We start from the raw sequence: 222,005 nt of genomic DNA, 5'->3' as shown, positions 1-222,005 counted from the left end.
ATGCAAAACTTTTGCCAGAGCTGTACACTGGACTCTAGGTAGTAAGGTTGCTATTCCATCAAGGAGTGTATCAACGTCACCCAAGATGGAATTGCATGCCTTTTCCGTACAGTTTTAGTGAACTGATATCTTTAGCGTAATACATGGTAATGTTGTCTCTTCACTGAGAGATTTCAAGGGCAGTGTAAAGTGGGTCTGATGGAATTTCATGAATTTGAACATGAAAAGCACTTTGCTTAGAAATGTCAAGTGGCTGTTCTTAGAGGACTCTGTATATGGTTGAACCTGCCTCAAAGCAGTATATCTGGTGGAACTCCTTACTAAAAGCTGTGCCTTAAGTACTGCAGTTATGTTTCCTTTATTGCAGGGATTTAATGGATACCTTTTCTAATTGGACGCGTTCTTTTTTAAATCTAGAGTAATCCATGTACCAGGGAGGTGTGCAAATTAATTTGAAGCTAGTTTCACAGACCTGGATTAGCTCTAATCTTAGAGCCTAAATTAACATGGAGTAGTCCAAGATTAGTGCTAACTGGGGTCAGTGAACCTTGCCGTCAATGTCTTATTCATTTTTTGCTATGGAAGGTTATAGGTAAAAAGTATTCAATCAGTGTCCGGTGTATTAACATCCATTGAAACAGTAGTTCAGGAAAACAGCCAAGTGTTTTCTCCCTTCTGTATCTGCTGTGCACTGAATGTGCTTTCAAGCAGTTATACTGCAGAGCCAATTATTTGCATATTTATAGGGAGTCAGCCATATATCTATGCAGATGGTTTAATATTCTAACCACACACAGAACTGTTGCTGTACTGTGCATGATATTAATATCACTGTAATTATTAATATTAAGAGGTGACATTAGCAATTTATATTTTATAATGTTTATGCACTACAGTGGGACTGAGTATTGGTTGCTACATTAGTGTGGGAAACACATAAATGAAATCGAGGGGATTTGGTTACTGTTATTTATTAAAATGACTGGTATACCCGACAAGTCTTCCTCAAATAGATTTGAAAAACATGTTCAGTTATGTGATTCAGCACTGTCCACTGCCAAGATATGATGTTAACATTTGGGCTTTTGGGAAATATTTCAGGAATATGGTTTTCAAATCCCTACTGACATTGAAAGGCAGGCAGGGTTGTAACACAGTATTTCCAGGTTGTTCGGCTACAACTTGAGTCAAAGGTGCCTGATTGCAAAATGTTACTGCTGTATGAATGCCGAAGTTACTGCGGTGTGTCAACTGTTCAGTTCATTATGTCACCAAAATATACAGTGGGAGCATCTCCAACCAAGCCCCATCTTCATGCTGATCAGTGTTGGTATTCAGATAGTTCAGATAATTGACGCTCGACACTGTACACTCCAATTATCCTCAAACCCACCCCCTGTCGAGCTGCAGTGAGTTTCAGTTTGAACCTGACGAGCGAAGGGGTCTTGAAGTATGGCGCCTTACCAGAACTGTAAATGTGCCCATGAAACACAGGAAGCAGCGGCACTTTCTTTAGGCAAGCTTAAAACCAGATATAGAGAAACATGGCAGTTACTCAATATTGGAGCAACAGAACACCAGGGGTTAACTTGTGCCGGACCGCACCGGATCCCAGATCCGGTACCTTTTTGTTTACAAATGAACCCCTGGCAAACACCATAAAATAGTAAGGGGAATATAAAAAAAGCTATTAAGCAGTTGAACATCAATGGGAAGATTAACTCTGGAGGAGGTGAATATCTTTTGTTGGTAGGTACCATAAATGACTTTTCAATTGCCGCACAGTAAGTTGAGGGAATTGTAAACTATTTTAACACGCCAAAATAATAAATGGGAACGTTCATTTTACTGTGAATTAAAAAAAAAAAAACAGATTTACTTCTTCACAGAAACCCATACTATACAGACAGAGCCTGCTCAAAAACAGATATATGGAAGCATCATGGGATGATCAAAAGGAACATACTGTTACGGCAACCTGTTCCTTTATGGAATCACATGCAACCAGCTTGCTGTATTTACATAACAGATCACAATTCCTGGGCAAATCAGATGCACCAGGTGGCTTTATAAGAACATTGGCAGCCAACATAATTGGGAATTGAGCCACTTTATAGAGCATTGCCTCTTAAAAAATCACAAGCCTTGTTAATTCAAGAGTAAACACTAGAACATGTTTTTTCTGTAGCTGAAATATATATATATATATATGAAATAGCTCCAAAGATGATCTAGTATGACTGATATATATGCAACACTTCAAAAGGGGTCAGGAATGAACTATTCCACCCATATCCCCTGTTCATGCAGCTGCCCCAAGCCTAACAGCCTTTATGTAATTCAATAATAAAGTTAAATGAACACATGTGGTAACTATGGAAACAGTGAAAGCATAGTGTGTATTCTGATCAAGTAATGCATATACAGAACCAGCACAATCATATACTCCATATACTCTTGTGTTCCTGAATGTGTACACAAGAAAACAAAACTAGGTACTGTACGTGTACCTTATATCAAATTGAAGTATTGCTATTCGCAAAAGCACCTCTTGAGTAGCGATGAGAAATGGCCTCTGTTTAGATTTTATTGTAGATTATATTCCTATAACATTGTTTTATAACTGTTGTTATGTTGAATTGGTATGTGTTGAGTTCTGTCTGTTTCTTTGGTTGTTATACATTAGGAATACCTATAGCACAATAGTTACGATTTCAAATGTCAACTATATTCAGAAGAAACCGTTTCCTTCTTAGTGAAAGATGCATTTAGTTCACAACCTTGACAAATGCCATTGCATTCAATTATGAACTATTATGAAGTTTTTGAAACTTCAGGCACGTTGAAAGCTGGAATTGGTTCAGAAAGTCCTTTATTTTAACTAATGATGAGGTTTTATTTCCATTCAGTAAATTCTGTAACATTGCTATGGATACAGGTTAGGGTTAGAGGTTTTGCTAAAAAGAAGCAGGCTTCAGCTTCTGTAAACCTGGGTTTGATCTATTTGAAAATGTGTCTGGGCTATAAAAAAAAAAAAAAAAAAAAAAAGCTGCATTACACTGAAAATAGGATTACAGCAAGGCATTCAGCATGAATAATTGGCTGCCTCACATCTGTAAACAAACAAATGGAATAGCAACAACGTTTTCCACTGAAACAAAATCAGCACGGTTATTATGTGGTGTGCATGATGTTGAATGATTTGTGTCATGTCGACGACAAGCCAAAAAAAAGGCAAACAGCAGCATTTTCATTGTCCCAAAACGGCAGCCAACAACTCTGTGCTAAACATATTTGGTAGAGATTTCACTTTACATCAGTTGCTACAATGGATTAGAGATCGCCTTCTGTTTCTGGGAGATGCAGAAAAACTACGTTTTCAGTTCTTATAATGTTATATTATTATAGCGAAGTTTGTCTCTTATTAGAACAAATATTTTCCAATATAAAAAAAAATAAATAATCCACAAACAGCTTTGCCAACAGTCGGGTCAAATCAGCTCAATGCGGACCCAGCTTTACCTAATTTCCATGATATGCAATATTCAGATGTTATGATTGAGTGTTATAGGTTTTGCAGGAATCAACTTCAAAAGACCTCAGATATGTACCTCTTATTACAAGTCCCATCTTAATCTGAAATTCTATGTGAAGCTCTTTAAAGAAGTAACAGTGAAAACCCACCCCTGCTCTCAAAGCAAACCTGATTCCCAGCCACGTCTGGGTAATCTTTCTTCTCCCATCTTCTTGTACTTATGATTAACTGATGTCGTGCAGCAGGCCTCTTGAAGTCAGTAATTACTATTTGTCTGCCACTGTACAAAGTATGTATATTGGGATTTTTATCTACATGGTTTCATTCATTAGGGCCCATGGCTACATAAGCAGTTTGGAAATGCTGGTTTTACAAAGTTCAAAAATCTGTCATAAAACAGTCCGCATTTCCTTGTAGCAGGACACAGACTGTTTTCAAAAGAATGACTTTACAAGCGTTATTCCAGCCACATTCAGTGAGCACATTGCTGTGGGTGGAGAGATGGTTGCAGCAGCTCTCTCTGTTGGTTAACAGGGTTTTCAAAAGTCCTTTGCCCAGTTTTGGAACAACAGTATATTATGACTATGACAGTCATTTTGATTTGTACACTCAACCTTAGAACGTTGATGGACTAAATTATCTTTGACACTGGTCTGCTTTTCTATCCCTGTTAAACAAAAACACACACAACAGACTAATTAAAACCGTATTGATGTGCCAGAGAGAGAAATGCCAAGATATCTGGCTTTAGTAAAGAAACCCCTGAGGTGCCTATTGATTTAAATTGCAAGAGGGAGGGTACATTAACCTAGATTTGTACTGTGAACATCATAGCAGTGGGGGTGAATGGGCCTCCTTTATTGTTGAGTCTGAGCCTGAATCTGAAATCACATGCGTTTTCTTTGTTACCATCTTTTGAACCAAAGCCATGGTCCTGCAGTGTTTACCCAGAGCCATTTGCAAATTCAGGAAAGCAATCTTGTAAATCACTTGCTGTTTTGTTTTAGTTTCTCCAGGTACGCTGTTGCAACTCAGCGGTGGCTCTCGATCTGTAACTGAAGGCACATTTTGTGGGGCGTGAAAGCCTATCAGTAGCACAGCGTGGATCAATAAAAGGCTATTATTTAGTCTTTGAACCACTAATAGGATGACTTATGCGAGGGAACGAGTAATTGCTTTTCATGTCTGCCAGTATTTTCTAAGTTGTGTTTAAGACATCACCCAAGATGATTGTAGTAAAACTAATGGCAGGCATGGTAAACCACACAAACCCATTAAACAGGAGAAAGTCTTAGGAGTGGCTCAAGGCAAATCAAGTCACTTGCTGTCTTTTCAGAGAAGGACTGAAGTATCAGTGTTGGGACATTCAGTCCAGTGTAGCTGATCTCACGAGTTTCACTTAATTTAGGCAGGACAGCACATTAAACTAGAACTACATGTATCCACTTAGGAGTCAGAGAATTCCAAATGTTAGCCGTGATGAACCGCTGAGCTATCAGTGTCAAAGGGTTAAAAAATAAAAACAATTGTAGTTCAAATTGAAAAGTAGCACATTAGGCCACAACACTACGAGGCCCTCTGGGAATTGTGAGCCGATAAAAAGCAGTACGGTCACATGTCCGCCATGATCAATCTCTTCAGCAACGTTAGTTTATTATTGACCTGTATCTTTCTAAACAAGGAATGTTGGGGAGCTCCTTAATAAAAGCTGAATCTCAAAACAGTAATTGTGTGAATTTAGTAATTGTTACAGCTGTGTATAATGGTATTTAAAACAGGATTCACTCATCCGCCTTTTTACATCTCCGCCCTTACTCTGGTCCCACCGCAGTCGGATATGCAACGGATTACTGTATTAGTAACTAGGCAACATTTGCTTGTAAAACACTGTTTTTATCAGTCAAAGGGATTATTAAAACACAATTACCTTCAGAATAAATGAGCAGTGCGCCTTTCAACTGTGACACAACCGCCTGGGAAATGAGCATCAATGTGGAAGGCTGCTCACCCCCCCCCTCCCCCCCCCGGGCCTTCATATCTGCATCCTCCACATGCTCTTCCTTGCCCAGCGTTACCATTCAAATCCTTTGAATAAATCAGAACAATATGAACAAACAGATACACATGCACAAGCTCCTTTATTCACTGTTAAAACCTGTTCCTAGTTGACACATTGTAACATTATCAAAAAACACAAGAAAAAGACAAAAAAAAAATTATAAAAAAACACATATGGGTGTTTCTTCAGCAGTATCAGTGAGATCAATTTTCCCCTAAAGCTAAACAGTGTGTGTTTATTTAAAATGACCTCACTCCTGAAATCTACTGTCTCCATGCAGTTTTAATACAGGTCTGCAGTAAACAGATCTCAAATTCTGCTCCATATACTAATGGAACCTCGCAGATTAAGGCAGGTATTGCAGCTCACACAATGGAGACTTTCTTTTTATTTTATTGTATTTTTTAAACAGGTGATCCTAATGGATGTGATCTGCAGCATTGATACCGTTTTAGTTTTCTAGCTCGCATCCACTTCTGTACTAATAAAAGCCGTTCAAATAAATGCAGCCCTGTACTCTCTCTTCACCTGACATTAACCAAAGAACACCCAACAAAGATGGATCAATTACTCCCGTTTCAAAATCAAGGGATCTTACATCTCTTAATAGGGTGGGATTCAGCAGGGATGCTGTAATTAAGCAGACTGACTAAATGGCCATTTCAAGAGGCTGATGTGCAATGGTACCATCCACGAGCATCCCTTTAAGTATTCAAGTGCTGGCAGCTTCTGTACAATTTAATATGATAACTGCACCTGAACTCACACTGGGTTAATCAGCTCATTAAAGATCTCTTTAGAAGCATTCATTGCAGCAAGGTTGTCAACAGCTGATGATCAAACCGGGTTGCAATGTTGAAACTAGTTTACACTCCAGCAACCCAAGTTTGAATTGAGCTCTGGTGGTGGTAGATTAGATGAGAGTGAGTTTCAGAGAATGGTTACGTAATGCAGTTGGAAATGTGTCAGAAATGACCTGAAGTGGAACTGTATATTCGTAGTCCTTTCCACACTGATGTGGCACTAAATGACGTTCCTGTCTCCTCCGAAAATAAAAATAGCAGAAACAAATTATTTAGATCGAGCATATCTGACGGTGAAATGAAGCAATTCTAATGCTGAAAAAAAAAGCAACAAATGCAACAAAACTAAACAGGGGAATGAAAGCTTGTGGGCTCTCAAAAAATACACTCAGATTGAATTTCACTATCCAAAACATTAAATGAACAGAAACAGCACTGTACAACCAAAGAGATGCACTGGCCATATGTCCAGGTTGGAAACTGCAGAGTACTGTCTAGCTAAGACAATAAAAGGTGACTATATCTCAAACAAGTTTCCCTATAAAAAGTTAAAAATACAGATTACATTTTGAGGGAACATCTTGCCTTTAGTGGATTCAGTCTCCATTGCAAGGTCACTGAGGACTGAATTTCTGAAGCAAAGAATCAGGTTCCACAGCAAAATAACAATTGTTCTCAAATCATCATTGCGGTGCCGTGAACTGTTGCTAAAACCCACTGTTGAGCAGTTCAAAACAAAAGAGAACCTGGAATAGCAGCTCCCTTGTTTGCAAATAGCTGTTGCAACATTTCCAAAATGCATCAGAAAAATGCCTTGAGCAAAATGTGAATATCGTTATCCATTCATAACCACATTCTAAAGCTAATTTAGTGTTGGTACAACAACTGTTCAATATCATGTAATAAAACCAGAGACATAAAAAAAATGTGTTTTTTTCTGGACAGCTTAAATTCTGTTTGCAGCAGAGAGGCAGATCAACAAAGTGGACATCAGCAGCCGGAGATGTCCTTTGATTTGTTTTTCCGATGGAAGCGGGTATCTGCTGGATCGAAGCCCCTCCCCTTGGCACCGAACAATGCCCACTGCGGGGTCCTGGCCATGTAGTCTGCTGCAGAGAAGACCCTGGCACCCCCGCTCTCCTCATACTCCTTCATCAGCTCCTGGAACCTCTCGTAGTCTATCCATGTTCTCCACTCGCCATCCACTTTAAACTACAAGAAAACAGAACATGTAACACATGCATTTTAATGTTTTGGTGAATTAAATGACATTCACAGATTCCATACAGCAGTATAGTACCGATAATATTCAACTGCAACTACATAATGTAATGTATAGGTTTTGTATAGCTAGAAAGCTGCAAAATCACACCACGGCGCACTTTCAAATGATTAAACCCACAGGCGTATTTAGCAAGTAGGTTTTTGGGAGGGCAGTTTGTTTAAAAAAAAAATCTGTAACTGTGTCATTATGAAGCTGTATACAAATTTGCATGGAAAGAACTGAAGTTAACAATAAAACTTTTAAAAAACAATACTGTCAGAGTGCTGTAAAAAAAATAAAATAAATAAAAAAAACATTGATTGTACATTTTTTCCTGGATGTAAGTGCCAATACAGCTACTGAGTAAGAACTATGAACAGTACAAGCTCTATGAACAGATTACTGGTCCCTGGTGTCAGGGGCTCCTAAAAGAAACAATCTGCAATTAAAATAAAATAATGCTTCAGCACAAAACCTATACCTCTCCAAGTCTCCATTCTTTGATTTCCAGCAAATACCAGAGAATGACAAGGAGGCACAGACTTCAGTCTAGATGAAATAGACCGCTAAACGCTGTTGATGTTTAAAATCGCAACTTAGATGAAGTAAATTGATTAGCCAGACTCTCAATTTATTGCCAATCCTTTAGGCTTTTAAACATAATTTTACTTCTAATGAAAACAGCCATGTAAAGCAGGGATGGATAAGTAACAAGCTCAGGTGTGTCTTACTAAACTCACAGGAATGGATTAAACTGCTGTGCAATGGGAGTCTTACTTCCATCCCTTTAAAGTGCTCTATAGCAAGGTCTGCATCCACTGATATCCCAATGCTGGCTTTTAATTTATCCGAACATGCATTATAAATAACAGGTGGCTGGATCATGAAAAAGTTTGCAACCATGACTTGTATTCAAAGTATGTGGAGTAACTTGTATCCATTCTACATGCAGTAGTTTCAAGCAATTCACTATATCCCTGTAGTCTGGATTATGCAATACCTTCAATGTAAGCTAAACCAACCATAAAAAAAGAGACCATGTCTACCGCTACTTCGAGGTACAGTACCCACAACCAAGGCAGCCTGGAAGTCTGATGGACTAGGAAGGCGGAGAGCGGTACTGGCAACCCTTCAAATCAGACAGTCCACGCTCCAGCTAGTTCTCTAAAACACTGCTCTGGGCTCTGCTCCCATTTCTTAAGCAATTTATCAATGCTGGTGTGAAAACTAAAGCTGCCACAACTCCAGAAGTGTGAGAGAATCACCTGTGTAAACATTATGGAATGCTCACTTCACACTGCAGCAGAGCGGAAACCTGCTATGGCACTCTCTCTGCTTCAGTATGCTGAAGTCCTGACAAATTTAAGCTAGTGCAGTCTGTAATCCATACAACATTAACAATAAATGCAACTCGTTGGTACCACTTTTCAACCTGCCTTGCATTGATAAAGATGTGTTTTAGACAAGACTGAGCTCCTCAAAGCAAAGACATATTGCCCTCTTAATACACTTGTGAAAAGATTCCGGCATCCATTTTTTTTTTCCAAGCCTAATCTCAATTCCTCCCCATTGTATTTCATTTTATGACAGCCTTCACACAACTAATATGATTGGCCTAATAAATTAGTGCCTTTTATAATGTCACTTCCTGGCCACAACCCCTTCCACTTTAATTCACTACAGTTCCAGGTTTCAATAAATAAAGCAAAACGTTTTCCTTGTTTAAAAGAACAGCAGCATTAACTAATGAAAGCAGCTTTAGTGCAGACAGTACCCCTTTGTCTGTACAGTGCAGCCACTGCCTGCCTCTGAGGACTGACAAAAATCAATGCACTTCCACAGGGACTACAACTGCAGGTCATTGAGTTATGAGCCTCAAGCAAGTTTAATCAGTTCCAAACTGTGCACAAAAAGGTGAGAGCAAATGCTCTATCCAACATCTGAAATCATAGCTGCAATTAGGAGGGAGTCATTTCAGCGTCCTTATGCTACCTGCAATCTGCTGTAAACCAGGGCTAACATGACTTCACTTGGAATTGGACAAGCTCACAGTATATATAGCGAGCCGATATTAAGGAGCAAGAAGCATCAAATGTCACTTAACGGCTTTTTTCACATCATCTTTACTGGTGTTTGAAATCGTTCCGAGTGTTTCTGGGTTACATTGCTCCAATATTCAGTATCATTTGATTCAAACCAATGCAAGATCCTCACAAACCATAAAACTTTTAATTAAAAAAAAAAAAGAAAAAAGGAAAATGCTGTTTGAGATGACTTTAGCATTAGGTTTAGCGAAAATTTTCTTTGTAAACAGAATTGTTTACACCTTAATGTCATGTAACCCTCTCGCTATAATTGTCAGCTTGCAGGCTGCAAAATATGTTCATGTGGCCTTGAAGAAGTTGACATTTATGTCATATGTATTCCATTTTAGTGTCCAAGATATACAAAAACATCCCCATTGGCCAATGACTGGTAAAGGCACCTGGGGTCTAAGTTGCTGTAGAAATTCAATGTTTTGGGGTATGGGTAAAATCAGTGTTCCCTGAAAGATTAATTTAATAATACAGTTAAATAACCCAGGAAGTGCAACAGACTACCTGAAAGTAAAACAGTATGCTTTTGCTGTAACATGTGCGTCTTTCAAAACTTGTCACAACTACATAGAGAATGGAAGACCAGGACAGGGAAGGTTGGTGGAATTATTTCATGAGCTGCATCCCTTTAAAATGGACCTGAATGTGTTAATGAATGACAAGTATGCAAAAGCTACAGTGTTCTGCAATAGTCAACCTTTTGTAGCTTTAAACATGCTGGCCTTTAAACCCCACTGGTGTCCTTGTAAAACCACACCAGAAAGATTTAAGCTCCTGTTCGTCTCCTTGGAGCTTTTGAAAACCCAGTATCTGGTTGTGATATAATAGAATGTGTATAAAAGGAGGGATCATGAAGATCAAAGCACAGGAGAACCCATAAGTTACTTGGATGTTGCTGCGGTGGGTGTAAAAAAAAAAAAAACAAGCTTAAAAAGATTACCAGGTACGCACAGCACAGCGCTTCCATACCCTGTGTAAATTAAACCAGGGGAGCAATGACCAGACAGGGGAAGAAAGCCAGGACTCCCGAAGGAAGGAAGGAAGGAAGACAAGCCAATGAGATGAAATATTGACAGTGTACCAGAGCTGAGCCCGTCTATGACAGATCACAGTGTATTAAAATGGACGATAGCTTTGTAATACTTTTGACAGGAAACACGGAACTCCAACTGAAGGCATTTTTTTTTTTATCATTTCGTTCAGGACAAAAGCTACTGCAAAATGTGTTTGAGAGAACAGCATTAATCAGTCACAAACACGTTCCTATAGAAAAAGATTATTCCCTGGCAGTCAGTAATTGCTATTCTACATGAAAAATGAATTGGGCAACAGTAACAAAATAAGCAAATTCAGGGTAGATTATTGTGACTGGGTGGGCACCAGTTGCTTGGTAGATTCTTGCATCAATAGTCCAGATACACTATTCCCAGTTAGAGGGTACTTCAATATGTTCAGTCCCAAGCCACATCAGTACAGGACAATTAAGACTGCCTCTATTAAGATCATTTAAACTAGGGGTTGGAAGAACGCCTATATCTTGAACATTGCATGCCATGTCTGTTTAATGCATTGCTGACTTTCAAAGTGTGCAAAAACGCAAGCTTTAAAATCCATTACTTCAACAAGACTGGTCACCGCTTTTATTGCACTTATAGTAGTTTGGATCTTCACTTGTTTTTGTGGCAATACAAACCAATGTTTTATTTTCATGTATTTAAATACAGTGCAAACAGAAAATTGATTAAAATCAATTGAAAATACCCCCAGAACTGCCCCCTTAGTCAGAGATTTGCATTATAAATGAGACCAGAGTTACAAATCCTGTTCCATGCCACAGAACTGTGTAATTATTTAAAATGATTAATTTATCTGCCGTCTAGAACCGATGGCTCAATTAAGCATAATTCATTAATAATTTAAGTAGTTTTGGTTCCCACGCATTAAATCGAACATCAGTAAGTGTTCAATATACAAACTCAACAACAGTCCTTCGAGAAGGAAACGGATTATATTATTACAAGAGCTCTAGAAATGCTGCTTCATCCCCCTGGATGGTTTTAGATGGGAGGGTGTTCTGTGAGTATTGTATTGAGCCACGTATTGAAGTGGTTTATTTGTATGCATTTGAATGTGTAACAGTATGAGGGGTTTTAGAGAGAGCTCTTACCTTCTTGTGTGCAATCAGGAGGCAGTTTGAGTGCTCGTGCTCGGAGGCGATCTCGTAGTCGGGTAGCTGGTCAGCAAGCTGTTGTACAAAGTGGATGACCTCCTCGTGCCACGGGACATTAGCCATGGTCAAGCTACTGGCTGAACTTTCACCACAGTAAGTTACACCCTAGTGAAAGAGAAATGAAATGGCATTAGAACTCACTTTAAATGCTTATTATGTTACTTTGTACTGTTACCAAATAACTATGCAGTATATTCTACTGCTGGGGCCAACTATATACATCAGTGCTTAGAAATTATGGCCTGTGATTGGTTAAAACCTCATCATAGGTGCAAAAATAGATTTAACTATTGCCTTCACATCCTCACACCACTGGGTAATAGTCTCAGTCTGTCATGTGATTGGTTCACATCACTGTCAGTCCCGCCCCTTTTCAAAGGAATGCCTTCCAAAACAACAAGATAAAATGGCTGAATGAAAAAACTGCTTTACAAAAAATTCATTACAAAACACCCTACAAAAAAAAGAAAAAAAAAACCTGCGGTATGAACTTCAAAAATATTGTACTGTAAAGCCATAAATATTTGCAACCAAAATATCTGGCGAATCACACCCCCTCACTGGAGCAGGACAACTGTAAGGCACAGCAGAAGCACATGTACAATACAACACTGTAAAAATACTAAATACTATTCCATTTGAAATAATGCTGTATGAATGATAAAGTATGTGTTTGTGGAAGTGTGTCCTTTAATCCATGGTCTAACAAACGATGAGCAATTAGTTGAAAATGTTTCCTAACAATTCAATTAAAGATCCTTTTATAATTCATAATAAATTAGGTGAATAGAAAAAAGTGGTAATGCAACACATAACGAATGCAAAAAAACAAACCCTCCAAAACCGTATGTGATATTAATATGGCAAAGTGCTTACAATAATGTCAATAATTATGAACAGCTTTAGTAAAATGCATCAGTGATGCATTTGAATGGATTCCTACATGTACAGTTTAATCCTTTCCCAATATTTTATGAACATTTTGGCATAGCACTGTAAATATTTAATGTGGTAACGTTTGCGCATCACATCAGAGATTTTCACGGTAGTTTAAATAATGAAATGTTATTTTAAGCATAGCCATATTCTGAATGTGTAACAAACCCTCTTGCAAGAACATTATCCTGGAGCACTTCTCGTATGCCTTGGGATTGTCTATGGCCACTAAATGAAATATTCACCAGTCCAAGCATTCGAATTTGAAATGAATTGCTGTATAGTTCGGTAAAGATCCAACATGCATGTATAAATACTCTTTCGAAAGATAAAACCGGTGTATTCAATTGATCTAAGCAGTGATGGATCTAAATACCAAATAATAAATCACTGGATTGGTGATTTCAAAGAGGATTACATCCTGTAATAAACAGGAATGCATGGTTACAGGATCGGGTTACACAGCCTTGGTACACAAACTATTCTCAGTGTGTAGATGTAGACAGTCACGAGCATGGAAAGAAAACAGCGAGCATCTTTTTATTACAGTGCCGAACAGTGCTCCAGAATTGAGGAGTAGGGGCACAGGGTTCCCTCACCCCAGCCCAGGTGAATTAGCAGCACCCAAACAGCAGTCTCTTTACAAATCAATGAGGCCAGCAGAACGGCTGCATTCAATTTCCAACATCAAATATAAAAGTTAATTATGATGTTGCGTTCCAATTTCAACAGACCTTTAGTTAAAGCTTTAGAAAATGCATCACACAGCTAGGACTTATTTGTGGCTTGTTCACCGTTCAAGCGGTCCATCTTCACGTCAGCCGTTGCACCAGCAACATACTTACTAATTAGCCAGAAATAATGACCTCGTCAATAACCGCCACGGTGGCTGGATAAACTGGTGTGCCAGTGCATTAACCCGGTGAATCTAAAGCAGGCACAGTGGTTTTAGCATTCAAATGCTGCAGGCTATGGGGCAATGGGAAATGCAGTTTTTCCCCTTGGGAGGCAATAACCAGTTGAGGCACTGTGATGGAATTGTCCAAAATGTGCACTCAAGCTCAGATGCCCTGCATAGTGATCTCAACACAACAGCATTTCATGACTTCTTGTCAATGCAAAAAAACATCAATACACGGTACATTTAAAAAAAAACAATTGGGAAAGGGGAAAGACAAGGCTAAATAAATAGGTTTTCAATTGCAAGTTACTCATTAGTATGGGGATCACGTTGCTGATCTTTCTCACCCATCCAACAAAAAATTCCTGCAAAAATATTTAATTATAAAGAACTTCTAAAAGACAAACCAATTGTGTGCGAAGAGATGCCTTCAGTGAAGTTTTCAAAATGTTAAGATAAAATAAAAAGAGGAGTACTGCCGGTTACAGGACAGGGTTTCTCAATATTGCCAACTGCTGCCAGCAAAAAGGCTAGCATTTCACAAGTAGGGGTGACCTAGATAGACTGAAAGCCATATGCTTGCCCTTTCTTATTGGAGTTCTCAGGATGAACACTTAAGCGTGGCGCACTGGGGAAACAAGGCCAGGCACAAATAAAGCATTTTGGTATACAACGAGGTGTGCTGGCTTCTAATCAATATCCACTGGCTTCTGATTCTATAGTTTGATGGTTGTAGAACATTTGTGTCCCCCCCACCTTTTAATTTGGTGACAGAATTAAAAGGTAACCGATCGCCTGTAAAGATTAGAGACTGCATCAGAGGAACTCTCCTGTCGAACATTCTTTCAATCCACAATCTCCATTACAACTGCACTGCTTTCTCTAAGGCTTGAGATCGCCATTACAAACTGCGGATGAAGAATGAATTTACAGTTTAAGTATAAAAAGAGTTACATACAGGTTATTCCCCAACAGTAATTCTCCCAAGCTTGATAGACTACTCCTTATGTCTGATAGATTAAAGGTTAGTTTGAGGTTGCACTTTTCTGTTTATTGATCAGTTTATTACCATCCAGCTAAGACTGGGTTGAGACCTATGAAGAACCAGAGGTCCACTCAGGATGGGTCATTAAATTAACACTAAAATTACTTGGCACCGAATTCATATTTGCAGTTATGAATCAAGTCCCATTTTATAACGCAATGGATTTTAGCTATAAACTATAAGCATCGTAGAACTGCATTCATCGGCACTGCGGTGATGCGATGTGGACTATGCAATCTGTTGTCCTTTTTCCTTGTCCTTTTTCAGCTGAGACACTATGCCCTACAGATAATGTTTCATAGTAACCTACGTTTTCAACATACCTGATTACACAGCTTGCCTTTGTAGGTAATATTGACTGTGCTGTTGATGGATATACACTGGTAACCCCTTCTCTCTCATTTCTAATATAGACATATGACATCGAAGAAAAAACGAATAGGAGAAAGAGTGCTCACTCAGCGCCTATCAAAAGCACCACAGGAATAAATGATAATAATGTTGTTTTTATCCTTTGCAGAGGACACGAGACAGACAGACAAGTTGATCTAGGAGGTTTCTGCAAACACTAAGACTGTGAATAGCTGCATTGTTGGCAGACTTTCTCCATGTCTGACATACACATGGCGTTAGAAAAACGAGCAGAAAGGCTCCACTTTGCAGCCAACATGCATTACGGGAATTGCGAAACATTTGTTGAGTCTTCCTAAGTGAATTCATTTTTTAAAACCAAAATCAGGTTCCCTCGTCGTCGGACACCATTTATTAGATTAAACTATACAAACACTAGCAGTCAGGATCTCTTTGGGTGTAAGTGGAAATAGTTTTTTGGTTTCCTGAAGAACAGACTTTTAAGGAAAGCTATTGCTTGTGTTGAACAGTAAAATAAACTCTTCAAGTTAAGATGCAACACATTTAAGGTAACCCAAAATGCTTAATAGCAAACTGTATTAAGTCACAACTCAATCTGCAAATTTGGAATGAGGGAAAACTACGTCCAATCTATTTGGCTGCACACCAACACCTGAACACAGCCCCCAATGTGTCAGTACAGTAAAGATGTGTTTTAAGCATCTACGTGTAAACCCTTATTACACCTAGTAGAGAGTTAGGCTTCTTGTGTGTCATTCTTGAATGACATTCAAATAAAAGGATAGCCTTCTCATTCCAATACTCACGATTCAGTACTGCCATGCATGTCAATAGCGACATGTCACAACCTCTGTAACAACTGATGAATGTAATTGCAACAACAAGAAAAGCAGTCTATTCAACAGTTCTGAACTGGAACTTTACGCCTACCTTGTGTTAAAAAAATAAATAAAAAACCCTTGCTGACAGCTTCAGTGACATGGGTACTACTCTTTAAACTGCTTCACAATGAGAATTAACAGCAGTGAGAGATCTGTGCGTCACAGGCTTAATATTAGATCTATATTGTATAAACAGGCCTTACAACATAATACCCTAAACTGGGGAATAATATTTACTTGCTAAATTAACTCAAAAATGTTGGAAGAAATTCAAACAAAGGCTGAACATCCCCACTGCATCTTCAGACGTTTATTACATCTCTCTGATCCGATAGCTGATCTCTCGTTTTTATCTCACCGACTGCAAAGGCATTTACGCCTGCAATAAATTCATAACCAACCACAGCGCACACACCTGGAGGGTACTCAATCTCTCTATTAGAAATCAAAGACAGATAAACATTTGTATGACATCCAAAAGGGTCTATATATTAAAAAGTTTCTGTCGAAACAGTGGAATCTTCGATTGAATCAGTGTGACAGAGAGCGAATGAATCCGAGTCAACAGTCTCCCTCCCGACCTGTGAGGGCACGGTATAACAGAACAGTGTGCCCCGGACTGGGTTTGACAGTTCATTCCAGGGTCAGTCGGAAGTCAGCCATCCAAAAAGGGGGTGAAGCCACAATACTAGAAGTCAGCGCCTTACTGCGGTGTGTCTGTCACAGATTGGAGGAGACATGATTGCACTCGCTACCAAAGGGGGTGTGACTGAAGGTATATCAGCGGATGTAGTCGAGCGATCTGTTCCTTGTGTTATGGTTATGCAAAGACATACGAGGAAAAACTTGTGTACTAACCGTGAGAGTTTTGTTTGCTTTGTCCTGTTGCGCATGTGTCATTGTTAGATGGCTAAACTATCCAGGAGCCGTTGCTAAGGGGCCAGTTTCCAAACCTGGGCTTCATATCCCTCCTGTGCACATTCCCTGTATCTCACCACCTACACTAAGAGCACTTACTGTGGACGTGTGACCGTGTTGTGTGTGTATTATATACCGTGTCGTATTATTTCGGGACTGAACCCATTGTTTTGCACGGAGCGATACACATTGCTGTGTAGAGCCCATGCTTATTATTTAAGGGATCTCGGCACGCAACCCAGCCAAATAAAGAGCTGTTTTACCGTGAACTGTCTTATGTCTGTTTATCCTGAGCGCCATATCACCACTGCACCTGCACACTACAAACCACTTTGCTACAATCAGGCTTTTTAAAAATGCTACTAAAATTAAATAACCCCATGCGAGTCTATCATAAGAAGAAACTTACTGTGAATTTTGTTAAGTTCGCATAAATGATTTGAAAAGACTAATATTTTCAAGTCTGTTTTTTTTTTTTGTTTTAATGCTTTCCCCACTAGCATAAAACTGCCAATCAATAAGATCTGCAAAGAAAAAAAAAGAGCGTGCTATTTTGGGTTTTTGTAAACCGTGTACCCCTTCGTGGCATCTGAAATTATTTGAACTACTGAGCTATTCATTTGATCGGTTTAAAATGAACACCACAATCTTGAGCATTACCAATACCTGTGTTGATCAGGTGCATTCTCTGTTTGTATTTTACTGAAGTCTGTAAATATTTCCTTTTTATTTTTCAATATCAAGAGCAATACTGAAGTTTAGGTGTGTATGATTGAAAGCCACTGGAAAGTGATTTGAAGTGTGAGCAACATTGACCGGTTTTTAATATGAAGTGGAGGTGCACAGGCAACCTGTGACGGGGTGCCAGCCTGCGTGAGCACATTGCAGGAACTATGCGCGGAATACAAGCCAAAACCACAGCCGCCCGCTGGAGAGAAACAATATTGGAATAGCAAACGGTAAATAATAGCAAAGTCGATGTTCTGCAGTGGTGGCAGATTACGTCATGAAAAGCCCAGCTTCTCTCCCAGAAAATGTGACATAGAAAGAGAGAGAGACAGACATCTAGGTAAACATTTCATAATAATTGGAACTTTTGTGGAATACGTATCATGTGATTCAAAGTAGACGACTCACTGTGACATATCACATGATCAACTATGCACTATAAAATGTCTAGAATGGTTAGTTGCTGGTTTGTTGGCTGTAAAATGGGCAATTCTTCCATTAGTACATAAATACAGGAGATGAGCTGCACAGGACTGTGCCACCTGCGATCGGTTTGATATTTCATGAGGAACAGCCCACATTGTTGTATAAGATAAATGCTCATTGTGAACGGCAATAAAGACCTACCTTAACCTCTATGAAATCCGGTCTGCCAAGAGTTACTAGTTCCGAGTAGGCTCTCAGCTCATCAACATTCCAGGCCTTAACCAGAGTCAGTCTGTACACGGTGCGCTGTTGCTGAAATAAATAAAACATCTGATTACAACAATACAACTCAAACATTTAATTTATTTGTGTACGTTTTGCAGTGGTCTTACATTTACAGAGTAATTTCCCAGGTTGAAGAATGGCTCAGAATAAAAACAAAAATAAATGTTTTAAACAGTAGATTTCAGGAGACCAATAAAGAAATAACAGTGATAACCAAATGTATCACCTGTGTGATCTAAGGTTTTGTCTGTGGGTAATCTCGACTGCTGCTCACATGAGAAATCTCATCATTACTCAGTGCTTTCCAATAAATAACTGTTGTACCTTCCACTTAGGAGGCAGAACACCCATATCTGAAGCTGTCCCTTCTCATTAGGCATGTGCTATAGACTTTCTGTATTTAAAACGCACACGTCTCACAGCTCTAGTCGTTTTCTATCAACATCCAACCAGTCTCTGCGTTCAGTCACTGACTGCTATTCCCTGCAGTCTGTCAAACAGCAGATCCCTCGGACACCCACAGGGCATACAGCCTTTCTACTGTGATTCATATCTCAGTAAACTAAAAGGGGGAAAAAAAATGAAATTTTCTTTAATAAACTAAACTGCAATGACTGGACTTACTTCGAGCTACTAATAAATATAGCAAAAATGAACAACACACCACTTTAAAAAGGAATTCTTTAAAGTTTCATTTTTAAATCTCTCTACTGTCTAAAATGATGAAAAGGGACAACACAGTGGTCAAAACTGATATTTCACCCAACCACCATCACTCGGGGCTCAAGACCCCTGCCCTGCACCATTAAAGGAATTCCCATCCATTTGCTGCTCCCATCATCTTGAGTCAGGGACAGCAGTCAGTAAAACCTTGCTAGCTACACGTCTGTAATGCTTTGCTGCATTCGGGGTATACAACTCAAGAAGGGGCCGTGCAGTGGAATGGACAGCTTCTCCCCAGATACACTGATAACGGACGCGCTTCCTCCCTCGATGGAATACTCAGTTCCACCAGGCATTTATTTGTATAACAAGCATGTTCCAAGCACCAGAAAAAAAAATAAATAAATCAAACCTCTCAGCTGGAGCATCTAATTTTTAGGTGAGGTCCTGAGTCCCAGGTAGCTAAACGAAGATGAACCCCTAGTCGCATCAATCAGCAGAAGCTGTGTGCAAAGCACAAACATAATCAAATTCCTTCCAAAACAAACACATTAAAACATGAACACACAGCAGCTGTGCAGTGCATCTATGCTATTATGGCAAGTGCATTTTGGCATTTAGCAGGAAATGGAAGGTGAAGATTTCTGCTGAGATTCTGGCCGTCAGTGGTGATGAAGCAATCCCTGGAGGAAACTGTGCAACAGAAATGAGGCAACGAAGGGTCAGTATTTCTGTACGTTCCGTCCACTGGATACAGCCCACTGAGAACAAAGTACTGTCTGATCATGTCTGAGTACCTTCTCAGGACACAAGACTGATGCAGTAGTGTGATGACTTCTCACAAAACCAGAGACCGATCCATTTCTACAGGTATCTATTGTTGCATCCCAAAAACAATCACTTTGTTACAATGTTTTACTGAAGTTACAATTGAACTAGGTATACACAAAGACTAGACCGTGTGCATCATTTATACACACCTGCCATGTATGGCACAGATATGCCAAGTGAAAACAGGAAAATAAACCCTCATCCGTTCTGTGTTATACACTGCAAAACACAGCCTTAGAATGCGTAAGACAAATGACAAGACCGACGTAGCGGGAAGCACAAATCCATAGAGACTGATTTTAATCTAAAAGTGGCGCCCCATCAGGCTGACCTCCTGAGCGCTTTTTCAGAATGAAACCGGTGGAACAAATATACAGTTATCTCCCCCTCCCCCGTAGCTGAATGATTCATTGCCAGAATGCAAATGAAAAACAACTGCAGGCTTAAAAAAAAAAAAAAAGTCCTTGCAGGTGAAGAAGCGGAGAAAGGAAGATGAATTATTGGAACCGGGTCCTGCTGTGTCACAAGGCTATTGGAGCAGCCTCCCGCTAGTCTGCAGGAGAGCTGAGCCCGTGCACAGCGATTAGTTCAGGGAGCGGTGGGGAGAGAGGATTACTGAATGGAGAAGGGAATATGTTTGCTGGTTTTTAGGACTGCTACTGTTGTAGAGGCTCTCATTTCACTACAGGCTACAGCTGTGCAGTATGCGGTGTGAGGAGAAACAGGGTAAATGCCAGCGTGAAGGATATTTTCTGCAGGCAGTTGGTTAAGGTAGAGTTCTTCTAGATATTACTGTGGGGGGTGCAGACAGCGCTAGAGCAAAGATCACGGTTAAACCGAGCCATTTTTTAATTGCCTATTCCTGGCTTCTTGTTTTTGTTATTTGTTTAATAAAGCATTAAGCATGCAATTTGTTTTCTTGTAGATCTGGTTCCTAGGGCACATCACAGAGCCACATGAGTTCTAAACAACACTGAACACTTGCATTGGTGTAGAACAGCTTCTATATGCAATGTCCAACTAATGCCATGGTCATAGAGACTACAGGAATCATGGTAAACTAACTATTGTATTGCTTTTTGTTTGTTTATGGGGCCATAAATACAACCTACTTTACTAACCAACCTATTAAAAAAAGTTTTTGTTATAAAAATGGCCTGGTCAAAAGCTTCCTCAAATGTACGCATCATTATGCAGCATGCTGTCATTTGGTACTAGACTGGTACGATTTCCAGCTTTGACCTTTCAAAAGTGTGCTTCTGAAACAGAAACACGTTAACTGGACGGCCAGCAGGGATCAGGACCAGCGTTTTCCGGTTGCCGGGATAGATTCTTACAAGAGAGATTCTAGAGAGAGGTCAGGGGGCAAAAAAAATAAACTTAACAGACACACGAGTGACCCTGAACTCCGTTTACTGTGGCGTGATCTATAGATGTTTAAAAAAGTAACAAAATGTCCATTCAAAGTTTGATCAAATACAGGTAAGCCAAGATAAAGCCTTAAATCACAGGTACAAGTACGTAAATATGAGCTGCAATCTAGAATTGTCTACATCAAGTTCCCCCCCCCAAAGGAATCTAGGTAAAAATACTAACTATGAAATACACAGCTTTTGTTTTAGTAACTAATGAAATTCACCCCTAGACGTGTCTATCCGTAAAAACAGCCTGCAATGATTATTTTATGTACCATTAGGCAGGGAAAGTGAAGTGCAGGTGAGCAGAAATGTGGAAAGGTATGGAACACAAAAACAGAACGAGGAACCCGCCAGCGAGTACAGGAAGGAGGGCGGGACCGAGAGAATGAGCTGGGATGAGAAGGGAGAGCAGGAGAGCGATCGGATAAGGATGCCCGGCGCTGTCAACCCAGCAGGGTCCAGCTCTCCTCTGCAGGATCTAGGAAAGCAGGAACAATTAGCGGATGCATCCAGAGCGCACTTAATATGAAAAACGTCCCCCTGACTGATATAAGCGATTCCGATTTAACCTAAAACGCAATTGCACTTGTAATAAAAAAAATAAAAACAGACAGCTTTAAATACAGCAAGACCCCCAAGCGTCTAAAGACCATACACAACAACATATTGCATAGTGTGGTTTGAGATGGTATCTTATATCTTGGTTCACTTGAGTTTAATCACTGCAGAATCCAGCTGCAGTCAAGACAAAAATACACTTACCTCTGACCTTAATATGAAAGATTTTAACTGAGTCAAGGAAGAAGTGGGATACATCACTCTTCTGTGAACACAAGGTGCCTAAATGGATTACTATTCTCCTTGAAATAACTTTCCCCTAATCAGACAAGCTCTAGCAATTTGTTCTAGTCAGCTGTCATTCACTGATTTTCTCGAGGAGACTGTAAAGAAAATCACCCGGCCTTCCATACCCACTGATTACACATCACAAGGTGCTGACAGCACAGTCTGCCCTGGCAAGCAGCGTCTTATCTCTATATAACTGTGCCATCAATCAAACGTTCCGCACGCTTTCTCCGCATGGCTGAAAGTTTTAGAATGAGTGGACAAACACATCAAAGCTGCTTCAGGTAGCTGTCTTTTAAACATATTGTGTTACACTTTCAATCTCTTTAACCAGAATGCCATCACTTCAGCTTGCTTGGTGTTGGGTATCAATTAACAATTGATATTTTCTGTATATATATTTTCTTCCTATATCTGTGTATTTTTTTTATGTAAAATAAATTGTGTAAGACACTGAATTACAAAAAAAAAAAGTCTGTAAAATCTGAGAATTTCCGGCAAAAGGAATGTACAGTTCAGATTCTGCCGCTTGATATTTCAGGGCAAGATAAAACTGAAGAGCAAACCAGTTTGGATGGGAAACCAAAATATTTCATTCAAACCAAACACTTTCTTACTTTACCTTGAAAGACGATCTTAGGCCATTCACACTATAGAATTAGCTAATTTTGCTTCATAAAGTCGAATGAAACCTGCTGAATAATGTTACGTTAACACATTGAATTACACACCGCTTTGTAGTTTTCCATACACTTACCGAAAAACTGACAAACTGAAAAATGTGACATTTCTAAATCTAAAGTTAAACTCTGTACTACTATTATGGCTTTCGGTAAACTTTTGCAATCTCTTTTTGTAGTTTCTTTGATTACATGATGTTAAATAAAAGATCTAAATTCTGTTCATATAGTTTATTTTTTTATGAGGTCAGTTCTAAAATTCTAGGTGACGCAAAACTTTTGGCCATAGCTGTATATTGCTTCATAGCGGCAGACAGATTCTTTTGCGTTTTGCTAGGCACTGACAATGGTATTAGGATTTTAAAAAAATATTTCTCTGTATATGCATGCTCAAGAAGGGACCAATATACGTTTCAGACTTTGGATTTTGTCTGATTTTATTGAACAGCTAGAAGAATATCTAAATTATGAATAGACAGTGCTCTCTGTGGAGCGAGAGGAATGCAAATCGCCTGTGGCAGTATCCTCTGTTGGGTCCTCTCACAGCTTCAGAATTCATCCATTTTTTTTTCATTGTCGTGTGAAGCAGATATCAAAAGGTCTTCGGGCTGTCAGGCCATTTGAATGACCTCAGTTTTATTTTTTTATTAAGCATCTGACAGACCTCGGGCTGTGCAGAGATTGATGAACACAGGTTGATTTGCGAGCGTGAAAATCAGTTATTGTGAGCCAAGAAATGCAATAATAAAACACGGTGCCCATTTGGTCTAGACAGCAAGCAATACAGTGGCTGTTCCTTCAATTTGTTTTGTTGTAATGGAGGCATGCACTGTGGATGCAAAAATGACTTAGAACAGGGCTAACTAAGATGCAGTGCATAGCAGACATTACTGTGAGCTTCATTAGACTTGGTACTCTGCAGAGGTAGGGCAGCAGTGTGGAGTAGTGGTTAGGGCTTTGGACTCTTGACCGGAGGGTCGTGGGTTCAATCCCCCTGGTGGGGGACGTTGCTGCTGTACCTTTGAGTAAGGATACTTTACCTAGATTTCCCCAATAAAAACCCAACTGTATAAATGGGTAATTGTATGTAAAAATAATGTGTAAAAAATAATGTAATTGTATGTAAAAATAATGTGATATCTTGTAACAATTGTAAGTCGCCCTGGATAAGGGCGTCTGTTAAGAAATAAATAATAATAAATAGATTGCCACCCAATTGTAGCAGGTTTAAAACAGTCCCTCAACTGCAACACATTTAATAAGTCAATTGATCAACAGCAAGATAAAAAATAAAAACGCAAACCGTTAACACTGCGACAAAGGGTTAAACTAGGCATACCTTTACAGGCTGAGCCTTGGATCCCCTTGATGATGCATTCTAACCACCAATTTACTAGGGCTGTTATTCCCTGAAATGAATTTGAAACAGGCACTAATACTAACAGTAGCCCCTTTTGGGGTTGTGACACCACACTGCATCAGCGCAAATTAGGAAAGATGGCTTTTGGTGGTGGTTTGATCCTTTCTAATCATTGTTAAAGACTCTTTGGATATCTTGGCTTTCCCCAACTATGGCTATTTGCTTTTAAGTTCTAAATAAAAATAAAATGAAACTTATGAATGATCAGCGTTTGCACAGCAGTGCCCATTGTGACGCTGAGACAGATGATCTAATGAAACATAATTACCAATAGTTACTGCTCTGCTTCATTCCTCTCCACAATCATTCTTCAACATCTTGTAAATCACAATTTCTTTCGCCATCTGCTTTGATTAGCAGAGCGTAAACTCCAGAGATTCATGAGAAAATAACCTCTGTTCGCTTGGCAGAAACAGGTGAAAATCGTACCCAAAAAGCCACAAATAATATTTCTAATGGCGAATGGCAATGCAGACACTGCATTTCTGGATGAACCCTGCGGTGTCAGATGATGCTATTTGCACCATCTTATGAAAAGCAACATAAAAACGAATCCAAAGCAGAACCTCACTGTTGAATATCCAGTCGATTATGGGGCTTCAAGCCTGTTAGTGAAATTCTTTCAAAGGTGGCAGTATTTCAGTGAATAATTAAATCGATAGATGTCTGTTTAAACAAGGTGAGACCAGCACCTAATGTCACAGATACATATTACTATACATATTACTATGCACACTTATACACTTTAGACGTTTGTCTTCTTCTCAGGAAGAGGGAGAACATTACAAATGTATTTAATCCTGTCTCCCCGAACAAGTATTACTGTATGGTAAAAAGCTTCAGCTAAGTGGCCTTAAAATATAGAATTCACTGTATTTATTTTAGGAAGTCATTTAAATAAGTCAGTAAATAGTAGCTGGATTAATACAGGACTACGAGTGGTGGTATTGAGATTCACCACTGTTTAAATCATTAAAATAGACCCTGATGCTTGTTTCCCGATTTCATAAATAGCATCCATCGAGACTGCTAACGCTGATTTTTATATCAATGACAACTGGGTTAAAGTTATTTACTGATGCCAGTTAGGAAAACTGCAAAAGCATCTCTGAAGGCCAGATTAAATGATGCACCGATTGATGATTTATTGGCTGGTTCTGGGATGAACTTGTTCTTAAGAATCAGCCATACAGCGATGGGCCGAATCGCCTCCTCTCGTTCCTATGAAAGGTAGTATTTAATCTACATTGCCTTTTTTGTGACTCTGAAGGTGCAGACTTCAAGGGTGATCCTGGCCCCTTTCCTCTGAATTCATGACAGTGAGGAATGCCCCTTTGAAATCACATTTTCTAATCACAGTAGGTAACTCAATAAACAGCTAAACTCCAGAAATAAATCAGGATGCGGGCAGCTGGGAAATAAGATCAAGTGAAGAAGAGAGGTCATGGTCACCTGAATACTTGGTATTAAAGTGCATTGAATCATAAACTGGGGCAGCACCATATTCTGAGGACATACCCTTTATTTACAGACACATTGGTTAAGACATACTGAAGGCAAAAAGCATATTATAAAAAGGAACTCCTGGCCTTTAACATGGGTGACTGAGCAGTCCATGGAGACTGGCCCGTTGTAGAAACCACAGGCACCTAATGGAACAGGGGAACGTTTTTCAAGATAAGACAATGCTGGCTGCCATTAGGCATCCAGAAACATTTCACTACAAAGTGCCAATGGCGATGGCTGCTTTACTGATACTGACCCATGCGAAGCTGGGGTGACTGCCGCAGATCAGTCCAAAAATTCGGTTTCTCCTTACTTTTAAAATCAATGCTTGCATATACATCTTTCAGCCACTGGACTGCATTGCTAGCTAAGCTTAAAGCCCATTACAAGAACATATAATGTGAAAGGTGTTAATGATTATAGCAGATGTGGAAATCAAGAACAGGCACAGGTAATCCACATTACTGTGTATGCCGTGGAAATACATATCTGTATCTAGCTTCTGAAACAGTAAGCTACCATACCTTGTCCCCCAAGGCTTTCAAACTGTCCAGAAAGCGCTGCCAAAAATCCTTGAAGAGCGGCCGGTCAATTTTCTTCAGGCTGTCTTTGGTGCTGGCATCCACGCTGACATATAGCTGTGTTACAGGCTCAAGGGTCCTGCGGGGAGGTCAGAGGGGGAGATTTATTACTGGGCTTGCTGTAATTCCAGCCACATTCATTTGCACCTTGGAATCTGCCTCCTTCCAAAGCACCAGGCATTTTAACATGTAAAAATCAGTAAACTAAAGGGGATTGCTATCAACCCACCTTAATCCAGCAAACACCAGTGCACTTCAGAGACAGCATTTCAATTCAAATCTCTGGCCCCTTCCATCCCCAGTTATCTATTTATATCTCATTATAAATCATGTCCAACACACATTCACTGAACATTTCTACCTAATTACTATCCATTCTCTCCAACACATCTTATTTTAAAAGATACATTAAGATATTACCACATCCCTTTCCTTTTTCTAATTAAATCACTTGTTTATCACAGATACTCTGTATGGACCAAGTCAGCTCTCTGGGTATCTGCTTACCTATCTTAGAAACGCAATGAACTCTGATCAAATTTAAGTACAATAAATAAATAAATAAATACCGGTCATCCAATATTTTTCCAACTCCAGACACAATACAATCTTACTAGGGCGCTCATCTCTTGACAGTTGCTCCTAACATTGCCATCACTCGCTGTCTTTTCTTAAACCAACAGCCACTTAAGAGTTTGAGATTTAACCAACAAACCAAAATTCAAGAGATATTTGTCAAGGTGTCGAACAACTTCCCAAAAAAACGTCAAAAAAAGACAAGGCAGTGACATAAAAATGCAGGGAGGTTACAATATTAATTGTTATAACTGTGATATCCAATCTGCTGCAAACATATTATGCTTTAATAGGGGGGTGCAGATTAAGATTAATCCATTAGTGAAAAAAAGGAACCAAGCATACTGTATTGAAATTGCTGACTATGATCCAGATGGGATAAAAAAATATATATTATTGTTGGTCTATTGTTAAAGTTCAACACTGAAGACAAATGTACAGCATTAAGCAAAAAGCATGCATATGCTGGAAATGCGTTAAACTAATTGGAAATCCAACAGAAGAAACACTGCCACACAGCCACTGACTTTCCTCAGGTGAAATTAACAGTGTGTAGAGAATCTGCAATACAAATTTGACTGTTTAGGATTATTAACACTGTAAGATAACTGGACACATTAACAGCAGTTAAAAAGCTCGCTAATAACTTTTGAAACACAGAAACTTGCTGTTCATAAACAAGTTCCTTATTTGTTTTTGCTGCCCTCGCTGTTGAGATTTCTGTGCCCCAGTATTAACAGGACACAAGACTATCTCTGGCTACACACTGGCAAAGGGCCAGCTCGTAATCATTCCACAGCCGATACCTGTCTCTAGTAAAGGGAGCTGTTACAACACGATGGGCTTTATGAAAAGACAAAGCGACAGATCGAATAATTTTTTACTACAGCTTTTTGATCAGCTGCTTACAGCTAAATTGGTGTCAGAGAATTGAGAAGATTAACATCAAGATCAATGTTCTTAATGTGTTACAAGCCACTTCCAGGAAAATCTACTGCACCTCTCCCTTTCTTTATTTTCCTTTAAAGGGCAACAAGTTCAAAGTTTGTTTTAACATCCTGAAATGCATTTGTTTGAGCGCAGTTTAAACATGTGCCACCCAATTGCTCACAGTTCAAGCTTTAAAAGCAGGGATAGAAAGAAGACTCCTATTCCATAGCAGTTTCACCCATTTCAGGTTTTGCTACGAGCTTGATTAGCCACAGTGTATAGGTAACAAGCTCATGTGCGTCTTATTATAACCAGGAATGGATCAAACCACTATGCAATGGGAGTCTTATTTTCCAACCCGGTTAAAGTCTAGTAACACATAGTAAAAACATAGGAAAGCATGGGAAAGTATTGTTAATAGCATAAGCATGGGGAAACCACTGGAAACTTTATCATGCAAAGTTATCACTGTAAACTCTAAGGGAAGTCATTCACAATATCTCCAAGTATTTGGCTGTACATGTTTCAGACACACTGCAGTTTAATAACGCACATAGAAATGAATGTAGGTTTATTAAATATTAAACAGAATTCAATCTAAATAGATGATACGCACTGCAGGTACATCATTATCAGGCTCTCTGTACAGTATATTGTCTTGCTATTATTCTGCACAGCTCACAAAGCAATATTGCAGCACCGGCTGCTTGTGAAACACTTCCCCTACCTGATTTCCTCGGGGAACTGCGCGTTGGTCACCAGGAAGCTGGAGATTTTGTGGTGGTGTAGAAGCCTGAGGAATCGATTGATCTCTGGGTACATGATGGGCTCTCCTACCAGGGACAGCGCACAGTGTTTCACAGCCATTCCTTCCTCGTATCGGTCTGCCTTTACACCAGGAACCCCTTCCAAAATAAAGAGAAGCAAGCTTGTCAGCTTCATCGCCGACATGTTTAAAGCTTTGCCAAAATGTTTAACCGTTGTCAACAACATGCAGGTCAAATACAAGCATTAGCCTTAGTGACTACACAATAATAAAAGTGTAGAGCTGTGGCCAAATGTTTTGCATCACCCTATAGAATTATGGGCAGCAGTGTGGAGTAGTGGTTAGGGCTCTGGACTCTTGACCGGAGGGTTGTGGGTTCAAGCCCCAGTGGGGGACACTGCTGTTGTACCCTTGAGCAAGGTACTTTACCTAGATTGCTCCAGTAAAAACCCAACTGTATAAATGGGTAATTGTATGTAAAAATAATGTGATATCTGTATAATGTGAAATCTTGTAACAATTGTAAGTCGCCCTGGATAAGGGCGTCTGCTAAGAAATAAATAATAATAATAAATAATAATAATAGAATTAACTAATTTTGCTCCATAAAGTACTTAATTACTGTGCATAACACTGTGTGCTTTGTAGTTTTCCCACATAACGGTGGCCTTTTGCGATATCATTTTGTAGTTTCTTTGATTACATGATGTTAAATGAAAGATCTAAATTATGTTCATAGGTATTTTTTTTCCTCCTAAAATTCTAGGTGTTGCAAAACGTTTGGTCATAGCTGTATAGCGTAAGCCTATTTATTCCATAACCAATATTTCTTCATAGTCTTTTTCACATATGTCCACAAATAAATGTTGGAGTTTTCTTTTGTTGAGCGCAGCAAATAATGCCCTTTAAAATCGTCTAGTTTAATCATGTTTACAAAAGTGGAATGGGATAATGTCAGTCTAAATTAAGTCTGAACTCCAGTCACTGAGCAATCCAGGTCTGTAATTAATTGCTAGAAAATTTGCGAGAGGTGGAGCACAAAAATAATTAATATCTGCATTGCCAATGGGCTCTTTACCATTGAAGAGTGCTATCTGTTTGTGTGACTGAATCATCAGCCCTTTACCCCTGCATGCCTCTATTTTATACATTCAGTACCTCCCCCAGCATCAGTCTATTCCAGAACATGCACGTCAATTGATTTAAAAAGCGTTTTATTCAAATAGAAATTGACCTGAACAAAACCGGGGTGTGAAACGCAGGGTGTTCTCCGGTTTGATGACATATTGTTGTGGTTGGAATTACAGACAAAGGTGTTGATTGAAATGGAAAGTATAGAGGGCCTGATCTCATCACTGGATATCTCTACCATCATTATGAGCAGGGTCGCTAATGTTCCACAATGAAACCAATAAAACCCATGCTTTTCTGGGATTGAAATACAACGTTGAAATTGAGTTTCCACAGCCACAAATAATACAAACTCAAATAAAAAGCTAGCTTCAAAAGGGATGATTATGAGCCTGCTGCAAATCGTTTACAAAACTCAATTCTGGATTTCACTCTTCTGAACCGTAATGAAATAAATATTGAATTATGACCGCTGGAAATACAATTAGGTTGTCATTGATGTAACAGATGCAAGACCTTGCGATCGAACTAAATTACCAAAAACAATCTTTAAATCTCATTATCCTTCACCAGAAGCAAGTAGGGTGATTTCTTTCCAACCCCAGGTGTGCCTTTAATGAAATGAAGTCTCATATATGCATAGTAATCTATATTTTCTTTGAACTGGAGAACATACGGATTTCAATAAGTTATACTGGCCCCACATGCAGGTCAAACACAAAAGCTGCTCAAATTGCATTTACTATTAAACAATTTGTATCGTCCCCACTGCTTGGGGCCAAATTTCCACAGCTAGAACAGACACACCACTGCTGTACTTTTTGCCTGTCCAATGAATAATCGGCACAAACCGATTATTCTGATAGGCTCACCACAGGTGAGGGTCACTGCTGTTGGACTAATTTACCATTCCAAGTGATACAAGTATAGAAACAGCTGTTTGGGTTTGTGTGGATTGTTGTTCTCCAGTCTAAGAAAAACAGCAATAATCAGAAATCCAAGCAGATGTTTATTTACTTTGAATGGTAAATCAGCCCAGTCAACAACAATGACCCTCACCTGGTTGTCAGCACCTGGATTTCAGGGGAGAGCGCAACCCCAATAATCAAATCATTATTTCAGCACTACTTGACACTGCAGTAAAACTTACAAAGAAACAATGGGCTGGTTTTACAGACCCCAATCAGCACTAATCCGAGACTACCTTATGACCCCTTAGGTTGACAAACCATTGTCTGGTGCCTTGTTCAGTGTACAGAACCACTAGGTTCACCTGCAGAACTACACACTACCAAAGGCATCACAAGTTGAAATGTGTGTCTACTTGTCTTAGTTTTTTCTAAAGTTTGCCATGGTCTTTAGAAATACCCTCTGCCATTTTTCCAGTTTTTTTTTTTTCATGCACCGTTTGTTACCGCATTCAGGGAGACCAGATTAAATCGATCAATTGTTTGTTTTTTTTAAATTGATCAACGCCCACAGGTGTGATTAATCATCAAATCGATTAAAACCCCCTAAAATCAGCATTGTGGTTGTGCGTCACAAATAAATACAAAAATAAAAAAAAGCACAATACAACAGTTAACTGACGATCCTCTATGACCCTTGAAATCTCAGCAAACCATAATTATTCAGTCTGGCTTTGTGACAGGAAGAAAAAAAAAAAAAAAAAAGACTCAGTGCTGCAAACAGTGATGACCTTTAAATTTTCATTTGGTCCTCAAGGCTCTTAGCAGCCAGAAGTGACAATAACATAGTCGCTAAAAAGAAATTCCACTTACTGTATGAAAACCACTCCTCATAGGGAAACAATGGGTGCAGCATTTAAAGTGGTCAGTGGCAAAGCTCCATCTCCTCTGTCTAAGTAAACCCTGACTCCCTTGCTGTTGCTGCATTACCCATGTACTGCAGCAATTTCTTTAAAAACATAATTGCATTGCTTTGAAATGGTTCCTGAACTCACGGTGCTAAAAGGTAGCTTTTTTTATTTTTTATTAAAGAGTTCAGGTTTTGAATCAGAGCAGGGCCTGCTGTCAATACTTCATCTCTGAGCCGCTGTAGATATTATTACAAGCAGTGATAAAACTTTCCTGACAATAACTAGGCTTGTGCTATATAAAAGTTAGGAGTCACAGTATTATTCCCTTATTATTAACTTCTGAAATCGTTCCATTATCCCTTCTGGTACCCAGAGACTGTACCACTGATAATAGGAAATCACATTCATGTGAATTTTTTTCATGAAAACAAACTGCAGTCTAGGGACATGTTTAATGTATGTAATGGGAGCAGGTTACTGGGGCAGTGAACTACACAATGCCTTGATAAATGTATGGCTGTAAACCCTATCCTGGGTGTACCTGTCAGAAGCAGGGAGGAGAATTTTCTATCTTTTGCATTGGGGCTAAAAAAAACCAGCTTAGTTTATTGAAGCAATAGGTCTTGCCAGAGGAAAACAAATTAATTAATTCTGCTAAGCTATATTAATTAAAACCAACCTGGAGCGTGTAGCTCTGTGTTTTTGATCTGCTCTCATAGGATTTCAGTTCAGGCACTGAAACAGAGTCTCTCTTCTGGATTCTACCGATTTTTAAATTTTTTTTTTTTTTTTTAACCCAAATGCAGGGATCCGATTGGATTGAAAGCATTCCAAAATGACAGGGTAGCTCTTGACAACTGGACCACATATACAGCCTGTATCACCACACTACCATCTCCTATTTCGCTATCTGACTTACACATCCAAAAATGATAGTAGTGAATTAGTAAAAGGCTCTTATACGGTATAGCATCACTCACATTTAAATAGTATTTTGTATAATTTACTGTCAATACAGCCAAGTCGTTAACGAAGTGGATTTGTGAAGTAACGAAGGAGCACCAGGTGGTCGAACAGGGTCTGGTTACCTCTGAACTGCTTGATCATGTTCTGGTGGTTTTCAATGGCCTCCTGCAGGATCTTCTCAGGCTGGTCCATCTTCCAGCGCCACTCTGTACCCACTGGATTAGTGTGATGTCTAACAAAACAGAATACAGTGTTAGCTTGCCCATCTGAATTCAAAAAACGCATACAGGAATTACAAAACAGTGTTTGTAAGAATCTACTGTAAGAAAAGGTTAGTTTTAGCTTGCCATCCACATTAAGTTATTAATTTTTTTTTTTTTTTTTTTTTAACGTCACCCCAGCTAAAACATGTTTTTGCACGTACATTAAAAAGTCACGCTCATCAACACAAGGACAGCTTTTTGTTCTTAGTAAATCGATATAAATTATAGGATATCTGTTATTCTATATGGCATTCCCACTATGAACAACAATCGTGGATTCAATTGAAATTATATTATATATATAAAAAAAACTATCATATATAATTAAATATTTTTTTTATTACATTACCAGCTCCTCCAAGATACTGTCATTTTAAAAGAAAGTAATAAATAAAAAGGTCCATATACCCTGCTCCAAAATAAGTGCTGCTTAAAGATGCAGCACATTATTCTCCAAAATCCAATTTCCTCAAGGAGCCTGTTTTACAACTACAGTGTACTCCTAAACAGAAACAGTATAACTGAAGATTGTGACCTAATTTGCAAGAAACTGAGCCAATGTCCAAAAACGCCAACCTGGATGTTTGGAATGCATTAGTATGAAACAGGGCTAACCTATTCTGAGCAATAAAACTCAAAACACAACACTTACAGTAAATAGACAAGGTATGTAAACACACATGTCACCAAAAACAATGCTTCCTTGTCTGAAAGTTTCAGGAGGAGAAGTAGCCATCAACATTCAAATCAATCAAAAATGATTAAAATGTGCAGAACAAGCTTTCATCACAGTTGCATTTAGTGGTGGTCTATTTATGGACGCTTTGTCGGAGCTGATGAAGAAATGTTGAAAGACATCAAGGTTTTTCAGATCATCTCTGACATCTGTCAGCATGAACACTGATCATCCAGTGAGCTTTCCCTCCCATTCACAGGGGCACCCTGCCCTTGCAACGCCCCCTGCCTTGCAGTGCAAGACCAACCAGCGGAGCAATTAATCAGAACATATTGTTAAGATTTCTCAGTGCGTTAACAGGACAAGTTGGCACAGCTTACAGAACCATGCTCACTGAATAGGGAGCAGCGAGTTTACAGCATTGGACAAGTGTTTCTGAGGGTTCTGAAAATCTCCTGTATCAACAAAAATGTTAGCTATATAAAAACAAATGTTAAAAAGGCAACATGAGCAGTATGTACCTCCAACAGAATACACATTTGTTGGCACAAGCGAGACTAGGAGTTGTTTCCATGCAGCGGTGAGACTCGATCCCATAAAACGTGTGCTTGTAGCAGCCGCCCCTACCTCTCAGCATAGACTAAAGTGGGCAGAAAAAAAAAAATGTTACGAGGACTGCAAGTGCTGTAGCATGGAGAAATAAAAACACCATTACACGTTCTACTCCACTACCAACTGCCCCACCACATCAGGGATTTTCATTTCTAGACCCAAGTGAGAAAGATTTCTAGTAGCTGCTAAAATATATTTTTACACAAAAAGGTTATTAGCGAGCTCTGGTAGACAAAGAAATATAGTTATTTTACTAGAATGATTCTTTCCCCAAGCTGCACTTCTCGCTAGCGTCCTATAATGTTCTTACCTCCCTGGGGACCACGTTGGTTGGTAATGGTTTTGATACAGGGGCACATTTCTTAGCCTAATGCAGCACCTGATAACCATCCATTTGCTGGAGGCCAATTTTAAACTCCACCGAGAAGTTGGAGTATTTATCTGAGGACCAATTCACATGACAGAGTGCGTGTGGCTTTCAATTAGATAAACTGTGCATACAAATATACAGCAATACAGATGTACAGCCACAAGGGTCAAGCACCATTTGCAAGTAACTAGTTCCCACATGTATCAATATTCTAAGTCATTAACAGAAATAACACAGCAGGGATGGAAATAAGACTCCAGGTTTTTACTACAAGCTTGATTAGCCACAGTGTATAGGTAACAAGCTCAGGTGGGTCTTTAAAAACAGGAATGGATCAAACTGCTATGCAATGGGAGTCTTATTTCCATTCCTGCAATGGGTTACAAGAAGCATATAAAGGACCTAGGCCTATTTACTCTTTCCACAAAACACATAAAAAAAAAAAAAATCATGAATATAAAATATAATAAGATAACAAAATTAAAAATCATGTTTAAAAGCGGCTTCTCTTCAGTATCATTGGGAGCATGATTATAGTTAATTATTTATTAATCTAAAATCCAGAAAGTCCCAGGGGATATACTGCAATTGTTCGTTTTCCATCAAAGGCTGCTCAACATTTTGTTGTATATCATTTAATGAAAATTCATGAAGAATAAATACACTTTCCTCTGCATGAGAATTATGTACAGCACCACTGTGACTCCAAACAGTACTAAGATGGCAACATGACAGAAATCCGCTCATTTTCCTACCTACATGCACACCTTTAAGCTTGTGTTTTACAAAATGACAGTTCGAAATGTCTAGCTCATTTTGTGCTTGTTTGTGAAAGACAAAAGGGTCAGTTACCTTGGTCCACCGACAGAGCTTCACACCAGAATGACTTCCTATCAGCCTATAACCTGTGGAAAAGAAAATGAATTTAACAAGCAGCAACAACCGCTCCATCACTGTGCCAGTACATTATCATGGCATTTTTATCTGCCTTCCTTTGAATGAAATTCACCAAGTGATAAAACACACTATAAAACTGTAATGGGAGGCCAATGTGACTACAGTACACATCCCTCGGCATGGAGGCATAAAAAAGTTTAAATGAATCCAGAAGTTCACTCATACATCACTCATTTTTGACAGCGCCTGTAAATCTAGCTGTGGCTTTGTACTGGTTTGGAGATGTCAGCTGGCATATGGACCCAGGAGAGAGACTGTGTGAGTCAACATTCTGCTTACTTGACACATCCACTTTCTTTTGCAGGTACTGCAAATATTACAAACTGTATGAGAAATCAACTAAATAGTGAATGCGAGTAGCGCATTCAGTAAAGGCACTCCGTCCGGATGCAGGATGCGCCCTATAGTTCAAATCCAGGCTATGCCGACCGTGGCTGGGGGTTCCCAGGGGGCGGCGCACAATTTGCCAAGTGCTGCCTGGGCGGGGAGGGTTTAGGTTGGCTGGGGAGTCCTTGGAGCACCAGCGATCACTGTAGGTGGCTGGGCGCCTGCAGGACTACCTGTGTGCAATTCAGAACTGCCTGGCCACTGGTTGCAGCGTTGAGCCGGGTTAAACAATAGGGCTTTCCAAATTGGGAGCAAAATAATTGGCGATTCCAAATTTATAAAAAAAATTCAGGATTTATCAGTATTACAGTACATCATAGAAGTAGTCAAATAAGTACAAGCATCATTTTAACAAATCTATACATTGTGTGTAGGGTGTTTTCTATTTAAACAGAAATAATTTTGCAGTTTCAGCAGCCAGAATCTCTTAAAACAGCAAGAGACACCCAACACATAACATATTAACTTCCTGTATACCAAACCAGTATTTTTCTTTACATGTTTTAATTGAAGTGAATATTTAGGTCTAAAATGAAGATCGAGTTGAATTGATGGTACTCTTTCTTTAAATCACATGAGTATGTGCAGGAAAGAACACTAGCTGCCATTCCAGATTCCTTTGTAAAGCTGCAATCAATAATTCATTTCACATTTCCCTCCTGTAAAAACAACGCTTTCAATCTATGTAGATTTACCATCTCTGGAATTAATTAACCATGAGTCTGAAACTAAAAAGCACCTTGTCAGACTGCAGAGAAGACAACCAAGAGCTGTGCACATTAAGACGGGAATACATTTGAAACAGTACTTTTCCTTTGTTTGAAAAATACAAGGTTCCAAGTCTTCAGCATCAGCGAGCACTTCAAAGTCCTAGAAATGTACAGCTATGTCGAATAGGTAATAAGCTCAGGTGTGTCTTATTAAACTCATAGTCAAACCAGGAATGGATCAAACTGCAATGCAATAGGAGCCTTATTTCCATCCCTGCAGTTACTAGCAGTAAACATGCATTGTCAGTTCAACGAGAGCTTTAGAACAATGGTCAGTGCACAGCTTATAAAGTATACAGTGCAAGTAAGAAAGACTTGCCTATAACCTAGAGAGGATGGTCAGCCACCCAATATCATTTATGTACAGCCAAGTCCACCCAGCTTTATATACATGTTTTGGTCAAGGCTCAATACCATGCCATCGATGTAAATCAGGATATATAGGGGCTCCCGAGTGGCGCACCGAGTAAAGGCGCTCCGCGCGGAGTGCAGAATGTGCCCTATAGCCTGGAGATCACAGGTTCGAATCCAGGCTATGTCACAGCCGACCGTGACCGGGAGTTCCTAGGGGGCGGCGCATAAATGGCTGAGCGCTGCCCGGGTAGGGAGGGCTTAGGTCGGCAGGGGAATCCACGGCTCACCACGCATCAGCGACCCCTGTGGCCGATAGGGCGCCTGTGGTTCTGCAGTGGAGCCACCAGATCTGTGTTGTCCTCCGGCACTATAGGTCTGGTGGCATTGCTGTGGATCTGCAGTGCGAAAAATGACGGCTTGGCAGGAGCACGTTTCGGAGGACGCGTGTTCCAGCCTCCGTTTCCCGAGTCGGCGGGTTGCGAGCGATGAGCCGAGGATACAGATAATAATTGGGCATGCTAAATTGGGGAGAAAAACCAGGGTAAAAAATTGGCGATGACTAAATTTATAAAAAAAAAAAAAATCAGGATATATAGATATGCATTAGTAAAGCTTAATTAAATCCTTCTGCCTGAAAAGGTAACAAGGACAGGTCCTCTTTGAACTAACAGCTTAAGACTGCTGTGTGGATCGGTGCAAATGAAAAGACTTTGAAACAAAAAAAAAAAAAAAACAAGGAGACACAAACTGCCATTTCTACATTGTTTTATTTCAGCTTTATAAAATGGCTTTTGTTCTTCACTCAGAAAGCATAAGCAGAGAAATTCTTTACCATGGACTGCATCTGCCAAGTCCTTCATCACCGGAACCAGTCCGAGAGTGTGCATTTGAGTGAATTTAATCTCAGATCTAACAGTATTCATTGTGGAACTCTTCAGTGACATAAAAGGTTGTCTCTTCTGTCTGCAAAAGTGCAGGGACCGCACAGAAGAACGACTGTCCTTTTGGAAAGAATGACTGTCTCTATGGAACGAAAATGCAAATACAGTAGAAACATTTACTCACGGGAGGGAGAGGAGAGGGAGGGAGGGTCTTTTTAATCAAGCAATATGGATTCTGATGTTTTTGCTCATCCAAAAAAAGATACACTGTTTACAGTGTTTATGATGACTTTGCATTGACTCCTATACAGTGTAGATTTAAGGCCTCTACACACAGGATGTAATGCGACAAGCGAATGTTTCATATGACACACCACACCATGACAAAAAATATATATATTTATGTATTTTTTGATACGAGCCGTTTACAGTGCTTGCGATGTGACAGGTGACACTGAAGCGACATGAAAAACATAGGATCGGTGTTTATTTTTGTGATTTTGTCGCGTGGCAGCTAGGGAACTGACCAATGAGGAACTGCTTCCCTTGCGTGCCTTCAGTAAACAATGGCGGAAGAAAAGATAATTCTTGCAGTATCAAATTACCAGAGCTACACAATAAAGGACACCAAAATTATAAAGACGGCAATGAAGGAGAACATCTGCCAGTCCATTTCCAGGGAACTGGATACAATCAGATGAGAATCGTGTCGCAGCAAAAGTACCATTTTATCAGAGGACAAATCGCATCGCGTCTGGAGTGCGGAGACCTATACTTTTCCAAACTCCAGACAGGCATGGATTGACACAATAATGAAAGTTGGGGCTAAAGTAAATACTCCTGGATTTGAGGGTTAAAAGGACCAGGATGTAAAAACAGTTCAATAGTACTTGATCATTATTTATGTAGTGTGAATCCCATTGTTAGATGAGCTGTCGACAGCCAGATCAATACTGAATCATGCAATCACTGTCATTACAGCAGTGTGGAGTAGTGGTTAGGGCTCTGGACTCTTGACCGGAGGGTTGTGTCCCCCACTGGGTTCAATCCCCAGTGGGGGACACTGCTGTTGTACCCTTGAGCAAGGTACTTTACCTAGATTGCTCCAGTAAAAACCCAACTGTATAAATGGGTAATTGTATGTAAAAATAATGTGATATCTGTATAATGTGAAATAATGTATAATGTGATATCTTGTAACAATTGTAAGTCACCCTGGATAAGGGCGTCTGCTAAGAAATAAATAAATAATAATAATTACAGCTTACAACAGGAATGGACCAAAGTGAAACATTACCAAATTACCACAAACATTTATGAAGACAGGCTATTATCTACATGCTTTTTGCAAGACCTGATTTTCAGTGACATTATAATAAAATAATAATAAAAAAAAATAAACGCATCACCCTAAGAATTAACTAATAATTCGAATGAAACCTGCTGAATAATATTACGTTAACATATTGAATTACATAAAAAATATTTTGTTATCCATATACTTAATGAAAAACTGACAAATTGAAAAATGTGAACTTTCAAAATCTAACATGAAATACTGTACTACTATTATGGCTCCCGGCATACACTTGTGATATCATTTTGTAGTTTATTTGATTGATTTGATGTTAAATAAAAGATCTAAATTATGTTCATATAGTTGTTTTTTTTATTGTAAAATTTCTAGATGATGCCGAAATTTGGCCATAGCTGTATATTTCAACAAACATGGAGGAGCACGAGGTGAAATGTGAAGGGAGAAATGACAGTATACACTGGATCCAATCTTTGTATAGCCTTATCAAAGGAGAACAGTACATAAATCAGTAGGCTATATCATTTTAATTAGATGAACCAAGAGAAAGTAATTAGCATTGATCCTTCCTTCAGTCTTTGGCCAGCATGGACAGTAATCTGATAACTGTTCTATACAGATCGGCCTGTCCAATAGGCAGGTACATCTGACTATCAGAAACACATTGGTGCTCCTGCTGTTGCTGCTGCTTATGATAGTGAGGCAACCAAGAGTACAAGGTGACCAATAGAAACAGATTAGAATGCTGACAGAACAGATGAGGCAATTACAAGGAAAGAATGCTGGTACGATGACAAGCAAATAAAACTTGCAGACAGCTGCTGCTGCTGCTTTTTAATAATCCAGTTTTCTAAATGCATAAATCATAGTACTGTGTATAATAATATGCACATGCTTGTTTTGTGACTGTACTCGTAGCATTTTGTGAAGAGGCTACACAGTTTTTCTTGTTGCTTTTCAACAATAGTGTTCTCAATTGTCGATTATTGTTCAATACTGAATTAGGAAACAAAATAAATCAACTCTACCCAGTGAGTACGGACACCTGATGAGGCCTTTTAAGCAACTATTATATTGATCAAAGTACTTGAGATTTTATTACGAGAACTCGCAATGCCAAACAAAAAATCAGTTCTTTTTTCTGCTACATCCTCACTCATCTGTTGTACATTACTGCTGTGAACCGGTCTGAGAACACACACCCAGGGGCGCAAGCCACTAACTACCCCTCTGCCTACACACTGAGCTGCTGACACGTACTTCATCACATCGAGCTAGACAAGCCTAAAACTGAGCCCATAATCACTGCAGGGCTAACGGAACAATGCAGCTGCATAGAACAGTTGTCCTCAGCCTGTCTGCTTTACAATGCATCACCCTGCGTGTTGAAGTCATTTGCTATTTGCAACTGCAGCCCTTGAGACACAATACCAAAGCAATGCAAAACAAAGTCTCAGCGAGCCTTCTCGAGCCTTCCTGCGTTAATGTGCAAGTTAAAAGCACTCCTTTCGTAGAGTCAAGCGTGGGTTAAGGCATTGCTTTATTAGAGGTTTGGAGTGTATTTCCCCTTTTCATTAAATAACTTTTCCAAAAAGCCTCTGATAAATGACACTAGTAAGGAGCTATGTAGATAGCAGCAAAAATAATACAATTTCCTTGAAAGATGGATTGTAATGATACACACATATATCATCATCATCAGCCTTTTTCAATCCATGTTGCTCTGTTGTGTTTCCTAATTTCATTAAGCATGGTTCTGAAAGGGAAACTACCCTAATGCCTCTTCGACCAATGCGTGCTGCCAGTGCTAACTTACGGATGCGAAACCTGGACCCTCAATGCAAAAATCAATCCAAAATTACAAACGACTCAACGGAGTATGGAAAGATGCATGCTGAGAATAACAAGAAGAGACAGGAAAAGGAAGGAATGGATAAGAGCGCAAACAAAATTATGCAATGTTATTATAAGAGCGAGAAAAAATGAAATGGCAGTGTGGGCCGGACATGTAGCAAGAAGAACAGACCATCGCTGGACCAAGGAGATACTAGACTGGATCCCAAGAGATATAAAGCAACCAAGTTTATATATATATTTTATAATATATATTTTTGAAAGGTAAAAGTGGAGAGGAGGAGGAGGAGGGTATCACAAAAAGCAACACAAAAAACAATCCCACATCACACACAAGAAAGCAACAATGACCTGTCCTTGGGCTGGGTAGCAGCTACACCCATTGACAGAAAGCGCTACCATGTTTACAAATGTTCAATCACGCTAACTTATGAATGAATGCTAGCCAAGGCACCTAAATGTCAAAGTGGCAGAAGATGAAACCAAATGTGACGCCACACTAAGTCCCGAGGAATGAGACTCCTCCCAAGGAAAATAAATAATACAAATTATACAAAAAAACAGCCCCAGCAACAAGCTTAGTTATAGGATATGAATTCAATGTGGCATGAGTGAAATCTAACCAAGCTTGCAATCAGACTACAGCACTACAGAGGTTCCTAGCTAGGAATTGAAATCACTGTCTGTTATTTGCACTGAGCCGTTGCATCTCCGTCCATGAAAAGGAAAACAAATCTTGCTTTGCATATTTCAGAAAGTTGCTATTTCACCAAAGCCAGTTTAAAAGACAAATGTTGTGACAGACATAAAATAATGTAAGAAACCAAAATGTAACTGCAACTTAATACTTTTTTTTTTTTGCTAGTTGTACACTGGTACAACTGTATAATATATACAGGCCCTCTTTCTTTTTAAATTTTAGTTTAAAATGAATGACAATGTTGTTATATTTAGAATGGAATGCTTGCCACTTCATTGTAGCTTATCATGGCAGACCCCAAAGTATTTACTTAATTACAACTTATACAAAATTCAAAGAGGAACAGGCAAGATGGCAATAGATACTACAACTGAAATGTGCATGGGATCTGTATGTATATTGAACACATTGCATCAAGAACGCAGTCTCCTTACAACCCAGACTAGTTTTACAGGATCATTTAACTAACTTGCCACAATGCCACATGTGAAAACAGATTTATCGGTAGAGATCAGCTGCCCTTTAAAAGCACCTATTTAATAATTCCCCACAAACCCTGCAGGTCCGAAGCTGAATCCAGTCAACAGTGAATCCAATGATCTTCTGAAGCAGAACTACAGTACGTTGGCAATGCAGAGTCTCTAACATATAGTAAGCTTGACTGAGTTACATAAGGTAGTAATGGCAATAGCAATTGCAATGTGGCTTTGAAAGCCATTAAAATTGAAAGTTTACATGGTGCCATTTTCAAAAAACAGCAGCATGTTATAATTGGAAACCAGTGCATCAGTATGCAGCCCTGCTTGGAAGAACGACCTTTGAAAAAATACTGGAAACTGAGACAGGATTTATTTGACAACTGAAAGAAAGCGGGTTTGCTCTGCGACTATTTCAGTTTAATAAAACTGCACTTTAAAATGAGACTGAAGAAAGACACGGATAATACAATGGAAGTATACTTGCGCATTCATAAATATTTACGAAAGATACGGTGCCTAACTAAAGCAACAAGACAGTTTTGCCAGAATATTCTGATCATGCATACATTGCACTATGACTGGGGTGATTATTCTGAGGAGGCATGTATCACTGATGTGTGTGCTTTAGGCAGGAGAAAACTATGAAATCAAAATCAAATCTAAAGACAACCAAAATAAGTCTGTCATATGAAATATGCCCCCGTTCCACTTTGGTAAAGCCCTTTGTCTCCAATTAGTGTCTCGCGTGAAGGACTGGATCACAGCTGGAATCCCAGGAGATCCCAGGAGTCTTACAGAGACTAGGGTGTGTAAACACAAGGAGGTTAAGTGACTTGCTCAGGGTCACACAATGAGTCAGTGGCTGAGGTGGGATTTGAACCGGGGACCTCCTGGTTACAAGCCCTTTTCTTTAACCACTGGACCACACAGCCTCCTCAGTTTAAGGAACCATGCTAACTTTAGAGGCACTCAGGCACAGTAGCTTCACCAAACTAAGTTCCTTCACTGTTAGGAGAATGCTTCATTGTCAGGAGAATGCTTCATTGTCCGGAGAATGTTTCATTGTCCGGAGAATGCTTCATTGTCATGGGGTAAATGGCTTGAAATGTCACCTTCAACAAGTGACATTTCAAAGTTGTTACAAAAACAGTTGCCTTGTGGCACATGTTTGCACAAACACTAGAATCACACTCTATCCCCAAAACAAAATGTGACGATCAGGAACTGTTAAACTGATAAACAACTTTTATCAAAAATTAAATAACTAAGGCGTTTTGTGAATAAGCCCAATTTTGATTTAGAACAAGAACAGGAAGGGTGGATTTTAGAAGTCTAGTGAATTTAGACAATACACTGGAAACTGAAAGAGGGCATGCCGATCTAGACAAAGGGGAATACAAAAATATTGGAAAAACTAGAGCAAAAATAAAACAGCTGTAAACATGACCAACAGAAAAGGGCACTGATAAAAAAAAAAAAAGACATGGCAGTGTGATCTCAGAGCTTCTTGCTCTTTCATCCTCCAGAGACATGGGCTCTGTTCAATGAAGGGAATGAGGACAGCACTGAGATTCAGCAGAATACACACCAAAAAGGTCAGGCATTACCAGGCATCCAGCAGGGCTTCATTAGGGCAGCCGGCTGTACCTTGCTTTGTGAGGGCGTCCCGGAGAGCCGGTGTGATCATTTCCCGTGCCTCTGCGTCCTCGCTTTTCACAGGACCCTGTTTGGACAGCTTGACCTCAGTTTCATTTTTTTTCTGTAGAAAGAATACAATAAAATAAATAAATACCATTTTAAAAATGACAGTGTAAGTAGTTTCAATTAACATTTTATTTGTATCTTGCTCCCTTACATTTTTATGATGCATGCAATCTTTCAGAGTGGTTGTCATTGCAGCTGTTTTGACAAGGGAGCTGCTGTTCCATTCCAGGTGCCTGCAGTAGACATGTGTAATGTAGGCTGGATCAGCCAGTGTCTTTATAGAAGTGCCAGCACCATCTAGCATTTTACTGCCACCAGAAAACCAAAAGGACAATTGATCCACAATGGTAGACTGCTAGATGGCGTTGGATCTTGCTTCTATAAAAGACACTGATCTAGTTTAAATATTTCAATGGCAGGCTACTAGAACTGAGGAGCACCTGAACTCAGATGCAAGCAGCTTAACACAGTGCTTGAGTAACTGCAACAAGAACCACTAAGACTGAAAGGATCAGAAAAAGGGAGACAGTAATAAATACATGAGAAACAGGGTTTTAGTAAATGCTGGGCATCATAACAGCAAAAGCAACAGCACCTGCAGAATGTAACCAATAAACTTCACACCTGCACAGCCCATTGTCTAGCGCGAGTTGAGCTGACTCCTGACTTATGCAAATTCACCCACTGGAACGCTTTTTTTGCAATAAAGCTCTGTGCTCTATGTAGAAGCCTACCAGACCCAGCTGTCATTTTTACACAACTCCCCACATATTGGATGAGACAGGGATTGCAGAAGATGCATGTGCTGAGGTTTGCAGTGCCCATATGTGCTGCATTAGAAGAGCTGCAGTTAATCAGGTAACACATTAAAATGAATTCCAGCTGAATACCACAGGAGTAACACCTGAATATCTTCTGCACTTCCTCCAAGTTCTGAAGTCATTCATTGAATTCAGCCCTGTTACTTCATGCAGATTTAATTGCATGTATTCTTTCTGTGTTTCTTTGTAACAAATGATGTTCATCACATGTATAAGGCATGCATTACTCACCCACCAGGGGACTGTGAGTAGTGTTAATTCATGTGAATGCAAGCTGCATACATGTGATCAACATCATTTGTTACAGAGGAACATGAATGAATATGGGTAATTAAATCCACATGAATTAACAGGGCTGTGTATTACTTCAGAACTCAGAGGAAGTGCATATGATATTCAGGTGTCACTCCTGTGGTATTCAACCTGAATTTATTATCAATTTACAGCTATTATTTTAAAGTGTTAGCTTTATTCCTTGTACTAAGACCCACTGGGTTTGCACCCTGAAGGAAAGAAATTTAAGCAGGTCTAAAATCTCACAGAGCAGTAGTAGGTTGTAATTAGTGTTCTACCTTTAGGGATTCATCGCATTAGTGCATTTCTTAAGAGACATTCAAAACCGGATGGTTACTTTTCCAAATCTAAAAATGATTTGTTTTTATCTTGCTGTTCCTACTACAAGAATAAGGTGTTCCTACTACAAGAATAAGGAGCTGTGGTCTAGAAAAGGACAGCATGTGCTTCTGGGTAGCCAGCCAGTGAGGTGTGAGCGGGAGGGTGTCAGGGAGGTTAATTGATCAATGATTGTTTAATTGAGGCAAACAAAATGCCATTGTGATCAATAAATCAATTAATTTTCTATAAATCACTCTACTATATTAGAAATGTAAAATATTGTACCAGTGTTATATCTCTACAACTAGTATAATTGACCACAGCTGCAATATCGCAGACCCTAGGACAGAGAAGCTGCCACCTGGAAGTCACATGTAACATTTTCTTACACCACTGACTTGATGCTTCTGGCTGTTTTACAGATGCATGGTTTCCTTGATGCCCATCTGCTCAGTGAATTAAATTACCTGATGCTAGGACACTGACGTATGATTGATAAACTCCTGCCAGAGAAAGGGTATGGCATTTATGAAGAAGTACGAGCACATTTGAGAAGGGAACGATGCAGCTGGCCGATTAGCAACGTTTAGCTATGCAGTCTGATTCTAAAAGCAGCCAAACTTCAGTGGTTTGTGGCTCATTCCGGTACCAATTCTGCACCAAAGCACGCCTCAGATTACACACTAAAAAAACTAAATCTATTTTAATTCAAGCTAGTGTATACACTGTATTGTGGCGTCAGACTGAATTTTCCTTTTTATAGCTCAACTTTTTCCTGTGCGTCCAATGATATCGCTCTTTGACCATGCCCCTTGTAATTAATTGCTCAGCTCTTCCAAAGAGGTTCCATGTATTCAATAGGTTCACTCAGTGCCAGTGCAGCGCCTCTATCTCTGATGCACATTCTAGAGCTGTACCACTTTGACAGGAATGTAACTATTCTCAGCTGCTTTTATCTGAGGGTTTAAATGTTTATTTCAAGCAACTGTCAAGAAGATGATCATCATTGCGTAATGGATGCCACCAGCACATCGAATGGGTTGATTCTTTGAATATTGTATGAGATGTAAGCTTAGTCTACACAGTTTTCATTTCTGGAGGCATTTTGTAATGAGTTTCATCTGGCTTTTCTGAAAGCTGAACCTTTAACAGTATAGACCTCTTTCCATTGGCAAGGTGAACCATAGACTTGCAGACAGCTCAGATATTGTGCTCTAGCCAAAAATCACAGATTACAATGTACTGTAATTGATTGATCGAAGCAACATTTACAAACTAATTAAGAAACCAGAAGAGAAAGCTGTCTTAATTACAGCCTCATCAAAATCCAAATGTGCCAACTATTTTGTTTCTAAAAGGGACCTTCCTAATAGCAAGAACGAATAGTTGAATAGCAAAGCTGCCAAATAGCAAGATGAAATTCAGTAACCACACTGCATAAACTGAAAGCTCGCCAGAATAAATCAATACAAGTTTTTGTTGTGGCTTTTGTAAAATCATTACTGTATTCTACTAATGGACAACGATATATTTATTACACAACAGCATAAATGGATTAAATGCTGGTTGCTGAGAGATTTATAGCAAAAGGTATCTGAAGACAATTGATTGCATGCATTACACTTTGGTTTATGATTCAGTTTCTGGGGTTTTCCTTTTCAGTTCATATTTTATGTGGATTGGAAAGGAATAGTTTGTGTGTAAGCAGGATTTCTGCACCTTATAGTTACATTTTTGGACTAAAACCATTCGATATCCATTAAATAGATAGCAGTGATTTTGCAATGGTTGTGGTGTTTGTTTTGTATTTCAGAATTCTCCTCTATCAATCAGATGCCCAAAGCACTCCCTACCAACAGCAGTGAGCTTAATATCAGCACTGTACAGAGTGAATCTGGCCAGACATGATGGATCAAACAGCCAGAAGCCCAGAAGAGCTCAGGGAAGAGGCATTGCGGTAATGAACAGAATGAATGTAAAAATACTGCGACAAACATTATTGTCACAGCACATGGAATAATAAAGCTGGATAAAAGACAGAAAACAGGGGTTATTAATGTGGTCTAAAGCACGGCGGATCTAAACACCACCGCTGTTTAAAATTAAAATCAAGCCTTGCATTTTACCTACTTCTCCAAACTTACATCAACTCCAGGTCTTCAGTAAAAAAAAAAATGGGGGCCTTAAGCACTGCTCGTGTCCGACCAGGTAAAATGATATAATGAACTACTTCAGGGGCTGGATGGAGGTTTAATTGGTTAAACAATTTAGAACAGGTTTGGAACAAAGACCAGGACTGGAATGGTCAGCTTCCCCTCCCCTCCTACATAGCAAGCAGGATACCTGCCATGATTTTGCACCTTCACCAAACTTTTATACAAATATTTTGGAGCTTTCAGGTCCTGTACGATGTGATTATGAGCTCATTCTGCACTGGGTTATGATTTAACAATGGTGGTGTTTGGACTGCCTTCACTCAATTAAGACATTTTCCTGGCTTGAAATGCTTATTAAATCAGAGACAATGCTTAATATAATGAAGACCCCGGACAAATGAATTCCAGAAATGCACCAGCACTATTACAAACATCAATAAAGCCATTAATTGGAGAAGCAGTGCACCCTGGTTCATTGGTGCAAGATTTCATTTCTCTAAATCAAAAGGGACATGAAGCCTCATTAGGAAAGACTTTCAGGGACTCAGCCTTCCTCAGCAGGGCATTGAAAACTTCCAGTACATCTTATCTGGGTTTCAGATCCTCCTGTGCATTAAAACACACCCCATATTCCAGTTTAAAAAACACCACCACCTTTACGTTTAATAGCAGCTGCTGAATACAATCTTCGTTTCCATGGCTTACATTAAAGTGAATATGTTGTGTGTTGGTTGTCTCTTATTGGACACCCTACTCATGACATATTATCATAAATGACATCACAATCCACTCGAGTTAAGATAGAACAATGGGAATAACCATCCACCGCAGATCACCTACGGATTCAGAAGTCACGCGACATATGGATGAGTTTTTCTTGTTTTTGGCTTCTGCTTAGACATGTTGGATGAAATGAAGCACACTGTAGCTAGCGAGGCATTATTGATACTAATATCTAGAATGGTAGGCTAACTAACAATGGATTGCATTTAAGATTTAAAAATCAGATTAGCGTCTAATAGCACACTGTCCACACTGCTATTATGTAAGGAGACACAAAAACAAATATTGAGTTGAAAGTTTCATAAAGTGTTCCCTGAATTAAATAATTTACCTCTCCTTTGTACTCCATTGAAGAAGTTCCCTTTTTGAGTGTAGGGCTGGAGTGTCCGTGTGAAGCACTGGTTTTAAAGCAGGGCCATTAATTAGTGTCATCTGAGCTATGCTCTATTTGCCGTTCCATTACTGAGTATTAACATACAGCAATAAAAAAATCAATAGCAGAGCCGTCTCCGAATGTTATATAACACAGAACAAACAGTGTTTGTATTACTGTACTAGAACAAATAAAAATGGAATTGTTTTCTTGTGCTGACTGTGTAGAAGTGCAGAACTATTGATTTTGAAGAAATATATATATATATTTTATAACATATATAGTAGGGATGGGACTCATACAGCGTTTCCAAATAATTTTCCTTTAAGGTCTCACTGAACCAACACATTTCAATTGAAAGCCGGGTTAAATTTAAAAAAAAAATCCTCTTGTTACAATTCTTCGATCTATTGATGTTGAGGTTTAAAAATTTTAATTGAGATGAGGCAAAACATACATGATGATAAATGGCCAGTTAAAAGCCGACAATTCCCTTCGCGTCACCACGTTCAAAATAAATGTCTGTTCCGTTTAAAAAAAAAATAATAAATTCTCTACATGACGACGTTACACATTATTGTTATGCTTATGTGTTTATAATGTGGATCTGCATCGGCCACGCGAAACTCACCTGTCTACAGATTAAAAGGCGACAATTTGTTTTGAGATTATACACACAGCACAACCTAATTGTAAAAGTTTAACTTTAAATTGAAATGTGTCAGTTCATTTATATATTTATATTTATATTTATATATATATATATATATATATATATAGTGTGCATCTTTAAATACATAACAGTAACACAGACCGAGCAGTGACTGGCTGGGTACGAATGGTAATTCAAGTTTTATCAACATCTCCCAGATGTAGCCCCTCTTTCCTGGATATTTCTACCTGTGATTAACGACTGGTTCTTTGAAATGAGCAATAGGTTTGCTTTTATCAGATTCAAACGTCTTCCCCACACCCTGTGATAGCACACTGTGCCAGGGAGATAGGAGCCCACAAGGCAGAAAAGTAATTGGGCACTAGTGAAAATGTAAATCTGAACCCATGGCCCTGACAGTATAGGAGACTGCAAAATACTGCATGTATTTCAGTATCTCAGAATACATACAAAGATGTCATTCTATAATATTTTAAGCATCAACACAAGGAAACCTTTGAAGAAAACAAGATGATCTTTTAACATGTAATAGTTTAATTTTCAGGAATTTAAAATCATTATTTCCCAGGACACATCTTTAGCATATTTATTCTTTCCATCTGCTTCTGACGCAACAGAACCCTCAAAACACCATTTTACGGTGTTCCAGTAATCAATTCAATTCAGATCGCATGTCAACAGTTGTCAGATAAGTCTGTGTGTATGTTTCAATGCAAGATTAATTGCTTTCCACCCTAGAGTCCTAGATTGGCCTCTGTTTCTTCTCTAGCTCACAACCTTGGACAGCATGCCAACCTTGAAGAACTCATTAAACGTTATCATACTAAACGGCAGTCGTAGGAAATGAGCTTGCTTGCTCTTCAGTTTCCGAGACCCTTACCTGCAGATATCCCCTCAGTTCTCTTGTTCATTGATCTGCAGCGAACAGCGTTTCAGTATCACACTCTGCAGTCTAATCCAGTTCAATCACATTTGTTGTCACCGTTTTGTACAGTAGCTTTAAATTAGTTGCAAAAACACCAATCTGTATCTACCCAAAAATAATAACATAATAATATTATCAATCAATCAATCGTTATGTTATATAGCGCCTTTCATAGTGGACCACCATCACAAAGCGCTTTAATTGAATCTGTTATTGTTTATTTTTATTTCCTTTATTATTTTATGGAGTTTACAAGGCACATTCCTCATAAGAACAAGGCACAGTCCTCATGAGGGCAAGGCACAGTCCTCATGAGGGCAAGGCACAGTCCTCATGAGGGCAAGGCACAGTCCTCATGAGGGCAAGGCACAGTCCTCATGAGGGCAAGGCACAGTCCTCATGAGGGCAAGGCACAGTCCTCATGAGGGCAAGGCACAGACCTCATGAGGGCAAGGCACAGTCCTCATGAGGGCAAGGCACAGTCCTCATGAGGGCAAGGCACAGTCCTCATGAGGGCAAGGCACAGTCCTCATGAGGGCAAGGCACAGTCCTCATAAGGGCGAGGCACAGTCCTCATGAGGGCGAGGCACAGTCCTCATGAGGGCAAGGCACAGTCCTCATGAGGGCAAGGCACAGTCCTCATAAGGGCAAGGCACAGTCCTCATGAGGGCAAGGCACTGTCCTCATGAGGGCAAGGCGCAGTCCTCATAAGGGCAAGGCACAGTCCTCATAAGGGCAAGGCACAAGGACAAAGACTTGACATAATGATATACAAAACGCCTATTAGCAATTAGTGTTTGGGTTATTGCATGTACAGAATGTCACAGTTCTTTGTATCTGTTAGTTCCTCTGCAGCCACAGAAAACACAGACTAGCTTACTGTATACCCAACTACTATTCAAGCAATACCACCTTAAAAACATCTGTGTGTCGACAGCCAGTGCCACCATGTAAATATAGTTTGTATAAATCAATGGTGTGTATAGTTACAAAATGCTGTTTCCTCTCCTGCCCCCTTGTGGCAGTACTGAAAAATGCTCATATCCTATAATAATGCTAGGTCTTAAAATTAAATACCAACTGCATAGGATCGGTATGGTTCCTATGCAGTATCTCACCCAGAAATGAATGCATTCAAATCAGGTAACTAAAGTAAGTTGTCTAAGGTATTTTTTGTTTTTCCCTGCAGTATCACTTTATATACACCAAAGCATATGGCACATGTAGGGGGCTAGTTTGCTTTTTTTTTTTTTTTACTACTGAGCAAAGTGTGAAGGCATAGCTTTAGTAAAGGTGGTGCCCCATACGGCTATCCTCATAAGCCTAAAACAATCTTGTATTCAAGTTGGACAAACCTGCTATCCATGAAGGGCTTCATTTGTCAAGCAGATGCGTGCTTTTGAACAAACATCTCATTGAAATCAAGCCCAAAGCCAGCTTCCTTATAAATTCAATAGGACACTGCACACAAGGCTAACCTCTCCCCTGAAATAAAGCAGCAAACTCAAACCAATTCTATCAAATTGTAGCTTTAAAACACTCCAAAACCAGCTTGTTTAATTCTCCCTTCAAAGGATCATTGTTTCTTACCTTGTTAAATTGATACTAGCCCTGCTTTCACTGTGCTGAGAAACTTTTAATTCTTAAAGAACACATGGAGCAGTACGGTTACAGGAAACAACTTTTCACCTAAAGTGTTGTCTTTGAAATATCTGCATAAAACAAATTGGAGTAGTGGTTAGGGCTCTGGACTCTTGACCGGAGGGTTGTGGGTTCAATCCCCAGTGGGGGACACTGCTGTTGTACCCTTGAGCAAGGTACTTTACCTAGATTGCTTCAGTAAAAACCCAACTGTATAAATTGGTAATTGTATGTAAAAATAATGTGATATCTTGTAATAATTGTAAGTCGCCCTGGATAAGGGCGTCTGCTAAGAAATAAATAATAATAATAATAATAATAAAAAAATACAAGCAAAAAACAAGAGACTCTCGCCAGAATTAAAGGGGCAGGGCAGTGGTAACACATTGCTAGTGCTCACGAGAACTAAGAAAATGGATTTCAAAAACCTTGCTTAGCACTCCTTTAAAAGTATGTAGCCATCTTCATTAAAGACTTGGCACGCCATTGAATCAAATACATCAAATATACTGTACCATGCACGGATGTGTCTACAACAGTCACCGATTCATTTTTCAGGACCTTTTATTATTAGCAATTACCTGCAGAGGGAAATCAATACAAATTCTCATGTGTTTTCTAAACCACAACAAATTGTTTAATTACTGGAATTAATTAGGTTTTCCGATGGGGCTTCCAGTCTTCACAGCAGGATAATAATGTACTTCTCTGATTACAGTTACTGCTGAATTTATTAGAACCAGAATAAGAGGAGGTGGAGACCAGAGAAACAGTTTGACACCATTTAAATGCATGATTACATTCTCCCACGATGCTGTCTTTATATTTGGACATGCACCAATAACCGTGTAACAGTAGCAGACTGAAAACAAATAGCTTTGATGCTTGATGAAGTTGTCAGGATCATTTAGTTGCCCAACACCGTGCTTTATGCTCTTTGATTTCGGGCTCCGAGAAGCTCATGAAGGTTGGAAGTCAAATCGATTTACCTGGACTGCCTTCGTACCATAACTGAGAGCAGGAAGATCTTCCCAATGAAATGATGCAAATGAGACACAGACTAGCCACTGATAATTCGCCATCTGTGAAAAATGTCCCCATAACGGAAATAACATGCCACAAAGCCACCCACGATTTAATAAAGGATGTAGACAGCTTGCCGCTCCACTGGCCTTCATGCCTTCTAAATGTGCAGCCACTCTCTCACTGTCAGGGTGCGTTTATGAATCTGAACTCCAATGCGCAGAGGGAGATACTAAAAATACACAGATCAAAAAAAGCAACATTTCACAGGTGTTCTGTCAAAGTTAGATCCCTCCAAACCAAGCCAGCACTAATAATTAATTAATATGATATGACTAGTTGAGTCCACTGCGTATCATATCAATCCGTAGTTGTCAGTTTCAATAAAACAGCATATTTATCAACATCCCAGCAGAATAAGTCTCTGTGCCCTCTGACCCTTTTTATATTAATGCCACACTTCCCAGGTAGATAGGCACTGCAATATGTATGGAGAATGTCAGGGAGCAGCACTTCAGCGTGCAGTAAAAGATGAAAGTAGGACAAAACACTTAACTCAAACTGGAGTACTGAGAGGTGCGTTTCAGGGATTGCAATGGGTTACATACAGACTGGAAAGAGCTCTACTTTCGATTCATTACTTGCTTCCTTTACACATATATTTGAGCAAAAAAAACACTGCCCTGTACAGAAATCTAATAAATTCCAATCAATTATGCTGAATTGGATCATTATGCTACATTAAGAGAAAGATGGCTTTTTGTTCATTAAACGTTTGGCATTCAGCCCATTCTATATCATTTTGACTATACAGTAGAACCTGTCATATCCGATTGAATTGGTTCCAGGGGTCCATCGGCTATGTAAATATATATCGGATCTCAAAGGGAATATTACATTGTAGTTAATGCTGTATTTATGCTGGGGAATTATAAAATGTACAATGTCAGGCACATCAGTGTGTCTAAAACACCAACGTACGATACTGCATGTATACTATAGAAAGAAAATCAGTGAAACTTATTGAAAAACAGATATGAGCATAATAATCCGAGACACAAACAACAAGAAGAAAGTGCATGCTCAAACTGGCTTGGGAGGTCTCGTTTCAGCTTTTTAACGGTACAGTAATTCTATTAATCCCTTGCTTTCTTGGTTTTTTTTATTATTATTTAACATGGTGAGCTGGGCAGTTACAGGAAGGCGACAGCATGTAAAAAGTGAAACTGAATTGCCAAATGCAACACCTTACATTTTTTTTCTGCAACTGAATCTATTCTGTCCTGCTAAGAGCGGAGTTTACCTTTTAGACCCATATTAAAATGTGCATTGATCAGTTTCCATCAGCACTGTTCAGTTGGGAACAGCATGTGCAAATACATGCCAGAGGTCCACTGGATAACAGAGAGGATCGTGTCTTACAGGATCTGATATGGCAGGCTCTACTGCACTTACTAAAGACTCAGTTGCTTTTGCGGTTTTTTCAAACCTTAAACTGGCCACTTCACTTCTAAATCAAAAGTACTATGGAGCTCAATCAGCCATGTATGTCTCTTGAGCCATCCATTGGAAAGTGCAGTCCTAAATGACCCACCCCACCAGCAGAGTAATTACCTTAGCTTTCTTCATGTGGTTCATGATGACCCACCCCACCAGCACAGTAATTACCTTGGCTTTCTTCATATGGTTCATGACATTGCCCAGATCTTCAACATCAATCACAGATCCCCGAGAGGCTTCTTCCTCGTGACTGGAGTCTTCCTCGCTGCTGGTCTCAAAAATCTCCTGCAGACAAATCACAATGCAATCACACTGCCTCTATTATCACATCGCAAGACATACAGCATACTTACCGATACACACAGATACAAAATTGTGCTGTATGTTTAAATATGAGGAGCCTTCCTGGCACGTTCCATGTTTGTACAGACAGAAGTGCACTAAAAGAGGCTTGCTGTCTCTGTTTGTTTTTCACACAAAGGCCACATCTCAATGCTCTAAACAGCAGCAGTATTTAGATCCGCCGCTGTCCGGATCAATTCATTAGACACCACAACGTGTGTCCCTGCCAAGCCTTTCACTGTACTGCAGGATATCTGTGCAGCGAATGTTATGCAAACAGACACTGTATTGCATTGGCAGCCCCCACAGTACAAATCCACAAATACACACATGCTCATAATATCACAGTGTGAAAATGTAAGCTGCCCGTTACCAAACAGAATGAAAAGGAGTACCGCTAACCGGGACACAACGCTGGCTGATAAATACAAAATCTATTTGAAACAAGGTTAGTGCTAGAATGGTAAATAAAAGCAGCAGGAGATTGAAGTATGAATTAAATGCAAGTACTGATTCTGTGTGGGTTGATTCTTCTAGGAATCCTACCAACCAGAGTGAGTACAGTACGTGCTGGAATTTGAATACATAACAGCTATTCTTTAAAATTCAGCAAGAAATAACGGTCCCTTTTAACTCCTGAGTTAAGAATGTGTTTATGAATAAAATAAAGTATGACTATATTCTTTAAAACTGTTGGATTTCAGTGTGTAAGTTATTTGAATTCCTGTTAAAAGCATGTTCTGTTGAGGAATATTCCCCATCTGAACACATATTAAAAATACAGCAGAGATATGCCAGTGGGTGGATATGTAGTTCTATTCAGTACTTGCAGCTTGTCAAGCAATTAAACTAGAACAGAACAAAAGACACCTTAATTAGTGGAGCAGTTTCTTACATCGGCAATATGAAACAATTAGCAAAATTTCAACGTCTGCCAGTTAATCACAAAACAGATTCTTCATTCCAGGAGGACGATTTAGACCATTTATCAAAAAATACTGAGCAGAAAGATACAGTTTGGCTTTCTCCATCAAAAACCTACCACATAAATCAGCACAATGAACAATCCCAGGTCTCTGTTGCGTAGGTGGGCAGTTTCTATCCCACAGCTTTCATGAGCGCTACATTTAAAAAATGAAAAGCAGCTGTGAGCTTATCAGTCAGCCTCACCTCTGAACTGTGCTCCTCCTGTGTCCCGGCGTTCTGCTCGTTCTCCTCTCTGTGCTGGTGCTTCTTATTCTTGCACTTTCCCTTCTTACAGTCCCCACTGCAAGCTTGCTTCTCTCCCCTCACGAGAGCCTGCAGGCGGCTCAGGAACGTGGATTTCCAGGCCTTGAAGTCTCCCTCCACACTGCCGCTCTTGCTCTTCACCACGTTGCAGTCTCCCTGTCCACGGGTCATGATCCGGCTGCCACTCAGCATCCACAGCCACTTGTCCACGTTCTTACTCACCTTCCAAACACAATCGGAAACACTGTTAGTCTTGCAAATCCTGACAAGCTCCCCAGTAAAAGGGTGGGTGAACTGGCTATGCACATCATTGCTATCACACACCCAGCATGACAAGTGTAAAGATAAAAACTGGAAGAAGAGGAATTTAGCATTGGCTGTTTTGGATAACAATAATTGGGCGTTGCATATATCTCAATGAGGTTCTTTGGAGGGGGAAAAAATCAATCATACAGAACTTTTTAATTTAACTCACAAATTAGAAATGCTAATTTTACAGGGAGCACTATGATTCTTTATAACAAGTATACCAGTATCACACAGCTGTAATACAAACTTAGAGACACCAGGATCATTCAAAATTGCAATACCTTACATCCATAGAATCAAAATGTAAATATGTAAGAATGACAGATGGATTGGTGTCAAATTTCATTGTAACTTTATATTATTGTACATTTTTACCCACTTAAGTTCAGAGGGCCAGTAAGCCCACGTTTGCAATAGTGAAATACAGACTATGCGATACCGCAGTACTTACAGTGTTGTAGTGGCCGATGTAAACAGAGTTTCCCAATCCAAACACTGCGTATCTCAGACCTTTTAGGTATGATTTGCCATATCTGAAATCATTTGATGCTTCCTGCAGCCACTTACAGAACCACTCTGCATTCTCTGTGGGCTGCCCGTCTGTATAAGTGGCCAGGATGAACACACAAACAGCTCTGCTTGTAGTCTAGAGGGGAAAAAAAAACAAGCCTGGTATAGTCCAATTGTTTAGACACTATATGGAGAGTTTTGCTTGTACACATAAAGCATTCATTACATCATCACAGTGTAAAAGCCCTAGTTCAGAGTGCAGAGGTACCAGTTGCAGACCCAGCTTTGCAAACACATGGTTAATGACTGTTGGTCAAGGATGGGAAAAAGGGGGGGCAGTCTGGATCATTAGTGTGATCAATTAAAAATAGTCTCTGAAGTGGAAAGAAACAGCATAACTAAAAAATAGTGATAATGATAATGATGTGTGTAAAATAAATGCACAGCTCCAGCGTCTTGCAAACTAATTATGGAGCTCCACAGTCAGCTTGCATACAGCCCTATCATTTCTGAAAAGATTACAACGCTCAACACATCTGATGTCATTTTGAGAACCGCACTGGGGCTGATCGGAAAGCCAGCACAGATCGATGAAGTTAATGTCCCTCAACCTGAATCTGGGTCAGTCAGGAACCTCAGATCCACCCTGCTTAGCAAATCTCAAGTCCTTAACATTCAGTGCAACAAATCTTGCAAAATTGTGAGAAGTGTTCCCTCGGCGTATCAGCTATTCATTTCACTCTCAGCATGCTTCACTAGGATTGGATATTGATGAAAAGTAATCAATTTGTCACACTTCACAGACCCAAACAGTATGCTATACACATATGATGTTTGTGTGTGTGTGTGTGTGTGTGTGTATATATATATATATAATTAAAACAGAACGCTCATCCCAAGAGGTTCTGAGATGCCCAGTTTAACAGGGATGGAAACTCCTACTGCAAAGCAGTTTCACAGTGTATAGGTAACAAGCGCAGGTGTGTCTGATTAAACTCACAGTAAAACCAGCACCATGTACAGTGCTGCTTGTTATTGCTAGCAAAACAAAAGGAATCTTTAACAGCAAGGGCTACAGCAAAGGAATTCTCAGCAATCAATATCCATGCCAACAGCATTCAAAGTACTAATCTAAAAGAACTGAAAAGCACCCACCTCATCTGGCAGACTGTCATCCGGATCATAACCCTTCAGGTCATTGACTTCAGCAGGCAGACCCAAAGTCTCCACATCCTTGGCAAGATCGTTTGCAAATCCCTGGTACACATATAAAGTATACTGTTACAGTGAGCAGATTCTGAGCTTCAGTGATCTCACTGACTGTTTCAAACATCGCTGGGCTTTAAACCACTGCACTCCCAAACAATGAACTGCTGCTTTTCAAGAATCTTCCAGGTGAAATGTTTTCATCACAAGCTCTATATAGGAGCTTTGAATATCTTTGAGCCCAGGGATGAAAATAAGACTCCTAATGCATAGCAGTTTCATCCATTCCAGGTTTTAATACATGCTTTAGCCACAGTGTATAGGTAACAAGCTCAGATCAATGTTATTAAACTCATAGTAAAACCAGGAATGGATCAAACTGTATGCAACGGGAGTTATTTCCATTTGCAGAGCCTTAAGGGCTAGATTTTATTGCTTTTAGGCAGGATTAATAATCTTCTGCAGTACTACTTGTAAACCACAATGACTCATCTCAGTAAATGCACTGCAATTCTTACTGTAAAGTTTTAGTAAAAACTAAAAATTGTATGATGAATCACTAGGTTAAGATTATGATCGCTAACATATATGCCAACCTCTAAGCATGATGTTTTATTGGTTTGATGTAAGAGATTAACCTGACATCTCACCGGACTGCTGCTTCACACAGAATTCTGGCTCCTGGGATTTAGGTATTACTGCAGTAATAAAATGCCTTGTACCTTTGCTGTTCCAGTCTGAGACCCAAAGAAAATCTTCACCCCTGAGACATGAATCTCCTGCTCTTTCTGGACCGAATGGCCATTTTCCTTCACATGACTGATGGATGAAGTTGCAGAGCCAATTTTACTGATCTCTTTCTTATAAGGAACACAAACAGAAACATGCAGTCATCATTGTCACTGTTAAACAGTGGAACAGTTAGATGTGCTTGAAATGGTTTTATACAATAAGTAGAGCACAATAAAACAGTTCTCCAGCCCTTTAATGAAAGAGCCATATCAAGGACCAGGGAGGACTAAAAAGCCTAGACAGAAACATGTTAAAACTCTTACACAACATTTGTTTTGCACTTGCGTCTACCAGAAACTGCCGAATGTTCAGGTTTCACCTCCAAATGAAGAGCTCTCTCGCCCTCTCTCTCTCTATATATAGAGAGAGAAAGAGAGAGAGCTTCTCAATTTGTCATATCATAGCTCTATTGCCCTCAGTTGGACGGCGTTGCGATAAAGTATACTTAAGATATTTTAATCATTGTGTTAATATTAGTGAATTGATTACGAACTATTAAGATATCTGTATACATATTTGTAACTGATTACCTTGTGTTAATATTAGTGAATTGATTACGAACTATTAAGATATCTGTATACATATTTGTAACTGATTACCTTCTTAGTCAGAATCATCCGAAGAAGCATCCAAACACCAACGCATACACCTCCCACAGAGTAAATGTAGACTCTGTTTTGCCATAGCGTTATGAAACACGTGTAAATAAGATAACTCCAAAAATCTTCTTCTGCTGCTGCATCTGCAACGCAAATGGCAACACAACCATGCTGTGAATGAAACATACTGTACAAAACAACCCTATAATATATCAATGTAGCTTTGCACACAAACTGTTGAACTATAAAGGTTGTGCATGGAGCAACACGCATGCAGTGTCACGGGAAGCCATTTTCGATTGTTAGTTATTATAAATAACATATATTTGTAATGTCTACAAAGCCAGGAGTGTTTTGTGGTGCAGTTTGAGCGGCCAATACGTACCCCCTTCCTGCACTAGTAGTGCAAACGCCTCTAATGATAGTTGCAACACTATCAAAGTAGCCCAATACAATATCATTATGTGATGAAGTATTGTCGAATCGTTACGTATTTTTCCAATAGTTGCCAGCCCTTGCAAACAGTACAATAATGATTAAAAGTTAAAAATAAAAACAACAACAATAATAATAATAATAATAATAATAATTCCAGCGACCCTTAACAACAGGCGGCCATATTGTTAGGAACTGTGCATTGTGGGTGGAAAAAAACTTTATTTAAACAAAAGGAAAATGGGTTTATAAAAATGTGGTGCGGTGTTTCATGCGGGTGTTTTCGTAGAATTATTGAGCATTTGCCTCGTTTTTTTGTCATAGCCAAAGACAGCGGGCTTTCCTTTTAGCAGTGAAGAAAAAAATTAACTTTATCTAATAAAATGTTAAACTGGGAACTGTTATTTCCTCACGCTTGTTTACTCCGGAACCCTTTTGCAGCGAGACCAAGCAATGCAACGCCGTGCAATCTCTGTGACACGCAGGTGTAAACAGTTGTGAGCGGGTCAACGCAGTTGCTAATTTTTTTTTTTCTTTGCTTAACTAACTAAAATATGTCGATTTTCACACCAACTAACCAGATTCGGCTCACAAATGTGGCTGTCGTGAGAATGAAAAAAGGAGGAAAGAGATTCGAGATCGCCTGCTATAAAAATAAAGTGATGAACTGGAGGGCTGGGGTGTAAGTTCTTAAATGTGTTATTATTCAAATATCATATTTAGACGCGCGCATTCGAATAAACAGGAGAAATTTGGTATTTCACCATTTATAATCACCGGTTATCTGCTGTCTTTTTAACAGATGTTATATGTTAAAGATATTATCCATTTAGTATTTTAACCTGACTTACAGTACAGTGTAAGGGGCTCAGTAAAATAGTTTTATAATGTCACTACTGTGTTGTTACGTTGGTAATAAATTCAAGACAAAGATCTTTAAGTTGTGACGCGTCATCGTTAGGGGGCAATTGGCTAGTGACTGGACGTTACTATTCCAATAGTACTACATGGTATTACTATTATTTTCAGTGAGAAGGACCTCGATGAAGTCCTGCAAACCCATTCCGTTTTTGTAAACGTCTCAAAAGGACAAGTGGCAAAAAAGGAAGACTTTGTCAAAGCATTTGGTACAGATGACCTGACAGAAATATGTAAACAAGTGAGTAAGGTCTACTAATCATTTGGGAAGAAGTTCTGCCTGGCATTTTATATATATATATATATATATATATATATATATAGATATAGATATAGATATCTATATATATATATGAGTTCGTATTGCTTATCTTTAAAGATCCTGGCAAAAGGTGAACTTCAAGTTTCAGACAAGGAACGGCACACACAACTGGAGCAGATGTTCAGAGATATTGCAACTATAGTTGCAGAAAAATGTGTGAACCCAGAGACCAAGAGACCCTACACAGTCAATCTGATTGAGCGAGCAATGAAGGACATCCACTACTCTGTCAAAGCCAACCAGAGCACCAAGCAACAGGTGAGGTGAGGGGTTTCAGTGAGAAAATCCACGGCAGAACCTTATGTAGCCACAGCTGTAACTGTGTTCTATGGCATGTATAGTTTAGTGTCATTGATAGTTCAGGGATGCAAACAAGACTCCTATTTCATAGCAGATTCACGCACTCCAAGTTTTAATACAAGCTCGATTAGCCTCAGGGTATCGGTATTAAACTCATAGTAAAAATAGGAATGGCGCAAACTGCTATGTAACAGGAGTCTTATTCCCATCCCTGGAGTTCTTTTAGAGATACAAGTAAATTATAACGTCTGGCGCGAAGGTCCTGATCAAATTTGGACTGTGCCGCAGGATGTGAAGATTCTTCAAGGTGTCTGAATTGTTCTGGGTTACATGTCCTCTCAGTCCATTCCTACTAACATGTAAGCAGTGAACAGCAGCGTGTGATTGCTACTGTTTCAGGCTCTGGAAGTGATCCGGCAGCTGAAGGAGTCCATGCAGATTCAGCGTGCACACATGAGGCTGCGGTTCATGCTGCCAGCGAAGGAGGGGAAGAAACTGAAGGAGAAACTCAAACCACTCATCAAAGTGATCGAGAGCGAAGACTTCGACGAGCAGCTAGAAATGGTTAGAAGACTACAAATACTTTATTTTAATTTTTTTATTAGGATCACCTTTCATGAATTTTCATGTGAATTTAGTGCCCACAAAAAAAAGGTGAGGGTCAACGGCACTGACCACAGTCCAGCATGTTGCTCGTCTTCACCAATAGCGCCTAAAATCTGGCCTGAACAACTTTTGCCATTCAGTTCTGGGCCTCAGGAGATACAGCCATTTGTCACTAAACCAATTTAATTTGTGACTTAAGACAGATTCTAACCCAGCTTTCCCGAGATGAAAATAAATGAAAAGCTAGCGATTAGCCAGTTGTAGTCTTGTAAAAACATTTTTTTTTTAATTGTAGTAAGTATCAGTTTTAGGAGGAAGAGTGATTCTGATGTTGCGATTTTAAAGTCATTCAGGTCAGATTTTGTTCCATTCGATGAAATATTTTCAGTAATAAATTTCGTTCTAAGACAGCAGTGACTATTTCTATCACTTGTGTTGCATACCATCGTGTTGTTTTTGTCCTGTAAAGAAGGGTTTAACCTTCAGTCTTGATTTGCTCCTGTAGGTGTGTCTGATTGACCCCGGCTGCTTCAGGGAGGTTGACGAGCTGATCCGCTGTGAAACGAAGGGGAAAGGCACGTTGGAGGTGCTCAGTCTGAAAGATGTGGAGGAAGGGGAGGAGAAGTTTGAGTGAAAACAACCAGCCTGCATGCTTCCCCACACTACAGCCGCTATACACAGCTTGTGCTCCCATTAAAATGGAAACCTTATATATGGATGGAAATGTTTTATTGCTGTGTTGAATGCAAAAAAAAAAATCCTCATTCCATTATTAACAAAGTTGGTTTCCCAGTGTTGCTACATAAAATGTATTGAAGTATTTTTTGTAGAAGTACGGTGTGTATTTTTAATAGCGCTTACCCATCAGTCTTATACTTCTTTATCAGTGGCAATCGCCATTCTCCCATACATTTCAGTAAGGTTTTGGACAGTTCACATGATCCTCTTATTTGTAATGTACTGGTTTGTTATAAATCAAGGTGCAGTAAGTATGGGTGAGCAGATGCTCTTAGACTGTGGGAAACTACACTGAGGATATAGGATAAACTTGTTGCCACTTTTTCTCATTTTCTTTATGCTTCCTTCTGATGTATTATTATTAGTGGAGTTAATAATACAAATACTATTAAGAAATGGCGCAACTTGTAATGTGGTTATGCTGCTTTACATTGGGGTGTAAGAATTAATTTAATTTTACAATTAGTCAACCCTTTATGAAAGGAGCACTCAAATGGTACATTCCCCATGTTAAATAACCTTTGGTTGTTTTAAAGCAGTACAAGTAAACCATGTCATGCCTTCCACTTTTGTGTTTTCAGTATAAATCTTCTCACATGATTAGCCAGACTAAGTAATATAAAGAGATTCCTGGTGCTGGTTAGTACTACTGACTGAAATGGATGTATTACATGAATCCCCAAAGTACATTTGAATTGAATGGTAATGCAGGCCTATTAAGAGGATGCTGTACATTATGCAGTGCAGAAACGTGTAGAGTTTAATGCAAATGGAAACCTGCAGTTTATAAGTTTGTATTTCAACTAATACCATTTATATTACTTATTTAAAAAATGCCAAAATGTGTTTCTTTTGTAAACCTCACTGCTCTTAAATAAAACAAGATAACATAGAACCCTTTATCGGGCGATTTCATCCGTGGTTGCTCACAAGTTAGCTGGTGAAGATCCAGATTTGTGAAGTGAAGTGCTGGGAAAACACTGCTGTTTCACTTGTGCCAAAAAATGTTTTTGCAGCATCTGACAAAATCACAAAGGCAGTGCTTTTCCCTTGAGGCTCATTTTTTATTTAATAATAAAACACAAGAACAAGGTATGATACAAGATGGTATTAACCAGTCAAAACAGCATAGATAATACGCATCAACCCTCAAACAATAAGAAATAACACCTTTAAATAAATATTTACTTATACTCCAACAACTAGCTAGCACAAGCATAGTCGTCATGGTCGTTATCTTACTACTGAATAAGTTGTATTATCTTTAAGGCAATGTTTCGTTTGCTGTGGATTTAAATGAGCAAACTACTTTGTAAAGGCTTCTAAATAAACATGAAAATATGCATTTATCTCAGTCAAGCTGTACAGAATAAGAAAAATATGCATGCAGTATTTTAGGTGCTGCATGTTGTGCTGATTAATCTGCAGGGATATCGAGATGCCTATATGGGTGTAGTGTGATGATCATTCATTAAAACATGAATATTTATCTTAATCTCATAAAAAGGTACAGTATGTATGAAGAAATACAATGTGTTTCCACACGCATTTGTAAAAACAGTATCATAACACAGTGACACACAAATCCAATCTTTTTGAAGCATTAAAAGCTGTGAAAGCCCTTTTCACATATGCCGATATAGCCCTGATCTTGGACAACCCGCCCCAAAGATACTTACTGTAGGACGAGCAAAGTTTCAGCCCGCAAATAGCATCTAATCTTTACAGTCATGTAACAGTAACAATGTCTTGTTATTGGACAGCATCACATTTCACACTAATTGAACTAGTAAAACGTGTGATTTCTTTACCATTACTTTATTTTGCAAGATTTCTGGAGACAGCAATTGGTCCTATTCACAAATGGAAAGATCTGTTGGCCCTCAGCCTACTGTTAGACTTGTAAGCTTGAGTGTTAATGAAAAAACGAATTTCCCTCCATCAACAATGAATGAGCTGGATCAAGCAGCATAGTACACAAACTGAGTGTTTAATGTGGTAATAATTAATTTTCAGTACAGATGTACATACTGTCTAAGAATAAGCTTCCTTAGGCTACAGCATAGACTGAATTATGAAGGTATTTTTGGGATTTGTTTTTATTTAGTAGATTATAGTAGCCATTAAAGAACTACTTTGGGAAATGCTGATTGGAAAGATGTAAGCACCAATTTAATAGCAAAGTTTAAATAGACTATGGTACTGATGTATAACATACATACACAAAGGCCAGAAACAGCACTTAATTTGGTCACACAAAGGCAAATCGATAATCCTTTAAAATAGTAAAAAATTATGTTTTTAAAAACTTACTTAAAATCATGAAGTATTGAAAATAATTTAATAACTACATATAAAAAATGGTATTTCATATTGTATCAATCCTAAATGTAATGAAATGTGTTTAAAAAATAGTGTATTGAAAATAGTATTGTAGTGTTTTAACTCAAATAATGTCAAAGTAAATGATAAAATGGAAAATATTTGCTACTAGAATTAATTACAAACTTGGAAACATATTTTGTGTTTGAACAATTATGCATATAAATGAACAGGCACTATTAGAACAATAGAGAAATATGGGAGTATTGTATGCAATACTCATGAAACCAGCATTATAAATTCAATAAACTATTGCTGTAGATGTTAAACGGATAATTTGATCTGACTACCTATTTACCTAAGTAATGCACTTCCCTGGTTAGTTTAGGAGGTCACAGTAGTTCAAATCATAATGGCACTAGACAAATTACAAGGCAGGAGTGTATTCTGCAACGTGTCTTCAAACGGTTATGTGCAGTTAGCAGATGAATGGCATTTTGAAACGGTTTGCATGAACAGAACATCAAATTCATTTTTTTAACGGTTAACATTTTCTGTTACAGTTCACACCAAAACAAATCTGAACCGTGTCAGTTTTTTAACGGTGGGTTTGAACGGTTATTCACACCAGCCCATTTGCCAGTGCAATGTTCCCGTTGTTGTCTATAGTCTGCACCCTTACTGGAAAAGAACTTCACAAAGAGGGGCAAACTCCAGCTGTGTCCGAACCCAAGTCTAGCTGGGGTCACTGGGCCTGCAAAGGCTATTAAAATACATGTATTATCAGACCTTTCATGTGTACAAATGGATCCTTACGGTATACTTTACTGCATTTGACATTCTCCAGATAATATCATGATACAGCGTGTTCCTTTAGTCTTACTAATCTGCAGTAAGTCGTTATCATTAGACCTCCTCCAGGAAGGCCATCTGAGTCATAAGAGAAGAATTGCGCTGAAAGAGAGAAGAGAAAATATTAACTACCACCATGTAAACAAAAACACTACTGACTGCTTCTTTCCACACACACGGTATACCTAATGTGACTTCTAAAATAAAATGATTCAAGCAATCCAGAAATATACAGTAGGTATTATGCTTCTACTTACAGACAGGTAGCAAATGAATGATTTACAATGTAGTTCTGATCCAGTTGGGAGTAGCAGTTTGTTGTTATTTTTCTATGCATTGTGATAGAGGAAGTGTAATTTTAACATACCGACATAACATCTCCAACCCTGTATATTAAGGCAACAGATGTTCTTACAGCCAATCGTACTGGTCAACCAAAATCGTGAGACTGTTTCTCTGTATCTTTATTCCATCTGTCTTATTATGGTACTTTGATGTCATTTAGCATGACAGCCCAGTTTAAAAACTTGGATTTGGAAAGTATGATACAAGGGAAAGCAACTGAACGGAAAGCCTATAAGCAGCCCGCCCCCAGCAGCAGGTTATCTTTTATAGACGTGCTCTGGAAAATGCAGCAGCTAAATCTGTCAATACAAGCGGGAGCATTGCACAGAAACCAGCAGGAAGGAAGGGAAACAAAGGTTAGAGCTTTGCTGCAAGCACATCCCTTGACTATTGCTAACACCACAGATGCAAGCAAAACCAGGCTTTAGTCCAAGGATAGCATGGATTTACTGCTGCAGCAGTCACTTCAGATTGCTTGAAAGCAGTTAATACGCCACAGCCTGCGAATGGGCACCAAGACACATTTTCCATCCTGATGTATATTGACAGGACCTGGCTTCAAGGGTTGTTCCTTTGAAATAAACCAAGCTAAAGTAACTGCTAAAACGCATTAACAAAATAAAGTGGACACGAAGTACCTTTTCAATCTTGCAATAGTATAGCCGTCCTAGCTTTTATCAGTTCAATTTTAAAAGCAGCCAAAATAAATAATACCCTCAGAAAGTTCTTAATAAAAAGTGTGCATACTATATAAAAGGTCACTAAAAAAATTATTACTATTAAGAGAACCTGATTAATATCTGTTCTAAAAAGAAAAAAAAACACATTTATCAAATTTAACTTCTTTTTTTTTTTTACCATACCACGGTACTAGAACAGAAGAAAATGTACAAATGACAGAAGGCCATAGTAGCTGGTTGATCTCAAACTTTATCATGTGGGGTCGGAATCCACAACATGGATAGGTTACCCATTCCAAACCCTCACCTCTGATTTAATTCTTACCAACTGTGTCCACTGGCCCTGGTTTCTGTGCTGCGCTTAAAGTATTGTTAAATGTAAAGTAATCAAAAAAACTTCTTAAAGAAATCAGTGACTGACTGGAGCAGGCTGCAGTGCATTCACCACCATGCTGCTTAAACCAGCAGCTCATATTTGGAACAGGTTGCATGGGAGCTCATTCTTGCAGCAGACAATGGTTGTTGCAGCGCTGAACAGAGCATGGCTTTTCACCTCGGTATGATTTTTTCCATAATCTCCCCTGGGGTTTTCAAATGTAGATAACTTCTGAATCATAGTGCCCGACCTACAGTCAAAGCAACACAATCGGTACACAATGATTACATACCTTACACAACAAAAGGAATCAAATCATTAACATTTGTATGTGTTTAAATCAGCATCAACAAAATGAGGGGGGGGGGGGGGGTCAAAGCAAAACTAGATTTTAGCATAAAAAGCTGCAGTGATTAATTTTGTTGCCGTCATTTTCAGAACATATTTAGCATCCTGTATAAAGATCTACATACAGGTAAAATTGAGAACTTTGTAGGCAAATACTAAACAATGTAGATATACATATTTAAAGAAATATGATTGTATTGAAAAGATTAGTAATGGTATAACTTTGTAAATTCGAACAAACACTGCCTGAAATGTAATCAGTGGCAAAAATGACCATGTTCATATTCATTCAGGTAAGAGAATGTATACATAACTGTATCAACAAGACATCATGCAAAGCAAACCAATGCATAAATGAGGACTGGTATAAATAGCACACATTCTACTGTACAGACAAATGTTTTTCTACTTTCTCTGAGCTTTGTCCAGCACTAGAATAAACAGCATAGTAAAAGAGCTAAATCCATTTTTTATGCCAGTGTAAAATCCAAGCAGCAACCAAATTATTATTTCACTGAGTGTGTTCTTGGGTCTGCAATGTCCCAGCAAACAAGCTTCAGAAGCAATCAGAATGAATCTTTTTGACAAAGGGGGTGGGTCAGCGCTCCGGCTCAGCCCCAGCACTTACGTTACTGAGTGGGGGGTAAGCCCTGGCCTCTCCGCGGTGAGGGAACATCCCTGCCTGCTGCTCCTCAAGTTTCAGGGATTCGATTTCCGTCTTCAGCTCCTTCAACTGATCCTGGAGGTTTTTACTCTTCTCCACGTACTCCAGTCTGCAGCAGAGAAAACATCATGTAGTTATTTTAAAAATCACCTTTATTAAACACACGTTCTGTTCAGATGGGATGTTTGCTCAGCACAGTAGTCAATTCCCCTGTTTCAGTCCGTTACACAGATTGCTTCCACCCATTTTGCCACCAGCTAACAGAAAATGTATTTAAGTCTTAATTTATAGGGCGTCCCAGAAGTCAGGCATTATAGGCAATATCACGTATTTTGTCAATTAGCATGTTCTCTGTTAAACATCTGCCCCCCACATCAAAATCAACTTGTTTCCAATAAATTTATTTCCATTTGCTTAAAGGCATTTCACACCTGAAAAGAAATAGAGAGACAGCCAATATTTACAAGTACACCTTTGATGCCTGTACTCTTCACTTTACGTGCCTAGTTTGTTTTCCTTAATTCTCTCAGCCTAATAAAAGCAGCCTCCCTGGTGACTGTCCAAGTACCTTTCTCGCTCAATTTCCATCGACAGCCTCTTCATGTCTGTGTCCTTGAAGTCTATCTTGACGGTTCCACTTTCCAGGTTCAGGTCTTCACCATCAAGGGGCAGAGGGTGGCAATTGTAGGCTGCAATTAGCTGCAGTGAGAACAAGGCGAACACTTAGACTAAGCTGCACAGACAATTCAAATGCAAGTACTGAAGTTTCCACTTGCCTCTAACAAGCATTTGCTTAAAAATATCTGATTGAAAATAAAACTAAATTTTTAAGGAGAAATAACTTTTCATTCTGGAATTTAAATAAAAATGTACTGCAAACATGAGAGGACTGGTTACAGCAGTTTAACTGTATTGCAAACAGGACAGGGGATACATACAGGATAGGTGGATTTAGTTATCTCCAGCAGCTTCTGTTTGGCTCTGCGTTCTGCATCTTTAGCCTCACTCAGGTCTTGCTTTAAATTATCTGACTCTTTTGACCTGAAAAAAATGTGGAAACAGAGTGTAGGGTTGTTTTTAAGTTAATTTATTAATAATTTTTTTTTTTTAAAAAGATGAAAACATAACTTCAGAGTTAGATTGTTTGATTTTAAGACTGTAAACTAGGCAATACATTTTCACAAAATTGTCATAAATGGCCACAGCAGACATTAGATCAGCAACCAATTTCCTAACTGAATATCAGATAGGAAATGATCAACAATAATCAATGCATTGAGAACACATTACTATTACTTACTATTCAAAAGCAAAAAAATAAATAAATTGTATGAACTTAACTGAAAACATGCTAGTCATATTATATATGAGTCTCCAAATAAGGCATCGGCACGATTAATAGCTTAAAGAATGCTAAATTGAGGCCCGCAAAATAAAAGTCATGCCAATAAATAAATCTTGACTGTTAATAAATAAATGTTGACTGTTGCATCACAATGGTTGAATCACAAAAGAGCAACATGAGCCACAAAAAAAATTCCTGGTACTGCATTTCTGAAAGCAGCTGTAGTCAGTGTAATGTACCTTCTCTCGGACTCCTCCACAAGCTTCACTGCAAGCAGCTCTGCCTCTCTCATCTTCTGCTCCATGAGGCGCCTCTCCTCCTTGGTCTTCAGGGCCGTCACCTCCAGCCGCTGCATCTCCTGCTCCGCCTCGGCCGCTTTGTGAGCCAGCAGCTTGGCCTCCTCCTCTGCGATCTGCGCCTTCTCTGCCAGCAGGTCTGCCGTCTCCTCGGAGCGGAGCTACAGAAACAGCCGTTACTGACAGTGCCTCCCATCCTGGCATGGTCAACCTTGTAACGGGCAAGTCATGGGCACCCATCGCTAAATTTCATTGGTCTGTTTTTGCTTGTTGGCTTTTTTAAATGAAACCACACCACTGTTCCCTCCCAATAAAGGGGGGGGGGGGGGGGGGCTGAATTAAAGTAATTATGAGATGCCCCGCCCCCATTATCGGTTTATGGACAAATCAGTTGTCTACAGGGGGAAAAACAACACCTCAGTGGTGCGGATCCTTTTTAGCTTTAGAATAGAGGACCGTCAGAAACATGATTCTCACAGATAATCCGATTACTAATAATAATACAATAAATAATCACGTCTAAAATTAATAATAAATCACAACCCTACTGCAGATCAGAGACTTCAACAGACCTGTTACACTCTGTAAAGTGTTACCATGAAACAACGTGAAGCAGGAAACCTACCCGCGCCTCGTTGGCTATACGAGACTCGTCCTGCAGCTGAAAGAGCCGTCTCTCCATCTCTTCGTTCGCTCTCTCAGCCTCTTCTCTCAACTGTTTCTCCCGTGCCAGGATCTGACGCTCCATCTTGTTGAAGAAAAGTGGAAACACACCTGCTGTTTTTTCACACATTCATATTTGCTATTGGACAATGCATTATTTCCATTCAAACATGAACAGATTCGGCAGAGCTAATTATTACTCTCCACTAGTGTTGCCACCTGTCCGGGTTTGACCCGAACAGTCCGGGAATTGGCATCTGTGTCCAGGTGGCAGGAATTAACAAGCCTGAATGCCCTAAAGTCTGGGTTTAAGTGAAACATATAAGAAACACCAACCTTCCTTTAAAATATTCTTTTATATACATTAGTTGTTTAAATGATTTCCACATTATTAGAAATGTACTGTTTAGTACTGATCTATACATTCTACTTTGTTGAAATGCTGGGGACAGCGAACATATCCACGTGATGTAAACAATCCAATACAGTACTGAGCTGATGTGTGATTCAGGACTCAGGGGATTTTAGGTCTGAGGATCCTGAACTTGAAAATTGACTATGGCGGTGTCATGGCAAATTTTGCCCCCCACTGTAGTTGTAAGTGAGTAACATGACAATGGGCCGGATGTCCTAGGCTCACCGCGTACCAGCAACACCTGCGGGCTTGCCTGTAAGCTGCCCAGAGCTGCGTTGTCCTCCGACGCTGTAGCTCTGGGCTGGCTTCATGGCGGGCCTGCAGAGTGAAAAGAAGCGGTCGGCTGACGGCACACGCTTTGGAGGACAGCGTGTGTTCGTCTTCGCCACTCTTAAGTCAGCGCAGGGGTGGTAGCGGTGAGCTGAGCCTAAACACAAATCGGACATTTTAAAAAAACTGTATTACAGTATATTGCAGTTTTGATAGACCTAGGCTTACTGAGAAATATGTCCAGGTTTGGTCTGTGGAAAAGGTGCCAAACTCTACCCTCCACCCTTGCTTTCTTCTAGCTTTACTAGTTGGGTCAACTTTTGATGGCTTTCTTACATAACTGTCACCTGAATGAAATTGGGTTGTATGTCAAATACACAATGACATACAACTCCATTCAATTCCAGTGACAAGCTATTACATGAAATGCTGATATCATCAATTTCCTTTCCTTTAGATTTCATGAGCAAAAAAAAAAAACAACAGTACATTTTCCATTTAGTTTTTCCAGCTATTTTCAAAGTTTTGACCCAGATATTTCTGAGAGTACTGTTCAGAGCTTGATGTGCACAATGGCTGCAGACTCATAACTCATTCCCAACCCCTAACCCCTTACTGTTTCTCTTTGCTAATTTTGCAGGTAAATGGACAACAAACCCACCTTCTTTCTCGCCTTCTCCTCTCTAGCCTGAGCCTTCATCTGCTGAACCTCAATGCAGTCCACCTTTCTCCTCCTCATGAAGAGGTCATGGTTACCAATACACAGCTGCAGAATCTACAAGCAAGAATCATGCAGACGTTTGTTAAGAATTACTACCCGCTTTCAATAATAAGTTATCCTCTTCATGAGCCACGCAGGATCTTTCCGTCATTACTCCCCTTTAAGTTGTTATGGTTTACCTTTGATCCAAATAATATTTTACTGGAGAATGTCAGTGTTTCTCTTTAGGATGCACTGCCATACCTACCAATTTATTTACTCTGAGCTGCGATGAGTAGAACTTGAAAACCTCCTTCTTCTTGTCTAATGGTTTTATCGTGAACTGCAATTACAAAAAAAAGAAAGTCAGCTGTGGGCTACTACTTACTGAACAAATCAGGTAAAATGTGCATGTGTAAACGTGGCAGTCACTGCATTAATCACATTGCTATTGCACTGGTACAAGATGGAGTATACTGAATATGGCCCCAGGTATAATAAACCCTATATTAATAATAATTCCATTACATGGCGCTCAAACGCGCACGCCTCCTACCTCTTTCTCGCTGTAGGAAATGTTTCTAATTCCACTCCATGGAAATGATTTGTTGGGGCTCAGTTTGTTGTTGGGACTGTAAATGTGGAGCCCTTGGGCATCAACTCCAAGCAGCAGCTCGGTGTCCTTTTTATTTTGCTGTGGTGGTCGAAAAACGAAACACACAAAAAACAAAACACAAGGATGAAACATTAGTCTCCCAGAGCAAGTCATTTTATGATTTAATTGTGCGGCACCCAGAACATTCTGGAAAGTCACTGGCATTCATCTGTATGTTTATACAAGCTGAAGAAGGAGACTTACTGTAATGGAAAAGTAACTGACTCCATACATTTCAAGATCTTGTGCAATCTTTAAATAGTCCATTTCAGCTTCATCCCTTAAACAAAAAAATAAAGAATGCTATTACTCCTTTTCCCAGTTAAGTCTGACCCAATTGAACCCATGCCAACAATTTTCCCTTGACTCCAACAAACAACAAACTACCCTTGCACAGTATGAAATCCATCAAACCGAAAGACATTTACAGTCAAACTTCAATTTAACTTGTGCCATTTGAGCTAAATCCAAGGTTACAATGGCATTTTCTCAATTACTCAAAATGTTAATAGCAAGATACCTAATGACAAATAAACATTTGATTTAGGAGCTTGAAAGATATTTCTTATTTGTGGTAGAACTACATTCTAATAAAACTCGTTAATAGCATGGTGTACCTGGGCCGACAAAAGCAGACTAATCAAAGTACAATGACATTTAGGGTTACCTTGCAATGCCTCTGTGTTCAGCATACCAAGCAGTTATTTTTTCTTCCCACATGTCCGCTGTCATCTGATACTGCATTAGAACCTACACAAAATTATTATTATTATTATTATTTATTTCTTAGCTGACGCCCTTATCCAGGGCGACTTACAATTGTTACAAGATATCACATTATTTTTACATACAATTACCCATTCATACAGTTGGGTTTTAACTGGAGCAATCTAGGTAAAGTACCTTGCTCAAGGGTACAACAGCAGTGTCCCCACTGGGGATTGAACCCACGACCCTCCGGTCAAGAGTCCAGAGCCCTAACCACTACTCCACACTGCTGCACAAGACAGTGCCTTCCAATAAGCAAGGTGGGGCCAATTTATCAAGAAAAACAGCCCAACCCTGTATATAAAACTTAAATATACTTCTATATAAAGTCCAGTGATTCTTAGATACCACCAGAATAAAATACTAGAATATTCACAACCAACACTTGGCAAAATACGTTTGACACACAGAGTTACATTACACAACAGGATATTCAGTAAATCATGTGTTTTGCTTACTTACTCTTTTGGGCAAAAGCTCATCTTGTGCCAGAAATCCTAGTTTATGAAAATTTGGGTCATAATCTCCATACTGAAACAGAATCAATAAAAAAAATAATAAGTTACCAAAGTATAATTTGCCTTTTAAATATTGGAACAACACTGATGAGTAAGGAAGATAGAAACTGATTTAGAAAAATGCAATTCAAATCGTTTTGCAACTTCAGATAATCACTTCTGGTTATAGAACAGTGCCATCATAAAGAATTGTATACATTATTATCAGAACATTACCAATTTCTGCAAACAATACTGTCATTTTTCTGTGAGCCTGAATATTCTAATAGTCTGTATACTCAAAGTCTGCATAAATGATTTGTGAAGAGACAAACCTTTGCTTGAACAGCGTAGGATGCCAAAAGCACACAGGCTTCAGGGGAGCAGTAGATTTCTTCATCCAGTATCTGCTTCTTCACCTACAAAACAAAACCATATACAGTAGATAAGTTCATTTTCAACGTATCAACTGTTTTCAACAATGAGATACATCACTAAGCTACAACAGATAAGACACAGACAGTTTCCTGAGAATGAATCCCACACCAACAACACAGTGGATATTTGTTTGAACTTCTCATTAGCTGACACTACCAGAGCCCAGCAAGTTCCATCATAACCAAACCCCAGGCGAGCTAACCAGGCTTCAAGCCTGCAATTAATAATTTTTATTTGTATCCTTTTTTATTTGTATATAATTGTTTAGACTTGACGTGTAGCCTCGATATGCATGAATTCCACATCTGCTGCTATAAGCCACGCAGATTATAAAACAACAACAGGTTTACTATACTTGTGCATTTCCAAACTATGACGCATTCATTAAAGATTGAATCAACAACTTGAAAGTCTTAAGACTCACACAACAATAAGTACTCGTTTTGTGTTAGACATGTGATTGGAGTAAAGAACACGCACCCATGAATATTTGTTTAAAAGTAGGAGCAGTGACCTCATTTAGACTTTTCTATCATAACTGGTTAGTATCCTTAAGGCACGTGCCACTGGCTTCCAAGAAGTGATTTTGTGGAACAAAATAGATAAGCAACATACATCTCCCTCCCCCTGATGAAGGCTTTGCAGCAGAAACATTGTTTTCTTTCTCAATAAATTGACAAAACAGTCACGATAACCTCTAAAGGTTGCCAAAGTACATGCACCTCCATTACGTCAATGTCGCTGGGGAGATTTAAAGCCTGTCTAAGGATAATAATGGGCTCTTACTCATGTTTTTAAATCACGGAAGCATGCAGTAACTAACAAATACATTTCTAGACATTAAAGCTATTGAACAATTTATTTTACCTGTGAAATACGTACTGCTTCTTTGATACTATTAATGTTATTAAGGATTAACCTAAGGAGTACCATATCGAGCATTCATTTTGCAGGTTTATCTGTGCAGACATTAAATGCTATAGATTCAGGTTGATTTGTGGTTACCCAACAAGCCTGTAGTCATCAATAGAGTATGGTAGAGAGTCTGAATCCATTGCAATTACCATCAAAATGTTAATCAAGACTGAAATGTTCCCTGGAGCAGTACTTTCATTTTCATGCTTTTCATGTTCCTAACAAGGGTGTGGTATTCAAGGTCTGGGGAAGTACTGAGGGGACATACAAGACAGCACAAACAGATTTGAAAATACAGACATTTAGAACATAATTGTAAGACCCACTTGCACCAGGTTTGAGCTGAGAATGAGGACGATTTTAGGGAAGAGGGAACAGTCTCCTGGAAACAATTCCTACCTGCAGGAAAAAGAGGTGCTGTGTGATTTCCTGCACTAGCTCCTCCTCCACTTTCTCTGGGAAAAACTTTGCCAGGAAGTGAAATGTGATTGGATCTTCTTTCGGAACCTCTTGGTCCAATACCTAAGGGGGAGAAAAACAAATAAATAACGACCCCCTTTGTGGTTGCTTAGCCTTTCTGTGGCAGTGAAATGGCGGAATGCTTAATAAAATTGTGCATGTACCCTTTTCTCCATTTTGAGCCATGCATAAGTATCCTTTACTATGTATCGCAGCCCGAAGAACCAGGTCTCCCTTAATCCTACAGTCCGGCACACCAGATCAAACAGATCTTTCCCTTTCCATTTCACCTGCAAAGAGAAACATATCAGCAATACAGCAACAATACTGAGGATCATTAAAATAAAAAGGTAGGGGGCATTTTGTGTGATCTGTATGTACAAATGTGCAATCTCCTCTGCATTGTGGACTATTTTGCTATATACACATACCTGTCTACATTGCATGTATGCCTAGGGAGGGGAGAGCTTTTGGTTTTTGTAAGGGGCGTTACTGGGATCATAATGTAACCTAAAAGCATTCGTTCTATTTGGAATGCAAAGTTAGGCTGAACTATTTCATCTTTGCTTTTGATATTTTTTATTTGAAGAACGCAAGCTTGTAAACCTCTTGCCAGAACAGCTGTGATGTAACTAGATAGCTGCGGAAAATACTCTTTGACACTGAGCCAAGACGGATCTAAAGAAAAACTTGGGGTGTAATTCATTACTATATCACTCCACAGAAAAACAATTGTGTAAATGGAGAAACAAATTCTGAAGTAATAGACCAAAGACATTCACAGAGTATCCCATTAATATTTATTCTTTATAGAAAAAAATACCAATGCTAAAATATTCACTTTGCTATAGCAGAAAGATACATGTATGTAAAGTCTGTTGTTAGAAGAAAATATAGTCTGTACATAAAGGTGAATTTGATTTATTTTTTGCCATTAGGTTTAGAGTTTTGCAATCCTGTTCAGGAGATGTGAGACTTGTATTTACACCGTACATTAAAGTTAAAATACATGTATTTGTTGAAAAAATGCTTTTATAAACAATGATGATTTGCAGTGCTTTTATTCTGAATGGTTCTCTGAATGCATCAAGTAACGCATCACTGGAATAAATACTTTTTTTTTTGGGTCACTTGATGTCGGACTCTCTGGACTTCAGCCAGAGACGTTCTCTATAGTGCTGTGCAGCAGAGGTTTCCCAGCATTAATCAATCAGAGGCCGACTTCCTTTTAACACTAAACTCTTTATTAGACAGCAGGGCCCTGCCAGGAGCAATACAACTCTGGCCAAGCATCTTCAGTGAAAAACGAGGAACAGATGTGCGGTTCTGTTAAGATATTGCAAATAAACAGAGCTGTGTGGACAACAGAAGAATTACTGTGAATTGTGTGACCCAAGCCAGACCTGTCAATACTTCTCTCCAAAGATGAATCAATCAAGTCTAACAAACTAGAGTCAAAAGAATATAGCAAGGATAAACACAAGAATAGGGCAGCAGTGTGGAGTAGTGGTTAGAGCTCTGGACTCTTGACCGGAGGGTTGTGGGTTCAATCCCCAGTGGAGGACACTGCTGTTGTACCCTTGAGCAAGGTACTTTACCTAGATTGCTCCAGTAAAAACCCAACTGTATAAATGGGTAATTGTATGTAAAAATAATGTGATATCTGTGTAATGTATAATGTGATATCTTGTAACAATTGTAAGTCGCCCTGGATAAGGGCGTCTGCTAAGAAATAAATAATAATAATAATAATAATAATACAGCAAAGATAACACTTAGAAGAATACAGCAAGGATAACACTTAAAAGTCAAAGTCCATGATTTAAAATCCGTTCAATGGCCTGGTTCGTTGATTCACTGACAGCTAACCAAGTGGTACATTGGTTAATCTAAAATCATAATCTCAAAAGGTCTACCAGTAGTTTGCATAGTCTCAATAATAAAAATTTAAAAAAAATACCAATGTGCAGGAGATGGACAGGCACTTGTCGATCAAATAAACACCACAGTGATGTAAATACAGTCAGCTGTCCACAAATAAAACCTTTTCACTTTTATCTTGAGGATTCTTGCTGAAGTCTATCTCATCACAGAATAAAATTAATCGTGGCTTGCTTGAAACAAACCTGGGTACAGACATGTGCCTCACTGTGACTGTTAAAAAAGGACAGTAAAGGTTTCTCTTCTGTGTTCTGAGGCCATTCTTTGTAAACAGGGATACCGTGCATGTGTTTATTATTAGGAGGATTTTTAAAGAACACCGTCTTGGACACATGTTTCCTTAAAGGGTTTGTTTATACAGCCCTCTAAATGAAAACAGGTGTCCCAAAAAATACAAGCTTCTTGTTTTCAAATTCTTAAGAAGACTTACCGGTTTACTTATTGCTATCGGTACTTTCAAATACCTTTTTCACTGGAGAATGCATGGATAAATTTGCTCTTCAGAAAGAGAAACAAAATGAAAAAAAAAGTGAATAAATAAACAAATAAATAAAAATGTACCTCGCAGCTAAATTCCATCTCTGCGTCCATGGTGACAACTTTCACTTTAAAAGTCTTTGGTTGTTTCTTCTTTAAACCCATAATCGACATCTTGGCTGTGAGAAACCGAAGCCCTGTAGAATAAAAAATAAATAAAAAGAAAATAGCTATTCATATTTTTTGTTAGCTTTTGAGTTTAGTGTGGAAGGCTACTTGAAATTCAAGATATTTACTCCCTGGCAAACTATGACAAAATGTTATAGAGCTTTTCAATTGGTTTAGGCACTTTCTTGGAGTTTTTTTTTTTTTTTTTTTTATAGAACAGATCAGTAAAGACAAACACATTTGAACTAAGAAATGTATAAGGCAGCCTAACATTTAAAAGCCTATTCGCGACACTGCTTTCACTAACGGTGTACGGACAGAAAGTGGTACATCGTCAGAATGTGGTACGCATACCCTGTCAATGCTGTGACTGATTACTGCACAAATCACTACAAACAAAACGGAGTGTAGTTCACCCACAAAATCGTACAAGTTTACAATTTTAGCACCTAATGTGTTGCTCATGAGTTAGTCAGATACATTTGTTGAATTGTGAAAACACATATATTAAAAATAACTGAGGGCCAAACCCAGTACATCGTACCACGTTCAGATGGGCGTTTCCTTGTTTTCTGAGCTAAAATCACTTTTTAAAGCGTACCACAAAATAACACAACACCAAATTTGTGATGTAGTCTTATTGTACCATTTAGCTTAACGCTTAAGTCAGTAACATGTCTACACAATAATGCTTAACAATTAAAGCAAATGATTAGTGCCAATGTGAAAATAGAAAAGGCATTAAAAGTGTTTACAATACAATATATTAACTTCACCAGCTGGGGGGTATTCAACGTCTTTCATAAATTAGATGTGTTTTTTAACGCAGCTTCAGGAATCTGTCTTACTTGCAACCTCGAATAAAAATAAATCAGGACAATTACACATCTACTGTTAAATTATTGTCCTCTGTTCAGTGTTCTATTACATTACAGTACATTAAAGTTATTCTGTTCTGGTAGCTGTACATTGTTGCCAAAACAGAAGCAAATCTATTTTGTTTACAACATTTCTAAATGTGTTTGTTATTGTCCTTTTTCAATTGATAGAAGTATGTTTGCAGTATTATATTTTAATGCGGTTACCATTACTTTCCAGGTGTAATGTTGTTATACAGACACACAAATGGCATTTTCAACAAAGTTAATGTTTTCTAAGGCATAGCAAAAGTAGCATTTTACGGAGATAAATTACTTTTCTTACCTTTAAACGGTACGAGATAAAAACAAAGGCCGAATCCCCGATGTAAAGTTGTATCAAAGCCGGCTGTGCGAGGAGGGTGTGTTGAAAGAACACGGACTGGTAGTATCCAGATCACACAAGGAAGTCGGTCTGACTTAAAATAAATAAATCCAGCCACTAACCAAACCTTTCCTAGGGCTCCATTGCTGAAATCACGAAAAATAAACAGTCAAGCTTTCAAAATGGTATTTTCAAAGACTCCTAAAAGAACAGTCGCAGCATTTGACTGCGAGTCAACCGGAGTTACTTTGTTTGTTTGACTCTACAGGTGAGGCCATGAATAGCAGGGTAACACAGACCCGGAGCCTTGTTACTGTTACGGTTATAACTGACTGTATTTAACTTGTAAATTGTAATAAAAAGAATGGCATAGATTCAGAAAAACAGGACAAGCTCTACCTGGTGCAGAAAGACTGGCCAATGTAAAACTGTACTACATTCTTTTTAAAGGAATTTGGCGATGAACACCCTTCTAATAGCATCTCTAGATACATCCCCAGTTTCCAGTAGTCTGAATATATTGTATTATGTTTTCCTTTCTCCTCCTTCAATACGCTATGTATTAATTTAGTATCAGCCTCTAATGCATTCAGCTGTTTTATTAACACCTCTCTTTGTTGTTTGAATTTATTACATTCCTAAATATAATGTTGTACAGTTTCCAGCCTTTGACAATCCCCACATAATCCATCTGCATGTTCCCCTATTCTAAAAAGATGCTGACTCAATCCCTTATGTCCAATTCTCAATCTGTTCGTTATAGTTTCTTCCGCCCTGTTCAATTCCCCTCTAAATGTTTCACTCCCTAAGCTAACCTTTGGCTGTATATCATAATAAAACCTTTTCCTTGGGATTGTGTTCCCGTTGATTTTGCCATAAGTCCATGACCTAGCACCCCAGAATGGTGGTGCCCGTGCTAATATGATGTCTCTGTCTCTTATTGCACATTCGTTTAAGCTATTCAAACACCATATATGACATCTTTACTGACTCCATGTGTCAATAGCATTCGGTGAACTCAAAGAATCAGTAAACAGAACTACTCCATTCCCCTAATCCGAACTTTAATGAACAGAACGGTTTAGAGTAGGTTTATTTCAATCTTAAACTCAGGGCTGTATTAGAATAAAAAAATAAATCGCACATAAAAATGCATTTAACCTTGTTTCTTAAATATACCAGTTACACCTCAGAAAGATATTAAATGAAACAATATGGCTGTATTTATTTTACATTTTGAGATTTTCATTTTTCATCTAGATTGAAATTAGTTTTAAATATTTGGATTTTGAGATGCGATTATAACATGCGATTTACGTTATTTGACACCAGTACGCGTTGAGTTTGTACAGCACGCAATACGGACTCGCCGTATATACACAAAGCAGGATTCATCAACAGCCTTTTGTCCATAGATATGCTTTTGCCTTTCCGTAGAACGCTTTTTACGTCATCAGAGCGAGACAGCAACCAAAGCGGCATGGAAGGAAAGAACTGACCTTCATTCCATTATATTCATTATAATTCTAACTGTATTCCCTCATATTCATTATAATTCCAACTATATTTTCTGCATTACCTATAACGACACTTACTAGGCAGGTAAGAAATGTTGTTAACGCGGCATGCTTGATACATATATTATTGTAAATAGGTTTTAGGAGAATGTATTGTAAACTGTGTAGCTGTGTTTATTGTGATCCGATAGAAGTGACGGGGTTTTTTTTTTTTCTTAAAGGTTCTGAAACCTTCATCATGTCTGTGAAGAGTGTGTCAGTCCATGCCAAATGGATCGTAGGAAAGGTTATTGGTACCAAAATGCAGAAAACTGCCAAAGTCAGAGTCACCAGGCTGGTTCTGGATCAATATCTTCTCAAGGTAATTGAAAGGATATATATATATATATATATATATATATATATATATATATATATATATATATATATATATATATATATATATCTGGTGTAAACAGCATGTTATGTATATGCTCCAGTTTAGTTTCAATGATAGTAAATGGCACTGTACTATAGAGAAATCTATTTAAATAAAACATGTAAGACCTCTTGATATGACCTAAAACAACAGTATAGAGATTGAAAAATAGATTTCATTTTTATTGTCTGGTAGTGATTCTCATTGGGCAGCTCAGGGATGGAAATGTAACCTATATTGTACAGTTTGATCCATTCCAGGTTTTACAATGAGTTTAATAACACATGTCTGAGCTTATTACCTATGCACTGGGGCTAATCAAGCTCGTATTAAAACCTGGAATGGGTGAAGCTGCTGTGCAACTCATTGGACTCCCTGCAGCCTCACATTCTATGACCATGTTTTTTCCTTGCAGTATTACAATAAGAGGAAGACCTACTTTGCACACGACCCACTTGAGCAGTGCACTGTGGGAGATGTTGTTCTTTTAAAAGCTCTAGCAGAAAGGAGGGCAAAGCTCGTAACCCACGAACTGGCTGAAATTGTGTATAAAGTGGGAAACGTCATAGATCCTCTGACTGGGAAGCAGGTTGCTGGAAGCTTGTTCCGAGAAACTCTCACAGACTCGATGGAGAACCCTGCTGGATCTTTAACAGAGAAGCTACAGGAATTAAACATCTCAGCTGCTACAAGTGAAATCCTACAGAAACCCTCTGAAGTCTGACTTGCCTCTGAAACTTTTTTGTACTCTGTGTAAACTCAATATTTTCTGTATATTCTGTTTAATAAAAGTAAGTGTCATATTGCTGAGTCTTTTTTGTATACATACTATTAAATAAAACATGAACCACTGCAACTTTTTATTTCTATATTTTCAATGTTCAAGGGCTCTCAAACAGAATGATGGTTAATACAGATAGCATTTGCATAAGGAATACATTTTACTATGAAAGCAAAAATACTAATTCATGCACCTACTTCTATTGCAATGACAACTAACCATACCTTTCTGTGTTGCTGATACTGTACAGCAGACTCTATTACCCTGTGCATGCAACCTAAATGCAGTCATTAAAACCATGTGTTTTCACTTCATTCACAGTCATGCAGTAATTGTGCATCATTTTGGCATCGTGTATTAGTTGCATCTAGCCTTATATGCATTTTAGATTAAAATACCAAAAACTTTAACATTGTTGTAAATTGGCTTTATTGGGAATTAGTAAGAATGAAGTCGGCAAGGTAAGCAAATGAACTAATATGTCACATGATCAGTTGTGCCGTGTGTAAATCCTGGAGCAGTATGATGTTTGTAGGACATTTGTATGGTAGAGGCTAATTGTAACATTGGAAAGTGCACACATAACACTTTAAGGTAGTGAGCCATTTAAATTGACGAGAAATGTGCACAGCTTATGCAGAATAAATCTTACTGCATTAGAATTTACCGTGTCCAAAAAACTGCATTTATATTATTATTATTTTATTTCTTAGCAGTCGCCCTTATCCAGGGTGACTTACAATTGTTACAAGATATCACATTATACATTATTTCACATACAATTACCCATTTATACAGCTGGGTTTTTACTGGAGCAATCTAGGTAAAGTACCTTGCTCAAGGGTACAGCAGTGTCCCCCACTGGGGATTGAACCCACGACCCTCCAATCAAGAGTCCAGAGCCCTAACCACTACTCCACACTGCTGCCCTGCCCATATTGCTGCGTTGTGTGAATTTGTTTTAATATACACTGTACTGTAGATATTTTTTTATCCATCGCAAGAGGGCGCAGTTAACATGGAAAAAGTCAGTATTATTAATAACTGCAAATCTGAAGATGACAGTACTGCCCCTGGCGGTTAATAACTTGAATTCCACATCTCTTTCGTTTTTCGAATCACGAACAGCACAGCTCCGCCGCCAAAGGAAGATGGCGAACCGAGTCCTTCACAGCCTCGGCAGTGGCCTAAATCAGGCCAGAACCAGGGTCCGAACACAAGGACTGGCTGTTTTCTCAAGCAGGTGAGATTGTGTTCCTATAAAGCATTGCAAATCTGCTGTTGTGCGTGTTTTTAAATGTTACGGTTTATTTGTAAACCCGGATTATGTTTAGTACAGGCCGATTTGAGCAAGCATAACGTGCTCAAACCGTATTGTTTTATTGTTTACGGTACAGAGTAGGGGGTTACGCTATTGCATTTGTATTTATATATATATATGTATTTATAGAAAAAACAACCTTTTAACTCATGCATTTGATACATATTTTTTTCGCTTCGCTTGACGGTATATTTCCAGTTTATATTTTGAAGTTTTTTGGTACCCCTAATTTCTGCATGGTGTGCTAGTCTGCAGCCAATTGCAGCTCAAGGTCAGTACCTCCCCGGTTTGTTTACAAAGCCAATGTCATAAAACAATACTCCTATATTTTATTGTATCTAGTTTCGTTGTTTTTTTTTTCTGTTTTATTTCCTATGCAACAACGGCTACCATATGATAAGAGTTGCTTGGCTTAGTATACAATGTGTCTGTCTAGGATGTATTGTTGTTTACAATAAAAACTACTTTATTTGTCTTATAATATTTTTATAGCAAATAATGAAGGACCCTTTTGATTAAATGTTATTTAAAACTAAAGTGTTCATATACAGTAACAGTTTAATCCGTGCTAATTGCCATAATTTACCTTTATGCAGTAGTATTCTACTTATTTTCAGTATTACTTCAAAGTTGCATACAAAATAGTTGCATATAAAATATTGCTGCACACAAAAAAATAGTAACTGCATTATAGGGCCTCAGAAGTTCTTATTGCTGTGACCTGTCACAGTGATTTGTATGACAATCCTTGACAAATGTGTTGACTATCTATTCAGGGGGCTGGCAGCATCCAACCACAGACATGGTGAGGACAGCTGGTTCAAGTCCCTGTTTGTGAGGAAGGTCGATCCAAGAAAGGACGCTCATTCTAATCTTATAGCCAAGAAGGAAACGAGCAACCTCTACAAAATTCAGTGTAAGTTCAGGAAAACCGGACAACTTAATGGGCATTGATTGGAGCTAATACTGTACAGCTGTGATTTGTAACAAAAAAAAACCCAAAACAAAACATGTTTTGTCTTTGTAGTTCACAATGTAAAACCTGAGTGCCTGGGTGCCTACAATAAGATTTGGTAAGTTATTGCTTATATCTGAAGTAAGTATGCATGCATGTTTTATTTCCCCATACAGTAAAGAACTGCCACTGAATTTGGAGAGTGCTCACTTTCTCTCTGCTACTTTATTTATTTACTTACTTACTTCTCCATTGAGAAAGTCACAGCTAACCAATAATCGGTACTAGTTGTGCTAGAATGACTGGAAATGTGGGGTCAGTTTCCACACCATCCAAAACCTTGGGCTGCTGCAACCTGGTAATGTGTACAGAACTATCTGCAGTGTCTTGCAAAGTGCTTAGGTGTACTTAAATCACTGCTGAAATATTTGTGGTTCAGGATCCAGGAGTTTGATGTTAAATAAGTCAGCACTCTAAACCAAACGAGTTCTGAAACCCAGGGCTGGCTACAGGGCCAGTGCAAGTTTCAAGCCCTGTTGCTGCAGTTGTATTTATTCCTTCCCTTGTTGCTGCAGTGAGGATGTCTTGCCATCAATCCATGCTGATAAGCATTACCCCTGTGAGCTGGTGGGAACCTGGAACACGTGGTACGGAGAGCAGGACCAGGCTGGTAAGCACAAACCCAGCCCCAGGATAAATAAACCAATGACTAATATCACTCCCCTTCTATAACCCCCTAATAGTTTGCATTTACTGGAAAATTGACCTGTAAAGAGTTTTAATTGCTAGTGCAGACCTGTCAGGCCAGGCATAATGGATTGGTGTTGGCAAGTTTTTTTTTTTTTTTTCACTAGCCGCATACTCTATGCATTGAAGTGTTTTATTTATTTATTGCATTTATTTTTAATCTTTAAAAGTCTGTATAAAATGGATTGTGTTCGATCGTGTTCAGTATCTTTTAAGCCTGTGTTACCCAAGCATTTTTGAAATGAGAAAAGCTGCTTTTATTTATGTAACTAGATTCTGTTTCTTTTTTTCCTGTCTGGCTTGTGGGACTGGATTTTAAAAATGAATAGAGAAGGGTGACTTAGCATTGTATCGTATGCCTGTAAACAAGAACCATGCTGTTTGATCTTTGGGTTATTTCAATTACTTTTTCTTTTCTTTTAGTTCATCTGTGGAGGTATGATGGAGGTTATCCTGCCCTTACTGAGGTCATGAGTAAACTTAGGCAAAATAAGGTAAACTCTCTCTCTCTCCTATCTATCTATCTATCAATCATTTTATATATATATATATATATATAGTACAAATAAACAACTGTTTAGTCAAGGAACAGTTTAACACATACCCGCCTTCGACCCACTTATCCATATACAACATGTTTATACTATGTGTTGCATAAAATATCCGTATCCTATAGATGGATTTTTTTTTCAGGAATTCATGGAATATCGGAACGAGAGAGGAAAGATGCTCTTGTCCCGTAAGAACCAGCTCCTGCTGGAGTTTAGTTTCTGGAACGAGCCTGTACCCCGGAAGGGCCCCAATATATATGAACTGAGAAGCTACCAGCTCAGAGTAAGTAAAGTCCCTTCAGCGCGCTCCACTGCACATCATGCAGTGTAACTCAAAGTGTTGCTGTCGTGTATTTGCTGTGTGTTGCTAACAAGCTTGCCAAACAGCAGTGGCAAACATGGCAGGAGTTGATTTTAACAATTGTAACTTTTGTGTTTTACTTTTATTTCAGCCTGGGACAATGATTGAGTGGGGTAATTACTGGTGAGTTTTTAAATATAATTCATAATATAATGGTTACTTTGCTTAGCCGTGTGTTAATATTGGCGTTTATGGGAACAGTAACATATTACAATGTTCGCGATTAAAATGTTGCTGCTGGTATTTCAAGTTAAAGAAAAGTTTTATACACCCGAACACCTGATTCCCGGAGCTCACAGTGTTTAAATATAGGGAAAGTCTGCCCTTTTAAACCTAGTAAGGTGCTGGATGTGGGTTTAGTAAAACATTTCTTAAATATGTACATGTTTTAATATCTTTAACATTTAAACACCTCTTAACAGATTATTTTAAGAACGAGAAGGCTAACGGGCTGTTCCAAAGGATTCATGTTTTACTGAGAAGTATTATTGGGAAATAAATATCATTCTTTCAATATATATCTTTAATTTTTGTTAATTTGTTTTCTCGTTCCCCAATAACAACATATGGATGGTAAATATGTAATGTTAGTAGAATGCCAAGCTAACAATTTTGGGGATCTTTTACATCGAATAATAATGTTTTCTGGCACAATTTAAAAATGTTAGCATGAACAGATCATTTAGTTTTTGTGATCAGCTTGTATCATATACAGATTTGCCTGACACAAATTAATGAATTTTAAAATCGACGATTTCCTTAATTTTAAGCACATTAAAGCAGCATGAATCTTCAACCTGTGCCATGCAAGTGTTGTAAAATGAGCAGATGCACAAAGAATAACACTATCAAAATTACACACCGGGCCAGATTTACCGAGAATAATTCCTCAAAGTCTTCTAAATATAGTACTTAAGATATAGATGGAAATGGATGTTAGTTACTAATCCAAATCAATAAATTGTCATTGGCTGAACTGTATTTATTTTGGTCTTGTGTCTGATCTAAGAATGTGTCTCTCTGTAGGGCTCGGGCTATCGGATATCGTCAAGGAAACAGCGAAGCAGTAGGGGGCTTCTTTTCACAAATCGGACAACTCTACATGGTGCATCACCTATGGGGTATATACAGAAACTCACTGTACTTGTGAATGGCATACTTGTGGGAAAACATTCTACTATGGGCTATTTTTTATTTAATGCCATGCAGTCTTTTAAAACAGTTTGGTTGCTTGTATTTGTGGAGGATTTCTGTACAGTATTTCATCGTCTTGTTTTCGTGGTTTTCTTACTGAAGCGTACAAAGACCTGCAGTCACGGGAGGATACCAGGAATGCAGCCTGGCAACAGGAGGGCTGGGATGAGTGTGTGTATTACACAGGTAAGGGCAATGATATCAGTTACTTACTACACCCCAGCCTCCTTTCATAACCAGTTATAAGCAACAACAACCAAGATTATACTCGGGATCTTCTATTGCACATAAAAAGTGTTGTACGTTCTATGCGTGGGGATGACATCAGGGTAAGGTGCAATTGAATTTTGACAAGCCCCCTAATGATCATTGGTTGATTGATTACTCCATACAGGGTTTAGAATTGCAAATATAGAATTGCGTTTGTTATAAAATGGATAACATGTTTATTAATATATTTATGTATTTTTATTTAGTTCCTCTTATCCAACATATGGAATCCAGGATAATGATTCCTATGAAGAGTTCTCCACTCCAGTAGATGGCTCAAGAAATCCCTGCAAGAAACCGATGAAGTGATGTGTGCTTTCGATGGCATCTGAATTCAAACGGCCGTGATCATCGGGAGATATTTTAACAAACTAACTGTCACCCCCCCCCCCCCCCCCCCCCCCCCCCCCCATTTAAAAAAAAAAAACATGAACAAAAACACAGCACATCTGTAACTTTAAAACACGTTAGAATGGAACTCCTCCACACTCCATATTAGACATACACAGAGCATATCTTCAGACTGAATTTGTGGCAAAAGTATATAAAACACAACATTCCAGTTTAGAAGAATACTTTGGTTTCTATTAATCATCCAACCTTTTTAATCTGCCCTTCCTTTTCCCATGAACCCATACATGTCTACAGGGTCGTTAAGATAAGCTCCCTTGTGAAAGGCTGGCATACTGTATCTTCGTACGGTTAATAATACTTTTAAGTGGGTCAGGAGCTATCAACCATGACAAATAACTCATCGTTATTTGGTCAGACGGTTAACATATATAATGTTTCAGGTATCTCTACCACAAACTACTTCAGTTGAAAATAAATATATTAATGTTAAGTTAATCATTCATGCCTTAGCTGAGATTTAGCACTGAGAGCTATTGGTAGTGGTATTTATTGGAAAACGTGTGACATTTTACTGCATTCTCTGAAGATTTAATGCATGTCCAGTTCTTGTATAAGACAGGCTTATGACATTGTATGATTTTATCAGATTATCGTTTTTCGTAATGAAGGTGTACAGTTTTTAAGAGTTTATAGTTTAACTCCCTGTGTTGAAATCAAGTTTTTAATTGAAACTGTTCATTTATGTTTCTCTGTAATATGTCTATGATCAAGACACAATACTGTATAATTTACAGAACATAATAAAGTTTATTTGCAGTGGTTGGGTAGGCCTTTTGTGCAAAGTGTCTTGGGTTCTGTACAGTGGTCCACAGCGAGAAACACCCTGAATATGATGCGTCATTTTTTTTGCAATAAGTGAAAAATAAAGTGTTCATTGTGTACTCTCTGTTTCTGTAATGCATGGGAGACAGTAAAGGCAACAACATTTCTTTCAACTGCTCAGCTTCAGGTGACAAACGTCTTCCAGCCCCATTGTGCTCTGTTTGACATTCATTAGATGCAGGGTACTGATTGCAATGGCAAATACAGTAGCTGGACTTCCAGCAATCTCTGCCTTTCTCTGATTAGAGTCCTGACTGTGTTTTCTGATGATTACAAAATCGTTTTGCCCTAATGTAAACCTGGAAATATGTGATGAGAGCTTTGGAAATGCGTCAGTGTTAGATGTAGTTGGTTTTGGGCCAAAGCTTTCTCTTGCTTTTCAGTACAACATGTTGTTGTCCTTTGTTGATAAAAGTAGTGTGAAAAAGTTTGCTCTGAATATTAAAGGGTTTTTTTTGGAAGTCTGGTCTTCTCAGACACATTGTATGTAAAGTTCCTTCTTAATACTGCAATTTAATTTGATTACACCCCAACAGAATGTGTGACTGAAGGCAAAAAATGTAATTCGTTGGCATGGCTTCAGTTTTTTTTTTTTTTTTCTGCATTCCTGTTGTTTGTTTCAACAAGTTTAAATTGATTTAGGGTTAGGGCTGAAGATGTTTGAAGCTGAGCAGTTGAAAGAAATGTTGTTACCGTTACAGAAACAAGTAATATCCAGGGGATTAAGTTAACTATCTAAGGGTGTGTAAAATTGGAACAGGCAAACTTTTGCTTGTTCATACTTCTAAAGTAAAATGCAAGATTAAATAAACCAGAACCGTCATTTACAACATTGCTAATTCTAAGGTAAAAAATATAAATCAGAATCAGAACCTGAACCTGAAAATTCTATAGAGACTACCGTTGCAAACAAAAAAAAAGTGACACAATTTAGTAAAAACAATTAATAGTAACTTTAATTGCAGTAGTGCTGTTTGTTTCTGTACCAAAATACTTTAGTGTTTACAGTCGTTAACTTTTTTCATACAAGTACGTTAATGTCAGTTTATACAGTAAGAGTGTGGTACCCAAGATCACACTTATATTAGATCAAGGGTTCTAAATCCACATCCCCAGGATGTATTTAAAAACACAGGCTTATATTTCAGTTTTTTCTATATGATACTGAGGACAAAGGAGTTGGCTTTTGGGTCATTCCAGCTCATGCGGAAGCAATTCTAGGGAGGTGTTTACTCTAGTTGTGGTTGATGATACAAAAACCACATGTGGTGGAGAAAAGGGTCTCGGGGGGGTAGGAACTGTGCAACTCCTGTCCTTCATGGTGACAGATCTGTATGGGGCAGCTTGTTATAGCCAGTGCTTTTAGATTTTCACAAATCCACAAGCACTCAAAAACAGAGACTAACAGAGAATACGATACTTCACGACAATACAGCAATTTATGCAAGTGACCAAGTCATTTTGTCCAATAAGCAGCCTTTTTCTTCAATGCCATTGCAAAAAGGACGGTCCCTGAAATGGACACTACAACTGCAAAGTCATTCTCAACCTCTAAATGCGTACATTGTTAAATGATGCCGGTTCTAAAAGCTATTTAAAACAATAAGTTATTTTTTTTAGTTCTGGTTGATCTACAACATTTTAAAAAGGTTTCTCTGTTCTTCAGTGCTTAAATCTTTTCCAGTTCTTGTAGGAGCTCGTGAAAGCTTGAGACGTACCACTTGCAGTTTTCTTTTACTTGCAGCCTCGTAACATTCCCACCAAATCCAATGAAAGCATTCTGGAACAAGATTGAAATACAACGTTAAATAGAATTATTGGACTTGCAAACATTTGCAAAAATGGAATTCTCTCTTAGTATACATACAGCAGGAGGGCAGGCTTCCATGTCTGTAGCACCGTCTCCAATCATCACCACCTTTTTTAAGCCATACTTCTCCTTTAGCAGGCTGATCACCTTCCCTTTCCCACCAGATTCTGCTGTAAGCTGCGTCTCATCAAACCCAGCATACTCTCCTGGGAGACGGAAGGGAAGAGTCATTTCTCAAAGTGCTCAGGGATGGAAATAAGACTTCTATTGCATAGCAGTTTCATCCATTTCAGGTTTTAATGCATGCTTGATTAGTCCCAGTGTATAGGTAACAAGCACAGGTGTGTCTCATTAAACTCCTTGTAAAACCAGGACTGCATTAAACTGCTATGCAATGGGAGTCATATTTCCATCTCTGGTGCTGGGGATCACTTTAGGACATTAGGATCTCTATCAGCAACAGAGTATTTATCTTTTGTATATAAAAACAATGGATTCATTGAGAAGGACTGGAACTACTTACTCATTGAATTTACTAAGTTAGGAGGGGTTATGCTATGCATATTAATAAACCGCATGATAATTTTAAAGCTTCAGCATGGTTAAATATACTACATCTGTGATCAAAAGGAACTCTAGATTGGGTGAAGATTTAGTAGCATGCACCTGATTCAATTCCCTTGCCTGCTAAACTGCACTAACGAACTTACCATTGAAGTAAAACTTCAATCTGTTTGCAAAGACATGGCTCAGGGGGATATTGAGCTGTGTGGCAACATGCTCCACAATACTGCGAAACCCCCCGGAGATCAGAAATATCTGCACATTGTGCTGCTGGAGACGCTCCACAAGCTCCCTATAGGAGAAAAACACAGGGAGCTCAGATCTGCTTTATTGATGAGCGTTTTATATATTAACATAAGGCATATAAACCTGAACCATCCTTTAAAGAAATCCCCTTCTCTGTTGCATTCTGGGCTATAACAGAGCTTGAAGATATCAGGTATATAAGTTCTTACTGCAACAGCTCACTCCTGTACAAACAGTTTCTCAGACTACCTTGGTTTCACACATGGCACATGAATTCCACATCTATTAAGTGTTTAGACAAACCAGGGCCTCCAATAAGGATCTTAATTTTACCCCATTCACTTGTACTGCTACCACACTAGAACCCTTTTTTCATAAAAGTTAGCAATGTGCTCAACAGCATTTTATATTTTCTTATATATTTTTTTTTAAAGAACAAGCTGCTATAAAGTCCCCTGCCGTTTCTAAGAAGTGAGAAAGGTGCTACAACATTTTGCTCCAACTTTTCTGGCAGAAAAAGACCTGGTTACTTACTGTATGCCTTCTGTTAACTGAGGAGGGTGGTCCGTGATTAACTTGTTCACTTGTTCTCGAGACGGTCTTATTATTGCAAGGCGCTTCGTTAAAGCTGTTTTAAAAGTCATAGTGCCACCCATAGCTTTGCGAGTCCTGAAATGCAAATAATTACAGACAACTCACTCTCATTAACAATAAGCTTCATTCAACGCTGTCTCTTCTGAACCTTGCAGTAATACTATGATGCTGGTACAGCCTGCTGAAGAATGAGGAAATAAAAAGCACCATCTAGAAGTTTTAGTCACCAATAAACTATTGCTACCGTAAGAGTTTTAGGAAGATGCCAAGTTTAATGTCTTGCAGATTTGAACATTGTGTCAGGAGTTATAGGTAATAAACCATGGTACAAGTGACTACTTATTTTCTGTTTATTCATAACCTGTACAATCAACCCCTCAAACTAAGAAATCAAGATGCAGTTGAAGTGGTCTCTCAGAGCCTTGGGTAGCCTCGCTAATTTATTCAGTGCTTGATGCCATTAGACTGCTCAGCATTAAAGTTCAGCTAATCTTCTCCAGACAGTCGGATTCTGTAAAAACAAAAAGCGCACTTACAGAATTTACACAATGCCCAGGTTGTATCAGAAAAGAAGTTGGTGTGCTTACATCTCTGTCACTGCGTCCCCAACTCCACAGAACTTAGCCAGTTCATCAATCCCTTCCTCTTTGATGACCGTGCTATCCACATCGAAACACACTGCATCAGCGGCACGGAATGTTGCCTTTGTCTCTAGGAGTGTCGTCATGGCGTTACAGGTAATTCTGCAATCACAAGAGCAAAAAGGGTCACAACAACCTTTGCATGAAACCAGCTTAGCTACGAATCACTCATTGAATCTGCAAAAAGCTCTTTACTGCTACTGAACTGTTGACAGACTTTTTTCCAGCTGTTGGGAAGTTTTCTTTCAGAAGCTTGTTTGCAGAGGTTGATGCTTGAGCATCAGGATAACAAAAAGGGGCTGAAGTAAGTTGATGGGCACAATAGCACAACAATCAAGTAGATGCAACGTGGTAGCATGCACCAGCAACCATCAACCACCGTACACATCCTTACTGCTGTACAAATCGAGTCAGCGCAAACAGTCTTCCTGGTCATGTAACTGTGCACGGCTTTTATTTCCAGAGTTGAGACATTTCTCAGAATGAGAAGGTTTTAGTTACAGTATCTTTGTCAATGAAGAGGTTTTGCATTTACGGTTTCGTTTTTGATTTGATCGCCGATTCACAGAGCCCGCTGTACACAGGCTGCTCATCGTGACTGGTGGGACTACCTCATTAAAAGTCATTCGTTTCCAATTTGCTGCTTTAACGAATCCAAATCGTACGATCAACAGGCATCCATTGTTTCCAAAAAAAAAAAAAGAAAGAAAGATAATAAAACCTGCGACACAGGAATGTTACAAAACACCGGTCTCCCTCTCACTCATAACTGAAGTGTGTGTGTGTATATATATATATATATATATATATATATATATATATATATATATATATATATATATATATAGATATATAATGCAGCATACCATTTTGCGTAAGACAAAATTAAATCTCGATGACCTAAAAAACCTGCAGACCTGCTTTATCTGTACTTGCTATAATAAATGAGCATACACTTTGTAATCTGAATTTTCTTTTTCCTTATCCAACTAATCTGCAGTACTAGTTAAATCACGGGTACTGTTCTGGTCAGATCAAGTATTTATATGATTCACAGTCAAAGGAAAGGTTATGACATTTTTTTTTAACTGGTCAGCTTCACAATAAAGTTGGTTTGAAAAGTCTAGGTGATATGGTTGTGAATATCAAATGGATATTAAACTTCAAACCAACTTTACCACGGTACCAAATTAAAGTTCTCTCACCGGCAAATTCAGCAAGCAGGACTAGGCAAAGTCTCCTTGGGTTCTCAGATCTCTCAAGCACAAGACATGTGATGAACCGTGAGGCTGGTTATACATACAAGAAGATTGCATCATCCTTCAGAACTGCTTCTATTGAAGCATTTTTTATATTGACAATCCCCAAAGCCACACCTACCAACACCAAGCAACAACATATATATTATATATATATATATATATATATATATATATATATATATATATATATATATATATATATATATATATATATATATATATATATATATAATTCTCACTAAATAATTTACCATTTGTTTGGAACTTTTATTTAAAAAACACGGTGCCTAACAACATATTCACGAACACCAGTGTTTGGCAGCTTGTAAATAAAGTTTCTTGCAGCTGACTTACCTTGTTTGATTGCAAAATGTACTCGTTGTTAGGTCCGCAAACTTCTTTACGTTTCCTCTGAACGGATTTTTCAAAAATATTATATACTGTCATTAAGTATAATAAGGCCTTTTGTCCGTTTCTTGCAAGTTATATTGTTCATTCAAATGCAAAACGGATCTGTCCGTGTGCCGGTCTGCAGAATAACGATAAAAGGGAAGGACATGTTCAATACTGTAATGTCAGTACGCACCTTTGCTGCCTGACATTTGACGACAAAGTCAGCTGAGCAAATCTGTTTTTAGGACCGCCCCTTTTTCAATCCTTGTGTTAACCGTTCTGCGCTCTCATTTCCCTGCTGTGTAGTTAGTCTGGACACATTGGGGTTATCCTTTTTAAAAGTTTCGTGATAGTCGATATATTCTGTCCCCGAGTATAAATCGCCACATTCATGGATTCTGTACATCATGATAAACTGCAATAGAAAAATCGATCAAAAGACCATAGCCTTGATTTCTACTAATCTTATTTAATAAGTTAGTACAGAGTTGATCACCAAATGGTCTGTTAACTTACTGGATAGTCTGTAATTGCTAAATATATTGGTTGCACCCGTGCCACACACATCTGTGTGGGTTGTTATGTTAGAGGGGCAGTAATAATCAACAACATTATACAATTGGCTTTGAAAAACAACAGATGTAGGAAGAGCACTGATGCGCTTTCATTCTTAGAAAATTAACTGTATACGTTGCATGTAACTGGAGAATTTTTACTTAATTACTGTTTTAAGATTTGAACTGAAGTTTCCACGGTCTTACCACGACTGGTTTTGCTTAAATTCAATACCGCTGCAACTCCAGCAAATTCATTTTTGTTGTCAGACTCCAACTAGCGCCGCCTCCATGGCGACTGAAGCCCAGCTCTGACGACTGACGCTGTGTAACACGCTGACGGTAAGTGACTTCTGCGTAACCAATCACACACCGCACAGGAATGCTCCAGGGGGGGGTGGCCACCAATCGTTGCAGAGTGAGGAGGGGCTGGTGGGTAAGCACGTCAGAGTGTTCTAGAAGCCGGCAACGCGAGCGATATTCCGCGGGCCGCTGATTCATTCCGCCTTCTTTGCTCCGATTTGTTTTCTCGGCCGGCTGAACTCCTGTCGACATGTCCGCTATAAAAGCCCTCAACCCGAAAGCAGAGGTGGCCCGGGCCCAGGCAGCCCTCGCTGTTAATATCAGCGCAGCCCGGGGGCTCCAGGACGTGCTAAAAAGCAACCTCGGACCCAAAGGAACCATGAAAATGTGAGTGGCGTGTGTTCTTTGTAAGAAGTGCTTTGTTAAAATAACGGATTTCTTGAACACTAAGATGTGAATGAAAGCACTTTTTTTTAAAAGCACGACATGTCAATGGTGTAACTGCTGATTAATCATTATTTTTTTTCTCACATCTTTGTGTTCTGTGTGCATGTTTGTAAATAAAAAGCACAAACGGTAGCTTAGAGGCCTACACCAAGCAGAAAACGTAACTGTTGTGTTGTTTACGAATTTGGCGTAAGGGAGAAGGTAACGACAGTTTTTTTTTTTTTTTTTGCGACGATTTAAAATCCCAAAATGCAAACTTCTTCATGTGAACTTTGTTATAAATGAACACAAGACTCGTGTATACTAGCCAGTGAACTGTTTTGTGCTTTTTCGTTGGAGCTGTGTTGCGAAAACAGCGTAAGTGTGAAGAGAATGCAGGATGTGTAGCGGGAGTCGAGGCGCGGCCGAGTGGGGGTGGGGAAATAGCAGAACACGTGGGGTTTAACAGATTTCACCATTTACCGTTTTGAACTCAAATATTTAGATATGCAATAAATACTAATATGATTGCGGTGGTATTCGTTGATCATTTGATAGCTGGGTACTAAAGCAGACGGTAGTCTGCTGCTTAACGTTTAATAGATGTTTGTATGATGTGTCAACAGGCTTGTTTCTGGTGCGGGAGACATAAAGCTCACCAAAGATGGTAATGTGCTGCTGCACGAAATGGTAAGTAATAATCTACACGATTGCCAAATGCTTTTTTGTTGTTGCTTTCTCGTTCTAAAACGCTGTGATCATGATTAGGACATACCGTTGCGTCGCTTATTCTGTCTGTTATGATGCTATACGGAGTTAAGGATTTGAAAGATATCTTTGTGTCATGCTTATATTACACAGGGAAACAGATTCGTTAAACTGGTTAAAAAAACTGATCAGGGTTTAGTTGTGGTTTTATGAACTAAGTGGTTAATAAATGTATCTAGATAAGAAAACAAACTATCTATATATATATATATATATATATATATATATAATATATATATATATAATTATTGACAAATGCACAGTAAACACCCCAACGTGCTGTGTAGCACTCTTGGTCATTAAACTGTGCCAAAGTGAAATCTGGGCTGTACCTCTGCATTGGAAGAACTTTTATTACTTGTACATGTATTCAGCGGCCCTGTACAGTTCAGTATATGGCAATACAAATTAGTTATGCATGCAATCTAGTTTCATTGTTAAATGCAACAAATACTAACAATTTGGATCAACTGTGTGTCTGTTTTCTACCTATTCTGTAGAAGCATGAATAGTGTAATTTGAGTAGATATTCTGGTAGTCCCATCGTTTTATGATCCTTTGACGCTGGATTCTTTTATGAAACTATAAATGCATCCTAATTTCCTTATGATGTAATGCATCTTATGTTTTTACACAGCAAATTCAACACCCTACAGCCTCATTGATAGCCAAGGTTGCTACAGCACAGGATGACATCACAGGAGATGGCACCACTTCCAATGTTCTCATTATTGGAGAGTTGCTGAAGCAAGCCGATCTCTATGTATCTGAGGTAAGCAGCAGAGACACTGTTGTTTTTACAGTAAGATTTTTTTCAAATGTAATTTTGAGCTGCATAGATTAGTATACTAATGTGTTCTGTTTCTTCAGGGACTTCATCCACGAATAATTGCTGAGGGGTTTGAAGCTGCAAAAGAGAAAGCACTTCAGGTTCTGGAACAAGTGAAGGTGACTAAAGAGATGGACAGAGAGACCCTGATCAATGTTGCCAGGACTTCTCTTCGCACCAAAGTTCATGTTGAGCTTGCAGATCTCTTGACAGAGGTGAGCCTCTTGATTTTTCTCATTTTAAATTTGTGTGTGTGAGATTTGCAGTTCTCTTGATCATTAAACAGTTCTACAGTAAAAACGTGGGCTGTACCACTGCAATGGCAGAACAGTTTAGTTTTTTTCCTTCATGTATTGTGACCCAGTACAGTTGAATAGTGAGGAATTTAAATTGGGTCATTTTATAAAAGCTGTGTGTATTGTAACCTTTTCAGCTGGTAATTTGAAATGAGTTCCATGTAAAAGTACAAAAATAAATCTTCAGTGTTTTGTCCACGTGTCAACTTTTTTTTTTTTTTTGCAGGCTGTCGTAGATGCTGTTCTTTCTATCCGACAACCAAATGAGCCCATTGATCTCTTTATGGTTGAGATTATGGAGATGAAACACAAAACAGATAGTGACACAGTGTAAGTGTTCCTGGAAAGCTATTCCAAGTATCATTTGTATCAAAGACCAAGTTTTATGCATGGAAGAATTCTGTATTACCTTTATCAGTAGTATATGCAGTCAGACACCATGCTACAGTATATTTCACTCTTAAACAGTGTGATCAGCAGTTCGTTTGCTGTCTACAAAGAAAGACTGAATACAAGATCTTAGATCACCACCTTCACAGTTTGATTATGATTTTCAATTGATATGTTCCTGCATTGAGTGAAAGAATTTACTGACTCCTGACTGGTTTTAATTTTTGTAGTCTGATCAGAGGGTTGGTTTTGGACCATGGTGCTCGACATCCTGACATGAAAAAGAGAGTTGAGGATGCTTATATTCTTACCTGCAATGTTTCCTTGGAATACGAAAAGACGTAAGTGGATCTGAATTTTCAACTTTTCTTATTTCCAGCATGGAATATTTGTGCTTCTGGTTATGTTCAGTTAAACACCACAGATATTTCTAAAAAGTGGTGTCTAATGTGGAATTACGTTTATTTTAAAACCTTGCGTTTGTTTGTATGCATTTGATTTATTTGCACAGTGAACACCCCAGCGTGCCATGTAGCACTCCTGGTCATCTTAATCTGTGCCAAAGTAAAATCTGGTCTGTACCTCTGCATTGAAAGAACTTTCTTTTCTTCTAAATGTATTCAACGGCCCAGTACATGTAGTGCTAATGCTTTTGTTCATATCCTGCAATACACAACTCCTCTTTTTTTTTTTTTTTTTTTTTTTTTTTTTTAACAATGTATTGATTCACAGAGTAGTTAAACCCTTCTGTTTCTGCGTCCACTTATGGCCATATATATATTGGTGTATAACTGCAACAGTTTGTTGCAATGTTAACAGTCGCAGGCATCTTGATCCTGATCGTATTACTAAAACTGCTCCAATGGTTAACTTCTTGCAACAGATAAAAAAAAATTAATAGGTCAGTTGCAATATGACTTTCTGACAAACAATTTGTAAATATGAAATATGTGCATATATATATGGGCTATTGGTGCTGTAGAATAATGCAGTATGCGGTGCCATACACTACAAGTGTTATTGCATATCTTGATCTATCAATTAAAGATTACCTATTTGTGTCTTATTGTGTGTGTGTGTTTTATTTATTTTCTCCAGGGAAGTAACCTCAGGTTTTTTCTACAAGAGTGCTGATGAGAGGGAGAAGTTGGTTAAAGCAGAAAGAAAGTTCATTGAAGAGCGAGTCAAAAAAATTATTGAATTGAAGAAGGCGGTCTGTGGAGACTCAAAAGGATTTGTTGTGATTAATCAGAAGGTGACATTTTGTTTTTGTGAAATTTTTTATAGAATCCAAGCATTCCACATACCTGAGTTAGGGTTTGTATGTTTAAAGATGCAGAGAACACTGCCCATTTTGCATAGATTTTGTTTTGAGAACAGATTCTTCTAGCATGTGGCTTGAACTTATTTTTTTTCTCATTTAATTTTGCAGGGCATTGATCCCTTTTCACTGGATTCACTTGCAAAAGAAGGAATTGTGGCACTTCGCAGAGCAAAGAGAAGAAATATGGAAAGGTACATCACTAGATATTTCCTTATGAAAATTGTGCTTTATTAATAATTCTAAACCCTGGCGACGACTTAATTAAAACAGTCTGCTTCATTTTAGCCTTTAATCTTTTTTTCTCTCCTCCTTTCAGACTTTCACTTGCTTGTGGGGGTATTGCTATGAATTCTGTGGATGACCTCACACCAGAATGCTTGGGACATGCTGGTCTTGTGTTTGAACACACACTTGTGAGTAATTTTATTTGTGTGTTTTAACATAGGTTTAGAAACTGTAGATCTTGTATTTTGCTGTACATAAACATCATTTTAAATAAATGTGCATGGAAGAATTCTGCATTGGCTTTTGACGTAGCCAAAGCAGTCAGACACCATGCGACAGTGAGCTTCACTCTTGCTTCTGAACATGTAGTGTCATAATATTCTTGATATCTGCATACATAGAGTGAATACAGTACTAACTGCTACAAATTAACTGTATAGCTGTAATGCTAGTTACATGTAAACCGTTAATTTTTAGATCTGTTTGCTTTCCACAGGGGGAGGAGAAGTTTACGTTCATTGAACAATGCAGCAACCCACGCTCTGTGACACTTTTGGTTAAGGGTCCAAACAAGCACACTTTGACACAGATCAAAGATGCTGTGAGAGATGGTCTTCGGGCAGTGAAAAATGCAATTGAAGATGGTGTGTACAGTGTTATGTTTGCATGAATGAGTTTATATTGGGCTAGTTCAGGTGTGACGCTTAACAATTTGTTCTTTTCTTTTAGGCAGTGTAGTGTCTGGAGGAGGTGCTTTTGAAGTTGCAGTAGCTGATGCATTAATTAAGCACAAACCTAATGTCAAAGGAAGGGCCCAACTTGGAGTACAGGCATTTGCAGATGCTCTGCTTATTATTCCAAAGGTAGGTGTCTGGTTCTTGCTGTGTAATATTTTTAAATGGTTATACTGTCTTTGTGATATTATAGGGTTTACTGCCTTTTAATTCTCCTCCCATCCCAGGTCCTTGCCCAGAACTCTGGTTATGATCCTCAAGAAACCTTGGTGAAACTTCAGACAGAATATAAAGAGTCTGGACAACTTGTTGGTGTGAACTTGAGCACTGGTGAGTTGCGGTACTTTGTATTGTTGAATCCATTTTTTATTTTTTTTTACCTATTGTAAATACTTGGCCATTTTTAAATCTGAACAAATCAATTTCTGTAACAATGTTTACATATTCCTACATTTTGGAACTCATTAGAAAGGCATGTGTTAAGACTTCTAGCTTATATGTATATTTTAATTGTCTCATTTGTTTTGTATTTGTGACATGCACTTTGACTATTTTCATAGGTGAGCCAATGGTTGCAGCAGAAGTCGGTGTTTGGGACAACTACGGTGTTAAGAAGCAGCTTCTACATTCATGGTAAGTGACTTCTTCTCTGTGCAGTGCAATTTATGATACTTGATTTAACGCTTTGTTTTGGCAAACTTGACATGCAAGATATGTTTTGTAGCAGGCTGTAGTGCATTTTATCCTTACTTGGTCATTGTATTGATAATTTGAATGCTGACATATTGAAATACAAGTCCCTATCTGCACAGTAGAATGTCATGTTTGTAACTTTTAAAAATCTCACAGCTAATTCTGTTTTAATGTTCTTTCTGCAGCACGGTTATTGCTAGCAACATTCTTCTGGTGGATGAGATCATGAGAGCTGGAATGTCTTCCCTTAAAGGCTAAAATCGAAGAAAAGCGAAGGACAGTCATTGGTGGTCAAAAATGCCACTTCCAGCAAGCACTTTGACATCTTCAACACAAAGCTAATGTTCGCAGAGATTTACAATGCTGTAGTGACATGCAAGGCATACATCATTAAATGTTTAAGAAGCCATTTGTCCCTGTTTTAATACATTGATTCTTTGCTCCAGAATTAAACAAGTTATTTATTTGAATTTGTTAATGGCACTGAACTGTACAGGGCAGCGTCCCACTAACTGTGCCCAATAAAGTTTTTGTTCGGCTCTGAAAATTGATTTCTAGAATATTTTGTTGTGTTTGTATTTTTCTATTTGACAAAGAATGATATCCTTTTATTCTAAGTTTACATGAGTGTAAACATGTTTATTATACATTAATGTTAGATTATAAATGCAAGTATGTGTGTTATTCCTGCTCTAGAAAGCCAAACTACACTTTTATAATCTGTGCCTATGATACTTGACGTGCTGTTTTAGTGGAACATACTGTGTGCCACTCGGTGAACTGGCTGTAAAGATTCTGCACATGAACGTTCTATTTGTCATGACCTCATAAAAACTGCTTTCTTGATACAGTGAACAGTTCATGGATGTAAATATCAAAGGTGAATAATGGGGACAAAGCTACATAGAATGGCAATAGTTTCCAGATTTGTAGTATTCTGCAAAAGTTTATCAATGATAGGTTTACTGGAGTAGATGTTACCTTTTCAATAAGGTAGACAGTGCAGTGGGGATATTGATGCCAGTAACCAAAATGGGCTAAGGGATTTAATTAAAATGTAATCAATTATTGATCAATTGAAATACGCAGAGCTCCACTGAAGTGTGAATTGGTGTTTATTATATATGATCTGCCACATCACTTTGCAGCATACTCGCACGATTACTTTCAAATTGAGATTTAAGATCCTTTGTTCCTCTGTGAAAAAACAAACTTATTTTGTCACTTTATGAAGTAAATCTTGGTGTGATCAAATGATAACTTTAAATGCAATTCTATTTAAAAACAACCCTGGTCAAGTTCATGTATTTAAATATATATAAATATAAAAAATAAATAAAAGGGTTCACTTATCAGCATCTCGGTAATTGGGTCTCTAACATTACCAGTAATTGTAGAGGTATTACAGTTTTTCTTTATTTAATTTTAAGTCTTACCAATTAAATGGAATTATTAGTTGAAATTGGCAGCGGTCATAAAGAAGTTGAATAGTGAAGTGTACGCATAGTTTAAAATAAATTGTTTATATTAAGAAATTACATTATTTTATTGATCTTATACCAGATAAACTCATACAGTAACTAAGAATCAATAACAATATATCAGATTATATATATATATATATATATATATATATATATATATATATATACGAGTTTTTTGTCCAGCGCTGCAAACCCCATCACGTGATACAAGTCATGACGCTAACACTGCTGTGCACCCGGAACTTGTTTTCATGAACAAAATACAGCTTCCTTTGAAACAGAATTTAAAAAAATTGACACGTTATCCAGTTTTCAGTTTAGCATGATCATTTTGAAGAAAGTGTTGTTTTGCGTGAGATAGAAGATACAAAAATAAACTTTCAGAAACGTGTATGCTTTTCTTCCACAATGAAACCCCACTCTTCGTTTTTACTACAACGAGCGATCGTACTATTGTCATTCATTGTCATGCAAGTCTGCAGGACTTCAGGTTCCACAGGTTTGTCGTTTTATATTTAATTAAATGTTTTATGCCATATTCCTTTTTTAATGCGTGCAATATATACAAACACAGTGATATATTTAAATAGAAATGTAGTGTAGTTACCATAGCATCAAGCCTATAGTTTTCAAACACACTTTCCCCTGACAATGTTAAGCATACCGAAACACACACACACACACACACACACACACATGTATATATAGCGTAGTTCTGGTACGGTTTGTAACATGTCTATTTGCAAAGTTAAATATTCGCGTTTTTAATCAGTTATTTAATGTTAAGGAATAGCAGTTTTATTATATGAGAGCGCTGTATTTTAAGTTGCACGTTGTATGAAAACAATTTCTAGCCCGAATCGATGTTTTGTCTTGTAAATAACTATGTTTATACAGATGGTGGCACGATGGTGCATGTACCTGGAGGAGAGTTTCAAATGGGCACTAATGCAGCCGATTCGAGGGACGGAGAATCTCCTGTCAGGATGGTTACAGTCAGATCGTTTTCTATTGACAAGTATCCAGTTACTAATTCAGATTTCAGGTCGGTACACTGCCCGTGCACACGGGACTGCGCCTGCACGATTCCCATGCTTCTCATGTTAATTTGTACTTTCCTTTCGCTGAAACACAAACCATTTCATATTTAAAGTGTTACATATACAATGGAAGTTGTTACATTGTAGCATTGAATAGATGTTGTCTATGCTTTAGTGATGCAGCCATGGCAACAGTAGTAATTCATAGTAGTATCTTATAACTGCCTTTTTAATTTTGTTCACAAGCATTATAAGCCAAGTATTAACTACCACATTTAGTTTGAAACAAAATGAGCTATATTCATAATTCATCTTCCAAGAATGTTTTTGTTTTTAACAGCAGTCTATAAAAGGTTCATGAACATCAAACTTATCCACCCCCCCCCCCCCCAACCAGATTTTAAACACAAAAACAAAACATTATTTTAGAACATGAGGCACGACCATTCCATTCACAACGTGATATTGACGCAGAAATTGGGACATTACGATTAAATCGGTATCCTGTTTGTAATTCCATGCTCATGCAGGGTTAACAGGAATATTTCACATTCGTAGTAAACTGATCCACGATTTCACTTTCCAGGGAGTTTGTTATGGCACAGAAGTACAAGACTGAAGCAGAAGCATTCGGATGGAGTTTTGTTTTCCAGGATTTTGTTTCCGACGAATTGAAAAGCAAAGTGACCCAGCGCATTGAGGTTCGTATGTTACGGGTTCGTGTTTAAAATGCAGTCCTAGCTTTGTACGAGGTTGTTTTAATTTACAGTTTAATATTTATCCTTCTTCAAAGTTGTGCTGTTTATATACATCAATGATTTTTTTTTTTCATATGTTTTAGTCAGCTCCCTGGTGGCTGCCTATTGAAAAGGTGTTTTGGAGACAGGTATGTTTTTTCTTTAAAATGTAAATCAGATACATGTAAATAAACTGCTGGCGCATTTGCAAATCTTTAGACAGGTTTACCGCTGTAATTTCCCCCATGTTAATCCTGTTCTCTGTGCTTTACCATGCTTTCAGTATTTCACAATGCGTGTACTATGTAGGCCTTCACTGTAGTTGCTAAACTTTAAATAGACTATTGCACACAAAATGTAGTGTACTTATATCAATATAACAGGTTGATGTCCTTCACAATTTGCAGCCTACAGGTCCCAGTTCAGGTATAAAGGACAGGCTGGATTACCCAGTGGTGCAGGTGAGCTGGAGCGATGCCTAGGCCTTCTGTAAGTGGAAAGGGAAGAGGCTTCCTAGCGAGGAAGAGTGGGAATTTGCTGCCAGAGGTGGGCTGGAAGGTACAGTTGATCTTTGTTCAGCTACATACAAAATATCTGTACCTCTCAAGACTGTAAATAACACCCTAGACGTGTCGGTACCATGGAAACGTAGGTTACCATTAAACCTACACCCACAGCATCTCATAACCAGCGCCCATGCATAGTTTCATCAAAATCAGGTGGTCTCCAAGATACAGCATTCAGTCATTAAGTCACTATTGTCAAAAACGTAGGCCACTCTAAGTTGAGTTTATAGTTTTTTGTTGAATAGCGTTTTTTATTTTTTATAAATGTCCTTGTGTGTGAGTAAGTAGTATCTGTGTTCTCTTTGCCAGGCAGGACATTCCCATGGGGGAACAAGTTTCAAACAAACCGGAGCAACCTGTGGCAGGTCTGCATTGCTTGAAGTTGATACCGTATTTGATTTTTATTAGAATGTTTAACATGCATGCTGTACACTTGAAATGTTATTTGTCACATTTTGCATTCAATTTTTGCTGTCCGGCAGGGTAAATTCCCAGACGAGGACTCTGCAGAAGATGGGTATCACGGCGTTTCTCCTGTCAAGGCGTTCCCTCCTCAGAATAACTATGGTAGGTGGGATTTTGCTGGGTTCTCCAGGGTTATACAAGTGTGTCAAAGCCGTTTGTTTTGTGCAGAGTGTGACCTGGTATGCAAGGCTGTTATCAATGCCTTTTACGCAGTATGCAGTTGTGCCGGGTTTGTGAGGGCTAGGGATACTCCATGGTGCTCTCTCTCTCTCTCACCTCCAGGGCTGTGTGACATGCTAGGGAACACGTGGGAGTGGACAGACTCCGAGTACCTGTCTGAGGCTCCGCCCCCCGGCCGCCACACCCCTCACAAGATGTTTGTCCTTCGAGGGGTGTCCTGGATTGACAGTGTTGATGGATCAGCCAATCACAGGGCTCGAGTCACTACCAGGTCAGAATGTTTAATGTTTTTTTTTTTTTTTTTTTTACTTTGAAAAATCTTTGCACAACATACAGAACGTGATTAGATTTTTTTTCATTTAAATGTATTGAATTATTTTGAAGTTAAAATGATTTACTTTGAATTTAAAATGACTAGCAAATGTCATCCAGCTGATTCAATTATACATTTTCAGCTTTCTATTTTGTAAAATATATAGAGAGCTGTTTTTTTTTTTTTTTTTTTTTTTTTTTTAAGCTAACTGAATTGTTTTTTCTCTTGTGTTTTTTTGTAGAATGGGAAACACTCCAGACTCTGCTTCTGATAACCTGGGCTTTCGCTGCGTGGCCAGCGTTGAACCCAAAGATCAGAAGACTCAACGTAAAGCCGAGCTGTAAGAAGCCTCTGGCAGTTTGAGAAGAAGTGGACTTTGAGAAGCTAACTGTAGGGTTATTGTTACATTTCTCCTACGGAGATTGGAGACAGAGATTGTTTCTTAACTTTGAACACTTTTTCCTAGTACAAGAAGTAAGACGAATGAAATAGATTTTGTTGTATTTTAGTAGCAGTACTTGGTTAGATGCTGGGTTTGTTTGAGACTTGCATAATTAAGTTGCTGTTTATTTACATTCAAATACAATGTACAGAGGTTTGTAAACTTTTTTTTTTTATTTCATATATGAGACAGACTGAGTTGGATTCAACATTAAAAGTCACAATGTCATATACTGAACAGAGCTACAGAACCGATAATAATGACATGTAATTGCTTACCAAGAAGGTATAACTGCTGAGGGCATTTAGGATTTGTCACTCTAGGATTTGTATCAGTAATCGGAACACACAACGGTGTCATTAATGCTAATAATGTATTGGCCAAGTTAGGAATTTGAATTTAACTATACATACAGTTACTATTATTATTAGTTAATTTAGCAGACGCCTTTATCCAAGGCGACTTACAGAGACTAGGGTGTGTGAACTATGCATCAGCTGCAGAGTCACTTTCAACTACGTCTCACCCGAAAGACTGAGCACAAGGAGGTTAAGTGACTTGCTCAGGGTCACACAATGAGTCAGTGGTTGAGGTGGGATTTGAACCGGGGACCTCCTGGTTACAAGCCTGTTTCTTTAACCACGGGACCACACAGCCTCCTGTAGTAGTAGGCATCTCCAAACACAAGCACCATTCAAAAAAGCAAACTATGTGCATTCAGGATATAAATGAATAAATAAGACAATATAATACAATTACAATATAATAACTTACATTGAGACACCAAAAACATGAACTAGCTGAATGCTCAGCTGTGCCATTGCTCAACTAAATCCCATAGACCCAGCGCAATCATAGCTGATTCATGACACATTCTGGTTCTAACAGAAATACAAGCAAGGCCAGTACTTTGAAATACACATGCTATGATACATATCTGTACATGGGGAGAGTCAAGCCCTACCTTTAGCTGAGTGATGACACTGGCAAACTTACATGACTTGACACCCAGCTATAATGCAGACACTCTAGTAAGACAAGGCTGTTCACATACAGCTTTTCTTTCCAATGTACATGGCAGTGCAACAAATACATTAATTTAACATTCCTAATCCAACCACATGCTTTGCCTTAAGATCTGTCTGTTCTAACATCTATATATGAAACTTTGCACACTTAAACATGCAATGCACTTGTTTGTACTTAGAACATGCAGATATTAAGGCAGATGCAATTGTTATTTTTATTGGGTCGTATTCAGTAAATTCTATAAGTGTGTATGTCTAAGTTTCAGTTTTCTATTTATGAATTTGTCTTTGTTTTCTGAACCATGTATCTGGAACTAAGAAATTGTCTTCCAAAGAAACTTAGTCATACTTATTTGTATATTTTCTTGACTTGAGCCCATAGTTTTAAAAAGTACATCCATTTAACAAAAGGTTTATTAGTTGGCTTTAATTTACTAATACAAATAGTCTGGCTGTGCTGCCAAAGACAGCAGTATTGCCTTGGCAGTGTTCTCGAATAAGGCAGCCCTGTTCTGAGCCTGGCCTTTCTTGACCCAGTGTCCGTAAATCTTGAAGGCACAGCCGTCAATCATCTTGCGTATGGGCTTGATCGCGTACGGGTCTCTCATTATGACCTCCTTGGTGGCGGGCCTCACACGCCGATAGGAGGAGTAAATACGAACCGTAGCAAGTACAGTGGTGCAGATGACCTGGAAGAAAGTGCGAAAATGTTAAAAGAAGGTTTGATGGTTTATAGTGTGCTGTCAGGTTCTCTGTGAACCTGTCCAATTGAACTGCAACAACGTTAGACTGTATTACCTTGAACCTCCTGTAGGGACTGAAGTGCCGCACTTCCTGTACGATGTACTGCTGGAAAAAGGGATGGGCCAAGGCTTCGGTCGCTGTGAATCGTTTCTCGGGGTTCACCTCCAGCAACCGAGAGATCTGTTCCAAAATGGAAAGTAACCTTTATTTTGGGACAGCTTAAAAGCGGGCATCCGGCCAAAACCTGAGCCAAGCTTTTCAAACATTTGAATACAAGGGTACCCTTTGTGCCTAACAGAGCAGATGTTTTTCAAAAGCAGCTTTGATGACACCCAGTATGTGGTGTTTTATTGGTGTTAAATTTAAACACCTGCAGAACAGGTAAAGGTGAGCGGAATGCCAGCCCTACCCTGTCACTTACCAGATCTTTGACGGTGTCCGATCGGTCATCCCACTCTGGCGAGCTGTAGTCATAGCTGCCACTCAGAATCATTCTCAGCATCAGCATCTGTTTCCTGTGCCAGAACGGGGGGGACCCAGCCAGCAGGGTGTACATGATCACCCCAGAACTCCAGCTGCACAGAGGGACAATAATGCATTTACAAACGCAGATGTTCTCTGTGTGCTATCTCTCCCAGTACTGGATCTGAGTAGACGTCTTAGGCAAAATGCCAAAATGTTTTTCAAATCGCCAATGCATTTTACTTAAACTTAGAAATACAAAAATAAAGCAATCCAAATGACAAGTCTTTTTTTTCAATGTCTTTTAGTATTTCTAAATCGAGCACTGTTGTTTTGCAGTTAGTGAATGCATTTTTGAATGATGGATGTAATCACGGTGCAGACCTATGGCACTTTAAGTCCATTCAGTCTCATATAACATCTACTCACAGATCTACTTCCTTTCCATATCCTGGGTGGTTCTCATCCATGGAGCACTGAATGATTTCCGGTGCCAGGTACCCTGGGGTTCCACATATCTCTGTAAAATCAAAAAAACCCACAGAATTTAAAATGAGCCTTTACTAAACCGTCTGTTCAAAACATTACACTTAATATCAAGCGGCCAAAAAACTTGTAATGCACGGTTAACAATGACACCTGCTGTCTACAGTGGGGGTTGGCAGAAAGAAGATTGTCCAGGACTGGGCTTGCTCCTGATCAGGTAACAGGAATGTGGGGGGACTTTACTAAAATGACCTTACACTATTAACCAGACAACAACAGACGGTAATTCCAGAGTAATTAATGCACTTGGACAGTCTCTGCGATTCTAGTTGAGCTCGCATCCAGCATTTAACAGCAGAGATTCATTTAGTTGAGGCGCGCTCTGACCTGCTGTCTGCCAGGTATCCTGTTACACCTTGACCTTTGTCAGTTCAGCTGGGTAACCAAAGCTTGCTAAGCATTAAGATTTGCATGCACTGAAACTGCATAACTGGGTTCAACCTAATTGAAGTCATTAGGGACGGGTCATGTATTTGGCTACACTGGCATCAGCTGTTCTCTCCTAAAGGAGGAGACATTCCCAATGATATTTGATCCCAGTCACAGCGCCTCAGACTTTGATGCAGTTGGAGAGGTTTTTTAATTTGTTTCTATGCAGGAAGAAGTACAGAAATGTATTTATCTTAAATGGAGCTTTAAATGTCCTTTGTGTCTGAAATCATTCAAAGTGGTTCTGGGGTCTGTCGTTTCCTTATTGAGTGATCATTCTTCTCTAAAGAAGCTTGTCTGGAGAATCGTAAGGGCTGGTACTGACCTGTCTTCCCCGATCCATTGAAGTCATGTGACAGTGAGACCTTTCAGCTCTGCCAGCCCCATCTACTGTATATCTAGACACAGAGAGTAGGCGTGGCTGGCAGAGCTGAAAGGTCACATTGTCACATGGTTTGAATGGAATGAAGAAGACAGTTAAGTTGAAAGGTTATATTGGCACATGATTTGTATAAAATGAGGAAGGCTGTTAGTCCCGCCACTTTTCCAGACAAGCTCAAAACCAGGTAAGGTCAGTTTTAGAGAAAAATGGTTACAACTCAGCATGATGGCACTCTTTAAAATAGCAAGGGGTTGAAAACAACCACTGAAATGACATTTGAAGCTTCTTCCTCAAACTGCAGGTCGAGGTCATGGCCCCACCTTTGAGCTTCTGTCCTGGCTCCAGCTGGCAGGAGAAGCCGAAGTCAGTCAGTTTGATGTTCATGTCGTCGTCCAGTAGGATGTTTTCTGGCTTCAGGTCCCGGTGAACGATGTCCTGGGAATGCAGGAATTGAACCACTTCTAGCAGGGCACGCATTATCTTTCTGATGTGCCAAGAAAAAAAAAAAAAAAGGAGCGCTGCTTTTTAATTACATTGCACAGCACTTGTATTTACATGAAGACATTTGGCATTGTATATATTTTATTTTCTAAGATGACAAAATATTGCTAAGATAATGTCTTCTATTTCCTGACCACTAGAGTGCGCTCTAGTGGTCAGGAAAGATTCAGAAAATGTTCCAATAAGCATCTTGTTTCTTATTGGCTTTCTGGTTCCTGACGATAGTTTGTTTAACCATTTCATGCATGACATATTAAAAATAGCTTTAAAGAGTAGTTTTGGACATATAATAAATAGATTTTTAATTAAAAAAAAAAAACTCCATTGCTTTATATGGGGGAAAAAAATGGCATTCTCATATGATGAGGTCATCATGCATTTTGCATCTTCTATATGTCCCCATATAAAGACTAGAAGAGTTTTTTTTTTTTTTTATTCGTGGTTTTTATATGAGGTTTAAAGACCTGGCAGTCTGCTAACATGGAGCAGCAGTAGCTACAAAACATGTTTGTTCATTATCGCCGTAACAAGAGACATTTTGACTAGAAATAAAGTCGTGGATTGTCTACTAACCTGGTTTCCTTCTCGCTTAAGGTTACTTTTTCAGTGAGGTAGTCAAAGAGTTCTCCTCTCTTCATTCTGCCAAGAAATTGAAAATGATATCGATGTACTAAAAGGAACTGAACATGTGGAATATAGATGGCGCTGCAACCGCCTAACACTGTACTAAATCTGGGGAATGTAAACAAACTGGGCTGTCAACAAGGCTGGATGAAGTACACCTAATACAAAGTTATGGAAACCACAGACAACAAGGAATTATATTTTCTCGTGCCTAAAATGAGTACCTCTGCAAGATGGCAGCACAACGTACATGCATTGTGGGATATATTAATAGCACTATTCATGGGTCATTTAGGGTCAAAATAACATTTATGAAACCTTGGTAAGTTCCAGTAATCAGTAAAACCTGATATTATGCATATGGGGTCACTCAGAGAGAGGGGGGGGGGGGGGAGGGTGTTGTGTAAATATAGAATTCACACAACCCAAGCAGGCTTTCCTAAGAAACAAGGAAACCTGATCTGTCCAAGCTGAAAGTCTTTTTGGAAAACCCCCCAGCCAGTGCTGTGAGCTCTTCCTGCACAACACAGGGAGTGCTCAGCGGTGCTTTACACAACACTGTACCCAGGCAATGCAAACACAGACAGGCAGCTTCTCGGAGCAGATATTGTGCCAATATGCTCATAATGCTCTGATTATGGGCACAGGGGCTGCAGTGAGACTGCGCTGGACAGTGATGCCAAGAAAACGAAGTTCTCACTTTGAGTGCCCGTTTTGATCCTGGTCCCACGCAACCAGATCTTATAATGCTGTTGGATTTCTAATAGGCTGGCGATTCAAAGCTAAAAATAATTCTAAATAATTTATTAGAAAGTACTCACAAGTCAAACACCAGGAAAAAGAAGACTTTCGACTCATAGCAATCGTTCAGCTGAACTGAAAAGACAAAGAGCAAAGAACAAATAAGAACCTGACATGAAGCATTGTTCAGAGATCATCAAGCATGCACAGTGACTTCTGCTTGGTTGTCAGCGACCTGTCAAACATCATTTAGTAAATAAAAAGCATGTTTACTGCAGTCACACAATATACAAATAATACATCTTATGATATACTAATACAGTATTACTATACAAATTATGAATTTTAAGTTCATAATACAACGCATATCCTGTTGTATCTATAGGATTCAGCAATTTGTTTAGATTCAGGATGAAACTTAGACAAGAAATGCATCAAACAAACACCCTGCTTTAAACAGCATTGAAGCACAAGTTTTGTTTGCATGCAGCATTTTTGATTAATGAAGGCCCTGTTTGTCAGTAGCCTCTGATTGAGACGGCTATGAGTTAACTCAGGTAGTGAGAAATGAAGACATCAACTGACGGGACGGTATGGCTCTATTAGAAACAAATGGATTGCAGGATGCTGCTGAGCGGAGATCTGGAGGTCTGGGTGTCCCAGTCAGCAACTCTACCATGAACAAAAGGACTTGAGTACCAGGTTACAGACACCTCTAAATACCAACCCCACCACCTACATGCACAGCATGTTGAATAACTTCTTACAACAATGAAGTTACAGTCTTGATTAGCCCAATCAAGCCAGAACTTGTGTTAACGAATGTCTATCCCAAGATTCAACACAATTAGATTACCTGCGTTCCATATCTAAAAAAATAAATAAATAAGTTAGCTTACTAATGTTCATCTGTCCGTAGACTTTTTTCAGGATGTCTATTTCCTTGGCAGTGGAATCGCAGATCTCCTCTATCTCCTGGGAGGTCAGCTTCTCTGACGAAACGTCGATGATTTTCACAGCGTAGTCCTGGTTTGTTTTCTTATTAATGCAGCGACGCACAACACTGCTCACCCCTCTGAAATAGAAAACGAAGCTGGCTGTTTAAAATGCCACACTCCGAGAAACCTCAGCAGAGCCCAGCAATAGCACCGACCCAAAAATACTTTTTCATACACCATTTAACAAAAAACAAAAGAACAAGAAAAAGCTTAATCTAGTAGTGTACTGGTTATCTTGTGTCAAATGCAAGCAACAGCTTACTCTTACCTCACCGCTCTGCTGATCAGGATCTTGGAGTTGCAAACAACAAGATCTGCCTCTCTTTATACTCCCCTGTCAGCCTGTTTATTGCATTGTTGTTGTCACCTGGTTAGGTAACTTTCTGACACAGTACACAGTGTTCAAAAGCACATGGGGTATCTGTTAATAGTTTACTAACTCGCATGCCAACAGGAATTGCAGCTCACAATATGATTGGTCAAACAGCAGTAGGTAAAGAATCCATAGGAATAGGACTCCACACTGATTGGTCAAGGAGCGGAAATTTTCCAGGAAAAGTTCAGTTCAAACTGCTCTGGAATTACATAATTTGTGCGCTCAACTTCGTATTTCAGGTTTCACAGTTTTGTATGCCAAAAGTGTTCAATAAAAACAAGTTTCTTACTATTTGTCAGGTGTCTGTGTTATAATAATAATAAATCTTTAAATAGACCCTTTGGGGGAATCAAGGCTTCATGTATCCTGAACTGTCCCATCTGATTTTCAGACACAAAGATTCAGGATATTACATCACTATAGCACAAATATGTTGCCTAATATTATTATTATTTATTTCTTAACAGACACCCTTATCCAGGGTGACTTACAATTGTTACAAGATATCACATTATACATTATTTTTACATACAATTACCCATTTATAAAGTTGGGTTTTTTACTGGAGCAATCTTGCTCAAGGGTACAACAGCAGTGTCCCCCACTGGGGATTGAACCCACAACCCTCCGGTCAAGAGTCCAGAGCCCTAACCACTACTCCACACTGCTGCCCATACATTAATATCTAAACCCACAGCCTCTTTCACATCACTCGTTACTTCACTTAGGTGAAAAGCGCGCTGACACAAACATGTTTGTCCTGTACAGCGCATGTAATCAGCGCATACCTTATGTAACAGCCAGCCTTCGAAATCACAAAACAAAAAGGTTCTGCAACGACTCTTTAATGACGGGTCACGCCTGCTTTACTGGGAAGTGTTTTCGACGACAGAGCATCAGAAATCCATCTGGGCTGAGCTTTCATTTGATTCGGGCTTTAGCTAGATTCCACAGTGAACTGCAACACACAACCTTGCTATATTTTTGCTTCATTATAATAAGAGAACGATTTCCGTCCTAACCGTTTGTTAGAATCTCTAACAATCACACTGTTTGATTACATTTTATACTGGCCAGAGAGAGTCCACATGCTACTCACTATCCCTAGTGCTATGTTGCCAGTGCTACAACACAGTGAAGTACTGGAAGAGAACAGGTTACCTCCCGAGGATCTCCTTTGGTTCATATTTGTTATAGAACTCATCAGCTCCCACCCAGCCTTGTAACTCCTCCTCTCGAGTCATTCTCGGTTACACGTTTTACAAGTTCAGCTTTTTTGTCCTGGCATCAACAAACTGGAATGCAAAAAAAAAAAAAAACATAAAACAAAACCAGAATGAAATTCTTTTTGTTTAGCATTTTTTTAAAGGTTTCTTTCAAGCCATTGTGTACTGATTATCCCCAACGACAGGGATAGTGTGGAGACATCTAGACATGTAGAGATGTCACTTGTCTTTGAGCTACAGAATGGTTCATCCAATTGTGATGACACTTATGACGTCACACCGTTTGAACTGCAAGGTTATACCAGTCACGGTACTAACACCTGCCAGGTTTGACTGTCGAAGGCTATGCCTTGGAAATCCTTGTCTTGTTTTGATGATAGTATCAATCATGACTTGAAACACTCAACAGGAGGCAAACGTTTTGTTTAATACCGTCACATTGTATTATCTTTAAAACTATGCATGGACTTATTTGTTAGGAAATTTAATTCTACAAGCTGTAAATATGAGAATACCCGAGTATTACTTATAATGGTACCACATGCCTTTAAATACTATAACATCGTATACTTTTCTAGTAGTAAAAACAAAATAATAATAATGAAATAATGGATAAAAACGGAGGTGGAAACCATGAGTCAGTTATGCAAATACAAGGTGACATACTCAACTGTAAACAGTTTATAATGATATCATTTCGGCTATAAAATTAGGCTATATAATAATAAGTACTGATTTGCAACAGGCAGATTCAACGTTTTGGTATTACAGAATACATGCACGGTGCAATAAGCATAACTAATCCATCAGACTTGTGGAGGACAGGCAGCCCATTTACTGAAAATCCTGTGTACAGACCCTTCAGGCTGTCTGTTTGCACGACCAACATTATTTATATATGTAGAGAATAAGGCACTTTATTGGATGACATTGGTTCCTCTATTACTAAGTGGGAGTATAAGAAAGCTAATGACACAGCAAATTCACGGAACGCCGTTTAAATGTCATTGGGGTCCACTTGAGATAAGCTGTTCTCATTTAAAAAGCAACTGGATAATATAGACGGTATTTATATTACAACATCTTATAGTCTGGCACTTTTATTTACTTATTTATTTCAGTTTTAGACGTTTAAAAATAAGACATAAAATATCGATATTAAATGAGATGTTAGATATAAGCATAGAAATTAAGTTTGTTTATATACAAAAAAATGTATTATTATTATTATTATGCTAATATTTATATTATTATGATATCGGTATTATTATAGTTTAATCGACTTTTAAATTATATAATTAATCTTTCTGTTAGTTATAAAACGTAAAACAAAATCAGTGAAACTCAAGATCATTAAGAATGAATTATGAAACCAAGACGAAAATGAAAATACTTTTAACTCATTTTATCATAAAAAGTGACCAATATAATCCAACATCTTACTTTCAACACTAACTTAAATATGTAGATTAAATAAAAGGGATATCTTATCAACATTAAACATTAGGTATTTTTTTTTATTAATTTGATAACCACGCTTACAGGCTATTTTTTTTAAGCTGCATAAGATCATGCAGGCACCTTTTGTTCATCTTTTAAAAGCACCGTTACTGTAAACTTAATTGCTTGACCTTTTCCAATCTATTATTACAGGCTAAGATTTCGTTAACTTCACACACGCACGCAGTAACTTACCATGCCCAGTGAAGCTTCTAAAACAACTGCTCCGTATATTTTATAAAATAAAAATGTTAAAATCATAACTGAAGTAATACATAACGCATACAATCGCCACCTGCTACGTTTAGCAGGCTATCAAAAGGCTGAAGTTGAGAGTGAATTAGCTGTGAGCTTGAGCGATGTGTCAAATCACGTTGACAGAGCCAAAAATACATCGCTATGCAACGGGAAGGAGAGGCAGCGTTTAGCACGAGCTTACTGACACATATATTCATTGACTGTTGATAGTTAATAGACTGCATTCAGTACAGTGTAACCTATGAATGACCCGCTGTCGCTTAATTAAACCGCGCAGGGGCATTCCGTATTAGACATGGCAAATATATTGCATGTGTGGGTCCGTTAGCTTTACAATCTCGTAAAAAATAAGTTCCTATAGCTCATAAATGCACCATGGATATTATGTTAATGAATATGGTGTAATGTAAATACATTTTGCAATAAGAGTTTATTGGTTTGGATTTATAAATGTATTGAACTGGATTCAGTTATACTACTTGATACTTGACACATGTTGTTGTAGTGTGGAAGTCCAAATACCATACATGGCATATTGTTTAGGTTTTGCAACCTTTCACATTACATTATTATTATTATTATTAGACAGTAAAAGTTGGTCTTTTGCATTCAAACTATACTTTATTAAAGTGTTAAAACCTGACAGAACAGTATAACTAACCCAACACACCAAGTGACAGAATTCTGTGTTCCTATGCTACCCATCTGTTTAAAACTGCAACTGAAAATGACTGTACTCTTTAATTCCCTTTCAGTCACAAAACAAATAAAAGCTAACATGAATTGTACATGGAACTGTTTAAAGAATCAAGCAGCGATTGTAATGTATCCCCGTCACTATTACCCAATACAATACCTGCTGTTTTATAGGTTCAACTGCCTACAAACTCAGGATCCCATTAGCAGGTTTCTCGCTGTATTTATGTTTCACCTTTGGTATTTTGAACATGGATCATTGGTAAAGGATTTTATTTGTTTGTTGTTGGCTGATAAATGACTACGGATGTACCGTGTAAGTATGTAAAGCCTTAATTTATGGCAAATTAAAACAGCTTACAATCCTACTCCTCAAAAACACAGCACTGGTTGTCTCTTCATGTAGCAAACTAAACAGTTGACATCCTTGGTCCTTCAGATATGCATTCTCAAAAGATTACCCCATACTTGAATCAATACAGTGTATACTGATTAAGCAAATAACAGTGAATATATATTGCTTTCAGAGATTTAAACTTAATTAAAGCAGTCAGGTTTGAATCAACTTCAAAATAATTTAAATGCTGACAAATTCAAACATTTATTTTACTAGGACAGTCATTGCATCTATATTAAAATCTCAAGGTTTCATGGTGTACAATCCGTTTCATGATCGATAACCAACTGATCCTCATGTCTTCCACTTTCACTGGACATTAAATTCCTGTAGGAAGAAAAGGAAAAGAAAAAGAATCATGTAAAACTGATTCACATTGAAGCAGCGTCTAGGAGTATATTAATTCGTTTTCAGTAGGATTCCTTTTAATTCTGGAGCATTCCTTCAATCTCCAGATCAGTATTAAAAAGCATGCAAGTACTGATGTCATTAATGTATATTCAAACCTAAATGACCAGCCTGAAACAGTTTCCCTGTTAATCCATGATCATTATTGCTGGCTATAGATACAAAGAACCTCAAATATATGGTAAATATCCACGTTTTCATGTTCGCTTTACAATACAAATGTTGGTGTGCACATTTCATTTGTCACTGTGTCTCAGGCAGTGAAGAGTGTGTCTGATAGGGGATGACAGTGTTACAGTTTTTCAAATTCATTCTGCTTCTGAGGGGGGATATTGCTTTGAATGAATTCCAAGCACTTACCATGAGAGAACTTGCACTGTTTCAGCACCTCGCTGAAGCCCTCGCACAGCTTGAAGTCGCTCTGGTTCTGTGCGCACTCGATGAACTGCCTCAGCTCGTACTCACAGGGGCTGCGCTGGCTCTGCTGCTGCTGCTGCTGGTACATGGGCTGGGCAGGAGGAAGGGGCTCCTAGGGGACACAACACACACCCTGGGTTACTCTTCTGAATTTCTGAAATTACATCATTCAAGCCGTAGTTACAGCAGAGATATTGGCAATGTGAGCTACTATGCCAGGGTTGGCAAAAGTTCACCCTTTCACTCCTGGTCTTTGTTCCAACCTTGTTTTAACTGAACTAATTACCCCCCCCCCCCCCCCAAAAACAAAAGCGACACCCGACGGCCCCACGCTTACCTGGTAAGTGACATCAGGACTTGCTGGCTCAGCTCTTCCTCCACCGCCAAAGCCCCCGGTCATGGCATGGCCTATTGTATGTCCAACGGCTGAGCCCACGGCTACTCCAGCTGCTGTCGTCGCCATCTGGGCAAACATACCAGGCTGTCTGGGGGCTGCTGAGGGAGCGGCCATCGCTGACGGAGGAGGGTGAGCAGGTACTGAAGAGGCTGCTGGGGGTGGGGCGGCCCGTGCCATAGGCCGGGATGGTGCCCGACTGTCAAGAGGAGGATTCAGTGAATAAACATTTCAAGTTCAAGGTACTAATCAACGACTAACTGTATGGGGCTGCAGCATGTGTAACATGTGAGCGTGTACTCTCCCTTTCACAGACGAGGTTCTAACTGTTGAGCCATTATGAAACTCCGGTCAAGAGTCCAGAGCCCTAACCACTACTCCACACTGCTGCCCCAGTTAATGTCAGCCAGATATAAAATAAGAGATGCTTTTTTTTGGTAGGACACAAGAGTGAAATTCCTTTATTTTTTTCTTAAAACACATAACTGAAGATAAGCTGTCTTTGCTGACGTCATGTTGGCACAACTGCAGAGAGGTTTAGCCTTACCCCGTTTAGCATCACGTGGCCAAAACATTACATGGCACGCATTTACACAAGAACAAAATATTAAACAACTAATCTGCAAAGATGCACTCGTCGCTTATCAAATAAACATGCAAATGCAAAAATCAGAGGTCAGACTGATTTGGAATAATGAGAATTAAACAAGAGTTACACAAGGCTTACACGCATTAGAAAACATCACTAAACCGCAACCGTGTTATCTAACAACAAGGAAACAGATTTTATAATCTTCCCGTGCTACAGTACTAGTATCGTTTAACAATGTGCGGAATGTCACTAATTGTAAGGTACACTCACTACACTACTCAGTCAGTCAGTGATCAATTCTGTTCACTTAGGCCTCGCATGAGTACGAAAACACAAATCTTGAACTCTGAGAGATTCCTTACCTGGCCGGAGCGGGCATTCTCGATGTCCTGCTTCTGCTTCCTCTCGGCATCTTCTTTTTTTCTCAGTTAAAAGACAAATTTACAAGTAACTGTTAAAACCCCCACAGTACGCTACTTTACTGCAGGTAATATTTAATAATTCTCACTGACCTCCTCTGGTCTATTACAGCACCCTGCCGGCAATTTCCACAATATTACATCAGATGATGACGCCTTCCTACTTCCGGTACAAAAGACAAGGTCAAAAATAATTTTCTAGAAAAATGGTCTTGAGTCCAGTGCACGCGCATGAGTTTGATTTGAACGTAAAGGAAGACCGGCAGTTTTGGGGTAAACGTGTTCTGCACTTTTTGTTGTAGTAAAGTTCTTGTGTTTTAATTCGACGTGACCTCAGTTTAATAATAGCACTACAAAATTAAATCACATGCACAACATCGCAATAGTCCGTGTGCCTCTATCCCAGAATCCCCCACTGTCGTAGCTCTAAGTCGCTGTTGTATTAGATTGTCCGTCCCACTGTAAAAGTGCAGAAAAAGCTAGTGAGTACAGTACCGCTACAATATCAGCCACTATGTGTCACTATTCGGTAGCATTTATAGCACTTTCCCCAGTACTAAATTAGGTGGTGTGAGGGCGCAACTGTTTTGATCCTGTAGTCACATTATATGTTTTCTCTGTATACTTTATGCATTATTGTCCCCATTTTCAGATGAATGGTGTTGAAACGAAAGCGAGGTGTCTGTCTTTATAATGACTTTTGTATAAACAAAGGCACAAGTATTATATAATGACATCTCGTAATAAATGTACAGTGACAGTGTTATCTGTGCGGTCATGTGCACAGACGCTGGAGGCTGTCTGGATACAATGACTGTGCCATGCGTCACGATGCTTCCTCCTTTCCATGCCCTTGACTGCATCTTCTCCGACAGGCTGCCCTTTGACCTGGGTGCATTGCCTACACAAAGAACCAAGACCCGCCCCCCATGCAGACGCATGCTGCTTTCAGACGCAGACCCCCCAGCTGAGGGCCATTTGCTCAATAAATGTACAAAATGAAATAGAACAAGTGAGAGACAGCGGTGTGGTGCGGGCTGGGGGCTTGACAAATATGTTTGTTTGGGCTAAACAAAGCTTCATTAGCTGTAATGGATTAGTCTAAATACTTAACCCCTCTTAATTTGTGTTATAAAGGGGTTATTAGAATAATTGTATTCACTTTTTTATTTGTACAATCTTTCTTGGCTTGCCCTTTCAAAGCTAAGGATAACGTTTGGTTGAATATGATACACTTTATTTAACTCCCCCTCCCCTATAAATAGTAGAAAAAATGTATTTGCCAAAGCTGCGTTTGCAACAAATGAACAAGTATCTATATGCACATACACATCAATATCAAAAGATACCTGTTGTCACCAAGACCCGTGTCAAGTCATGTTTTAAAACACACACACACGTTTACAATCAACTGACATTGCGTCACAATTGCAGCTCGTGTTATATTAGCTGGAAATTAAACTGTGTCTTTTTAAATCTATATGGAATGATATTCCACCATTGATCACTATTTTATGATCTGGACCACAAAGCACATATGAGCATAACAGCCCAGTAGTTTCTAACCCAAATGCAGCTCTGTAATATTTCTAAACTTACAAGAATTGGATCATCATTTTTCTTCAATTAAATCTGATTCTTAGGGGTTTAAAAATCATATAGGACCTAATATAATATATGTGATAGTAAAGGCACATGTCGATCTTCATTGCAACTCCAACTGATCATAGTTAAATCAATTAGGAGACGCCAGGGTATTTGACATCTCCTGACTGTTTTAATTACTTTTAATGTTTACTTTTTAACAATCGCATACCTTTTATGGGTGAGGCGATTGGTTCTCATTTCATTTAACCATCTGTTGCTTACGCGTTTTTTTTTCTTATAACAAAACTAATTTCCGTAAAGAGAGCGAGAGAGTGAGATCGCGAGTCACCTGAAAGCGGCACAAGACCTGCCCCTTTTCAAATTCAGACACATACAGACGCGTAGACACAGTCAACTACAATACTCGTACAAGAGTTGTATTATTTCAACGATCTTTTTTCATACTACGTAAAAAAAGAAATCAAGTACCATTTAGCTGTAGTTTCAGGGAAATAATCATTTTATTATTATTATTATTAATATTATTTATTATTATTATTATTATTATTATTATTATTATTTTATAGTACCACGCTGCAGTTTTCGGATATAGTTGCATTTTTTTTTTTTTTTTTTTAAAGGCATGGACCGAGGAGAGGTTTGTGGGTTAAAGTCCCAGCTAGGCATGATGGAAGAAGAGTTTTATTCGTTTGACTTGGACGCTGAAGATCTGTCTGGGGAGCTCCATCCCAGCGAGCTTCTCGCTGCCCTGAAACAGAAAGAGCAAGAGTTGATTCTGGCTGCGGAGCTGGGGTCTGCGCTTCTGTCAGAAAACCGACAGTTAAAAGAGCAGAACAACACCCTGCACGAGGAATATAGCGACAGACTTGAGGTAAGTTTTAGTTTTTTTTTTTTCAAGTACTGAAATAATCTAAGGTCTCGATCAGCCTTGTGTGGGTGATGATGTATGTCACGTTTCTAGTACGAGCTACTGTTTACAGGACCTAGAGACACATAGTTTCTATGACATGGTTTTCCACTGTGAGGGTACACCACAGCACTGTGCCTAACCACAAGAACCAACTTTATTCAGAGTAAATATATATAATAATAAAAACAACAACTCGTATGCTCTCCTTACAATATATACACAAACAGATACGAATGTGAAAATAGATAGTTGAGATATATGCACATGTAATATAAAATGTGATGACGTGTAGACAAGCATGTCATTCAAACCCTAACGTGTTTTGGTGTTTGGTCTAACTTCCACTGCACCTTATCAAACATGAAAACATTCCTGGTACATGAAATCAGATTTAGAAACTGGTTTTGTTTACCCAACAGAAGAATGAAATAATAATTGGGTTATCTGTTAAAAGGGTTTACTCCAGTTTTTAACTAACTCCCTATTTTCATTTTGAAAAACACATTTGAAAGCTACATGGAATAGTTTCAGCTACTGTTTTCTACAGGTTGTGTTAGATCATTGTCTTGTGGATATTATTATTATCCTGAACACCCTTTTAAACGATTCATCTCAAAGGGTTTTTCCCCCTTTATAAAAGTTTATTTCTCTGTGGTATTTTCCCAGTTGTATCATGCTTTTCCCATGGTTGTGAATTTACCATAGTTTGCCATGCTTTGCCATGTTCATTAATGTGCTTTACCATACCTCGCTATGCTTTTGCGTACAATTCTTTACCATGCTTTCACTTTGCTATGCTTTCACTATGGTAATCTTTTATAAGGGTCTCTTCAAATGTTTTAAATAAATGCATGCATAGATTATTGGTAAAGCATAGCTTTTACACCCCACTCTCCTCATTCAAGGGGTTGCAACATAAATGGTTTTATTGGCCTTTCACAAAAAAGGATGTCCAATGCAAAGATTTATAGTTACAAAAAAAACAAAGGGCTTCAGATATAAATTTAAATCAGATAAGTGTGTCCCAGGCTCTGTCACATTCAGATATACGTAAACAACAGCCTGGTATCGCGTGGCTTTTCTGACCCAGCTGTTGTATTGTTGATGCAGTCATTTCTATGTAAATAACTCTTTGTCCCAAGGCTTTCCATAAGCAAAGAGAATGACAAGCAGATAAGAACCTACACATCTGTCCTCCTCAGATCACAGGAGCATGTCATTATTATAGGTAATCTGATGAGCTCCAGTAAACCCAGTGCTTAGAAACCACTTGCAGCCCTAAAGCACAGCGAGTTGGAGGAATTGTGCAGCTTCTGTTCAGCACAAAGCCCCCTATTAATCTAATTATATGACAAGGATCTCAGGTCATTCCCACATCTCTCTATTGACTTGAGATAAGGCATCTATACAATAATGTTACAGAGAGTAATGGTACCTATAAATTGTTAAAGGGAAACACTTTGCTTATCCACAGACAAGTTTTTTTTTTCTAGTGATTGTTAATGCTGACAGACTATAAGACTTCCCGTAAGTTGCATATATTTTTTTCAAGCGTTTTCTAATGCTTTGAACATTTTTTTTATTCTGTTTTGAAAGGAAAGCAGTAAACTTCAGACAAATGCTTAGTAAAGCTACTCCATTGTGCCTTGTATCAGTGCTTTCCTAGTAGGAGGTTTGCAACAACTGTGAAACCAGATCCGATGTATTTACCCACACCCTTGCAGACACATTAACATTTCACACCTTAACTACACCCTGCTGAACTTGAACAGCTACCTCAACAAAAGGCTGAGTTGTTCCAGATAAATCCAGGTACACCCGAATGTCTAACCCATCAGTCTGGGTACCTAATTCCTTTGCTTGGAAGAACTCTGGTATGTAGAAATCAAAATAGTGCTGCTGCTGCTTTTGACACCCTTGGAAATAAGACTCCCATTCCATAGCAGTTTGATCTGTTCCTGGTTTTACTAGGAGTTTAGTAAGGCACACATATTACTTGTACACTGGCTAATGAAGCTCATAGTAAAACCTGGAATGGGTGCAACTGCTGTGCAATAGGAGTCTTATTTCTATCCCTGCCTAGTTCTCAAGGTCTTATCCCATAACTGAATATACAAAATAAGAATTGAATGTTGTGATCAATGTTAGAAATAAGGAGTTACATTTGTAAAGCGCCTTTCAAAACAGTGAACCCCACATTACAACTCCGTTACTGTACAGTACAACAAAACCTAAAGCAAAAACACAAACTAAAAACGAAGGTGGCATTAGTTGAAATATTTGTCTGCTTGAGTTGAAGTGTTTGGAGCTGTGGATAAGAATTCTGTGGTTGTTATTTAAAAGCTTCAGCACAAGCTGACAGTGCCCTGACGTGTGATTTAACCCTGCAGGAGCTGGAACAGGAGAAGCACACGCTGCAGGTCAAGTTTAAGGCACGGCAGGCAGAGTGGGAGAGCCAGGTGTGTGAGCTGGAGAAGGATGTGAAGGAGCTGAACAGACAGGTGGAGAGGCTGAGCGAGAGCCTGGACCAAGCAGAGAAGGACAAGAGCCAGAGCATACAGGACTGCAGCGAGCAGAACCAGAGACTGATAGAACAACTCAACAAGGTACCAGGAGCAGTCCTGAGCCATATGATGTGGTACTGATGCAATTTACAGAGAGAGGATACGCAAAAATAATCCAGGCACAAACACTGAGGGTCGAAATCCCGTCTTGACTGACCAATTGCTTACAGATTTGTGAATTACCCACAACCCATTGTGTTTTCTGTTTATACCACATGTTATTTACTTATGATGATAGAATTCACTAAGTAGTTTATTTTCGTTTGATGCATGAAACGTTGCTGTGGGGAGCTCCCAATTCAAAGTCCTGATTGTCCTGATTGTGATGCTACTGCGACAAGCTGGCCGTTGAAAATAAAAAATAGAGACCTCATGGGAAAACCCACACATGTAGTATAAATCCATTTAATAATCATAAATGTAACTGAAAAGTGTCAAAGAGTTCATCAGAATATCCCAGAGTTCATGAACTCATTGTGGAGTTTGCTTCCTGGTAGAAGAAGGTCAATTTGGGACACCGAAATAATTACCTCCACTGTCAATTATCTTACTCCTGTCTGATATAACTAGTTTGTAAAGCATTCTAATTAAAAGTACAGTTCTGAATATTTACAAATATACCGTATCAATGGTGGTATTGTGGGTGTCAGGTTCTGGATTTGAGTCATTTAAACCAGCAAGGTACATTTGTTTGACTGGAGACAAGTGAATACATTTAGTGAATGTGTTGTTTGTTTTTTTATTAAGGCTATAAGAAGTGCGAGAAGTTTATTATTTGTTACCTGTCTCCTTCACAGCTTTTTATAGCCTTTATCATAAACAGTAAACTGAACATGATGTCATTAAAGCATACAACTTAGTTTCGCAAATAAACTTCTTATAACCAGAACAGTAACGCAGCCTGCTGATCTCAGTGCATGCCACCTTCCCCTTGCAGGGAATGTAAACAGACTTGCCCTACCTCTCCCACATGTTTGCAATGTAAAAATATCACAGGTGGGGCTGTGTTTGACTTCAATGCTGAAACTATTTGTCCCAGAGGGGAGCGCGCTGATCAAACTGTTTTTCATAATTATACTATCGCTATCGCCTATCGCAATTTACGTGTGAGAGCTATTTTAAAGCCAATATTTCACCACCATAACACACACCTACGCAACATGGGAAATAGTTGGGGGGAGGACAGTTTTAAAACAGTTCAAGTTTTCATTTTGAAAGCAGATCAGCTCAAGTTTCTGTAAAGGACTTGATAACATATATGCAAAACAAAGTCAGTGAGCAGGAAGTAGGAAAAAAAAAGGTTTGTTAACCAGCAATGTCATCTCTTAATCATCTCAGGTTCTGATCATATTCTGTAACTACCCAGCTTCATGACCTTGTTATTTGACAAAATAATCTGAAATTTTCCCTTACAAAACCTTATCATAGCAGAAGTATCGAAACAGTGTAGTTAAGCACAAGGAATGCACGGTAAAGCCTAGGCAAGCACTGTAAAGCCCAGAGAGGTATGGTACAGCATGTATTATAATATGTTAAAGACTTCACACAAGGTGGATTCATTCCCCTTGAGTTTAATATGACACACCTGAGCTTTCTACCGCTACACTGGGGCTAATCAAGCTTGTACTAAAACCAGGAATGGCTGAAACTGTTATTTAATAGGAGTTTTATTTCCATCCCTGCATTCATATGTGCATTTTATTGTGTCTCATCAGAGCCCCCATCTACTGCCATTGCCTTTCCATTATGTTAGCACATTCAAACCCCATAAAATAACCAATGGAGTTATTTTGTATTAATCTCTGGCATTGCTGCCCTCTTGCTCAGCCAGCAGGGAAAGTCCTTGGCGTAGTTGAAGCCAGGACCTGGGGCACAGCGGAGACTGTGTGCACCGAGCTCCAGGAGTCTGAGCCTGCTGAGTGCACCACCCGAGCTGGGTCACGGTCGGAGAGCTTGTCTCCACGTATAATCCTGATCTGCGTTGACAAGTCTATTTAGAAAACCCAAGAAAAGTCTCTTCTGAATTCATCACACAGCTCGCCAAATGCGGAGCGCTTATTTCACTGATTTGTGTCACTTGCTCGAAAAAAAGAAGAAAGTTTGAGACGACACGGAACACAAACGCCGCTGTTTCATTCTTCAGAAATGTTGCCCATGCTGCCAGCGTGCATATCTAGCAAGAAGTTAGGGCGCAGTCATCTAAACGTTCAACCCATATTCTTAGGAATTGGCCACAAGCACTTATGTGACACTTCACAAAAGTCCAACTGTCTTAAAATTCAGAATTTTGTTGGCCAGACCCTGTTTATGTTAGTGATTTGTTTCTGAATACTGAACATAATCTGTAGCAATACTGAAAAGGCCTTGTCTGGTCGTTTGATTTATGGTTTTGATACCTACATTTAATAAAAAAGCAAAATATGGTGACATCTGTGCATGTTTGACATACTTAGCATGCCTTCAAGAATAGTTCTGGAGCTTCAAAGGGTAGCAGTCATCTGTACAGGAAAAACGTGCTTGCCATTGGTATCAGTCTCGGCACTTAAGGAGCAGGAAGTTGTACTGAGCCATACGTCTGCGTGTGAGATCATGCATGCTGTTGTACTTTAAACTGCTGTAAAAGATTTACAAAAGGAACTCCTTACTTTTCTCAAGACTGATCTGAGTTACTTTTGGTTGTTTTGCCCTGCTGTTTGATGGGTTACCTGCCCTGGCTTAGAACACCCTATTCTTAAAGTGAGTCTCCGGTGGTTGTCATGGTGAGTATGTTCTGAAGTTCACTGAGAACTATGTGTGCTGCTTACGCCATTGATCAAACCGGAAAGACAAGTACATTATTATTATTATTATTATTATTATAATAATTTATTTATTTATTTAATTATTTCTTACTTAGCAGACGCCCTTATCCAGGGTGACTTACAATTGTTACAAGACATTTCAGGAATCTGTGACTAGTACTTAGAGGACGAGGCTAAATGGAAGTTATCTGTCTACAGATTAAATAGGATTTAGGATGGGTGAATTTGAGTTTGTTTTTCAAGTTCAGTGACTACGCGTCTTGTGGCATGTTTAGTTGGAAGTATCAGATAGGTTTAGCTTTAAATCACTTTGGTGTGATCAACTTCGTTGTAAATATCAATGCACCATCTACTGTAATACTTTCTTGGGTAGCCATTGCGCTTTGTGATGGTGGTTCACTATGAAAAGCGCTATATCAAATATTGATTGATTGATTGATTGATTGATTGCAGTATTGATTAAAAAAAATCCATTATTTATGAAAAATGAAAAAGTTGCATGTTTTATGAGTAGGTTATTGTTAGAGAGAAAATCTACGTGTATTTTGTGTTTTGGGGAATTTTCTGCAAACGTATCATGCTTTATGATATTAGGAGGTGATCGAATGTTAGTATTGGGTGGGTGGGTGTATTATTATGTCTGTAAGTTTGACAGGAGTACACGCATTGAAAATATCTCCTTCTAAATGGAAGTTTTTTCTGTTGCTTAATGTGTCCCTACCCACTGTTAATGATTACCATGTGCAGTGTACTAGATCAGATTGCCTAATTAATCATTTCAATGGGCTCTTGGAGGAGGTTTAGATACGCTTTTCATCGTGCAAACATAAAGCTCCCTAAAATAGACTGTATCTAAGCTGGAACAGCCTGCGATACGCTGTGTTTTTCCACTGATTCGTTTCTCTGTGGTGTTTCTCTTTTGACTTGTTGATTATTCCTGGTGTTAACCCTATATTAATGCTGTATGCAGCAACGGATATACAGTGGAGGTTAAGTTTGGATAATAATTGGATTCTCAGTGATCAGTTACCATGAGAAGCCTGACAGTCTTAAATCAGATGTTAACATCCATTTGTTGCAGTTTTCTCCCTCCCTAGTTAGCAGTTCTTTCCCCTCTCACGCACATTTCTTTCTTTCTTGTTTGTCTCTTTAAATTCCATCCATGCCACTGCTCTCTAATACAATAGAAGGGGCCCTGAACATATACTGTAAATGAAAGCTTTTTCTAGGCCTGCCAGGGATTAGTATGTTATTTACATACGTTGTTTTGTCAAGAACAGTCACACAGGATACAGATCTGTAACAATCGGAAATGGAGTTTTGTTGTCCGTGGGTTTTTAAGAAGATTGAATAGCCTGTAGAATAAATACCGCATTGAGGCAGATCCTTTTATTTCCCAGGATAAGCCTTTAAGCTGGGTGCCTTTCTTTGACTGAAAACTCAACTGCCAGAGGTCAGCACGTGATCTTCATAATAATGGCCCAAAACAGTTGGGGGAATTGGTAGATTTATTTGGCAGATTGTTATTAAATAGGGGTGTTGAATTTCTTAAAAGGCTAAACATTAAGAAAAAACTAATCTTTACCTATCCAAACGTTAACATATTTGGGATATGAATTAGTACAACATATACATGTATGATAAGGGTCTGATATGTGGAAAGAATGTAATAGCAGCTTTAATGTGACCAACTGACTTTTGAGACTCAACAAGACACTCATTTTACACTTTTATATTGTAAAATGATTTGATGCACTGTATGGTTCACTGTAAGGCTAACAGCATTCGTATTATTTTCTAAATGATTTAATACACATCCTGTAGATTGTATGTAGGATTTGTAGTTCAGATATTCCTGAACGCTGTCTGTAGCTCACGTTCTCGTGATGTAATCAGAAGGTTTGTGGTTACACCCTCTTTTCCTGTTTCTGTTATCTTTCCCCAGAAGGAAGCTTGAGAAAAGTATACTTTCAAGCTCCATGCCTGGGATCAACCAGTCATTCTGGGCTTTGGAACCCTAATTCCAGTAGCTCACGCTACATGATGTCAAACTGCAGTTAAATATTACACAGCTCCCCCACAAGCTTCACACGCCTGAAGCCACGCGCTCATTCTCAATGACCCCCTTGAGATACATTTGTCCATTCCAGACCCTTGAGGAGCCCCTGGGGTTTGCTGCTGCTTGTGGTGTCAGCTGTTTAATCTGGCCCAGTGTGTGGTGAGGGGCTGTGGGATTATTAGAGGGAGTGTACAGCTGGACACACCACAGGCCCGGGGCTAATGTTGTACTTGTTTTGTTCTGCTGCCGGAAACAAATGGGCCCCCCTCTGGTGCATTGAGTACAGGCGACTCCTCCTATTGTGCTGGGGCTGATGTTAGGTCAGGACCCGTCTGTTAGAGGACTGGTCTGTTTGAACTGGGCTTCGGAGCCATCCGCCCTCTCTCTCTCTCTCTCTCTCTCTCTCTCTCTCTCTCTCTCTCTCTCTCTGCTTTGGCATTGTGATGTCACTGCCAGGACCAAGATGCCACGCTGCACCTGCTTTCATCCGCTGTTGTGTGGCTGTGATTTGCCATGACAACGCTCTTTAGAACTGCTGATTCAGGGCTCTGACAGGTTATTTGGCTGAAAGGGTCAGACAGAAACATAAAACTCCACACTGGGCAGCAGTGTGGAGTAGTGGTTAGGACTCTGGACTCTTGACCAGAGGGTCGTGGGTTCAATCCCAGGTGGGGGACACTGCTGCTGTACCCTTGACCAAGGTACTTTACCTAGATTGCTCCAGTAAAAACCCAACTGTATAAATGGGTAATTGTATGTAAAAAATATGTATGTAAAAATAAATAAATAATGTGATATCTGTATAATGTGATATCTTGTAACAATTGTAAGTTGCCCTGGATAAGGGCATCTGCTAAGAAATAAAATAATTTAAAAAAAAAACACCTGCCAGGTGTAGCACATACTACACATGGCAAAACTTTAGTGTGGCTGTTTTTTAAATGGGTTAGTCTGTTACAGCTCTCTTAGCATAGTTCCGTGGTTTCGTAGTGCGATGGTTCCATAGTGACAGTGCGATTGTCCCTCCTGCAGGCGGTGCAGGCCGAGAGGAGCCTCACAGCTGAGCTGCAAACCCTGAAGAATGAGTTTCAGGAGAAGAACCGCTCCCTGGACCAGGAGGAGGCTGTGCTCCACATCCTGAAGGAGGAGGTGAGGGGCTGGTCTTGCAGACAGGCAGGAGTCATGGGGGTTAAAGAGCAACTAGCCAGGGGTCAGAAATATCTTAACTAATGTATTATTGCTATTGTTTAGAATCACTTCAGTCATCACCTCAATACCTGTCTTTTGTGCATCTACACATTTGCACATACCACATTTGTTCTAGGCGGTATTTCTTACTGATGCATTTCTGACACCCCCTAGGGGCAGAGTGTTGCAAGGGGGCAGGTTATTGGTTACACTCTGATGTGGCAGCTGTACTTTGAGATCACTTGAGAGCCCTTTTTAAGGTCGCAGTGGTGCTTTAAAATGAAACACAAAGTGATGCACAGAGTGATTATAAACACCTAGAAGAATACATTGGTTAAGATCATTTCCGCAAATCTATTTGACTTCATTTATGCAACCCTTTCAATCTGATCCGATATTCCACTTTGATCGTGCCATCGGGTATGCTTTGGTTTTGTTCACAAAAGCTCCCGTTTCCATTTTCCATGTGCCTTGCTCATGATAGATTCTTGCACATTTGAGACTACTGTAGATATTGGAAATACACATTTACAGAATTGTTTTATGAGCTCCAAACATTAATAGATTACTGATTGCCGGTCCCCCCCCCCAACCACCCTTAGTGTCTTGGATTTCGTGGAGCTGATGGTCCAGTGTGTGCTTTTCATGTGCAGGTGGTTTTGCTGTCCGAGCAGAAGCTAGCCCTGGAGCAGAGGATTAATACTGTGTGTTTGGAGGATGAAGCTCTGCAGGATAGTCTGAGTTCCCTAAGGGCACAGATCACACGACTGGAGAGCCGAAGCCTGGAGCAGGCCCTGCAGGTAACACAGTGTGTAATTTGCTCAATAAAAGTGTCATTGACAAACCCTGCAAGCTCACACTGTTAGCTTGTTGATTTTGTACTCTAAGGGCATGTCACACTTCTGTCAATCTCAAGATACAAAGGAATTGTAGAGGGGGCTTCTGAACCTCACACAGGGATAATTAAATGCTACAATCTGGTGATTTTTCCATTTTCTGCATCCAACTGCTTGTTGAACGGTATATATGTTTTTTTTTTGTTTTTTTTTATCCTGGAAAGTTCTGTCAGTTCCAGGTTCAAAGTCTTGCGTCTGAAGATACTACAGAGTGGAGAAGGAAATTACTTCAAAGCTGATAGAATCCCCGTGTTATTCTAAGAAAATCCACCTGCATGCTGAATTATATGAACAAAACTCCACTTATAAAAGCCTACAATTTAAAATGATGTTTTGAAGTTGCAGAGTCAAAGTTGGCGTTCTTAACGTGAATAGCTTGCTAGAGTTCAAAATGTGGGTTGCCTTTGCAGTAGTTATTTGGCTAAAAGGGCTAAGTCATTGGAATGTAGCTGTGACCCATCTGACAATAGCAGGACACATTATCCATTGATCTCAGGTCTGTATCAAAACTGTCGGAAGAACATCAATGTATTAATTTATAGCAGCAGGTTTGGTCAGTGGTGTTAGTCCTAAATCTGAAGCTAGCGGAACGCCACTAAAATATAGATTTTCTTAAACAAGAATTATACGAATTCACATTTTATTTGTATACTGAACACTTATAATAGGCAATGCATTTATCTAAGTGCCTTTCTCCAGCCTCGTTTGTGTCCACAGTCTTAGTGGATGTACTGTTGCTGTCGTCTTCGTCAGCATTTCTTAAAGAAGTAGTTTGTAATAGAAGTTCCTAATGCCCTTTTCATTGCATCAAGAGGACTGCTGACTGAATCAGAGAGTGGTGTCGGAGATGTGAGTCATGTGACTTTGCTTGTCTATTGTCTGCTTTCCGGCTGGACTACACCACTGGCCATGGTTGCCTGTCATGCATTGAGGTGTTAATGCGCATGGTGCTTTGCGTCGCAGCTGCGAGAGTCTGCGCGGGAGCTGGAGGCAGCGCGGGAGGGGAGCAGGCAGCTGCAGCTGCAAGTGGAGGAGCTCCAGGAGGAGGTGTGTCTGCAGGATCACAGCCAGTCCCTGCACAACCTCTCCCTGCAGTCTGAGATCGAGCAGAGCCTGGAGAACGAGAGCTGGGGCCACGAGAAGGAGCAGGTGAGGCAGCATCTATCCATCCCAATGCCTGCCATTCACCCAGTTTGACGTCAGGTTCCTATCTATAGCACATACCTCTCGTGAGTGCCACACCTGGGCCCTAAACCCATAGCTTTCTGTCCACTGGTAATCATTAATCTGTCTACAATCGCAGTACAAGCACTGTTGATGTCCCTAATGTGGCTGCTATTTTTTAGGAATAATTTGTCTGCATGGGGTTTTGTTTGCACCACGAGATGTCCCCATTAACTGTGTGTTACTGTAATACATTTAGTTCCAAATCACTTGGGGCTGGCCCGTTTTCAAAGGGCCCTTGACGCGGAGCACACAGTCATTCCAAAACCAGCATCAAACACGGGCCGTGTTACTGGAACACTGTGGGGTTTTCATTCTGTTGTAATCCTCCATGGTGCTCCAGTTTTAAAATCACACCTTCATGACAGTTCATTTGAGTGATGGTGCTTTAGTCATCCATCCACACTACAATACTCTTTCCAGTATGTTGTTTCATCCTCAAACTGTTTTGTTTTCCAAAAAACGCATTTTTCTGACGCAAGGTGTTTTTGCTAAGAACGCCCACGGAACGGGTTCTGTTTCTCCCTAAACTGCTTGTTTTTGAACATTTCCATTACAATTGTTCTGTTTGTGAGCATACCGGTTTCAGTTTGACTTGTCCAATGTATCCTTGGCTCTGAATTAGAGACAAGTGGAAACTATGAATGTTGACAGTGTAGCACAAAACCACATATGACATTTACCAACCCCACTGTCAACCCTTACCACTCATTCTTTAATGGCAGTGCTGTTGTACTGAATTGATTCTCTACTATTCTAGCTCAAGGGAAGCTACAATGGTACAATGGATCATTTTCAGATTTTGACTGACTAATAGTATGAACCAATACACACCAGTAATTAATAGTGCGCTAACAAATCAAAACCATTAATTAAATCAAACTTTAATATCTATGGCGTCGCCATTATTGAGAATTAGTCTATGCTTATTTTGTCAGTGCTGGTAATGCTGTAGTCTGCTGTTTTATTATTGTAGTGTTTGTTTTTGTTTCCAGGATACTACTGCGTTCCTGTTTTTCAGGAACAGTGACTTGAAACCTGGTTCCAAGAGACCGGGAGACCTAGTTTGAGGCAACTTTTCTGTATCAAACCTCAAGTCTCCCCTGGTGTGACATGCAGTGGCCTGAAACCTAGTCTCCTGAAACCAAGTTCCAAGCCACAAAGGGGCTTTGTGTTCCCTCAGTTAAGACATCTGTAGTGGCCTGTGGTGACCACCTTAAGTAGGTTTTCAGAGGGTGTTGCACATTGGTATTGCATAGTGGTCTTGCATTGTTTGGTGTGTTATTTTACTCTAGTTTTAATTGATCAGAGTCTCACTTTCTGGTTGCCTTGCAGATTACCAGAGAAATCCATTCCATTCGGGAGCAGCTCCAAACAGTGGTTGATTTGGAAACGTCAGAGAGCCCAGCAGACAGTGTCTTCCAGTCTGCCAGCCTGCACATAGCGCTGTCTCAGCTCAGCCAGCTAGCTCAGACACTGGCACGGACCCACTCATCACAGGTAGGCTTGGTTTTGTTACAGAGAATTGACCTACCAATACGAAACCAGCCACCTCATACAATAGGTGACGTGGTTTAATTCTATTCATGTCAGCATTCACACCTTTCCTCATTATGTTTGGAACGAGGCACACCCAAATCTTTTTCGTTTTTGTCACTAGGAGACAAAGGGCTAGATTCTCAAAGTTATTAACTTAAAATGGCCAGCAGCACTTTGAGGAGATCCTGGACAAAACAAATCACCGTACAGTATCCGACCATATACAGAGCCAGTGGTTAGCTGTGTCAGACAGTATCAACTTTAGAAACCCATTGGAAATGGCATGCTAGTGTACAGTACCTGTTCACTGTTATTGCCTAAGTGGCCACAATTACAGACGCAGGTTTGTGTTCAGTGAATGGGTACATTCTTGCTTGGTTAGTCATCGGTATCAGAGCCTTTTTCTTTCATGAAGCCCCCTGGTTATTAAATGAAACACAAAGAGAGGTCTGAAGAGATAACATCCATTGTGTAACATTGATCCCCCTGACCTACAGTCTGCACTGTGTCCTCTTTCAGGAAGTGAAGCAGAACAGTGTCTCTCAACAGCAGAATCCTCGTGAGAACCAGGGTTTAACAGAGGAGCTGCGCTCTCAGGTAACCAAGAGGCTTGGCTTTGTAATGCCAGTGTGCAGAGGTAGAATAACAAGAATTGAGTCAAGAAGACAATCATTTCAGCTGAAATTCTCTAATAGTTTCATCATCCATGCCATTTCAAACACTCAATCCTCTTGCCAAGTCTATTATTAAAAATATATATATTCATTATTATTTAGGGGCAGGCATAACAAAAAAAATCCAAATTTAACATGGCCTAAAGCTCATAATTCAAGAATTTTAGGAATTTTTCAGATCATTTTTGACCTATGTCCAGAGGTGCTCATCTCACTTGAGGAACACTGCTTTAAGCAGAGCACAGTAAAAGGTACTCTCAACATCCTCTCTCATCGCAGAACGACCAGCTCAGCAAAGAGAATTCAGAGCTGAAAGAACGTCTGGAGACAAAACAAGCCGATAGGCAATTACAACAAGCCATTCGAGACCGGGATGAAGCCATTGTAAAGTAAGTGAAACTCTCAGAATGAGACCTGTAACATCTATTGCCCCCTACTGGCTGAATTACCACATTGCTAATGCCTATAACGCTAACTAGGTATTTGTCATATTACTCAATACATTTTATTTTATCCTGCTTGACACACTTTCAATACTGGCCAGGTATAGAGACCCCATTTAACTGACCCTTACTTCACCATCGCATAAAACAATTACCATGAATGTAATAACAAATCTATTTCAATAAAATTGACCTTTTTCCATGTTAATCTTTAGCAAAGTAGGACTGTTAACATCATTTTATTTAGGTGTCTTTGATTTCGACAGAAGACAGAATTACACATACAGGTTTTATTGTCAAACTGACTCTCTTTCTCTTTGCTGCAGATTGCAATGTAACCATTTGTCATTGTTCCACTCCATTCCATTACTACTACTTGCAAAGTTTATTCAAACTATGTTATGAATCACATATAGACATCAAAAGCTTGCAGTCCCCCACCATGTGTGTGTACCGGTAATGCAGCAACATGAAAGAGCTACAAAACCGCAGCCTCTGTTAATGCCTTTGTATTGTGTTTTCTGATGCTCTGCTAATCCGCGGTGGGGATATTGTGATGTCATGTTCCTGTTGTTTTGTGCTCCCGCTTTAGGAAGAATGCCATGGAGTCAGAACTGCTTAAGAGCAGGAATGACATGATGTTGCTGAACAACCAGCTGCTGGAAGCGATCCATCGCAAGTTAGAGCTATCTCAGGAGCTGGAGGCGTGGCAGGTACTGTGCTGCACAGACAGTGTGTTCTGCTTCTGAAAGCAGCTCGCTACCCGTTTTGTTGTACTTGTACTAGAGGTTTATACAGCATGTGTGTTTATTGTATAGGCGGTGCATGGGCAAGTGCCTCTGTGATTGGCTGTGGCTCTGCTTAGAGGTACAGGAATTTTGTTAAATACTGTGATTGGTAGATTTCTGTGATTTATAATTATTATCTGATTACTAATACACACAAAGCTTTGCCATGTTAAAGACACTCTGGCTGGCCGCTATTGTGAAAACTGTAGCTAATATCACGTGGGCCATCGTTTGCCCTGATCACAGCCTGGAAAGTACTGGTAAGTGTCTCGAGAGATCCAGTCATTAATATTTCGTGCAGAGGTGCGGGCAGAGGGTGATGAATGCGTTGTCCTAGTTCGTCCCGAGACATGCTCAATTGGATTGAGATCTAGGGATTGTGCTGACCATGGAAGATGAAGTTTCTGTCATGCTCCACATGTGTGCACAGATTGTTTTTATTCAGCTGAGAAATCTAGAAACACTCTGGACCTGAGGTGTTTCTCATGCCCTGTACTGATCCAATCCAAGTTTCTGGATTCCAGTGAAAAGTCATTTGTTTGTGCAGTCTGGCCTGTGATTGGATCAAATGACGCGAGTTGCACTCCTGTTGTGTGTGCCCTCTGGTGACCACAATACAGCTGCACAACTAACAAGACTTCAGTACATGTGTTTTTACCCAGTATAAATTATACATTACACTGTATAATGAAAGAATCATAATAGAATCCTGAAAATCAATTTAAATAACTATGTACTATACCTGCATAACAAAATCTTTTTTTTGTTGTAGTTCAAGCTGCATTTTAAATTGTGAACATTTCAAAAGGAAGAAATGTTGTGTTGTAATTTACTCTCATTGATACTGCAAACATTATTTCAGTACGTAACTGCAATTGAATTTAGAGCTCAATTTCAGAACCCTCTTTTTCTTTTCTTTTTTTTTTTTTTCAGGACGACATTCAGATCGTGATCAACCAGCAACTGAAGAGCCAGCAGCAGCGTGACGAGAGGAAACACCAGCCAGCCAACAGCACCAACTCGCTGGCCTTTCTGCGCCGGCCCAGCAGACTCAACACTGAGAAGAAGAGTTTCTTATCTCTCTTCAGGACCTGAGCCCCCAAACCCAACCCGCGGAACGAGGGTCGAACCCACAGAGACTGGGTTAACCTCATGGACAACATGGGAGGGGTCAGCCCACATCTCAGGCCCAGACGAGACACAACTGCAAGGATGCATTCTGGGAAGCACTATGTCAAGGAGTCATCACCTTGAACATTTATAATATGAAGGGTTAGCAGTATGTCAGTACTGCTCCGGGCAAAACTGGCAATTAAGAAGAACCAAGACCTCCAAATGTTTGACATCAAATAACCCAATCATTTTAAACTCACTGATTTCCAGTTACTGGTGACCAGTGGTTCAAGTATTTATTACCTTTATTAATGATCTGCCTAAAACCTCATTTATAAAGCTTTCATTAAGCTAGACAAGCTTTTTAAAATGTGTGTTTTTTTTACAGCAGATTTATGTGCAGGTACAGTCAGTGTTTGACTTATGTTCATGCATGTTGATAACAACAATGGAAAACTACAGCAATATTCCATATAATTAAGTTAAAAACAGGACAGATTCTGTTTTAAAGTGTATATGTTTTTTGTGATGAATAGGTGATTACATGTTGTTTAATATGTACATAGAAAGGTAAAAGAAACATAATGCTGTGTAAATGTGCACTGTAGGAATGGGGCTTTTTTATTTCAATTATATTCGGTCTGTAGCTATAATAAAGATCAGTACAGAAGACTTACTGTAACTGTTAATGCCATCTGCAAAGCAATCAGCTTCAGAAGTTCATGTGCAAGAAACGAGGACCAATGTGACATACAGAAGACTTACTGTAACTGTTACAATCAGCTTCAATGTACAGATGTATAACATGCCAAATATTTTGGTGTATAACAGTATATTGAACTTTGTGTCAATGCTTTTTTTTTTCAGTTTGACACATCGTACTGGGAGCTTAGTCATAAATCGTAACAATTGTAAATTCTGGTGCTCATTTTATTTTTAGTGTCTTGACCAAAGGCATGCAGTTCGTAGGGTTTGTATCAGCTGAAATATTTTGCTGACCATGCGTAAGTCACAGATCTTAACTGACTCCTTTCCAAAATCACTCCCAACAATCCTGATGTCTTAAATGAACAAGTAATATTAGATTGTTTATAATGTAAAATAAATACCTTTTTTTTATATTTAATATTTGTATTGGATGTAATTTATTACACAAAACAGCGTGATTTACACAGATCACATGTGGTGAATTGAAACTTGGGGTACCAACAGCACTATAGGTATAAATACGCTGCTTCACCGTCCGTAGGCATCTGAGGTCTTGAAAGCTTGGCTGGGCATGGTAAACGGGGAGAATCTCAATTGCTTGGATAACTCATAGTTGCCTGAGCAGGTGTGAAGATGCAGTTAGGGTAAGTGTGACAAAAGTACATTCTATAACCAAAGTTTGCATGAGGAACGCTATGAGACAGACATTTCTCCCATTTCATTCTGATGCAGGTTTTAAAGAAATTGGGCCATCCAAAATAACACAGCAGAGATCTAACTCACCAGTTTAATATGAGCTCAAGGGTTAAGACGAACCTCGTAAGCACAGCAGCATGTTGTACTTGTGCGTTAACATGAAGAGTAAAATCATTTTAGACTCATTTCCATAATATTAATATCACATCCATCGTAATACATCACAGCACCCAAACAACCAACACAGTGTTTCAAAGGTTACAATGCACGCTATTCCTGTACAGCAAGTGCACTGTTTTAAACAACTGTTACGTAAAAACAATAACTACAATACATTGCAAATTAGAAAATGTAAGATAAAAACGTCAACATCTGAGCAAGGACATAGATGTATATACATATTATAATGGAAAGAACATTGCAACCTTAACAACCATCCTGCTGTAATGTATATGTTCAGCAGTGTCATTAACAAGATAACATTAACGATCATAAAATACCACATGGACATTAACGGAATACATGGACCCATATTACAATGTGCGTATATAGTTTATAATTACTTTTTTTTAATACATACATAGGCAGCCTGTTTGTTCCCTCCTCTAACAGTATGGGTTGATATTGTTGCAGACAGCAGTATCTATTGTACAGTATTACAAGTGTACATACAGTGCTCCTTCGCTAGAAAGCGGGTTTCGAGGGGCACACAATATAAGCAGTATAACCAAAGAGCGTTATTAACGGGGGAGAGGGTGGGGGGCGCCGCGGGACACATAACACACATCTGACTAAAATACAAAATAAAATAACTCCCTCTAATGCATATATAGTGAAGCAAAAATTTACCTTTTTGTAAATTAACCATGCATAAAGAACCATGTAATCAACGCTATAAAAAGAAAATGCTATAAAAAGAAAAGGCAACATTCGGAGCTGAAGCATCTCGTCTCCCAGAGAAAGCCGCAGTTCCTCTCTCGACAAAAAAGTAAATACATTAGGAAAGATAACCATGTAATAGGCCTAATATTTATTTAGTTATAAAACGAATGCTGAATAAGATGTCTGTGTTATAAAGTGCCAGCGCAGCTTTTCTTCAGTTCAGAAAAGGGAGAGACAGAAACGGAAGTTAGACTGAGAAGTTGTTTACAGTTTGAACAACACCGGTACTGTATTTACTGTAGACAGCCTTATAGCGAGGGAGCACTGTAGTCTATATCTCACTGCAGCAGTCCCAAGACAGCATGGTGTTTTGTTTCCTATTGTACTAGGACTGCAGAAATGTACAGATGGAGTTGATAAAGTCCATAGGTCTGTCCCGATGGATCCAGTGGCTGGCGTCAGGTATGTACTGGATATCGGAGTTAGGAAACAGGCGTTGGATTTCAGGATAGTCTTCGGAGCTGTGTGATCAAAACACAATGGATCAGTCCAAACAAAATAATACCAAACTTACAAAGCACTGGGTTATTGAAGCTCATACTCGAGTGTAGTGTATTACCTGATGTATGGTGAATTTCCTCCACCCAGAAACAGTGTTGGGCCAAGGTAGGACGTGTCAAAATCTGGGAAGCTCATGATGTTATCCAAGTGCTTGATGATAGCGTCCAGGTTCACTCTCCAAGTGTAGTGTCCATCTTGTTCAATAAGGTTTGTCAGAAGAAACTGTCTCACTGCCAGCTCCTGCATCAACAAACAGAACGAAAAGCTTTTTAAAATATCAGTTTTAATAATCCATGTTATCAATGATGGGCTACACTATTTTTGAAAACAATATATAGTGCATCCACCAGGTGATGCGCTAGGTAAAAATACAATAGGGTGTATAACTTAGAGAGCATGAGTTTAGCCATAGTCCCTACTGGGTTATCCTAGCTATATAAATGAAAGAATATAATATAAAAAATGAACCAAACCCAAAGAGTTTAACTCTAAAACTTCCACTGAAAATGGCTTGGTGTACACCAGGGTCGGGTCAGTCTCTGTTTCTCAAATGCAATTCCAATTCCAATTTCTTCAAAGAATTTAGGATTGGGAATTGATTTTTAAAAAGTAACAGGAATTGACTCCAGCCCTGGTGTTCACTGCAGCTCGGTGAGCACTAAGCAGATGGGTTCCAGATGAATTTGTACCAGACCACTCACACCTTCACAAATGGCCGCAGCTGGTCCTCAGCTTGTTTCCTTGCTGTGGATCTGGGGATGCCGCTGTCTACTTTGACAGCTTTCATGGCTGTGATGTAGGAAGGGAAGCCGGTGTGCATGGTGGTCTGGCTGGGGCTGATATCGACCACCACCAGTCGCTCCACAAGGCCTGGCTGTGAGAAACAGGACAAAACACAGGGGGTCAGACAGAATGCCTTGTAAGGACCCCACAGTATGGTGGGAGGATCAATGGGTTTCACCAAAGTGGAAATAAAAGGCAATTAACAATCTACAGAAGATAAGAACTAGCAATGTTTTTATATAACGTAGGCACCGAACCTTACCTGTAGAAGGGCGGACGTCATAGCCAACTTGCCTCCCATACTGTGCCCAATCAAAACACATTTTCCTACATGCAGCTGGCTCATTAGATTCATGAGGTCATTGGTCATTACTTCATAGCTCATGAAGGGGGTGTGTGTGCTGTTGCCATGGTTTCGAGCATCCACAGTAAGCACCTGACTAGACAAAGGAAAATTAGTGTACAAACATACAGGCACCTGAAATGCAACTAACTGGATAATATCATCCATCTCTATAAAAACACACAACTGGGGTATATTTATAACACTAAATAATAATAATAATAATAATAATAATAATAATAATAACAAACGGTAATGTCTTCTTTGTTGAGGAAGACTTCTAGTTGAAATGTTTGTGGCAGAAGTTTTGTATTGCTACGCTAGCTTGCACATTCCCAACCCTGATTGATCAGTCATACCTTTCTGCCTGTCCGCTGCACCAGCGCCTTCGCTATGGACTGGAAATTGGATTTACTGCCAAACAAGCCATGCAGGAACACCAGGGGAGTCTCAGTCCCTGTGCCATCAAACACATCATATGACAGGGGCACCGCTCTGACAAAGAAGAAGAGAGAGGAACACCACACGCTGCCAGTAAGTTTTTAGTTGCTGTGATAAACAGAAACCAAGATCTTTTCCCCTCCTGCAATGCACTTACACATTATTATTTTATGCAGTACTCTGTCCAGTCTCTAAAGTAATGTGTATCTGCTGTACTCCATAATCAGTGATTGATGAATGATCAAAGTGTGTTTTTGCATGGACCTGTCTTGATTTCCAATCAACACAAACACAGTGTGATTAGACTGATGGCTGTACTTCGGTACTGTACAGTATACAGTATGTTTTCTAAAAAAGGAAATTTAGAGGACTCGTTAGAGGTCACAGTTACAATGTGTATATATTACAGGTTTAAGTAAATGATTTATTTTACTAGAGCTACTCTGTTAGATTGCAAAAACTTCATCATGTTCACTGTTGCACACAAGTTGTAAATAATTAAAGTACAGACGCGTATCTTGTAAAAATTAAACAATCGTTCTTCTTACTGAGCATACATTTAGAAATAATACTTTACTGTACAATGCATGTGTGAACAGCTGTCATGCATTACAGAATATACAGTAAAACACAGTACAGTAGCAGCCACTGTCACTATTAATGTTAGTTCTATAAAAGGCGAACCTCGCCGATCCGTCGCTGTCAGCGCTGCCGGAGCTATTGCTCCGAGTCCCGGCTACAGAACAATAAGCAATGCCTTGAGTCCGCCTGAAAGACATCACACTGTTGTAACACCGACACAGGAACCTCATGGTGAAAAGACGTGTGCTGTCAAATCCAGCAGTAACAGAAAAGCAAAGAAACAACTTGTTGACTGAATATCAACAGCACCACGCAGGGGTGGCACGTTTGCTAATGGCACAACGTGATGACGTAGGCTGCTGCGCCGCACAACAGTTCAAGACCTTTCAAGGTAGGCGGTAAATACAAAATAGGGAACACTACAAAATATTTAAGTGCACGAATACGTGAATACGGTTACCTTTAATCAAGTACAAGATACAGAAAGTATAATTATAACTGAGAGCAGCAGCAGAATACAGCAAAGTGTGGAGCCGCTCAGTGCAAGTACAAGATGATGCAAGTACTGATTCAGTTGGGTGCCATATAGTCCAGTGAGGTTTAATACTACCATCGAGCACTCGGGCGTTCTTTGCACAATGCATTTTAACTACTGCATTTGTTTATAATATTAAGAGTTGATAACTGTTAACTTCTTATTGTAATATGAAGTCTATTAAGATTTTTTTTTTAAATAATATAAATTACACAACGCCACCAGCAGAGGGCGCAAGCACCACATGAAAATGTAAAATTTTCCGTGTTGTATTTTCCAAGCTTTGGGTGGACTTGGGGAAAAGGGTCAAAATTAACATATTATAAACGTACAAACATGTTTTTGTTTCAAAGAACAGAATCTACAGATATTGTGAAAACATTTCATTTTTATCTCTTATTTTTATTTCAAAATGTCTGTGTTTTGAAAGGTGGTCTTACCACGTTTTGCGTTTACGTTAACCGTGAATCACCTTTTGTGCAAAACATCACGAGAAGGTCGATGTAACCTTACATCTTGGAGTGAAATTCAAAATAAGCACTTAAGATATGGAAATGAAAACAAAACATGGATAACATAAGCGATCTTACAAACACGCTGAGGGACTGCAGAACAGCAGGGTGGTGAAGATGACTACCTCTAATAATTAGAGAGTTCGAGTTTACTTTGTTCTGGAACGATATGACTCATTTCCTCTAGGGAAGTTGTGAGTAGATGTCTGTAGGGGAGTCGGTTTTCCATGTGGATCGACAGTTACATGAGTTCTGTTTAAACTGTTCCCTGTAAAACATGTATCAGACTTTTACTGTCTTGCCCATCATGACTGAAACTGATTTTCACCAGGGAGATGCAGCTTTTGTATTTCACAGAATACATGTAGTATGCATTAGTTCTGTATGCTGGTATTTTGATTAAACTATGTCCAGCCCTTTTCATTCAGCCTCTTGTCTTGCTTAGAAACCTCAACTTCTGAGGTTAATATACTTTAAGTTATAATCTGCTGCAGGATTCAAAGGCATTTGACATGTCAGCGACACCACCAACCTTATATATCCCATTCGCCGGTATCACCCAGGGGTCTTGCAGAAGGAAATTTGAGTTCCAGTGAACAAGTAAAGGCTAGTATGTCTATTTCAGGCTAGCAAACAATCACATCTATGCTCAGGTGAATTATCCCGCTAATTTAACAAGGGCGAAAATGATCAGGCCAAACAATTGTTAACTTATAATGTACACACCTTTACAATAACCCAAACAATTATTCAAAAAGGATCTGTATAAGCCTGCCTACCTTTTATTATCCTGTTATGAACTATATTAAATAATGTTATATATATATAAAGAACAGACACAAATCTAATATAATGCCATTATCTAATATACATAAACATAAAAAAATATGGTTCTCATTTTTAATTTCTTATGGTTGAATAGGATAATAAAATATTTCCATCAATATTGAGGCTACATTGAACGCTTAGCACATATAAACTCAACATCAACGTTTTTGAGGACACAGGTGTATTATCGTGTCTTAACAGAAATAGGACCTTGCTTTAATGAGACAAGCCACCTGTTCATGTGGAAATAAGGTGAAATTGGGTCTGGGATGTCCGGCCATTTCAGTGACTAAGTAATCGTAAAATCTCTACTGTAAAACAATTTTCAAAAACCTCCTTAAATCATGCACATGATCCACTGTAGGCTTCAACAGCCTAGTAGCTATGCAAGTGCCCAGGCATGCTGCACTGTTTAGAAGTGTGTCTGTCTGCTTTCCATATTCTATTTTACATATGTAAATCTTAACAAACTGCCCTAGCCTATAAACTACAAAGTGGACAAAAGCCCATCTTTAAATCCACATGTTTAGACCTTTTTTCCCCAGAAGAAATGGCACCGTTTGTTTTTTTTATTTGGTGCTTGTATTTAATAATAGATTTGAATTAATCAAGTAGATCAAATAATCAAGTAGACAAAGCGTTTTACTATATCCCAATATAGCTCAATAAATCCCAGTACAGCACAGACACTAATTGCAAACTAATGGTCTGTGGTATTTTCATAGCAGATTAGAGTGTTTGAGCTAGGAAAACATTGTTCTGCATTTTACAGAACTGGAGATCAGCATGATTATATAGTTTGCAGAGTGGTTATAGTTTACTGTGTACCAGTTTGTTTCACTCGTTTGCCAAATACTAATCTTTGCCAAGATTTGTTTATACAAGTTATATCTGATCTGGTATTTTTAAAACATACTTTTATTAATATCTTAACTCAAATCTTGAGAATCCAGAATATTAATAACAGTCTCAAACTACTTCTCTGTAATCACATAAGGTATGCTTGTCTGTTCAGTATTTGATTATATCTGCTACATAATCAGTCCAAGGAAACTTCAAACTTGGCAGAATGTAGATGTTCTGTGTGTATGTTAGTGCAAGCTTTCTTGGTTCAAAGCCCCTTCCCCTTATGACTGGACCCCCCCATTCGAAATTCAGATCAGTTTAGTGAGCGAGGTTGTTAGTTTCTTCCAGTAGAAGTGCTACTGCTTTCGTTATGTTCAGTGTCATTTCTCTGAATGTTTGAGAAACTGTTCCATAGTTACTGTACTCTGTTGTACACCGTCTGATTGCAAATACATCATAAACCTGCCTGGAACGGAAAGCGGGAGCAGTGTGCTTTGTTTTATTTTTTAAGGGGAAGAAAATACATGAAGAACTTGTATTAATATAATTGCCTATTTTGTTCTCCTTACAACCCCACCTTTTATTGTATAATGGTACATGCTGTTAGCGCGGGGCATGAGCTGACCTCAATGAAATTCAGTATAATCCTTAGCGCTTAACAGCAGCGTTTGTGTACATGAATTGATCCCCCTGTCTGGGGAACCTTACTTTGTCAGGGTCATTTGGGTAAGAAAATGTTTGTATGTGCTGCGGCCCCCCTGAAACTATCGTATCGCCCCCCCAGGGGTCCCTGGCCCCCAGTCTGGGAACCCCTGCTTTAATAGAACTGAAATGGTACAGCTCTGGCCAAAAGTTTTGCATCACCCTATAGAATGATCTAATTTATCTTCATAAAGTCGAATTAAACCTGCTGCATAATGTTACCTTAACATATTAAATGACATACTGCTATATATATACAGTATTTGGACTGGCCTTCAACTGAATAAAGGGCCATACATTTTCCTAACTTTAACATTTGACCTTAATATAGTTTGCTTGAGGTTCAGTGAGTGGCTGAGTGCCCATTATTATTTGTTTATTTAACAGACGCCTTTATCCAAGGCGACTTACAGAGACTAGGGTGTGTGAACTATGCATCAGCTGCAGAGTCACTTACAATTACATCTCACCTGAAAGACGGAGCACAAGGAGGTTAAGTGACTTGCTCAGGGTCACACAGTGAGTCCGTGGCTGAGGTGGGATTTGAACCGGGGACCTCCTGGTTACAAGCCCGTTTCTTTAACCACTCGACCACACAGCCTCCTATGCATGCCCATGCATGTATATAAACAGAACTCTCTGCTCCGCTGGCTTCTGTAGTCATAGCACCAGACTGTGGCTGAAAGCAATGGCTGTTAAAAACAAACCTCAAAATACAGCTGGCAAACGAAGGTATGGGGGCATATTACGGATTGGGATTGTTAATGCAAAGTACCAATCAGTGCCAACTGTGATGGTGGCTTTTATCATGTGAACAGCATAGAAACCGGGCTGAAACCTGTAACAGATTGCAAGCCACTGTGAAGGCGGTGCTGGAATTTTCAACAAGGATATTTATACAACGCACCTGCATACCTGTAGTAATAGCCAGGATAGATTTTGCTGGCCACGCTCGGAGAACGGCCAGCATAGAGTTCACTTGTCTTATTCATTTCAGATAATAATTACCTTTGCATTAAACACAGATCAGGTGAAGTAGTTTAAATACTGCAGGTTGGATTTTGTTTTTGATTCAGAACGGCACTTATCACAGTAGGTTTCCTCCCTGAAATGTGTGATACAGTTATTTCAATCACAACCTAAACTAAAACAGGTCCCACATTGCTAGCAGACAACATACAGATGAACATAAAGAAGAACAGGAAATTGCCAAAGGCTAATTTTATAAAGGTCAAGAGCCCTGCACTTAACTCTCCTAACTCCAATAGAGACTTGTGATTGCCAATGATGAACTCAGGTCAAAATGTCTTGCTTTTGTGATCACAGTCTTGTACAAACCTCTTCATTCTTGGCCACTTTACGACTTGTAAAGGCAATGGTAGGACGCATACTATATCAATAAGGGCTTGTAACCAGGAGGTCCCCGGTTCAAATCCCACCTCAGCCACTGACTCATTGTGTGACCCTGAGCAAGTCACTTAACCTCCTTGTGCTCCGTCTTTCGGGTGAGACATAGTTGTAAGTGACTCTGCAGCTGATGCATAGTTCACACACCCTAGTCTCTGTAAGTCGCCTTGGATAAAGGCGTCTGCTAAATAAACAAACAATAATAATAATAATATGATTCTGTTTGATATGATGTTGTGCTGTAGCTGCTGGCAACACAGTCAAAGCTGTAAAACTGCAGTGAGTCAGGCGGACACGCAGGGTTATTGCCATGAACTGTACACAGTGTTTTGTATTTATATGTTTATTAGTGAACTGAAATATTTTTTTATATGGTAAATCAAGTTGAGACTGGCCAGAGAGGAGACAGGCCATCTTATTAAACTCCCCGTAAAAAACAGGGATGGATCAAATTGCTATGCCATGGGAGTCTTATTTCCATCCCTGCTACGTCTTTGTTGTTATTAGCTTGTTAACCTTTGGGTAATAAGAATGACCCTGCCTCTGCGCATGCGGGATTGGGGGCCGGATTTGGGTCGATGCCGTTCTCTAATTCCTCTCTTTGTGTTTCTTCCAGCACGTCAGTTAAATGCTTGGTTGGATCTGCCCTGATTCTGTCAGCACTGGAACATTGTGTTTGAGTGTCGACTCACTGACTAATCTACAACTATTTCCAGACTTATCAGTAGACCAACAAACGGACCATAAATCAGGGGGCTAACTGCAGAAATAAGCCTGGTTAGTTTATATTGGCTTGTAGTGTTTAGTCTAATTCCGAGTTCAGGAATCTGAGGGAGGCTAAAGAACAAAGAATGAAGCTCTTTCAGAATGACCGCTGTAGTGCATTGGGTTTGAGACCTGTCCTCTAAATCAATGCAGGAAGAAAAAACAAAAAAAAAAAACAAGTGCTCTGGCTTTCCTGTTCCGTACCACAGGGATCGCTTTTGCTGTGTTACCTGTTTGACAATGTGGGCAATAATCCTTACACTATCAGTGCACTAGAGTGGACATTTTGAAAAGAGCTTTGAAACAGACTTTAAATGTATAAGTGTAAAAAGTTGTCAGGATGTTAACAATGAAAAGAAAAATGACAGGTATGTTATTTAAACAGTTGTAGCAACACCTGGGGACGTGTAACGCTATATTTTTTGGAACCCCGCTACTTCCTCTTTAAGTGGCAAACAAAATGGGCAGATTATTGATAGCTACACTAAAAATACCAGCGTTTCAAGGGCCATTTCCTTTAATTTGTTTTAAATCTGTTATCAGTAGTGCCCTAACTATGGAGCTTTGCAAGTTTTCAAGATTCTTTGGTTTCCGAATATGTGTGCAGAGGGAGGTTTTTCTATTTTATCTTGCTTTGTTAAACACACATTATACACAACAGATAGTCTTTTAAAAACTTCCAAAACACATTCATAATGAAACTCCAAGGCTTTATGAATACTGCATCAGATATGCACAGTCATCCTAGTTTTGATAACTCAGCAATGGACTTGTCATTGGGACCTTGTGGAACACTCCCTAATCTGTGGGTACCGAGAACCACGCTGACCTGATCTGTATGTTACACACAATGGATTTAGTTTAGCAACTGTTTTAACACTGCATGCTAGTTTCATCTACCAAGCATCTCGTTGGCTTGCTGGCTTTGCGTGGATTGTATATTCTGGTTTCGGTGTTAACGACTGATAAGGTGAAAGTCAGAGTTCTAACCCCTGGTTTGCATAATCCTTAAATGTGTCGTAGTACAACGTGAGTGACTCAGCTTTGTTGTGTGTTTAAGGCTTGCTGGAATGCTGGAAGATTTACAAGTTCTGCGTTTACTGTGGACTTTGGGAGCTGTCTAATAAGCAATCCAGTCAACATTTGAACAACTTGTAAAAATCTTGGTAAACAAGAAAACGAAGGTTACAGATCTGCATAAACTAGGTGTTAATTCCATGACTCAAGATCCGCATCTGCTCAGCAACGCGGGAATAATTTAGAATAGTGCATGAGTGAATGAATGCAAGATAGAGCAAAGAATAAATAAAATAATATAAAAAAAATATTCTAAGCTATATGTATATATAATTAGCTCAAAGAGCCAGTTACCCAACGTTTTGATATGTTGTACATATCTTTCTGAAGGGAGCATGTGTTTGAATCAAAACATTGGAGGTGTGTATATATATATATATATACAGTGCCTTGCGAAAGTATTCGGCCCCCTTGAACTTTGCGACCTTTTGCCACATTTCAGGCTTTAAACATAAAGATATGAAACTGTAATTTTTTGTGAAGAATCAACAACAAGTGGGACACAATCATGAAGTGGAACGAAATTTATTGGATATTTCAAACTTTTTTAACAAATAAAAAACTGAAAAATTGGGCGTGCAAAATTATTCAGCCCCCTTAAGTTAATACTTTGTAGCGCCACCTTTTGCTGCGATTACAGCTGTAAGTCGCTTGGGGTATGTCTCTATCAGTTTTGCACATCGAGAGACTGAACTTTTTGCCCATTCCTCCTTGCAAAACAGCTCGAGCTCAGTGAGGTTGGATGGAGAGCATTTGTGAACAGCAGTTTTCAGTTCTTTCCACAGATTCTCGATTGGATTCAGGTCTGGACTTTGACTTGGCCATTCTAACACCTGGATATGTTTATTTGTGAACCATTCCATTGTAGATTTTGCTTTATGTTTTGGATCATTGTCTTGTTGGAAGACAAATCTCCGTCCCAGTCTCAGGTCTTTTGCAGACTCCATCAGGTTTTCTTCCAGAATGGTCCTGTATTTGGCTCCATCCATCTTCCCATCAATTTTAACCATCTTCCCTGTCACTGCTGAAGAAAAGCAGGCCCAAACCATGATGCTGCCACCACCATGTTTGACAGTGGGGATGGTGTGTTCAGGGTGATGAGCTGTGTTGCTTTTACGCCAAACATAACGTTTTGCGTTGTTGCCAAAAAGTTCGATTTTGGTTTCATCTGACCAGAGCACCTTCTTCCACATGTTTGGTGTGTCTCCCAGGTGGCTTGTGGCAAACTGTAAACGACACTTTTTATGGATATCTTTAAGAAATGGCTTTCTTCTTGCCACTCTTCCATAAAGGCCAGATTTGTGCAGTATACGACTGATTGTTGTCCTATGGACAGAGTCTCCCACCTCAGCTGTAGATCTCTGCAGTTCATCCAGAGTGATCATGGGCCTCTTGGCTGCATCTCTGATCAGTCTTCTCCTTGTATGAGCTGAAAGTTTAGACGGACGGCCAGGTCTTGGTAGATTTGCAGTGGTCTGATACTCCTTCCATTACAATATTATCGCTTGCACAGTGCTCCTTGGGATGTTTAAAGCTTGGGAAATCTTTTTGTATCCAAATCCGGCTTTAAACTTCTCCACAACAGTATCTCGGACCTGCCTGGTGTGTTCCTTGTTCTTCATGATGCTCTCTGCGCTTTAAACGGACCTCTGAGACTATCACAGTGCAGGTGCATTTATACGGAGACTTGATTACACACAGGTGGATTCTATTTATCATCATTAGTCATTTAGGTCAACATTGGATCATTCAGAGATCCTCACTGAACTTCTGGAGAGAGTTTGCTGCACTGAAAGTAAAGGGGCTGAATAATTTTGCACGCCCAATTTTTCAGTTTTTTATTTGTTAAAAAAGTTTGAAATATCCAATAAATTTCGTTCCACTTCATGATTGTGTCCCACTTGTTGTTGACTCTTCACAAAAAATTACAGTTTCATATCTTTATGTTTGAAGCCTGAAATGTGTCAAAAGGTCGCAAAGTTCAAGGGGGCCGAATACTTTCGCAAGGCACTGTATATATATATATATATATATATATATATATATATATATATATATATATATATATATATATATATGTCACATCACACATACCATAGCCTGAAGCTTATCACAAGTAAACAGTTTGTTACCAAACTTGCTGTTTTGTTGGCTAAGGATTCTGCATTCTCAAAAGCACATAATAGACAGATGTTACATTTCTCATCATTTATTTTCTCCTCACAAGACAATCTAAGTATAATTGAAACCACGAGTTTACATTGTATAAAAATAAATCCATTTCATAACAACCTATACCACTCTGTTGATATAGTAGAGAGGTATCAGTTTCATACCCTATATAACACATGCCAGTACTCTGTAGTTATACTGTATTTGCCGTAATTGTCAACGTTCCATATTTCCATGTCTTCAATAATTAAGCAATAAATGATAACAATGGTTGGAATTCAATACGCAGTTGTGTTTTGAGCGGGTTTTGAGTCTGAACTGTAATTACCTGTAAGATTAACTTTCTTTACCTTCAGTTCCTAACGCTAGTGTACTTTTGTATAAAAAATAGATGTTGTGTTTGGCTTGAACAGGTCTGGCGTATACAGTACCTGGGATTAAACTTCAAAAAACAATTACAATAGTGTGCTATCAGACACGATGACAACAGTGGCAGAATTAGCACTGTTCTCTGTGTAAACAAGGAATGGCCTGTGATCGGATAAGGTCAGGTGCCTAGCAACTTCCTCTCCTTTCCCCTGCTCCAGTATCGGTCACATGACCTGCCAGTTTCACCAAGCAGTTTAGAGCACAGAGGAGTCTTCCCAGGAGAATTCTTCTTTTGTCTGAGGAGTATCCTTTTGTAAGCGCAGATGTAAAAAAGCTGTCTGATCAGCAACGGAAAAACTTTCACCTATATTTGAGCACCATAAAAAAATTCAGTAAAATAGTACTTTGTTTTTTCAGCGTTTATTTCTTATGTTACCAGAAGCAGTGACCTCAAAAGTGTGGATCATTATCTGCTGTAGGCAGATTTTCACATTTTAAACCATACCGGATTCCCCAAACCTATTTGTTTCTGAAATAATTTACAAGAAATTATTTTTAGATTATGTTTGAATGTTTCATTCGATAGCAGAGAGTGGCCCATAAACTTTTTTTGAGGTGCTCGATGCTAGTGTGTAGCTGTCAAAACCCACAAATAACTGCCCAGATGGAAATTGTTCATATTTCTCATTGTTGTTTTAAAATCTGCATTTGTATCTGTATGAGTTGATTGTGAGCATGCTTGCAGCTGCTGGGCTATCAAGGGAACCAGTTCCAGTATGGCTTTCTTGTGAAAAGAGATTAGGTTTTGATCATTTATCATCACTAAGAACATTATGGCAGTTAGTTCATAGTGTCCAACTGGGAAACAGTAGAGTATGTTTTAGTGTATGGGGCAGCTGTCAAAATCACAGGTTTTTCAAAGCTGACTGTTTCTAGCAACAGCATATGTTTTCAAATATGAGTTTTCGTGACTTTTGCAATGCTGTGCAGTTTCTAAAATGTTGTAAATTGAGTAATAGGCTGTTGTTTTTTTCTACTCTGAGTATTTTTTAAGAGGTTTAAAACCCTGTTCAACCAGCTAAGAGGAGATGTGCTTGAGAACCCTTTTGAAAGCACAGAGGGGTTGTTTAAACTATTTAAAAAAAAGTAAAATAGACAAACATTCATGAATATCAAACCATATTTCATTCATAAAAAAAAACAAAAAAACATCCACTTAATACCTAACGATTGAAATCTTTGTGAACAGGGCACAGCACTTCAAAACTAGCTATATTTTAATGAAAATAATTGAACATTTTGACACCATTGAGCACAGCATGGAAAAATACTGGATGAGAATAAACCTCACCATGGAAGATCATGGACTGCTGGATGAGAATAAACCTCACCATGGGAGATCATGGACTGCTGGATGAGAATAAACCTCACCATGGAAGATCATGGACTGCTGGATGAGAATAAACCTCACCATGGAAGATCATGGACTGCTGGATGAGAATAAACCTCACCATGGAAGATCATGGACTGCTGGATGAGAATAAACCTCACCATGGAAGATCATGGACTGCTGGATGAGAATAAACCTCACCATGGAAGATCATGGACTGCTGGATGAGAATAAACCTCACCATGGAAGATCATGGACTGCTGGATGAGAATAAACCTCACCATGGGAGATCATGGACTGCTGGATGAGAATAAACCTCACCATGGGAGATCATGGACTGCTGGATGAGAATAAACCTCACCATGGAAGATCATGGACTGCTGGATGAGAGTAAACCTCACCATTTTCCCTATTTTCCTTAAATTGCCTATGAAAAAGATGCAAAGGTTACCTGTCAATGAAAAAACAACTATAGTGTGTTTGCTAACTACAGAGATCAAGACACACTTTATGTCCTGTGTGTTTATACAATTTGAAGCTTAGTGTCAGGTAAAATAGTTTTATACCAGTCACGCAGGATGGATGGGCTACTTCTCTGTTTTTAGATATGTTTTATTTTACATAGTTTCTCTCCTTTTATAATTTCTTTTTACTTCAGTATCAGTTCTGTTTTTCTTAAGCATTGATTTGGTTCTCCTTCAGCATTTTGTTTGTCCTCAAATTCCTGAAATCTGTGTACTTAATCTGGACTGTACTCGCCATGCTGTTTGAATCGCTCCTTCTGTATTTTCCATCGAATGTATTCTGGCTACTTATATTTTTAATTGATTTTTTTAAAAGGTTTTTTCCAAACAGTCTTTTTGTTATACTGAATACGATTTACCTATAGCACTACTGTTAGCTTCTGACATATATGAAAACTGTTTTTTTAACTTTGAGACACACCAGGGTGTATTTAATGGATCTTAACATCAGAAGATCTAAATACTGCCACTGTCTATACAAATATAGCGGGGCTCTTTGTGCACCTGGGTTATAAAAATCCAATATCTACACTAGAGCAACAGTGTAGGTGAGTCTAGGCATCTTTATTGCATTTCTATCTATAAAAACATGTAATACGCCGGGAAGAGCCCTATTCTAATCATTTAGACAGCAGTATTTAGATCAACGGAATGCTTACACTTAGTTCAAGGATTCTTTTTGATCTTTAGAACCTCCCATCTGCACTCAGAGAACTGACTTCATGGACCTTGCTTTCCATGGTTCAGTACTCACAGAGAAGAGGAGTTTCTTTAGCTGATTCCAGGTGCAGTCACTGGGCAGGGCACTCATGCAGAAACACTCTTTAACTTACCCTCACTGGACCTCTTTCACTGCAGTCCTTTCTTTTGAAGTCGGCACAACTGACCGGAAAAAAAGTGATTCAGACTGAGCCATGTATGACATCACCATTGGCTTTAATAATCCCAGTTTACCAGGTTTATTTGTATATGGTAGTAAATTAAAATGGTGTATAAAGACCTTGTTTCTGTGTAAATGTATTAGATACTGCACCACACTAATTCTGTGGAGGATATCTCGTTTTCTTCATGTCGACATGTTCAAGGTTTTCCCCTATTCATTAGAAAAGGAATAATCAAGATACCACTCTGCATGTAAAGCCAATAACACCTTTCTCTTAACAAACCCAGTCTCAGGACCCAGGTTCGATAAGATTACATTCCACGTATAATTTCTTCATGTCTGCAACTCTGCCATAGAGACTTCATTCTTTGGTATAAAAGACAGAGCTCCCTCGATATTTCATTGTTTGATAATTCACCGTTTTGGTTCATTCACGGGCAGGCCATGTTGTGCCAGTGCTAGAAGCCTTTAAGCAGGTCCCTGTTTTCAATATTTCATGCTTGTTGTCTAGGTAATGTAATCAGATATAGCACTTTACTGTGAATATCCCAGGAATCTGAAGTATGCCTGCTATTAGGTAGAACAATATTCATCCCTGCAAGTCATTTTTTCGCCCTGTTTGGATCCCAGTTATCATCACAGCGGTACCATTTAAAGTATACAGCTTTTATTTTAGTGTCCGTTGACTGGCATACCAGTCAGGTTATGTCATGAAATTCCCCTAAAATTATTTGTGCTGTAAGCAAAACAGGAAACTGTAATGATCCTTTCATGCATGGCAACCTCAAATGGGGACGGATACAAAAAAACTCTCTTTTAGTCTTTGTATGGGGAAATATGGAAGACGCAGATGCATGACGGACTCGTATGAGGGTGCCATTCCTCCCCTTATAAAACAATGAATAAAAAATAAAAAAATAAAACATTTTCAATGAAAAAATATATATTTATTATGTGACAAAAACTACTTTTTTCAGCTGTTTTCAATATGTCATACATGAAAGGGTTAAATGTATTTTTGTGGGAAAAGAAAGGTTATTTGAAACTTAGATAATATTCCACTTGATTGTATTCGGTTTACAATGGGATAACCGAGGTGCAAACAGTAAAATAGTCCCTATACGAATAGTGTGTATTTGAGCCTGTCTGTCAGTATTTCTCTATCGGTATCCTGGATCATTTGCATTCTTTCCCAGCTTTTATCCAAATCTTTTATCTCTCTATTTGTGTTGTGTGACCCACTAAGCCAGAGGAAGCTAAATGGGGCTGAATTATAATCAACAACATTATTAGAAACACCTGCCATAGTACTGTCAATCAGGTGTTGCGCTATTTTGAGGTGTTTCGCAAGGTGTTTAAACGGTTCTGGTGGAGCAGGAGACCATTCATTAATTGATCTTATTTGTAGCAAAGTCTTTTTTTGACCAGTGCTGCCTTCTTCTTTAGTGTACATTACACTCTGCATTACAATGAAGAAGGCACTAGCCAAAACATTTGTCTGCTTGACTAAGTGTCTTATAGTTTTATCTTGCAACCCCGACTGAGGGTCTTGGATTTCCTGTTTCACATTATGAAGCTGCTCTGCGCTTCTCTGCACACACTTAAAGAACAAACCGCTTAACCCTAAAAACCAAGTAAACAAGCAACTCCCCTTTTGGGATTGTGTTGCTATGGAAACAGTTGTGACCTATTGTCTTAGATCGTGTTCCAAAATAGCTGCACCACCCGAGAGGTTAATCATCCACCACAGCTGAGAAAATCTAAGAGCATGTTTACTCAAAGGGGTTCATCTGCTAAAAAAAATGCATTAGAAATTTATTTAAGAAGCAAATGGAATTTGAGTTATATACTCTCAATACCTTTTATTTATTTAGCGTCAATATTTCTGATGAATTCTATGTGAACCCACAATTCTAGTTTATTGTTGATAGTGGATCACAGAGTGGATGTTTTGAAGTAGAAGCCAGTACTATTCTAGGCAAACGATTGATCATTTTGTAATTGTGTTTTGAATCCGAAAAACAAATGTGCAGAATTTTCATACCAAACTCAATCAGGTCCAGAGGAATCAATTCTTCTGAACCTACATACTTTGATTAAAACCAACCCCATTTACATACAGAATACATGGAGGATTTGGGATGCTCGAACAGGTAGCTTGAATCTGATAAGATACGTATAAACCTGAGCAACTGCACAATCTGTCTTTACCTCTTTAAGCTCTGTGTACTGTTTAGCCTGCTTTGAAAACTCTTCATTAACAATTCTTACTGAGACCTCAATGAACTCCCTCAATACAGAGGGATCATGATCACTGGGACATAATGTATATAAAACACATTGCCCACAATACAGTAGTATCTGTGTGAAGGAAGGTGTTGCGGTGTTTGCCTCCATTCATTTCCAAACATTATTTACAGTACAGTATGCATCATGTGGGATCAACCAGTAACTGTAAGGAGATAGCGTATCATACATGAGTCAATGAGTGGATACATCGGTAATAAGTAGCCACAGCTCCTGCCTGTAAAACATTCTCATTAAAATTATATTAATACCGGGAAGTTTGTTTTTGCAAAATATTGTTTCATATTTGGGGATCTGCAGGATTTAATAATTTCTGCCATAGCAATACAGTATAGTACCTGTATGTTTAATTTCTCACAGGTACAGAAAACCTTTTTCAATGTTATTGATTGCCCTTTTTGAAGTTTTGACCGTGATATTACTACAAGAAAACGAAGATTTGTTTCTCTACTTCATTATTTAAACACTCATAACAGAACGACCAAGTGAAATGGATCATCTGCTTTAAAAGGAGTCTAGTTTCAACTGCCACAGGAAATTAAAAGCCAGGGACTTTTTATGGGTTACTTCCTGAGTGTCCATGTGTTTGCGTTTCAGCACCTAAGCACACCAAATGAGTGATCCTTCAAACACAAAAAACATAAAAAAGCTTTTTAAAATGATCACTGGGGCAATTTCTGTTGCAAACACTCCTGTAAATGGATTCCAATGGGAAGTCTTAACAAAACAAGATACACTTCTGAAGACGCATTCCATTTTAAAAGGCTGTGAAACAACCTTATTTAACCCGTGACGTGTTTGTCCTGGAGAGGGAGAAGCCCCAGAGCTAATGGTGTACAGTATAATAGAAGTGGCATAGATATGCCACTAAATAATTTAATGCTGGCAATGGTATACACAACATGTCCAATTTTGTTTGTTAAGTATAACAAAACTGCATATGATAGCAGTGAGTTTACTGTAAACCAGTCATTTGATATGGTTGAAGTTTGGAATTTGTCACAAGAAGCTAATAAATATTTCACACCAGGGCCAACGCCTAAGGTGTGACAAAAATTGTTCAATGATTCAGTGATGGATTGCACTAGTTCAGTTTCTGAAAGCTTTGTTTAGAGCTGCTTGCTGAATCTCCTGATCTCATTTCACAGCACACCTTGCAGGGCAGGTGCATCCATCAGAACCGACAGGTCCCAAGCAGACTGAAAACTGGACCTAATTGAGCTGAATTGCCTGGTGGATTTGTGATATTTAAGGCTGGTTTCATAGATACTGATTAACACTAATCTTGGTCTACCTGGTTTCACAGGTAAGGTAGCCCAATATTCATGCTAATAACTGAAACCAGTCATTAGTGGTATAGGATAGTATACGGCTATCCAATGAGGACCAAGCTGAGACCTCCAAACTCAATAGAGTAAGGCTAGAGCACTGAGCCACCTTGCAATCTATTTGCAATGCACAGCTTTGCCGTTTAATTAAATTAAAAGCTTAATTCCAACTTTGTCTCTTACTGCTTATGTGATTCATTATATAAACCTTTCATTTGACAATTTAAGACTATTGGATGCAGAGAGAGAATGTAAGCTAAAGTGATCCAATACCGTTTCCATTATAGCTGACAAGATTATATTGGTTTGAAAGATGATGGAGAAATTAGTGTTGGTGTAAATTATATGTGGAAACGGGTTTGTTTTGTGTGCTTTTTGGAGTTGTTGTGTTTGATTAAATGATTGTTTACAGATGGGCACTCAACTGAGACTTGCTGGTTGAGACTTGGTTTGGTTGAGAGGAAGGGCTGCGAGTGATTGGCTGTGCCGGTCCTCAATCAGCAGGTGGGCGGGTCTTGACTGAGTGTCCGTCAGCATAAAAACATCCGGTGGGGATCGTTCGGGGCGACTGCAACGCCATGCTACACACAGGGGCGTTCCATACACTCAGGAGGAGACTGTCCGCTCTGCAGGAACTACAGCTACTCAACCCTTAAACTGCAACACGGTGCTTGTGAAGGCAATGCCCAGCCAAGACCGTATGAAGCAGCAGGAGTCGTCGTATGAATACCAGCTCATAAGTAGGTTAGTTTAGGGGATATTGATCCCAAGTAATGTATAGCGAGGGTTATGCAGTGTAGCAGGTTCCTGGAGCGGGACGCCTCCTTCAGTAAGGCTAGCGCTCGTCCTGTTTGGCACCTTTTATTTGTAGTTTTTGTACTGTGTTTTATTTTGACTTTAGTACAGTCTTCTGTATGTGTCCTCTGTGCGTTACCATCGCTGGTAGTGTCACATGACCTGTTTGTTTACTTTTTGTGTGTGAATAGGTCCTGCGCACCTGAGCTGCGATTCAACTCCAACTCCCATGTCTCTCTGCCTTGCATGTCAGTGGTTACCCACGCACGTGACGCGATACCTTGTCACAAAGATGCATGAGTTTTAAGTGCTGCACTTGCCTGCTTGCTGATTGCTGGGTAATGAAAACCGGAGAAATGAAAAGCGCTTGGTTTATTCTGTTAATCTGACCTTTGGTTAAGAAGCTGAATGCTTAAATTAGCATTACTGTACAATTCATGGGCAGCTCCCTGGATATTTCAGCAGGGGCTTCTGGCTTGTCTCAGCCAAGATACAGTTTCTAAAAAAGCCTATCTATACACCTATCTATACACTTTCTGACTTCATACATTTCATAAAAATAGAAATGACCACATGAGAACAGAATGTAAAGACTTTCAAGCATTATATATACAGTATATAAAATGCCTGGCAACTTTATCAGGCCCTGTATCTAATACTAGATTGGGACACATCCATGACGTGGCACAGACTCCACAAGGGACTGAGAGGTGTGGTGGATGGGTGCATTATTGTAAATAGTCCTCGACATCAGGGTACAAGTGCAGCATTTTTCAGTGGACTTGAGCCACAAAGATGCTTCAGTGAACTACAGCATTTGCTTGGCCTTCCAAAGTAATTAAGGGACCAGTAATTAGCAGGAGAATAATAGACTGGACCGAATAAAGTATCCAGGCAGTGTGCGTGTGTGTGTGTGTGTGTGTGTGTGTGTGTGTGTGTGTGTGTGTGTGTGCCTGTGCATGTGTGTGTGTGTGTGCGTGCGTGTGTGTGTGTGCGTGTGCGTGTGTGTGTGAGCGTGTGTGTGTGTGTGTGTGTGTGTAAATGTATATATAACACCTGTGGTTCACAGAAATGATTACCTTCAAAGCCTGTCTGTCTGCCTTTGTGCCCGCAAAGGTGGAATAATCCAGAATACTTCTGGGAATTGATTTCAGTTCCCAAACAAGTCAATTCAAAGCGACATATGTTTAAATGAATAACAATTGGTTTCATATCCTCACATGCTGGGGGGTGACAAATGAGGTTCCTTCTTAAATTTCTGTTGATTTTGAATTGGTCTAATTCCTGAATGTTCTTTGTTTCAGTTTGAAAAAAAGAAATTCAAAAACAGTAAAATTCCTAGGACGGTTTGTAATTTTAATGATCTGTTGAGATGAATAGAGCCCCGTATCCTATTTGCATATAAACACGGGCGCAATATTTCAAATTCGTCTAATTCATATTTCTAAATGTTTCATGTTTTATTTTTACACTGAACACACTTGTGGGACACTGTGTTGCTGCTGTGTGATGTGCACTGTTATGATAGTTATTTGAAAGTAAAAACATCAAGTCAATTATATATTTTTATTATTATTTAAAACAAACAGTGCTGCAGGTGCGCTCCTTGTGAAAAGCGAGGCAAATATTGGATACATTACATAGTCCCATCTGTACACAAAGGCACACAAGTCCCTTAGCATCCAGTGACAACTCCCACACGAGGATCCTCTCCAATCTCTGAATGCTGCAATTTGTGAGAAGACATAGATACAATGGGGCTTTGTACATACACACAACAGGACATTATAATACACACAGCATACAGCGGGTTCATAATCCTCATTCACCAGCGATATATCCGTACTCTAAGAAAGATGTGCTCTTAAAGGGTGCATGAGGACCTGAGATGGATTTACCAGTGAGCAGGAGGATGATGGGAAATGTAGTTCTGAGAGGTCCATGCGGATATATAGGAAGCCATCTTGAGGCACGGAATGCAATTTAAAAGTTTAAAAAAGTGGTAAAAATGTAAAAAAAATAATAATAATTAAAACAATACACACACCTTATGTAAACAGTTGTAGCAACACATGGGAACATGTAACACAATAAAATAAAAAGGTCCTTATGTACCCTTTAATAGAGACGCTGTTCATTGTAAACAAAGAAATGTATCATTTAGAGTTAAAAGCAATGCACAAACTATATAGCATGTTCATGAAAATATCAAACAAATGTATTGAACAATGAAGAACAACATCAATCTATAATGCAGTGCCTTTCCTTTACAGAGCAATAAACAATGGTTCTTAGATTCAGGTGAAATTATAGATGTGTCTCGTTGTCCTCTGTTTAAACATACTATTGTCAAAGTTACTTTAGACTGTGAATTACACTGCAGTTTTTGAGAGTTAAAAAAGAAAATCTCAAATCTTAATGCTAAAATGTTGGGGCAATTTCTGCATCTTCACAATATCTGCAAAGAGTAAAATGACACCTCCTCAGATTTGAAGTGTTGTTTGGGTCTCTGTTACTCATATTATCAATAACAAAGAAACCGTTTAGAATGTATTTCTATATTCAAACTGAATTACAAAGTGATTCAATGCAGTTCATATAACATGCTGTCCACTTATAAAGGATTCTCCTCAGAGCAAACGTTCTTTTTGGATATTTTCAGGTGTTATTTTAATGATTTGTATCTTAAGGCTTCCCTTTCATTTCATGCACGTTCCTGCAGCAATGAAACATTAACCCCTATGAAATTATATCAGTTTATCAATAACAAAAGAAAACTGTAAATTATTATTTAATTTTGTAAAATACACTTTTTTTCATATGTAGCTGCTGTTCATTTGCACACAGAAATCACTAAACAATAATATTGAAAGAGAACATTCTTCAAATATTTTACCCAGGTAATTTTTTTTGTTTGTTTGTTTGTTAAATACATGCGACAAATAAACAAAACAAAAGACAAATGAACCTACTCGCTCCTTGACAACCATTATCAGAGAACTGGTATGGTTCTGGTAGCTAAGCTTTACAATTTATACTTGCAACTACCTTGCTAGAATATAAAAACAAGCGACACAAAATGGTCAAATACTGGCCAATTGAAATGGGAAATCAATAACCAGTACCTCCAACAGGGATCATTAAGGTCCAGTGGAAAAAACCACCTTTGACACCAGTAGATCTTCAGAGCACCCCAAATCACGGGCTCTATGAAATCTACAGGGGGCTACAGACTGAAAAAAAAAAACACACAAAAACACCAGCAACAGAAAACAGTACCTTCATTGCGGAGTCTCTTCCATTTGTCCATTTAAACACATTTTTTTTGTTTTATAACAGCAGATAGAGGAGCTTCAAAGCAAAGCCGGTTTTGAGGTTTAGACATAGTCTTTCTTGTCATAACCACTGTGTGGGTTGGATCTGGCAGCAGAATAAGCCATTCTCGATGGGGCATATTTCTTTTCCCGAGGTGGACAGGAGCAGCAGAGAAGGGCCCCGCCTAGGATCAGGAGAACTGCTGCAGCCCATCCACTATACAAAGAGGAGCCAAGCTCCCTTCTTTGGGCATCAGTGAGCAAAGGGTTGTAGAAGTCCCTGACGATGGTGTTGGCAGACCAGGAGACTGGGATAAGCTGCATGACCCCAGCAATAATGAACAAGACTCCCGATATGATCATGACCTTAGCTTTGCTCCCCTCGTCCTCAATGCAGTTGGTGCACCTGGCCCCGACGATGGAGATCAAGATGGCCAAGAGTGCCAGAATGATAGAGATGACGGTCAAGGCTCGGGCTGCCTGGAGATCCTGGGGGAGAGCCAGCATGGAGTCATAGATCTTGCACTGCATCTGCCCGGTGCTCTGCACCACACAGTTCATCCAGAGTCCCTCCCAGATGGTCTGAGATGTCACAATGTTGCTGCCGATGAAAGCGGTCACTCTCCACATGGGCAGTGCACAGGTGATGATGGCAGCTATCCACCCGAACACACACAGGGCCAACCCAAGAATCTCTAACCCTGCGGACATGCTTATCCTTTTTTTTTGTTCTGTGCTGTGGGTGTAAGGATTGGTGATGCCTGGAACAAAGCACCTTGAATTGCCAGTTTAAATCTCGTATGCAGGCACTGTGGAGCAAAATGTGTTTCTTTATTGTGCAGGTAGAGGGTGGAGTCATTAGGGAGGTTACATCATGTGCTGGGAGGGCTGAAGCTCTACAGTTGTGAAGCTTTGCTCTCCTTTTACACAGCGATGCCTGAAAGGTGTGGCTAGACTCAGTGCTAGCTGGGTTCTCAGAATGCTACTACATGTGGAAATAGACATTCTGTATACAGAACTAGTTATCAGTTACACCAATTATTTATTTATTACTGACTACATGATTTGTATAATCCGCCTTCATATTTTTAGACACAGCATTGATGACACATGTTTATTTATTTACACAGTACAGAGATAGTAGATGCAAAACTTTATATAGAGTGCGCTTTTGTTGTTTCTGATCTGTACACATATTTGGTAATAAATAGTGAAGGTTTCTTACATGGTAAAGTACAGTGCATGCAAGAAGATGCTGAAGAGTATAGCTGGCATATTGAAAAAGATAAGATAACTTCTTCCTGACAAATGTGCTGTAAATGATCAATCCCTTTATATCTATTCACACTAATAACAACCTTTCTGCAGTGTTTTGTCAAGTGTTCTTGTATATCTCAAAGCTATACAAGTAGTGTTAAACACAGAAGTCCGCACATTCATTTAACAGACTGAAGACAGATTTAAGACGGATTTAAGAATTTTATCTAACTGAAATGTAATGCTTGAGCATATGATATAGTATAAATAACACAGAACATTGGCAGTGTTTAATTCAAGTGGAAGGTGGTGACATTTGCTTTCGATTTTGCAATATATTTTCTTTGTGTGGGGGGAGTAGACGTTGCACAATTTGCATAGGAGATCACAAGATTTACCCACAGTAATAACCTGTGCACCTGCGTGCAAAAAAAACATTTTGTAATAGTTGGTAACAATAGTGCAGGTAGTTTAAGTATTTTCAGCATTTACTTTGTAACATTTTGTTTTTATTAACCCTTTAGCTGTGGAGCAGCATGTCAGTTAATCTGTATGTTTAAAGGCATGCAGGCAAGCATGAAGCACACCTACATCTGTATCCCGATTCTGACTCGCTTACCAAATCTGAAGCTGCACTTTGATCCTGTTTTTTTATGTTATTGTTAATCCCTACTGTCCCACACATCACTTGCCATCACTTGATATGATAATTATTTCCAATATTTTATCAACTATGTAATTTATGGAGAACACTGATGTGGCTTTTTGCCTTCAAATTCATGTGCAGCAATGTTCATTTTGATTATTTCAGATAGTTTCTCCGCCACACTAAAGAAAATAATTATTACGTCATAATAATGATCCACGCCGCTGTTTTCACGGTGCACTGCTAAGGTCTTCTCTTGCTGATCAATGAATGAGCACTGACACTAAATGGGCGGAGATTTGTGACTCATGCCAAAATGAAATCTGATCAGAATGAAAGCTCGGCCAATCAACATGCAGTGATTAAACTGACGTTAATGGTGGCCAATAGCAGCAAACAGAAACAGAAGCAGTGTGAGGAAACAGAATACAAGCAGCACAAACTGTGCTGAATGAAAGCGCATGTGAGAAACGCTGCGCTAGTGGACTGTGTGAGTGGATGGAATGCATCCGCGTTGGATGAAAAGCAGATTAAATAAGTCCCGGTACCCAGTACCGGCATCAAAATAAGTCCCGGTACAGAGTACCAGTGAGTACCGGCAGAATTTCACCCCTGGTTGTAGTTATATTAATAAAATATATGTCTCTCTCAAATACCACAATGTTAATTTAAAAACATCTTCAACATACATAACGTTGAGTACCTTCAATCTGCTTATTTCCTATTTGAAGGGCTGGTGATCGCAATTATAATCTCATCCAATGACGGTAGACTCCAGTAGTTATAAAATCAATATGGAAACCAAGTAATAAACTGCACACTGTCATAATGTTGTTTTGAAGATTATTGTTTGACATTTTAACTGATTATTATTATTATGATTATTTATTTCTTAGCAGACGCCCTTATCCAGGGCGACTTACAGTTGTAAACAAATACATTTCAAACTGATCATTATATTTATCCCTCATCAGCACATTTCTTGCTGCCATTTTTTTTTCTTTTTTCATTTATAATAATTTACTCCTAGGACTTTGTCAGAAACTATGTCTGCAATGTTCTTACAGAAATTGTGGATCAAAATTCAAACTTTTTATGAATTAATTTGTATTGGGTCCAAGATATTCTGCCTAGTTCTGCACAGTTTTCAATGTGCCCTGATTAGGGTTAAGGTCACATTCTAAGCATATATTTGTTTTATTATTTAGATATTTCACCATCCTTGAGTCACTATAAAGGACTCTCCCAAGAGAGTCTTATTTACAGACAGAAATCCACTACAGAGACCCCAGTGTCTTTGCTTGCACAATTTGGGGTCTAGCCTCTCACAGGTACCTGAGGACCAATGGATGTTTGACGTTCTTTAAAGCTCTCATGTTCTCCAGTGTGTGTGTGAGTCATGGCCTCTCAGAGAAGCAGTGTCCTTGTTTCCTCAACAAAGAACTTCACTATGTCTGTCTCTCTTTGATCTTTTTTTAATGAGTCCTTCGATCACTCAGTTCGAGGCCCTTGAATTCTTTAGTTTTTGGATGGCCTCCCACTGTGTTTTTATCACGAACTGTACAATAACCTGCTGAGAACCCTACAGATCCAACTCCCACAAGCAGCACTCTCTGTCATTCTGGAAGTTTCAAAGAGATCAATTATATTATTTGCTGTCTGCTTATGTGTTTACAGCATATATATATATATATATAATAGTACCGTGAAGCTAAATGATTCAAATAAAACCAGGCTGAATGTGTTAGGTCAAGGAAAACACATAACAGGAAGAGGAGTTTTTGTGGGAGTTATTTAGTTTTTAACTGTCAGCCTGCAAAATTAAACGAGCCTCATGCACTCACATTCAACTGAATGTGCAGACAACGTTTGATCCAAAATAACAACAAATGTTCCTTACTTTACTGTTTCCATGAACCTTAACCCAAACGTGCTAGATCTATATTTAAAATTAGAAGAAGAAAAGTCAGAACATGAATGTTTTAAATTCCTAGAAACTGAAGAAGCGTAGCCATGCTTGTGTTGACAACACTGGTACAAACCTCCTCTGAATCCATTGGTAACCAAGGGTTTAAAATATTGCTGTTGCCTAGTGCTTCTAGCTGGTTGCTGTGTCTATTTGGCAAACGTTTCAAATGCATAATTGTTTAAGCAAGTGCTTCTTCATCAGATATTCCGTTCTTTGACATCTTGGTCCAATCAGAAATTTGATAGGTTAAAGGGCCATGTAAGTGCCATGTATTTATTTTTTTACTGTATTTGTTTCTAAAAAGAAAAATACACTTTTAACATTTTGTGTGTTACTAAGACAAAAACTGTGCTGTGTGCATCCCTCGTGTCTGTTCGGTTATCAAGGTGATATCATGTCTACGTCTTTTAAAAGTAAATATTAATCATTTTAACATCTAATAAAAAGTAGTGTTGTGTATGATACAAGTGTACAAGCACAGAACCTTTTGATGCATAACAAGATACTTACATAACAAGTCTTTTTATCCGTTACCTGCATCGGAGTTGTATTGCATAATGCTTGAACAAAATATCAGAGGAACATACATTATAGTTTATTTTTATGTTTTTTTTTATTTTTATTTTTCATTTTGAGTAAATATCCAGCGATTTTTAGTACTGGGAATAATAACTTGAAAATTAAAACAGGAAAATATCAAGTTGTTTATTTACAGTATTGGTACAAACAAAATATTTTAAACAACAGCAAGCCGTTCCATTCAAATACAGAATTATTAAACATACAGAATAAAATAATCACTTTCAGACTAGATCCAAGAAACAGACACATAATACAATAATCCAGTTAACAATGGATTAAATGATGTTAAAAAAGCACACTCTTTACTATACACAGGAACAGTACATTCTCTACATTAGTGAAGTTTGTTTTAATCATTGATAAAAATATATCACCAACATTAAAAACAAAATATCTTATTTAGGTAAAGACGGATTCATGAACTGCTGTAAGTAAAATATAAACTATATATACTATATATATACTATTTACTTTATATAAAATGCTTCATTATCAGTAAACAGAAACACATTCACACTTTTCTCAAACTGCTGAACAGGTTCTAGTAGAATCAAAATCTGTTTTATATTTTATATAGTTTACGTAGCTGCATCTTTTAATTTTTTTTTTTTTAATACAGGTTTCTTTGAAATGCTATGGCAACACATGCAGATATCCTCCAAGTGTTGTTCTAGGTTCGATGGTTATATCTAGGTTTCACATGAGATCAAGCCATTAAGTTTCAGTTCATACCATTCAATTCCTAATCTTCCACAGTTCGGCAAATGGAAACCAGTTCACTTGTGTTACTAGATTAGATTTCCGTGCCATCGCTTTCTTTTTGGTGTCCATCAATGAATTTTCTTTTCTGTTTGCAAAACAAAGTACGTAGCTAAAGCAGGATGAAGAAGGAAAAACCTCACGACCTTTCAAGAAGTTCAGACGTAGTCCTTCCTGTCATAGCCACTCGGAGCGGCAGACTTGGCTGTTGAGTAAGCCATCCTGGATGGCACATATTTGGTTTCCTTTGGTGGGCAGGAACAGCAGAGAATTGCTCCTCCAAAGAGCAGAAGAGAGGCTGCAGCCCATCCGATAAACAAGGAAGATCCCATCTCTCTCTTGCTTGATTCAGGCACAAGAGGGTTGTAGAAATCCCTGATGATGGTGTTAGCTGACCATGATACTGGGATGAGCTGCATGAGAGATGCAAGGATGAACATAACCCCTGACACAATCATGACCTTAGCTTTGGCCCCCTGATCTTCAATGCAGTTGGTGCACTTGGCTCCCATAATGGAGATCAAGATGGCCAAGAGGCCCAAGATTATGGAGATGACCTCCAAGGCTCGGGCTGCCTGGAGATCCTGAGGGAGAGCCAGCAAGGAGTCGTAGATCTTGCACTGCATCTGCCCGGTGCTCTGCACCACACAGGTCATCCATATGCCTTCCCACATAATCTGAGAAGTCACGATGCTCACCCCAATGAAAGCCGTCACCCTCCACATGGGCAGAGTGCAAGCCACAATGCTGCCTATCCACCCGACAACGGCCAAAACCACTCCAAGGATTTCTATGCCAACGGAAGCCATTCTTCACGGTTTCTTCTTCCAGGGTAATGGAAACCCACAATGCGTCCTTTCCAAGGGTGCTCCTGCTTGTAAGGGCAAAGGAATATTAAGTGATGAAGACTAGCTTTCAGTGAGGGTACAGAATCTATGTTTGAGACTAGCAGTCCTGCTTTCTTTATACCTCTGAACAGTCTTCTGAACAGTTAGAAGGCGGAGTCATTCTAAAGCTGACATCACATGAGGAAGGGCTGGGAATAAATATGTTTTGAGCATCTATTTCTCCAGTTTGCAAAGGTGCAGTTTTAAAAGTTAATGTTTCCGCCTTTGGGGGAAATAAAATAGAATAAATCATTTACCAAGGCACGGTTGTTACATAGTTAAAGATTAACCACCACTGACTCTTTCAGTTAGGCTGGTAATTATTGAATACATATCCGGGCTAACTTAAAATGAATTGCTTTATTCAATGCTAACATTTTCCAGGGTTCCATGGTGCAATGGATTTAGGATTTAGCATTAGCATGCTTAGCATTACCATTTTTTCCCCCCATCTTTTTTCAATTGATTTGCGAGCTGTGAGGGAAAAAAAAATAATAAAAGCTTTTTTTTTTTTTGGTTCATCTGTATAGCTCTGAGCATCTATCTGAAAATGTGGGAATAGGAATGGGCTTTCAAAGCAGTTCTGGAATGCTGCCAAAGTGTGTATCAGTGTGTGGTAAGCTCTCAAAAATGACCTAACAATGAAATGTTGGAGGGTTCTTTTAACATGTATCTCTCATCCCAGTTCACTGCTAAATAATTAAAGCTACAACCTTGTACATTTCAAACATCTGCATACCTGGCTTTATTCTCTTGCATGACGCCACCAATAACACCAGATTATTTCAATAATAACGCAGAAGCTACAAAAATAATGCAAGAAATGGTTTCAGTAATACTTATTAGGGGAGCTTCAGACTTCAAAATTATACAGTAGACTCACTAATCTAAAACATTTGGGAAACCCTTTTTATTTATACAGATTGTATGACTGTAGTCTGTACCGTACTGAAAATAGTGTAGTCTGTGTTTTTAATAAACATCAGATATCAGTAACAAACCTTTGGGGGGAGGAAGACGCTGTTGTGAATATTATACATAGTTATGGTGGAATTAATGATAGAATTGATGGAAGTTTGCGTTGAATGGCTTGTTACCGTTATTGTAGCGTGATACAGATTATAGGTCACTACTGGGGGTCTGGGTTAGGGAGAGAATTAGGGAATTTAGCTTTGTTCATACCAAACCTAAAAGGGTCATTTTAAAATCTTATTTTCTGATATTGTATGTTTCCATGTCTGCAAGGATTGTGGCAGCAGTGTGGAGTAGTGGTTAGGGCTCTGGACTGGAGGGTTGTGGGTTCAATCCCAGGTGGGGGACACTGCTGCTGTACTCTTGAACAAGGTACTTTACCTAGATTGCTCCAGTAAAAACCCAACTGTATAAATGGGGAATTGTATGTAAAAATAATGTGATATCTGTGTAATGTATAATGTGATATCTTGTAACAATTGTAAGTCGCCCTGGATAAGAGCGTCTGCTAAGAAATAAATAATAATAAGGATGTGTGTATATGTTTTCAGTTTTTGATGTACATTGTACAGTATGTATAAAAAACTGAAATGGCATTTCTAGCACCAAAAGCTTAAAAACCAAGACCTTGGTTTAAATATATACCGAGTCTTGTTATTACACTGAAGGACAGTCAGACTCTTCAAGGGCTTGCTGGCATTCTTGTATTGCAAGACATTCCCCTTGCCAGTCACCTCAATAAGTGAGTGCTCAGCACATGTGACAATGAAATCTTTCAAGGCTGAACATATAACAAATGAATCTGCATAAAACCCAGGTAACGGGCAAGGGTGGGTAAAACTCGATCCATAAAACGTGCTTGCCATTTTCCCTCATTCTATAGCTGGAAAAGGTATTGTTTGCTAAAGGTGCGCGTACGAACCCAATCATTACCCATAGCTAGACTGGCAGGTGGTGAGTTTCACTGATGCAATAGAAACAAAGAGTGCATTCAAATCAGTAAGGAAACTCTGAACAAATAGCATATTGTTTGCTGTCCTGTACCTGGAAGCAGCCTGGTTGTACCAGAGCCCTGTGTTAAAGGCTTGTCATTGTGGGACAGGAACCACATCCTAGTGATCTCAGCACTGTCGTCTCTATTCACTGCAATGCAAAAAAACTGCTATGTGGAAACTATTGATTAATCAATAGTTTCACACATACCTCATGAACTGATTATTAACCAGGCATCTAAAGAAGTCCAGTCCACCTGTGCTAATGCCACGACACAGATAGTACTGATTCAGAGCAATTGGCGTGCTATATATGAAACAGAACTCGCCTCGCAGCTACACTTTATTATATCGTAACATTCATGGCTTCGCTTAGATAGGTGCTGTACTAATACTGTTGTTGACACAGTGAACACAAAATACCCCTAATTGTTAAGAGATGTACTACTTTTAAAAGTTGCTTGGGTCTATTTTAGTGTTAGAGCTTAAAAAATTATCAACCTTTTTTTTCTTTTTTTGCAGATCCCATTTCACTTTTGTATTGTACAGTATGCAGCAGGGTTAATGAGTGGTCAATAAGTTACCTAGCTGAATATCTGTCACTGTAAATAGACCCACTGTATCAGATATTTAATTGTATTGCAGTGATTATGATCATGTAGTAATTTATATTAATTTTAGACAAGAACATGTCATTATGAAAGGTTTGTTAAGGCAAGACACACACTAACTTTCGTAACTGATTAATTGCTAATATGTTTACTTGGGCTTTAAACAGTAGAACCCTTGCTATGTACCTCATTAAAAATGTGGTAATTAGACACCATTACGCTGTATATGCATCACAGTGATTAACTGCAATTGTGATGGGAACAAATGATTTATTTGGAAAGTAATTCTTATGAAATGGCTAGATTAAAAGTTAGTACAGTTTATTGAATTACAGAGCAGATTTAATTACAATAAATGAAAGTGTAATACAAGATGTATACTCAATTGTAAATTATATAAATTTAAATTATGAGGTTAGATCTGTTAAGAATAGGACCCTCTTAGCAATCAGACATTAAAATCTCTAAATAGAATTCTCAATTCCCAAGTAAATCAAATGCATGAATAGACAATACAATTGATTTTATCAAGCAAACGTAACAACATAATAACATTTTTTTAAACTGTTTTTAACATGCAAAAATTATCATTCAGATTATAAATCAAATTTCTCCAGTAACAGATTTTAGTAATCATAATCTAACATTCTATAAATTGCTTTTAGTTATGTATACTTGCTTTTGGTAACCATTTTTTCAAAAGCTTTTCAAAAGTTAATGCTAATTTTCCCATTAAAATGAGTCTGTTCCTAACATGTTTTTATTTTTACCCATACATCTAGGAGCTAATGTGAAATTTCAGGTGTCGTTGATAGCGAAAAAAAATCAAACTGTTAGTTTGACTTTTTAGAATGTTTGTGCTATGTAACGTAGATACCAAGATTAGCAATGAGAAAACCTTGACCCAACCTGGCATTTATTTGGTGTGGCCCATCTTATCTGGCATAATAGATAAGCATGGATAATTTAACATTGCACCAATGCCTAACTCTGCTATTGAAACTGATAACAGAAAAATAACAGTCAAGAGCTGACATGTCAAATTGGGAAACACTACCTACTTTATTTTTATATTGGACCTGCCATGCATTCAACTCTGACAGGCTCCAGACAAACACCAATACCCAGAGGAGATATATACCAGCTCCATACTCAACCAGTAGCAACCAGTTTAAAAATTATACTAGGGATTTTTCAGTGTGTGTGTTACATCATTAATTTCATTGCAGGATAGGACTCCATTACAACTAACCAAGGCTCAGTTCCTGAAAGACCCTCACACATAGTCCTTCTTGTCATATCCACTGGTAGTGACATTGTTTGAAGCTGAGTAAGCCACTCTAGAGGGCCTATATGTCTGCTCCATTGGTGGACAGGAGCAACAGAGTAGGGCACCCCCAAGGATCAGAAGACAAGCTGCACCCCAACCAAAGTACAGCGAATTCCCAAACTCCCTCTTCTGTGAGTCACCCAGCAGGGGTTCATAGAAGTCCATGGTGATAACATTGGCCGACCAGGAAACAGGGATGAGTTGCAGCATCCCAGAAATGATGAAGATGACCCCGGAACTGATGGTGATTTTCGGTTTGCGAGCCTCGTCCTCCATGCAGTTGGTGCATTTGGCCCCAGCCACAAAGACCATAATGCCCACGATTGCCAGGAGGATGGAGACGATTGTCATGGCTCGGGCAGCTTGGAGATCTTCTGGAAGTCCTAGCAGGGAATCATAGACCTTGCACTGCATCTGCCCAGTGCTCTGCACCACACAATTCATCCAGAGACCTTCCCAGATGACCTGTGCCACCACAATGTTCTGCCCAATGAAAGCTGCCACCTTCCACATGGGCAGGATGCAGGCTACCATGGAACCCAGCCACCCAATGACAGACAAAGCAATCCCAAGGATCTCTAGCCCGGCAGAATACATTCTTCACTTTCTTCACTGCTTAACTTTTTCTGTTAAAAATTCAGGCAGAAAACTTCAGACAGAGTTTCTTTTAGGATGAAGAAGATATCGGATCTCTCCTTCTCAGTCTGTGCTCAACCTGTGATGGGGGGAGAGAGAGAGAGAGAGAGAGATGATTCTACCTTCTAAATACATCCAAGAAGTTGGAAGGTGGAGTCATTTTAAGATGGCATCATGTTTGCATTGAAATAAGATAAAACTAAGGAATGGTCATTATTTCGCCTTCATTTAATTTAACCGCTGAAGGAATTATGTTACTTCTCAGTTTAAAAGACATCCTTAAAACATTTCCTCAGTTTGGAAACATACTGCAATTTTCCCTGCAAATGTATTTTGTTACACTTTTTTTATTTTCAGTACAAGAGACCGTAAAAAATAACACTCCAATGTAATTTCTTTCATATCTAAAAACTCATAATGCAAGGCACTAGTCTTAGTAACTTGTGTGTTTTACCTTGTATATCAAAATATACCAGCTGTCATATAAAAACGTTTTTCTTCTTTTGTGCATTATATTTTTTTCTCGCCACTTGTGATTAGAATGTATTACTTCTGTATTTAAACCTCCTTGATCGATGGGCTTTTGCTCTTGGATGAGATTTCTATTTCACTAGATTTATTATAAAGCCAACGTGCTCATAACGTACTGTTCTTCTTACATCGGACGGTAGAGTTGGGGCTAAACAAAGTTTCTGAAATGCATGTAGTTAAAAAACTGGCGTGTTGTTGGGAACATTAGGAAATGCTGGATAGGTCTTCCATTTTTCTTCTCAACAGCAGGTTTCTATCAGCTCCGTAATGTTTTTAATTAATAAAACACTTTCATTGTCATAAAAATGACACCACCGTTTCAGGCAGGGCAGCAGCAAGCTCAGCATTACCTTTGTGAATTTGCTGAGTCACCCTTTTACATGACAGCTCTCTGAAGAGGCTTCACTGTGCATCTCAACAACCATGGTCTTTGTTTGTGAAAGTGGCAAGGAATGGGTTTGAGAAATCTTTGCTGTGACAGTTAACCCGTTATTGTCATTACTATCCAGAAGATGGGTGCTAATGATACCATCGTATTTAGAAATGGTCAATTGATTCAGATGGTATGGGATAATCTACAGGTTGCGTGTAGCGCAGTGCAATATAGAACACAGATTCAATTAAAGGGATTTCGATTCAGTTGGCTCCTCCTGCTTCTTCTCTACTGTACTTTAACCCTTTCAGCCCTGAATTGTTTTGTCGAAATTAAGTTGTATAATTAAAAAAGGAACTCCTTTACTGAGTACATGAGAACAGGACCGAAAATATTTTTTTTTACATATATTTATACACGACCTCAGACTGGGACTTAGGAGTCCCATGAGGTTCCAACATGATTTCCGACACATACTGCGTTAAGTTAAGGTGGGACTGAAGGGGTTAAAGCAGATAGGACCAGTGTGGTTCAAAGCTCAGCCAATGATCAACCAGCTATGAGTCTCCATGCATGCTCAAAGCCTCAAAGATACATTTATAAAGATCTCCAATATTCCAGCAGCAAGACTCAAAACCGTTCTTTTATGAATCATTGCTAACATCATAATAATGTAAGGGAAAGGATAAATCAATCAGTAACATGAGGGCACTTGCAGCTACGTGCTCCTATCGTTTAGAGGAAAGCAGAAATAACCGCAGTGTGCTAAATTTGAGTTAACCCAATAACTTTTTATTGGTGTTATAACTTTTAGTTCTTGTCTAATGGCTTTACATTAGATAACATACCTGTTAACCAGACTTTTAGTTAGACTTTATTAGGTGGTATATATCCATTTTAAAGAAATTATCAGTGTATTGTTTAAATAGTGCCATATCAAAAATATACTGTATGTAAGGATATCTATAAAATAAACCTATGTTAGAAGACAATAGTGATGCTTATCTGGATCTACTAAAATAGTGGAACTATTTATATATATACAAACTATTTGGCCAGGTGTGGGGCATATTCTCCTGTTGTACCCTGGGTCCCTTGATTACTCTGAAAGGCTGAACGAATGCTGTAGTCTCCTTAAGCATCATTGTGGATCAAGTCCCTCTTTCATGGTCACCAAAGTCCCCAGATATCAATCCAATTGTGACAACTTCCAGTCCCTTACAAAATACACACTTTCATATACTGTATATGTTAATCGCCAGGTGTACTTAAGATAAAGGATACAACTGAATAAATGCCATATTGTATCGGAACCAGGCATTCAACTGGTTCTCTTATCAGTTAAATGTGTTAAATATGTACTTTACATAAAGCAAACATTTATGAAGCTGATAAGGCAGGGATTATGTAGGTGCAAATACATATATATATATATACACACTTAAATTAAGCTCCTACGGTGTGGTTTGTGCACTTGAGAATACGTGATATGGTGAGATATCAGATGTTTACTTTAAAACAAGAGTAAAAACGAGTATGATTATGGCAACGGTGGACTGAATTATAAATTCAGCATTCAAGCAAGCACTATGCATTTACGCAGAACACACTATGTATAAACTACAAAAACTGCCATGGACTGCATGTAGTAATAACAGCAGTTTATTGGTCAACTCACTCAACCTCCTGCTGGTTTGAAAAGAAGGAGGGCTGCCGGGGGCATCGTACTGCAGAGTTCAAATTGATTGGCTGGTAAAGCCCTGTCACTCTACACCCGGCCCCGCCCCTAATGTTCTGCAAGAGGAGTTACCTACTAGAACAAGGTCACAAAAACACACATGCCCATGTGAATACTGCTGTACCTGAGGTGAGATTGAAACTAGAAGGCTGTTTGGCTAACACAGCAAATCATTCCAGTTTGCGCTCGCTCATAGATCTATTAATAGAGGGTAGGCGTTGTCTCTCTGCTATTGTGCCTGCTAGTTTCTCCCACCACTATGAAGGCATGTACAGATTTTCACATCAATCCCAGAAGCCACAAGCTTTAATTGAAACAAACTTCCACACAAGAAAGCATATTAAAACAGAAGGTGCAGCACAAGCTTACGCACGTCATATTTTATCTAAACTGCCACAGAAAAATGAACTGAAACATAAAAGAGGCGGTTGAGAAAGACATTGGTTTTGACAGGAGTGCTTTACCGAGAGGTGCGGGGGTAGTGAAATTACATTGGTAGCATGGACTGAGTTTGTGTGAAGTTTTAAAGTGTGTACATCACCACCTGGGGGGATAAAAAAAATACTGTTTACAAACAACAACAACAGGAGGGGCCCATTTTATTCAGTCAGAAGGAGGTACAATACAGTAAATAACAAATTCTGAACGTGGTCCAACATTCTTTTTGTAGCTTTTCCAGCCAAGTTGGGTGTGTGTTGATTTACTGGAACTGCTTCTCGTGGCTGTACTATAAAAAGATAACATACAGCACCCTTTCTGAAATGAATCATGTTTCTCCTTGTTGCAAATTCTTCTGGGAAACCACCCCACATCACCATTAAAAAGTTGCTGATAGGCATGTTTTAGTCAGTCAGTCTTTGGATTTGCATTATAGATATTTTTGCATATTGTTTCTATGTCTTTGGCCCCAGTATCACCCCTGATAGGTTGTGGTTTACCTTGGGAGAGCATGAATTGAGGCAGAAACGCTTTTGTACACGATTGCCACAGTCTAAATGTTTATATTCAATTAAAAAATAAAGCAGGGCTTTAGGATTATTTCCCTGTGTTATGATGCAATACAGTCAAACTTCAAGTCCACCAAACACACAACTGCATCATAACAAAAGAGCCTAAAACAACAGCATTGCAAAAGAAGTTTGTTTAACACACATGCATACTGCCTTTCCAAAAAGGTTTAAATAAATGTCGCCATAGAATAATAATAATAGTTTAAACTAGTTTCCTAAGATGGGAGTCTGAGAGCAGGATGACACACCTGTCTGCTTGGGTTGACACAGCAGTGAAACTATGCAAATCAAGTTTCTGTTGGCTATCTCATTACCATACTAGGCAAACCAGTTTCAGCCAGAAAGGAGATGTAGCAGTTTGCTATATTTTCTTTATATAATTACCCTGTTCTTTTGTACTGTATCAGGATACTTTGAGGTTAGCAGATAGCCACCAAAAATTGAAAATCAAGAATCAATTACAAAGTAAAATAACATTTGTAAAATACAGACTGTTTACAGTATGGGCCTTATACAGTATATCCAGAGGGTTTTTTTATTTAAAATTTAAAACAAGCCCATATGGTTCCAGTTAAAAATTTTAAAAAAGGCATGGCACACTAACACTCCTTTTGTGCTAGTAATTGAAACATGTTCTCTTTATTTACACCAGAATGTGGGAGTATTTCGCATGAGTTCAGGGATGGGGTGGTGCCTACAGGATATGGCTCTGGATTTCATGCAACTCAGACCTTTAACCTTTCCTTCAATTAGGACAAACCCCTGCAGGTGATGCAACCTACTTGTTTCACTCTTTGAGTACTGGCCATCTTAGATTACAAACTAAAAAGATTGGAGACACTTTATATGTGTTTTATAAAGGTCTATCTTTTTTTTTCAGTTCTGATTGCCCTGGTATAAGACATTGAAAAACATGCGAGTAGGAGGCTGTGTGGTTCAGTGGTTAAAGAAAAGGGCTTGTAACGAGGCGGTCTCTGGTTCAAATCCTGGCTCACTCACTGTGTGACCCTGACCAAATCACTTAACCTCCTTGTGCTCTGTCTTTCGGGTGAGATGTTGTTGTAGCTGATGCATAGTTCACACACCCTGGTCTCTGTAAGTCGCCTTGGATAAAGGCGTCTGCTAAATAAACAAATAATAGTACTGAATTGATCACAACAGAATAAATTCCTAGCTTTCGCCAATAGAGGGCGCTCTGTCTCAGTCACAATTAGTTACACCTGTCCTAAAATTCAAGTGAATGCATGTTCCGGTGACATAATGACACAGTTGCAACATGTTTTTTTTTTGTTTTGTTTTTACCAATACCCTTCAGTAAATAAGAGATACTGAAACTCCATTACTGAACTCAGCTTCTCTTTTATCGATATGTTTCCAATGAACAGAGTTGATCTGAAAAGGTGGGGCGCACCCCAGTTCCTTGTCTGTATTGGGTATTACTCAGATTGAGCTGAAGATTTTGCTTATTCACACTGAATTTATGCTTCAGATCACTGTGGAGACCAATTAGTTACAGAAAATCATAACATCAGTCTGTCACATTCAGAAAAACCGCACTTGAGTGCTAAGTAAAATGTTTTTTTGACATTGAGAAAGCACACTTATATACGAAATATACTTTGATTTTTTTGCTTTGTCGTCCATTTCTGATAACTGGACTTTTGCAACCTAACAAAACAATGCAGCACTGACTTTGTCCCACCCCCTACTGTACGGTACAGCAGGTCACAGAAAAGCCAGCACAGACGCACTGATAGGCTCATTAAAACATCGTTGTCAAGACATTTGTCAGTAAACAAGAATGTTAACCGCCCTGGAGTATTTTTTTGTAAATGTTATTTGTCTAAGGACTTTTTTTGTGCCTAAGTGCAGTGCACACAGGACGGCGAAGGAATAAGAAAAAGCCTATCTACAGAGGGATGATTCGTAGTTTGCATCGCTCGCGTTGTGCAGTAGTTCATTTAAACGAGGTTTCATTTTTTTTTTCTCTCTGTACTTGTCCGGTATGCATTGGCCCATAAAAGAGGCGAATTTCAATGAAAACCCCAGTCATTCTGTGCATTTGTAGCATAGTAGTGTATATTAATTTACAGATAATTGTAGCATTATAATGTAAGTATAAAGAACAATATTTAACCTGTTCTGGAATCTATTCAATGCTCTTTCTGTAGCAATCAGTTGGATGTACATTTTAAACCATTTGTTTTTGTAGAAAACTCAAATCCAAATTCATGGCGCACCTTGGTCAATGAACTGTTTTAAAAACAGGCTTCAGTTTAAAGTTGTTCACAGATGATTTAAATAAGAAATATGAAGTAATAAATTACTAATATAGTTTTAATGTAACTGGTTAACATAAAACTGAATATGTTGCTCAGAAAGAAGTGGTAAAAGCATTCCAGGGAAGGGATATGCAGGGAGTGAGAGAGGCAAGGATCAAGGTTGTCAAGGGTCTTGGCAGAGGAGGTTGGTGGAGCCAAGTAAAACAGAGATATCAGATGAGAGGGAGGAAAGAATAGGAGGAAGAGATGTTTTGGAAAGGCTAGGTTTGATATGCAATATATATTCACCGTTGGGTATCAAAGTCTTCATCTTTATATTTGATTATTTTACTGTACCATTTGAATGATCTTAAAGAGGTACATCTGGATTCTCTGTAACTTTTTAAAGACATTTTATAGTTTAAGGTTTTAGACAGACGCTGATACTTTACTAAACCTTAAATTCAACCGCATGTGTTTTATGTAGGATTCTACTGCTTCTGGCAGGTTTTTTCTTCCCCAGTTCTGGCCACTCCAGGAGTTATGTCTCTTTCAAATCTTGTGGGTCAGATTTTTTTAGTGGACTTGTGCTAACAGTTGAGAAGCGTCCTCTATCTTCTCCTTCTGGGAACTCAATTAAAGCGTATTTCAACATTTGCCAAGTATATTCGAAAAAAACAAAACAAAACAAAAAAAACCACCTCGCTAAACCTCAACTTGTTTCTCAAAATCCAGCAGTCGTTTTCTTCGTCAGTTTCAGTTTACCAGTTTAAATCAAATGAATCAGTGTGTGATTCAGTTGCTCGAACTATATTACAAATTATGACTCAGTTCAATGGAAAATATATTTGTGGTTACTGCTTACATACAGGAAGACAGATACCGAAAGGAAGAGGTGAAAGTTTCAAAGATAATAATAATAGAAAAGCAACCATATTCTCATAAAACAGTGATAGAAGTTTCATTACTTAAGCAGAAATGTGTTGTTATTGACCTGCCTATGCAAAAAATATATGATGAAGTCCACTCCCCTGATTGTCACCTTTTTTACTCTGTGTCTTTTGAAGTGACATTAAAAGGGTTTGACTGTACTTTTTAACAAGGACTGAATGAGTACATCAGTCTCAAGAGCGGGGTGTGGCAGGGATATACAGTATACCCCATGATTATTGCACTGGGCACACCTATGCACATTGATTTCTACTGATCTTTCCTGCTGTTCTGCACCAATTCGAAATGGAAAGAATAAACAGGGTGGATAGGGGTCAGCCCCTTCAGATGGGCTATTCATTTCACAGTGTGTCCCTATGGGAAGCAGTCATTTCATTTATCCCTGATAATACCATCATTGCATTGTATAGTAGACACTTTTCAAGGTGTTGTTCAGTAAGCGTTAACCAGTAGAACCGCACTTAAGTATTGCGATATTATATTTTATAAGCTGTATTTTTATGTGGTACAAAAAGTGAATTCAAATTAAAAAAGATCAAATGGATTGATTTTTTTTTTTTTAATATAAAGAGCAAGTTATTGTTTTCACTTGAATTTGCTGCTTTTTTAGTTGTACATATTCCCTCCATGTTTTTTTTTATTTGAATCTGACTTTGAGTAGCTGTGTGTATTTAGCATTTCTAGGCTGCCTATAAATACAGCCTGATATTCACAAAACAGATCTAAACTTGTTGTGGACCTTTAGCAACAGGTCTGTTCAACCTGTTGTCAGCTGAGACTCAGTATTGCAGGTAAAACACTAGTGCTGAGTATCGTAGAAAGTATGTTTGACTCATTCCCATGAGAAATCATCCCAGTGACATCAATGTTGTTGATTCATTTCACAAAGAACGAGCATGATGAAACCACAAAATTGTGTACACATCTTTTTATTAAATAGTATTGCCCAATTACCGACAATTAAAATTAATGTGATTAAATACACCCGGAGTGACTTCACACACAAAAAGGTTCATTTAGCACTGTTCAAATCTTTTTTGAAACAGTGAAAAGACCAGCGATCTGTTGTTCAAATATTGTTATGCAGTTCCTAAACAGGTGATTTATTTAATACAGCTGGACCCATTATTATTACCAGTCATGTAAATGTGCCTTTGTAAATTGTACAGTAACTTAACAATGCTCCCATGCGTATACTTCCATCGTAGTTTTACACACAAAAGAAACTGACATATGATCCAAAAGAACAGGAAACAATGGCAGGCACTGTGTTAAACCTATTCGTTTTCAGGTGCTTTGTTGTGTCACATTCCAGAGGAACAGCATTACGCTTTTTTTTACTTGCTTTGAAGACTCTAATGTTTCTGATTGGCTAACATGTATTTCTGAAAGTTACACCACAACAGATAGAGATTCAAGCTCCCCAGCTAGCAAGACTTTTTGAGAATGTGATTGGACCATTGTAAACAAAAACAGAGCTCTTCCATCGGTCAGTTTGAATTCCGATTCTGCCTCGTTTTGCATATTAACTGATCTAGCTGCAGAGGCACAGAGACAAACAAGCAGCTTATCAAGAAATGAAAGCAGCAGCAGTAAAAGCCATCTGTTTTTCAGTAGCACAAATTCGTTTTAAAGCCACAATACTGTGGGTATTGCGAGGGGCATCATTCCGTATTTGCCTAAAAGGGTTTCTGTGCCCACTAAATTTACAGGATGTGGCATTCACATGGTGCTAACTGTGAAAAAAAAAATCTATATATAACCTGAAAATTGTGATATATTACAATTTTAAAGTGCAGTACCCCTAGGTCGTTTTGTTTTCTCATATTTAAGTAGAATGTTACATACACCCATGTCAAAATGTCTCGTATGATTTCTTTTAGCATAGGCGGTACACTGTAAATTGGTGTTTTCTGTAAAATATTATCAGGATAAAAAAAAAGAATGTTCCTTTTTTAATTTCTGTTCGCTTCCTGAGCTTTAACAGAGCTTGAAGACACAATTTGTTCCATCTTAATGCTAGTTGCACAAGCATGCCTGTTTGGCACACTTAAGCACTGGCAGGTAATACCCAATCTGCCGTGCAAGGTCTGCTTTCTTTTAAAGAAGACTGTGCAGAGGGATATTTAAACAGCATTCTCACAAGTCCCTCATGTCAGTCCCTTTTAAATCTGCAGATATGAAGATCTATTTCACTTCCCTGTTATGATTATTTTGTTCCTTTTGTGTCTGTGCCTGAAATCCAAGATGGGGATCTGCAGATAGATTTAAGTACCTTTGCTACTGCATTCACAATCTGGAAAAGATTATTTTAATCATCTCGGAGAGATTTCTTAATACTGTATTAATAAAAAATAGGGGCGTCTCAATGCTGTAAAAACAGTTTGTACTGTTAAGGAGCAGAAACTTGTGAATTTCCCTAAGGGCAGGATTAGTTATTTGTTTCACTTGATCTTTGTAAACTGAGAAACTAAGAGAAAGGATTCGCCTGCTGTGGGGCCAGGAACCAGTTGAACGAGTTCACATAGCTGCAGGTGCCTTCACTGCCCAGCTCCCTGGTAACCTCCTTAGTTACACGAACAAATTCTTACTAGCTGAAGCCAGAACATGCTAGATAGGATCAGTTACCATGGAGACAAGCCAGAGTAAGAAAATAAGAGGGATTTATTCTTGAGGGAGGTGTATTGCAATGTCCAACTCTTTAACAAAAATCTTGTGTGGGAGATGCCGTAAAGAAGAAATGTTCAGTTTAATTGAACATTTATGGGTTCAGAAATTTTAAATGGAATTATGTACGAACCAGACATCGTGGCCTCTTGAGTTCCGATTAAATCGTCAAGCAACCAATGATCCTTTCTACACTTATTCGTATTGAACCCTGTCAGTATTAATTAATCACGAGCTTGTGTTTATTTTGAAGTGTACAAGTGTTGTTAAATATGAGTTGCTTTTATTCATATCTTGATGGTAGGCAACAGAAAACCGAAAGCAATAGATGAAACGAATCTGAAAGAAATCAAGCTTCACTCAGAAATGTACCTTAAACAAGTATAAAAAAAAACAACAGTGCTTTATAACAGCAAGGTCTTCCGGCCTCATTTCCAGCTGACCAATGTGTTACTGAAACTCGTGATTGGAATGGACAGCGCTTTGAAATAGAATAATACCTCTTGTCTGATTAGGGTTAGAAAGTCGGAGGGTTCAGACTGCAGCGGGGTATTGATTTACTGGGTAACAAATAACTGACCTCCGTGTACCTTGTTCCACCCCAGCAGTAAAACCAAGTAAACAGGATCCACTACAAAAGAGACACTGCCTCTCAACTAAACTAACTTGAGTATAAACAAGTTAAATAAACAAACACAAATGGATAAATCAATACTCTCAGAGGTGTATATTTATTTAAAGTGGGGGTAGTTCGTTTTTCATTGTTTTAGTAGTGAAATAGTTCAAAGTAAACCTCGTATTTTATCCAAGTAAATATTTCATCTATCTCAGGCTGTAATGCCTGTACTATGATATGAATAAATACAGGTACAGGTGCGTGACTCCCACATGGACAACTATATGATATTTCATGCCCAAAACTGCAAAGAAAATAATTATTTTTTTACAGTAGTAGCAAGCAATTCTTAAGCTTAATTTAATGACTAAAAAGTTTGTACTATAGGTTCAAAATGAGCTTATTCCATAAAAAAAAAAAAAAAAAAAAAACTTTTCTTGATAAAACTTGCCCTATAAACCTGTGTAAAATGCATGCCTGGGTTCAAATCCCACCTCAGCCACTGACTCATTGTGTGACCCTGTGCAAGTCACTTAACCTCCTTGTGCTCCGTCTTTCAGGTGAGACGTAATTGTAAGTGACTCAGCTGATGCATAGTTCATACACCCTAGTCTCTGTAAGTCGCCTTGGATAAAGGTGTCTGCTAAATAAACAAATAATAATAATATATGACTTATATGAACTTGTGTGTAAGCGTCCCTTTCACATAACATAATAAATATATATTTCTCATATGCATGAATCCACTAAATATAGAAGCATTCCCAGTGGACCTTTTCCTATAACTGCCTTATTGGCTATATTATATAGAACAGACAACAGCAATGGAACACTAGCCATCACGATTACAGTGTTACTGTGTAATTCACGGAACAGGAGCAAGGGCTGTAAGGAATAAGCCGTGGTGCTTGAAATAGAAATGATGTGCTTGTGACTTTTGGAACATGACATGCTTTGGAAGATGATATGCTTCCCCCTTGGCTCGTGGAGAGCCGCCCTCACGGAGGTCAGACCGAACCGATCGGACTGCAAGGCTGGGAAGCAAGCGTTACTTCCTCCAAGGGGAAAATGAAGAGGTAGGGCTAGAGGACACATTTGACAAGACTAGAAGAAGTCGCCCCGACTAACAAGCAACGCCTACGTTTCAGGAAATCAGCATGGCCAGACCGCCGAGACAGAGCCACGCGGGGCGACAGGAAGCTTGTTTTGAGATCTGATTACTATAAGCAGGGCTGGATTAATGCAGGGGCTTTAGGGGCTGCAGCCCGGGGCCTCAAAAATATATATAATTTATAATACAATATCTAAAAAATGAATAAGTAGCGTGTGACTGCATGGATCGGAACAACACGTTGACGTAAAACAGTAACGGGAAGCAAATGAATATGCAAAAAGAGGCCCCCAAAACAATAACAGCCCCGGGCCCCCATTAAACTTAATCTGGCCCTGACTGTATGATGTGTAATAACGCTGTGTCACGGTAAATATCAGCCTGGTCCATGTGGGTGTGATCAGATCACTCTAATCTGCATGAATCAACCACAGAAACTCTGTCAGCTGAAGTGAGTCACAGAAACCGAAGCAGATACTTTCATCATCAGGATATTTTAAGTTATTTTGTGTCAAGGCCTCTGGAAAACAAAGCACACAAAAAAAACAACTATTCCTACTTGCTTGAAATGGGACAAGTAGAAAAAAACTCCTCACCTGTACTATGTTTAGATTAATTGTATTCCTATAGAACAGGTATTCCCATTGGAAGTAAACCTAGCCACTTAGTCGCACCTGTTGGAAAGGAGACAGGTGTGGCCAACAATTCTAGCCCAAGGCAACAAAGCTATTGCGTGTGGTGTGGAATGCTGTCTAACGCCAATGCACAGACAAGTACATGGAAAGAATAGCTTGGTGCGTGTGCACCTGAGACATTGTCGGCAAAAAATGGCAAATAAATAAACCACTTTCTGCTTACGATTGCAAGCTATTTGTTTCCTAGGCTGTGTGTATATGTGTCTGACAGCATATTCAACTTTTGTTATTAACATTTGTCCACATGTATGCAGTTCACAGGTGTCTGATTATCTGTTGTTCTTACCATTGTGCTCGATCAAGCCTTGGCTTTCTTTCAATCCACTTTCTCACACCCCAACCCCCACACTTTAATAGATTGCATGACACTTCTAAAGAAAGGATTAGAGGTGGGGCTGACAGGATTGGATGCAACCAGTTACAGCCAGAACCTTGTTTGCCACCCTTTTATATAGATTATAGGCTATTATATACAGCACCTAGCATATAACATGCCATTGCCTTTTCTTCCCATTACCATGAAACCCAGAGTGGCAGAGTTGAATAGATTGACTATATTAAAGATAGTATTGTTAGTACCTGGAACTGCTCAATGGATAACTATAGATGTTATGAAAATTATTCAATGTTCCTGATCATGCATGCTTTAAAACACTAGAAGAGAATAACAAGTACACTTATTTCAGTATTGCAAACATTAAAAGCAGTCTTATAAACATCAAAATAGCATTTTACAGAGCATCTTCCAAGAGACGTTAAATAATTGAATGAACGACTGATTTCACAGACCCTGATTAGCACTAACCTTGGTTACGTTCCCTTAGCTAAGGCTGTCTATTGATTAGTGCTAATCAGGTTCAGTGTTTTATTCAGAAAAAAGACAAGGGGTATATGCAGCATTATTTTACTGGTGTGATGTTTTGAGTGGAGTTATCTTTTCTATGCTACAATAGCAGCATACCGTTTTTGAGTTATCATTCCTAATACAAAACTGTTAAAAGAGGTAAACACGAAAGTAACAAAATAATAACTTTCTTTCAATACAAACACTAACGCTGTATTCATGAACCAAGAAAATAAGCATGTGCTTTAGCAAAGTTTCAGGACTCAAAACCTTCTCAAAACATTTTTCAATATGTACTGCCCCATTTAAAACAATGGATTATTATAATAATAGCAATACTGCTGTTGAGGAAATATTTGTATTGCCTGTCTGTTGCTCTCCAATCTTTATGAAAGACCTACTTCATAATCCCTGAAAACATGTGCTTCAAATCACTAGTTTCAAAGGTGGTCTGTTTCCTTTTTTTTGGGGGGGGGGGAAGGATATTGGTTTTAAATGCATCAACTGTTTCTGCAGGAGGAAATGCGTCGGTAAGCAAACTGCTGAAATATTTTTCATTTCTGTTTGGTCTCCCGAGCTGCAAAAGAGCTTACCACAATGAGAAAGCACAAGGCGGGCTGTGCCTGTATGGATTTCAAAAGGGGCAAAACAAACTTTCCCAGCAAGAAAGAATTTAGTAGACAACAAGGGATTAAGTTTGTATGATATTAAACAAGACCGTGGGGCTGTGCAGCATTAATCACCTAATAAAACATCATTTATTGTGCGCTTTAAAATTCATTATTCCTGAAACTGAAGTAGGCTTAACAGCTGTGTTGTTTGCAGCTGTTTTTTTTCTCAAAGGAGTGTATTTCCCGACCATAAAACCCAGCTAATTATCATCCTGTACATGGTTGTTGTATCACTGGCAGCCCCACCGCCTCCGTTACCTTGACTTTGTTTTGGTTCTCTCATCCCATAATGCTGGCTACACTTCCTGCTTTGCAGCACAGGTCACATACAGAGGCTCCAAGAATAACTGCGCTCCATCACAGGTGCAAATAGTGGAGCCAGTGCACGTTCTGTGTTTGTATTCATTAATAACCTGATGCACTAAAATAGTCTGAAGACATTCACGATTCGGTGACTCATTACAGGAAATGCATTCTTTATCTTCTTTTGGTGAGACATTATATGAACTGGATTGTGAATTTTATCATACAGGGAGGCAAAGAAAGGTACGATTAACCATACACTACTGTGCACTCCGTTGGGTTATTTCACAGTCGGCTGCCTCATTAACTTCTATGTATTTTAAAAACTCTGCTGTACTGCTCTCATCCACACAGCTGCATATGCCTACTCTAATAAAAAGCTTCTTTACAACTGTGTCTGTCAGTCATCTTCTACCAGTATTGAAAGTTGGCGCTGCTAAGCACGAGTCAATGGGCTAACAGTATTTAATACTATTCTCAAAGGAACAGCAATGAACCCAAGTGCTTGTTTACATTCGCCACACACTAGTGGAGCCCCGTTTCTTAAAACTAAACAAGAGGGAAGTTTCTTCATTATGAATTAAGTTGACCGTTTACTGCTTTCTAAAAATGTTCAGTATAATTAAATCACCATTTGATAAAAGCAGCCCTATTTTGCTCAATATTAATTAAAAAAAAAAAGTATTTCCAATCCATTTGAAGGTAATTTACATACATTTACACCATACCATTTACAAAGCAGCCCATATTTAATAAAAATATGAATTAACATTTTTTACACTAACCTGCACCTTGACCATCATGCAATCCCTTCTTGAAACATATAGACAACATTTCAGTTGCTATTAGTAGACACAAATGCTTTGTAAGTCCCTAACAACACTGTTTCTGATTCTTAAAACCTAATGTTTGGGAACTTTTCAATTAGGGGAAAAAGTTCTGGATTGATCCCATAATTCTCAAAGGAAAGCGTCATTATTAAAAAATTCCTTCATGGGAAAAGTAATTGTGAAAATTCCTTTGCACATACCTGTGTGTAGGACTGTGTCTCCGGACCATTGGGATAGATCTTGAAAAGAGCAGTCCCTGAAAAATAGACCACTGATTGTTCTCGCTGGAGATTTAGGTTTCATCAGTGTTCTCTTTCATTTGGGAACAAAGCTTGCATGGTTTATTTACCGTATGCCGTCATTTTATTTTTTGTATGTCCCTCCTGCGCAGGTTATTGCAAAAAAGAAGGAAGGGTCTGGGGGAAAACTAGAAAGCAACATCAGTACACTTTGTTTCAGGACAGGACCAGTCTTCACAACATCCCCACTTGCAAGGTGAGCATTAAAATGTCATTTTTAAAAAAAATAACTTAAATAAACCCTTTAGGGAAGTTTTGTTTTTTTACCTCGAGTTTATTCAATGCTGAATGTATGTAGTTATTCAGACTGCTAATTGTGTGCACTGCTTATAGGAGGGGCTCAAAGTAGATACACCAGTAGATAGATATTAGATGAACTGTTCTTTGAATGGTATCATACAGGGAGCCAAAGAAAGGTATGATTACCCATATACTACTGTGCAGTCTGTTGGCACCTACTGTGGGTTATTGCACACTGGGTGAACCATCTGCCTTCTGGCATCAACTTCCCAGCACTTTAAAAACTCTGCTGTACTGTTCTGATTTACACGGCTGCACATACTTACCCTGTAATAAAAAAAGCCCCTTTAACTGTGTCTCACAGTCATCTCCTACCGTTGTTAAAAGTTAGCACTCGTTGCTTCAAAAGGACAAGGCAATGGGCCAGCAGTATGTTCTTCTAAGTGGTCGGCAGCAACCTCAGATAAGCAGTAGTAATGGATCCAAGTTGTCTAACTTGTTGTTCAAATAATTGTGCATGAAAAAACTGTACCAGGACCAGCTTACTTTCACAATGAATAAAGTTTCATGGTCCATGCAGTACTGTGCAGTATACACTTGCACTTCACCAAATCACTAGCCTGGATATAAAAATCTTCACATTTTCATAAATTGTGAATTTTGGATATAGATATAAATGTATGTTATAATGCTCTAGGTGCGTGAAGGGAAATGCTATAACTATCATATATTTATCGTCAAAAACTAATTCACACATTCAGCTGCATTAAATCATAAAAAAAAAAAAAATCTTTCTAATGATTTCTGATTTCTGTAGTATGACAGGTGGTTAGGGTTTATGGTTCTTTGGATGCCTGCCGTGGTATTAAATTGTTTGTAGATTATGTTTGTATAAAACTAAAAAAATAAATCAATGAAAGTGAATGCTTCCTTCGCAGCCACAAAAACATTGAAAAATAGTACGGTCCCCAGGTACTGACACAAAGTTCAGACTCCAGATCAAGTAACTTGTTTTCAGTTCTTTCTGATCCTCACATTACAGATCTGTGTGTTCTTAAAAAGTCACAAAACAATTGAGGCATTGTGGAGTATGGAGGTCCTCTGGTCCTGCGCACTTCAAAAGTCTACTTTACTGTCTCAGTCTCTTTAGAATGCGCTGGATTTCGGAATATGAACCCAGAAACTTGAATCTTGAGCATTGCCTCTGGTCTAAATTTTGCCTTGACAGACTTGGAATTCAGTGTATTTTTTATTTATTTTTGTATCACTGATCATGTGTAGCCCTGTACATTACACTGCACTGCTGTTTACTGCAGAGAAATGAGTACATTGTTATATTTTTTGGGGCGTTGCTGTGTGAAATCACACGTAATCAACACTGTAAAAACATACCATTTATCATACCTCTAGTTTTAAAATAAAATCAAGAATTTTATGGGATGTTAGGCTTTCATTGGTCAGGTAGCAGGATGACCCCAGGACCTTGTAACTAGTGCCATTCACACCTACTGTATGCAAAATGAATGTGTAAATAGGGAAACTCAGCACAGCACTCTCCACTTCATGAGACCAATAACAGATCCTTCACACGTTTACTCAGTTATACAAGTAAACACATTTCAACATTGAAAACGATTGAAAATGTCATTGCATTTACTAAAGTATCGTTTCCCTTATGAAAGTTTACCATGGTATTTTGCAAGGTATTTTTTTCAGTTTTCCCATGGTTATACCATAGTTTGCCATTTTTTTATATGCTTTGACATACCTCGCTATTCTTTACAATGCTTGCCTATGCTTTACCATGCTTTCTTACACTCTGCGATGCTTTTGCTATGGTAAACTTTTATAAGGGTTAGCTTGCAATTGTCTTTTAGTGTGGAGCAGTATGGTTTGTGAAAAGCCAATGTTTTAAACTTGCACCATATCTTTATTTTCAGATGAATAATGTTAGTTATTTGTTGACCATCCTGTGCCAGCATTGTGCAGCTCAGTGTAAAGGACCAGGGCTCTCTAGATCACATTCTACTGGTCGGTGCGCACAAAATCCATTCAGAGACTTTGTTAGTACAAAGCAGGTGCAGCAGTATGCTAGTCTGTACTTGGTTACCAAAACACCCAGCCAACAGAATTTTATATTGTTGACTTTTTTTTTCACGGCGATCAGTCTTGGATGAGTGGTTTCACTTCAAATGAATCATTAACTGTATCCTTTCACCTGGTGCTCATTTTAAGTATCATCGAGTTTGTTAGTTTCAAGATAGAGGATAATCCACTTGTTTTTGTATTTTGAATCATAACTTGGCACGTAAAAGAAAAAAAAACTCATATTAAAATGACTCTATAGTAATTAAGCCAACATTTAATAGGATTTGCTCCCATGCATTCCTCCCTGGTATTGATCTAATAATATCCTATACCTTTATAGCAGGCAGGCGTCTAAGACATACAAAAGGGGCTTGTTCACTATAAGTTTACACTTGGTTTCCAAGAAGACATGTTGATGAACAGAGTATTGATGAACAGGTTATTAAGTACGGAAACTGTAGAATTATCTGAGAACTAATTATGTCAGGCACATGAAAAACATTCCCCTGCTTTCATACAGGAAAATGGAAAAATGTTTCATGCAGATGTGCTTTTAAAGGTTATTATTATTAAGTCTCCACAATGATATTTTCCTCTCAGTTAGAATTCATTGGGCAATATGTTTAGAGTGTTGATGTGAATAAAGCTGCAGATATCATCCTACAGCTGTTTGTTTACTCTTTGGTCCATTTGTTTTCATCTCAAATTATTGCATTTTCCGGTTCCAAGTCCAGGTCCAGATTGAATGATCAGGTCTTGGGCTTGCTTTGAATCCGAGCAAAACGCTCTTCACCCTTATATGAAGCTGGGTGTACTGTACTCTTACAGTTACAGCACAGCAGCAAAGTGTTGTAATGCTTAGTGAAAGTTGGGGAACACCTAGTTGATCGAGGCAAAGGACTGATACAAATTGAGAAGTCAAGTATGGTAAACCCACCTTTAAGCAAAGCCAAAATATGGTTAATTGTAAAATCTAAAGCTTGGATAGGCTAATTGGTTCGAGGATTTCAGCTTTTTAGAGTGCCTAGATGATTATCAATGTCTTTGCATCTTTATTTCTTATTGTTGCCATTTTAGTTCCTAGTCACAGGTGCTCGGCAACCAGGGGAAGTTAGTTAGTTCTGTATTGTGCTTGCTAGATTGGCAAAGGTCTTTCTCTACCGCACTTGTTATTAACTTCTTGTTTTGGTTTTTTTTGGTTTTGAGAGAGAGTATGTAAAAAAAAAAGGTTTGGGGAGAAAAAAGAAGGAAATGTGACAGTGTGGGCTTTGAAGTAATTTACAAATATGGGACCATTCACTTTCCTTCCCCTGCTGTATCAGGCTCTAAGGGATAAAAAACACCCAAAAAACACCTGGCAGCTTGAAGGTTAAAACATTTGCTATTCTAGTCATTCAAGCATTACCACATGTTGACACTTCTCTGGCAATGCTTGTCTTAAAGGCTGTGCAGCCTTTGCCTCCCTTTTAATAGGTTTAGTTACTGAAGAAGCTGAACGAACAAACACACTTGCCTTGTTTGTTTTCTTTCTCCTGTTTGAATCACGACAAGGAGTGTCCTCTTATGTTTATGACACAGAGGACACACAGTCCCAGGTTGTTTTGGTGTTCCTCCCCCAGAATCTCTTTCTGCACGTTTAGACTTACAGTAGTTAGAAGGTATTCTGTACATGTGAGATCCGACGGAACTTGTGTATCAAACAGAATTATACGAATAAGATGGAGTGAAAAACAACAGCTAGACAACAGCTAATAACAGATATCAGTCTTAGAGAGCAATTAGCTATTAGAACAATGGGTCTTGAGAGTTGATTTGAAGCGCGCGATTGTGGGAGCTGCACGCCCATTGAAGTCTGTGTGTGTGTGTGTGTATATATATATATATATATTATAGAAAAGAGTTGGAAGAGCTGCAGTGAGTGAATTAATTAAAGTGCAGTACTGTACAAACTTGGTGTAATACTCTTTAGTAAACATGTAATGACGGCTCGGATGCACAGGTGGGTCTCAAGTCACATGAACTTTATTCCATGGTTTATTAGTTCATATTAATGATGTTTATTACTGTTCTCCTGCACTAATCTAGCACTCTGCTGGTGTTGTACTCGCTGTGTCAACCCACACACTCTCTGTCTAATCTGTCCGGTTCGTGATTCAACTTTTTTAATGTGACTACTGGTTACGTTGTATTACTTAAAGGGGTCGAAATGCAAAAACACGTGCTTTCAAAGTTCTGTTGACAGGCTTGTTATGCTGAATAACCTCAGCTTTAAATCCAGTTGAACGAGAATTATTTTTTCGTTTCTGACTCATTGTGCAGTGCAATGATGAACTATCTATTTCGAGTCCACAGTTCAGTCAAGTGTCGAGTTATCCACTAGTCTTTTTAACAATTTTGATCCCTTTGGTACCGGTAATAAGTGTCGAGTTACGAGTAAAACGTGGTGTTGAATTAAAAAAATATAAATGACAGGATGCATATATTCTATATGGTGAAAATTCGGGACCATTTGAGTTATCCACCAGTCGAGTTAACCGAGGTTAACTGTATTTATAGTGCAGTCAACAGCAACTGGAAAATGTCATTAAATGTGTGTTTGTTTTTGTATGTGAAGATTGAAACTATAATGCATAGCCAAAGTGTTTGATTTAGAAAGTTACTATTCAAATGACAAAATCTAACTATCCCAAGTATGCTTGAACAGGAAGCTGCTATATATGGTCAAGGAAGATGAAGCCACACCCCTTCTTGGTTTTCAGGTTGCATCATCCTGTTCACTCATAAAAGTATGAATATATAAATGGATCCAATGTCTGTATTGTTTTTTACACTCCCAGTGTACAGGCATAGAAGAAAACCAGTTGGGCTAGTATGTTCACTGGCAGCAAGTTTCGATGAGAAAACTCCACCCCTAGGAGTAGCATATAATTACCAGCTCACTCCTTTTCAGTAAACACTTTTAAGGCCACTTCTCTGGGGAAACACCATTAGTAGAGCATTGATACTGAGTTTTTGGAGCTTTTGAAGCAAAAGAAGAAAACCAAAAAACAAAGCCATGGCTGCTGTTGGGATTCAGATTCTGGGCATTGCCCTAGCCATAATCGGATGGATTGGAACTATTGTCATCTGTGCTCTGCCCATGTGGAAGGTGACGGCTTTCATCGGCAGCAACATTGTGACATCTCAGACCATCTGGGAGGGACTCTGGATGAACTGTGTGGTGCAGAGCACCGGGCAGATGCAGTGCAAGATCTACGACTCCTTGCTGGCTCTCCCTCAGGATCTCCAGGCAGCCCGGGCCTTGGTTGTGATTTCTCTTTTGGTGGCCATTTTTGCTCTCCTGCTGTCCATCGTTGGAGGAAAGTGCACCAACTGCGTGGAGGACGAATCCACCAAAGCCAAGATCTGCATTGTCTCAGGCATCATCTTCATCATTGCTGGAGTCCTCACCATGATCCCTGTCTGCTGGTCTGCCAACACCATCATCAGGGACTTCTACAACCCTTTGCTCACTGATGCCCAAAGAAGGGAGCTTGGCGCTTCATTGTACATTGGATGGGGTGCTGCCGGTCTTCTGATCCTTGGAGGAGGTCTGCTCTGCTGCAGCTGTCCCCCTCGGGATAACCAGGCCTACGCTGCTAAATATTCTGCTGCCAGATCTACAGCTACAAGCAAGGCTTACGTGTGAAACTTAACAAGAGTTAAAGAACTGACATTTTGTAAATGGACTTCTGCTTAAAAGTTTCAGGTATGTCTGAGACAGACAGTGCCATTGTGTGTGTTTTTTTATGTACACAGCTTTGTCCTTTCACATACCTTTACCATGTTCCCTGTTTTACTGCGAACAACAAGGAACTGCTAATATATGATATTTGTTCTGGGTAGAAAACAGCCGCCACTAACAGCTTTTGCCAGCTAATTTGTAAATCAAGGGCATTCATTTCTAGAAGCAAATTCACCAAACAAACTTCTACAACAGCCCAGCATACAAGTGGACATTTGTAATATTTGTATTTTGAATTTCACCACTGTGTTTTCTTTTTTTACTAATTAATTAATTGTATTGTTTGGCTACCCATGTACATTTAGCTTTTTAAAGAAATATTTTGTATTTTGAGTCATTTAGAAATGTTACAAATAAAATTACAATAAATACAATTATATTTGTACTTCACATCTGCATTTGTTTTTGTTTATTTTATTTTTTTTACTTATCTTTAGAAATTCAAAAAGATCTTTAAAGTCAACACAATACAACAGTTTGGTTGGCAAGATTAAATTCATTATCCAATCATATCAGAAGACTTTTAAAAGATGTGGTAGTAGACATGTTATTCATGCTAATATTCTGGAATGTAATTATGTGGTAAAAAGATTCTAGCAAGATTATTTGTCAAAAGTCTTTAACAGTGTAAATAAACTGTTATTTTTGTCAAAGCTCTTTTTCTTTCATTCTATTACATACTTCAGACTGAATTATGCATAACTTGTCACAATCGAATGTCAATAGAATTCTAACATTTAGTGACTTAGATGAACCAATTAATAAACAGCAATAGTCCAACAGGATCGAAAATGGGTGTGGGTGTATCAGTGGTGGCAGATGGCCAAAAAAAAATGTGTTAAAATGGTTAAAGAAAAGGGCTTGTAACCAGAAGGTTCCCGGTTCAAATCCCAGCTCAGCCACTGACTCACTGTGACCCTGAGCAAGTCACTTAACCTCCTTCTGCTCCCTCTTTCGGGTGAGACGTTGTTATAAGTGATTCTGCAGCTGACGCAAAGTTGCAACCCAGTCTCGCTAGAGAAACGTTAACAGTTTTCTCTTTCAACTTTCAACCAGGAAGCTTTTGTCGAAATTCTCTTTTTATATTTATTTTCTGTAAACATTAGTGTATGGATAATCTTGTTTGCTTTTAAACCAATTAAATTGTTACAAAAATGTACTATTCTTTATTTATTCATTTTAATTCTGTACATGGTCTTGTTGTACTAGTGCTAAAATATACACTGCCTTTTTTCTTTATATATTCACCCGAAACCTCGCTTAATACAATTTTATGAAACGACATGTCAGCACTGTGCTTGCATCCAGAGCGCGTCTGCCGATGAAAATAAAAATACGGCTAAAAACAAAACAGTATTCGGTTCAACAGAGATAGTCAGTAGCTTAAAAGCAAATAAGCTAAATGCTCCGTGTCTATCTGTGTAGTTTGAAATGTGGACGTTGAAAAGAATTGTGGAAAATGTCGTTTTAAGACCCTGAAATATACATTTGCTTCTACGACGCGATATTGGCTGAGCGCCGCAGAGCAAGCAGGGGCGTAACATTCAAATTTCAAACTACGCAGCTTATTGTTTTTGTTATTTTCATCGGCAGATGTGCGCTTAACCAAAAGAAAACTTATGAAAATAAACCCCTGCACCAAAATTAAATCAGTCAAAAAACGTTATTATTATTTTCCAACAAAACAGCGTTATTTTAAGACGACTGTGAACGAGCCAGTAATCAATAAAACAGCAGTATATCCAAACATTTTAATAAATCAATTACCGGTATGTAACAAGATGTATCAGTTTGATTAATAACCTGATTTAGTTAATATTGAAACATACATCAAAGTACTCAATATTTTAACTGTTAATAGCTAATTAGTCACAAAAACGTATTCACCAAAGGCATCCATTGATTTTTTTTTTAAATCATTTAGTCGCCGCCAATTATTTTTATTATTTTCTCCCAATGTAGAATGTCCAATTATTTTTAGGCTCAGCTCACCGCGAAGATGAACACACGCTGTCCTCCGAAGCGTGTGCCGTTAACCGCCCGCTTCTTTACACACTGCAGGCTCGCCATACAGCCACCTCAGAGCTGCAGCGTCGGAGGACAACGCAGCTCTGTGCAGCTTACAAGCAAGCCCGCAGCTGCCCGGCCAGACCACAGGGGTCGCTGGTGCGCGGTGAGCCGAGTACACCATGGCCGACCGAAGCACTACAATTTTTCTACAGTTACAGCTGCCACCGGCGCCTGCTTTTCACTATTAATAGAAAAAAAAAAAATACATGTCATTGATCCCACGGCCCACCCGGGACTGTGTCACAGTTTGGGAACCCCTGCATTAATCAATTAGGTGGAATGGAATTCAGGTAAATATCGTGTTTAAGTTAGTGAAAAAAAAATAAAATAAAATAAACGCAACAAATCCAATACATAAAACACACGTAAATCATAGTGATAATTAGTGTGCTGTGATTATATAAATCAATGTGAACAAGGGAGAAAAAAATAATAAAGTAGAAATATATTATTCCAAAAATAAATACATTATAGTTTACACCTGTACCAATGACCTGTCACAGAAAGGATAAGAGTTAACATAAATAAATAAAACATGGCTTTATAAGGCTTTGGGGGAGCAGTGTGGAGTAGTGGTTAGGGCTCTGGACTCTTGACCGGAGGGTTGTGGGTTCCATCCCCAGTGGGGGACACTGCTGTTGTACCCTTGAGCAAGGTACTTTACCTAGATTGCTCCAGTAAAAACCCAACTGTATAAATGGGTAATTGTATGTAAAAATAATGTGATATCTGTATAATGTGATATCTTTCAACAATTGTAAGTCGCCCTGGATAAGGGCGTCTGCTAAGAAATAAATAATAATAATAATAATAATCTATTAATGAGTGTTGCAAGATAGTGATGTAATCAGGAAGCTTTTCTGGACCCTGTGCATTGTGACGTGTTTGTGCAGCAGACACACCGTGGGGTTTCGGTGCTTCGTTATGTTTCCATGTTTTCCAGTCTAACCAGTTACCGAAGAAGTTTGTCAAAACATTGGATCACATTTTGAAATCTTTTCACATACTGGGAAATATTGGACAGGATAAACAATAGTGCAGTTATTAAAATAAAAGATTTGTTTTTAGAAATGGAAGTTTATTTGGAAGTATGTATACTATTAAGTGTTTTATTGGGTTCTGTTTTGTTAAATACTTCTGTCACAAAGCTCTTTAAAATAAGACCTCACCTGCCATTTTAGGTATACAGACAGAAGTGCATTTTAATATCTTTATATTAAAAGTATGCATATAGTTTATTTGTGTTACAGCGATAGACAGTTTCACTGAAAGTATTCCGACAGTAGCCCTACATTTCAGTGTCAATGTTTTTGTATTAGTCATTCTGTGATAGTTCAAGTACTAGCTTCAGCATTGGTTGTTTCTGTTTCTTGTGTTCCTGCTGCCGTGACTCATTTTGATGTAAATTCATACAATGTGTCTCAGGTCTCCCCTTACCATCCTCCCATTGTGTGTAACATAAAAGAAAACCAGTTGGGTTTGGTTTTCTTTCCTCACAGCAAGTTTCTGATTGAAAGATAAGAAAACTTCCCCCTCCCCCAGACAGAGGCATATAACTAGCAGCTCACACCTCAGCAGTGAACATTTTTGAGAACACACCTACTGTACCAGAGCCTCTGTAGCAGAGTTATTGAAGAAGACAAAAAAACAGAAAAGCATTCTGATGGCATCTGTTGGGATTCAGATTCTGGGCATTGCCCTAGCCATAATCGGATGGATTGGAACTATTATCATCTGTGCTCTGCCCATGTGGAAGGTGACGGCTTTCATCGGCAGCAACATTGTGACATCTCAGACCATCTGGGAGGGACTCTGGATGAACTGTGTGGTGCAGAGCACCGGGCAGATGCAGTGCAAGGTCTACGACTCCATGCTGGCTCTCCCTCAGGATCTCCAGGCAGCCCGAGCCTTGGTTGTGATTGCTCTTTTGGTGGCCCTTTTTGCTCTCCTGCTGTCTGTCGTTGGAGGAAAGTGCACCAACTGCGTGGAAGACGAATCCACCAAAGCCAAGATCTGCATTGTCTCAGGCATCATCTTCATCATTGCTGGAGTCCTCACCATGATCCCTGTCTGCTGGTCTGCCAACACCATCATCAGGGACTTCTACAACCCTTTGCTCACTGATGCCCAAAGAAGGGAGCTTGGCGCTTCATTGTACATTGGATGGGGTGCTGCTGGTCTTCTGATCCTTGGAGGAGGTCTGCTCTGCTGCAGCTGTCCCCCTCGGGAAAACCAGCCCTACTCTACTAAATATTCTGCTGCCAGATCTACAGCTACAAGCAAGGCTTACGTGTGAAACTTAACAAGAGTTAAAGAAGGGACATGTTGTAGTTGGACTGTGCGTATGTGTCAGTTTTCTACCTTCTCCTGCCTTTTTGTTTGTGTGTAATTGTGTGCTTTCATCTGCTTTGCTACTTTGTACATAAAAATGCTAACATATGGTACTTCATTATGTTAAAAAGTGCCACTAATACATGAATTTACTGGCTAATTTGTATATCAGGTACATCTAACTGCTAGCATTTGCAAGTAAGAAAAAGCAGGGAAATATTTTACAGCTTTAGAAATAATTACATTTTTGATGGCCGTGCTCAAAATAAGTGTTTATTTTATGTATAAAAAACTGTGAGAAACAACTTGGAATAGAAGTTTGGAACTTTTAGAAAGTTTTCTACAAGAGCCTAACTTATTTTTGGAAGCTAGTAAAGTGGAAGCATTATTTTTTAAATACATTTCAGAATTTTAGCAACGCAAACATTTAATTTGTGATTTTTCAGATAACCATGCTTATTTAGTTTATTAAGAAACTTTTTGTCTTTGAGTAGATTCATATTATTGGATCGACAATAAAAAAATAAAAAAAAAACATTTTATATTTGCACTTTTGTGTCTGAGTTTGTCAGAAAACAAGGATTTTTATCTATCTGTGATGAAGTTCACCAAGCAGGGGAGCAGGACACACACAAAGCAGATGTATCACTTCTTCTTTTATTATGTTCTCACAAAACACAAAACAAACAGAACTATCAAAACACGAGAGGCTTCTTGCCGTTCCCTTCTTACTATTCTTTTAGCAGAACACATCCAAGACGGGTTTTGCTCCTCTGTTTTTTTTTTTTTTACGTCAACTGGCATTTTTGTTAGTTTACTAACTGTTAACAACTTGCTTACTATCATATGTTTTTAAAAACAGTAACCTGTTTATAAACTAATAAAAAATAATAGCTAAAACTGTTCATCAAGCATCAGACTACATTAGGGATTATAAATCCCATTTTTATTCTTTAAAGGGACTTTTAAATTTGTTGCATTAGAAATGTTTTGCAAATAACACCAGGCTTGATATTATTATCATTATTATTATTATTATTATTATTATTATTAATAATAATAATAATAATCATTTTGTATTGGTTTATAAATTAGTGAAGAATAGGAAAGTCGGTAAACAATCAGTTGTTTTATTGGTCAGTCACTAATTATATATCAAAGTTAAGCATCAAAATACTTTAGCCTGAAACAAACATTGATATATGACACTAGTGTAATGTATTCATTTCTAATAACATTTTCTAGGAATACCGCCTTTAATTCAAAAAGTGTTTTAGACCGATTATATAGACAATTTTTAAAATACTAAAAGAAATTCTATAAGTGCAGCTACACTGAAAAGTACTGTTAGTACTGATGTTTTTTTATTGAATTTCTTTTAGTTAATGTTTCTTTTAGTATTTCTAAACGTACCACTGCTGAGTGTTTTAGAATTATGGATAGAAAGTTAAGAAAACCAACATCTAGGACAGTGCATTCGAGACTTTAAAAGTAGTTTAACTAGGTCTGATTCAAAGCTTCAGATAAACACAGTTAGTGAAGACGTTTGGGATTCTACAGCTGGGGCACTGACCTGCCTAAATAAGTTGCAAGTCATCATTTTGTCTTGAACCAAAGATGCTCCAAGAGCATTCACACTTCCAGGATCGTTTACACATAAACCTTGCCTAACCTTAGATCACAATTTTACCCCAAAACCTTTAACTTAATCTCAAGTACAAATTAACAACCTGATAATAAAAATCAGCTGACTGTGCTAAATAAGGCCCTTACCTACCTATGTTGCTATGATGCATTCCATTAGGGTTTATCAAAGAGTCCATCCTGCTGCCATGCTCCTGTGTGACGTCGAATGACCTCAAACATTAAAGGTCATATAACAGTTGTTTTATTGTGATTTTTTTTTTCTCCCTGCATGGTCTATATCTATACTTAGCTGTTGCAATATGGCTTTTGTTATGGTTTTTATAAGGAAGTTTAGCAAATTATACCTTTTCTGGCAGGCAGAGCAAGATAGAATGTGATTATATGAGCACCAATTTGGTGCTGCAGGACACTTTTTCCCCCTGAAATGTCTGACTTGGTAGCAGAAGCACATTACACCCCCAAAGCTATACTATTGTAATTGGAAATGCAATGACTTATCAAACAAGAATCCATTCTCTTCAACACTACATGTACGGTATTGCAAAATGTCCAGTACAGACCCCTTCAGGTAAGATTCAGGCAGTGCCAACATTGTGATTATTAATTAGTCATTTAGCAGACACTTTTATCCAAAGCAACTTACAGAGACTAGGGGGTGAACTATGCTTCACAACTGCTACAGTCACTTACAATAGGACCTTGGTTTTACGTCTCATCCGAAGGACAAAGCATAAGGAGGTTAAGTGACTTGACTTGAGTTTGGGGGTTGCAGCGGTGAGCCAGGTTGAATTGGACATTCCAAAATTGGGAGAAAATCTGGAAAATGAATAAAAATAATTGTTTAAAAAAAAAAAAAGTTTTGGCTACTTCCTTCATCAGTGTGCGTAACACTGACGAGAAGGCATTGAACAAGTTGTTTACTTTAATTAGTCTTCTACAATTTTTTAATTGAGTGTTTGCAGTAAGGAATGAGGATACATGGTATTTTGGTCACCCAGTGCTTCTATTACACTTGGTAAAAGATTTTTGGATGTTAAGGGTTGATCTGATTGTATAATATTGTATTATAACAAAAACCTGTTCAGCCGGTGGTATTTGTAGCTAGGTATAACCTTGTTGTGAAAACATACATCACTTTTAACATAAGCACAGAAGTTATCGCTCACATCATCTCCGAGAACTCACTCTTTCAAGCACGTCCAAGCCGGATTTATAAAAAGAAAAAAGAGCAAGACGTTTTATGATGGCATCTCTTGGCCTTCAGGTTTTGGGCATTGTCCTAGCTGTGATTGGATGGATTGGAACCATTGTCATCTGTGCTCTGCCCATGTGGAAGGTGACGGCTTTCATCGGCAGCAACATTATAACATCGGAGGTCGTCTGGGAGGGCCCCTGGATGACCTGTCTGGTGCAGGGCACCGGGCAGATGGTGTGCGATACTTACGACACCGTGCTGGGTATCCCTCAAGATCTCCAGGCAGGCCAGATCCTGGTGGTGATTGCTGTTTTTTTGGCCATCATAGGTCTCACAATGTCCTTTGCTGGAGGAAAGTTTACTAACTGCATGGAGGACGAATCCACCAAAACCAAGATCTGCATTGTCTCAGGCATCATCTTCATCATTGCTGGAGTCCTCACCATGATCCCTATCTGCTGGACTGCCAACACCGTCATCAGTGACTTCTACAACCCTTTGATTCATGATGCCCAAAGAATGGAGCTTGGTGCTTCATTGTACATTGGATGGGGTTCTGCTGCTCTTCTGATTATTGGAGGAGGTCTGCTCTGCTGCAACTGCCCTCCTCGGGATAACCAGCCCTGCTCCGCTAAATATTCTGCAGCCAGATCTACAGCTGCAAGTCAGGCATATGCATACAACTTACCTTAAGCTGAAGAAAGAAGGGACTTTTATTTTTAGTTGTAGTTTCTGTTATTTTTATCAGTCTACTTCTCACTTTGTATGTCTAACTATATTTTACTTGGATAAGGCATTGGGGTAGGTAACCTAGGCTCTTCCATTCCTTTCTATTATAGGGCTTTGTTTCAGCAAGAGCCTAATTATTCAGTTGACCCCAATCAATCCAACATAGGGAGGCTGAACAAAAATACTGCATTACAGTCTGTGGGATTGTCTTGTTCTATAACAACATTCTGAAAATTCTGGACATTTGATTGTGTAGCTCCATAGAAGATGGAATACAATTGATAAAGAAATATTGTTTTTTAAAATGTTATATACAGTATATAGCAATTCAAGAAAAGAAGAAATCAAGTGTGTATTACAGATATATACCAAAGAATATACAGCTATGGCCAAAGGTTTGCATCACCCTGTAGAATTAACTAATTTTGCTTCATAAAGTCGAATGAAACTTGTTGAACAATGTTACGTTAACATATTGAATTACATACCGCTTTGTAGTTCTCTGTATACTTAACAGAAACTTGCCAAAAAAAAAGAAAAATTTGACATTTTTAAATATGACATGAAATTCTGTACTATGATTATGGCTTCCAGGTAGACTTTTGCAATGTTATTTTGTAGTTTCTTTGATTGCATGTTAAATGAAATATCTAGATTATGTTCATGTAGTTTTTAAAATTATGTCGGAATCCTAAAATTCTAGGTGATGCTACATTTTTGGCCATAGCTGTACCATAGTATTCTCACATCAAAACTAATAAGTGTGAATTGAAACTGGAACGAAATTTTAATTGTTTGATTAATCCTGAGTTGTAACTGATTCTGACTGCCTAATACAAATACAAATCCTGAACAAAAAAGACAAACTGTTACAGTCCAAAAGGACCTTCAACACTGGATCTCGTTGTATTGCCTAACTAACAACAAAACTGATATAATTTAGTATCATATCAAGGTGGTACTGTACTAGGGAATGAGCATTTTACTGTATATATCATGATATTGATAATTTTTGCAATCACTGTGGTTGAAAAATGTATAGAATACATGGAATGGAAGTATATGAAGCATTTATCCCAGTAATGTGTTTAAAACGTGGTTCTTAAACAGCCCTTAATGGAAAGTTTTGAATGTTACAGAAATGGTGAATTTTCAAATAAAAAAAAACAACTGAACAAACAAAAACATATTTTGTCTTTTCTTTCAGCTTTTGGTTTAGACTTTTTTTTTTTTTTTTAAATGATGTTGATTGTCTCGTGTTTAAGGCATGCGTTCATGCACGGAATAACACTTCTCACAGTCCCCTGGTGGGCGAGTAAGAGGATACCAATTCATAATGAATGCATCCCATATTCTGTACATGTGATCAACACCAGCAGGGATAAGCCACAGCTGGATTTTTACAGCACCAGGGAATCAGCTTGGATTTCATCAGTAATTCTGGGATATCCATGGATAGGTGATTAATGCAATCCAGGCGATTCTCCAGTGCTGTCAAATGTTCTACAAAAATCTAGCCCCAGTGTATCGGTAACAAGCTCAGGTGTGTCTTTTTAAACTCACAGTTAAACCAGGACTGGATCAACCTGCTATGCAATGGGAGTCATATTCCCATCCATGTGATTGAGAGTTTTAAGTTATGGATGAACCAATATTAGTAAATACTGTACAGTAGTTTCTGCGTTTAGGAACACCTCCTAAGAGAACACTTCGGCTTAGGGAACAGCCGTGTGGTTTCCCATTGGAAATGCTCCACCTAAAGAAACAGGAATGTGTTTTGTGACCTGATAGTTCATCATCATCAAAATCAAATTCAAATGGTTTATTCAGTCTTTTCCAAACTGACTTGTCATCGCGAGAGTAATCTAGAGCTGCTGTTGCATTTCTTTTAACATGTGTGTAGTGCTGTGTTAATAACCGTTGTGTTAAAATTAATTATTGTATTCATAATTACTGTTAGAGCCGCTGCTGCGTTGTTACCGTGTGTAGGGGTGTTTTGTTTAGTTTTTGCAGTTTATTTGATTTAAAATGTTTGCGAAAATTGTATTTTCACTCAATGCATAGTCTATGTGAATTCACAATATTTATTCAAATGAATAAAGGGCAGTTTAGATTAGGTTTATTTATAATGTTACAGGTTTAAACATATACAATGTTTTTAATTTGACATTTTCCCCAAGGAGTGCTAGTGGGCTGCAGTGCCTAATGCAGCTTAACAGGTGAATATCATGTTTAAATTAGTGAAAGAAAAAGAAAAAAAAAACTCCAACATTTACATAGTGATAATTAGTGTGCTGTGATTATATAAATCAATGTGAACAAGGGAGGAAAAAATATTAAAGTATAAATATATTATTCCAAAAATAAATACATTATAGTTTACACCTGTACCAATGACCTGTCACAGCAAGGATAAGAGTTAACAAAAATAAATAAAACATGGGTTTATAAGGCTTTGGGGGATCTTTTAATGAGTGTTGCAAGATACTAGCTTCAGCATTGGTTGTTTCTGTTTCTTGTGTTCCTGCTGCCGTGACTCATTTTGATGTAAATTCATACAATGTGTCTCAGGTCTCCCCTTACCATCCTCCCATTGTGTGTAACATAAAAGAAAACCATTTGGGTTTGGTTTTCTTTGCTCACAACAAGTTTCTGATTAAAAGATAAGAAAACTTCCCCCTCCCCCAGAGAGAGGCATATAACTAGCAGCTCACACCTCAGCAGTGAACATTTTTGAGAACACACCTACTGTAACAGAGCCTCTGTAGCAGAGTTATTGAAGAAGACAAAAAAACAGAAAAGCATTCTGATGGCATCTGTTGGGATTCAGATTCTGGGCATTGCCCTAGCCATAATCGGATGGATTGGAACTATTATCATCTGTGCTCTGCCCATGTGGAAGGTGACGGCTTTCATCGGCAGCAACATTGTGACATCTCAGACCATCTGGGAGGGACTCTGGATGAACTGTGTGGTGCAGAGCACCGGGCAGATGCAGTGCAAGGTCTACGACTCCATGCTGGCTCTCCCTCAGGATCTCCAGGCAGCCCGAGCCTTGGTTGTGATTGCTCTTTTGGTGGCCCTTTTTGCTCTCCTGCTGTCTGTCGTTGGAGGAAAGTGCACCAACTGCGTGGAGGACGAATCCACCAAAGCCAAGATCTGCATTGTCTCAGGCATCATCTTCATCATTGCTGGAGTCCTCACCATGATCCCTGTCTGCTGGTCTGCCAACACCATCATCAGGGACTTCTACAACCCTTTGCTCACTGATGCCCAAAGAAGGGAGCTTGGCGCTTCATTGTACATTGGATGGGGTGCTGCTGGTCTTCTGATCCTTGGAGGAGGTCTGCTCTGCTGCAGCTGTCCCCCTCGGGAAAACCAGCCCTACTCTACTAAATATTCTGCTGCCAGATCTACAGCTACAAGCAAGGCTTACGTGTGAAACTTAACAAGAGTTAAAGAGGGGACGTTTTGTAGTTGGACTGTGCGTATGTGTCAGTTTTCTACCTTCTCCTGCCTTTTTGTTTGTGTGTAATTGTGTGCTTTCATCTGCTTTGCTGCTTTGTACTCTATTTCTTGTAAATGACAAAACAAAATGCTAAAATATGGTACTTCATTATGGTAAAAAGTGCCACTAACACATGAATTTACTGGCTAATATGTATATCATGTACATTTAACTGCTAATGGGTAAATATCTGCAAATAAGAAAAAACAGGGAAATATTTTACAGCTTTAGAAATAATTACATTTTTGACTGCCTGTGCTCAAAATAAATGTTTATTTTATGTATAAAAAAAACTGTGAGAAACAACTTGGAATAGAAGTTTGTACATCTGACACATCATTATTATTATTATTATTAGTTTATTTAGCAGACGCCTTTATCCAAGGCGACTTACAGAGACTAGGGTGTGTGAACTATGCATCAGCTGCAGAGTCACTTACAATTACGTCTCACCCGAAAGACGGAGCACAAGGAGGTTAAGTGACTTGCTCAGGGTCACACAATGAGTCAGTGGCTGAGGTGGGATTTGAACTGGGGACCTCCTGGTTACAAGCCCTTTTCCTTAACCACTGGACTACACAGCCCCCATCATGACATTAAGAACCTGAATTGCATGTGGTAGATGCTTCTTGGTTTTTGGTATTTTGCAGTGAGTTCTTGTAAGAGTGACCTTACTCAGCAAATTGGCTAAGTTTAGGGGTGGGCACCAATATCGATATTTTGATATGATATCGGTATCGTTCGATATCGATAATAATTTCCATATCGCGGGATTAAAAAAAATTCACGTAGGCTCGCAGAGACATACTTTTTATTGCTAATACTGCTAAAAAAATACAAACGCAGTATAATCAAGATACAACAAACCCTAAACATACCAATCATTGTTAGCCTCTTAGGCAAGTCTTAAGTTCCGGATATTGATGAGAGTGATCAGTTTCACCTTGTTTTAAGTATCTAACCATGTACCATTTTGTTTTGTCCTTTGCCAAAACTTATCTGTGGTTTTTTTTTTGTTTTGTTTTTTGTGAATATTCCAATTGTAATATCCAGTTAAATGTATCATATTATTATGTGAAAATTGCGATTTCAGGGGCTGAGAGGAAATTGTGAAATTAGCCCAATACCGCGACTTTTACAATATTCTTAAGAAATAAAAATAATTTCATAATTATTTGTATTTCATACAAAAAATAAATCACATTAACGAAACTGTACAGCTCTGCTATGTGTCTGCGTGTAATATTCGCCATGCACACGGTGCTGTGCAATGTTTATGTCATTTGACTATATGCAATCTAAGCGGGAAATTAAAATACTACACACTGTAACAACAAAATGAATGTCTCTAAAAGGGCTAAAAATGTGTCTGCAGCAGACCACGTAAAGCAGTATCCAGCAGGTGTTTTACACAGCGATGGAGGTAAGCTCTTCTGTACATCCTGCAACGTTACTGTAGATCACTACCGAAACTCGTCTGTTGACAGGAAGTATTCACCTAAAGAGAAAGGCGGAAATCCAGAGCAGTACTATGACTGCTTTACTTCCAAAGAAACAAAAAATGGTGATTTCCATATTCCAAAAGTACACTTATTAAATTTTGACCTGACAGAGGCATTTGTTTAAGCAAATATCCATTTTGAAAAATTGGACACGCAAAAGTAACGGAAATTCTTCATACAGAGTGTAGCAAATGGTGGAGCGGTTCCTTCATCGGCCCAGCTGAGACATCAATACTTACCCAAAGTTGCAGAGTATCACAAGCAGGAGATTATGGAATTAGTAAAACAGTCTGGTTGCTTGTCAGTGGTCACACTGACGAGTTGACTGATGCACAAGATCAGTATGGGTCAGACGTTTCATTTGTTTTGCAAGACCTAATGGTTAACATGCACCTGACGTACTAGAACTGAAAGCTGTCCTTGCAGATACACTTTACCTACAGACTATTAATTATTACAACACTGTTTCACAAGCTATTGTAAAGTGCTTGAGTAACTTTGATGTTAATTTTAATGTCAGTGCATTTATCTGTATATTTGCTGTTTCAAAAAAAATAAGAATCTGTACACGTAATTTATAACATTTCCGTGCACATTCTGCGAAATATGACACTTTACCCGTAACACAGCTGTGAATTTTAAAGAAAATGTCCGCGATTTTCACAGGGTCTTAATTATGAGAGCAGGAAAAAACAAAACAAAAACTCTGTTTCTTCAAGTAAAACTTTGCAGTAAACATGTTTTTATTTTATTTTAAGTGTGTATTATATTTATAGATATCATTAAATCATGAACTGATTGAGACCTGGCAGAAAGTTCAGTTGAGTAATATAGGTAACAGTTGGAACAAAGAGCAGGAGGATTCAGGACTTCGAGGAACAGTATTCTGCACCCACTACTCACTTTTGAAAACAGTAAACCAAGGGGGGCTGTTCCACTGCAGGGTAAATAGGTATAAAAAACAAGAACTACTTTAGTTTCTGGAGGGATGTTTCATGGGACAAATTAAACAACTTAAAACTGGGTAGAAACAAACACCACCCCTTAAACTGATGGAAAATTACTCCAAATATGCACTAACTCAATCAGCTCAATTCTGCATCTTCAAAAAGAACCCCTTGTGATAACATTTCTACAACAAACATTCAATGCTTATCTGAAAGCACTTAGTAAAGCTGACCTCTTTTGTCATAGTTCATGCATGTTTTAATTAGATAAGACTTATTGCATTTATCACACTGGTGTAATCCTGTGTCTTATCGTGAACGTATTAGAGTTGTGTCACTGAAGGCTCTAAAAAAATGATGGGATGTTTGAAGGAATGCTTTCTTCAGGATTGTTTTTTTGGTAAGAGCTTTTTGATGAATTAATTCACATTTTCAGTTAACGAAACCTTTTCTTAGCGGATTTGAGTTTTCGAATCGGGCCCGGAACACCCTTGAAACAAGATCTGGAGCCAAAACCAGACACCAGCAAATTATATTTGAGTGTAAATGACACAGGATTGTGGGGCACTGTTATTCACATATATTTAGAGAAACGTGTGATGTATATGAACCTGGCTGTAGCCATCCTAACTTTCAGTTTAATGAAGCGACTTTATGTTTTGGCATATAAGTCGTATTTCTCAAGGACTGACCAGGGTTACCCCTATCCCCTTATTTTGCTCAACATAAAAGAAAACCAGTTGGGCTGGTATATTTATCAAGCAGCGGGTCATGGGCATGGAAAGAGAAAACCCCACCCTTCAGGAAGGCATATATCTACCAGCTTGCATGTCCTCCAAGAACACTTTTGAGGTCACTTCTCAGGGGGAAACACACCTTTACGATTCTTTGTACCAGGTTTATTAAAGTAAAACCAAGAAGCACCTTGATGGCATCTGTTGGGATTGAGATTCTGGGCATTGCCCTAGCCATGACTGGATGGATTGGAACTATTATCATCTGTACACTGCCCATGTGGAAGGTGACGGCTTTCATCGGCAGCAACATTGTGACATCTCAGACCATCTGGGAGGGACTCTGGATGAACTGTGTGGTGCAGAGCACCGGGCAGATGCAGTGCAAGGTCTACGACTCCATGCTGGCTCTCCCTCAGGATCTCCAGGCAGCCCGAGCCATGGTTGTGATTGCTATTTTGGTGGCCATCATAGGTCTCATGATGTCCATTGTTGGAGGAAAGTGCACCAACTGCGTGGAGGATGAATCCACCAAAGCCAAGATCTGCATTGTCTCAGGCATCATCTTCATCATTGCTGGAGTCCTCATCATGATCCCTGTCTGCTGGTCTGCCAACACCATCATCAGGGACTTCTACAACCCTTTGCTTAATGATGCCCAAAGAAGGGAGCTTGGCGCTTCATTGTACATTGGATGGGGTGCTGCTGCTCTTCTGTTGCTGGGAGGAGGTCTGCTCTGCTGCTCCTGTCCGCCGCGATATGGCCATTCCTACTCTGCCAAATATTCTGCACCAAGATCTGGAGCTGTAGAGAAGGCATTTGTATAAACCTCTGAAGATAGTTGATTGTGTATATCTAGATGCCAGAGAAACACGCAAGGCTAAATTCTCAAAGCTGTTTACTCCAAATCATCAGTACCACATTTTTTTTCTCGGAAAGAAAAAAAAAACCATCATTTGTATTTCTAAACTGAATAATAAAACCACTTTAGACTAATCGCAAGCGCCTAAAATAAATATCTCAGCTGTTTATTTCTGGGTTGGTAACTTAATTGGGTGCTTTTCTACTATTTAAAAAAAAACAAACATGATAGATAATTTAGCCCATGATGTATACGCACCTGGTTATAGCCATGCTTACTTTTAATTTAATGAGGCCCTCTTATTGCTCAAAGCTTGACCGAGGTCACAGACAGACCTTATTTTGCTCAACATAAAGGAAAACCAGGTGGGCTGGCAGCTGAACTCATCTCATTTTGTAGTGGGATTCAAGTTTCGGGTAATTCCTGGCGGTGATCTATCTACCTCCCACTTTTTCATGTCTATTGTTTTGTTTTTTGTTTTTTTTCTGTGTAGTATTGTACTTGGAAATATCTCTTTTCATGACAGAAAACAATCTGGACTAAGCTAAGCAGCTAAACAAAAGAACAGATTTTTTTTTGTATTTGTAAAAGAAATTCAGTGAGCATATCCAACAGGTAAAGAAAACTGAAAAACATCAATCCATTCTAATAAAATAAGCTATAATTTAAACAGTAGTAACTTTTATGATTTGCAGTAACCGTCCATTATATTGTTTAAATTGTAAATTCCAACATGTTTTTTTTTCTGAACATATGAATATGAATACTCCTATTTTTGAATGACATCTGTTTAAAAAAATAAATAAATAAACTAGTGATTAATATGGTCTATTAATCCTTGTATATTTTAAATAACGGTATTTCGTTGTGTGTGTGTGTGTGTGTGTGTGTGTGTGTGTGGCTGTATTAAAATGTTGCAAAATTAAAAATAGTAACAGTTCTTACAAAAAAAAAAATCTGTTCTTTAGCCCCTAGTGTAGTACCTGTATAATAACCTGACAAACACAAAAAGTAAAGGAATTAAGTCATTAGATTTTACATTCTGGTAGTGATCATTTAGAATGATATACCAAAATACACCTGTATACCTTTATTCTGTAATAGGTACAAAAAGAAAAAAAGAAAAAATGATTTATAAACTTGAACGCAGTTATTCTAAAGCAAAGCATATCATTTTTGTTTTCTGTTATCAGTTGAACAGATCATATCACAACTAGTACAAAACCACACATTTTCTGTAACTTACTCCAATAGACAGTGGCCTTAAAACCAGGAAAGCAAGATTAAAACGAGAATTTCTAACTGTTCAGGAATAAATAAAAAAATAAAAAAAATTGGAGACAGTGGGATTTTTTTTTAAATGGCAGCCCTTTACAAAATGGAAACTCATTTCATTACTATAGTACTGCAGAATCAGTGGGGTGTGCTGAATGACCTACAGAAACTGTTTCATGGTGACAGGTCCGATAAGATCAGTCTGTGGGCATGTTTGCACTGTAAACCCTATGTGCAAGAGATCAACATGAATCTCATGCATCTGTATTTATACACAAGAGTAGTATTCTTATGTACTTTACAGTATCGGGTTTTATTTATGTTTTCTAACAATTAAACAAGATGTCTTTCAAATTGCACGAGATTGAGGTTTAATTATGAAAAAAGGAGGGCATCGCTTCTTTCTGATCGGGGTGGGATCAGCCAGAAGGAAATTAAACTAGACCACACTGTTATGTCGGGCAATGAACATCGTTTTATTAAATACAGGTGGTAAACTATACTTAACAGGTCAGATCTAAAATACAGTCACGGCAGGGCGGTTAAAACAATAACTTAACACAGAATTACAATTGCGGTTCAATACCTGCACGCAGACGGGGCTCACAATAAAACCAATACACCCCATCTCCAGCACTCCTCTAAAACCCCAATGTTTTTTTTTTTTTTTTTTTTTTGTTTTTCTTTTGTTTTGTTTTTTTTTAAATACTAGTTTAAAAACACATACAGGACAGAATGGACACCAAAAACGTTAGCGGTTATTTACAAAACGCTAACCAAGATCATGCAACAGTCTCGTGACACAGGGGTTGTACCGACAGACTGGAAAATAGCAAACGTAAAACCGATCCACAAAAAGGGAGACAAAACCGAACCAGGTAACTACAGACCAGTAAGCCTGACTTCTATTATATGTAAACTTATGGAAACTATAATAAGATTCAAAATGGAAAATTACCTATATGGTAACAATATCCTGGGAGACAGCCAGCATGGTTTTAGGAAAGGGAGATCACGTCTAACTAACCTATTTGACTTTTTTGAGGATGCAACATTGAAAATGAATAACTGCAAAGCATACGACATGGTCTATTTAGATTTCCAGAAAGCTTTTGACAAAGTCCCGCATAAAAGATTAATTCTCAAACTGAACGCAGTAGGGATTAGGGAGTGGTTAACAGGTAGAAAACAGAAAGTACTGATTAGAGGAGAAACCTCAAAATGGAGTGAGGTAACCAGTGGTGTACCACAGGGACCAGTATTAGGTCCTCTGCTATTCCTAATCTACATTAATGATTTAGATTCTGGTGTAGTAAACAAACTCGTTAAATTTGCAGACGACACAAAAATAGGAGGAGTGGCAAACACTGTTGAAGCAGCAAAGGTCATTCAAAATTATCTAGACAGCATTCAGAATTGGGCAGACACATGGCAAATGAAATTTAATAGAGAAAACTGTAAAGTATTGTATGCGGGCAATAAAAATGTGCATTATAAATATCATATGGGAGAGAGTGAAATTGAAGAAGGAATCTATGAAAAAGACCTAGGAGTTTATGTTGACTCAGAAATGTCTTCATCTAGACAATGTGGGGAAGCTATAAAAAAGGCTAACAAGATGCTCGGATATATTGTGAGAAGTGTTGAATTTAAATCAAGGGAAGTAATGTTAAAATTCTACAATGCATTAGTAAGACCTCACCTAGAATATTGTGTTCAGTTCTGGTCACCTCGTTACAAAAAGGATATTACTGCTCTAGAAAGAGTGCAAAGAAGAGCAACCAGAATTATCCCAGGTTTAAAAGGCATGTCGTATGCAGACAGGCTAAAAGAATTGAATCTATTCAGTCTTGAACAAAGAAGACTACGCGGCGATCTGATTCAAACATTCAAAATCCTAAAAGGTATAGACAATGTCAACCCAGGGGACTTCTTTGACTTGAAAAAAGAAAAAAGGACCAGGGGTCATAAATGGAGATTAGATAAAGGGGCATTCAAAACAGAAAATAGGAGGCACTTTTTTACACAGAATTGTGAGGGTCTGGAACCAACTCCCCAGTAATGTTGTTGAAGCTGACACCCTGGGATCCTTCAAGAAGCTGCTTGATGAGATTCTGGGATCAATAAGCTACTAACAACCAAACGAGCAAGATGGGCTGAATGGCCTCCTCTCGTTTGTAAACTTTCTTATGTTCTTATGTTCTTAAATAAACAGTGAATCTACTACAATAATTAATCAAACACGCCTACTGTAACTCGACGTGAGCAACCGTTACAATTGTAACCCAGAGTTTTAAACAAGTCACTGCATCTGAATTAATAAACTGCTTTGTGATCGAAACAAATATAAATATTATGTTAAGTGTCATTTAACCATATCTGTCAACACTGAATTTTCAAAATAAAGGAGCTTTTTTGTGAACTGCAATCTTAGTGGCCTGAATTGAAGTGAATACCTACATAAGACAAAGGCATACAACTAATCCACGTTACTTCCTTCTAACTGCTTTTAAAACGGAAACATATCAAACAGAAAAATAACCATGGCATTCTTCACAATCCAGCTCTCTCCTGGCCCCCGTGGTTCTTATTGTACTGTAGTTGCAGGTGGCTGATTTGGCAGCAGGTCCAGTAGGCGTTGTTACTTTCATCACACAGCACACCTATAGGCTGAGTTTGGTACTGCACATTGACTTCGTCATCAAAGGGGGAGCTACGGCACCTACTTTACAAGTTAAAAACAACAACGTGGTATTGCAATGTTACTCATTCCACTGCACATATGTGGCGGATCAAGAATACCGCTGTCAGTAACATTTCATTGTCAGCTGTCTTCTATTTTAAATGAGCACACTATTGCTGTATGTAAACGCATTATCAGTCAATCTGAATTTCTAAAGCAATGCTGATGCACTATTTGTGTGACTTTTAGACTTTCCTGCAGAATATTTTGCAGTGTGTGAATCTCAGAACAGATTTGCTGAACCACACACATTGTCAATTCTTACTCCACACGTCCCAACGTTAAAATCAGTCCTGCATAGATTATAGAAAGTATGTCTTTTTCCAACGTTTGTGCCAATATGTTGTGATCCAACATACATACTGTAATGAGAACAGCACACAAATTATTTACCAGACTTGTTATACAGCTAGTGGACAGAACTGTGTGCTGCAAACCCACGAAGACTAAAGGACATCCCAGTACTAAACATATTCAAGCTTATTTACTGTGTGGAGATGATTAAATGGAGTTCTAGTGACATCTAGTGGGATTCCAAGGAACTGCAATGTAGTCAACGTGGAGACATTGCTATTGAAGAGTTATTTAAATAACTCAAATCTGTTCAGAATGACAGAGCCTGGCATACCTAACAGCAGAGGGGAACACTTATTGGTGCATGTACTGTAATAGCCTACCAGGTGAAGAAGTAACATCTTAAACACAAATTCTGTCCTATTAAATTAGACCCCCTTAGTAAAGGCAAATGGCATGCAAGATCAGCCATTATGGGCCGAACAACCTAATCTTGTTCTGAATCTTTTACACTTTTCTGGTGCTATGTTCGTAAACAGAGTGTATCCACCCTGAGCTGTACCTCAGCTCTGTTATGCAGGTGTCAGTTGTTGTGCAAAGCATCATTTTTTAATTTAAAATTGAAATGACATTTACACTGAGCCCTTTCCTGTGTTTTTGTCTCTTATTAGCTAGAATCCTGTCACAGTAGCTGCTATGGTGTTCCAAATTGTGGGCCTTTCCATGTCCATGGCGGGATTGGCAGGCACCATCTTGATCTGCGCACTGCCTATGTGGAGAGTGACGGCTTTCATTGGAACCAACATCGTGGTGGCCCAGGTCTTCTGGGAAGGGCTTTGGATGAACTGCGTGTACGAGAGCACAGGGAAAATGCAGTGCAAGATCTACGACTCCCTGCTGGATCTGTCCCCTGATCTCCAGGCTGCTCGAGGCTTGCTGGTCATCACCATAGTGTTGGCTTGTCTTGGTTTCCTGATCTTCCTAATGGGGGCTCAGTGCACCAACTGCCTGGAAAACAAAAGAGTCAAAGCCAGAATCGTGCTTGTTTCTGGGATCACCTTCATCCTGTCTGGCGTCCTGACCTTGGTCCCCGTCTGCTGGACAGCCAACACTATCATCCATGACTTCTACAATCCTCTGGTCCCAGAAGCTCTAAAGAGAGAGCTGGGGGCTGCACTCTATGTGGGCTGGGCAACTGGCGGCTTCCTCTTATTCGGCGGGGCGTTCCTCTGTTGCACCTGCCCTCCCAGAGAGAAAAACTACCCCATGAGGTACACCCCTGCCAAATCGACCACCCACAGCAGCTATGCCATAAAGAACTATGTGTGAAATCACATGCATGTTGATTGTAAGGAGGTGCTGGGATTTCCCTTATCGGAGTGGAGGTTTAGTCTTCAGTTGGCATAATGACTAATACCGGTCCTGTTTTAGGGTAACGATATCTTCTACATCAGTAAGGGTTAAAGCTCAGCTTCACCAAAAAGAGAAGCACCTTGCATTTTGATCCAAGGAACTCAGTAGAAGCTTTCATAGACTCTAATTAGCACTAATCTTGGACTTACTTGCCTAAGGTAACATTGGTTCAATTGTATTGCTAATTGGGTTCTGTGAAACTCCCCATTAATTTGATGTCTTCACAATTACAATTACATCTATTTCCTAAATACTTTTCCCGCATCTGATCTGCTTTATACAGTATTTTATTAAATCACCCATAACTAGAAAGCACTCAATAGTGGCACATTTAGAAATACTAAAATCAAGTTTCTAAAAGTATTTTATTAAAAAAAAGTGTCCCTGGAGGATTTCAAATCTGCTTTGAAAAACTGAATTGCCAAAACTGGAGCAGCTGGACAGGTTGTTGTCACACATCTTAAGTGAAACATTTTCTTACATATTAATAACAATGGCACATTCTCACAAGTACTTGTGGTTTTTGCTTTTTAATATTTTTATTTTCCAGACTTTTTCTCTCAGATGAAGCCTACTTTTCCAGCTACAGTGCTACAAGTTTAATGGAAATCCTTCCCTTCACTCTGTGTTACAGGTAATATGACCCCACCTGACACCACAGTTTGTGCAGCGTGTAAAACAGCCCTGTCAGAAACAGAATATATGGGAATATATCACAAAGTATAGTTCATTTACTATTATGAATCCAAAAGGACAGCTTTGTGTACAGTACATATAAACGTAAATCTGTTAACGTCACTGAAAGATACTGAATTTGTTTCTTTTAGTATTTTTAAATGAACCACTATTCAGTGTTTTATAGTTGTGGATGTTATTATATTAGTATTATTCAAACTGAGAAGGAATATATATATATATAGTGTCAATTTATTGCGCTGTAGCAGGAGAAATAGGCTGAGAACATAATAAACAACATTGTTTTAATGCTAAAGAGATACAAGAAGATGTCTGTTGATTCCTGGTACCTAATGGGTCATCAAAATACAGTCAACTTTTACTGTATTTTGTAGAAAAAGATTTTTAGGGATCCTAACACTTTAGTTATATGTGATTATAAACATGTTATTAATTTTACTATTAACAATTATAGAATACAATTAGAAATAATAAGACTATTATTATACACTTTTGCCATTGTTTTTTTTTTATAATCAGTTATAACGGATATAGCATTTCAGGTCTGTTTGTGTTTCTGTCTGTCTGTCTGTCTGTCTGTCTTTCTACGCCTGTCTCACCCATTGTATGTGGTGGCTTTGCTTTTGCAATAGTTATACACTTTTGCCATATTGTTTTTGTTGCTATTATAACCACTTATAACGGCTCCTGAAACTAAAGTGTTAACATGATTTGAGTGTACTCTTTCAATCAGCTATTTCATGAACGCTTGTTAGCTTGAAAATCCTTGAGATTGTATTATGTTGCATATGTAGAGATATACTGTAAAAGTACCACTTATTTTTTTATTAGCATTGGTCTGAAATCTATTTTACTACAATAGCATCATACTAGAGCTAAAGACTGGGTGCTGTTATTATATTTTTTAATGAACCTGTACACTTATATTTCTACTTTAAGAGTTTATGTGATGCACGTGCATGGCATTCCTTTGGACTTATACATATAACACTTGGAATGGGATAAACAGAGATGGGAAAAATATACCTTATACCTTTTTATTGTGTTTGAAATTATTGCGTTCTAAATGCAAATGTGCTCGAATTCAATGTGCTATCTGTCTGAGAATGTGCAAGTGGAAATTTGCCTTTCCCACCCACTCAAATGTATGTAGGGCTAAATTGAACTGTAGAAAATGAATGAATGCATTTTTTAATAAAGTGCTGTACAGTACGGTTTAAACACAGCTTGTCAGGTTCATTTTTGTTGGCAGCATGCCGTGAGGTACATTATATACAGCATGGAAAAGAAATTCAAAAACTCAACTATCAGCTGCAGCTGCCTGTCTTTAGAAGAGGATGTTTAAGCCTTTTTGCACACATACACATACCCAGGCATGTAGTCTGAAGTATCTTCCAAACCTGCCTTTTCAAACTTCTCTCCCTCGTTTGTTACCACTGTTTCCCACAGCCCCTTTTTGCTCCATCCCCTGAAGCAAAGACTCGGTCCCCTTTCTGAAAGCCTTGGTAACCTGTTGCCCAACGCAGTTATGCCCACATACCCTCCTAAAATACACAACAAAATCTCTTCAGTTTTAAATAAATGATATGTCTTAAAGTCCTCCGTATCTGTTTAAAGACATGGCTAGTAATCTGTAACCTGTATAAAAATCTTGGATACACTTCAAAATACAGGTACATTAACACTGAGCTTCAATTAATAATACAGGTACATTAACACTGAGCTTCAATTAATAATACAGGTACATTACCGACCACACATAAAACTTTTTTTTTTTAATTGAGTTGTTTATTTCTGGTTTGTTATTTGTTATTGTATGACAAGCCAGCAACAGGATTCTACTACAGCAATGACACATTTGGGAAAGAGAAGATGATTTAAGTAATTGGAAAATAACTTTTTTTTTTTCACTGTAACTATAACAGAACTTGAGATTGATATGAATTCCAATGATTTTGAGTGACAACCATAGGGGGCGCTATCCTCTTACAATGTTATACTTATTGACTCATTGCACTGAACTGTTCATGTGTCGCTCCCACAGACTTCCTGTACAGGTACACTACCCCGGGGATGTAGCCTGATTCTTGGTCTGACACAGCCTTCTCCCACAGGTCTTCTTCCAGCACTGTCACTCTGCTCCACAAGCCTGTCTGCTCCATCAGCTGCAGCACAGACTCCAGCTCCTCCTTATATTCCCTGTTAGAGGCGTTGGCCCTTGTGGTCATGCACACATATCCTCCTGGAACAGCATGTAGGTCGATTAGCTTAGCACCAAATCCCCTGCAGTACATAACAGGCTTGGGCATCTGGTTATGTACTGACAGAATAGAACACGGTGCATTCTAGTACGTGACAAGTGGAATCCTCTCTGACATTCCCTTTTACTGGGATTCCAAACTTTGGCCTGCTAACAAACATCACAAAGTCCCCATTGACAGCACATCGACACCAGCCTGTCGTCAAGCTAAATGACTGTTATTGCAAGTAAAATCCAGGACCTTAGAAAAAGGAAAGACCAAAACCTTATAAAAACTAGCACCGACTTCATCTTGGATTTTATCCACTCGGCAGGCTGTTATCTCACGGTAAATCGTTGCTTAAATGATTATTAGATCTCAATCCTTTCATGCCTGCTCTTCTCCCTGCATCTCATCCCCAAGAACTCACCTGGCTTTGTGACCTGCCACAGCTCTCTAATGACGCTGCAGGGAACTTGTCCAACACTGAGAGCCCCAACTATAAGAACAGCATCATAACTCTCTGAAACAGGCAGCAAATAACAGGTCATCTTTACTGCCTAAAGAAACGTAGGCTAAAACAATTTAACAATGAATGTAGATTAGAAAGGGCTGAAGTAATAATAACATCACATGTTTTATTTTAAGCCCATACTTGATAACTGTGCTTATGTGGGTTGATGCAACCCATGGTGATTCTGCAGTGCTATTAAATAATCCAAAAGATTATAATCTGTGGTTTATCTTGTTGGGAAATGCATTGATTAATTCAGCCTTGTTAGAGCCACTGAAAGCAAATTTAAATTCGAAATTCCTTAAGAAATGTCAGTGATAACTCAAAATACCAACTGGGAGACTATTGGAGATATAGCTTTTGCTTTTGAGACTGGAATAAACTACCCACAGAACTCAGATCCACAGTGGCACTTTCTCATTTTAAAAGATTATTTAAACCAGCCTCGTAATTGCAAATAATGTGAAGTGATTGCAATAATACATGGATTATAAGACTGTGCTTACTGCATGCTTGTGTGCAACAGTAACAAGCTCCTGCCTTTCCTAATGGGATGTCTTTGTAAAAGAGCTGTTTGTAGCTCATAAATAAATCAATCTAAACCAGCAAAAGTATACCGGCTGGAGCTGGAAGTGGCCGAGCTCCCAGAATACACTGCTTCAGGTCCTGGTACAGTCCTTTACTATGGGCCAGGCGCAGCATCCCCTCACTGCCATCCACACCGTGGAAATTCTGGAACCCCATTTTCTGTAACTGCACACAGGAACTGTTACAAGCTGGCCTGGGCAAACCAGGTGCTAACGATTCAAAGCTAACTGCACAAGACCTCTTTTGTGTTGCTATTTACGTGCTGCACCTTGGCTTCTTCGCTGGAGTGTAATCTTTAAAGCAGTACAGTTGTGTGCATTGAGCCCAGTGTCACAGCTCTTCATATTTACCAATGAGGCGACCAGTCCAGTGCCGCATGCCACGTCAAGAACCACCGCTCGAGCCCTGTCTCCTTGAAAAGCTGCAGACAGGCACTCTGCAGCCAGATAAGGGGCCCGGTAATCCAGTATATCTACATCCTGCCCCCCCCCCCCCCAAAAAAAGAGCTTGATAAATAACTTTAGCTGCATTGAACAAGCTTCTGTGGGAAACGGCTCAAGGAGTCTACTTCAGAATATTATTATTTATTTCTTAGCAGACATATTTAGCCAGGGTGGCTTACAATTGTTACAAGATATCACATTATTTTTACACACAATTACCCATTTATATAGTTTTTTTTTTTTTTTTTTACTGGAGCAATCTAGGTAAAGTACCTTGCTCAAGGGTACAGCAGCAGTATCCCCCACCTGGGATTGAACCCACAACCCTCTGGTCAAGAGTCCAGAACCCTAACCACTACTCCATAGAATAGACTTCGGCTGTACGTTTTTATTTTCTTTTTAGTAATTTTTTTTGGTTAGATTTGGAACATTCAAAATCGTCATTTTAATTCCAGTCTGATCCGTTCTTAAACAATTACAGAAATCATGATTTTTATAATTACGGTAATACTAGATGACACAGTAGTAACATAACGACACCACCTGGCGGCTATATTAAGCATTGCAAAATACTGTAGCACTTCCTCGAATTGTTTTTAACGTTGCAAGTCTATGACAGATATTACCTGTTCATAATTATTTGCCCATTTGTTATAGAAGCCGACTTTATCTTCAGCAACTGTGTCTTTATGCGCAGAAAGAATAACTTCCTTAACGTCAGAAAACGTCCTTTCAGCGGCAGCCATCTAGGGTTTAAAATGCACAAAGCACAGCCGTTAATAGTACTGACTGCATGCATTTAATTTGCATAGTTCTACCACAGGTGCACACCTTTGTGGTTTTAAATTGTGCACGGGGGCACATTAGTAGAATTCAGAAAAGTTAAACACCAAATAAGAAAGTTAACTACGTTAAGCCACGACGTCTGGTTAGTAAATTATACACAACAACAATGCAGATTTAAAGGTTAAAGCTTCCATAGACATGAGCAAGTAAAGTAGTATGCGTCACGCATTGATACATGCAAATACAATTGGCACGCTTACACGTAGAAGACGTTTTGTATAATAAACAGAAAATAAAGAATGTCGATAAATAGAACTAGCTAAAGAAGAACTACACTAGCTACGTCTCAACTACCGTAATGCGCATGAACACAGTACAGTACTGCTAAAACCTCCAATCAGAGAGAACTAAAAAGAGACGAAAGACCTCATTGGATAATGCGGCAGGCAAGGTGAGCGCTCCGTTTGGATCAATTTTGTGCTCGTCTAGACCTTGTTTGTTATTGAATATAGCTTTACCGGCAATAACAAACTGCAATATTACAGATTACTAGAACGAGTAGTTATGTAACCCCTGTCTTGAGCGCACACACCATAATTACCTTGTCTTATTTATTTGCATTGCTAGTTGTAACCTTTAAGATCTAATCATGCTGTCAGCATTTAATTGCAAATAATACAAAAAAGGGCGACTGTTCACATTTCCACCGTTCTGCTATGCATTTAACTGCACCAGAAACCGTACTTTGTTGGCTGTTCAAATGTTTAATCTTTCAAACGTCCCCTGTTTAGTTAGATTATTGAAATGACCAGGTGCCAGGAATTTGAACAACTTGAACCCCTGCTAAATCAGCACAAAACTGACTACAGTCACTAATCACAGCATGAATACGTCACACCTGAGTGTGCAGATTCACTAATATGAGTTATTATACTTAATTGAAAGTCAGTTCTAAATCCCAGGACTGGGTGCAGTGTTTCAACCCCTGTACTGCTATTGAAATCGGCCTTTTGTTTCACTGTCGTTAATGAAGTGTAGTGTCATTAGTGATTTCAATTTACAGGATTGACATTCAGGGTGTGTAGTACAGTTTTGCATACAATGACAAGAAAACCTGATTTAACACATGTTATATTTATTCTAAATAACTGGTTCAATAAATCACTCCTGGGGAGGATAGCACCAGCAGGATCCATATAGTTATAGCACTGTTATAATAGATCTGCCACTGTTTAGAGCTTTAAAATAGACTGAGGTCCTTGAATCTGAGATTTGATCTGAGTCCATTGTAATTTCATCATGTGTCCGTGATAGAGGAGCGAGAGGAAGGCTGAAGAGAAATAAAGATTCTCATGTCAAATGTATATCTGTCTTATAAAATGGATTATCAAATTGTGACTGTCTGCTTCATTGATATGAATACATCAGCTAGTTAAGCTGGGGTCTTCCCTGTTGTTTATACTTCTGTGGACAATCACAAAGAGCTCTATCGAAACTAGTGAATGTCGTGGTCCCCTGTGCTGTCTCTAGGCAGCGACTTATAAATGTTGAGCAGGTGGGGCTGAAGGGTTACATTGTCGTTGAATGGAATGAGGAAGGGTGTTCCGTGCTGGAGTTTAGAATCCCTAGCTCAAGCTCAAAGCCAAGCAGAGTCAGATTGATAATAACTCAATATTGGAGCCACAGAGCTACTCGGAGTGATTGCAAACACCATCAAATAAAAGCTACTTACACTTTAATGACACTATAAATACATGTCAATAATAATGACATGGGCTTTGATTGATTTCACATGGGTGCAACGCCAGCCTTTTGCAAAAGCCTGCATCTAAACTGTGCACAGCATTTTCTTCCATGTTTTTTTTATATAAGGAGATTCACAGATTCACCACAAGGGGGTGCAAATGGTCTAAAGCTGCAAA

General features: G+C 38.7%; 18 protein-coding genes, 3 non-coding genes and 1 pseudogene across 32 annotated transcripts; 13 read left to right on the top strand and 9 right to left on the bottom strand.

The window, feature by feature from the left end:
- Window positions 1-5,654: 5,654 nt before the first annotated feature.
- LOC117429105 (S-adenosyl-L-methionine-dependent tRNA 4-demethylwyosine synthase TYW1-like) lies at window positions 5,655-60,055 on the bottom strand. The gene is made up of 16 exons (XM_058998106.1): window positions 59,819-60,055; window positions 59,434-59,576; window positions 58,765-58,902; window positions 57,992-58,093; window positions 56,778-56,972; window positions 55,958-56,239; window positions 54,614-54,730; window positions 43,879-43,990; window positions 35,387-35,439; window positions 34,074-34,192; window positions 32,736-32,845; window positions 28,659-28,836; window positions 26,369-26,504; window positions 18,397-18,507; window positions 11,925-12,092; window positions 5,655-7,609 (listed from the first exon to the last, which is right to left on the bottom strand). Exons 1-16 carry the CDS (start codon window positions 59,892-59,894, stop codon window positions 7,388-7,390), a joined length of 2,262 nt encoding a protein of 753 aa, XP_058854089.1. The 5' UTR covers window positions 59,895-60,055; the 3' UTR covers window positions 5,655-7,387.
- Window positions 60,056-60,118: 63 nt separating this feature from the next.
- Window positions 60,119-63,647, top strand: LOC117429506 (ribosome maturation protein SBDS). Its single transcript, XM_034907206.2, has 5 exons — window positions 60,119-60,550; window positions 60,898-61,027; window positions 61,166-61,366; window positions 61,808-61,972; window positions 62,520-63,647. Exons 1-5 carry the CDS (start codon window positions 60,423-60,425, stop codon window positions 62,646-62,648), a joined length of 753 nt encoding a protein of 250 aa, XP_034763097.1. The 5' UTR covers window positions 60,119-60,422; the 3' UTR covers window positions 62,649-63,647.
- Window positions 63,648-63,795: 148 nt separating this feature from the next.
- LOC117429505 (merlin-like) lies at window positions 63,796-79,967 on the bottom strand. Of its 2 annotated transcripts, XM_034049041.3 has the most exons (18): window positions 79,550-79,967; window positions 78,263-78,375; window positions 75,925-76,050; window positions 75,701-75,823; window positions 74,284-74,367; window positions 73,914-73,982; window positions 73,351-73,433; window positions 72,888-72,963; window positions 72,585-72,722; window positions 72,297-72,371; window positions 71,990-72,103; window positions 70,606-70,728; window positions 69,924-70,141; window positions 69,278-69,380; window positions 68,908-69,038; window positions 68,304-68,448; window positions 67,505-67,577; window positions 63,796-66,028 (listed from the first exon to the last, which is right to left on the bottom strand). In XM_034049041.3, the coding sequence occupies exons 2-17, from the start codon at window positions 78,350-78,352 to the stop codon at window positions 67,542-67,544; spliced, it is 1,734 nt and encodes a 577-aa protein (XP_033904932.1). In that variant the 5' UTR covers window positions 78,353-78,375; window positions 79,550-79,967; the 3' UTR covers window positions 63,796-66,028; window positions 67,505-67,541. The 2 variants fall into 2 exon arrangements, with proteins under 2 accessions (XP_033904932.1, XP_033904931.1); XM_034049040.3 differs by lacking the exon at window positions 67,505-67,577 and having other exon boundaries at window positions 79,550-79,966.
- Window positions 79,968-80,972: 1,005 nt separating this feature from the next.
- On the top strand, window positions 80,973-82,392 carry LOC117429120 (small ribosomal subunit protein uS17m-like). 3 transcript variants are annotated; one of them, XM_058998103.1, is made up of 4 exons: window positions 80,975-81,115; window positions 81,147-81,190; window positions 81,327-81,466; window positions 81,939-82,392. In XM_058998103.1, the coding sequence occupies exons 3-4, from the start codon at window positions 81,344-81,346 to the stop codon at window positions 82,245-82,247; spliced, it is 432 nt and encodes a 143-aa protein (XP_058854086.1). In that variant the 5' UTR covers window positions 80,975-81,115; window positions 81,147-81,190; window positions 81,327-81,343; the 3' UTR covers window positions 82,248-82,392. The 3 variants fall into 3 exon arrangements, with proteins under 3 accessions (XP_033904213.1, XP_058854086.1, XP_033904212.1); XM_034048322.3 differs by having other exon boundaries at window positions 80,973-81,186; XM_034048321.3 differs by having other exon boundaries at window positions 80,975-81,190.
- Window positions 82,393-83,392: 1,000 nt separating this feature from the next.
- Window positions 83,393-88,097, top strand: LOC117429119 (protein NipSnap homolog 2-like). Its single transcript, XM_034048320.3, has 10 exons — window positions 83,393-83,547; window positions 84,402-84,541; window positions 84,653-84,698; window positions 85,156-85,250; window positions 85,751-85,821; window positions 86,021-86,161; window positions 86,331-86,362; window positions 87,266-87,360; window positions 87,536-87,619; window positions 87,910-88,097. The coding sequence occupies exons 1-10, from the start codon at window positions 83,456-83,458 to the stop codon at window positions 87,972-87,974; spliced, it is 861 nt and encodes a 286-aa protein (XP_033904211.1). The 5' UTR covers window positions 83,393-83,455; the 3' UTR covers window positions 87,975-88,097.
- Window positions 88,098-89,868: 1,771 nt separating this feature from the next.
- LOC131700503 (phosphoserine phosphatase-like) lies at window positions 89,869-95,348 on the bottom strand. 5 transcript variants are annotated; one of them, XM_058998096.1, is made up of 7 exons: window positions 95,211-95,347; window positions 94,411-94,864; window positions 92,741-92,896; window positions 92,094-92,228; window positions 91,460-91,605; window positions 90,807-90,955; window positions 89,869-90,719 (listed from the first exon to the last, which is right to left on the bottom strand). In XM_058998096.1, exons 3-7 carry the CDS (start codon window positions 92,878-92,880, stop codon window positions 90,609-90,611), a joined length of 681 nt encoding a protein of 226 aa, XP_058854079.1. In that variant the 5' UTR covers window positions 92,881-92,896; window positions 94,411-94,864; window positions 95,211-95,347; the 3' UTR covers window positions 89,869-90,608. The 5 variants fall into 5 exon arrangements, with proteins under 5 accessions (XP_058854079.1, XP_058854081.1, XP_058854082.1 ...); XM_058998098.1 differs by having other exon boundaries at window positions 94,411-94,585; XM_058998099.1 differs by lacking the exon at window positions 94,411-94,864 and having other exon boundaries at window positions 95,211-95,348.
- An 86-nt stretch (window positions 95,349-95,434) lies between these two features.
- LOC131700500 (T-complex protein 1 subunit zeta) lies at window positions 95,435-101,538 on the top strand. Its single transcript, XM_058998088.1, has 14 exons — window positions 95,435-95,693; window positions 96,359-96,422; window positions 97,138-97,272; window positions 97,371-97,544; window positions 97,852-97,955; window positions 98,246-98,356; window positions 99,114-99,270; window positions 99,448-99,530; window positions 99,656-99,752; window positions 100,061-100,208; window positions 100,294-100,427; window positions 100,526-100,628; window positions 100,859-100,931; window positions 101,177-101,538. The coding sequence occupies exons 1-14, from the start codon at window positions 95,557-95,559 to the stop codon at window positions 101,247-101,249; spliced, it is 1,593 nt and encodes a 530-aa protein (XP_058854071.1). The 5' UTR covers window positions 95,435-95,556; the 3' UTR covers window positions 101,250-101,538.
- On the top strand, window positions 98,013-98,142 carry LOC117429987 (small nucleolar RNA SNORA15). Its single transcript, XR_004548478.1, has one exon. It is a non-coding gene; the product is annotated as a small nucleolar RNA SNORA15 (small nucleolar RNA).
- LOC117429990 (small nucleolar RNA SNORA22) lies at window positions 98,519-98,654 on the top strand. The gene has a single exon (XR_004548481.3). It is a non-coding gene; the product is annotated as a small nucleolar RNA SNORA22 (small nucleolar RNA).
- On the top strand, window positions 99,843-99,978 carry LOC117429988 (small nucleolar RNA SNORA15). The gene has a single exon (XR_004548479.3). It is a non-coding gene; the product is annotated as a small nucleolar RNA SNORA15 (small nucleolar RNA).
- Window positions 101,539-102,740: 1,202 nt separating the features above from the next.
- LOC131700502 (inactive C-alpha-formylglycine-generating enzyme 2-like) lies at window positions 102,741-106,217 on the top strand (annotated as a pseudogene).
- A 1,425-nt stretch (window positions 106,218-107,642) lies between these two features.
- On the bottom strand, window positions 107,643-116,515 carry LOC131700501 (phosphorylase b kinase gamma catalytic chain, skeletal muscle/heart isoform-like). Its single transcript, XM_058998090.1, has 10 exons — window positions 115,971-116,515; window positions 114,211-114,344; window positions 112,575-112,750; window positions 111,756-111,810; window positions 110,884-110,949; window positions 110,130-110,293; window positions 108,882-108,972; window positions 108,412-108,565; window positions 108,045-108,170; window positions 107,643-107,935 (listed from the first exon to the last, which is right to left on the bottom strand). Exons 2-10 carry the CDS (start codon window positions 114,291-114,293, stop codon window positions 107,681-107,683), a joined length of 1,170 nt encoding a protein of 389 aa, XP_058854073.1. The 5' UTR covers window positions 114,294-114,344; window positions 115,971-116,515; the 3' UTR covers window positions 107,643-107,680.
- A 119-nt stretch (window positions 116,516-116,634) lies between these two features.
- On the bottom strand, window positions 116,635-119,740 carry LOC131700505 (coiled-coil-helix-coiled-coil-helix domain-containing protein 2-like). Its single transcript, XM_058998102.1, has 4 exons — window positions 119,300-119,740; window positions 118,289-118,544; window positions 117,895-118,063; window positions 116,635-117,453 (listed from the first exon to the last, which is right to left on the bottom strand). Exons 1-4 carry the CDS (start codon window positions 119,347-119,349, stop codon window positions 117,446-117,448), a joined length of 483 nt encoding a protein of 160 aa, XP_058854085.1. The 5' UTR covers window positions 119,350-119,740; the 3' UTR covers window positions 116,635-117,445.
- Window positions 119,741-121,237: 1,497 nt separating this feature from the next.
- Window positions 121,238-138,289, top strand: LOC117429492 (BICD family-like cargo adapter 1). The gene is made up of 11 exons (XM_058998089.1): window positions 121,238-121,369; window positions 121,585-121,835; window positions 124,265-124,480; window positions 130,331-130,447; window positions 131,140-131,286; window positions 132,346-132,531; window positions 133,942-134,106; window positions 134,665-134,742; window positions 135,099-135,208; window positions 135,855-135,975; window positions 136,984-138,289. Exons 2-11 carry the CDS (start codon window positions 121,587-121,589, stop codon window positions 137,143-137,145), a joined length of 1,551 nt encoding a protein of 516 aa, XP_058854072.1. The 5' UTR covers window positions 121,238-121,369; window positions 121,585-121,586; the 3' UTR covers window positions 137,146-138,289.
- A 355-nt stretch (window positions 138,290-138,644) lies between these two features.
- On the bottom strand, window positions 138,645-142,394 carry abhd11 (abhydrolase domain containing 11). Its single transcript, XM_034049025.3, has 6 exons — window positions 142,262-142,394; window positions 141,496-141,631; window positions 141,056-141,229; window positions 140,714-140,884; window positions 140,069-140,250; window positions 138,645-139,970 (listed from the first exon to the last, which is right to left on the bottom strand). The coding sequence occupies exons 1-6, from the start codon at window positions 142,387-142,389 to the stop codon at window positions 139,835-139,837; spliced, it is 927 nt and encodes a 308-aa protein (XP_033904916.3). The 5' UTR covers window positions 142,390-142,394; the 3' UTR covers window positions 138,645-139,834.
- On the top strand, window positions 142,376-216,702 carry LOC117429107 (claudin-4-like). Of its 3 annotated transcripts, none has more exons than XM_058998092.1 (3): window positions 142,376-142,550; window positions 187,547-187,650; window positions 214,079-216,702. In XM_058998092.1, exons 1-3 carry the CDS (start codon window positions 142,388-142,390, stop codon window positions 214,730-214,732), a joined length of 921 nt encoding a protein of 306 aa, XP_058854075.1. In that variant the 5' UTR covers window positions 142,376-142,387; the 3' UTR covers window positions 214,733-216,702. The 3 variants fall into 3 exon arrangements, with proteins under 3 accessions (XP_058854075.1, XP_058854076.1, XP_058854077.1); XM_058998093.1 differs by having other exon boundaries at window positions 142,465-142,550; window positions 214,075-216,699; XM_058998094.1 differs by lacking the exon at window positions 142,376-142,550 and adding an exon at window positions 186,380-186,568 and having other exon boundaries at window positions 214,075-216,699.
- On the bottom strand, window positions 160,152-162,729 carry LOC117964196 (claudin-3-like). The gene has a single exon (XM_034906945.2). It carries the CDS (start codon window positions 162,622-162,624, stop codon window positions 161,977-161,979), a length of 648 nt encoding a protein of 215 aa, XP_034762836.1. The 5' UTR covers window positions 162,625-162,729; the 3' UTR covers window positions 160,152-161,976.
- LOC117429232 (claudin-3-like) lies at window positions 166,511-187,460 on the bottom strand. Of its 2 annotated transcripts, XM_058998101.1 has the most exons (3): window positions 187,356-187,460; window positions 172,040-172,633; window positions 166,511-167,936 (listed from the first exon to the last, which is right to left on the bottom strand). In XM_058998101.1, exons 2-3 carry the CDS (start codon window positions 172,513-172,515, stop codon window positions 167,285-167,287), a joined length of 1,128 nt encoding a protein of 375 aa, XP_058854084.1. In that variant the 5' UTR covers window positions 172,516-172,633; window positions 187,356-187,460; the 3' UTR covers window positions 166,511-167,284. The 2 variants fall into 2 exon arrangements, with proteins under 2 accessions (XP_058854084.1, XP_033904397.2); XM_034048506.3 differs by lacking the exons at window positions 166,511-167,936; window positions 187,356-187,460 and adding an exon at window positions 187,111-187,195 and having other exon boundaries at window positions 170,894-172,633.
- On the top strand, window positions 192,716-198,517 carry LOC117429395 (claudin-4-like). The gene is made up of 2 exons (XM_034048821.3): window positions 192,716-193,328; window positions 197,293-198,517. Exons 1-2 carry the CDS (start codon window positions 192,838-192,840, stop codon window positions 197,930-197,932), a joined length of 1,131 nt encoding a protein of 376 aa, XP_033904712.2. The 5' UTR covers window positions 192,716-192,837; the 3' UTR covers window positions 197,933-198,517.
- On the top strand, window positions 200,811-206,258 carry LOC117964231 (claudin-4-like). Its single transcript, XM_058998105.1, has 2 exons — window positions 200,811-201,319; window positions 204,324-206,258. The coding sequence occupies exons 1-2, from the start codon at window positions 200,855-200,857 to the stop codon at window positions 204,978-204,980; spliced, it is 1,122 nt and encodes a 373-aa protein (XP_058854088.1). The 5' UTR covers window positions 200,811-200,854; the 3' UTR covers window positions 204,981-206,258.
- Window positions 208,329-209,913, top strand: LOC117430471 (claudin-4-like). The gene has a single exon (XM_034050521.3). It carries the CDS (start codon window positions 208,424-208,426, stop codon window positions 209,054-209,056), a length of 633 nt encoding a protein of 210 aa, XP_033906412.2. The 5' UTR covers window positions 208,329-208,423; the 3' UTR covers window positions 209,057-209,913.
- Window positions 216,703-216,726: 24 nt separating the features above from the next.
- LOC117964232 (methyltransferase-like protein 27) lies at window positions 216,727-220,448 on the bottom strand. 2 transcript variants are annotated; one of them, XM_034907091.2, is made up of 6 exons: window positions 220,344-220,448; window positions 219,924-220,043; window positions 219,205-219,333; window positions 218,884-219,019; window positions 218,183-218,275; window positions 216,727-217,754 (listed from the first exon to the last, which is right to left on the bottom strand). In XM_034907091.2, exons 2-6 carry the CDS (start codon window positions 220,041-220,043, stop codon window positions 217,513-217,515), a joined length of 720 nt encoding a protein of 239 aa, XP_034762982.2. In that variant the 5' UTR covers window positions 220,344-220,448; the 3' UTR covers window positions 216,727-217,512. The 2 variants fall into 2 exon arrangements, with proteins under 2 accessions (XP_034762982.2, XP_034762983.2); XM_034907092.2 differs by having other exon boundaries at window positions 219,924-220,448.
- Window positions 220,449-222,005: the final 1,557 nt, after the last annotated feature.

The sequence above is a fragment of the Acipenser ruthenus genome, chromosome 24 (genome assembly GCF_902713425.1).
Source record: "Acipenser ruthenus chromosome 24, fAciRut3.2 maternal haplotype, whole genome shotgun sequence".
Taxonomy (NCBI): Eukaryota; Metazoa; Chordata; class Actinopteri; order Acipenseriformes; family Acipenseridae; genus Acipenser; species Acipenser ruthenus.
This window is presented reverse-complemented; position numbering and strand designations above follow the sequence as displayed.

What these genes read in the sequence shown, in the direction of transcription:
- LOC117429120 (XM_034048322.3), top strand. Translation starts at nt 81,344, where the DNA reads ATGTCTGTGAAGAGTGTGTCAGTCCATGCCAAATGGATCGTAGGAAAG. An exon ending in TGGATCAATATCTTCTCAAG is followed by an intron (nt 81,467 to 81,938) that starts GTAATTGAAAGG and finishes TTTTCCTTGCAG; the next exon opens with TATTACAATAAGAGGAAGAC.
- LOC117964196 (XM_034906945.2), bottom strand. Translation starts at nt 162,624, where the DNA reads ATGTCCGCAGGGTTAGAGATTCTTGGGTTGGCCCTGTGTGTGTTCGGG.
- LOC117430471 (XM_034050521.3), top strand. Translation starts at nt 208,424, where the DNA reads ATGGCATCTGTTGGGATTGAGATTCTGGGCATTGCCCTAGCCATGACT.
- LOC117964231 (XM_058998105.1), top strand. Translation starts at nt 200,855, where the DNA reads ATGATGGCATCTCTTGGCCTTCAGGTTTTGGGCATTGTCCTAGCTGTG. An exon ending in ACAACCCTTTGATTCATGAT is followed by an intron (nt 201,320 to 204,323) that starts GCCCAAAGAATG and finishes TTATTGAAGAAG; the next exon opens with ACAAAAAAACAGAAAAGCAT.
- LOC117429506 (XM_034907206.2), top strand. Translation starts at nt 60,423, where the DNA reads ATGTCGATTTTCACACCAACTAACCAGATTCGGCTCACAAATGTGGCT. An exon ending in ATGAACTGGAGGGCTGGGGT is followed by an intron (nt 60,551 to 60,897) that starts GTAAGTTCTTAA and finishes TATTATTTTCAG; the next exon opens with TGAGAAGGACCTCGATGAAG. An exon ending in TCGACGAGCAGCTAGAAATG is followed by an intron (nt 61,973 to 62,519) that starts GTTAGAAGACTA and finishes TTGCTCCTGTAG; the next exon opens with GTGTGTCTGATTGACCCCGG.
- LOC117429105 (XM_058998106.1), bottom strand. Translation starts at nt 59,894, where the DNA reads ATGATATTGTATTGGGCTACTTTGATAGTGTTGCAACTATCATTAGAG. An exon ending in ATGACAGTCTGCCAGATGAG is followed by an intron (nt 56,973 to 57,991) that starts GTGGGTGCTTTT and finishes TTTCCCCTCTAG; the next exon opens with ACTACAAGCAGAGCTGTTTG. An exon ending in AGCTCTGTCGGTGGACCAAG is followed by an intron (nt 34,193 to 35,386) that starts GTAACTGACCCT and finishes TGCCCACTTTAG; the next exon opens with TCTATGCTGAGAGGTAGGGG.
- LOC131700501 (XM_058998090.1), bottom strand. Translation starts at nt 114,293, where the DNA reads ATGACTCGAGAGGAGGAGTTACAAGGCTGGGTGGGAGCTGATGAGTTC. An exon ending in TTTTTCCTGGTGTTTGACTT is followed by an intron (nt 110,950 to 111,755) that starts GTGAGTACTTTC and finishes ATTTCTTGGCAG; the next exon opens with AATGAAGAGAGGAGAACTCT. An exon ending in GCCAGGACAGAAGCTCAAAG is followed by an intron (nt 108,973 to 110,129) that starts GTGGGGCCATGA and finishes TTGATTTTACAG; the next exon opens with AGATATGTGGAACCCCAGGG.
- LOC117429232 (XM_058998101.1), bottom strand. Translation starts at nt 172,515, where the DNA reads ATGTATTCTGCCGGGCTAGAGATCCTTGGGATTGCTTTGTCTGTCATT. An exon ending in GGTGACTCACAGAAGAGGGA is followed by an intron (nt 167,937 to 172,039) that starts GTTTGGGAATTC and finishes GAAACCGTGAAG; the next exon opens with AATGGCTTCCGTTGGCATAG.
- LOC117429119 (XM_034048320.3), top strand. Translation starts at nt 83,456, where the DNA reads ATGGCGAACCGAGTCCTTCACAGCCTCGGCAGTGGCCTAAATCAGGCC. An exon ending in CATGGTGCATCACCTATGGG is followed by an intron (nt 87,361 to 87,535) that starts GTATATACAGAA and finishes TTCTTACTGAAG; the next exon opens with CGTACAAAGACCTGCAGTCA. An exon ending in TGAGTGTGTGTATTACACAG is followed by an intron (nt 87,620 to 87,909) that starts GTAAGGGCAATG and finishes ATTTTTATTTAG; the next exon opens with TTCCTCTTATCCAACATATG.
- LOC117429395 (XM_034048821.3), top strand. Translation starts at nt 192,838, where the DNA reads ATGGCTGCTGTTGGGATTCAGATTCTGGGCATTGCCCTAGCCATAATC. An exon ending in AGGGAGCTTGGCGCTTCATT is followed by an intron (nt 193,329 to 197,292) that starts GTACATTGGATG and finishes AAAACAGAAAAG; the next exon opens with CATTCTGATGGCATCTGTTG.
- LOC117429492 (XM_058998089.1), top strand. Translation starts at nt 121,587, where the DNA reads ATGGACCGAGGAGAGGTTTGTGGGTTAAAGTCCCAGCTAGGCATGATG. An exon ending in AATATAGCGACAGACTTGAG is followed by an intron (nt 121,836 to 124,264) that starts GTAAGTTTTAGT and finishes TTAACCCTGCAG; the next exon opens with GAGCTGGAACAGGAGAAGCA. An exon ending in GCCTGGAGCAGGCCCTGCAG is followed by an intron (nt 131,287 to 132,345) that starts GTAACACAGTGT and finishes TTTGCGTCGCAG; the next exon opens with CTGCGAGAGTCTGCGCGGGA.
- abhd11 (XM_034049025.3), bottom strand. Translation starts at nt 142,389, where the DNA reads ATGAGGTTCCTGTGTCGGTGTTACAACAGTGTGATGTCTTTCAGGCGG. An exon ending in TGACGTCCGCCCTTCTACAG is followed by an intron (nt 140,885 to 141,055) that starts GTAAGGTTCGGT and finishes TGTTTCTCACAG; the next exon opens with CCAGGCCTTGTGGAGCGACT. An exon ending in GGAAATTCACCATACATCAG is followed by an intron (nt 139,971 to 140,068) that starts GTAATACACTAC and finishes TTGATCACACAG; the next exon opens with CTCCGAAGACTATCCTGAAA.
- LOC117429107 (XM_058998092.1), top strand. Translation starts at nt 142,388, where the DNA reads ATGGTGAAAAGACGTGTGCTGTCAAATCCAGCAGTAACAGAAAAGCAA. An exon ending in ACAGTTCAAGACCTTTCAAG is followed by an intron (nt 142,551 to 187,546) that starts GTAGGCGGTAAA and finishes CCTCCTGCGCAG; the next exon opens with GTTATTGCAAAAAAGAAGGA. An exon ending in ACAACATCCCCACTTGCAAG is followed by an intron (nt 187,651 to 214,078) that starts GTGAGCATTAAA and finishes CTTATTAGCTAG; the next exon opens with AATCCTGTCACAGTAGCTGC.
- LOC131700500 (XM_058998088.1), top strand. Translation starts at nt 95,557, where the DNA reads ATGTCCGCTATAAAAGCCCTCAACCCGAAAGCAGAGGTGGCCCGGGCC. An exon ending in CTCTGCTTATTATTCCAAAG is followed by an intron (nt 100,428 to 100,525) that starts GTAGGTGTCTGG and finishes CTCCCATCCCAG; the next exon opens with GTCCTTGCCCAGAACTCTGG. An exon ending in AAGCAGCTTCTACATTCATG is followed by an intron (nt 100,932 to 101,176) that starts GTAAGTGACTTC and finishes TTCTTTCTGCAG; the next exon opens with CACGGTTATTGCTAGCAACA.
- LOC117429505 (XM_034049040.3), bottom strand. Translation starts at nt 78,352, where the DNA reads ATGTCGATTATGGGTTTAAAGAAGAAACAACCAAAGACTTTTAAAGTG. An exon ending in AGATGGAATTTAGCTGCGAG is followed by an intron (nt 76,051 to 78,262) that starts GTACATTTTTAT and finishes TTCTCTTTGCAG; the next exon opens with GTGAAATGGAAAGGGAAAGA. An exon ending in ATGAGCTTTTGCCCAAAAGA is followed by an intron (nt 73,434 to 73,913) that starts GTAAGTAAGCAA and finishes AATTTTGTGTAG; the next exon opens with GTTCTAATGCAGTATCAGAT.
- LOC117964232 (XM_034907092.2), bottom strand. Translation starts at nt 220,043, where the DNA reads ATGGCTGCCGCTGAAAGGACGTTTTCTGACGTTAAGGAAGTTATTCTT. An exon ending in GGGCAAATAATTATGAACAG is followed by an intron (nt 219,334 to 219,923) that starts GTAATATCTGTC and finishes GGGGGGGGGCAG; the next exon opens with GATGTAGATATACTGGATTA. An exon ending in GTGGCAGGTCACAAAGCCAG is followed by an intron (nt 217,755 to 218,182) that starts GTGAGTTCTTGG and finishes ATGCTGTTCCAG; the next exon opens with GAGGATATGTGTGCATGACC.
- LOC131700503 (XM_058998099.1), bottom strand. Translation starts at nt 92,880, where the DNA reads ATGACGACACTCCTAGAGACAAAGGCAACATTCCGTGCCGCTGATGCA. An exon ending in GGGGACGCAGTGACAGAGAT is followed by an intron (nt 92,229 to 92,740) that starts GTAAGCACACCA and finishes TTTGCATTTCAG; the next exon opens with GACTCGCAAAGCTATGGGTG. An exon ending in CAGTTAACAGAAGGCATACA is followed by an intron (nt 91,606 to 92,093) that starts GTAAGTAACCAG and finishes TTTCTCCTATAG; the next exon opens with GGAGCTTGTGGAGCGTCTCC.
- LOC131700505 (XM_058998102.1), bottom strand. Translation starts at nt 119,349, where the DNA reads ATGCCGAGAGGAAGCAGAAGCAGGACATCGAGAATGCCCGCTCCGGCC. An exon ending in AGAATGCCCGCTCCGGCCAG is followed by an intron (nt 118,545 to 119,299) that starts GTAAGGAATCTC and finishes TCCTCTTGACAG; the next exon opens with TCGGGCACCATCCCGGCCTA. An exon ending in GTCCTGATGTCACTTACCAG is followed by an intron (nt 118,064 to 118,288) that starts GTAAGCGTGGGG and finishes TGTGTCCCCTAG; the next exon opens with GAGCCCCTTCCTCCTGCCCA.